At 50.5% G+C, this 216,026-nt stretch overlaps 4 protein-coding genes, 2 long non-coding RNA genes and 3 pseudogenes across 10 annotated transcripts; 4 read left to right on the top strand and 5 right to left on the bottom strand.

Annotated features, from left to right (window-relative positions):
* Nucleotides 1–69,193: 69,193 nt before the first annotated feature.
* TMEM64 (transmembrane protein 64) lies at nt 69,194–84,592 on the bottom strand. Its single transcript, XM_036233277.1, has 5 exons — nt 84,520–84,592; nt 81,866–81,961; nt 80,054–80,697; nt 73,581–73,736; nt 69,194–71,408 (listed from the first exon to the last, which is right to left on the bottom strand). Exons 1-5 carry the CDS (start codon nt 84,590–84,592, stop codon nt 71,220–71,222), a joined length of 1,158 nt encoding a protein of 385 aa, XP_036089170.1. The 3' UTR covers nt 69,194–71,219.
* Nucleotides 81,033–158,709, top strand: NECAB1 (N-terminal EF-hand calcium binding protein 1). Of its 3 annotated transcripts, XM_036232742.1 has the most exons (16): nt 81,041–83,932; nt 84,351–84,856; nt 84,952–85,036; nt 86,734–87,040; nt 87,209–87,418; nt 131,996–132,104; nt 139,689–139,714; nt 141,510–141,607; nt 142,251–142,387; nt 145,930–146,051; nt 147,648–147,724; nt 149,046–149,099; nt 151,817–151,929; nt 154,702–154,779; nt 156,069–156,160; nt 157,549–158,709. In XM_036232742.1, exons 4-16 carry the CDS (start codon nt 86,989–86,991, stop codon nt 157,575–157,577), a joined length of 1,197 nt encoding a protein of 398 aa, XP_036088635.1. In that variant the 5' UTR covers nt 81,041–83,932; nt 84,351–84,856; nt 84,952–85,036; nt 86,734–86,988; the 3' UTR covers nt 157,578–158,709. The 3 variants fall into 3 exon arrangements, 2 of the variants coding, with proteins under 2 accessions (XP_036088635.1, XP_015994041.1); XR_004954550.1 differs by lacking the exon at nt 157,549–158,709 and adding an exon at nt 152,067–153,310 and having other exon boundaries at nt 81,033–84,856; nt 156,069–156,107; XM_016138555.2 differs by lacking the exons at nt 81,041–83,932; nt 84,351–84,856; nt 84,952–85,036; nt 86,734–87,040; nt 87,209–87,418 and adding exons at nt 116,492–116,627; nt 123,135–123,159 and having other exon boundaries at nt 157,549–158,707.
* LOC118611963 lies at nt 152,827–154,222 on the bottom strand. Its single transcript, XR_004954551.1, has 2 exons — nt 153,788–154,222; nt 152,827–153,516 (listed from the first exon to the last, which is right to left on the bottom strand). It is a non-coding gene; the product is annotated as an uncharacterized LOC118611963 (long non-coding RNA).
* Nucleotides 158,710–159,895: 1,186 nt separating the features above from the next.
* Nucleotides 159,896–179,989, bottom strand: CUNH8orf88 (chromosome unknown C8orf88 homolog). The gene is made up of 6 exons (XM_016138571.2): nt 179,863–179,989; nt 173,955–174,053; nt 172,347–172,420; nt 167,327–167,402; nt 162,223–162,329; nt 159,896–160,560 (listed from the first exon to the last, which is right to left on the bottom strand). Exons 2-6 carry the CDS (start codon nt 174,025–174,027, stop codon nt 160,537–160,539), a joined length of 354 nt encoding a protein of 117 aa, XP_015994057.1. The 5' UTR covers nt 174,028–174,053; nt 179,863–179,989; the 3' UTR covers nt 159,896–160,536.
* A 691-nt stretch (nt 179,990–180,680) lies between these two features.
* On the top strand, nt 180,681–196,178 carry LOC118611962. Its single transcript, XR_004954549.1, has 5 exons — nt 180,681–180,734; nt 186,971–187,010; nt 190,401–190,481; nt 191,727–192,045; nt 195,322–196,178. It is a non-coding gene; the product is annotated as an uncharacterized LOC118611962 (long non-coding RNA).
* On the bottom strand, nt 181,705–205,639 carry PIP4P2 (phosphatidylinositol-4,5-bisphosphate 4-phosphatase 2). 3 transcript variants are annotated; one of them, XM_036232741.1, is made up of 7 exons: nt 205,486–205,639; nt 197,790–197,938; nt 192,969–193,075; nt 191,828–191,951; nt 188,195–188,247; nt 184,087–184,177; nt 181,705–183,265 (listed from the first exon to the last, which is right to left on the bottom strand). In XM_036232741.1, the coding sequence occupies exons 1-7, from the start codon at nt 205,589–205,591 to the stop codon at nt 183,122–183,124; spliced, it is 774 nt and encodes a 257-aa protein (XP_036088634.1). In that variant the 5' UTR covers nt 205,592–205,639; the 3' UTR covers nt 181,705–183,121. The 3 variants fall into 3 exon arrangements, with proteins under 3 accessions (XP_036088634.1, XP_015994029.1, XP_015994021.1); XM_016138543.2 differs by lacking the exon at nt 205,486–205,639 and adding an exon at nt 198,059–205,155; XM_016138535.2 differs by lacking the exon at nt 205,486–205,639 and having other exon boundaries at nt 197,790–205,159.
* LOC118612338 lies at nt 193,573–193,691 on the bottom strand (annotated as a pseudogene).
* A 1,978-nt stretch (nt 205,640–207,617) lies between the features above and the next one.
* Nucleotides 207,618–207,741, top strand: LOC118612343 (annotated as a pseudogene).
* Nucleotides 207,742–210,114: 2,373 nt separating this feature from the next.
* On the top strand, nt 210,115–210,229 carry LOC118612331 (annotated as a pseudogene).
* The last annotated feature ends 5,797 nt before the right edge of the window (nt 210,230–216,026 follow it).

Raw genomic sequence — 216,026 nt, 5'->3', positions numbered from 1 at the left:
TCAGGAAGAGTAAACTAAAGCAGAGCGAAACCGCGCATATGGCCCCTTCACACGCAGGCGAGAGGGCGCCCGGCCACGGCCTCCCCTTCACACCGACAGGACTCCGTAGGGGGTTATTCAGAAACAAGGCTTCCCTCAGAGCTGGGGAAAAACCACCTAAGGAAACACACGTTATGTATCTGAATGTAATAAATAGTATATTTAGATTATTTATATTTACACAGATACTCCTACAGTAGTATTTTGTTTTTGACTCTTCTGAGCCTTTGAGGTCTACTGCAGTGCACAAATTGTCTTATTTTCACGTTTAGTCTCTGAGGTGATTATGCAGAGCAGAGCTTTTCTCATTTTACACAAGAGGTAAGTACGCTATACCTTTGGACTAAATAGGCATGTGTTAAATGCTTGGTTACTTATATTTTCATTCATCCGTTCAATGTTTATTAGTACTTATTATGTCAAGCACTCTGCTAGACACTGGAAAAAAATGAACTACGAGGCCTGGTGTCTGCCTTCTTGGAGCTTAGACTTCCGTGGCTGTGGCCAGACGCACTCACATGACAGTACGTATTGATATAACGGAAGTTTGCACACGCCGCCGTGCACATGGAGTTGGAGCCTAAGTTCTCTCACTTCGCTGAGATAACAAGCACAGCGTCCCATGGCGCGTCCTTTAGGTCACAAGGGGAAGAGACGGTCATGGGAATGAAACGTGGAGAGCTGAGCAAGCTCGTCTTGGCTCCCCGAAACTAATTCTGAGAAAAGTCCTGTTTGCCGCCACATTGGCAGCAGGATCTTTGTAGGAAAACATGGTTTGTGACCTTGGTGGCAAGTGCTAGAGGGTAAACCTTGAAAGGAGGGTGAGGAAGTGTTGATCTGAAGAAACACCCTGACGCTGTCTAGTCCCAGCAGCTACCAATGTCTGGACCTGGGTGCAGTGGGGACAAAGAGAAAGGCCGGAGGGGAAGGTTAAGGATACGAATGAAACGAGAACTAATGTTTCTCTTCTTTTTGATAATTGCAACTAATTTCATTCCTGTCCTGACCCTTCCCCAGCACACACATAGTGGTATAAATTCCTAAGTAGTTCTACCACGACATTTTTAAAAAGAATTTCATATTAAGTTCCCAAAATATTACATGATAATTTTTAAAAATTAGAGAAGATATATATGAAAAACCAATTTCTTTTCCATTTCACGTCTCTGATGCTGTGATGACTTCACAACTTTCGTGTGGCTGTGTTTCGGCGTAGCCATGGGGATGGGTGATTTTCTTGGAACTGGGTGCAAGTAGCAACCCTTTCATTTCTCTTTGCGTTTATGTAGAATGGCTTTTGAGAGAACTGGACTCTGAAGCCCCCTTGTAAATCAGTCCTTAGGGCCCTCACTGCCCCTAGGCAGTCAGTGTCGAAAGCCTCACCCTCGTGTGGACGTCACGCACAGGCGCGTGGTTTTTGTGGTTGTTATGTGGCTTGTGTTTGCGGAATAAAAACCATATTCTGTAAGTTGCTCTGTAACTTCTTATATTAATTCAAGGGCATCCCTCCAGTATTAGCATCGACATCTAATTCATGCTTTTTAAAAAGGCAAATAATACTTTTTGTTGATTAACCACAATTAGACACATTCAGGTGTTTTTCTACTTTTTTTCTGTGACAAATGATGCTGCAGTGAATGCCTTCGCACATTTATCTTAGATGTGTGTGTTTTTGATTGCAACAGGAAAGAGTCCCAAAAGTAGAATGCTAGTTCAGAAGTTTGCATTTTTAAATTTAAATACACATTTCCAGATGGTTTTCTCCAATTTGTAGCAACTAGTACTCCAATGAACAAAGTCTGAGGAAGATACCCTCATTAACTATGAATGTTTTTTATTATTATTATTTTTTAGGCAAGGCAACCCTTGGGTGATCTCATAGATCGCAAGGACCTTGTCAGCTTACAATCCTTATTTTTTATTTTTTTATTTTTTACATCTTCCTAGGTGGTCTCTATAAATGTTCTTTTCTTTTAAACTTTGTGTTAGCCTTATGGGTAAAAAATAGATTCTTATTCATTCCTTAATTTGCACTCACTATTCTTTAAATATACTTTTTGGGTTCCTAAGGTGGAATTTTTATCATACATGTTTTGTAATAGAAGAAATATAATTTCATAGAAATTTTTTTTCTTGAAATCATTATTGGTCTATTATTGGACTGTCGCCTCAAAACAATATCTTTTTTCAGACTATTTTCAGCCATTTGTAGATGAAATTCTACTTTATGGTGCCAGATTTTAAGTGACTTGACAAATATTCCTCGCTGCTGCTGTCAGGGCCTTTAGTCCTGTGATTACGGGAGGGTTGGCTCACGAATCTTTTCATTTCTAGGATTCTTAAAGAACTACAAATGCTTTCGATAATGAGAAACATTGTTCCATAAGATTGGAGTTTCTAAAAAGAGCATTGCAAGCAAAGCATGTTTATGGTGTACTTTACAGGGCTCATTGCCCAACACCAAGGTGAATGGGTTCATGATCCAAGATTGTCGCAAAAACAGAAGCAATTTATCTGAAGAAAGGACCTCTGGGGTAATTAAACTGCACTCTCCGGGTCATGTGCTGAATTACCGTGTCTCCGTTCGCATTCAGGCTGACATGTCTAATTCACTACACCAAGCAGAAGACTCTGAACCTCCCTGCGTAAGGAACTTCCCTGAGCCTCGTTCAGAAGGGCCGGCCCCAGGAGTCCTGCACGTGGGCCCAGCTGCACGCGGAGATAACGCAGCACTCCCTCTGCGTCCCAGGGCCTCTGACGCTCCTTAATCAGACGAATGAAGGCCCTGGGGGGGTGGGTGTCGAGGTGGTACCCTGTGTTCCCCGAAAGTGCCTCATCGGCATCATCTTGACGTTTGATGTAGTTTTCACAGAGTGCGAGGACTTGTATAGATTTAGTGCTTCGGGCTGGCTAGGCATCAGTGGGAAAGAGTTATATTTCATTCTGGGTTCCACGATTGTAGAAGAAGAACTGATTCAATGTGGCCCACACAGGGCACCATGGAAAGTCTTGGAAACAATGATGTGCGGCAAACTGTGGAATGAAACAGCAGCGTTTGGCCTGGAGAAGCGGCAGCCTGCAGGTGTTTGCGAGGCCTGCATGGGGCAGGTGGGCAGCGGCGGCTCGCAGTGCGCTTCCAACAGCTTGCCGATCCTGCTCTTCTGCAGAGCCGAGCGCTGTGGCTGCGGACGTGCGCGTGTTTATGGACCGCAGGGAGGCCCTGTGGTGAGGATGCCAAGCTCTGACTCCTGGGGCCCGGCTGCACGGGACAGAACGGAGGTGAGCTGCAGGGCGGGCTGTGAGGAGCACCGTGGAGATGCCCTGGCCGGGGGCAGCCTCACCTCACGACTTCCCGACTTCCTGGGCCCTCCTTGGCTCCTCACTGCTGTGGTTTTGTGACTGCTCTGTCTGGTGTTTTTGTGAGACGCATAGTCGCGTTTGCGAGATTGGTGACTAGTGAGGCGTATAGACTGTGAGCAAAGGCGGTTTTCCTGGTGACTAACTGGCCTACTTAGGGTAACTCTGAAGCCCTTGGCCTCATTAACCCACTCTCTCACCTCCCGGTTACAAACACTAGTGAACACGGTCACAAATATTTTCACTAACATTAATTGTACTTTCACGTTTTCAGAGACATGGGATCCTCTGATTCACGAAGAGAAAGGGACATGAAAATGAAAGGCAGTTTTCGTGAAGTTTTTTCTTTAGCTCTCTGAAGTCATCAGGCTTCTGCAATTCTGCAACTTCTAAACTCCATATTTTTTCACATTTTCCTGTCTCCGGTATTGTGACGCATCTTATAACTGGCGTCTTACATTCACACATCTTAAATCAGTGGCATTTTAAACTGGATGGAGATTGTTAACTTCCTTCTAAACATTTCAGGGAACAGCCATTTGCATGAAGAGTGCAAGTCGGACATCTGGGCCAGGACCAGAGCCCCATGTGAGGCTTTTCCGTCCCGTGCCCAGCAGCGATCCCACGAGGTCCAGTGGCCAGCACAGAACCACCCACGCCGGGGAGGACTCCTGCGCTCACGCTGCTCTGTTCTCGGGGGCTGGGCCTGCTCCCAGCCTCTGTGTGCGCAGCTCGGGGTGCGGTCGGTCGGCCGCTGCAGGTGCTGCTCGGCCAGGCTGCCGCCTCCCAGCAGGAGGCCCACTCTGCCCACTCCGCCCACTCTGCCCTCAGAGCAGCTTCCGGGAGCTGGCCCTTCGCCTTCTCTGTCTGACCTCTCGGCCGGTGTGTGGCGTTCTCATAAAGTGGTCTTAAAGGCCCAGACAGCATATCTGGCTAATAACAGGCGGGAAACGTGCCATGTCTTGGTTTTGATCTGAGGGAGTGCCTGGCCAGGGGAAAGCCATTGCATGTGAATATCTTCGCCTTTATAACTGCTTCTCTCCCCAACAGACTTTCGTAACATTTAAAAGTGTGCAAGGTAGAAAATTCTCATCAATACCTGCAATGAGTTAAAAAATTAGCCTTTGGAAATGTAATAGGAACTTGAAAATGGGTAGTTAGCTAATCGATGAGATGAGGAAGTAGTGCTCAGGGTCTGAGCGTCACAGAGCTGGGCCCCGTCCGCTCGGCCAGGGCGTCTGCACAGGTGCGTGGCTGGGCCAGCCCCCCACCGTCTTGTGGGACGACGGCGGGACATCACGTTTCAGGAAGTCTTTGCCCAAACTGCCCCTGCCGCGTCCTGGCGAACACCCTGTGCCGTTCCCTGTCACGATCCCTTTCACTTTAATTTTTAACATCTCTTTGCTCGCCAGATTCTGAGTTCTAGGAGGACAGGGACCAAGCCTATCTTTCCTTCGTTGCTCTCGAAGTGCCTGGCCCATGGTACGTGATCAATAAATATTTTTAAAAATGAGTAATTTTTTAATAGATGTATGGATTTTTAAGGATCTGAACCTTCAATGCATTACATATTTCTCATGCTTTGCCCTTCCGAGATCTAAATTCAAACGGGTGGGGAGGCTAGGCGGGGGTGGGGTGGGGGAGGTTCACGGGAAAAGAGCCACCAGCCGCTCGTGGAGACTGTAAAAGCTAATTAAGGTGCATGGCTGTGGGAGTGTGGCTGCAAATACGCAGCGACATTTAATCCACCGAATTCACGCCCTGGCCTGGACTCACAGTAGCCAACCCCCACCTCACCCAGCGGCCCCGTCACAGGCCCCAGGCCCCAGGCCCCCACACTCAACAGGCTTAGCGCAGAGCAGTGACAAAGCCCTCGCCTGCCCAGGCCCTGCCCAGGCCAGCCCTCCAGCCGCGTTGGTCCCCTCCTCCACATGGGATGTTTTCTTTAATTCCTCCTTTCCGAAAAAACAGCTTTACAGAGGTGTAATCGCCACGCGGCAAACGCGTGTGTTTACAGTGTGCGCTTTGGCGAGTTTTGACAAATGAGTTACTCCGGCAAAACCATCACCGCAATCAAAACGGTGAGCACGCCCATCACCCCAAGCACTTCCTCTCGCTTGCTGCCCCCCTTTCCTGCGTCCACCCCACACCTCTTTCCCACCTCCAGGCCACTGCTGACCTGCCAGTCGCCATCGACCCATTTACATTTTCCAGGGTTGATGCAGATGAGGTCTGGCTTCTTCCTCTCAGCACGATTATTCTGAGGTCCGTCCACGTGCCCACGGGGATCAGCAGTTCATCCGCCTGGTCCCGCCGCGTGGACACGCCGCGGCCTGGGGACGCGCTCGCGGGCGGCGCACGCTCGCTTCGTCCTCGCCGTTCGGCCGTCCCAGATGGAGCCCCGTGGGCACCATGCGCAAGTCTGCGTGGAGCCACGACTTCGCGTCTCCTGGGAGAGCACCGGGCGCAGAAGGGCCGACGCACGCAGGAGGTGTGTGTTCATTTACACTCCCACCAGCGCTGAGCGAGATTTCCAGCTGCTCCACATAAGTCGGTCTTTAATTTCGGGGACGGTGCCACGTGTGACCCGTGTCTTGTCGTGGGGCTGATGTGCATTTCCCTGGCGACTGGGCGCCGATCTTTTCCTGGGCTTCTTTGCCGTCTGCGTATCTTCTTCGGTGACAAGTCTGTGAAAGGATTTTATAAACAGGATTGCTTGTCTTTGTTTTAATTGAATTTGGGGGTTTTATTCTTTTTACATACATTCTAGATGTAAGTCTTTTATTGATATTTGACTTGGAGCCAATTTCCCTCAGTCTGTGGCTTGTTTTTTTATTGTCTTAACACTGTCTTTTGAAGGTCAGACTTTTGATGAAGTTCGTTTTATCAATACTTTCTTTGCAGGTTGTTTTTGGTGTTGTATTTAAGAAGTCTTTGCCTAATATAAGCTCATAAAGATTTTCTCTTACGCTTTCTTTTAGAAGTTTTATAATTTGGGGATTTATGTTTAGGCCTGTGATCCATTTTGAGTTAATTTTTATGTGTGATACCACATATGAATCTCATTTTTGTTGCACATAAAAGTCCAAATGTTGAAAATACGATTTTTTACCCAGTTTCTTGGACAGCATGCATTTTCCGGTGCTCAAGCATGTCACTCCACCGTCTTCCCGCTTGCCTTGCTTTCGGTGAGGACTCGGCTTCGTCCTGTTTCTCCGCGTGTGACTTGTCTTTCTCCAGCCCCCACTTCTGGCCGCTTCCAAGATCTCTCATGGCCGCTGGTATTGCGAGGTTTGATCGTGAGGTACCTTGGTATAATTTGCTGTATGTTGTGCTTAGTTTTCATTTTCCTTCTTGGATTCGTAAGTGTTTTCTTTTCTTTTTTTTAATTTGGAAAAAGGTCGATCATTATTTCCTCACCCTGCCCCCATCCTTTTGGAAACACAATTACGTGTATATTGATCACTTGAAATTGTCCCATGGTTTACCGATCATCTGTTCAGTTTTTTAAATTACTTTTTCTTTCTGTATTTTATTTTATAGAGTTTCTCTTGCATTGTGTCAAGTTCACTAACCTCTTCTGCAATCTCTAATCCCGTATGTTTTTCATCTCATGCATTGTAGTTGTTTTCATCCCTAGTTCAATTCGAGTCTTTTTATATCTTCAATGTCTGCGGCGTGTTGTCCCCACCGCTAAGAGCCCCCCAGGACCCTGCCTGAGGCATCGTGAATCATGAGGTCATCCAGCCCACCCAGCGGGTGCAGACGCTGCTCCCGGCCTCACGCGGTCTCCTCAAGGGCAGGATGGTCAGCCGAGCTGAAGATTCTAGAAGGACTCTCTGGTTCCCGGAGGCTTCTCCTCTGTGCAGCCTTCTCCTCTCTAGGACTGAGGTTTGTTAGCATGATAGAGTGCTCAGTTAGAGTCAAGATCCTATCTTGAGATACATGTAATCCATTCCAACCGGGAAAACGCTGCCATGCCCTTTATGGCCGAAAATTCCATGGAATAATAGAGTTTGATACACTCAGGGCTAAATTAGGCAGAAATATTTTACATCGTCCTCTTAATTTCCTCTAGGAAAATGTGTTTTTTTTTTTCTCCCTTAAAATATCATGTGCGTGCCCAAGGAGAACGGTGATGAATGGGAAACGAATTTCTTGCTTTATAGCTGGAAAGCAGATGGCATGTGCTTAGAGGTTTGCTGCCATGGAAACGCGAGTCAACGCGCCAATAATGGTGCCGTTAGCGACGATCATTGTTTAAACATCGAGTAGAGATTTATCTACAAACGCGTGCTAAGTGTGCATGTGCGCGTGCACACGTGAGCATGTGTGTTGGAGCCGTCCCTCGCTATACGAGGCGTCTTTGTACTGATGGAGTTGGCCGGCGGCTTCTCCACAGAGCAAACTCTGTTCTCCCAGCCAACCCACTCGCATTGGTCGAGATGGTTTTCCACGAAGAGAACGAAACTGAGAGGCAAATACAGGTCCGGCATATGTTAATGGAGTATTCACAGTGATTTTTCAACGGTGACTGGGGATTTGACGGTAAATCATAAACTCTCTATTGGTAGGGGTTTTTCTTTTAGTTAGAGACACAGAGAAGAAAACAAAGCATTTTAACGCAACGTGCTACATAGAATGAAACCCTGATGCTGACTGGTGTGGCAGAGTGCAGAGGGCACCCCGCCCAGCCCAAGGGGCAGGGGCAGCAGGGGACGTATTGCCGAAGCTCCTTGCACTGTCCCCACGGCCACCACCCCGCTGCGGCTTCTCCGACACCCCCAGCGGGCACCTCCCTGTGGCCCAAGAGGGTGGCAGTCGGTGTCCCTCACTGGGCCTTCGTGGGGCCGGTGAGCTGTGGCCACAGTTTCTCTGTGACATCCGGCTGGAGTGCACGGCTGTCGTCTAAGTTCGTTTTGCTAGGCAGCCCCCATTTCTGCTCTGCTGGCTACACAGTGAAGAAACTTATCTCCCTTCGCAGTTATCAAAAAGTACAAAGTGCGAGACATTTCCTTCCCTTTGGGCTCTTTTCCGTTCCCATCCGTGTTTCTGGTTGTTGGTTTCTTCAGCACCATTTTACCTGTCTTCTTGCCTTTTATTGAAAAGTTACCTTAGAAGGCCAATGGATGATAGAAAATTTAGGGGTTTTAATTTCAAAATTTGAGAAAAGGACAGAAAGTCAAAACCAGCCAGAAATGCAGTGTTGTCAGGTGGGATGCTCTGTAACAGGCTTTTGGAAACGAAATCCCAGAACCAGAGAGGGGGCTGCACCGACTGGCTGTGCAGTCGCTGACGCCCTAAGGCCAGCAGCTTCGGATGCCCTGTTCCCACCCCGCGGGAGGAGGACCGTGGCAGTCAGACACCAGAGAGTGGACGCCCAGCCTGCGAGCCTTCCATCGGAGCCTTCTCATCCACACAGACCCCGTGAGAACAGCGGAGTCCAGGGGGAGGGGCGGAGCTCACTCTCCACAGACATACAGCACATTATCTACGTTGCTTTTAGGAGCCCAGGAGACTGGGCTATATGCTCAGCATGTTTGTATTGTGTTCAGCATACTGAGAGCTCCACGACCAGTTGTAAATGATAATATTTCTGATATTTTTCCCGAATATAATTTTAGTGCATACTGGATACTGAATAACCCTCAGGAAAAGCGGCAGCCTTGGCCTGCATGTGGGTGAATGTGCTTGTTCAAAGCATAGGGTTTGGAATTTTGTTAAGAGCTTTCGGGTCTCAGTTAAGGAAATACAAACTTTTGCTAACACATATTTACTGTGATTTCATTCTACTTGTCAGTATCCAAGGGGTCATAATTACCCCTTAAGAAAATATTCATTTTAGCAACATGTTGGAGCCAGGGAATAAATCCTGGTAGCTCTGAAATGAATACTGGATTCTGAACTGTGTGGTTCCAAATGCTTTGTTATGGTGATCCTTTAATTGCATGTGATTCAAAAGCAGATACATTAAATGACTGGCATCTAAATAAAGTGTTATAATGGAAAAAACAGTTATTAAAGTACAGAGCCTGAAAGGTTACCTGGTTCATCACTTGACCCCTCTGAACTTGAAGTAGGTCTATATTGCCCTGGGGATGATAAGGAAACTAGTTAGCATAATTAGAATTTGCTAGTGCAAACTTGTTACTCGGCTGTGGAATTACCCCAAAGAGATTTGTATCATCAGCTATGCATATTTTCAGCTAGCCACTTGGGGGGATCCTGCGATACTTAAAGATAAATTTGGCATTTGTTTCCCAAGTGTCATTAACATTAGTGGGTGTGAAGTGTAAACAGTGAAGAAAAATTATTTCCCTTTGCAGTTATCAAAAATTACAAAATGTGAGACATTGCAAAACAACTGAAAAATGTTTCTTTGACTTTTTATGTGCCGGGCACTATCCCCGGAGGGTTTTTTTGTTTGTTTGTTGTTTGCTAATGATTAAGGGACTAGATTTTTCAATATTCATTTATATTCAAATTGTGAGCCTTATATAATGCTTAGCAATGTTTCATGCAGGCAAAGGTGGTGACCAGAAGTCATAGGCTAGTTAGGAACTTGGCTATGCAAATCTGTATGTATCCATATATATAGATCCATATATGTGCACGTGTGTGTGTGTGTGTGTGTGTGTGAACTGTTAAAAGTTACACTGAAGCATATGAAACTTTTGAAGAGTTGACCAGACCCTTTACAGCCTTTTGGAGGCCTTTCAGGTTTTCGAGCTCCTGCTCTGCTCATGTCTTTCCAGAGTTTGCACTTGGTCCTGGGATTCGTCAGTTTCCCCAAATTAAAAATGGGTTACCCAACATCCTGGGTAACAGCTCAGCATGGACTTTGCCTTCCATCCCAGCTGCTGGGAGTGGACTAGGTTTTCACTCCAGAAGTGACTGTGACTGGATCAAGGCCTGCATAGGCAGGGGCAGTGATGGCCTGCCTCATCCCTGACTCCCAGACAACTTGCTACACCTCCTCTAGATTCCCAGCATCTCAGTGCCCAGGGAGATGCTCCTCCCGGCAGGCTGGCATCATCTCATCTGTGAGGGAGCAGGTCCTGGTACCCAGAGGGCCATGTAAGTGCTGCCAGGCAGAGTTGTGCCCAACAGCTTAGTTTCTCTGCCTCCTTCTTGTCAGAGAAACGTCCTCGTCCCTGGAGCCCACGCGCTATGCCCAGATGCTCTCCCGGCCTTCGGCGGGAACCCGGCATCTCCGCCGGGACAAGCTCTCGCTGGGGACGGTCCTAACCTGGAGGCTGCATCTCTGTAATTAAGAGTATCTTCGGTGAGGTGAACCACATGTTCAGCCTTAAAACAGAATTTCATTTGTCGAGGCCTCACAGTGCACCCAGTCCAGCCGAAGCTGGACCCGTTGCCACCCTGGACCCGCTCCAAACATTCACGTGGGCCGTTTCTCTAAGCTGGACCGGGTCCCTCACCGGACCCGGCCCAACATCGTGGTCGGATAGTTTCCACGTCGGAACCGCTCCAACTGCGGAGCAGGCCCGCTTGCTGAATTGAATTCTGTTTGTAAGTCGGACACGGTCCCACCCGGGACTCGGTCCGGTATCTTGGTGGGGCCCAGTTTCCAAGTCGGACCCATTTGGCCACGGACCTGGTCTAGTTTCTTAGACGGATCTGGTATCCAAAGCAGACCCAGATCTATAGTGGACCCGGTCCGGATACTTAGTTGGAACCGCTTTCCCAGTCGGACTCGGTCCGGTTTCTGAGTCGGACGCAGTTTGACCCGGTTCCGGTCTGGTTAATACTTTGGGCCCAGGCCGACCCGGGCCGGGGCCGGGCTGTGTGACGCGCTCTGGCGGGTTCCCGGCCCCGTCTGTGAGAAGAACCGCCGCCGGGGAGGCCGGAGCTCCCGGCGGAGGAGCGGCCGGGTCTGCGGGAAGCGGGAGACGTGGCGCCGGCCCCACAGGTAGGCGTCTGGCCCCCTGGGGCCTGACGGGGCTCCTCGATGAGGTGCGGTTTGAAACGTGCACTTTCCACATCTTTAAACTTGGACTTCAACGTCCTTTTTATGAGCTACAAACTGCCACGCCAAGCGAGCTCTGCCTCAGGGCGCGGAGGCGGCGCGACGCCATCGGAACCGTGGGAACGTGGTTTCCGGCGTCGCGGGTTCCGCCGGGAAGTTCCGCCAGCTCCCCACACCGCGCCAGTGCGTTTCCGTTTGTTTTTTGTCAAGTGCAACCGTGGAAATGTTTACATCTGACCCATGAATTCTAGCCTCGGTGATTTCCAAATTGATGGCATGGTCTGGAGCAGGCAGTTCACACCTGTGCCAGTTTCCCTGCCTGTACATTGAAGAGGTGAGAATGATCCCTCTTCGAATGGGTTGAGGTGGACGAACACTTTTAAAATTTATAGAACTTGATGGCCCTTGAACCATGGTAGCTGAATCCTCCCAGGAGACAGTAAGTCTATTCTTTAATTCAAACACATCTCTGCTCTATTTTGACCTTTCTCCAGCATTATTCCAGCATGTAGTGACCTTCATTTAAAATAAGTAGAATTTAAATCTTTTTCCTCCTGTTCTTGCTCTGCTGGAGAAAAGAAATATGCAGATTTTAATACGGGAATGGCTCACCCCATTGCTCAGAAAAGATTAAATGTTGGGTGTTACTGATACTGGCGATATTTCACGGTCCCGGCTCACTTACAGCAAAGGCTGTTCTCGTAAATGACTCAAAGTAAGCAACCCCCAAGAAGTGTGTTTTCGTGGGACGGTGTCTTTATTCGTTTGTTTATATATCTTCTGGTCTACGAGCGCGGTCGTTTGTAATGGTCCCCGTCATCATTAGTACCGGCTACCACGCGATTTCTCCAACCTGCGGCTTCTCGTAGCAGGAAGGGCCGGGGCTGCGCTGCTCGCTGCTCGGTGGGGAGTGGGCGGAGCACTGCGGCCAGCGGGAACCGGGGGTCACACGGCCGCACCCCTTCCATTCCAGACGTTCACAACAAAGCCTGTGCTGGCCGTGCACGGGGTGAGGGGAGGGTGTCCCCAAGACGACGCTTCCTCCTCGGGCCACGGACCACAGCCCGATGGGCGCGCTGACCGGTCCCAGAGCCCGGTCGGTCAGGCTGGGCCTGCACGGTCTCCCCTTCACTTCCATCAGGTATGGCGCCTTTGGGGGCAAAACAACAGCCGTTTTTAATTTAAAAATAATAATAAAACTCCCAAGAGGGAGAGATTTTACTCAGGGTGCCCTGAGTACCCCCAGCATGTGGCCCTGGTTCCCTCTAGGTGCCCCGTCAGTTCGTCCGGCCCCCACCTCCTGAGAGGAAACTGAGTCCAGGACAGATGGTGGTCCCAAGCCCGCCACCGGGCACTGGGAATGGGAAGTCTCATTCTCTTGATACTTGGTGACTCTGTCACTGTGGAAACTTTGGAGGATTATCGGGGGCGAGCATGGGGTGGGGCGGGGAGCATGTCTGTTTCCAGGTCTTGGACTCTGGCCCGAGTGCTGTGTCTCGTTAACCACGGCGCCGGGGGCTCCGCGTCCTTGCATGGTGGCTCAAACAGGGTGATTCACACGAACACCGAGCAGATCTGGGGTAGACCCCGGTCGCCACAGACGTCTGCGCTGGCTGCTGGCGTGAGGGCCGCGCGATGAGCGGGGCGGCCGGGCTTGGGGTCAGAGACTCGCGTTTGACCCTTAAGTCCAACATTTGTTACCGCCGTGACTTTGGAAGAGTCGCCCTCCTTCCCTTTGCCTGTTTCCCTTGTGACGCAGGGTGTGACGGCTTAACCACCGCGGAGGACGGATGGAAGGCGCCCCGCTGGTCTTGGGGTGCCATCTCCTCCACCCTCCCCGCCGCCACCGGTGAGCCCCACGCTCACTTCGTGCTTCTCCCTCCGCTGTCCCCTCAGACACCCAGCCTGACTCACAGCTCTGTCCTGAGATGATCAGGGTCAGCCAATGCCAGAGAGATTCGACAGTAAACATTTATCGGCAACCCTATTGCTCTGGCTTTTAAAATCAAACGACGGTTTAGCTGATTCTTTTATCAAGTTGGCTGCTTTTCCCACTATTTATTCAAAATGGTAGATGGATGCTTTGGTTATTGGGTACACTTAGCGATGTTAGGAATATCACTTATGAAAATTAAACTGCACCTTTGGGCCTGTCTACAAATTAGTTTACTAAGTGAACAGAAACCATTGACCAAGAGTTTGTTTACGGGCCTGAATTATTTATCCCACAAAATGAATTCAAACACAGAGTCCCATGTCTTCCAGATAAAAGTATTCTACTCAATAGTTTTGCTCTTGGAGAACCTATTCTAAATATGCTGTTTTAAACAGACAACTCCGTTTATTTTATTTTTTTCACACAAATCCCTTTTATTAGCCTACAAAGATGAATCCTGAGATTTATTTAAAGGATAATTACATAACTATGAAATTCCAAAGAATGTATACGTTAGCTGCAGAGGACACTGTTTTATGAACTGTTGTGTTTGAGGGGGCAAACACAACTGGGCTGGGCATAGAACATTTCTTTAAGAGCCGCTTGATTGGTGGTTGACTCGGTTTTGTAGAATCACACCGTAGACAGATTCACACACTGTCTCAGATGCACCCGTTGTGTACGGGAAAATGTGCGCATCTTTCCCGGTGTCAGTGGAACTTTGGTGTAAGTGGAAACGTGGCAGCATCTTCGTGTGGGTTCGTCTGAGCGGACAGCAGAAAGAGGTTCCTGGGCTGCGGATGTGCTCTTCCCACTGAAGCTGATGGGTCTCTGAGGAAAGGAACGCATCCCTCGCGGGTCTAATGGAAATGCCCATGCCTTTGACCTTGCGAATGACCGGCCGGGAATGACCTCCCAGGCATGAGCGGGGAGCCGCGGCCCCGCTGGCCCCGCTGGCTGCAAAGCTGATGTTAAAATCGGTCTTTTGTTCTCTGTAATGCATTAAGTCACCAACCACATTTTACTTTCCACTGGTTTTTGTTTAACACTAACCTTCAAAAACGAAAGGAAAAATAACCTTATTATTTTTTCCTGTTTTTTTGCAGAGTCTCTCTGGTAAGAATTTCAAATGTCTTGGTGCTATAGATACGTCGCTTTGTTAGTAGATGTTTTTTTCTTGAAACCAGCAAAAGTCAGCTTTATTATGGATCTAGTATCAAAAGTGTGCTCTGCATTTAAATCATAACTTTATTCTTAAGCTCTGAAAACTAAGTCCCCTATCTGACTGCTTCCCGTGGATGATGTAGACATTTCCCTAGACCAGTGATTTCATGGGAAGGACAGTAAGGAGTAAAACTGTGGGTCAAAATGACGAGTCTCCCCGAAATATTAAAATCTGATGTTTCTTATTTTAGTTTCAAAATGGAAGATATTCTCCTGGTAATACAAACCATGGTAAAAATTGTGATACAGAAAAATTTTAATTTCACCTTATTTACTGCTGTTAATGTTTCGATGTTCTTCCTTCTATCCTTTAAAAGCTGCAGTGTCCGGTGCGTCGATTCGGTACATTTTTATGTCCCAGCGCGATTCGCCGCTGGCGTGTTCGCCGGCATCTCTGCCGCATCTCGCGGGTCCCGTCTCTTCCTGTGGGAGGAGGTGTTCGAGGTCGTCTCTCGGGGCCGGCAGCCTGTGACAGGGCTGTGCGCGAAGCGTGCTGTGCGCGCGGATGTCTCCGGACCTCACTCACCTTAGTCGTCAGCCGGTGCCCTGTGGCGACGTCTGCCCAGCCCCCGCCCCGGCCGCCACCACTCCGCTTTCTCCTTCTGTGAGTTCGGCTTTTCGAGGTCACGTGGCGTCTGTCTCTGCCTGTCTGGCTTGCCTCACGCAGCCACACGCCTCAGGCGCCATCGCGTTGCGAGTGGAACTGTGTCTGTAATCAGACACACATTATGAATGTTATGAACAAAGTTAGAAGATAAGTAAACAGAAAAACATCACGATGTATACAACAGGCGGGCCATTCTGCTGTCAGAAGCACCCTCCCCACCTGTCCCAGGCTGAAGCTGACACCAGTCAGGTAAACGGCTGGTTTTATGGCACCGCCTACAATGGCAATTTCTTTTTTAAGAAATGTCGTTGTTCACTCTTCGGCAGACAGTGACAGTCCCATGGTAGTGACCCTGTGTCTGAGGTCTTTGTTACCACACTGATGACAGTGGTCACTGACTTCACCGGGAATGGAGTTGGCAGCTGCTGCACAGTGATGGAAGTGACCCCAGAGGCTGTATCCCCGTGGGACGGGACCGTAAAACAGTCTCCTCACGGGTCCTTCTCCAGCCATGCAGAGTCCAGCCCGGCCGCCCAGCGGCAGAGAGCGCCCCCGCAGCCACCCTTCCCGGGAGGGGAGCCTCGGTCGACCCTCCCCGGGAGCTTCGCTGCTGCTTGCCCCACCCTCCCGGGATGCCGCGTTGCCGTGACAACACCCTCCCCTCATGCCTGCTGCTTTGGGCTACTTGGCCTTCCCGTTTTGATTTTTCGCAGAGATAAATTTAGGTAATAATGAATTCATGAGAAATACACTTACTGGAGAAGGGAGTTGGGAAATGAAATCATATATTTTTAAAATTATTCCTTGACATAAAGAGAATAAATCAAACCAAGTCAGGGTTCATGGGATATCAAAAAATAACATGAAGCCGACACTTCAAAGCCTCGAGCCTTGTGAAGCTCACGATGCATCTGCAAAGTGAATATTAAACAGGGCGAAAGGCGGGAGACCAAACTCATGTTCCGGACGTCGCCCAGACCCCGGGTCGCGTCGCCGTGAGCCAAGGGGGCCGGAGGGCGGCTCTGGCGATGAGGTGCATCCCGAAACGGCGCCACGCGGGCTGCTGCGGTCCGTGGGTGCTCCCCGCCCCCTCCCCTCCCTCTCCCCGCTCACGGCTCTGCTCACTTTGCTCAGCTCGCGAGCACTCCGGTGGCCGTGCGTCTCCCTGTAGATTTAGTCCCCTCTTCCCGTCCCTACTCCAGAGAGAGGGCTCATGACTCTCCCCTGACCCCTACACTGGGTTAATGCCACACTGAGCTCCTGAGGCCCGCCGGTCAGCTCCCGGAGGACACGGTCATCACCCGCCTGCAGCACTCGCCGGCACTGAGCGTCGCCCGATGTGGCCGGACGCCTGGGCGGCACCCAGCCCAGGCCTCTGCCTCTCGCTGCCGTGGACACTGAGCCTGGACACCGCGCCAGGCCCCCCGGCGAGCCGGGCTGGGCCTGTCCCTGGAGCCTCGGCCGTGGCCGGCGGGGGCCCAGGACACGTGCCATCCAGGAGGCTGTGGAAGTTAGGTGACAGGGGAGGTCCCCGGGCAGGGCATGTGCTGTCGGTCGCTGTGGATCTGAGTTCACGGGCATGGTGGGCAGCCGGTGCCGTCGCCAGGGTGTTAAGTTGAGGCAGGAATCCAGGTCAAAACGTTTAACGGTATCAAGAGAGTTTAGTTGCATTCGAGTTCTGTCTACTTAATGAAAATAGTTATTTTGGGGAGGTTATTAGTGTTGCTTTAGACATAAAAAGGAATGAAACTTTAATATTTATCAAATGCTTACAGGAAGACAGCCACTTTCCAATTTCTGTCTTCTTTTTTTATTTCAAATTGCTTTTTCCTGTGACGAGAGTCTTCCCTCGCTCCATTCTTGATCAGATTCTAGTGGATCAGGTTAATCTGTTTCATAATTAATAATTTCTGTTGTTCTAAAACGTGGTACTACCAACTAAGCACTAGTTGGAGCCGGAAAAAATTCAGATATAAAATAAATGAATTCTTGTTATGTTGGCAAATTCATTGTTCAGGATATTAATTTTGTATTTGGGAATGAATCTGGATCTCTGATATAAAATTCAGAACTATGAATTTTAAATATAGGTGTGAAATGAAAAATTGGACAGTTTAATCTATTTAGTTCATATAGCAATAATTTGGAAAGGGCCCAGATTTTTTTCTTTTTTAAGAAAAGGAAAACAAGTGGAAAGAACAAGATGACGTAAAAGTCCGCGGCAGATCAGCGGGCGCTTGAGCCCCAAGGACGGCGGTGACGGCCGCCAGGAAGCCGTCCGGTCACAGACCCGGGAGCACGGGGCCTGTGGGGGCCGCCTTTCATGGCAGGCCTTCTCGTGGGCACGGCCGTCATGTTCGTGGCTGCCACAGGCCCATGTGCCACGCCGAGCAAGGAGCCCTGGGCCCAGGGGTGCTGGGAGGCGCCCCCGACCCTGTCTCTCTGCCAAGGCCGCCCCGCAGCCTCCCATGGTGCGTGATGGTCTCCGTTGCTGGGCATGGGGCTCCTGGGCATAAGCTGCCCCGTTCTCTGTCCCTCCACAGGTTGGGGCCTGTGGTTTCTGCTGATGCTGACATGGGCCCACGTCTCCAGCCTGTCGCTCAGATGGTTTGGTGGGACCGTCCCTGTTTTCGTTAGAGAACACAAAGGTGGCCATCACCCTGAGAGCCGGTCGTATCTTTCACTTACGACGTGGGAGTTTCCACCTGCTCGGTGTGTCCCGTTTAAATGCTGATGGTGACAATGGCATGTTCACGCGGCCACAGGGGTGGGGGGGTGAGACAGAGTGACAGACCTGTGATCAGGAACTTCGTGACAGTCATCGGAGAGCAAAGTGTGGTGTCAGAAGCTGAGCTTGAAAACAGTCGTTCCTACCTCTCTACGAGAAAGCCGGGAGCAGCGAGGGGGTGACGAGGCCTCGACCCCCAGCGACGTGCCCCAGCGGCCTGCGCGGACGCGTCCCGGCTCATCGCCGGACGGTCTGCTGCCTCGGCCAGCGCTGGCCCCGCTGTCCTGTGCGAGGTCTGCGCCCAGCCCAAGCCACCGCATGCGCGTCCGTGTCCCCAGCGGACAGACTGCGGAGCCCCTGTCCCTCCGCCTCCTGGCCGTGGGCCCAGATCGCTGCGCGCGGCGCCCGGGTGCGTCTGCAGCTCTCCTTCAGGCCCTGCCGTTTATTTTCCGAGTTCCTCGGGGAGCTCCTTCGCCCCGCTCACGCAGGCTCGCTCTCTCTCGGAAGGACTCCAGGGAGACCAGCGCTGGACTGTCCTGTTGTCTGGTGCCGTCCGACCCCGCCCTGCCCTGGGGCATCCGTCCATGCGTGGGGGGGTGCCGTGTGGGGCAGCCCTCCAGCTCCTCACGCCCTGACACAGCACGCAGACCGCCCCGGGGGGGAAGTGGAGGGTGCTGGGTTCCTGTCCAGCCTTCTCCCTCCCCAGGAAGACCTGCGATGCCCTCCGCATCCCCACTGACCTCTCCCTGCTGCCCACAGGCGAAGATCACAGTCCCACTTGTCCATGGCATGACCACGAGGGTCCTTTTCATCGGAAGTCGTCCTCTGGTCCCTCTTTCTCCCAAAGGGAGAGCCACAGCCTGCTCACCACCCCTGCCATGGGAGCCTCTTCTCTTTTCAGTCGAGGTTGCCCCTGGCAACCAGCTCCCACATCTGGGTCAGACTTCTGCTTCCTGAAGGAATGACTTTCTGCAAAACTGGATATTAAATCAGAATCTCAGACGCTTCTGGGAACCATGAGTGGTTTCCTCACAGGACCCTAGTGACCTGATTAGTTGTACATGTTATTGGCTCCTCACTCAGAAGTGCTGCTAAGCAGGAGCTTGTCCCAAGCTTCCCTGTGATGAGGGGGTCCTCGGGGAGGGGCGTGCAGCGGCGTGACAGCACGCACAGGGTGTGCACGCAGCGCGGCCTTGCTCACTGGCCCTCAAACGACGGTTTGGTCCTCACTGAGAAAGAAAGACGGGTGGGCACCAAAGTCAGCGTCGTCATTTCAAAATACAAATGGACATAAATATGATCAAATAAGACTTCATCGTTATTACTTATAGTCATGGAATGCCCACAGTAAAGAGACAGAAAGTAGGAGGCGGCCGTGATCGTGCTGGTTGTTAGCTCTGCAGGAGAGAACAATCTCGGGTCACGGCGCGTGCACAGTCCTCCGCAGTGGTGCCGAAGTGGGAAAGGAAGACGCGGCCGCAGGAGGGTCCCGGGGCCTCGCACAGGAAGGCAGAGGAGCACAGGCCAAAGGACTCCGCGGAGCGTCTGCCTTTGAAGTCTGGGAACAGCACATCAAATATTGAACAACATCTAGACCCATCCATCAGATCTAAATTTGGCCACGTATGGCTGGCCAGGTCAGTGCAGTCCTTGCTGGCCATAAGCTGGTAAAACATTTTTAAAATTCTCTAGCAGAGTCAGAATGTTATTTGAGATTCGTGGAGCCATCCTAAATATAGAGATTCTGCGAACGTTGCAGGGTGGACATCAGCCATGTGAGATGTCAACTTTATGCCCCCTAAGTCCTTTTCCGCAAGGTTGGTGGCAATTATTTTTGCTCTGTTTTTGTGTGGTCAGTTGTCTGGAAAAGGCAGTGCACGGTGGGCAGCTGGGAAACACCGCCTCTGCCCCTGGCGGTGGACGCTGCGTGGCAGCCCCACCGAATTCAAACAAACAGAAAACGCCGGCCAGCCCAGGAAAGAGCAGATGGGCATCTGTGCCCAGGGGCAGGTCTGCTCAGCCTCTCCGCCCCAAGGTCATTGCCCAGGACCCGCTTCCGCCAGACTCGCCCACGGCCACCGGGCCCCAGAAGTGCCACTGCCGCGGCCTGCAGTTGGAGAGATTGCAGGCGGGACGAGGACCGACGGATCTGCAGCCTCAGGCTCCCCGCGACGCCCATGGCTCCCTGTGACCCGGCAGTCAGCCCTGAGCCCGGCAGGGTCCGGTTCTGGTTCCGTGAGTGGCCTCTGAAGTTCTGCAGAGAGAACGATGGCTTTCTAGTCCCTCGCGGTCCGAGACCCCTCCTGCACGCAGAAACGAGACCCTCTGGAGGGACCCATGGCGGAGCAGGAACACCGGCTCGAGTGTTCCCAGGGGCGCTTGGATGACAGGAAGCGCTGAGGCCCTCACGAACTCCGCCCCCACGCCCCGTCGATGCGCGCGCTTTGAGCGTTGAGTGCCATGGCGGTCCCCAGTCTAGGCTGCTACGGCAGAGGGTGGCCCTTGCCCGTGACGGTTTCAGATAGAGTCGTAGCCTCGGTTCTGCCGTTGTCGTCTCAGAGGAGGTGATGCCAATCATGTGGTTACTCGTCTACGTGTGGCTTCTTGGTACATGGTATGCCTCACTACATTGCTCTACTCTTTTGTATGCTAATTAACTGTCAGAGCCACCGGATAGTGGCTGTTATCATTTAAGGGCTTAGAGAGAGTTTGCGGGTCAGCGTAAGGTTTGCAAGTAGACCGAGCTGCCTAGGACGACACTTCTTCCCGCCTCTGAGGGGCGTTTCTATGCATGCTGCTTCCCTGGAGTCCTCCCCAGACAGCGTAGGCTCCCGGCTTGGGAAATTCTGTTTGGAGCTCAGCAGTGCCCCCCTGAAGGAACGTGTCAGTGCGATTTCTTACGTAGCCGGCGAGGGACAGCGGGGCCGTGGCCCGCGCTCCCTGCCACACCCCTGCCCATGCCTTCGCACCTCGCCCCGTGCGTACCCCCGTAAGCAACGCCGAGTCAGTCAAATGAGAGAAATGGCACGGCGCCCAGCGCATCCCCCAGAAGGGTGCTCAGGCCATCAGCGGCTCCCTGGCACCTGCAGGCCGTGAGAGCACCCGAGCGTCTGGGGGACCAGGGCAGGAGGCCCAGGCGGGTGCCCCGAACTCGCTCTCTGCGTGCCGGGGTTGCCCATCAGTGCAGAAAACCGTCAGCTCCTGCAAGTAACGCGCGAAGACGGCTGGCTGGTGACACAGTCGCCCGTGTGTCCTCCCAGTGGCGGAGTTGCTGGCGCCCGTGGGCCTTTCAAGCAGAGCCAGGAAATGGGTGTTATGGCCAGCGGGTGATTCAGCAGCGGGTGGAGGCACGTTGTTGAATAACTTAGCAGATTTGAGAGGCTGTTTGTTGTGCTTCCGAGTCTGTAGCTGGAACACACTGCCACGTTATGTAAACCTGAGCCGGTCTTGCAAGCTACCGTTTTATACTTCGGCATGTACGTGCCGACTTAGGGGAAATCTTCATGCTCAGCACACCGAGAGGCCATTTTGAGGACTGGCCTATACACGAGTGAACGTTTACCTGCACACCGAAAAGCACAGCCACTGTCCCCTTTCCGCTTCTCCCCTGGAAGTCTGGATCGGCCCCTCTCCGGGGCAGAATCACTTCTGGAGCCAGCCCGTCTGGCTCGGTGGGCAGCTGCAGCCCGGGCGTCTGCGTGGCTGAGGTGGCGGCCGACTGCTAGGTGCCAGTGCAGTGTAGGCGGCCAATAACGCCAAGGCGATTGCGGTTCTCATCACCAAAGCAAGGCGTGCGGAACCTTTTCGAACCCTGCAATCGGAAGGGACCGAAAGCATCCACGAGTCAGAACGTTGTGACCCTAAAACCCCTGAGGACCCAGCCAGTGTCGTCTCCGTCCCCAGGCATGCTGGACTACGCAGTTATCCTGAAAACACAGGTGCGCACACGTCGCGAGCCTCGCAGGCAGAAATTCATGCAAGAAATTCTCAAAGTGCAGTTTTATAGAACAGTCCCTCGTCCCACAGGGCCATGGGCCCCTGGACGTAATCGTCGGAATGAAACCAGCCGTCCGAAGCACCCCCGTGCCGTGCCAGGCGCCCCACAAAGCACATTAAACTGACGTACTTCTCATTCTGGAAGCATTTAAAGCCAAAGACAGGATTTAAAATTGCAATTGTGGCCTCGTAAAGAGAAAGAGCCCTCTGGGAGTCAGGAGACCCGCGCTCCCGTGTTCCCTGCACAAACCCGTGCAGACCGGACCCCCGACACTCGATCCTAAGGGTCTTCCGGCAAAGAAGGTTAGAGACGCTCTAGAGCCACACACTGCAGAACAGAGTGTTCTTGCAGTGAGACATAAAAGTAGTTCGAGATTTTAAAGCAAGACACAAAAATAATAATGACTGTAAAATGGAAAGATAGATACGGAAGTGGGAAAAAAAATTGGCAACAATAAATTTTATTTATTTATTTAACTTAATTTTTTTTTTTAAGTGAGGCAACCCTTGGTTGACCTCACAGATTGCAAGGACCTTGTCAGCTTACATTCCTTTATTTATTTATTTATTTATTTATTTATTTATTTATTTATTTATATTATTTATGCCTATAGCGCCTGGTCTTCCTAGGCAGTCTCCCATCCAAGTACTAACCAGGACTGACTCTTTTTAGCTTCCGAGATCAGGCTTGTTCAGGGTGCTATGGCCGTAGACTAACAATGGATTTTAAAGATAAAGTTGGTTAAAATTGGTTTGTGGAACAATCTGAAAAAGAAAAAATTTTATTTACCATAACATCAAAAAGAATAAAATACTTAGGAAGATACTTAACAACAACAAAATACCCTTGAGACTTTAATACTGAGCCCCACAAAATGGCCCCACAAAATGGCATTGAAAGGACTTTAAAATACCAAAAGAAATGAAAGGCGTCCTGTGCTGATGGAGTGGACGACTTACAATAGCCGACATGTCAACACTTCCCACCGTCTACGGCTGCAACTTGTATCCGATCTCTGTCGAAACACCACCTGTCCTTTTTGCAGAAATGGACACGCTAACCCTAAAACCCATATGGAAGTGAAGGGATGTATTTGTGGGGCATTACTCAGCCCACCCCTCCCAGGTGTATTTCCAAAAGAAACGAGGACATACAAATTGGTCCCCACGTAAAAATTCGCACACAAATGTTCTTAGCCGAATTATTTATGACCGCACCAAAATGGAAACAACCATGATGTCACTGGTGAGGACCGTGGTGCGGCTGTAACGAAGCATTGTTCGTTCACGGAGGGAAATCACACATGGGCGCACATGCACCTGGAGGAACCTTGGCTATGTTAAGCTAAGTGAAGGAAGCGGGCCGCAAAGAGCCACGTGCCGCAGGAGTTCCCAGAAGAGGTAAACCTGCAGAGTTGAAAGTGGCTAGCGTCTGCCCGGAGCCGTGGGCGGGAGGGAGCAGGGCTCAGGGCTCCTCACGGCGGCGGGGAGGGTGTGGAAGCTCGCAGGTCGGAGGGTGATGGCCGCCAGGCAAGCTGTCGGCATGTCAGCCTCGGTCACACGCTTGCCAGCCCGTGTTGCTCTGACGAGTCTTATAGGTACGGGACTCAGTAAGCGTAGTCGCTTTTACTGTCACTGTAGAAGCCGAACACCTGAGCTCCTCCAGGAAGGCCTCCCAGACCAGCCTCGCGGCCGGAAGCGCGTCGGCCTGGCTCTGGAGTTCTCGGCACGCACCTGCCGTGGCACCTTCCTCTGCTTTCTCTGGGATCTGCTAGGGCTGCGGCTCAGGCCTTGCACCCCACATTCATGCTGAAGCCTGAACCCCACGATGGCCTTTGGAGGCGGAGTCTTTGGGAGGCAGTTAGGCCCTGGGGCCTCGTAGTAGACAAAGGTGGCCAGGGATTAATGACCCCCATCTACCCCATGAGGACGCAGCGAGCGGAGGTCTCTGCAGACCGGGGAGGGGCTCCCCCAGGACCTGCTGGCCCCAGGCTGCCCAGCCTCTAGAGCGGGGGCGGTGGCAGGCGTGGAGCTCGTTCCGACGTTACCCCGGACACGAAGGTTTCCTCACTTTTAGCTTTGAGTGGCTCGCTGCCCGCGTGGAGAGAGGGAGCTGCTCTTGTAGGTTGACTTCGTCTCCTGCCGTCGCTGAGCTCGTTTCTCAGTACTAATAGGTTTTTAGCGGATTTCCTAGTATTTTTTTATAGGTAAGTTCTCCTAATCTGTACATAGAGATGGTTTCACTTCCTTTTCAGTCCGGGTCCCTTTTCTCTCTTCTTCTGGCCCAACCGCCCTGGCTAGAGTTGGTGCAGAGCCGGCCGGCAAGGCCGGGCATCCCGGTGCTGTCCCTGGCCTCGGGCGGCGTCCGCCTTCGCTGTCACGCACCTTAGCTGCTGGGTTCCCGGACAAGGAAATTCCCTTCTCCCTCTCGTGTGTGGAGTGATTTTTATCACGAAAGTGTTGGATTTCGTCAAATGTGTTTTTTTGCATCCTTTGAGATGATAGTGCTTTTTTCCTTTACTAATATGGCATATTACAGTGAAGGATTTGTTTGCCAAATAACATTGTGTTCCTTCTTATATGTTACTGTGATTGGTTTACTAGTGTTTATGGAAGATTTTTGCATCCTTATTCATAATGGATTGGTTTGTGGCTTCGTTTTCTTGTGATGTCTTTGTCTTGTTTTGGTATCAGGCCAGTGCCGGCCTCCTAGAATGGCTGGGACATGATCTCTACACGTCTTCATACAGTAAGTAAAACACAAATATTTGTATATTCTGCAATTCGGAATTTGCTCTCTTTCGTATAGATCTCAAAGAAATGATGGCTATATATGCTAAAGACATGCACAAGAACATTAGTGACAGTATTATTTGTTACAGTCCCAGACATTCTCCAAGTAGAGAAAATACCTGTGTTCATAAAAAGGAATACTACACAGCAGTGAAAAAGGATGGACCACAGTTATACGCAACGTTGTGGATTATTTGCACAAACTGCATTGAAAGGAATTTGTCACAAAGAGTATATGATTTCACTAACGTGGAGTTTAAAATCAACCAGATCAACCCTGGTGCTGGAAACAAAGAGGGCGACCGCCGCGCACTCACATGGCGGTGTCTGGGCGGCTCAGGCAACAGCGGCGAAAGTTTATTTTCTGATCCGGGCATGTTTGTGTAGTAATATCTGAGTGTCTGCTTGCTCTCCACCTTTCTGTATGTGTTTCTGTCCCCTATTGCTCTGTAACAAACCTTCCCAGATTTAGTGGCTCAAAGCAAGAACAGTCATTCGTTTTTCCAAGTCTGTAGTTTGGGCCAGGCCTGCCGCCGGTCTGGCTGTCAGCTGGGCTTCGGGCTGGACCTGCACATGGCCTTTCCCTGTGGCTTTTCCACGCCGTGGCGGCTGGCTTTCAAGAGCAAGGTCGCTGAGGACAGGCGGACACGATGGCACCCAGTGACCTGCCGACGTAACGTCACCTCCACCGAGCTGCTGCAGTCAAGTGCTGAGCCCACCCGGATCCAAGAAGCAGGGCCTGGGCCGCCTGCCCAGGGGACGACGCGGTGACCCTGCCGGGGACGATGTGGTGACCTTGCCAGGGAGTCCCGTGGCTTTCTCTGGACACTGGGGCCTGCAGCAGGTGCCACGGTCAAGAAATGGCGTGTTAAAGAAATATAAAGCAGTGGCCTCCAGTGGCTGCCTCCAGTGGCTGCCTCGAGCCCAGGTTTCCCACGTGACAGGCGGTCGGCAGAGGCTTGTGCAGGGACCTTTGTGTAGAATGGAGCCATCGGCACACACGTCAGCTCACACCTGTCTGTTAGTAACTCGTCAGGCGTCCAGTGCTTGGCAGGTCCTGGGCACAGAGTGAATGGAAGGTCGTGGCGCTTGAGGACCTCGCCCAGTAAGACACTGTGAAGGTGCTGTTTGGCTTTGGGGGCGACGCGGGGGCCTCCGCGGGGAGGCGCCCACAGCCAGCAGGGCAGGCCGGGTCCTCGCTGTGGGCGTTGTCGCCCACCGAGCTGCCTGGCGCCGTGGCTGCCCCGGGCAGCGTTCGGGCGTGAACTGGGGCAGCGGCCATGGGCACCGACCGAGCTGTGCCCTACTAACGCGGCCTCTGCCAGGGGAAGGCTATGTTTAACTCGCTCCGTTTTAATTGCTCTAATGTAGTTCTGTGAGCATTGAAATTTAATCTCACAGGAGCCTTCTCTTTTTATAGATCCCAGGCCTTTCTCGGGTGAAAAGAAAACGCGTTTACCTCATTTCAGCAAAGAACAAACACTCCATTATGCAAAGGAATATTAACAGGAAATGGATTTTGAAACGATGCTTGTCCCCCCAGGCACGCGCGGGAGGGGGGCTGCGTGCCGGCGGGGTCGGGTTCCGCGTTTGCTCCCTCTTTCCTGAGCGAGGCGCCCGCGGCCGCCCGCGGTCCCCGCCCTGCTCCCCGGCGCTCACCCCAGCTCCTCGCAGCCTCTCGTCCGTCACTCCTCCCAGACCTGAAGGTGGAAACCCATCTTGGACGGGCCAGGAGCTGCCGCCTGTGCAGAGGCTGAGCTCAGCTCTCCTGTCCGCCTCCCCAGGGGGCGACGTCCCCGTGTCCCTGCGCCGCGCCGTGCGCGTTTCGGGCACTGCTGCCACGTGTCATGGGCCGGGCGCTTCCGGACCCGCCGTGCTGGCGCGTGGCTCCCACAGCGGCCGCTCAGCTGGTGTCGTGGGCAGGAGCCTGGGGGGCGGGGCGGTGACAGATGCGCCCCAAGTCGCTGGTGTGCTGGGCCCGTGCAGCATCTCAGGTGCCCCACGGCTCCGCGGCCCCCTTGGGGATTTGGGGGTGCTGCACGCACCGGCTGCCTGCGGAGGGCGCTCGTGGCCTCCACCGCAGCGCCCCCTGGCGGGCGCTGGCAGCTCGGGCCAGTGCGCCCCGCCCGGGCTTCAGGTCCCGTGCACCGAGCAGGAGGCCCAGCAACCGTCGTGTAGGCGAGTCCCGTGCTGCTGGCGGCGGGGAGAAGCCGTGCCGCCGGAATGTGACAGAGTCCCCGGCGCTGGCCGCGGGACCCTGTAGTCAGCACAGCCCCACGGGGACAAGTGGGAACGGCAGGAAGCACCGCCTCCTCCAGGAAGTCCCTGGGGGGTAGCAAGGACCCCTGTGCCTCCATGCGCCCCTCTGGAGGGCGGAGGCGACTTTATTTCCCTCTTGACCCGACGGCTGGAGAAGGTCTGACGTCCGGCACAAACTCAGTCATTTCAGAATGAATGATGGAGAAAGTGTGGTGTGGTAATTACACTCATAGGTAATAAAAAGCTGTGAAAATGGCAAATGGCTGATATGTCTTTGGTGACATAAATAGTCAAAAAAGATTTGAAAGGTGTGGGCGGAAATGAAAGAGATAAGGCATTGTAAAGAAAATGCCAAATTTTAAATTTAGATCCCGAAGGCATTTTGCACGGTCTCTGTCGAGGTTGCGGTGAACGTCTGAGGGTGTCAGCGAAGCCTCGGCTCAGCGTGAGTCCATGAACAAGGTCCCTGCCAGCCCGGCCAGTGCATGCTGAGGCCCACGTGGTGCAGTTTGCGGCAGCCGCAGTGCTGGTGTGACAGCAGCCTGTCCCCACCCCCCCGTGACGCCTCGGCTGTGCTGTGTGCCGCCTTCACCGGGCCGCCTCGAATTTCTCTGCAGGAAGATCTCATTGAGTTTTTTTTTTTTTTTTTTTTTTTAATTTTAAGAGCTGCAAACTTTCAATGCAGCTTCCTTTTCTTTTTGCAGCTGGGAGGAAGTGGTAGCCACTTTCTCATTACAGGGCTCGCTATTGAAAACAGGCCCCGTTGTTCGGGCCTCTTCCCACCCACGCCTGACGCTTTGAAGCGGATCTCTCTTGAACATCAAGTTCATAAATTTGGTCTGAGTTCAGGCAAAGGGGCTGCTGCAGGAAAGAATGCTTTAAAGGAGAACTGGTTTTTGGTTTTTGGTTTTTGTTTTTCCCCCGCTATCAATGTAGAGCCAACTAATTACCTATTAGAAAAACAAAACATGATAAATATTTAAGGGAATATTGGAATTTAAATAACTGACATTTCAAATTGGGAGAAAAAGGTTTTAGTTTCATAGAAAAGATTAAGAATGGAGTAAGACGTGGGCGGATTCGGCCGGTCACCACCCCCTCAACGTGGGCGGGAGGAGGACGCAGACGCGCGGAGGAGGCGACGGTCTCGCCCCCGCTCCGACGCCGTTGCTGCTGCCCCCGCACTTCTCGGGCCGCTCGCCCAGGCTCTTGCTGATGCACCACGCACGTCCCTGTGCGGAGCTGTCCCCAAGGCCCCGCCCCGGGCTGAGTCCCATCCGTGGCCCCTTCGCGATGACCCGGTGTCCATCGCGTGGCCGGGGCGTACCGTCCAGCTCGGTTTGCCACCCCAGATTTGATCCCCACATTTCTAGCTGTTTGCTCGGTTCTGCATCAGTTCCCTTTATCCCTTCAAACTTCGTTTTCCCGACCGGGACGCTTTGCCTTCCGCTCTGGCCACGTCTAAGCCCCGCCGTCCTCTCCACCCCTTAAACGTAACTTGGCCTCGGCTTTGAGTGCTCTCTTTTTTCATCCACATCCTGGCAGAGTCCCTTTCAAATGCCACCCTTCCCTTTAAGTCCCAGGCCCTCCTGCTAGATGCCAGCGTCCTCTGTGTCCCGAGGGTCTGCTCGCTCCCACAAACCCTGAGGGACAGCACGCAGCACCTGGCGTGGGTGGGAGGGGACGGACTGAAGGCCGTGGGGGACGGGGCAGCTGAGCTCTGTCCTGTGGGTGCAGGTGGCCGCAGAGGGGGCCCCGGCCGAGGCGCAGGGAGCCTCCAGCCTCCAGGTGGCTTGCCTCCGCCCCTCCCTGTCCTGCGGGGTCAGCTTGTGCCCACACTCTCGCGTGCCTCCCGGTACTGCAGCTAGAGGAGGCTTCGAGTCCAGGGAAGAGCAAGTCTCTCCCAGCCGCCTCCACTCACACCTGGGCGTCGGCCATGGCGCCTCATTCAGCTCGTGCGCTCCGGGACCTGGGGTTGAAAGGTCCCCTCACGTACCAGTTCGACCCATGACCCCCAGGGGGCACAGAGGGTCCTTAGCCACCCCAGTCCTCACGCGGTCCCCAAACTCGAAACCCAGAGCCCCCCTTTCTGGCAGCTGCTGTGCAGAAAATGCAGGTTCTAACTGCCACGTCCAGTCGGATTCGTCCCTCTGACCCCGCGGTCAGGCTGGTTGTCCCGCGTTCTCGGTCCATGGCCCACCTGCTAGTGCTGGCTTCAGCCGCTGTGCCGGCCCCTTGTCCTTCCACATGCCAACCGAGCTGTCCGCCCCAGGCCGCGGGTCCGCTCGGCCCGGCACCCCGACAGCCACGTGCCCGGTCTGCCCGGTCTGCCCACAGCTGCTTCGGCCGGCTCCGGACGGGGCAGCCCCTGCCGGCCTTCACCGGCGCCGCCCATCCACAGCCCGCCCCCACGTCCGTCCTGGCCCTGACGCGCCGGTGGCGAACGGCATGAGTGTGGACGCTGTCGGGTTTCCTCTAAGCTCCACGAAATGTTTCCAGACATTTCGGAATCATTCAGATAGCTGTCTCGTTGATTTTCAATTCCATTCTATGCCTCTGTAGTGAATGAGCCGTTTTCTTCAGTTAAGGGCCTCAGCTCTCTGACAGGGTTATGAAAATGGAATATGTAGTTTATTTGGATTTTTCTTACTGCTACTGAGGAAACAACACTTTCCAACCACATTTTTTATAAAATAAAATCTCGTTTTTCTTTATTCTACAGTCAGTTATAGGTAAACATATGTTTTAAAAGTCCGATGACTAAAAATATCAGTTTTTAAACGTTTAGTTAACGTGCACGGAGATTAGAAGCAAGACTTTAGAGATCGCCGCACTTGTTCGTGCTCGCGGAGGGGTAAAGCTGCGGCGGGGTGTCCTACTCGCCTTGGGTGCGACCCGCCCGAGGCCCAGCCCATGCTTTCTCCCTGACCAACCGTGGCAATAAAGAGGGTTCTTGTCCCCTGAACGGGTCAGGCACGGCTGACTTAGGAGCTCCCCAGCACGTGGGAGATGCAGGTCGGCTTACTGAAGTTCGGGGTGCGAAAGGCGTCGGGAGCGGCGCGGCCGGGCGACCCCGGCCTTCCGGCGCCGCATCCGCAGCGAGGGCAGCGGGCGAGCAAGGACCCGCCCGTTGTCCGTGGGGTGCGCGGGGCGCGATGGGGGCGCGCCACAGCGGGGCGGGGTTGTCACAGAGGAGCCTGGCCGGCTTTTATCACAGAAAATGAGAACAATTGACCCGAAGTGCGCCCGCCTTTGCCTCCCAAGCTGATGCCGCCGTGTGGGAATTCTCACAGCACGTCCCTCGCAGAGGCCGGTTCGGCAGCACCCCGTTGCCACGGCGACGGGGTGCTGCCGCTGAGTTCATGGCGATGCTTGCCATCCTCTTATTTAGAAACACCAGGCCTTGACGCTTGTAAATACGGGGCGGGGGAGGAGGAGTGCCGACAGACCCCAACATGCTCTCAAGTCTCACTGCAACGCTAACAGGATCGCCTTTGAATTGGGATGAGTTACTTTTTCCCTAAGGGATAGTTTTTATTAACTGAAATTTTTCATAAAACGTTAGTTCCAATTATATTAGGTAATTATGCAGGGATGTTTTGTTGAGCTTTAAAATATTTCTGATTTAAAATTGTCAAGTCAATCTTTTGTTTTTCCTAAAAAAAAAAAAAGATTAATATGTTTAATCTTAATTCCTGTGAGAGCAGGGGCCGCTGCAGGCTGGGGCCCCTGCTCTCACAGGACTTTAAATGTGTGTTCAGGTGGACCTTCTGCTGAGCAAAAAGCGATATTATTTAAGCGAAAGTGGGCTTGTTCCGGAGCTGCAGAGGAATTGCCCTTTGGGACAGGCTAACTACAGTGGGGTGTAGACGAGTCCGGAGGAAACCTGGCATTGTGAATCAAAGTTCAAAGGAGGCGGGTGAGAGACCAGGGTCTGGGTGGCCTCTCCCTGGCTGCAGGCGGCAGACCGCGCTGTTCTGGGGCGCCCCGGCCCCTGCTGCCGCCGGGGCCCCCTCTGGCCCAGCTCGCCCTGTCGCCGCTCCACCGGGCTCCACTTGCTCTCCAGTGAGGGTTCCCGTTCAGTTTGGGGTTCAGGGAAGCGAAGAGAGTAAGTTCGTCTTTCCTCCACGTCGTTCCTGCCTCTTGGTTTCTGGCCCGTGCACGGGGCCCGGACTCGATCACACTGGAACGAGCTGCGTTTCCCGCCTCCCCGCTGGGCACCAGGGCTCCGGGCGGCACCTGCGTCTCCTGCAGCTGCTGCCGAGACAGCGACGCGGCCATGCGCCTCATGGGTTTACTGTTAATTAGATACATAATTATCTTAAAAATGACTTGTGGAAGTGTTTGCTTTTCTGGATTTTTTAAGTCTTTTCCAACTAGCAGAACCTTTTTTTTTTGGTCCAAGATTCCAAAAACTCCTTTATCTGGAGAAGCCAAGAGAGGAAGCAGGTGTGTGAGCCAGGCCACGAGGACTGAGGTGTGCCGGCAACCGCAGGGGACGCGGGCCACGCCGGTTGTGCCCTGGGTGGGCCAGCCCTGCCCCCCGCTCGGTCTTATGAGAGAATGTCCCACGGAATGTCCCAGTCGAAAACCTGCCACAGGCTCCGAAGCCGGCCGCAACAGGCCCGGACTGCACCATGCACGTTCCGTGTAAACATTTACGTGGTGATAAACGTGCCGCAGGTTTGGCCTCCGCAGAGTGGAAGCTAATTATGCCCTAGATCTTCAGTGACAGCAACTGCTGTATTTGAAAGTAAAAGTGTCAGTTATGAATGACTCATGTAATTTTATATATCTTGTATCAGTACTTAAACGCTTTACATACAGATCTCCAATTATCCATCCACCTCCCGCCCACCCACCATCCATCTACCCCCACCCTCCCTCCATACACACACACCTCTTAGGTGCAGTCGTAAGTCTGAGCTGCAGACTGCTGAGGCCCGAATCTGCTCTCTGCTGGCTGATTACTGAAGTGTCCTCGGGAGGTTCTCTAACCTCTCGGAGCTGGTAAGGTGTGGCCGGGACCGTTTCTACAGCAGTGGCTGTTCTGGGGACAGGCCCGGCCTGCTCTGTGTCTGCGGTCCCGTCCCTTCCTCGGCTCCTCCATGCCGAAGAACAGCAACGTAATGTCCTCACCCCACACTGTGAGAACAGGGCCCCGTGGGCACATGGCGCAGCGGGAAGCCGTAGGGTGTGAGAAGGACAGCTTTGTCACAGAGCTCTCGGCCATCAGTTTCTGTGACACCGCTGCTCGGCTGTTTTAAAAATAAGGCATCTCTCTCTGTGTGTTTTTTCAGATTGTGGTTACAGACGGGTTATGTAGACATATCTTTCTTTAAACAAGTCAATCTCTCTCTCTGAATTGTCTATTTTACAAAATGAAAATAAAATCTTTTAAACTATCTTACAAAAGAATTTAAAGTAGTGTTGCTTTAAATAGTAGGCTTTCAATGCCTTTAAAGTACGAATCAATTTTTGAAAAATTGATTTACACACGACTGCAGGAACAAATCTGTCGCATAGAGGCTGCCACAGGGCTCCATCTGAGCCTTAATGCATGTGGACCCGGCTGCCTGTCTGGAGGCCAAGCAGCTGTGACCCCCCCACCCCAGTTCCCCCAGTGCTTTGTTTCGCCATCTGAACTGGTGTCCGGACGGCACAAGCGTCGCACGGAAATTCCATAGTGGTGACGCTACAGCCCAGGTATGGAATCGAAGGTTCGGAAGAGAGGCTGTTAGTCTACTTATTGATTGCCTGTCAGTGAAAATTAATTGACGATTTTCCAAAGCAAGAGCGAACGTGAAGGTCCACGTTGGTAAGGGGATCGCTCTGCTCACGAGGACGGCACAGCTCGCGCTTGTCGGGGGACTCTGACAGCCATCCCCGACGGCCATCAGAGCCCCGCTTACGCCGGCATCTGTGTGCCCATCACGTGCTGTGACTGGGCGAACACCGAGGACACACAGACCCGGAGCACGTGCTCCCTGAGCCGGACCTGGCTCCGCCGGCCCTGGCCGCAAGCCTGGCTGTGCTTGGCTCGCTCGCCCTGGCCCGCGGGTCACGCTTGGACCCGGATGCTGATGGCCTCTTCCTCTCTCCAGCTTTAGCCAAGGACCCCCGCGGGGTGACAGGCATAAAACGCGGACGTGTGTTGAGGAGATGCTGGCTTCATCAGCATGGACACTTGCTGAGGAGTGAGCCGGTTTGTGACGCCCTCACATCCTGTGTGAGGAAGGAGGTCAGGAGTAATGGACGGGCAGACAACGGAGGGTCGGCAGGCCTGGGGGTGCCCGGGAGAATCGCCACGTGTCAGCTGGCGGCGTGCTGGGGTGTCCCGTGCTTGGCTCCGGGGTGTGTGGTGCAGGCGAGAGGGACAGGGCCCTGGGCTCCAGCCACGCAGGGCGGCTGCGTGACAGGCCAGCTGCAGAGGTGACCACGGAGTGGAGCAGTGGCCGCCACGGGGCCGGAGGGAGAGGCACGGCCTGGCAAGCATCTTGGCACGGGGTCTCTGTGCGGGCGCGGGGGGCCCCACAGGCCGCCCAGACGAGGGTGCCAGCCGCTCTGCGGGGCGCCCTCCAGGCTGGGCCCATTGAGGTCGGTTCAGACCCAACTGTGTTTCAACACTTGGAAATGGGTTGTCCTGTTGCCTAAAAGGGGGCCTCCGGGGTGCAGCTCAGGGTGGGGAGGAGGGGACGGGGGGATTGGAGTGGGCCTGCAGGACGCCAGGGCCACGGGGAGGAACCGGAGATCTCTCTGGTGGGCGTGGCCAGCGTGGCCGGAGCGAGGACCTGTGATGCTCATGGACTGGCCTGAGACCAGCCGTCCGCCAGTGAGGACTTGGCGAGGCCACAGGACTGTGAAGCGAGCCGCTCCGAGCATGGTGAACGGCATCGTTCACACTGTACTGGGAAGGGGCTCAGCTCAGGGGCTGTCACCCACAGCCACCTCCGTGTGCTCCCTGCTGCCAGTCATTCTGTCCAGCCTCAGCCTTCCTCCCTCCCGCCCCTGCTGCTCATCCAGGTCTCCCTGGACAGCTGCGTGGCTTCTCTGCGGCCTCCCTGCCCCCAGCCCGTCTGCTGCCAACTACAGCCAGGCTCTGTGGAACGCAGACAGAGAATATCGCGCCCTCTCTTAGACCCCGTCCGCAGCTCCTGGGGACGAGTTGGTGCCGCTCTGGGTCCTGCGCACCTGTCCGCCTCACCGCGGCAGGGTCCATCCCTTCTCCCCCTTGGCATGGTTCTGCCCTGTGTCGAGGCCTCAGCCCACGGCTGCCGCTGCTGCAGGCAGGCTCACTGGGCGGGCACTGGCTATGGGGCCACGGGCATCTCTCCATGGACACCGCTCAGCACCTAGCTCGGAGGAGGGTGATCTCGGAGGACGTTAAGCGGCTCATGCAGGTTTACACGGGCGTGCGGAGCAGAGCCAGGCAGAACGGCATCCGGCACGTGCCCATGTGATGCTTTTAGGCAGTACACAAACCAGGGATAAAGCATCGACTCGGTATGTACTGTAAACGTCTGTGGAAAGAGAAAAGAAGCCAGAAATACTGACACGTGGCCGTGGCCCTTGGTGGGGTCCCAGCCCGCTGGAGGCGCTGGGACAGCCCCGAGGGAGTGTTCGCCATCTCCCGATCCTCTCCCAGTGAGAGCTGGCCCCGGCGGGGGAGCACGGCGTCCTGCACGACCCTGAGGTCCAGCTGGGCTTTCGGGGGTCGGATCCGGCGTGGCGTGGGGGGTGGGGGGACAGGGCCCTGGAGGAGTGACAGTGGTGCCAGGCGCCCTTCCCCATCCCTGGGTTCTCCCCCAGGAGGGCCCATGCGTTGGGCTCTTCCTGATCGCTCAGGAGCCCACTCCCCCCCACCCCCCACTCCCCCCCCCCCGCCTCCCGGTCCCTCGGGACACTGACCCCGGTCGCCACCACCTTCCCAGCCCGCGGCCACACTGTGCGTCCCATAGGCCAGAGCCCAGGAGGGGCTGAGCCCCAGGTGTGGGCTGTGAGCAAGGGGAAGGCTTCGGAATGACACCTGTAAGAGGGGAGGTGTGCCCCAAGCCCCTCGAGGCCCCCACAACCTCACCCCGCCCCTGAGGCCGCGGCAGGCCCGCCCATGCCGAATCCCCATGCGCTTATCCCGATGTGCTTTGCGGCTGAAGCTGCTTCATGACCCTAAGTCCTGCTGCTCCAGAGTCTCCCGGGCCCAGCAGCCCGAAATCAAGGCGATGGTGACAGTGTGTGGATTTTTTATCGTGTATTCTGGTGGCATGATCCTCTCTTGATGACAGTATCTGAAGCCAAATTTTTAAAATAAGAGTTACATGGAAATGCCACCGGCGTGGCTGTTTTATAGGTGGCAGAGAACTGTTCTGTAATCAGAGATGTTCGGACTTGCACGTGTGACTTGTGTGAACTGCGGCCTTACGAGGAAGTTCGGTCAAAACTGTGTCAAAGTCCTGCTTGCAAGTCGCCTCTGGCCTCTTGTCGCAGTGTGGACATGCCTGGCTCTGCGTGGGTAGCACTGGGGGTTTTGGGCAGGTGGCCTCCCATTCTGAGCTCACCTACCCTAGAATTTATTTGATAGTCGAATAAATCAGGAAATCAGTCATTATGTGCTCACGGGAACTGCGTTTGTGTAAAATGTATGATAACAACATGCATGTGCATTTACGATATCAAAAACTGGGTCATTTACACTGGGTTGCCAGTGGGTCTGAACAGGGATGGGCGGGGAGGAGGCGGGGTCCCCGAGGGCGGGCCCTGGTCCGCCAGGACCAGCATGGCCGGGGAGCAGGCGACCTGCATGGACCTGGCTCTGCGCGGCGGGCTGCCCGGAGGGGTGGCCGGAGGGGCGTCCACACGTCCAAGGGCGCTGCAGGGGACGCTGGCCTGTGGCGTTCCCGTGACTTGGCGGGGTCTGTCTGGGGACTCAGGCACGTGCCACGTGCAGGCAAGGTCCGTCCTGCTGAGACCCGCTGCCCGCTGCGTGTGGCCTGCAGTCGTGGCCCCGGCCTGGCGGTGCGGTCCACAGCCCCGCGCGGGTCCCGCTGCGATCTCAGGTGCCCGCGCTCATCCTGTTGCGCTAAAAGAGCAGCCGAAGGCCCCGGGCAGCGGTTCGCGTTCTCCTGCTTCGTGAGAGGAAGGGGGGACGTTTCTTAAGTGAGAAGGCATTGTTGGGACGTTATTCACTACATATCAAAACAAAACGCAGGGGTCGATGGGCTTTGGAAGAAAGCGAACAGAAGCGGGGGGCACCACGGACCGGGGCCCGGCACTGGCCTCACGCGGGCGGAGAAGGTCCAGAGGCACCGCCGCGCGGCTGGGCGTTGCCCTCCCCCAGGGGTCCCGGCACAGAGCAGCGCCCACCTGCGGCCCCCCTAGGGGACCGGGGGCAGAGCACCCTCCCCCCGCCAGGGGACCGGACACAGAGCACCCCCCCTCCGCCCCCCCAGGGGACCGGGCGCAGAGCACCGTCCCCCCCAGCCCCCCTAGGGGACCGGGTGCAGAGCACCCCCCCGCCCCCCCAGGGGACCGGGCGCAGAGCACCCCCGCCCGCGGCCCTGAAGCCCGCGGTGAGTCAGGCGGTGAGTCATCCGCTCTTCGCTGCTCCGGAGCCAGGAAGCTGTGCGGCTTCCGTCATCCCCGGTTCGTTCCTGCTTTTGTTCTGTCGCTTAAAAAGCTCGGCAGGCTGGGGTGGTGACAGCTGCAGTCGCCCTCAAGAGCGGCCAGCGCGCTTTTCCTGAGCACCTGCCTGCCGACCGCGTCCTGCACGAAGATCACGGGGCTCAGCCCCCTCGCCGGGAGGGAGGACCGGAGGCCGCCCGCCCCAGAGCGACGGCCGCACGTGTGCCCCGTGGAGGAGCGTGGACGCTGGCGCGGCCTCTCGCTGGCACTCTGCTCCTCCGGCCGGTCTCCCCCACTGTCACTGGGTCCCAACCCGAGCCCCAAACGATCATTGGTCAGTCCGCTGCGGACGGAGAGACCCGACAAGGCCCCCTTTTCTATCTGTTGAAAAGCGATATAGACATTTTCCGGAAAAATGTAAATGGTAAAAAGGGGCTTTCAGCAAAGAGAACATTCCTGTCCTGCCCTGGCCTGCTGTTGTCCCCTCGAGGGGCTGTCACCTTTCCCGCACCCCTACGCTCAGGACAGGCCCGCCCATTGCCTCCGAAGAGCAGCGAGCGGGCTGTGCCCCGGTCACCGCTGCGGGCGTGGAGTGATCGGTCAGAGCGCGCAGGCTCACTGCCCGCTCCCCGCCGGCCAGCCTGGCCACGCGCCCAGCTGGAGGACTCACGTCGACACGTCGTAGTTGTTGACCAGAGTCCAGCCTTTCATTAAGGGTCACTCGTTTTCCAGCTCTCGGATTTCTGACAAACGCGTTCCCGCCACCTCAGATTTCACGCAGAGGAGTTTGATGCCCCAAGAATCCCCTGGGCTTCGCTCGCTCGTCTCTCCTCTCCCTGCCCAGACCCACGGAGGCCTCTGCACTTCCACCGTCTCTCACGTGGCCTCTTCTGAAAGGTCACATGCGGGAGCTGCGCAGCACGTAGCCCTTTCTGACGGGCTTCTGTGCTCAGCAACATGCGTTTAGGGTTCCTGCACACCACCCATGGCTGGACGGCCTGTGTGGACGTGCCACAGCTTACAGAATCATCTTTGAAACGCACCTTGGTTGCTCCTAACTTCTGGCAATTGTGAATGAAGCTGCCGTATACCTATGTGGGCGGGTTTTTGTGTGGATGTGTTTTCAGCTCATTTGGATGAACACCTAGGAGCTCGATCTCTGGATCGTGCGGTGTGTTCAGCTTCATAATTAATTGGCAGCCGACCAAGGGGCCGAGTCTGCTTCCCCGCCAGCGGTGGACGGGACCCGTCCCGCGCCCCGTCCTTGTTAGCACTTGGCTTTGCTGGTGTTTTGGAATTTGGCTGCTCTGGTATTATGTCCCGTGTGTATCTGCTAAAATGTTCAACTGGAGAAAATCATCCCCCCGCCCCCGCAAATTGCAAGGAGTTTCTATGACTCCTTGAAATACGACGTTTCTATTTGTTGAAAATCAGTAGAACAATCTCTTCCTAAGTTGTCCGAGGTCCAGCCGGCTCATCTCTGAATCGAGGTCATTTAGCTTCTGTCGGGTACATGCTCTGAACCCGGGTTTGATGGAATCAGAAGACTGGACTTTGGCAAGCAGCCTGCTTCCGAGGCTGAGGACCGCTGGGTCCCACTCGGCCAGCAGCGGTGGCTATAATGCTGTCCTCATGGCCATTTTGTGGATCAGTTACCCAATGAGTCTTTTTTACAGCAATTGTAGCTTTAACCCAGGACAGTCTGCTACATGGTGGCGTGGCAGCCACCAAGGTATCTCGGGGGAGTTCTGCCTGGGCTTCGAGGGTCCCCCTGGTCAAGGATCCGGCACGTCAGCCGTGGTGTAGATGCCTCAGCCACGCTGGTCCTGCGGGGCTGGAGTCGGAGCCCGGGCTGAGGTTTGTGGATATCAGCACAGGAGCTGGTCAGTCGGCGCCCAGTTCAGAATGAGGGCTCTGTAGTGGTGTCGCATGCACGTCCCAGGTCCCGGACTCACGGCCTTGCACGGGTCACCTGATCCCTTTCAACCTCATTCACGACCCCAAGCGGAGAGAAGGCCGCGGTCTCATTGGGTGGTCCCCCGATGGCCTGTGTGCTTGGCAGTGTTTGATCTGCTGCAGAAAGGCCAGCTCTGGCCGGGGCTTTAAACAGCGAGTGTGGCCAGGGGCCCTCGGTGCCAACAGCTGCGTGACTGTGTGGTGTGCGGCCAGCACCCACCGAGGCCGGTCCGCCTCCTGCTGACCCGTGACCTTAGCTCTCCCAGCAAGGGCGTGAGAGCACAGAACAAATCCATACCCGCTGCTGGAGCAAAAATCAAAACGCGGCCCGGCCCGAAGCCGGTCAGTCAGCGGGGTCACCTTCGTACACAGGGTGAAATCGAAGCTGAGGCCACGTGCTGAGGAGCGCAGCGCCACCTGCCGCCAGCTGTGGTGACTGCGGGGGCCAGGGCGCTTGCAGGTGCCTGGGAGGAGCGGGCCGGAGGCGGCTCGCAGGGAGCCGGGCGGGACAGGAGCTCGGCGGGCACCCCGTGCCATGGCCGGAGGGGCTGGGGGCTGCAAGACTGGGGATGCCGGAGCACCCCATCAGTCCGAGCCCACTCCTCTGGGAGGTGGCCGGCGGCAGCGTGACCCGCATGCACCGGACGCAGGCTCGCTGGGCCAGAGGGGGTGGCATGTGTCAGCAGAGCTGCGGGAGGGTGTGGGCACCCTGGCCGACAGCGCGAGCGGGTCGTTGGGGTTCACAAAGTCAGCCGAGCTCTCAGCCGCGCCACCTGCTGACGCGAGCCACACTGACGGCCCCTCACGCGGTCACACCCACACCCCCTCTCGCGGTCACACCCACACCCCCTCTCGCGGTCACGCCCACACCCCCTCTCGCGGCCTCACCAGGCGACACCCCCTTGCACATGTCTCTCGGAGAGTGCAGCTCGTGTCCACCCGAGGCCCTGGGGGTGTCCCCCACGCGGAGGCCCGGAGAGCCCAGCACAGCGGGCTGGCACGTGCCCGACCCTCACAGGCTGATCCTCCCGATCCCGGCCACATGGTTCGCAATGGCTCCTTCTGTCCAGACCGTTATGGTTCCAAAGCGTCTTGAGTCTATGATGTCATTCACTTCACTGAACAGACATTATTTCTGCCTCCACCAGACAAAAATCTGTGGTTACGCAACTTGGTTAACTCTGGGACCTCGAATCAATAATAAGCAATGAGTTATAAGTACGTCTAGACAATATTTGAATGGCCTGGGCCCCCATAGATATTGAAAAGACATACCCAACTCTGTGCCTTTTCCCCAAGCTTTGAGTAATTCTTTTGACGAAGGTAGTGAATTGTGCAGGAGGTACCTCCGGTAAGTTTTAAATCACTAGCCAGCTGATTCGTCTTTGGCTGGGATGGCATGAGGCCTGAATTCTGTTTTGCTTTGCTGTTCCTAAGGCCCTGTAGAGTCCACCCCACGATCCGGACCCAGTGAGCAGCGGGCAGGACAGCCAGGTCTCCGCAGCGGCTGGGCAAGTCCAGCATGGTTGCCGTGGGCGGGGCGTGCGCACGACCCCCGCGGGCGCCCCAGGAACCGCGCCTGCTGCTGGCCAGTTTGTGCTGCGGCAGCACCCAGGTCTTCCGTGCGCCCCTGGAGTCGCTTCCCCGGTCCCCAGCACACGCGCCGCGGTGGACACAGGTCAGGTGGCTCGGAGGCACTGGACATGGACTCTGCAGCTGGGCCGTCGCCTGGGGCCCTGATTAGTGAGCGCTCTGGGCAACTTCCTCATCGTCGCCAAGCCTCTCTCCTCATTTCTAAAATGGGTCGACAAAATTACCTTCCGTAAGGGGCTCCCGTGAGACTGGAACACATTTCCTCACCTGCCCAGGTCGCGGTCTGAGTCACAGTGAAGGCGCAGTAATTGGCGACCCTTCGGCAGGGCAGCCTGTTCACACACTGCTGTCTCCTTTGGTCACCTTGTCCCCCCACCCACCAAGCCCCAGGGCCTGGGCTCCGCCCTGGTCTGCAGTCCTCTGGCCCCCAGTGCCCTCTCCCTCCCAGGGATCACCGTGTTGGAGGACGGGCCCTCCCACACGCTTGCTGGTTCCCTGTACCTGCAATTTCTGCTTCTAGACACACACATCTCAAGACAATGTGCCTTCAGGAGCTGTGTGCTACTCAAAAACAGGCTCAGGCCCAAAGGGTCCAGGCTCAAGAGAAGTCAGGCTGAGGGGGACACACATCTGGGCAGGGCCATCGGGTCCCACCCCTCCAGTGACTCCCCCACATCCCACACCCAGGACCTCGCTTCCCTAGCCGGGCCCAAGACTTAGCAGAGTGCGTTCAGAACAGGGCAGAACAGACAGAGGAGGCGAAGGGCAGTGGGGTCGGAAAGAGCCGGCCAGCTTGGCCTCTGCCTTCAGAAAGAGCGTGGGGAGCAGGAGAATATTTGGTAGTGCCCACTGTTGTTTTTAATTGGATTTTGGGAAAACAAGTTTTAATTTCATAGACGTTTCTGCCCGTTCTTGCAGGATTTTGAATCTTTTCTCTTGGTCAGTTCCTCCAGGTAATTTGCTTTGTTTTGCAGTGGTGTACTTTTATGAAACCGGCTTCTTTGTTCCTTTACGAAATTGCCTTTCACCTTGATTGCATGAGAGTTAGGAGAGGGGCTGAAGGCGTTGCAAAGCTCACACAGATTGGAAACGAAAAAAGCCAGAAGCTGCGATCATTTCTTCACGGTCGGAGAGACCCAGGGAGCAGCCGGCTCGATGCAACTGGCGGCCACTGTGATGAGCACTCCAGAAGGAAAATGAGTTTTTACCCAGTTCTCACACTGTTTCTCAGCCTTCTACAAAATGAAGTGGGTGCTCTCAGCACGGCTCTCAGTTGCAGGAGAGCAGGTATGAGACAAGCACTTGTCAAATGGACAGGCCGGTTTAATCATAAGAGGTGGAACAGAAGACAATGAAAAGGAGATCATTGAAAAGCCATTATGTCTCACATTTCATTCTTCTTTAATTTTTGTAGCAGACTCGTATGAAGCACCTACTGTGTGCGACCCCGGCAGTGCTGAGGCCGGAGCGACAGCCGATGCTGACACAGGCGCCGGATGTGTTCCTGGTTCTTAACGCACATTACTTTCACTGCACCCTCACCAGGCCGTGAGGCGGGTGCTCTTAATCCCACTTCCCAGATGAGGCCGCTGAGTCCAGGAGGGGTTGGGCGACCCGCAGAGGTCACATGGCTGAACAGCGGCGGGGCCGGGATGGACCCAGGACCCCTGGCCTCGGTGTCCAGCGGCGCCGGAGGAGTGGGGCGTGAGACAGGGGGAGAGACCGCTCTGCCCCGACGCGGGGACGGGACTGAGCACGTGACTCCGGCGTGGCGGGGGCGTGCTGGGCCTGCGGAGGGGTCCTCAGACTCGTCAGGAGGGGCCGGATGGGGACGGCACGGTCCAGACTGGGAGAGGGCGTGGGAGGGGCACCTGCCAGGACCTGGCTTAGCCCCCACGAGTCGAAAGTCGGGGTGAGGAGAGCGATTCGGTGAAGCTGCGGTGAAGAGCGAGGCTGGGAGCTCGGAGCCAGCTCCAGGGCGGGGGCCTCGGGCTGCCTGCGGGCGGCTGCCGGGCGGTGTCAGCCGAGGCCCCCTGGGGCAGCGCCCGCGGCCCGTGGAGGACGGGAGCGGGGGCAGGAGCCGCGGGAGCAGCTTCAACACGCGCAGCGGAGAACCGCCTTTCGCGACAGATGCCTTATTTCCCGTGTTTTGTTTTTATCAATCGCTTTCAATAAGTTTTTTTTTTCATTTTCTAAGTAATGAAATATATTTTACATAAAAATTTTCTCATGACTCTGTCAGAGGTCGTATGTAGATGGCGTTACGCGTATTCAAGAGTCTAGACTTTACGTACCAAACACCAAACTTTAGCTGAGTCCAGACATTTCTGAGCCTTTCATCTACTCAGTCTGAAGGAAATTGTACTGGGGATCCAAAAGGGAATCTAAAAAGATAAGGAATTATACTATTCAGTAACAGTGGCCAAATTCTCAAATATGAAAAAAAAAAAATGCCATAGAAATTAGTCTTCGGTTTTCCACAGCCCTTCTTGATGAGCGATGTCTAACGTGTTCCGTAAAGGGCTTTAACCCACGGAAGCCTGCACTGGAGATCTAGGCCCGACCGTCTGCAGGTGGGCAGGGGCTGGAGACGTGTAAACAGATGCTCTGAGTAGGTTGGTTGACGGAGGTACATCATCTAGGCAGTCAGGCTGTTCTGCGCTTTTTCTCCGTTGAGCCTTTTGTTGTCTGCTCTGAAACAATAGTATTTCTGGTGTGAGAACAGGCCTATTTTCGTTGACAACCAGCTTCGATTTATTTAAGTACACTGCCTCTGCGCGTGGCGCTCAGCCTCGCCGGCCATCTGGTGTCAGTTCTCACGGTCCCGCATGGGGGCGGGCACGTCAGCTCCAGAGTCCCGCCAGAGGCCCTGACCGGCTGTGCAGCGCGGTCGGCACCTGGCACCCACGACGTCCCCTCCCCAGATGGGGCGGCCCGAGTGCGGCCGCGCTGGCCGCCAGTGGCTCGTGCCTCCATACTGGACTGGCCCACGCTGAGGTTCCACTGACTACAGACTTCTGAGCAGATTTCAGCAGCGAGCAAATCGATGCCACTCAAATAATGACACGTCGTCACTCTGTAGGATGTCAGAGATGCCCTGTGTGGCCACTATGTGTCTGTGGGGGACGCGGCCCCTGAGGCAGCCGCACCACACAGCACTGTCCTAACGGAGATGTCTCAGGGAGCACTGCCTCCCGCCGGGGCCCGGCAAGGGCCCCCCCTCCTTTGCTCCTGGCCCAGAGCTGCTCGTGGTAGCAGAAGGTGGGGGTGACAGAGACTGGCCCTCAGTCCACATGACTGAAAATTTCCTATGGATTTTATTCTTCTTATGTTTAAAATGCCTAGTTGAATGTTCATATTTTAGAGAGAAACTCAAACTTGATGCCATTTTTAAATTTTAGTGTAGCCTAGTTCTCAAACCCTAACTGGGTTATGGTACCCTATTCTATGCAACATAAAACCTGCTTCATTTTGTAACAAACCCCAAACATAGTAACAATACCTTGGTTTGTGAAGTGTCTGACTCTTTCCAAAGTGTCTGTAGATACATTGTTTGAAATGGTCAGGCATGGATCTTTCCGTTTGAGAGGTCACTGGACATGTCACAGGGCTGTAAGAGGCAGAGGGCATCAGCTCCCAATTCCATACTCCCAAGCTCAAATATTGTTCCTTTTAATATTTTTATCTTTAATATATTTTTAGATATGAATTAAGTGTAGATGTAGACATGTTTGTAGAAGAAGTATCTTTTTTTTTCTGTTGAAGGACAGTGAAGTTCCAGAATTAAATAGTTTAATTTTGGGAGTGTATTAACTCTGTAAACTTCCTGAGACATTTATCTGGAAATCCAAATGCATGCTTAAATTTTCCTATTCTATTGAAAATTTATAACTCATTTTGCTGTGATGCCTATAAAATGCCCTGTTGATTCATGGGCATTGCTAAGAAAGCAGATCTTAAAAGATTTCATTGTAAGAAAAACATTTTTGTCACTATGTGTGGTGATGGATATTAGATTCACTGTGGTGATCATTTTGCAATATATACAAAAAGCAAATCATGATGTTGTACATATGAAGCTAATGTGTTATAGGCCAGTTTTATCTCAATTAAAAAACAATGAAAGCAGAGCCACTTGAAAGAAGAAAATCCTGTCTTTTCATCCCGGAGGGCTGTGCGGCTCGAACCCGCAGCTGCTGCGCCTGCCGATTGGTCTGGCTCTCCGGTACCCAGTGGCTGTCACCCGGCCCTTGTCACCGCATTTCCAGGCGGGGCTGCTCTGTGCAGTTGCGCCGGTCAGCGCGGCGAAGGCGCGGTTTCGTCCTCTTCAGTGTCCTCGGGCATGTTTTCTTTAAGTGCAGAAGCTACTCCCGTATTTGACCAGACAGCTGGCTTCCCATGAGCATTCTCCTTTTTCATATGTGATGATATACATTTCTAATAGAGTTAACTCTGAAATGTTATTATCTATTCTACTTTATTCGTTACTTATTTATAAAGGCAGGATTTTTAATAGCTTGGAATAAAGTAGAAGAGCATGACTTTTAAGCCAACGTAATGGTTTCTTACTCAGTAACGGTATGAACTAAGAGGCTTACAAATAAAAGTTGGTTTTGTTTTTAGGCCAGGATTTTTAACCAGTTTAAGTAGTAACGCAGTGTGTCCTCCATGGAAAGAGAGAGAGATCAGGGATGCAAAGAAAACACAAACAGAAACAGACCACTTGGGTCTTTATGATGTGACCAGCATCGTTATGTGACTAGCTATCTGAAAGCGTGGCCTCTCTTTGAATATCTGGACTTGAAATATGGGGATAAAACTTTATAAAAGTAAAATGTTAATTATAGTGATTTAGATTGGCAGTGAGTTTTCATAGCTTTCACCTCCGACCTCTCCATTAAATGAATAACTTCTACAAGGCATAATTTTATAGGCTCTACTGTCTGTTTACCATAAAAATAATTGCTTTTTATTTTTTTAAAGTTTTAACTTTTTGAGTTTCACTTATCATAGCTTGCATTCTAGGCGTTCTTTTCAATGTTAGTTATTTTATACGTGGTAAAACTATCGGGAAATCATTTCGAAGCCCTGGTGTTTTATGTGCTCCTTGGGGATGGGGTGTTATGTGGTCTATAACTCATGCTCGCCCTTCGTCTGCTTTTGAACTGTGGGTTTTAGCCTGTCTGCCCCATGCCAAAGGCTTGCCTGGGTGGGAGTGGCTGTTCCCACTCAGCACCAACTCTTCATTTTTCAGCAAAGAAAAGTAGGAAATAAACGCGGTGGCAAAGCAGCCCCACGCCCAGAGCCACGGCGGGCCGCCAGGCCTCGGCCCCACCGGCAGCTTGGAAGGTGGAAGGGACGGGCCACGGTTCCCCAGCTCACCCAGCAGTCCTCCGGAGGCTGGTGAGGTCTCTGTGACTCGGTTTCTGTCCTCGTCCCCTGAGAGAGGCGCCTGTGTCCTTCTGGCCACAGGAGCTGACAGTGCTTGTTAGTCTTTAGCTTGTAAGCGCTCGGGGGGAGGGGGGGGAGATTGTTATGTAATTGCTTCTGCCACCTGTGTGTCACCGTACACACACCTGCCACTCAGACAACTCGGACAAAGGTCATCAGGAGGTGACAGTTTGTGGTGCTTTCGTGCTTCTCCATGGAAACACAAAAGCCGGGCTGTGGCAGGGCTTTAATCGTCACTGGGCTTGTCAGTCGCCCTCCCCTGAGAACAGCCAGCATCACGACCCCGGTTCCGCGCCCTGGACGAGGGTCGGCTGCACCACCAAGTGAGCCAGGCTTCCCGCGACGACGCACCCCACCTGTGGACACACACGAGTGGGCTGCTTCAGGGGGGACGCTCCTCCCTTCTCAGCACTGGAGAGGAGCCAGCGGAGCGGCCGGTTTTTCCGCAGACCCTCTTCTCTCACTGCCTCGTGACTGGGCAGAGGCTGTGGACGGTTTTCCTCCCAGGGACAGGAGGGTGCGCAGGGACCCGTGAGAGCACCAGGCACCGAGGGGACACAGCCCGCTGCCTGGGCATAAGCTCTGCAGCAGAGGCCGGTCGCCGTGGTCCCCGGCGTGGGCGGCGCGTGCTTCTGACTCGCCCATTCCAAAAGGACCGGCTTCACGGGCAGGTGCTGAGCCCACAGCAGCCGCGAGCCTGTGGCGAGCTTGGTGCGTGTGGCCTGTGCTTCTCCCCGCTGGGCCTCCTCTTCCCCCCACAAACAGCACATGCAGGGAATCAAGGTTTGGGGACAAGGGGAGAGTGGAAGAGGCTTCTGGACACCGGCTGACTCTCGTCTATGCCAGACGAGCCTCCGAGAGGCCCAGTGTGGCCATGGAGCTTCCTTCTCTGTGCCGTTCCCCGGACCTCTCCTGGGGACCTCACGTCACGTTCCCTGTGGCTTACGAAGGACCCTCGCGGGATCTTCCTCCCGCACTTCTGCAATGCACTTTACTGTAAAACGAATGCCGCATAGTCAGCTTCACAGCGATGACTGACCTGGTGGGACAGAGCGCGGGGTCAGCAGCCGTCGTCTGTGCCCTAGGGTGTCGGGATGAGCGAGGGGATGTACTCGTCTGTCCCCGAGGGGGCACAGCCTGTGGCACGGTGACTGGCAGGTCGTGGAGGCTCAGCGTCGTGTTGACTGGGCTCTGAGCGATGCAGGGTCCGCCCCAGTTTCTCGTCCTCCCTGGGCCGACCCCCTGGCTCCAGCATACGAGCCCCTCAGGTCCTTGTAAGTGGGGCTCTGTCTGGCCTCTCGTGGACAGTGCCGCCCCCCCCCACCCCATTATTCTAGCCTTGGTTTCCTCTGTCAGGACTTTGCACAGCTTGTTGGCTTTCCTCTCTTTCTTCTTCTTTCCCATCGTTAGGGGCTATCTCATCCATGACCCACGGGGATCCCGCGAGCTGAGGGCGGGGTGTGCTCCCCTGTCCTGTGTAACGCGCCCCTCATTGGTCGGGACTCGGGAGCTCAGTCAGGGAAGTGCTTGTGGAGCCACTTAGGTTAGAGCTCCACGACGTGGGCCTAGCGTTTCCCGAGGAGGGACATCTGGCTTGGGGAACATGTGGCTCTCGGCCCGCGGGGAAAAGCGCACGGGTCTGCCGGGTGCGGAGAGCAGCTGCGCCACCCCGGAAGCACGCCCCACGCAGGTGCAGGTGGCCGCCCACCTGGGTTCGGGAAGAACGCGGCTGTGCATGACCCTGTGCCGTCAAAGCTTCATTCCCCCTCTCCCGTGTGACTCGTAAGCTTTGCTGTCTTTGTAAAAACCACAGGACCCTCCCTGTCGCCGTGAGAGAGGGAGTGTCAGGAGCCAGGTGGGAGCATGCCCAGGTGGGTCCTTTCCCGTTCAGTCATCCCTTTCTCGCCAGCTCAGGGCACGTGCCTGGGCTCAGACACCTCTGCGCGAGCTGCTGGCGGAGGCGGGACCGTCCCGACTCCCTCGCCCTCCACACGTCCCACGGCTGTCCCAGGCCCTCCCCCGCGTCCAGGCTGTCCCAGGCCCTCCCCCGCGTCCAGTGCCGCATGCTCTCTCGCGGGCCAGATCCCAGCTCCTGGGGAATTTCCCGCTCGTGCTGATGCGCATTTCAGGGCACACCGTAGCCTCACGCTGGAGAAACTCTGACACGGTGTTTCTGTCAAGTCCACCTTGAGGCCGCCTCCGCTAATTATTAGAAATTTACTGCTGGTCTCAGGTTCAGTCACAGCGGGAGCGAGAAAGTCACACGGCAGCTTCCGTGGTGCCCGGTAGCCATGGCTACATGGAGGGTAAATCTCCAAGGGCGCGGCTTTGATTCTTACTGCCAGATGTTTGCACTTTCCACAAATGTGCTATTTGGATTTTGAAAAGCTTTAAAAATCTATTTTAAAAGTACAGCGATTTTAAAAATTTTTCGAAGTGAGAAACCGTAAAACCGTATTATGTTTTCTGAATATCACCATATGCTGCATTTCCTTTACAGCTTTTTTGGATGCTTCTTTGAGTTTTCCTGCTTGGGAGTTACATTGAATGTTTTTTTTTCTGATTCATTCCCGTAGTCACTAAATATTTATTGAGCACTTGGTATGCACCAGACACCTTGCGACCGGGACCTCCGAGGTGTTTGCTGGCTGCGCGTGGATGAGAGATGGTTCTGTGTGTGCAGATTCAGGAAGCACTAGCATTTGCTCTGCGACACGAATCCATGAAAATCAGGGATAGTGAACGGAAATGCCCACTTTCCCACCGAGCACCTCCTTCTGGGACGTTGCTGGCCCCCCACATGCAGCGAGCCTGCAACTCTGTCGGCGTGACCATAAAGTAGCCCTGTCCCCCGCCCCTGTTTGCTCGGCCGGTCTTGTAGGTTTTCCAGCTGCGTGTGCGCCCCTTGCTCACGCGTGTGCGCCCCTTCCTCACGTGTGTGCCCCTTCCTCACGCGTGTGCGCCCCTTGCTCACGCGTGGCCGCCCCTTTCTCATGAGGTGACTGGTCGGCCCCTGGGCAGGGAGCCCTGTGTGGATATCACACACACACACACGGAGTCACACACATGTGCGCACACACACTCACGTACACACGCGCACACTTCCACACAGGGAGCAAACTGCTCTGGCGAAGGCCGGCCCACCAACGCCTGCCCCGTCTCCCCCACTGTCCCCTACTCTGATCCGCAGACGGGGACAGGGCCCAGGGTCTACAGAACGCGATCTAAGACTGTCATCGTAGAGTCGCACTGAAAACCAGGCAAACGAGAGGGCACGTCCAGCGGAGCCGTGGCCGCCGTTTTGGGATCTGCCAAGACAAGCCCGCGTGTCCTGTCAGGTGGCCCAGGGAGCCTCCGGGCAGGCGGGGGCTGTCCCAAGTGCCCTCTGACTGGGGACACCCGGACGCTCGTGCGCTCCGGCCCTGCAGCTGGTGGCCCCGGCCACCCGCGAGAGCTGCCGCCAACCTCGCGAAGCTCCCAGGCGAGGGCCGCGGGCAGCCCGGGGTCGCAGGGCGCCGCGACTCAGGGTCCCGTCCCAGGCGGCATCCCCGAGACCGCGTGCCGACCTCCGCCGCGCACGCCGGGCGCCCGGACGTGGACCCTTCGACTCCCAGCGGTGCTGTTGTCCTCGGACGCGTCGCCGCGTCGCACCAGGGTGAACCGACCTCTCGAGGGAGACGGGAGTCCGAGCCGGCAGTCGCCTGTGGGAGCTTGGGGGCTGAAGCCTGGCAGCCACCACACGTGCGGCGCGCTCACCCCAAGACTGCAGGCGACGGGGACACCGAGGGACACAGGCCCGGTGCCCCGGTCAGACCGGCTCTGAGAGGCAGCGTCTTGCCCGCGGTGTGTGGCACAGCTGTGACAAGGGGGCCGGAGGCTGTGGGTGGGAACTGAGATGTCCGCGGTGGTCACAGTGGGAGCGGAGCGGATTCACAGGAGAAGGAAGGAGCAGGCCCGGACGGCGGGCGGGGCCGTGGGCGAGGGCCGTGGGTGGGGCCGCCGGCTGGTCCTGGGGTCCGGCTGCCTTCGCCGCCTCTGTCACTGCCTACGATTACGGTAATGTGAGGGTAAGAAAATACCGGGGTGGTTTTTTGATGCCTTCTCTGATCCCTGTTTTCTTCCCGTCTAACAGAGTGACGTTTTCTGTTGTTCTTTTGTTCTAGGCAGTCTCAGCAAATTGAGTTGAATTCTCCACTAGCCTTGTCGGTGTGAAGAGTTATCAAATATTAACACGTCAGGCAATTTCCTTGTCGTCCTGGGAACAATGCAGGCCGGGTCTGTCAAGGCTAATTGCGGTTAAATAATTTATAATTTTGTAATTTTCCTGGGAGAGGTGCTTGTAAACGCGGTGACTGATCTGCAGTCGCATTGTAATTCCTGATTGTATTAGCGATAATGTATTAGTCACGCAGCGCCTCTTACCTGAGGTAGTAAAGCACGTTACCTCTGCCAACTCATTTTTAATATGAATGTGCAAAACAAGCAGGCAGGAATACGATGAGAATAACCCCAGGTGAGATGCGGGCCTCAGCAGGCCTGGCCGCGGCCCCTCCGGGTTACACCAAGGAGAGCCCCTTGGAAACACGTTTCCGAGCCGTGCCCCGACGAGCGTCCGCTGTCACGCTGTCCTCAAACCCTCAGTCCTGCTTCATGTGCGGCACTGGTCAGTCTACCACATCGGGCATTCTCGGCCTCTCCAAGAGGGCACCACCCGAGGGCAGTGACCCCTCCACCCCTGAGTGCCCTGCCTCTCGACTCCGGGGTGCTCACACTCAGCCGCGAACCCACGTCCCCATCCCCAGGAAGTGATGAAGTGTGCTCTTCTGAGCCCGGGTGTTCTGGTCACCCGGCCGTGACCGCTGCAGACGAAGCACCTAGAAGTGGGGGTGGGTATTTCACTGTCAACACGTCGAGCTCACTGGGCACTTGCTTCCCTGGGAGCCCCCTTCCCCCTCAGAGTGGCCAGCAGCCTTGTCGATGCTGGGACTGTCCCCTTAGAAGTGGCAGTTTGATCAGAGTCACCATCGTAGGAGCTGGCCTGCACGTGTGACAGGACCTGTGGCCTGTATCATGGGGACGTGGGATGTGAGGTGAGAAGGCACCTCGGAGCCCGTCAGCGGTGACACCGAGCAGGCTGCCCGTCAGCGGCCCGGCTCCCAGCCGCGTCCCCGCCGTGGGCCCCGCGGAAGCAGCACAAGCCGAGTCCACTTGGTGACCCACGAGAGTCAGCGGGAAAGAGCCGGTCCTCCGATCTGGCCATCAGTAAGCGGCCGACGCTCTTACACACAGAGGCCAGTGTCTGGAACGAGATTTCTGAGTTGTGCAAATGATGTGTGTCTGAGCTTCGAAAACAGAAGCTTAACTTCACACACACAGCAAAGACTTCACTGAACGAATCCAGGCCTGCAAAATTCGGTCTATTCCCCGCCGTTCCGCACTGTCCAGCCGTCCACGCAGCTTTGATCCGCACCTCGTGTGGGTGACTAGGAGGGAGAGGAGGAGAGGGCGGTGGCGGCCGGAAGCACTGTCTCCACAGCACGCAGACGGAGAGGAAAATCCAGTCTGAGCTTGTCAGCCGGGAGGCTTTTCTTAGATTAATAGTTGACGAATGGCCCGCCCAGTGCTCCTGAGACTGTAGTGATAAGATTCATCTTAAATAAGTTTACAAGCGCCTGGCTTTGTGGTGGCTTTGATTCAGGACCCTGTCACATGAGGTCTCAGGGCGGTGTGAGCTTCTTTTGGGGACAGTTCTACTTAACTGATTAGTGGTAAGTTTAGTTACACTGTGAGTCCCTCAAAAATGATCATTTACTTCTTTTTACTTAAAAAAAATTTGTATAGCAGTTGCTAGACATCAAAGTGAAGCCAAGTGGAGAATTGAGCCAAGTCTCTTGGGAAAGCTGGAGGAAAAGGTGGGGGATGAGGTGGCGTGTCAGAGTCTCCTGCAACTCGCGATTCCCTGTCGCGCGTGTGCGTGGGTAAAGCGCGAGGCTGATTCGGTGCCCGTTGAAGGACGCCGGCAGCACGGCCGGGCGGCACTGCTCGTCGGTATCTAACAATCCCGCAACACGGGGATCCCTTCTTCCTGTTTCTTGCCTCCTTTCTTCACCTCTTCAGTTTCCCCAGTTTTGCCTCACTTCCGAGCTCAGAGGGTAGCTCGTGCGCGCAGACATATTCACAGAGAAGTGCGGCCAAGTCACTCTCAGATCGCCATATTCTCGGGAAAATAATTGGGTCCCCCGAGAGACTAGACCAGCAGCAGGGACGAGAGGTGCCCACAGGACACAGCCGCGGGCCCCCGGTCGGCGACCTCTGGTGACTTCGAGGCACCAACACGAACTGCTCGTCTCTGGGATTTATTGAAGATTTAGGTATTTTGTACCTTGGCACGGTTTTTCAGAAGAATAATTAGTAGATAGTAAGCTTAAGGATCTTAACATCAACAAGAACGCACCTTCAAATGCTAGAAATGAGGGAAAAGAAAAACCCATTTGAAAAATGCGCAGCAAACCCCATGGTGGTCGCCGCCGCCGGCTCCAACGCGCGTGTATTTACATGGGGTCATTTCCGACCCTTACCTCAGAGCTCGTGAGGATCTGCTAATAAACAGCACATCCGTGCGCTGTGGCGTCATTTCCTTTTCCCCCTTTCTCAGTTTTTATTGGAGTTACTGATAAGGAGCACACCCTTGGAGACAAACTTGAAATCCATGTGGCCTGTGGTTCTGACCTTGTGACCGGGGACGAGGTATGGGAGAGAGAGAAACTGGAGAGTCACATGCTCGTGTGAGACTCGCACTTCCCCAGAGGCCCGAGCCCGCTGTGCCCGCGGACTTGCTCGGTGGGCAGGAGCACGAATGGGAGAGGACGCTGGAGTCGGCGCAGCCCCTACACTGTGTCCCGACCTCTGCGGGACGCTCAGACACGTGGCGCACTGCCGCATGCCACAGCGCTGGTCCGGGAAGTGCCGTATTCACAGCTCCACCCTCTACCCGAAAGGCGTCCAGGTGCGGGGATCCCGGTGCGGGGATCCCTGCTGTCCCCCAAGGCCCCGCAGTGCTTTTCCTGGCCTTTCAGGCGGAGGGGAGCATGGGGGGCGGGGAAGTGACAGCAGAGAGGGAACCGGGTTCTCGCAGAGCTGGGTGCCTGGCAGTGTGCACAGCGCTCACGTGCACTTTCTCATTTAACCCTCAGGACGTCCACACGAGAGATGAGCTGCGACCCCCACTCCACAGAGCAGGAAGAGGAGCTGGGAAGCCCTCACGCAGCCACGAGCCTCCGTCATCGGTAAGTGACTGGAAGTCCAGAATTAAAGTCTACATCTTTCTTTCGTTCTCATCCCATCAGATTGTTATATCTGGAGGACCTAAAAACGTTTAGAAATAAAAGGCGTATCTAAGACCAATCACCAATAAATAAATGCCTCAGACGGAGACTGAGATCAATACGCACACAAACGGTCGACATTTGTCATGAGCCACGGTCTGATTCAAGCCCCGGACGGCTCCATTCGGAGCAGGATGACTCTGCACGTGCCGAGTCATCAGACAGCAGTGCAGATGTTTTCTTAGAAATGATTGTTTGCTTACTTATAAATAACACTAATTTGCATAAAAACAGACAGAATAGGCAACTAAAAATCATAGCCATATAAGAAGTTTAGCACAGACGCTAAGGAACTTCAGCTGTGCCGGCTCGAAGCCAGCAGACGTGGTTCACTCTGTGTATTTGCCAAGTAATCATGGCAGCATCTCATGAATTCAAGGACGTAAGTGAACAGCAAGTCAAAATCACTCTTCTTTTTTCATTTTATTTTTTTGGTCCGAGCAACACATTATCTGGACAATTGCTAATTACATTTACAGTTACCACCAGTCCATGCTTTGAGGTGGAGATAGACAGTATCAGTAGATAGTGTAGAAACTCATGAATCTAGACTGTGGGAAAAGACTGTTTGGGAAGAGTAAAAAATGAATTGTAGAATTTTTCAAAGAAATTCCGTTTTCTCACTTCCTGCTTCCTCACTTATCCACGTTTACAGTGCATTTAAAAAGGACACCCATAAAATGTTGGAAGGTACTGCAAGAGACTCACCATCATTTAAATTTTTTCAATCCTCCCACCCCCCCAATACACTAACATTTTTCTTTAACACATAAACATACTGCACGCCAAAATTCCCGCATAGTAAATAAAATGACCAGACATGTTCAGGCTGAAAGAATGAATAAACAAATACAAAAGTCTTTAAATCTGATGCATTATTTTATCTCTAACTACTCAGTAATTTAGATCTAGTTCAGGCAAATTGAGATAATGCTTAGCTCAGATTTCAGGTAATAATGCAAAAAGAAATAGTCGTCCCCACTGACCATGGCATGGCTAATAGAGGAGTCTGCAAAGGGCCACGCGGAAGCAGGTCCAGGGATTGCAGGCTGTGTCGTTTCCATGGCTGGTAAAACAAACCCGGGAGCTTGGCTGCGTTCCAACACAACTTCATTTACAAAACAGAGGGCAGATGCAAACCAGACTTATTGTGGCGATCATTTTGCATATGTACAAATATTGAATCCCATATAGTGTTATGTGTTAATTATACCTCAATTTACAAAAAGACTCAGTGGATTAGGCCAACAGACCAGTTGGCTGATCTCCACACGAGGTAGCTCTCACCTGGACTTTGCTCTCGGATGCTGTGGGGTCTCAGGAGTGTTAGAACTCAACTTCCAAGCCCTTTGCAGAAAAATGTAAAGTTCGATGCTGATTCACTAGCTACAAAGACGGTCGTCTCCCTGCCCAGGCCAGCTGTGGGTGGGTAAAGCCTGGGGTGATGGGACGGCGTCCTTCGCGACCCCACTCCCGCCTCTGTGTGGCGGCACGCATTCCCACCCCATCAGGCCTGGGGTCCGCGTTCTCCACGGCGCCATTTACTGCAGCCCAGCGCCGTGGCCTGGCGCCCTACGGCGCCCCAGCGCCGTGCTGACAGGCAGGGGCCCCGCTCGCGGGTTGGACAGCTCCTTCGCGGCTCCAGCGTTCACCGAGCTCAGCACCAACTCCGACCGCCTGGAGGGGTCCCGCGGTCCACAGCGCGCCACCAAGGACCACGCGGCTTCCGCACGCGCTCGGCCCAGTAGTTCTGTTTTCTTTCGGTTCCTTACTCTGAAAGAGTGCTTGCGTTGCAGCTTAGCCAGGTGCAGCACGTAGTCCGCATTTCATCCGCAAACCGGGCGGGGCGGGGCGCCAGGCCCCGTCTCCCTGGTGGGCGAGGGAGGCCTCCCCCGGCGAGTCTGCTGCGTGCCCACGCGCCCACACGTGTCCTCCCTGGTGGGCGGGGGAGGCCTCACCCGGCGAGTCTGCTGTGTGCCCACGCGCCCACACGTGTCCTCACGCGCCCACACGTGTCCTCACGCACCCACACGTGTCCTCACGCGCCCACACGTGTCCTCACGCACCCACACGTGTCCTCATGCGCCCACACGTGTCCGACTCATCCGACGTCCATTCACCGCTCGGTTTTGTTTCCCAATCACCCACTTCCTTGAGTTCATGCATTTCCCCTTCTCGGCACCCGACACCCTCCCCATCTCTGGCTCTATCTCGGGGTGGGGACCTGCACCCCCAGGGCTTGGTCTTGGTGTGCAGGGCTTGCTCGGGAGTTTGTCGGCCTCTGCGCCTTCGCTGGCCAGGCTGTGGCGGCCACGACTTGCAGCCAGGGCTGTGTGGGTGTCAGGCTCCCTGGGCAGGCCTCTGCCAGTCCCTCACAGGTGCTCATTCGGGAGTCATTCATCAGGCGCCTAGCACGTGCCCTCCGCGAGGGACGGCACACTGCACGCTGCGCGGGGGCGAGGCGCATGCCCCTGGTGGCGCAGGACACAGGTCGTGGCCCACCCGCGCGGTGACGACGCAGCAGGAGCTCCGGGGCCACCTGCCTGAGTGTGACTGTGGCCCTCAGGTCATGTGTCAGGAGCCTGTGGCGGGCCGCCCTGGGCACGTGTATTCTCGTTGCCCCGAGTATCGCCCGCTTTCCGCTCAGGATGTATCCCGGCAATGAGGGGCGCCTGGTAGCGTCTGAGCTGATGCTCGTCCCCATTAGATGAAGGCTGTGACGGTACAGAGTCCTTCACTCACTGACTCAGCAAACATTAATCACAGTCCTTCCTGTGCCGTGGCTTTGGCCTTCAGTCAGATGGACGAGATCAGGAAAACTGGGCGAAGGCTGCACCACGCCAGGCTCCGGCGTCCGAGTCTAAACGCGGACCGAACCGCGGGACCGCGGCTCCCAGGCCGCCCGCCCGCGCGCCGTGGGGACTCTGCCCCGCTGCTCCTGCTGCTCGGGTCTGGGTGTCCCCGCGAGTCCCGCGCGGCCGCTTTCTCTTCACCACGAGTTTCTGATCAGGGGCTGGCTCGGAGGCTCAGCAGGGCTGTGAAACGACGCAGTAAAGTAAGTCCCGCCAGACCCCGAGCGTCATGTCCTGTATTTAAAAACAGAAAATTTAGACAAAATGAAACTTCGGAGTATTTACAGCTTAATATTATTTCGATGCCTTTTTTTCCCGAAGACTTTTCTGACACCCTTCTCTCTTTCTTGCTTTCACTTCTTTTCACAGCGTCCAGTTTGCACTTTATCCCAGTTCAAAAGCACCTCTCAGCGTTCGCGCCTTTGTCCTTGCCGTCTGCTCGTTCATATCTATTTTCTGCTCTGCTTTCCCGGTTAATCTTCACATTTCTTCTGCTGTTAGCCTCTTCTCATCCTTCCAACAGGGTTTCTTTATAGTTGTTTCATTTTTTAAATTCTTTCTTCATAGATAAGTCGCCTTTTTTTCTAAAATGTTTTGAAGATTTTTTTTTTTGTGGTAAGTGAACCAAGACACGGGGGAAGCTTTAAAACTCGTTTACAAACGCTCCCCCCTGCAATGAAAGGGAAAAAAACAAAACGTTAAAGGGATGTTGTTTCCGCCACCAGCTTATGCTGACACACAGTTCTTAGAAGAAAACAAGTGTTTGCGGAGGGCGCTTGCCGTGAGGGCCTGTGACCCCGCGGCCTCAGCCCGGGCACCCCGCCTCCACTGACCTGGCGTTGGGGTCAAGCTCAGCAGCGGCGGGGGAGACTGGACGCGGCGCGCTGGGCATGAAAGCGGCGCTGGCCACAGACGCGGGGAGGAGGGAGCGAGGGGGGGTGCCTGCGCCGTCCCCACCCGCGGCGCTTCCGCAGGCCTGAGGGGGCCCAGCGGGCCGACCGGTGCCCGCGGCCGTGGGAGCGTCGCAGCTCGGGGCACCCGCCCCGCGTGGAGGGGCCATGTGCGTTATGCCGCTCTGTGCATGGAGCCCCGCTGGGCGCCCGGACACGAGCGGGGTCCCCCTCGGGGAGCCTGTCCTCGAGAACGGAAACCACTGTGTCCACTGGCCGCGACCTTAGGGTTTAATGTGCAGCGAGTAGCCCCGTCTTATGCTGACCACCGGCGACGTGTTAGAAACAAACTGCGAAGCGGGCTCCAGACGCTCTCGGCAGAAAAGCTCCGAGGCGCAGGCGCACGTGGTCTGCGCCCCGGAAAGCCGCCGCGGGCAGCGGGCCCGGCCCGGGCGCCGGGGCGCGAGCGTCGGTCCCTCCTCATCCACGGCGGCGCTTCGCCTCCCCGCGCAGTTCACACGCGCTCAGGCGCCCTGTGCTCGCGGGCACCTGAGCGGAGTCGCGCGCTGCTCTGGGTACTGACTGCTCAAAGGTGGCCACAGGGGGCTTCCGGAAGGGCCCCCCCCCCTCCGCCCAGAGGCCCCTTCAGGCCCCCGAGGGTGGCCAGGCGCAGTCCCTGCGTCTTACTTAGCCCGACGCCGGACGCATGTCCCCTTCGGTTCGTGCCTCGCCTGCAGCGCCAGGCCTAAGGCCCATCCACCGCCGCCCAGTGACCCCTAGGGAGGGGTGCGGTGCCAGCCCGGGGCGCGGGGCCTCCCTGATGGCCCTCCCAGCTCTCTCGCCAGCGGGCTGTATCTGAAGTGTTTGGTTGGCAGGTGCGTTCCACGTGGAGGGGTAGAGAGGAACGTGGGCCTGGGCACTGGGGAGGGCGGGAGGCTCTCCAGGCTCCGACCGGCGGCCTGTCTCTCCTTGGGGACTAGAGAGCACGTTTGTCCTGGTCTGTTCCGGGGGCGCCTGGCCTGACGCCTGAGCGAGGACCTGAGGGTCCACACTGTGGGGCGCTGGGGGAGACCTGGCAACACCGGGGTGCCGCGCCCCCTGCGCCCCGCCTCAGCCCTGAGGGCACCGCTCACGCAGGCGCACACGCAGCCAGCGCGTGCGCCCCTCGGCCCTGCGCTGCTGCTTCTCGTGGCTCCCGCCTGGACCCCCGGGGGGGGGTTCCCAGCTCCTGCCGCCCCGACTCCTCCCCTCCGCGGTCCCCCCCCCCCATCCCGCCCCCGGAACACGTCAGGACCAGCTGCCCTCCTGCCGCCCCAGGGAGGCTGGGGGGGTCGTGAGTCTCCCTTCACGCCTCTGAGGATGCCAAGGTCTTCGGCGGGAGGCTGCTGCAGACTCAGCGGCACGCGACGCTCTCCAGGAGTATAGTGCCTTTGCGCCTAAATATGCGGGAACATTAACAGGGTAGCGAACACAGTAGTGACAAAGCAGACGGGACTCTCCCCGAGCACCCGGGTGAGTGCCGGTACCGCTGGGTGAAGAGCGATTGCTGTCGGGGCTTCCGGGAAGGTGGCAAGCGGCAAACACGCCGTCAGGTGGCAGTGCAGGCTGCGGGACGACCAGCTCGGGGAAGGGGACTGTGCTCGGGGGCTGGTGGCTTCAGATACGGAGTCCCGAGGTCCCTCTGGAGTGACACGCGTGGCGGTGCTCAGAGGAGGAGGGCGTGAGGGCTCCGGGAACCCTGAGCCTGCGCGTCCTGCGCGTCCTGCGTGGCCGGGCGCCTTGTCCCTGGGAGGCAGGGGGCGGGGCCAGAGCCGCGAGGGCCGGGTCCTGGGCGGGGTGGGGCGCGGCCCGGCCTCTGAGAGCCCAGCAGGCAGCAGTCGGTGGCCTTTGAGCAGAGCAGCGGGTGGCCAGCGGTGGGCTGCGCAGCGCGCTCTCCGAGCTGCAGGGCACAATGCAGGGCCCGGAGGCGGCTCGCTCACCCTACGCAGAGGAGTCGCTCTGCACGTCTGTGTACCCACATGTGGACATGTCTCGTAAACGCCCCCACCCCCGCACCCCCCACAGACGCCAAGGACCACCTGCAGCGAGGCGGTGGGCTGGGGACGCTGCGCTAGCGCGGTGGCCTGCTGCCATCCTGTGGCCAGGTGCAGTACTGCGCCTCGTCGCCTCCGCGTTTCCTCCAGCAGCCCCAGGTGCCATGAACAAAGTGGCTTCAGATCAGAAAGAGCCGGGAATCTAGGGAGGCGCCCTAAAGCCTCCACACCCACTTCGCCCTAAAACAAAGCTACCTGTGTCTGGGGCCCCTGGAAAACGCAGTATTGTCCCGCTAGCACGGGGTTCAGTTTTCAGGGGTGACCGATGCTCCTGCAGTCAGTGTTTGCCGAGCCCGGAGGCAGCTAATCCGCCAACTGTTTTGTTTTAAAAAACAAACATCTTGTCAGGTCAGGTAGAAGGAACTGCTTAAAGTTCTGAGCATGGCACTGACCTTCAACGGGTGGCTTTGCTGCTCCAGCTGCGAAGGCGAGTGAGGCTGGGGTGCACCCCCAGCCTCTCCCCAAATTGCATGCCTTGGTGCCAGGCTGGCATGGGGGTCCCCACTTTTCATTAGGCCTACAAAATAAACTGCCTGTGAAAGACCAAAGGACCAGATGGCTGTCCTGCATTTTACCTAATCCTATTCCGCCCCACAGTGTCCCCAAATGGAGTGACAGTTGCCCTCAGTGCCGCACAGTCACAATGGCCACCACGGTGAACACCAGTGAGCAGGACAGAACCAGGATGGCCACCTGTGACACCCCTGTCCTCCCCCTCTGCACTGCTGTGGAGGCAACCATTCAGCGACAAATCCAGGGTTCGGGCCGGTACCCCCCAAGTGCGGGATGTTTGGGAAACCTCACCCGGCTTTGAGGAGCCGTAGCATGCCAGCACATTCCTAGGTGGTCAGGGGTCACGTTCGTTCCTTCAGATCTGGGTAAAGTCGCCTTGGTGCGCGCATCACCTGCGGGGGACTCAGCTTCCTACAGGCCCTCCCGCATCTGGCCATGGTGACCGGGAGGCCCCTTGATCAGAAAACCCACAGGGTCAGGGCAGACCCACCGTAAATTCGCATTCGCAGGCGGGACCCCGATGGTGCCTCGCCTTCGGGCCTCTCGCGGCCTTCGCCACTAAGCAGCAGGTGCCCACTGCCGACCCCCACTCCCAGCAGCTCCCCACGTCTTCCCGCCCGTCCTCTGCCTTCCGGGCCCACCCGCGCCCCGCTCTGCAAGCCGGTGCTTCCACCCACCTCCTCCTGCTTCCTTCTCCCCCTCCCTCTCCCCCTCTCTCCCTCTCCCCCCACCCCACCCCCGCAGGCCCAGCGGGGTGCTCGGTCGGACTTATTTTCTGAAAGGCTCGTGATGAAAAAGGTGGCACCATTTTGGGTATTCGGGGCCTGTCCTATTTAAAACTCAGAATATTAGTGCACAGGTCCCCTGGGCCGCTGTGACACACAAATGGACTGGGTGCTCAAAGCCACACACGCTCGTCTTCACCGCCCGGGGGTCTGCTTCCCAGAGCCCCTGGGCTTGCCGTGTTCACGCGAGAAAGGGAGCCAGTCAGAGGGGCGACCGTGGCCAGCCAGCCGCACGGGGTCCGGGGCTCCGATGCTTGCCCCGGTGGCTGTACGTTGCCCCCGTCCCCAAGGCAGGGCTCGCCCCGCGCTCTCTGGATCGATGGCCCTTCCGCGCCCTGCTGCGCACGCTGCAGCCCGCTTCTCCCGCCGGCCCAAGTCCTGACGAGCGTGCCGCGCTGTCGCCCGTCTGTCGAAAGGCTGAACTGACTCACACCCCAGGGCCGTGACGCCGAGGCGAGGGCGCGGCAGGCGGCGGCCGCCAAGCGGGGACCGAGGGCGCGGCAGGCAGCGGGGGCCGAGGGCGTGGCGCCCGGGCTTCCTGGGCGCGGCGGCGAGGAAGGGCCCGGCACACGCGCGGCGCCCAGCCGCGGGGCTCCGCGTGCGGCCGCCCCCCGCGGGAGCGCGCGGCGATGGCGCCCGTCGGCACGGGCTGGCGCGTCCGGCAGAAGCTCGACCCGGCGTAAAGGGCCGTTCAGACGGACCGGCTCCTCTCGGGCGGTCCTTCCGCGAAGGCGTCCGGGGCTGCCACCGCGCGCCCCGCAGACCCGGCCACCCGCACAGCGCACGCGTGCGACAAGCCGGGGGCTGGGGGGGGGGGCCTGACCGCCCCCCCACCCCGATCCCCGTCGTCTCGGCGACGCCCGGCACTCGCCCCGCGTGCAGGTCCGTGTCCCGACGCCCCGTTTCTCTGAGGCCTCGGCCGAGCTGGGTGAGGGCCCGCCCTGCTCCAGCGTGGCCGCATCTTAGTGACACCTCGGTGACTGTCTGCAGGCCCGGTCGCCTGCCGAGGTCGCTGGAGGCTACGAGACGCCGACGTCACGGTCGCCGTGCTGGTCACGCGTTCACAGGGGCGTCGTGGGGACGGGCGTCGTGTCGGCATAGCGCTCGGATCCTCCTGGTGGAAAGATTCGCCCTTCGGAGGGTGTGCGGGGAACCCCGGGCGTCTGCCGCGTCCTCTGCAGCTGCGCGGCTGGCGGGACCTGCGGGCTCCCGGTCCAGCCGGACCCGGACTGAGTCCTGTCCCCACCGCTGCGAACTTCGGGGTTCTCAGGGGAAAGCGGCACAAGCAGGGCCGGCGCCCCATCAGGTTCCCGGCATCGTCCCTGCTGCACGGCGAATGCCTCTTTTTTTTAAAGCAAACAAAACCTGGTAACCCCATGGTAACCATACGGAGATGGTTTTTATGCAGAGGCGCATTTCATTGGCGGAGAAGGGTGGGGAGTTCGCATCCACACCGCAATCGGCGGCTAATTAAACCTTCCGGGTGCGTTGCTTGCGTCACGCACACTCAGGCAGCCCGAAGCGTTCGCAGCATTAATTACCAGGCAAAAGTCATGCCAAGGAACCAGACCCTTGGAGAATTCTGCACTGGCGACAAGGGACTGTGCTCCTCTGACTCGTGGTGGCATCTCACTCCTGAACCGGATAAACAGTGAACAACTCATAGAAATAACTGAGAAAGTGACACGGATGCCAGAATGTGACCCGGACAGACTCGCGACGCCTCAGGCGTTTCTGCACGGGCAGCTTCTCGCGTTAGATTTTCTCTTGGGTGCTAGACATGCAATCCTGACAGAGTTCCTCCATTTCTACAAGAAACTCGGAGTGCAGGCAATGGCGTTGGAGAGGAGACGGTGTGGGGTGGGGGTGTGTGAGGCAGACATGTCCGCGGGCCCCACGCGCTCCCTGGTTTCATCCGGTCATCGCTGGGGTCGACAGTTTGCTGCGTTAGGTCCCGGCGTGTAATCTTAAAAAAGTGATGCATACGGACGTGAGACACTGACTTTTCCTATTTAAGTGGGACTCTGAGGGCTTCACAGAAAGAGGATTTTATCATTTCCCTCTGGTACCTCCTTTTTAGGTCGTATGTTCTCTTTACTCAGGGCTCCAATTACTGAGGCTTGGCGAGAGCCAGCACAAAGCAGAGCCCTGACGTTCGTCCTCCACGAGGTGTATTCTTTTGTCGTCTGGTTGTTCCTCACCTCGAAATGTCGACAACACTCGTTTTTTCATACCTGCTGTCTGCAGCTTTGCTGCATAGCTGTGGCCGGGGATAAATGGGTCGGCCCCGTGGGGCTGATGAAGACTCCCGGGGGCGGGGGGGGCAGTAAATGACAAGAGTGGGCAGGATGAGAGGAAAAGAAGAGAGGAAATGAGAGTTTTGGAAGTAAGGATCAGAACGAGATTTTGAAACCTGTTTGAAAGGTTCAGTATAGAGCTAACCATCCAACTAAACGCACGAAGGAAAAGACCACAATGTTCTACTCGGAAGGTTTTAATTTTAAGAATTTAGAGAAAGAGATTGATTCCTTTGACCCAGTTTATATAAAGTATGTTCCCCAGCCATAAACAGGACGTCCACTGGAGTTCCTTGGGAAAAAATGCAGACTATTTTAGACCCATGTGGTCCATTAAGATCCCGCCCTCCTTTATGCCACCGGGGAAAGGGGGATTTGGGAAAGATAATATTTAAGGAGTTCTACAGCCTTCTGGTTAAAAAATAATGTTATGGAAAGTTAGAAATGCTTTTAAAATATCCTAGAATCTAAGCCTCACTAGACATGTCACATCGTGTGAGTATCAAACAAACAGGCACAGTGTAACGGGGCAGAGCGCTCGCTGAGTCGGGCGCTGTGCAGACTGAGAATTCTCTTCAGAAGGGTGTCGCTGTTGGCTATGATCCGAGACACGGCCACTTGGCACGAAGTCAGCGCACACGGAGGGTCTAACCAGCTCTTCTGCTGGCCGCGGTGAGAAGTTACCGCCGGGCAATGGCGACACGGGCCGGGCGCACAGCCACGTGGTCGGGCAGCAGAGACCAGACGGTCAGGTGCCTCTTGGCCCGTGTTACAGGCCGCTGGGCCTGCGGGGGCAGCAGCCTCGGACCAAGCCCTGATGTTGCCACTTAGGAGGTGGGGAGGGTAACGCTGCAGCCTCATTCTCCACCCCCCAGGGCTGGTGAGGGTCAACGACCTCAGATGCAGGAGAAGCCGGTGTGAACTTTAACTTGGCCCCAGCCATAGGAAGTCTGCCAGGGGCTTCACGTTTCACCTTCAGGGCGACCCCGTCTGTACAGAGCATGTTTGCTGATCAAGCTGGTGGCCCGTGAATTTTGTAGAACCCCACCTCGAAGTGCTGAAGCCCCGTGCAGACATGCCGACCAATGCCTCTGAGGACAGCCACTCGTGAGAGCTTTCTCCAGACCTCCAAACTGAGCACTGCTGTCCCTTTGGGAGTGCAATGCCAGTATCCCAATTTATTTTCAGTTAGTAGCTCATTTGCTTTGCAATGTCTGTTCTCCAGCTGCCTTGTCCTGAGCCTTCCCAGATGACGGGGAGCACACCTCACCCCTCTCGCGTGGCCTGCTAAAGCCTCAGCACCTGCTGGGATGGGCCACTCATGGGTGGCTTCCTTCTCAGCACTCATGGGACAGGGAACTGCAAGCTCTGCTCAGAAATAACGGCGTTAGACAAGACAGCCCCAAATAGTGTGAATGGCCGTCCTGTGTGACAGCGCATCCAAGTAGTAGGATGAGTCACAAAGAACAGTTCACTCACCAGCGACCTGATTATAAACATCTAGGAATGAACTCCAAAGCTTTCTAAATCACACTGTAGAGGTCTTGGATCAATAACAGTACATAATACTGAATCAGAGAACTTCCTATGTCAAATGATATCAAATTGATTTAAAAGTTTAGCCAGAGAGGAAATACATAGTAAGACACTTTTTTTAAAAGAATAATAATAAAAAAAGGAGCTTCCCACTGGATATAAGAATATCGTTTATGCAATAGACATTTAAAATCTGGTACTGGTACTAGAGTAGATAAATATATCAATGGCACAGAATAGAGAGGCCAAAAATAGTCTCAGATGCTCTGAGTATGGGGAGTCACGTGTAACAAAGGTGACATTCAAACGGCAGTCAGCTCATTTACATGGGCAGCCGCACCGCTGGGGGGGAACCAGGCGGATCCCTACCCCAGTCATTTAGAATAATTTCATGCAGATTAAATATCTAAATTTAATATAGTAATACATTATATATAAACACACATAAAACATAAATAGCTGCACCAGGAATAACGTAGGTGAACACTTTTGTAATCCTTGAAGAGAAAATTGGCCTTTCCGAGTACGACCGAGAACTCACGAGCCACAGGAACTGTGTGGTAATTTGCTGACTTCATTATACAAAAAACTATAACTTTTAAAAAGGAACTAGTTCCATTTTTTTAATGTCAGTATGTGACCTTACTCCTCAAACCAACCAGATAACTGAGTCACTGTGTTTGAGAAATGATGAGGCAGCTCATCACCCAGCAGACCCAGCTCAGCCTGTTGCCGGCCCATGGTTATTAACAGGATGAGACGCCTGTGTTTCTTCCTCATCCACAATAAATTCTACATGAAGAAACGAAATCCTGTGCAGGGAGCCTTTCTGATTCTTAACTTGCAGGTGCGTCACCCAGAATGTTCTACTGTTTTGATCATGGAAGAATTTCCACCAGCAGAGCCGCCGAGGTGCCATTTGCTCAGAGTGGCTGTGCGTGTGACAGGAGGCAAGTGGGGCCCACCCGGGGCCGCAGCTGGGATTAGACAGGAGAGCCAGGGCGCCAAGGCGCGGGGTGGCCGTTCGCGGCCAGCCGGGGGCTCGGTTTAAGGGCAGCCCCCCTTTCCTGGGCTGGGGACCCGTGTTTGAACACGGCGCCCGCCCCTCGGTCTGGTCGCTGGTTCGACCCCGCCCTGCCACCTCTGTCCTAGGCCTCGGCGCCCTTCTCCGTGACGTGGCATGGTGGCGCGGTGCCTGGGATCGCCGTGGAGGCCCTGAGTGTCGCGGGCGGGCTGCTGCGCCCAGGGCCGGGCGTCGTGGGCGCCGCCGGGTGCTGGGGTGACGCAGGGCGCAGACACGCCCGCCGTCCACCGAACTCGTTCGTCTCTCTGGGCTGCCGCCCGCACACGTGGCATTTCGACTTGCATGAAAGCGCATGGCAGAGCAGCGGCAGGTGGGGACAGCGCGCGGGGCCGGCGACCTGGTGGCTCCCACGGCACCGGCACCTTCCGCTGGGAGCCGAGGGTCCCACGGCGGAGATGCCCCTCGGCCCAGGCCGCTCTCCCCTCCACGCGCGCCGTCCGCGGGGTGCCGTCCGCGGGGCGATCTGGTGGGGCGCTCCCCCCGCCGGGAGGGGCGCGGGTCGGTTTCGCCTTCTGCGGAGGACGCGTGACCTCGCCCCTTCCTCTCTGGCATCCTTACCTCACCTTCTCCCCCAGTCCCGCCCCAAGGTCACCCCTCCCCTCCTGGCGGTTGCAGACCCAGTGTCCGCAATGGGGAGGCGCGCGAGTCCTCACGCGCGCAAACTCACCTGTTTCCTCGCAAGTGCACCGCTCGGACTCAGTTTTGTGCCCGAGCCCGAGGCACGTCCCGCTCGCAGCCGCCGGAGGGGCGCAGCTTCCTGCGCGGTGCGCGCCCTGCGGCCTGTGCTCTCTGCTCCCAGCTGTTCGGCCCTGGGGACCTCAGAGGTGCACCCGTGGTGACCTGTGAAGCCAGCGGGCTGTGAACTCCTCCCGACGCATTGGCAGGGAGCTCTCTGCGCATGGCCCTCCTGAGTCCCCTCTGCAGGCAGCAGGGGACACGGGCCGTTCTGCTCCGCCTTGGCCTCCTGGACGTCGGAGGCAACTGGCATATTTGCGCGGGCGACCTCAGACTTCCGTTCCGAAGCCCACAGCCTGCGAGGCTGCTGTCTCCCCAAGCCCAGCAGCTCTCCAGGCTGGTAGGCGAGACCCCTGCTCTGGCCTTCCCTGCTGGGGGACCCCAGAAAGCACGGCCTCGTCAGCGGTGCCCCAGATGTGGCTCCAATAATGTCATGCGCGGCGACGCCAGCCCAGGCGGCAGTTCGCAGCAGAGCTGTTCTGGCGAACGTTTCAAGAAGAAATGCGATGACACGAAACTGGTTAACTTAAAATCTGAGGAATGAACTAAAAACATTGTGAAAACTGCTCAATTCCCCGCCTCACCTGCTGAGGTCACCGGGACCGTCAAAGCCAGCAAGCGGGAGACAGGCCTCGCCCCACAGCGTTTCTGCTGAAAACGGGGACCCCAGCCCCCCCACCCCGCCCTCAGACGACCACACACGCACGTTCAGACTTCTCTAACTGCACACCTACTTTAAGAATTTTGTAATTTTCAAATTATTGTTTTTAGTCCAATACGTATTCTACTCTTTTCAACTTCTCTGCGTATTTTGTGATTTTTAAGCCTTTCGTCCAGCAGGTTACTCTACCGAGTAACTGTCACTTCCAGCACAGAAACGTCAGTGATTATGGAGTTTGGACGGTCGGCTTTGTCACAGCGGGGCGGGGCGATTCCTAGCTGTTCGCCGCACCCACACGCAGGTCGACAGCGGCAGGCGCGGGGCGCCGCTCCTGGGCGACGGCCTGTGGCGGGGGACGCGCACCCGGGTCCGGGCGCTGTCCCCGGGCGGGGCGCCCCGCCCCCGCCGTCGCGTGCTCGCCCCGCGGTTTCGCGTTCTGCGAGCAGCTCTGACGCGCCGCAGGAACAGACCTGCTGCCCACGGACCAGCAGCGTCGCCCTGGGCGCGAAAGCAACGCCTCGTGGCAGCTGGAACGAGCCGCCAAGACGCAGCGCGAAGCTGGCCCCCGGGGGCCGCGTCCTCGAAAGGCAGCGAGCACCGGCCGCCCGGCTGGCGGCAGCGTTCCCCCGTGTGGGGAACAGCGTTCCCTCGTGTCCATGGCTTCCATTACCCACGGTCCAAATGCTAAGTGGAAAGCTCCAGAAACGAACAACACATACGCGTTAACGCCTTTCTGAGCCGTGTGGTGAAATCCTGCTCCGTCTTACCCGGGACGTGACTCACCCCTCTGCCCAGCGACTCCACGCAGCGCCCTCGGCCTGCCCGGCTCGGAGCGGCCAGCTCGGTGACCGGGGAGACTGTCTCGCTGTCGCAGTGCTGTGCTCGTCACCCGTGCTGCGCTTCATGTGGCCCCAAGGCCAGGCTCGTGACTGTCATTACAGCGTGCTGTCGTAACTGTTCTGTTGCTATTGTTGCTGACCTCTAGCTCTGCCCATTTTATAGATCGAGCTGTATCACAGGCGTGTACTTATAGGAGAAACATGCTGGTTCTGGGGTCTGGTGTGCCCTGTGGTTTCAGGCACCCACTGGGGGTCTCGGACATGTCCCCGCGGAGATGAGGGACAGCTGTGTCGGAGAACCAAACCAAGTGGGAATGAGGGGCATCGGCGTGTAGGACATCAGGCACTCCTGCACAGGGCCTCTGCTGCGGCCACACCGCCGGGGCGGGCTGGCCACCCGCACGCACACTCCTGGGAGCACAAGGTCCCCTCCTCCGTGGCACACGCCTCTGCGGCCATTAGTTCCAGAGGGAAGGCGGAGAGAGAGAGAGGGAAGTAGCCCTTTGCCTTTCACTCCCTCAGGCATAGTGATCGGAATAGCAGTTAGCCGGAGACTTTACTGCTTCTTTAGAACCATCTACTTTAAATCTTCAGCCACCTTGGAAAATAGTACTAGGTTATAATTTAGTTGGGCAACAAGTTAACAATGTTCTCTGTGATGTCACCGGAACTCCCAGTTAAGTATCCACAGGATCAGGCGACCCCTCCCTGGAGGGGGCTTTCTGGCTCAATATGACCTTTAAAAACTCATGTCTTAAATAGTTCACCGTACAGAAATATCAGCAACGTGCAACCTAAAATCCAGACAGTGTTACAGGGACTGCCATTCTGATACAGGGTGTGGCCTGTCGGAAGCAGGTGCATCATGGAGGTCACGCCCAGGTCAGCCTTGTCCCTGAGGCCATCAACCTTTCCTCTGCAAACACTGCCTGGCTGTGAACAGCATGGGTCACCGTGCCCCTCACGGTTCACCTGCATCAACCTGGCACACACCTCGTGACCCTCTCAAGCTTTCTAGACAGTCCCATAGCTAAAAAACACTGACATGTGCTAGCGCAGCACCTCTCCCAAGAACAGCCCAAGTCAGCACTGCCTGGTGACTGGCGGAAACGCGGGGCTGTGCTTGCAGCCACAGCCCTCAGCTCGGTGACAGCAGGGCGAACCCGAGTCACTGCGGAACTCGGGAGCTTCTCAGGGAGGGGAATGGTCAACAGTCACATACTTGACCCAACCGGGAAAGTCACCTTGGAAAGGTTCGGAGTTGGCTACAAAGTGCATAAAACCAGAGTGTGGCTGGCTCTGAAGAAACCCACTGTCACTTCTGAAGATAAACTCAAAATGCACGTTCTAAGGACGGAGATTTGGTTCTAATATTTTTCACAACCAAAAAGTACAGATCTCAAGTTCTTTTACAAATCAGATGATCAAATTAAAATGGATATGAAAGCGCTTAGTGAAGCATTATATACATGGTTTTAAAACGAGGTGCTGTTTAAAAATAATTTACATGACACCGTTTGGCAAAGAGTAAACAAAATCAGTAACAATAAACCAGAAAATGTGCAAAACTTACAAAAAGGCCCAGAGAACTAAAAATAGAACATACCTTTCATCAGATTTAGAAATTAGGTATATCGCATGCTTTTTAAAATGTACATGAAACAACTTTTTTATATTGCACCTGAACAGTTTGAGAAATCCAAAACACTTTATTTTATAAATACACACTCTATGATCGGAGGCAATAGTTGGGCAGCATAAAAAAGTCCTGCAGAAACGTGCTGCTGCCGTAACCGGGACGCAGCCCTGAAGACCTGGACGAGGCGTGGCGATGCTTTGCACACTGGGCACATTGAAACCCAGCCAAGGACAGCCGCCAGGCGGCACGACCGTGGTGACCGCTGGTCCTTGGCGTCTGGGAATGAAGCGAGGGTTGCGGCTCTGAGCTCGGACTTTAGAAACAGTAAGTCTACACTCTGTTAAGTAAAAATGGATGATTTATTTTATAAAATGATGGTTGGCAGATACAGAAAAATTACTTCTCTCTTACTTTTACATACTTAAGTACCAAGCAAACTGCAACAATTGGAAGACTTCATTACATACTATCAAAAGGTATTCATTTGGTGACTTATTCAAGTTATACAATGTTAAGTAAATAAATGCACTTCAAAATACATGAAGCATAATGCAAGTATGAATGTAGTGATCTTAAATTAATGATTCCTGTAACAGAAACTAACTGGAAAACTAGGAGCACAAAAAATATTTGTCATTAGATAGAAAAGAATAAATCGAATGTTCATTGGATTACATTAAAATCATTTTAAAAAAAGAATTAAACAAGTAATTAGGATTCAAAAAGACTAAGAATATCCCAATACTACATTTTTATTTTTTGCCAGTAGAAGGAAGGACTTGGAGGCCAGTTAGGTGCGGTAGACCAGGTGCCTCCGAGACTGACTGTACCAGGTCTTCTTGGTAGGGGCTTAGAAATGAACTTCACTGTTGGGCACAGGTGAGAAAGCACGCGTATGTATCACGACGGAAATGGAGACACTACACCTGCAATGGGGCAAAAAACTTATGCGTTGCATCACGCGACGCGGCGCCTGCAGAAGGCCACAGTGGCCGCTCCTGGGCAGCTGTGCTGCACGCAGCGAGAGAGGGCGGAGGCTTTACCCTAAAACGGCACATGGGAGGCCTCTGATGACTGGACTCTCCAGAGTCAGAAATGAGACGCCTGCCAGGGAACTGGCATCATGTCTGTATCTCAACAGTAAAACGAAACAAAACAAAAACTAATATTTAAGTGCACTATTAAATTGTGTTAAAAATAGGTGATAGATGAATACATGTCATAGGAATCATATGCCAAATTATTATATCCTATACTCACAAGTACTATCAATAAATACACTCAATTCATGGCATAAGAGGAAGAACTGAGAGACTTAATTTCACATTTCAGAATTCCTGAGTCGTATCAGAGAAAAACAAGTCCTAAAAAACAAACGATACAAACCTACTCTCTAGTAGGGCAAATGACACAAACCGGGCATTAAGTTAACATCGTATTCATAGTTTTAAAGCTGAAGGCTATGGGGACAAGTGTATGTGTACTTCGGCGGAATTATAAACATGATTTTAAAGCTTGGTTTTTTAAAAAGGCGTTTTGATCAAATAAGGCCACCTGAGTGACGTCTTCACGGATGGGAAGCCCACCGTTTTAAAGGAATAACATTTTTATTTCAAAGCCTAATGACAAATATTTAAAAAAAAGGTCATTTTAATAAGATGCTTTGGTGAGACTGTAGCGGGACAGCCCCTGGACGAAGGACGACGGGGAGTGAAGCCGACGGACACGACGGGCGCGGGCTGTCCCCGGAGCCACGGCCTCCGCCACTTCCCTTTGCTCTGCACACGACACAGTGAAAGCAAAAAGGCATCTTAAGAGCACTTGAGTCCCCCGTGGGACTTGAGTGTGTGAACGGGCAGACGGCCCTGCAGCGAGGCGATGGCCGCGGGAACGCATTCAGCCTGAAGTTCACGTCCGGTTCTCCCTAGTGAGGACGAGCGAAGCGAAGTGGCCCCCCTCAAAACCGCAGACGCGAGCCGGCCGCCGTGCACCCTTCCGGGAGACCAGCGCAGCACAGGACAGCGATGCCGGCGCGACTTCCACGCACCTTTGTGAGTAGGAGGCGCATACAACTGTCCGTGGACGTTATAAATAAAGACATAGCAGAAAAATATTTAGGTTCTTTCTCTGTTCGCAAGTACCCAGAAAGCAGTTAGAAAACGCTGAAGTGCAGACCCAGAGGCCACCGCGGGCGTGACACGTGACCGCCAGGTGCCGCCAGACTGCACCACAGTCACACTCACGTGTCCAGGAGACGATTCCTGCTTTAAAAAAAACTGTGCAATTTGAAAACTGGTCCATTTCGTTTGCGCCACAGGAGGAGCAGAGCCGCCGGCGCCACGAGGGGTCGGCCGGGGGACGGGGCGTCACACGACGTTGACTCCGCCTGCGGGCGGCGCGGCCCTCTTGGCGCAGAGCGAGGCGCCGCCGGCGGGGGGCTGGGTGCCCTTCCCCAGGGAGGTTTTCAGCTCCGTCTCGCAGGCGGCGATAGCGGCGTCCAACTCCACCTGGGCTCGATGGACCACGTAAAACATGAGGCCTATGCTGACGACGATCTGTGAACAAGGGGACACAGCAGTTAGCGCTCGCGCAGGGCGGCGGGGACGCGGGCCCACATCTCAAGTCACGGTCCGTGACGTTTGCTGGGGAGGAGTGAAACTTGCCTCTGTACTCTAGAGCTTCCTTCAAGGAATAAAACACGCCTACGCTAGTGGTAACGCCACTTGAAGACGGTTCTAGACAAAGATCGCGGGAAAGCCAGCCTGGCGCGGCGACCTCAGTGAAGCCCTCAGGCCGCCCTGGCCGTCTGCACGCCACGCTCGGTGCCAGCAGCCACGTCTCCTGACGCTATTCATAACAAAGTCACGTGTGGGGCAGCTCTCAGTCGGGGACACGAGGCAGGGCAGGAGCCTGTCACGCGCCAGGGAGCTTCCACAGGCTGCTGGAACCGTGAGTGACCCTCAACTATAACCCTGTGGCACGGAGCCCACCCACGCTGGAGCGGCACCCGCGATCCAGCGTTGAGGGGTGGGGGTAGAGGCGGAGATGGGGGTGAGGTGGGCGGGGTTGGAGCTCGGCTGGGGCCACCCCCCCCCCACACGGCTCTAAACTAAGGAGGTGTTCTAAAGGTGGGCCTCTGAACCCTGCGTGTTCTGACGTGTTTGCTCTCTTTAAAAAATGATAAACCCCTTGGAGGCGGAAAGTTTGACACCTGTGGTGCACAGCTGGACGGAGTGTCAGACTGGAGAGGGTGCCCCAGACGCCCCTGCACCCCACGGTAAGGTTGGCGGGGACCGTGGCTGCAGAGCCCAGACAGCTCAGCCTGGAAGCCGGGACTGACCCAGGGCAGACCAGGAAAGGCTCGGGGACGCCGCCGGACCACAGACGCAGAGGGCCCTCTGCTTGGGTGGGGTCAGCAGTGGGACAGGGACAGGTTAGTGGCAGTTTGGCGGGGGAAGGCCGCAGACAGCAGGCTAGCCACGGGAGCCCTGGCCGGGAGGTGGGGGGCAGGGAGCTGGCCACCTCCGTGTGGTGTCCCACTTGTCCCAGGCCTGGGTCCTGGTGCCCTGGCCGCCCCCACACCCCGCATGCACAGCCCAGCGAGGGAGCGCGTCACGGGAGGGCCCGCGGCTTCTCTGCTGGAAATCACGGGGTTACCACGATCTGTGAACAAAGTGACCTATCACAAGGGGTTCCCCATGGAGGGCTTCTGCCTGCTCTGTGAGGGCAGATGGTGAGGTGAGTCTGAGGTATCCCTGGAGGGAAATGGGGCCACGGGAGGACAGAGGAAGCGGCGGGGACAGTGCTGGGCAGCGTCAGGATACCAGCTGGGGCTGAGCCACGTGCGACCAGAAGTTCCGAGTGGGTCCAGCTGTGTGACCCCCCAGAGGGGCAGCTGCGCAGCAGACGGGACCCGGGCCCACCGGGCTGGCTTTTCGGCTGGTGGGGACGGGGACAGCGGGCCCCGCCAAGGGGGGCCGCCGTGCTAGACCCAGGACGGAAGCTGGACTTCTGACGGGAACAGCTGCGGCCTTGTGCACTGCTGTGGACACCGGCCTCGCCTCAGGTGGCCCTCAGCTGAGGCTAATCTGTGCCCACTTCAGACCGCGGAAGGCCGGAAGCCCCTCCCTCTGCCAGCTGACCCTGACCTTCGCCTCCTGCCTAACTTCTCATTCTTCCATTGTCTTCTGTAAGCCGAGTCCTTCCTGAGACAAATTACACCCTAAGTAACAAAGTAGATCAAATCAGGGCAAAATGTATCTCCACTTTGTGGTGTTGTGGTTATTTTTCATAAAAATTTGCATTGCTAATATAATCTAAAAAATACCAATAGAATAGTCCAGTAATTTGAGGATAAACTAAGATAAACCCAACCCCACCAAATCTCACTAAAATTATCTTTAGAAATATAGTATTAACAACACCTCACACTAACTCAAAATGGAGTATTTGATTTAGTGACGAGTTTGAAAATAATCACTGCAGAAAGAACCTGATTGTTGTCATTCCTTTTTGCTTAAGAGAGTTTTCAACAAGTGTCGATTCAGTTCTATACTTCCATATATTTAACCCTTAAAAATGTCAATGTAGAAATATGAAGTAAAATTGAAAGAACAAAGACATAAAAAGGAAAATTTTCTTAAAATATTTTCAGTACAATCTGTTAGGTTTAAATCAGCAACGCAATACAAAAAGAAAAAAGAGGCAGCCCTTGGCCTCGAACTCACCTGTAAACAGAATACGAAATACCCGCTTACACTCTGCTCTGCGATGACGTCTTCCATGGTCCGCAGTGTGGTGCCCAGGTACGAGTTCAGCAGCTGGGTGGGCAGCAGCCCCGCCGAGGATGCCATCAGATAGCTGGGTAGGGGGAGACCCGTCATCTAGGAGAGCAGATTAGGGGGCGAGTCACCAACAAGTGCGGGTCCAAGTTCACATCAAACTGTGTGTGTGGCGGCCGGGTGCCAATGGTTGGCCTGAGCAACTGCGGACTCAGTGACCGCCCTGTGCAGCACAAGATCTCGGGGTGACTACACAACTCCTTCCTCGAAGAACTTACACCCCGAGCGCACACGCCCCAGAAACACGGCAGGAAAGGCCCCCTGACGAGGGCCTCAAAGGCAAAGGAAGTAAAAGCAAAAATAAATGAATGGGACTACATCAAACTAGAATGCTTCTGCTCAGCAAGATAAAGAGACAGCCATCTGAATGGGAAAATATATTTGCAAGCAACGCCTCCAATAAGGGCCTAATATACAAAATATACAAAGAACTCATACAACTCAATAACAAAAAAAAACAAACAATCCAATCAAAAAATGGGCAGAGAACCTGAACAGACACTTCTCCCTAGAGGACATAAAAATGGTCAACAAACATTAAAAGATGTTCAACATCATTAGCTATTAGGGAAAGGCAAATCAAAACCACAATGAGATACCATCTCACACCCGTTAGAATAGTGGTTATCAACAGGATGTGTAATAACAAGTGTTGGAGAGGATGTGGAGAAAAAGGAACCCTCACACACTGCTGGTGGGACTGCAACTAGGTACAGCTACTATGAAAAATAGTATGGAGGTTCCTTCGAAAACTAAGAATTGATCTACCATATGAACCAGCAATCCCTCTACTGAGTATTTACCCCAAATACTTGAAAACTCATATGCGAAAAGATATTTGCACACCGCTGTTCGTAGCATTATTCACAGTGGCCAGTAACCGAAATGTCCTATGATAGATGACTGGCTAAAGAAGCTGTGATACATATACACAATGGAAAATTACTCAGCCATAAGAAGGGATGAAATACTGCCATTTGTGACAACATGGATGGACCTCGAGATAATCATGCTAAGCAAAATAAGCCAGACTGAAAAAGTTGAAAACTACATGGTACCACTTACCTGTGGTATAGAAACCTAAAGGCGACAAATAAACAGGACAAACAGAGACTCATGGACATAGACAATAGACTAGTTGTCACCAGTGGGTAGGGAGGAGGGGAAGAGAGGAAGTAGATGGGGGAAAGGGGGTCAAATATGTGGTGACATTAAAGAATTAAAATAAATAAATTTTAAAAAATAAACACATTTTACAACAGAAAGTATTGCTCAAAAGAGTAACTACCAACAGCTCGAGACATCACAGTACATGTCAGAACCGTGTCTGATTTCAAGTGTGTGGTGTGCATCCTCCGGAACTCTGGCTCAGTCACTGACCCCCTCCCTGAATGACTGTTGACCCAGGGACGTCAGGTATGACCTTCTGCTCTGCAGACTGTGACATGGTCTACAGCATGGACACGAGGATCTTCCAGGCTGTGGTTTATGTTCTTATTTTAAATTTATTTTAGGCTTCAAAGATTCAACAGTAATTGGAATATATTTTGCTATGTGGATTTGTTTAAGAGATCATATAGTCTTGACTTTTTATGTTTTTCTATGACCAAAGTGAAAAGAGACAATGATTTTTACAGTCTCCTGTGGAATCTCTTTGGAAGTTGCAAGCACCAATATGAATAGTGTTGTCCATAACAACCAATGACCATGTACTAATTTTGAATTAAAGGTAACATTTCACCGGCGGTAACTTTAAACTGTGTTATTCCAGCTATCTCCAAGGGGACATCTTAGAGGAGACTTACGAGATAACTTAACGCTCACTAACTACAGAATGGGATGTTACTTGTGCGCACATTCGGAGTTTTTAACTTTATCAACAGCTTCCTTCTCCATGGCTACAGGTGTCTATCTCCTCCTACGCTTGCATCGATGGTCCTTTCTTACTGAACCAGTTTCTTTTTCCAGCAATTGATAAAAAGGAGAACTTGAAGTTTCCAGGCTACAGATAAGATTTGCTATGTTTGAATCAGAAACAGCATGTCTACCTCTAGGAGTGCTGAGGATTAAATCAGTTAATGCATCAGAGGGCACATGGGAATCACGGCATTTAGTGGCAGGAGAGAAGCCACAGAGGTTGGCTTAAGGGTTTGGAATTTATCCAGAGAGGAAAAGAAAACCCACTTGGCCGTTTCCTGCAGGAGAGTACAAAAATCAGATTTGCGTTTCTTTGTTTTTCTGTTCTCCTCTTTTTTTTTTATTTTTATCACATTTATTGAGGTGACACTGGTTAATAAAATCATATAGGTTTCAAGTGTAAAATTCAATAATATATTATATGTGTATTGTATTGTGTGTTCACCAACCAAAGTTAAATTTCATTCCATCAGATCTTTCTGAAAGATCTGTCTAGACGGAGAAGATTGGGAAGCCTTGGCCCAGAGCAGGGAGGCCAGGTTCAAGGCCAGTGCCTGACCCAGACGGTGAGAATGTGAGGGCGGAAGCAGTCAGGATCTGGCCAACGACTGACTAGATGTGGGGGTGACAGAGAGGCAGTCAAGTGCCAGAGCCATGAAGACTGCTCCTGGACACTCGAGCTCTCTCCCTGCCAAGCACCTGCATCGCCCCTTCGAACTAACTGTGGCTATGCGACTTCTCCGGGCCAGTATAAAGTGACTGGAACTCCAGTGTGCAGCTCACCAAGTCACCGTGGCCACGTGAAAGATGCTGGCTGTCAGCCTGATCCTAGAGCCTCAGAGACTCCCCACCCCTTTCCCGAACCAAGCTGGACATGCACCTGTGTCAAGCAGGTGAACAAACCTCTGCTTTTCAACCCTCTGAGATGTGGGAGTGGTCACTGCAGCATAATTTAGCCCATCTTGGCTGAAACACTAAGAAATGGTGATCTCGGATATGTGTCCAGACGAGAACAGTATTTAGAAACACACACTAACTGCAAATCTACAAATCTGTCTTCATGGGCAGGAATACACCAAAAACAGAGGAAAAAATCTTTTGAGTATTTCCCAGTAGAAACAGTGGGTGCATTTTTAAAAGACGAAAAAATTAAATTCATATTTGGGAAATTATATTTCTTGCGACCTAAGAATTGATACCACAAAGGTTATGCACTTATTTTCTATTCAGAGTTTCGGAAGTGGACTGCCAGGCTGCTTGCCCCTTTCTACAATACCTGGGAGAGGAGAGAACGATGGTTAGGAACAGGTGAGAAGCCAGGGAGACCCCCCTCTCCTCCTCATGCACATTCACTTTCTACAGTCAGCTCCTGCCTGTAAAAGGAGGACTGAGCGAGGCCGTCTCCCTCCCAGGCCTGAGCCTCCTGACCCTCCGCTTCCTCTCTGGGGAGAGCGCAGACACATTGTTCTAATCACGGGCACTGAGAAAAGGAGTTTTCACTGGAATAGGGAGAAAAGAGTAACGTAAAGTATAGGAAGGGGAGAAGACAGCGAGGAGGGTGCTGGAACGGGCCGCTGGGGGCAGAGCGGGTGGCCGTGGGGACTCGCGCCACAGCAGACGCTGCCCGCGCGCCCTGGGCGGACTCAGGTACCTGCGTGGGCTGAAGAGCTGCTAAGCAGAGAGATGGGAACCGCAGACGCGAGCCAGATGTAACAGAGCCAATCCACGGGCGGCACGGCCCGCCCTGCCTGGCGCTGAGTGCGTCCCACAGCCCGGGGCGCCATCCTGGGCTCAGACCCCAGCTCCCCCACGCCGTGGGCGGGTGACCCGCAACCTCGTGGACAACTGAACCCCCGTTCCTTCCTCAGTAAAACGGTGCCAAGAATACCTATTTTAAGAGGCCATTTTTCTCTCTCTCCTTTTCTCTTGAACCCACAATGCCAAAGGAGAGTTGTCCCTGGTCAGTCTCAGTTCCAACTACATAATTACTTTAACCCATTTCCCGTTTAGAAAAACAAAGTGCAGCTGCCGGCGTTAATTTAACTTTACATAAACACGCTCTTCGAGGCTGAAGTAAATCTGACTGGTTTTCAACATGAAAATATAAAACTTGTTCTTGGAGTTATTTCTAAACAGAACTTATCTCTAATCCTGATGCAACAGAAATGTATATATAAATCGACTCATCAAATGAACCCTCGGCCAACAGCCGTTGGAGAAGGATGTTAAACATCACACGTAGGAACGCTACGTTTCCTAGGATTTGACATTTTCAGCGATGGAGAATCACTGTATTTTGTAAACAGAAATACCACTACCCAAAACAGAATGCCATATGTGTAATGATGACGCTTGTTCACAAAGACTATTGAGAATGCTAGAGCCATGCAAAAGTGATAATAAAAGTGAGATATTTCACAGCAACCTTTGGGGATGAAGTTAGAACTGTGATTGGCAAGTAATCTCGGGGTGACCGCTGCAGCCACACGCGCCCCGGCCAGTGTTCTCAGGCAAACGGAAATGGGTTAATTGCCAAGTACAAAGTATAGCTTGTTACTTACCTAATAATGTTAAAGAGACACTATCAAAAAGACGCGATAATTAATAAATAGATAACGAGTCCTTTTCCTCCTCATACCCCCAGGACTGCACTAGGCACTAAGTATACGGTGAAGAAACAGAGCTGGGGGTTGAGGTGCTGTCAGCAGACTGCAGGGCCACGTGGGACTCCACCATTTATTTACTACCTAGGTGACCCTGGGTGGCGACAACGGTAATGGCAACTAAAGCCAACATGGGAATGTCTGTTAAACCAGGTCTGTCGCATGTTATTTATCTGACGTCATCTTCTCAGTAATCCTATGAAATAGGAACCACTACTTTCCCCATTTTCCAAGTAAGCAACTGGACCGCGGCCAGCAGAGTCAAAGCGGACAGCAGGGCTCCCCTGCGCCAGCCTTGTGCGCGTCACCGTTAGACGATATTCTACAACAGACACAAAATCACCTGCAGGGCTGGCGTAAAGGTTAGCAACAACACATGCAAAGAACCTAGGAGAGTGGGCACACAGGTGGATAAGGAAAGGAACAAGGATACAAGCTATACCGGAGAACAAAGCAAACTAATGGAATGAAACTATCCACGCTCCTTCATCCCAACCCTCTTTCAAAGTCTTAGGACAATCGTCTGTTATTACCCAATCTTGGGTCAAAGTTCATGTGTACATGTTGTACTACAGGAGATTGTGATACAGAAATTCAAGGCTGAGACCATACCAAACTACAGTGAGCACCAAACTGTCTCTACAGATAACCCCTATCTGATTCCAGGCCTCTATCAAATCTCATTCTAGTCACTGATGTTGGTTAGAATCAACACAACATCTGAAAAGGTATATCAAAAGAAGAAAAAAATCAATTTCATCACAAAGAGGTAGGATGTTTGGAATCATTCTTAGGACAAAATAAGCAAGTTTCTGGAGACAAAGTGATTTATTTTTGAAACAAAACAATGTCAGAACCACTAACAATATAAAATGCAAACAGTCCTGTGGGTTTGAAGGCTATCGCTTTACTTTCATAGTTTTCCTTACGTCTAGCTGAAGGGCTGAGTTCCTGCAAAGCTCCCTAGGAACTTTTTGTAGAATAATTTCATTTGGTGAACTCAGCAATCTAGTTCAACGCCTTCACCTGAGAAAAGAGGAAGGCAAAGGCAGACAGCATTAGTCATTTGTTTCAAAGTCACCAAGTTTGTGAAGACGGACCCTTCCTTCCAGTTGGATGGTCTCACCTGCAGCACTTCTCTCCCTCCGTGGGCTGCAGAAGACGCAGGCTCGAGAGAGGGATTAGGCCCAACAGGCAGAGCATAAGGATATGGGGGCAGAAGAGTCCGTAGGTGTGTGAAGAAAACAAATACATGCTCACTGGGCAACAGTTACCGTCCTGTTTTGTTTTAGTCACTACCTAGCAATTTCAACATGAAGTTCTTTCACAGATTTAACAGGAGGATTTCCCCCCTTTACACTGGATTAGAGCAAACCACTTGATGAAGAATGGGCCTATTACAACTAGGAGACTCAAAAATAGAGTCTACAGCTCCCAGCTCCACTGTTTACCCAGACACTCCTTCAGCTCCGTCAGTAAAAAGAGCCAAAACCCTGGCTGGATCTAAGCAGAAGACAGAGAAAGCTGGAACCGCGAAGCCCTTACTCCCTGGACGAGTGGACATTTCCATCACCTGCGCTCACAGTGACAGGGGCTGTTCATTTTTAAGCAAACTCATGCCAAGAGGGGCCGTCCTCCTTCCGCCGGATCACCCACCAAGGGCCCAACTGGGACCAGCTTGACTGGAAGTGACTAACTTCTGTCACTTCGCCGCAGGCAACATGTGAGGGAGCGCTCCAGCACGGACGTGGAGAGGGACGCGCCGGGCGACAGACTCACCGAGAACACTGCGTTCTGGAGCCCAAACGGGATGGGGGTCAGCCTGGCCAGCGCCACCACTTTGAGGCCGCCTGCTCCCTCTACGACGCGGATGACGGCGCTCAGCCTCTCGCTGCTCTGGATCCTGGCGGCCACCCGGGCGGCCAGCAACCGCCTGCAGACCACGTGGGCGACGCAGGTGCCGAGCAGGACGCCCACCACCATCAGCCCCATGCCCAGCACGAAGCCGTACAGGTAGCCGGCGGCCACGTTGAGCACGATGTAGCCCCAGCCGCAAGGGAACGAGACCACGACGAAGCCCAGGACGAAGAGCAGGACGCCCAGCAGCGGGTCCAGGCCCTCGGCCCAGAGCAGCAGGTGCTGCAGCGAGCGGCGGGCCAGCGCCAGCGAGGCCAGGCACAGCGCGCCCAGCACGCAGGCCAGCGCCAGGCTCCGGCACAGGCAGGCGCCGCCCGGGCAGCCGCAGCGCGCGCGCCGCACCTCGCCCACCGCGCCGCCGGCCCCGCGGCCGCCCGCCGAGGCCGCGCCCCCAGCCGGCAGCTCCGAGGCCGCGGGCGGGCCGGGGCGCCCCGGACGCGCAGGGCCCGGCAGCTCGGAGTCGGCGCGGCCGGGGACGGCGCCGCCGGGGCTCGGCAGGCCGCGGCCTCAGCCGGCCTGCCCCTGCGCCGCGGCGCCCGCCAGGCGGCGGCCCTTCATGGCGCCCGGCGCGCCCGGGGGCGGAGGAGGCCCCGACAAGGCTCGAGGACTGGGCGGCGACGAGCGGCCGGCGGAGGAACGGGCCCGCGGAAAGTGAGAAAGTCCGCTCCCAGCGGCCGAGCCCCTTTCCGGCCGGGGGCGGGGCCTCGGGCGCTCGGGGCGGGGCCTCGGGCGTGCGGGGCGGGGCCAGAGCGGCGCTGGCGCCCGGCCCCGCCCCTCGCGACGCACGGCCCCGCCCCGGCGTGTCGCGCGGCGGTCTGCTGAGGTAGGCGCGCGCGCCTCCCTCGGTGCCCGGTGCCCCGGCCGCCCGGCCTCCCCTCGGACCCCTCAGACCCAGCCGATCGCGGGCCGTCTCCGTGTGCCCTCTGACCCGGCCGGCCGCACGCGTCCGCGACTCCCTTGGCGACACTTGGCGCTGAGGAGGGTCCGCGAGGTTCCGCGCGGGTCCGGGTTACGAAGGCCCCGGTACAGTGCCCTTCACAGCCCTGGGGCCCTTGCGAGTGGACACTGGGCCGCAGGCCGGTGCTTCGGGCCGGCTCTCCCACCTGGGGTCCCGGGACCCCCACGCCCGCGGTCACCCGGGAACCGTGGCCGTCCGCGCAGACCCCGTGCCGCGGCGGTCGGGGGCCCCGCGAAACGGACCCTGGACCCTGGGCCGCGCGGTTAACAGGGCGTCGCCGAGTCCCCGTCTCCTTAAAGCTCAGAACGAGGGTGATAGCGCAGCTCGGGCCCAGTCCGCGTCCCCACACTCCCGCCCGTCCCTGTGAGCGTGTCGCCCCGTGGGTGACCTCCGCCAACTGCCTGTCAACCTGTCCGGGACGCTGGGCTCGTCTGCGGGTCAGGAGACCCCTCGCGCCCCGCCGCCCCTCTCCGCTGAGGCTCGGCCCCCGGGAGCCCCCCACAGCGCCCTCGTCGCCTCCGCGCAGGTCAGGGTTCCCTGCCGTTCCCACGCCGCCCCTTGCGCAGCTGCCAGCACAGCTGTCCGTTGTGTTGAACCCTCCAGACAATTTCCTCACGGCCGGCCCTCCTCTCACCTACGAAGCAAAAACACTCGGCAGATGTTTGTCGGCTGAGTACATGATCGCACGCTCAGGGAACGTCACAAGGCAGGAAAACCGGACAGGACGCTGAGGGCCTTGTCTGGGCAGGAGCCCGCGAGGGCTGAGGGGGCGATCTCGCGGAACCAGTGAGCAGCATCTGCGGGCTTGGCAGCTGAGCGGGTTGGAAGAAAGGGAGGGCTCGCAGGACCCCCGGGGTTCTTACTCTGGGTAGTAAGTAGGTAAGGGGGCCACTGACCAAAAGAAAAGACAGACCGATTGGAAAAGATGAAGTAGTTAGAAATGATGAAGTCTTGGTAGTGACACTTGAAATGTCTGGCACAATTCAACTGTGGCGTTCCAGTGAGTAGATGAAAGTATGGATAAGGAGGGAAAGTTTCGTCATCGGTGTGTAGCAGTTAGAGCCATGGTTCAGGACGAGTGAATGGTGGGTGTGCCAAATACTTCCTGTCCCCTTTCGGGTATGTGGCAGGGTTGCCTTTCCTGACCTTGTGGTTGGGATGAGCGACATGGCATTCTATCTGTGAATTGTGAGCATGTCATTTGATTGCTGATGCAAGACCTTTCAGAACTCTTTCCTCTTTGCCATGGCAATCAACGAGGTTCCAGAGAGTGTGTGCTCTGTCAGCCTTGGTCTAGGAGGGACAGTGATGCGGAGCAGAATCCCATCCACCTGTGACGGATATTTAGAGAGTCAGACGCAACCTTCGTTGTTTTAAGCAACTAAGGTTTGAGCGTTTTATTTGTTGCCAGAGTAGGTCTCTGTCACTCCTGACTCATGTGAATGAGGAAAAGAATGAAACCATAGGGATTCAGGTGTGCTCAGTAGACTATTTTGTATGCGAGAAAGAGAGACCCAGAGACTACCTTCATGAAAAAGGTAGAAGCAGGAGTAGTTCTATAGATATGAGAAGCTGTTAGGAACCAAGGCACCTCCACAGAGAAGCTGTTCTCTCGTTTCTTTCCCGTTGTATCTGTTCTTCTCTGTGTCTTTGATCAATCTCACATTTCCGGCTGCTAACTACTTCTCATTTTCTAATCCACATTTTGGAAGAGGACAGTCCAGTTGCAAGAGTCTTGCTCTAAGCCATGTCTAGAACCCCCCCACCAGCCTGTGGTCGGGCCACTCTCATGTCAGATGCTCACCCCGATCCAAGCAGTGCCACTCCTGTGCAGAATGCCACCCAACTCTGCTGAACGCGGGAGTCACCCCGCAAAGGTGTGGCGTGCAGCCCGCTGAGGGAGCGCCGTCTCAGTGTGCCATTCCCCCATGGCACCCGCTCTGGCCTCAGAGCTTAGCTGCAAGTAGCAGTTGTGGTCCTTCCAGCCTCAGCATACTCTCAATAATGTGGGACCCCCACCCCACCCCCTCAGTACACAGGACTGTACAGATACATCATGAAGAAGAAACTGGGACTGGCTGAAACCACAGAGTAGAAAGCAAAGTATATATGAGTCACTTGCCTCTAACTATGTTAAATGCATAATAACGTGTAGTGAGGTTTTGATTTTAGTTTCCCATTTCTCCCAGCAGCCATTGTGCCTCAGGAGCTGTCTCTGTTCCGTTCTCTCTCTCTTTGATTATTGTCCTCCTTAAAGTGTCCAGGTTCTGTTGACCCTTTTCTCGCATTTTATGATGTTCTCTCCTCTTGCAGAGTTGTTGAGATGGTCAGCTTCCTGTACTAACCCTTCCTTAACATTTTGCAATTTTTGAGTATTTGTAGCTCTGCCAATAGCATTTCTAAGAAAGTTGCTTTCTTTGATTTTCACTGCTAATATATACAGTGCATTAAGTTCTGTCATTTCGGGAGCCCATTAACCCTGCGTGTCTTGCACTGGAGGACAAGGTGGGATGAGGGAAGGTAAAATGGTGTCACTAGAAGAGGAGCTTTCAGACCCGGGTCTGAACTGGAAACAGATTCCTCGGATGGACAGAAACGTTATGCTTTCTTTAACAGCAGTCATCGCGGCCTGCCTTCTGCTGCGGCCTTCAGGAACTGTTCTCGCTCACCGTTTCATGCTCACAGGTCATGTGGGAAACCAAAGCTCCATGATACGTTTGGTCACTGCTGCAGTTGGAGGAGGTTAATAAGTAGCTCCTTCTCCTCACCACCTAAGTCCTGAGGTAACTGAGAGACACGCCAGTCAGGGAGATGGAGATCACAACTTTAGCACTGGTCGGCGTGGCAGGGCCCGCGTCTTAGCATGGGAGCCCAGCACCGGGCTGCTGCCAGGCCGGCCCTTCGCGCCGCCCACTAGGGGGAGGTTTGCGCTTTGAGCCACCAGCTGTCACAGACTACCAGGTCATTTACTCCACGCCTTGTGGAGGAGTAAAGGGGTGGAGGGCAAGAAGTCAAGGAACTCAGATAACTCTGTTTGATAACAGAGTTTTAAATATAGTTATAAGAAAATAATAGTAACTATAACAGTGTTTAACAATGACTCCCAAACTGTAGGAAGATATTATTTTATTCCTTTAAGGTAAGTAATAGCAAGCACAATTAGGAATTTAAAAATCAGTAAAGTTAATGTTTATTTTCCAGCCTATGAAGACGGCGAATGCTTTAATTAGATGCATGACTTACGTCGATTTCACCAGTGAGCTATTCAGTTTACAAGACATGCAGTTAGGAGAGTTAAAGTTTTTGAAAGTTGTCATACACCGTTAGTTCGCCCCCATTCCATTCCTCCATCTCGCAGAAGTACACTTACAGCTGGACACACAGCCACCCAGCTGAGATACCAGCACCCGGTGTCGCAGCAGAGGCCCGCCCCGTGAGGGCATCCTCACCCGTGGGATGGCAGAGTAGACGTGGTGTGTGCAACTCCAGCCTCACTGCTGGAGCAAGGAAATGCCTTGCTCTTTTTCCTGCTTCTTGGGCTGAGATGCGGCGTGGCAGAGACCGGTGGCCCGGGACCTTCAGTGTTCTCGTGGGGGCAGAGCCATTCATCACCGAGCTGGACTGCAAGGCGGCAGAGAAATAAGCCTCGACCTCATGCAGTCACTCTGCTTTCTGGTTCTCTTCTTTATATCAGCTTCATAGTTATGGTAAATGTACAAATATTTATGCCTGAATTAAAGATACTTGTTAAACTACTCATTAGAAAGAAATCTGTGTAATTACCTCTTGTGGCTAATTACAGGCTCTCAAAAGTTGTCCACCCGGAACCTATGTGTGTGAGCTCGTGTGGGAAAGGGGTCTTTGAAGATGTGCTCAAGGACCTAGAGGTGAGATCATCCAGAGTTCACTGGGTGAGCCCTGAATTAAAGGAGAAAGAGGAGAATGCAGAGTAGGAGGAGGCCGTGTGAGGGGCAGAGGTGGAGTGTCTGAGCTGAGGAAGTCCTGGGGCCACCAGGGGCTGGGGGGTGGGCAGCGGGGACTCCCCCCTTGAGCCCTTGCTGCAAGTGAGATTGGGCAGTGGTCTCTGGGAGCGTGGCTCCGCCCACGCCCCGGTTCAGACTCCTGGCCTCCAGTGCTGTCCGGGATTAAATCCTGTTGTTTTAAGCCGCCTGGTTTCTGATAATTTGCTGCGGCAGCCCTAGGAGACTAACGGAGCTACCTCCTGAGATAAAGACGTTGGACATAGAGAAATAAGATCATTTCTTGTATTGTGAAATACCGACAGGAGCATAGCGTGCTAATGTAAAAACGGCTCGTGCAGTCATTTAAGACATTTCAGAAGTGTGTCAGCCACAAAGGTGCAGGCAGGTGAAAATGAGAGAGTCTCCTCGGGAAGGAGTTATGAACACAGACAACACTGCTTGACTCACTTTTAAAAGAAACTAAAAAGGAACTTCATTTCAGATTATAGGACACTTGGCAATGGGAAATTCACCCACTGAGTTGGACAAATAAGTTTGACCATCTAAGAAAATCTGGCACACAGTTTGTCCCATAGTGATCTATCTCTCTGAGCAGTATCATAAAAACTGTTACCAAAAAAAAAAGTTTCCTTGTATTTCTAAGGCAGTTTACTTTATAAAATAATTTCTTTAAATAAAACATCAACTGTTCAGTTAAATGTTAATAATTGATGACTTGAGAAATATACTAGAAAGAAAAGAATTCGAAAGCTTTATTCTTAGGAAACATTACCACTCAATGATCATTTAAAATGGAACAACATTTTAATGTCTGGAAAAAAAGGACTTAAAGGGGCAAACATTTTATGTATCTTTTAATAATATTAAGAATTAATAAAAAAGAGTTAAGTACCAAGAAATCATATGAATACTTTTAATGTGATTTTTGTTAATTCCTTTGTGTTTTTTTTGAGAAACAGTCCTATAATGAATTGCTAAAATAAAGGGGAATATGCCTTGAATTATTTAATAAATATCAACAGTTACAGAAACTAATACTGCTGTGCATAACAAAACTACTTTAGTATTTAAAAAGAAACATTAGGGGTAAGTAGTTTTCCTTGATTTGCACATATGCACAAAATTCAACCTAACTCCTTTTCAAATGTAATACATGTGACTAGAAGTTAGAATTATTATGGATCTGGATTCCTCTTTTTGTATCTTTGTTATCTTACAAGTAGATGAAATAATATTCCCTTCTAACTAGTGAAAATCACTATCAGGAAACCTTTTAAAAATCTACTTAAAGAGAATTTTTCTAGAGTAAGAAGATTTGTTTACAATTCCTCTCCATATCCCAAGTTTAAAATATACTTTTTATATTTGGCAACCCATAAATAGGATCTCTACTTCAAAATTACATTTTCACTGGCACCATTTCTGATGTTAAAACAACATAGCTTGGTCCCGTGCTCACACAGAAAGAATGCCCTCAACTTTGTTCCTTTTGTTGAGTTTGGACTTTGGTGTGAGCGATCCAAGACTCTCCCAATGTCATCTTCATGCTAGTGTGACAGACTACAGTGCCCTAAAGAATGACTTCTTTTTGGGTTTTATAGGTAAACTATGAAACAATGTGGTATCTATTGACTGTTACCGGCAAATGTCTTCTGGAACCCAAGATCCTCACTAGATTCTTTTATTGGGAGGGGCATCTTCCTTAACTACTCCCACCGTCTTCAACTGGTAGTGGTAATGAGAAAATCTGATTCTGCACCCCTCCCCCCCCAATATCTCAGTCTGTTTCATGATATTTCTTACTTTAACTCACTTAATTTTTCACTCAATGCTGAATTCATACGATATTCTCTTTTATGTTAGGCTGCCTTATTTTGACACACAAAATGAGGACTTACTTCCTAAGAGGTATATACTAAAAATATGCATAAAAATACTGGGTGGAAACACACCAAAATGCTTTCCTTTAGATGTCGGATTTGTGAGTGATTTTTAAAAATCTCAGTGCTTCTATCCTTTCAACTTTCTACAATAAAAATTTAATTGATTTTGATGTTTGTTTATTTTCACTTTAAGGTTTTGGCTATCCTAAAGACGTAAATAGGCGGAAGGTGGGGCGTCGGTCACTCATCCTGAGCGCACCTGGGCGGCAGCGGTTCGCAGGCCCAGCTGGCGGCCGGATCCCAGCATGCCCTCGCGAGGACCTGCAACTCGGCGCGCGTCCCGGCCCGCGGTGCAGCGAGAGCCGCCGTCTCCTCGCCGGTCCACGGTCCACGAGGCACGCAGGTAGGAAGACGCCACCATCCAGACGTTCTACTCAGTCCACATTCATTTTAAGAAATATTTGCAATAATGTTGAGAAACCATAGTCCCAATGGGGAAAAGAATCAAATGGTATCGCCGACAGAAAGCGATAATTTATAACCTCATTGGGAAGGGTAGCATGAAATTCATGTTCAAAGAAATTAAAACAGCCAGGAGCACTTGTTTATTTTAAACACGATTTAGGTCATGGAAAATGACAGAATCAGTTTTCTGTTGATGTTGCTGTTTTTCACTCTGACTAAGGTTTTTGTTGGGCTAAAAGCCATTTTGTTTCTTGGAGTGAATATTCTTTCATATTGTTTTAGCCAAGTTTTCATGTTGATGTTTTCAAATAAAATAGCTAAGTAGAGAAACATGAAACCAGTAATATTTCTTTCCAGGTGTTCAGTTTCAACCTCAAAACGCAAAAAGGAAGAAAATCAAATGGGATAGAATAAATTTACACTGTGCTTTTAAAGACTTGACACATTCACTTGTAAAAACACTCCTTTAACAAATAGAAAAATGGTTCCCCGGTGAAATAACGGTTGTTATGGTATAATACATAGTTTAATCAAATGAAAAATAAGGGCAAGTGTAGACAAATACTGAAGACAAACTTCTTTGTGCAAATATTCTTGGAAATCACCCTGGAGAGTACCTCCCCGAACATAAATATTTCAGCTGTGTTTACACAAAGGTGTTATCCATTGAAGTTAACGGGAGTCAGGTTCTCGTACGTTTCTGGCTAGTAAAAGGTCTTTTAATGATTGCCAAAGCCTCATAGAAAGGTCTATATGATTTCTTGTCTCAATTATTTTAAACAGGAATTCCTATTTCCATGTTCTGCTTTTCTGCTGATTAATTTTGAAACACAGATTCCTAAGAATGAGGAGATGATCACTGTTTCCGTTGTAAACTATCAGTTACCCTATTTTCTTTTGCAAACATGCTTTGCGACTATTGTTTGAGCATCTGCCTGTTAACAGGAGATGAGCTCTTGTCTGTCATGCTTCGGCGGTGTCTGTGTAGGCGTTTCATCGTGGGAGGGCTCCTGTCTGTCGTGGGCAGCCCATGAGTAAATTGTGCTTATTCCAAGTCTCCTGTTTAAGCCTGATGGTTTGTTTATCAAACTGACTTTTGGGGGCTGTCAAAAAGCAAAAATAATTTGTAGTTAAAAACAATTCAAATTTCTTGTTGCAATAGAGAACACGTGTTATGAAGCAGCAGCTGAAGCGGTTTTGGCACCCCGGGAGGCCCTGTGCTCACGCTGCATGCTTCGCCCATTAGCTCACTGGCCTGCAGGTGCGGCTGATGAACCTCAGCCTGCGAGGCCAGCGCCACTCGTGCCTTAAAGTGATATGAATCACACCGGCATTTCTTTCCACCAGAGTTGTAGAGTAAGCTGCTTTGGTTAGAAGGTGAAATCCGGCCTGGAGATGCAAGACTTAAAGGGCGCCATTACTTTAATGATTAACAGAGCTGCGGCAGTGGATGGAGTCATCTAGGAGAAAGGGGGAACAGTTCTTATCGGCTGTCTAAAGTGCAGGCCCTTTTAAACACTTTTATATTTTTATTATTTTCTACATTAGTCCTCATGTGCCACATAGTGATTTAACATTTATATAATTTAACAGTGGTCACCCCCGTAACTCCAATGGTCACCTGACACCATACATAGTTTTTACAATACTACTTAATGTATTTCCCGCACTATGCTCTACGTCCCCATGACTGTTTTGTAACTGACAGTTCATACCTCCTAATCCTCTCCTCCTTCACCCAGCCCCCCAACCCCCCCCCCCATCTGGCAACCATCAAAATGTTCTCTGTATCTGAGTGTATTTCTGTTTTGCTTTATTTTTTAGATTCCACACACAAGTGAAATCATAACATTTGTCTTTGTCTGACTTCACTTGGCATAAGACCCTCTGGGTCTATCCATGTTATTGTAGATGGCAAGATTTCATTCTTTTATTTCAAATTCTTTTGTCTCTTGTTATAGCCTTTATTTTAATGTTACTTTAGTATAAGTATTGCTACCCTAGTTTTTTTTTTTTCTTTTCCATTTTCATGAAATATCTTTTTCCATCTCTTTACTTTCAGTCTGTGTGTGTCTTTTGATCTGAAGTGAGTCTCTTGTAGGCAGCAAATTTAAGGGTTTTGTTTTCTTATCCATTCACCCACCATATGTCTTTTGATTGGAGCATTTAATTCATTTACATTTAAAGTAATTATTTATAGGTATGTAGTTATTCTTGTTTTGTTATTCACATTTTTCATTTTTTTTCCCCCTTCTTAAATCCCTTTAACAGTTCTTATAATACTGGTTTGGTGGAGATGAACTCCTTTAGCTTTTTCTTGCCTGGGGAGTTCTTTATCTGTCCTTCAATTCTAAATGACGGCTTTGCTGGGTAGAGACTTCTTGGTTGTAAGTCCTTGCTTTTCATCACTTTGACTATTTCATGCCAATCCTTTCTGGCCTGCAAAGTCTTTGTTGAGAAATCAGCTGATAGTCTTATGGGAGCTCCCTTGTAGGTAACTAACTGCCTTTCTCTTACTGCTTTTAAGATTCTCTCTTTGTCTTTAACCTTTGGCATTTTAATTTTGTCTTGGTGTGGACCTCCTTGGGTTTATCATGTTTGCAACTCTGCACTTCCTGGGCTTGTATGTCTATTTCCTTTATCAGGTTAGGGAAGTTTTCTGACGTAATTTCTTCAAATAGGTTTTCAACTCCTTGCTCTCTCTGTCCTTCTGGTACCCTATGATGAGAATGTTGATATGCTTGATGTTGTCCCAGAGCTCCCTTAAACTGTTCTCATTTTATTGGATTCTTTTTTCTTTTCACTATTCCGATTGTGTGTTTTCTACCACCTTATCTTCCAAGCTCCAGCACTGCTGGTGGCCGCTCCCGACCCGCCTTTGTTGTCAGGCAGTGAGTGTCTTGGCTCAGCTCAGCCACCCAAACGGGGCCTCGGCCGCAGCTGCTTGCTCTGGGGATCATGACAGCGAAGTGCACATCTAGACGTCAGTCAATCACGTGCGACACCGGCCGGCATGTTGGTGCAGCGCTGCCCGAGCGAGCGTGTGCCGAGTCCGGCTCACACTGTGGGCTGCGAAAGGGGCTTCTGGTGACCGTGTGGACCTCTCGAGTGTCACAGTGCTCCCTTACCCAACCCGACCCCAGCCCCTGGGCATGGGGCCCTCCCTGTCACAACGGGGCCTGCTTCTAGGACCTGCTTCTGTTATGGCGGAAGTGTGGGCACCTTTCCCAGTGGCTCAGTTACTTCTGGGACTCAGAGAAGCAGGGCCCAGAGATCAGAACACAGAGATGAGAACAACATGTCCAGTTCATGCTGACAATGCGATGTTATCTCCAGGTCATTAGAAGTAGCTGACACGGGCCAGAGCACTTTCCATCGATCATCACGTTTAACCCTGACAGCGCTGGGCACTCTTATGCCCATAGGTGAGGTTGCTGAGGCAAAGAAGGGTGACTTGCCAGAGTCAGTCACATAATTAGTGCATGGCAAAGTTAGGATTCAAACCCAAGCCTGTGATTTTCATCATGTGGCTGTAAATTTTTGTCCCTAGTTTTTCAAATGTAATACAGTCAATAAATATTTCATCAATAAGTGAATGAGTAAGGAGTGAATGAGACATTTCCCAGGTGTCGAATCCTTGACTGAGGCATGTCTTGCACGAGTCGAGCTTGGGAAGTATACAGTTTATCTTCATCTTTCCCTTAGTTAAGTATTGACAGAAGACTTTCTGAAGAATTACAGGTATATTTTGTGCAATTTTGAGTTTAGAATAGAAATAGAAAGACTGACTTAAAAGATTAAGAGGGGAAATGATTCTGTATATAAAGGATAATGTGAAAAAAAACATAATGAAGGAAATAGAGAAAAATAGAGTTAAACATCCCTTTGATTGAATTGAAAGTGACTCATGAGGACGGAAAGAGACCGAGTACCTATCGTCTGGGTAGGTTATTTAGATGAGTGCCGAAAGCGATAGGGTCATCTAAACCCAGGGGATGATGGTGTCATCGTTGGATGTTTTTTATTATTTGGCCACAGCCCTTCACTCTCATCAGGATGTAGAGAGAGACCAGAGTCGGGAGGTGGGGACAGGAGGCTTCGCTCACGGCCATCTGGATAAGTGACAGTGGACGTGTGGGGGCGGAGGCATTTGAGGACCTCTCCTCAGTGGACAGGAGTCTTCGGTGTGAGAGACTCCCACACAATTCGTTTCTTTCCTGACTGCTAAGCTTCTCTTTTTTATCTTACTGTTCTTCCTTTCATTATGTCAGAAGTCAGTATTTTTTTCCCAATAAGTATGAGGCCTAAGAAATTTTAAGTATTAATATTGTTAAGTCTTGATTATGTCACCTAGGGAATAGTAATACAGAATGTCTAAAATCCTTTATTTTTAACTTCAAAATTGCATTCAACGTTTGAAGTACTCAGGGTAGATAATTTTTCTCATTTTGCTAACCTTTATAGTAAAGTAGATTTATATCCTCATAAAACATGTAATGGGCAATGAAGACGTAGTCTGAGGAGGAGTTTCAGAAATATCAGGTTTTCAGGGGAATACCAGATAGAGATTTAAAACTTCCCCTGAGAAATACCTAAGAATTACATGCCTCACAGTAATATAAATGTAAAATAATATTTAGAAATATTTAGGAACCCTATCCTATTAATAGCTACTTTCCAAATCTAAATTCTACTGGATAACTTTGATTCCAGAAAATAAATTAGGCACAAAAAATGTAAAATGACAAAAGTTGAAACTGCGCAGTGTTGGGGACAGTAGCCGTGGCGGCGAGCGTGGAGGCAGCAGGGGCTGACGAGGTTAACGGCAGACGCGTGGAAAGCAGCTCGGTGATCCGACACTAAAGTCCTCACATAGGTCACTAGCCACCCTTAGGAGACTTTTTAGCTGTGTACAGTTCTCTAACTTCTGAAATTTTGATAATGGATATGTGTTGTTTAGAAAAATAAATTAAAACTAATAAAATCTTGAATACTAAGCCATTGCTTGATAATACGTCCTTAAATTAAGGTGGCTTATCTGAGCTATGTAAATATTGAATGACTATTTAAGGAAGTGGTTCGAAAACCATAAGGTACTCTATTTTTTATTAAGGACTCAGATGTTCTCGACACTAAATAAAAATTATACTGAAAAGTTAAGGGAAAGAACGGCATGACCCCCTTTCAGCAGTGTAACCCTCACGCCGCCTCCGCGGCCTCCCTCCAGCCTGCTGCCCTCACCCCACGGACGCCCTGCGAAGCCGGCAGGGGCGCCACGGGGAGAGCTCAGTCACCCAGCACAGGGCAAGGTTTCCGAACACCCCCTTTTCATGCCTCTTTCTCTCTCCAGGATTCCACTCTTCGTGGAGGCTCGTACCCACCTAGTGTCGCTCTCTCCCAGAAAAGCCCCTTCAGCTTTGCCAGCAAAATTCCTGCCACTTCTTTCTCCCCTTTAAGTAAAAGTTCCAAATGTGCGTGCACACCACTGTTAGCCAGACAAACACAGCACGAAACAGCACCAAGCCAAGCCCACAGTTACCCCTCTGTGCGGTCTGAGGAAGCTCAGTTCACTGCACATTTAATTTATAAATAACAAAGTCGCCCAAACTAAGGAGGAAATCGAAGCACCCCAGCACTTCCCGCCCTGAGACCGCAGAACTTAAAGCGAACTCGCTGTGCTGTTCTAAGCGCAAACGAGATGCTGCAAGGTAACGCCGCCATGAAAGTGCTGCGCCGATGCCATCGAGCGCTGTTTCGGGTCTCGCTATCCCCGTCCGCCCGTGTAGCTCAGGTGTCCTGAGGTATCCGAAGGGCCTTGTAAATACGGATCTTCGCCAACCACTGTACGTCATATTCAAAGATTAGAAAAAACCAAAATAGCTGTAAAGGGAGAGCTGATTAAATGGTGCGGTACTTCTATGACAGGAATATGTAATAATAAGTATGACAATAAGTGAGCTTTTGAGCACCTGCTGGGTACCAAGGGCGACTCTGGGTGCTTTGTTCACGCGTTAAGTGGCCCCGTCGTCCTAGCGCCGCTGCGAGGGAGCTGGAGACCAGGGAGGCCATCGGAGCCCAGTGTCAGAACCAAGGGGCGATGGGATCGGGTTTGGACGGGGCGGCTGGGTCCTTGGTGTCCACACTTATCGCACGTCTGCTTGGCTGTCAGGATGGACAAGCAGGCTCCACATGTGGTGGAAAGGAGTGCTCCCCACGATGCTATGGGGTGCGGCATGGGCGCCCTGTCTGAAGAGAAGGGAGGAAGGAGGCGGGGTCCCGGGAGAAAGCGCAATGCGCGTGCATGAACCGCTCCGGACAGGCGCGCGGGAGGCGATAGCCACGGGTCTGACCGGGAGGGGCTCTGGGACCTGAACAGTCTACACCATAGACATCTCTGTGGCTTTAGATTTCTGTGCCGCATACATCGCCAGTTTAAAAAGCACATAGATTTAAATGCATCGTAAAGCCCTCCTCATGAACTGTCCAAGGCGCATCACAGCGACCTTGCTGTGCGCCTGGCATCCACCTGCGCTGCTGCGGTCCGCGGTCACAGGCTCGCGCTGCGTGTCAGGCGCCCCCGCCACAGGCCGCCACCCGCCGTGGCCCGCAGCCAGGCACTGGGCGGCAGCTGCTCCCCAGCGCCCAGGCCCCGGCCTGAGCCGGCAGGCGAAGCTGGCCACAGAGCGCAGAGTGGAAGGGGCCACCCAGTGACAGGCACGTGGAAGTCGTCGAATATTTTTTTGAATGAATAAGAGCAAAAAGGGAAAAAAGAAAAAAAGCTGAATAGATTGACGTGCCCCATGTCTGTAGCAGTGAGACCAAATTTTCACCTGCATTTAGTAAATTGGCTCTGTATCCAAAACAAAGCTCCCTGAACGAACTGAGCAAGAGCCAGTAGCGTAAAAGTCATCGATCGTACGAGAAGTTCCATTTAACTTGTCTTCGCCCCCAGAAGTGGGCGGGTGGATGTGAGTATGACTTGTACATCATGACTCGTACCATTTATCCGGTACGTAAAATCTTTGAAAATGATGAAAGTAAAACACACTGTTCTACTTAGGATTGCAGTTTTAAATATGGATGTGTGGGACCTGACATCAAGACAGAGGTTTTTGAGGTTGGGGTTTTCAGACCAGTTTGACTGCCAGACAAGGCAGAGCTCTGTGGCTCTTCAACACTCCAGGGGACCAAAAATACAGCCTGTGTCCTGACAGCATTTATGTGTTTGAAGGTGTTAGCGCCCAAATTAAGTTCCTGGTCTTGATGAGAAGACAGTTTAAGAAATCAAGAAGACATTCTGTTTTGAAACACAGAAGAACACACCGCGAGGGGCGTCGTTCCCGACTCCCCATCCTCCCTGGGAGCGTCGTGCCCAGCGTGGCCACGGCGCTTGCCGCGCGCCCTCTGGACCGCGCTGGGCTGGCGGCTGGCAGCGCTCAGTGGACGTGAGTGGAAGCCGCACGTGGGGCGTCTGAGCAGGTTTTCAGAGCCGCCACGGAGCGCCGCCATCTCTCCCTCCCTTCTGCGCTCAGCAGGGCTTGGAGCAGACTCTGAGCTCGTCCGAGCTGCTTGGTGTCCCGGTGAGAAGGGCGTCTTCGTGGACCTGTGTGTTACTGCCACGTAGCCTGAGGGAAGCTGACCGACACAGCCCTGCCGGCTGCAAGAGAATTTTCATGACAAGAAGGAAGGTAGTGAAGCATGAAGTCCCATTCACACATCCTCGCCCTCCGGGCTGGGCGAGTGGGTGTCCTGTGGGGGAGTCGCTTCCTGGTGCGGCATGCCCAGGTCAGGGTGAGCGCCCTTGGTCTCTGGACTTGCACAGAGGGACGTTTGGAGCTCAGGTCTTGTTTGGCCGGCCACAGGACACGGTCAGCGGAGCCGCTGTGACAGCGTTGGAACCCATGGGCCCGTGTGGGGAAGTAGATGCTTTCAGCAGAAGGCTGGTGGCCGTGGGAGGTTCACAGACACTCGGGAGCATCCTGGGTATCACGGGGGGCGCCCGCTCTTGGGAAGCGGGTGGGACCCGGCTGAGGAACCAGCAAGAACGTGTGTGAAGCACCGGATAATAACCAGCTTCAGCCATGTGCGTCGTGCCAGCCTGGGCTGCTGCGGTCATGCAGGGGACGTGGCGAATGAGCACGGCTGTGTCCAGTGAAGCTTCAGCCGCAGAAACGGGGCTGGCCGTATCTGGCCTGTAGGCCATACTTAGCTGAGCCTTGATTTAACAGAAGAGAAACCGGAACTCTGTCTCACCAACACGACACTCAGAAATCCAGTGTTAGCTAGAGAGAGGTGCTTACACCACCTCATCCAGAGAACCTTGAAATGACCTTGCTCACTCAAGAAGCCATCAAAACCATGTTACCCTGGGAAACTGGAACGTTTCATGATAAACCCTAGGTCCTCAAACACAATGAAAGGCCCAGATGCCTTGATGTGGGTCAAGTGCGGACTTGCTTCAGCGTTTGAGGACCGGGAAGACAGGACACACAGTGGCAAGCGCAAGTACAGGTTCTGAGAGTGTGGGAAGCACAGACGTCACGAAGCAAGTGCCAACAGGAAGTCACTAGGTGTTCTAGATGTGGGTCGTCAGAGGAACATCAGCTCTCGGCACACGCAGCGGGGGAGGTCTGAGCCGCTTGAGGAAAGGAGCCCTGGAACAGGGCATGCCTTGCCGTATCTGCTTCTTTTCTTGGGAGGAAAAAATAATGTGTGTTCCATTTCTTTGCCAAACAAGAAATGAATTTAAGTATGATACTCTTTACCTGAAGTCCAAAACATTGAAATACAAGTTTCTTGGGAGTTCTGATCATTAATGTTTTTGGAATCAGGGCGACAGCATTCTCCATGGCTTCTTCAGGAAGAACGCGGTTCCCGTGAGGATCAGCAGGGTGTCTCTGAGACCGAGGATGAGCGGGGGAGTTTTTAGCTCCTGAGACCGCAGAAATGCGGGCTCCGTGCCTTCACACGTACCTCACAGCACAGCGGGGCGGTCACCGTCATGCAGCAAGAAATGCGGGCCGTTCGGGTCCTGCCCGCGGTGCCACCCGCCCGGCTGGCCCAGGCTCTGCAGACCCAGAGCCACACTCACGGTCCCTCGTGTTCTCACTGGGCCTGGGCATCTCCCACTGACCAGAGGCCCTCGTTCAATTTAGGGGACGTGTTTGAGTTGTATGTAGATGACAAGTAACAAGACCTACCTAGGTCATTTTAGTTTTTGAATATCAATCAGGATATGCTTTTCCTGATTTATGTTATAACCAAACCAAACACTTTAGTTGTTTCAGAGGAAATGCAGGTATCTCAGGAGGAAAAAAGTTATTTGCTGATGGCATGTTTTTTTGCCTGAGGTTTTATGTTAAAAATAATTTCGCCAGAAGCATAGGAATAAAACCTTCATTCTGCTGCCATTTTTGTGTTCTTAATTTGTAATGTTACATCTTTGTTAGGAGAGCCTTCGAGTAGAACAAAAATAAACTTTGTATCGTGGGAGATAATACAATAAATTTGAATATATTAAGAAAAGCTGTGACCCAAGGTTACATAATTCAAGTGAAATTATATTCAAATTAATGGTGGGTCTATAAAAATGAGAGCACTTCATAGCATACAATATGCTGGTATCTAATGTATAGTTAACTAGTGAGGCAATGGGCTTCTTTATATTTAAGATTAGATCTGTCATTCAGGAATGTGAAGTCCAGTTGTCACAGTGCTCCAGGGAGAAAATCGGGGCCATGTGGAGTCAATTGGGAACCAAGGAGATGGAGGTCTACTTGCTGCTCGTGGGTTTACCACCCACTGTGTGACCTTCCGCAGGTCGAGCACCCTCTCTGAGCTTCATTCTCGTCTGTAAAATGGGAAGAAAAACATCTACCTCATAAAGTAGACATAAGAGTTAAACAAGGGCAGCAAGCTCCCAGTGCACGCAGAAAATGTCAGTTCCAATCACTTTATGAAATCAGGTGGCGTTCCTGAACCTTGGACAGAAATGTGGTTTCTATTTTCCTATAAAGATTTTAAGTGTTAGGTAGCCCATTTTTATATCAAAAAATATGTAGAGAAGAAAAGTTATATTCAATAAATAAAATTTCATTCGTAATTCAAGTCCTGCCATTGTGATGCTAACATGCATTGCATTTGAGTCACCAGATATTTAACTCAGATTAGTTTGTGTTTTTACCTTGTCTTTAAAGGTTAATTTTTCATAATGTTTTGTGTATGCATTCTGGAAGCAAAAAGTTCCTCATCTTGAATCCTGCAGCATAACCCAATCCAAGCACACTGTTGTTTTTTTAAACTTTGATTATTTTTTAATTATGTAAGTACTGTGTTTGCTGTGGGATTAGAGAGTACAGATTTAAAAAAAAAAAAAACTATTCATAAGTCCATGAATCAGAGATAACCATTGATTATATTTGGTATAGAGTCATTGAAACATTTTAAAATCCATGTTTATACCTATATAATATTGAATATTGTAACTACATGTCACAAAAGTAAATAACCATCTCTCTTAGTCAAATAGACTTCTATAAGATATTTGCTGCATCATATTTAGTTGTTTGCGTGGGTTATAATTTAGGTAAATCCCTTTATATATGCCAAGTAATTTCAAATTATACTTGAAAAACATGAACACCATTCATATTGAGAGTTCACATGTTTTAAAAGACTGAAAACTAAAGCTATAGCTATGAAATGTGCTATATCTCTATTCTGTTAGTCTCTAATAAATATTAACATAATGGCAATTTGTTAATTCTTGAAACTTTGCCCTTCACAGTATCTGTTCACTTCATGTGAAACCAGAATTCTGTCATTCATAAAGTATTTCCTGGGTGCCTTTTTTTCCCCACCCTAATTTATCTCTATTTTTAATTTGGAAGATCTAGTTCATTTACCTTTAGTATGATTATCAATACATTGAGTTTTAAGAAAATTATCTTATTGTTCTCTATTTGTCCCGTTTTGAGATACTATTATTCCTTTCTCATCTTCTTTTTAACAAATATTTTTTTCTGTATTCTATTTTTCTCCTTTGAATTTTTATCTATAGCTCTTTTTTTAGTATTTATGACAATTATATAGTATTTTTCTATAATCCGAGAACCTTCTAAATAATATTTGGATTTATACCCTTCCTATACTTTGTACTATTATAGTAATGCCATATATTTTACCTTAGATATGCTATAAACCCTGAAATGTGTCATTATTACTTGTACTTTAAGCAGTCCATGTTTGTGTCTGGATGACCTGTGCCTCTGTTCCATTATCCGTTGTTTTCCTTGGTTTCAATCACTTAGTTTTGTCTCTATGTGCCCGATCTTTTAAATTCAGTGCCAGTTGTTGTGTTTGAAAAATTGTAGAGGTTATTTGATGCCTAAGAGAGTTATCTTCCTCCCTAGTAAGATTTTAGTTTCTGGCAGGTAGCTTTAGACAAAAGTGACTCGGGGGTCAAGGCGATTCAAGCTGTGCTGTGTGCGGTCCTGTGGGGGCTCTTTCCGGTTACCCTTCTCCTCAGGTGCTGTCCTTGGGGACCCCACCTGAGCCTGGGGCTTTGCCAAGGCCCTCCCCTCCTTGGCAGGCCCTGCACTTCCAATTTTTATCCTCTTAAACTCACAAGTCATTTGAAAGCCCAGCTCTGAACTACCTCTGGTAGAATTAACTAATGTCCCTGGAGCTGAAAATGGCCTATATTTCAGGCTTGTCTTTCTGGATTTTCTTCTCCTGGTTTTTGGTCCACAAATTCATCTCTGTCTCTGTAGCTCTCCAATGCACTCACATTTTTAAAAACAATATTTCGTCCAGCCTTTGTTCATATGCCTCCCTAGGGTTATACCTATAATTATTTTGATGCCTTCCTAGGCTTTCAGTAATACTAGTTCTGAAAATTTTTTACAGTGTGCAATATAATACATTTATAAAAGCCCATGTGAAATATAGGTACGACTTACTGTGATGCGAGTATACAGTGTGACTGCCACGGAGATTGTGGCTTTTCCTTCTAAGTGACGTCATCCCACACGCGAGTCCCCCGGTCTCCCACGGCGCGTGGCCCAGCGGGGTGTGACAGCGTGTCACAGTGACAGAGAAACGAGAGTTTGTAAGCAATGCTTACATAGAAATAGTAACTTTATCTCAGGAAATGTATCACAGTGTCGAGTGTACATTCGTCATAGCTGAGGCAAAATAAGAATCTCCTGAAGCGAGTTCACAGACCAAGGTTTAAAGTAAATGCACATCATGGGTAATTCAGAGAAGTGGGAGATTCATTATGTTGTTCACATACAACACTTTTTCGACTGAAATTGGGATAAAAAAGTTTGAATGTCAAAAAAGTAGGGCATTTCAATTCAGGAGAAATAATTCAATATCATTCATGAATTTCATGTGTTTTAAAAGTCACTTTCTCTTGCAAAGTGGTGTAAGCATAGAAAAGATAAAATGGTGAGAACGTCTCACAAAAGAATAAACGGCACAAGGTTCTTCAGTACCAAAGGACCGGCTCGTGGTAGAACAAGAAGGCGGGGAGGAAGGCCGAGGACAGGCGGCCGCAGTCCGGGGCGACCTTCCAGAGCGCTCTGTCCCGTTGTTAACGGTGCATTGTTTCTGCTGAGAAATGTTCCACAGATTAAAGAACGTTCTTGATGTTCCCGATTACTTCTCTAATGCTTTCAGCAGCATGCAGATGGCCAAGATAGTGAGAGGGTCACCTCGTTTCTTTCACTGAAAATTATGCAGTGCCCATGAAATTTCCCCAAAGGTAAATGAAAAGCTATTCCCGCCCTCGGCATGAGTTGTAGCCCAGCGCGGCACATTCGGGAAATGTGTAACTAGCAAGAGGCTGTCACATAAAGCAGTGAGTGGCTCTCGGTGTCCACCATGACGTGCTGTGTAAATGCAGAGGAGAGACGCCCCCTCCCCCAGCCCAGCTCTCAGGCGTTGTCTTTATGAGTTAATTATGAATGTGAACAGGAAAGGTGGGAAGGAAGTAACTAGAGACATAAACCAGAGGAGAATGCATACCTCAGAAGAGGACCGAGATGAGGCCAGCTCCACACACAGCCTCTCTCCTCGGAGGCACGTTGATCCCACTGGGACGTGCTAACGTCGACGTGAGGCCAGCCCATGCGAGCGGAGTATGTTTAGGTTTTGAGGGGTGATGCTTCTCCAAATGACATATTGGAAGCTTCCCTTTCCTACCCCAAATCATAGAGCAAATACATTGTCCCTTCCTTACGTACCGAGGGGAGTCATTTCTCATTTAGGCAAAAAGCGATATTATCTGCTAACATCGTCTGAAAACACCTGCTCATAACATGCTGTTATTCAGAATCGGCCTGAGCGGTCAGGGTGAGGGAGAAACTCAAAGCAGCAGTAGTTATGAGTGATTCACAGAGGAGTGTGGAAAGGCGTCCTACATAACCAGTCACCCCCTTTTCTGTCGTGAAACGGAATACAGATCCCCAGCTAAACTTTGCTTGATAACTGGGTGTCGCCGTTGTGACCGCGTGTGTCGGAACACGCCGTGGCCCTGGTGTCACACGCAGATGCTCACGCCGTGGGACATCGCGGCTCGCAGGCAGCTGCCTCCTCACATCTAGCTAAGAAGCAGACGTCACTTTAATGATTGTGGATTTCTAAGATATTTGAGAAGGAACAGTGTGCTCATAGGGTACTTATTTTTTAAAGCGTATACACAGAACATACTGGGAGCCAACACGCCAAGATATTATGGGGACTAAATCTAGAAGGTGGCAATTATTATATTTTTGTAATTTTTATACTTTTAGTTTTTCCTCCTAGAAAAATTACTTGTTCTTTTAAAAGAAAAATTCCCCTATGTCAGCGATGAAAGCAGAGTGAACAAGACATTTACAGTGTTGTGGCCACGGGATGACATACTGTGCGCCAAATGCAGAAACTCTTACTTTTCCCCATCTTCTTTTTTACCTCCTTTCCCTTTTCCTTCGCACCTATTCAGTCATTGATTCAAAAGATTTTGCTGAGCATCTACCGTGTTCACTCTCTGGGCTGTAAGATTTTAATGGTGACCCGGAGCACGGGCGCCTGTCCTGCTGCTGAGCAGGGACAACGGTGTTTGCACCAGTGGACAGATAGTCATGAGTCATTACACACTCCGAAAAAAACGTGGGGCGACAGCCGTGACCCCACCCTGGGAGCAAGGGCGCCAAACAGCGCAGGCCGCAGGACGAAGCAGGCTCCGGAAAGAGCCGGAAACACAAACTGCTGAGCAAGATCTGAGCTTCTCTCCCTGGGCTGGACACAGAGCTGCCGCTTCTGCACGTGAAGGGGCTGGTTTTGAAGGCCGTCGTTCGGAAGTGAGAGTGACCTTTTATTCTGATTAGTGAGTCTAGACTTCAATGTCTTGTCGTCTTAGGCCACCACGTCACCTCTTTCAATAACCTTTTCCACTCAGTTTTATTTTCTCTCTGTGTGTGAAAATCACTCTGTGTGTGAAAATCACAGTTTTATTTTCTCTCTGTGTGTGAAAATCCTTATATCTCGACAACTAGATCTCTAGTATTTTTTAAAATTCTAGGATACGAACTCTAGAATATTAAACAACTATGAACAGCTAGCTACTTTTTTTTTTTTTTCTATCCTGGAAAGATACTGGTTTATCTTTGTCTGAATTAAAATCTCTTCCTGTCTTGAGTGTGCAGACAGCAAGCAATATTTACTACTTTATAGGAATTTAGAAGTTCAAAAATGAGGGGGTGGGTTAGGGTAAGTTAAGAAGGGCAGATATTGTTTTCATTTGACGGGTGAAGTAAGGTGAGTGAGAAGCTGAGTTTGTAAAGATTATGTAATACGTGGTGGTAGAGGCGATATTCAAACCCAGGTTTTTTTTCAAATTCCAAATCCTTGGTTGTTCTGTAGTGTACCTGAATATTTAGGATAGCATTAATATTGTATTTTAGGTTTATATAGATTTATGTAAGAATATGTTATTTTCAGTCTGTCTCCAAAGTTAATTTTTGACCAGCTTTTCCAATGTTCTCTTTCTGCCGCATTAAGCTTGCTTTATCGGATCATAAACTTTTAGTTCGCTGACTTAAGTTTTTAGACTTGAGATGCAAATAGATATTCGAATCATAAATGGGATGAATGGAGTTTCTGAATACCATTAAGATCCTCCCCACCGATGCGAGACATTTCTCAGCAGCTGCACTGCGTTTAGGCCAGAAGGGGGCAGAAGAGCTGCAGACAATGGACTCTTCCTTACAGGGCCGCACGGGAAGCCAGTAAGTGCGATTCATAGTTCTGTCTTTCTCCTGATGAAAGCAAACATTCCTTTCCCTGTGAAACTTTCTCCTTCCTTTGAAATTACAGAATGACTGCAGAAAAACAACACAAACATAAGAAAGTAAAAGGAACAGCACTCGAATGTTAACCACCCCGAGAGGACGACTACTAATGTGAGCGGCACCGGGAGGGCCCGTGCGTGCTCGGAGGGCTGGGTGTCACGGCCCTGGGGCTGGGTCTGCGTGGAGGGACAGGGGCCATGCCTGGAAGGGCGGGATTCGCCTCTGGAAGACCGAGATCAGTCCCGAAAGTGCTGAGTGTTGGACCCGTGTGTGTAACCGCACTCCAGGCTTGGAGGTGGACAGTGCACATGCGTGTAGAGCCCCACGTCCAGGTCGAGGACACCAGGTGCCATTCTTGCTGGATGACATTTCACTTGTGGAGTGACAGGCCCCATAGATGGAGGACCAGGTCCCCGCTGCAGACTGAGATTCCGTGTGGAGAGCCAGGGCCTGGGCTGGGAGACCAGCTCCATGTGTCAGCGACGACGCGGAGGGCGTTAGGTGCAGGGTTCGGGCATGAGAGGCGGCGGCACACAGGGCTCCCTGTGCAGGCCTGGGCCGGGGCCGCGTGAGCCGGGAAGCCCTCGCAGCGAGACGGGCTACTCGCCGTCGGGGGACGGCGGGGCCGGGGAACCCCAGGGGAGCGGAGGCTGGCGCGGGGCGCGTGTCTCAGTGGTGTCTCAGGGCCGGAAGCGCCAAGGGCAGCAGCTTGGCGCCTTGCGCCGCCAGGCTCCGCCCTGTCAAGGACTGGCAGACGCCGTGTGGGGTTCGCAGGTTGCGCGAAGCAGGCGGGTGGTCAGCGGCTGGCGTTCTGCTCTGGGGCTCTTTTTAAATAATTGGATTTGTAAAAATTTAATCGTGACGCTAGTGCTAGTGGGCTTCTGAGATGAGAGTTCTCAGCCGCATGAAGAAAGAAACACCTCGGGCATCAATACCTCGAGGCCATATTTACGCAACGCAGCATCTATAACTGAAACGCGGCCCGGTGTGCAGATGACCAGCTGCTGCGCTCGTCGGACCGTGTGCCGTGACTGAAGAATGGGGTTCTGGGCGTGGAGCGCCAGGCTCCGGGCCTGCGATGCCAGGATCCAAGCTCCGTGACTCCAGTGCCCGGTGCCACGGCTCAGGGCCTGACGGGAGGCTGCGCTGTGTCTCGTGCCGGAGTCCGTGCTCGTGGGTCCGTGTTCCATCCTTGCGTTTGAGATTGCGCGTTGGAATGCCAGGTCCTTGTTTGTAGTGCCAGTTCTCATGCCTAGAGATGCAAACTACACAAGCAAGTGTCGGGTTCCGCGTTTACAGTGTGGAGATAAAAGGTCTTACGGTGCCGTGGTCTGCTTAGGCCGCCATGAAAAAATACCATAGATTGGGTGGCTTAAACTGAACTTGCCGGCACCTTGACCTTGGACTTCTAGCCTCCAGAACTATGAGAAAGTAACTTTTCGTTGTTTAAGCCCTTGAGTGCGAGGTCCGCGCCTGAGGGCCAGTGTCCACTGCCCGCTGACCGTGCTTCTTGCCGGGCAGTCCAGGGCCCACGCCTGCTGTCCGGGGTCTGGCACGTGCAGGTGCCACGTGCAGAGGCAGCTGGCAGAGCTGCGGGGCCTCCGTCCACGCCAGGGAGGCAGGGTTCACGCTGGAGGGACAGAGTTCACACCCGGAGGGGCTGAGCCCGTGTGGATGGGGCACGTTCCATACTCACACCACTGTCCACACTTGGGGTCCCTGTCCACACTGGTGGCCACACCCAGTGTGCGGGGCAGAGTTCAAACCTGGGCAACGAGGAGGGAAGGCCTCACTCCAGGCCCGCGGTGCCAGCTCCCTGTGTGTGGGAGACCCGTTCCCTCCAAGGACCCAGGCCAGAGCCTGGGGAGCCCGGACTCCTGGCCGGAGGGCAGGGCCCATGAGCCCGAGCAGGAAGTTCGGCCACAACGCTCCTGCTGGGAAGGAGGGTTTGCCTCTGATTCATTACTCCAGAAGTGGCCGTGCTGATCACCACATTGAGACCGTGTTGTGACATAAGTGACCTAAGAATAGCAGCAGAATCACGAGGCTTGCCAGGAGCTTTTCTGTACTCGCAGAGGAAAACAATGGTTCTGCCGAGTAAATCTGAAGAGGGCAGCGGGAGACACGAACCACGCGTTTGGGTTTCACGTGGTGTAACTGCCGAGCCCCGTAGTTAGCCGCGGCGCCGGAGCACTAGGCCTACACCTGCACTGCTGGGTCGTGTCGTTCAGTGCCAGGCGACGCGTCCTGTCACTTGACAGATCAGAAAACTGTGGCACAGAGAGGTGCACTGATCTTCCCAACGGTCTCCTAGCCGGTACACCGTGGAGTAAGAACATGGGCTCTGCTACGCTTTGTGTATTTTAGATCAGGGGTCCCCAGGCCCCGGGACGGGGTCCATGGCCTGTCAGGAACCGGGCCGCCCAGCGGGAGGTGAGCAGCGGGCAAGTGAGCAAAGTGTCATCTGTGTCTGCAGCCGCTCCCCAGCGCCGGCATCACCGCCTCAGCTCCGCCTCAGATCCTCAGGCGTTAGGTTCTCATAGGAGCACAGGTGCCCGGTGCCAGAAAGGTTGGCGGCCACTATTTCAGATGCTAATGGGCTTTGTCTGCAGTCTTGAATGAACCCCAAAACAAGTAGTAGTTGGTGCTGTTTCCCTGGCTGCAGTTAAACTCAACCGTCTGTGTGATGCATAAAACCTACATTTTAAGCTGCAGAATAATCTTACATAATCTTACCTAAGAAATGCAGTATTAACTCCAAGAACTGTTCCTTACAGCACTAAAAACAAATTCCGTTCAACTTCTGAGGTGTGAATTAATGGGATGCACAAAGTATGATATTCTTAACTAGTTCTTGTAAAGCAACTTTTATCCCCGAAGCATTTTAGGAAATTAATTAATCATCATATCCTTTAGAAAGAAAACTCTCTTCTGTCGTCAGGAGCCTGTCACAGGATTCGGAATGTGCTGTGATTCAGACACATGCTGACATTGGGGACATTCAGGTCCACTTATTTACTAAGCAAATGTTTTTTTAGTGTCATTTCTAGAAATCTGTGTGCTGCGTTCTCTGTACTTTGCAGCTAATAACATTAGAGAGTCAGAGCCAGCCTAAGACTGAAAGAATCTTTATAGTCACTGTGTCATTTCATTTATTCAACTTCCTGCTTTAGGATACATTTTTATTACATCACTGACTCATTTTGCAACTGAGTATCATTTCAAGCAGGGTCTGTTCCTGTCACATGAAATGATAAATTTGTATGTTTGGAACTGAAAATCTAGTTATTCATGCTTTATGTAAGCAAATTAACTTTTTTCTTTGGGATTATTGCCAGGATTTAATATTATGAATTCTACCGAGATGTCAAAGAATTTTAAAATTTACAGTAAATTAGAAAATGGGTTGATCTGAGCAGGTAACCAGAAGAGGTGGCACATGACTGGGCCTTGAAGGGTGAGCTCGGGGTTCCCAGGCGGAGGTGTTGCAGACGCTAGGTGTGCTGGGGAAAGGATGGCACGAGTGGAAATGTGGAAGAGGGGACAGGCTTAGCGCGAGGGTGAGCTGTCCAGTTGGAAGGAAACACCGTCACAACAATGGCCATAAAGACAGTACGGAGACTCATCTGTAGAAGTCCGTGGATAGTGGGCTCAGAGTTCCGTCTTCATGAAATGAATTCCATATGTCAGTATCACCCTCGGTACACACATACACACACACACACAGTCACATTCCCTTTACATAGCTGCATACATTATATCATAAACTAAACATTGCTCTTAACCTGAGTTCATGTAATTTTGAAAATATCAAGATTTATTGGACCAATCCTCTCTTCATGAACTTCTGGGTTCTATAAACATTGGAGGTCTATAAACCATGCTACATTGAGTGCACAGTGCACATCTGTATTGATCCAATTTATATTCTTCCCTAAATTTTCCTGGCCGACCTGCCTGCAAGGCCCTCGCTGCCTTCTCACTGAAGTGCTATGGAACTCAGTGGAGTGGCTGCCTCATCATTCACTCCTTGGGGGCTCTCGGGCTCCCCCAAGGAAGAGTCATGTGGGGGGAGCCTTCTGGGCTGCTGCAGCCCAGGCCACATTCCCAGGGACCCCAGGTCCCAATTGGAGGCCCAGGCCGGGCTGTTGGGGAGGGCCTGCCTCTGGCCTCCTAGGCTGTCTGAGGCTCTGGAGCAGCTTGAAGTGCAGGTGGACCCAGTACCCAGCGGGGGGGACCGGAGGTGGAGAGGAGATGATGATGAAGTCGCCCCCTCCCCCGGGGCAGTCCCACAGGCCTGCACGGCCAGGCCAGAGAGAGCTAGCTGAGCCAGTGGCTGGCCGCACTTTCTTGTGAAACTGCCTAGGTCCCTGAGTACCACTTTTAATTTTTTCTCCTTCCTTTTCTACCTGGCTCCCCTCGTCCATCGTTTTTGCTGCCATAGGTTGTACCTCCAGGAAGCCTGGCCTCACACACTTTGCTTGAGATCCCAGTTCCCAGGCAGCCTGCTCAAGGTGTCTTCTCTCTGATGATGTGGTGTTGTCTGCTCCTCCCTTGGAGAGATGCCTCTGTCCTGTAAAACCACGGGCCCGGGCGCGAGCACATGGTCCTCAGCACAAGGTGCCCCGACTTCCTCCCGCAGAGGTCGGGCTGGCTCTCCGTCTTCCCAGCAACTGAATGCTAATTTCTTTTTGATAGATTGTGAAGTGAGTTGTTTTTGCTCACCTGTAATCTTTTGTATTTTGCTAAAATGAACTAAATTCATACCGTTTCTGGATGGGCGGTTCAGTAAGTTCATGCAGTGCAGCCTGGGCAGCAAGGTAAGATTGTTGACCAGTCGTCTGCACGCGCTTTCCATGGCAGAAGCCAATCTGTTATTCCTCTAATAGGTAATTACCCCCTTTTTATAGGAGGCATTGGTTTGCTGGAATTTGAATTTTGAGAGAGCAAAATGAGCATGGCCATTGATTGTGCGACCGATTTTGGTTCAACAGCGCTCGCTGAGCCAGGGCCGCGCCCGAGGTGCTTCGCACACACTGGCCTCTGCCTTCAGGGTTCGCGGTTGCACACCCACTGCGGACAGCTGGCGCAGCTCGCGTGTGTGGAGGAGAAAGTACGAGCCAGAGAGGCGAGGTCTACACTGGCACCCGGGAATGATTCGGAGCTGGGAGGCAGGGAGGGGGTGCATGCCCGTGCACGGACATGTGCGTGTGCGTGTGCGTGTGTCTGGGAGGGCTTCGGGAGAGGTGAGAACTAGGTGTTGCAGGGTCTTGGGAGCAGCACAGAGGATGGGTGTGCATTTGGTCTGAACCCCAAGGTTGGTGGTGCCACTGACCGCCTGTGTGCAGGGAAGGAAGGGACCTGGGCGTCCAGGGCTGGAGCAGGGACAGGGGAGGAGGTGTGAGCTGGCGTCCAGGAAGGGGCTCTGGCTGCGGGGTAGGGGGAAGCTGTGCCTGTCAGAATCCCTGCCGGTTGGCTCGGGGTGGGCGGAGTCAGGGATGATGCCTGCTCCTCCTAAAGAAGACAGGCCTGTTTACTGCAGCCTGTCCTGGTCTGCCGCCCGTGTCCTGAGGAGCTGTGCTGGCTTAGCAAAGGGATTTATGTAACTGCTGGTTACGTAAAATACTGATGATTGGCTTTTTTTGAGCAACTATTTTGGGCCAGGCATGGAATATTTCATTTAATCCTCACAGCCCTCCATGAGGTAAGTGCTGCTGTCATTCCTACTTATATGGAGAAACTGAGGCACAAACAGATTGTGATTTGCCTCAGGTCACACAGGTCACAAGTGCAAGAGCCTGTGCATGCCCCCCTCCCCATTTAATAGCTCACGTTGCTGTGGTGACTTCCACGAGCGAAAATGAAAGAATCTAGTGAAGTTAGGAACATTTGTAAACCTAAAGCAATGTTGCCCATTGGAAGGTGGGCACGTCATTTAATAGAATTTTGAAGCCCAATTTCTTAGAAATTGTCATTTAAGGCTATGGGGCAGAACTTCACAACTAGTTATCAGTTTGTGGTTCTTTTCTTTTTGAAATATGATTGATATTACCAGTTTTTAAAGTGTTAACCCCTTTAAGTCAGAACCTCCCCTTTCTGTTTCTCTCTCTCTCTCTCTCTCCTCCCCCCCTCCCCTCCCCCCCTCTCTCCCTCTCTCCCCCTCTCCCCTTCTCCCCTTCTCCCTCCCTCCCTCCCTCCCTAACAGATTTGAAGCTGGGATGGAAATTGGAAGGAGGAAGTTGCTGTTAAGCTCTGAGAATTTTTCCAAGTGTAATTCAGTCTGTAAATTGCTTTAGCAAATGAGAGTCTTTTCAAAACCGTCCCTAAGATGTAAAACAAATGGCGTATTTTATGTAGTAGTTAACAGTGTTGAATCTGCTCACCTCAAGGACGTACTACAGTCCAAAAGAACTAGTTTTCTTTATAAAAATGTGTAAAAGGTTTATGTTGGGGATTCTGAAACGTGAACTAGAACAGCTGTATGATTAGAATATGGTTTCCAACTCTTCCTCAGGGGAAAGTAGCTTAGTTTAATACAAATCACTTTTGAAAAAGTGTTTCCAAAAACCCTGGTCCACCCACAAATTAAACACTCAGCTTTTGGGGTTTCGTTTTGGAGAAATCATTCTTACATGTTCAGTCTGTTCTTACTTATTCCCTAATTAGAGGCTAATTGGCTCCAGTAAAGGGACCTGTCGGATGCCTTGTGGAAGCCTCTTTTCCCATGAGGGAGCAGCCACGGGGCTGCACTGGGGTGCAGCTGGTCCCTGACACCCTCTGCGTGTGGGGCAGCCGGTTCTGGACAGCACCCGCCTGGGCGAAGGGGCACCTTCGTAGTGTGTACGTTCTCTCTCTGCTGCGCGGTGGCTGCCGGCCGGCTCACCCACCCGGTGCCACAGAGAGCCTCCTCCCCTCTGTGCCCCGAGTGGGCTGAGGGGACGCTGCAGTGGGGAGCAGAGCAGCCGGAGTCTGCCCATAGGTCGGTGCCCGTCGTCATCAACCCAAGTCTTGCAAGGGGCTGTTCGGGTTCGGACAGGGTAGGCGACTTGCTCCCTAGTCCCACTGCCCTGCACTCCCTCGCGTCAGCCAGGGCTTAGTGACCATCCCCAGGAAGTCGCCCACGTTTGTGTGAAGAGGCCAGTGAGAAAAGCGCGGCTTGTTTCTGGGCCCCGCGGGAGACCGCTGGGCGTCGTGCCGTCCCCAGGCCCCCGTCCAACCCCCTACAGGCCCGGTGCCTTCAGACACGCAGGTGCGCTGGGGCCTCTCTCGGATGATGCGAAGGGGCGTCTGAGTTCATCGACGCTAGCCTCTCTTTCTGTGGGGTGTGGAGCCCCGCCTTGTCCCACTCTGGCACACTCTCAGCCGTCCCCGAGGCCCAGCACATGACGGAGCACCGCCCTGAGCAGCCTGTCTCCGGGCTCCACCTCTCCCCAGAGAGGCGGCCCGTGCCCCGGCCCTCCGTTCATCTGACCATCATTGGTTCATGTGACTACGTGTTAAGACATCATGTGACTGCATGTTAAGACATCATGTGACTGCATGTTAAGACATCATGTGACTGAACATTCTTCACGCTCTCTGATTCCTGTACTCAGTATAAGATTATTTAATCTTTCCTCCTTCTGTTCACTCATTGCACATTTATTGAGTATCTACCATGTGTCTAGCAATTTTCCAGACAAGACACAGATGAAAAATACAATTCTTACTCTCTAGCATCTCAGTTTAGACAGGCCACCTAGAGGATACTAAAAAATTATTTTAAACAAACAAACAAACAAAAACACCGTGATAAGGGACATGGAAGAATGAGGAGCGTGCTATGGAAACAGGAGGGGAAACCAGGCAGCCTTGGGGATGGTGGGGGGAGGGAGAGAGGGAAAGATGTTTGGGCTGATCCCTAAAGCCCAACCAAGGGAAAGGCCGGTGGCTGAGGAAATCTCTGTATCCAGGCAGAGTGCCAAGGGCGGCAGCGCGGGCAGGGGGCAGCGCAGGTGCAGCGCGGGAAGCGAGGGGTGAGGGAGGGCAGAGGGCAGGCAGGGAGGCCAGGCAGCTCCGTCTCGTGCGCTGGCACCGAGGGCGGCCGGGAGGGCGGCATCCGAGAAGCCCAGTCACAGATTAGAAAGGGGTGAGGGTGAGGGACAGTGCGGAGAGGAGTCTCAGTTCCCAGGCTTCTCTTCTGCATGGAGTGATGAACCGTGACCTTCTTCAACAAGTGTGGAAGACACAGTACTGAGGGGAAAATGATATATTTTTAGACCCGTTCAATTCAAAACGCCTAAGCAATATCCGTAAGGAAGTGTGCTCAGACAGGCTGCAGCATGAATCTAAGGCGAGGGGCATGTCTGCTGGGTGCACGGTCATCAGCCTGTGGACAGTGGACCCCATGGGGTTGGATAGCACCAGCCTGTGGAGGATACAGCGAGAGAGGGAGTGGGAGAGGAAAGAGGGGCTGGGGAACAGTTAGGGGGACATCCGCTGGAAGGGCGGGGCGAGTGAGCGGAGGGGGCGGGGCGAGTGCGCGGAGGGGGCGGGGCGCGAGCGGAGGGGGCGGGGCGCGAGCGGAGGGGGCGGGGCGGCGCTGTGGGTGCAGACGCCACCAGTGCTTGCTGGGCCTCTGTGCCAGACATGCCAGGCGCTGCATGTGACGTTTCTCTGGTTCTTGGGACACGGCTGCAAAGCAGTGGCGCTGGTGGGCGAACACTCTCTCTGTGCCTGGGGTTCGAGCACTTTGCACGCCATGCCGCCTCCCCATGTCCACAGCTGAGCGGCGCTCGCTTCTGTCTGCCTCTTCACAATGAAAGCGCTCTGAGTGAACACGCCAGGAGATGGGAGTTTTCTCTGCTCACGCAGTGGCACGACAGGGACACTTTATCCTCAGGGTGAAGTAGCTCCTAGGAAAACAGCCTTTATTGGTTAGCCGTTCGGCCATGGCACTTACTACTCGTGGGTCCTAATTTTGGGTCCGCCGATACAGGCACTGACAGGGAGCCACGCCCTCCTCTGTCCTCCCCACGCTCGCTGCAAACCTGTGGTGTCCCCTCTCTCGCTGCACTCCAGTCACCTGCTAAAGCAGTGTCTCCTTCAGCCGCCAGCACCTGTCTGGTCACCATTCCCCAGCCATGCCTGTCAGCTGTCTGGCATGAAGCAGACACGCAACGAATTTTTGGTACAATTATTTTTTTCTATCCAGTTTTCCCCCAATGACTTAACAAATGGCTCTCTTTAACAGGAGGCATTTAGATTGAATTTATCCGCGAGTGTCCAAGCAACAAAAACTAACCCCTACTAACTTTTCGGGTTTTTCTAATTCTTCCATAGTACAGCTACTGTGAAAAACAGGATGGAGGTTCCTCAAAAAATTAAAAACAGAACTACTGTGCAATCCAGCCATCCCACTTCTGGGTACTGATCCAAAGGAAATGAAAACAGGATAGCAAAGAGCTGTCTGCACTGCAGGGCTCACTGCGGCCCGGTCCACAGTGGCCAACACGTGCAAACAGCCTGTGTGTGCATCAGGGGGCGAGTGGGTAAATCAGATGTGACGTTTTCATACAATGGAATAGTATTCGCCATAGGAAAGAAGGAAATAGGAAATGTCGCCCTTTGCGATCATGTTGCCGAACCTCGAAGGCCTAATGCTAACTGAAATAAACCAGACAGAAAGACAAATACTACATGGTATAACTTGTATGGAGAATCTTAAAAACAAATGTCAAGTTCACAGAAACAGCAGAACAGTGGTTGCCAGGGGCTGGGGCGTAGTAGGGCAGATAGGGGGAGGTCGATAAAGGGTATAAGCTTTCAGCTATAGGTGGATAAGGTCTGAGAAGCTGATGTAAAACAAGGCGACTGTAGTTGATAATACTGTGTTATATAATTGAAATTCACTAAAAGAACTTGAAAGTTCTCTCTCTCAGGTAAAACAGAAAAGGACATTTTGGAAGGATACCAGGTCGCTCAGGAAGTGGGTTGGAAGGCTGGAGACCAAGTTTGGAGGACAAGGCTACCAAAATCACAGCCAAAGTTCCCTTACATCCCTTATCATATCGGTTCTTCAGGGCTCCACTTCAAGTACTTCGATCCAGATTTAAAATAGCCGGCGAAGCATCCTGTCAGCTGAGCTCAGATCCGTGTCTGCTCCAGCCTCCAGGGGACACAGAGAGAAGGACCATCTTCCCTCCTTAGAAGAGGTGCATTCTACCCTGATCATGATCCCCACCACAGGGACAGGCCCCTAGCTGGGAAAAAGGTTTGGGGCTTCAGCTGCGAAAGCAACAAAAAAGTCCATTCGGCTAACTGACAGGTGGTGAGTCATGGCTCCAAAAGACAGACTTCTGCAGAATTTTAAAATATAAATAAGATTCCTGGCTGTCTGAATGGCATAGGTAACAGTTCCTCCCTGAAGCAGAGGTGGGTTGAAATGAAGCGCACTCCCACACAGTTCTCTCCTCACTGCTAGAAATACCTTCGCGTCGGAGCCTTGTAAGAACCCTAAGAGCTGGAATTGAGAATTGCATGTCTTTATTTTTTTCTGGGATCTTGGGAAGAAGATATACTTCCTCCCTATTCAGCTGTCTCCTGTTTGTGACTGATAATACATAAAGCAGTGAGACTTATGTGTTTCAGGAAAATGATGTGTGAAAACAGTTTTTCAAAATGCACACTGTCTACGTAAAAAGAAAACCCAAAATGTTTGGTTACCACTTTGTGGAGCCTGTTGAATCTGGCGGTGAATGGGAATCTAACTGCCATCTCTTTCTGCTGGAGCCTGCTACAAACACCACGTTTCCTTTAGATAGAGAAGTCAGCTTCCATGTCACAGTGTTCATGCTAAAATCATAAAAAAAAAACAAAAAAACAAAAAACTAATGACTAGGTGGTCGTTGAATAATTGATGTTCTTGGGAGACCATTAGAGGAAATAAGGAAAGCCACAGATACAGAAAGTATCCCTGGAGTCAGCAGAGGCAGAAGGAACATCGCGTCTTACCATTAGGAGTGGCTCCCTGTCTTTGCACGGTGACTGCTGATTACTCTCCTGTTCTCATTTATAACCAGAGAGCTGCCTTCGTCTCTGGCTCCTGTCCCTGTAGGTTGGCATAAAAAGATTGCCACTTGCAGGGTAGAATTTAACAGCCAAGGGACCCACAGCTGGGGTGGCAAGGGCCAGACTTGCACTGTACTTGTTGCAGAAAAATCAGTCCCATCCACCAGCCAGGGGCAAGAACAAAGGATGAGGATTCAGACTTGGTCACTTGGTGTTTGTGGGCAGCACCCTTCCTTCTCTCTCTGGTTTTTCTTCTTCAGTCATTGAGTGACTAGCAGGCATTTGATGAACTGGCCAATCTGTTTTTCAGTGATTTTGTATTTTGACGAGCAGCTGTCAAAAGGTAGAGCCTATTCCAGCCGTTCAGATAGTGAGACTGTGCTTAGTAAGGTAACGCACACAGAGATGGCAGGCTAATATTTCTGAAACACAGCCGTAATGAGTATCTGCCCCGATTAAATCCAATGCCTCCACCTTTCCACCAGACAAGTCCAGACCTCTACCCAGCTCAGGAGTCTTCACGCGGGGCCGCCGCCTGTCTCCTGATAGTGTATGCTGCTGTTGCCTGTGCGCGCAGTATAGACCATTGCAGTGGTTCTGAATCCTGGCCGCATGGCAAGCTTGCTGGGGGAGCTTTTTTTAAACACACATACCAGGGCCCACCGTGTGCGAACCAAATATAAGCTCCTTATTTTGGTCATCTATTGCGATAAAACAAACCAGCCTAAGACTTAATTATATAAAACAGTAACTGTTGTTTCATGCTGCCAAATTTGGTGGGTCCAGAATTCGGAAGGGGCACAGTACCAAGGGTGTGTCACCGACGTCCAAGATTTTGGCTGCAACCACACGATTGGCTAAGCATGTCTCAGAGAGCCAGGTGCTAGTGCCATCTGCAGGCTTCTTTCTTAACATTTCCGCAGCTGGGGCCGGGATGACGCAAAGGCCGGCCTCGGCTCTGCTGTCAGCCAGGGCACCTCCATTTGCTTCTCTGTGTAGTTTGGGCTTCCTCGAAGCAGCTGGCCCAAGGTGGTCAGGATTCCCTCAAGGAGCCCAGGACTCCAGGAGCAAATACTCCTGAAAAGATGGGATTGTGAGCCTTTTGCACAGCCGGCCTCAGAAGGCACATGGCATTGCCACACACCTCTGGCAATTCCGAAGTACACACCGCTGAGAACTGCTGGGTCCGTTGCTTGCAAACATTCATCTCCGGGGCAGGGCTGCACGTTGGGTGAGGCAGAGAGACACCTAGGGTGCAAACTTTAAGACTGCTTCATGCTAGGGACTGTGCAGATCCGCGAGCACCTCCCCCCACCTCTGGCCTCACCCTCCTCCTTGTCTCAGTCACAGTGGGAGGGGCCTCAGGCTCCTGGGCCACGCTATTGACTCCGTAAACCTGGGGCGGGGAGAGGCACTCTGGACTACTGCGAAGATGCCCAGGGCGCTAACTACAGACTTCATGTGCTTCCTCGGTGCCTTTGCTCATGCCATTCCCTTTGCCTGCAGTGTCTTTGCCTTCTGTTTCTATCAACTGTGGAATATCTGCCAGTTTTTAGGATACATTTCGGATGTTGCTTCTTGTATCAAGACTTTCTGGTCTCGCACCGGCTCTCACTCCCTGCACCTCTTGGGCCAGTCGGGCAGTGAACGGGGGTCCCTCCTCAGAAACCCCCAGAGCTTGTCGTATGCCTTGAGGCGCCCTCATCGTGCCTTGCACTGTGGTTATTCGTGGACTTGTCCTATAAAAAGGACGTGTTCTCTTTTCTTGGGAGGCCACAGAATGCAGGTCTGGACCGAGGCCATCAGTTCTCACAGGCACTGTTCTCGGGGACGCATGTGTCCCCACGCGGCTGCCTCATGCCTCCTGCACAGTGTAGATGCTCAACAAGCAGTGGCTATTCTTCCCCGTGAGAGGGGGGAGTCTCGTTGTTACAGCCCCACGGAAGCCTTCACATTTGAGTAATTACTCTGAATGCTCAAGCACAGCGAGGGACTGCATCTTGCCTTGTGCAGACCTCCTCGAGGGGACATCGCCTGTCGGTCTCTCCCCCTGGCGACCCTGACGCTCCCTCTGCAGAAGCCGCCCCGCAGCATCCGTCCACGGAGCCCTTTGAGGTAAGCACCGGCGTTGCGGCCATTTTACTGATGAGGAAAACTGAGGCTGAACGATTTAGTAACTTGCTAGGTTACAAGATAACAAACTGACCGTGGCAGGTTTCGAGCCCGGGTCCCCGAGACTCCAAAACCAAACGGCCCAATCCCCTAGGCTGACCCAGCCCCTCGACAGGGTGTCCGCCTTCGGGGAGGGCGGGCCAGTCAGGTTGGCAGCACCCCTGGGACTCTGGCTCCCCCGCGGAGTGAGCTGGGGACGACCCTACTGGGCGTGGGGGCCGCTCAGGAGAAACCCTGCCATCCGTTTCCCTCTGTCTGGGCTGTCGTGGGTGGGCGGGGACCCCAGGGTGGCGAAGCCGGGGTCCGGTGCGCTCCCCACAGAGACGCTCCGCCGTGTGACTGTCTGGCGCGTGGGCGAGCCGTGAGGGGGGGCGCAGTGGGGGCGGGGAGCTGGGCGCGGGGAGGACGCGCGCGGGGCTGGGCAGAGCGGGAGGCGGGAGCCGGGCGCGGGCGCAGCGGGCAGCGGGCAGCAGCCGCCGGCGGCAGGGCAGGATGGAGGGTGCTCGGGACACGCCGCCGTCTTCCAGCTCGTCCGAGGAGCTCAGCTCCGCCCCGCCGCTGTCCAAGGGCATGTCGATCTTCCTGGATGTAAGTGCGGGGGTCGGGGTCGGGGCCCCCAGGGGCTGCCCCGCCTCGCTCCCCTCGCCGCGCCCCGAGGCCGGCGCCGAGCAGTGCCCGCCCGCAGCGCGGGCGGGGCCGTCCCGGCCCGGAGCGGGGCTGCAGCCCACCCAGTGACGAAGTGCGATGTCCCAGCAGCCTGGCCGGCGGTGGGACTGGCGTCGTCCGCTCGTCTCCTTTCGGGTGAATGGGGTGTTTGGGGGGCGTCGACCCTCTCGCCTCGCAGGCGCGGGATGCGCAGCCTCCGGGCGGGCGCTGCCCGAGGCTGCCCAGGCCGAGGCCCCGATGGCCCCCCGCCCCCCCCCGCCCCTCCTCCGTCCCCGCGGGGCGCGGTCCGCGGTCCTTCCGCGGCGGCCGGTCTCCTTTTCACGGGGACCTCCTCCGCTGCCACCTGCTGCCTTTCCATGCCCCCACCGCGCGCTCCCAGGAGCACTGCCCCGACCCCCTCGTGCGCCCCGCGTCCGTCTCCGGGGCCCTGTCGCCGGCTTTCTCCATTTCTGACGCGATGAGCTTGCTTTCCCTTTCTCTGCTATTTTTCTGTCTTCTTTCGTAGTTCCTATAGTTTTTTCTTCTCCCTCATTTCTCAGCGCTGCTTTCCTCTCCCCGCTGTCTCTGTTCTTCCTCCCTCCGTGCACCCCATTCCCGCACCGCCACCCCAGCCTGGAGGGTTCAGCCCCACAGCCCCCCAGGCCCCTGTAGGCTCTGGCCTTCTGCTGTCACAGTCACGCTGCTCCCCGGGGAGCGTTTGGCTCAGTGAGCGCAGTCCTGGCTGCTTGGTTTTGAGGCAGATGGCTCCGTCCTCTGCCCTCCTCTGAGGGACCGTTTCTCACGCAGTCGCGGTCTGGGGGCGCAGGCCACGTGCATGTTATTTGTGGAGAGCTGAAGACTGGAGGGAGGCAGAAGTGTGCAGACGGAGAGAGGTGCCCTCCGAGTTTCTTTTGAGAGGACCAGCTGGGCTTTTCAGTGGTGCCCTGTGTGTAATTACTCCCGCTCTGAGGCACATGACATCGATCGCGCTGCGCCTGCTGGCAGCCCCTTCCCTCGTCACCGCTGGGCACGCAGCGCCCTGGGCCCGCCAGCTGCTTCCCACCCTCTCCCGGTGGGAGTCTGGACCCCACTCGCCGTGTGCGCGCACCTGAGTGCGGCTCGGGCGGTCGGTTCACCTGGCCGCTGTTACTCCTTTTAAGTCCCGCTGTTCAAGACCAGAAAGGCCTTCAGGAACCGAGGCTGCAGCAGGGAGAAGGCACCCAGCACCTCTGAGGGGGCCCTTGAGGGTATGGAAAGCAGGTCAGACGTGAGGGCGATGGCCGCGATGCCAGAGGGGGCTTCAGCAGGGAGGGCCCCGCGTTCCTTCAGACTTGGCTCCACCGCGCGCCCCTGGGCAGCAGGCGCTTCCCTGAGGCTGCGGAGAGCAGCTAATGCCACCGTGCAGACAGTGGAAAGTCACCCCCCCCCCACCGACACACACCCCAACTCTGCCAGAGTGTTCAACCTGCGATTTAAAAAAAAAAAAAAAAAAGAGGAGGAGGAAATTAAAATCTCATTCATTGTATGTGCACAATTGTTCCCAGGTTCTGTAAAGGAGCAGCACCAGATCCTTGTCTGGAAGGGACTGGTGGTCTGTGAACAAGACAGCCTGCTCTTCTTCACGGGTTCTGGGCTTTAACAATGAAATATAAACCTGATTTTACATGAAAGCTGTTGACATGCTGTTTGCCAGTAAAATGTAAGAGTCTGGGGGGGAAAAAAAGCCAGTGGATTTTAACTCAAGCAGAAAAGATTTTGTTAACACTTTTCTTTGAGTTATTTTGTGAAAAATTCATTGCTCTGGTGAAAAAGATAATATAAAAAAAGAATTTGTTACTTAGGGATTTTTGAATTATTCATTTAGGATCATCTTGCTTTTAGCAAAAAATAACATGAAATATAAATAATTTAATTAGTTTTAATATATTCTAATAGCATTGCTAAAAAAGATTGCTTTTTGAACTCTAGTCAGATTATAATAAGTAGATGATAGAAATTCCCTATTCCAAGGTGAACAGAAAGGGAACCAGTTAGAGCCTTCTGCGTCACAGAGACTAATTTCCAAATTTGAAGACAACTGTAATTCTCAGCATTTATCTTCCAATGCTACTAGAATAATCAGTCCTCTAAGAAATGATTTAAACTGCTTTTGAGGCTACTATTAATGAGGTGACCAGATGTGTCCACTGGGTTAGAGACTAGCCGTGGATCAGAAAATCAGAGATTTACCACAAATTATGGCTTTTGCATCATTTTCCCTACCTCCAAATCAGCAGTAAAAATGAGTATGATACTTAATTCTGAAAGTCACTGTACGAAATTGGAGTTCATAGGATAGAAAACCAAGAAACAAAGGAAATGTATTACATAAATGTGAGCTATTGTTACATCAGTGTTCCACGTCGAACGCATAAATAACAGTAGCCAAGTCCACAAACTAATACTGGGACTTTTTCTTTATAAATCTGATTTATGTGACCATCTTTCTAAAAGCTGACAGAATTAATCATCGGTTCATCTTAAGTACCCTCCTCGATGACCTGCTCGGGGTTAGGGAGCCCGGTGTGGGCTCAGGGCCGTGCTGAGGCTGGCGCTGTGTGTGCCACCTGGGCTCAGGCCAGCCGCAGGAGGGGCGGGCCGGCCCCTCGCACAGCACCGCGGGCGGGCCGTGAGGTGAGGGTGGCTTTCCTGTTGCACCCATGCACGGTCTTCTCCCAGCTGCTGCATTTCAGGTGACAGAATAAATTCTAGAATGCTGGTGCATATGGCAGGTCCTCCTGTGTTCCACTCCTCAACTCTGCTGCTGTGCGAAGGAGGAGAACCTTCGACTCGTCCCCGAAAGCAAGCTAAGCCCCAAACGAAGTTAGTTGCAAGTTTGCCCGTTTGCGCCGCTGTCCGCTCCGTTTTCCTCTGGTTTTACTTGGAAGGGAAATGGGCGGCAGAAGTCGTGAAGGGGAGAGACGACTTTACAGTGTGCCTTCCCTCCCTTCCCACGAGGAAGCATGCACACCATGCACACGCCGAACGAAAGGCGCCCTGCCCGGCGGCCAGGGACTCGGTGAAAATGAGCAGTAGCTTCTCCTCGAGGGCCCTTAACTCTGCAGTTCTGTAATACTCATGGTGTGGGAGACGAGGCTGGCCGCACCCTGTCGGAGCAGAGACAGTTTTCCAGATGCAGCAGCTCCTTGACCGATTCCGTTGCGGCCACACACAACCTCCGTCCCACCTGGTGCACAGCCGACTGCTCAAGCGAGCATAATCGCTGTGCGTGGTTGAGAATGTGAGTGACGTTGTCCAGCTGGGAGAGAACGGCCGTTAACCCCACCATCGTCCACCCTAACTGGCGTGGCAGAGGTCACTCTACTCGTTTCAGGGACCAGCAGAAATACGAAAGACTTCCTCTTACTCTTATGCATTGAAAATTGTTTTCCCACACAAGGCCTACCCGGGGCAACCTGGGCATATGAAGATGCGTGTGCCGATGGCCAGTTGGCCATCTACCCTCCAGGGCCTGTTTCCCTGTCTCACAGACAACTCCCTGCTGGGCGGCTATCTCAGGGTGGTAGGCTCACGCGCTGTGACTCACCTCCCAGGCCTGCCCTCTGGGATGGTGCCCCATGTTCCGGGTGAGCTCCACCCACCCCGCCCTCCATCCCAGCATCTCAGAGGTCCACCAAGAGACTGGTTCGTCTCATGCCTCATGCCAACTGGGGACCTGGTAGGAGGCTCTGAGCAGATACAAGTTCAATATATGGTGATCGTATGAGTTTTTTTAGGCTGCCAGGATAACGTTTGCATCTTAACACCTGCCTTTGGGAATTTTAAGTGAGAAATGAGGAATTCCAATCATTTTGGATAAAGGATGCCATTTGATCATCTTTAAATTATTGCAAAGACACGGCATCACCTGCCTTTAAGTTTTTATTCTGATCACAGTAATTTTATCTATTTACTACTTATTTTGTGATAGTAACCAGTAATCCGAGCTGATCCAGATCACTATGGCAGCATGACATAATGAATGCAGTTCTCATTTGCAGTACATGTGCAGTTTTGTGTGTGTGTGGGCTCAGAGGCAAAATTTGCAGCAGAGATAGCTCTGTTCCTATTTAATTACAAAGAATTATCTTAATAACAACAGCTGCTGTCTTAATTTCATCTCTAAGAGACAGAATGCTATTTAAGATAGCTCTTTATGAGATGAAATGACAGAGGTCATGGATCCAAGTCTCTGGTGTGTGGTTGTTTCTATTCTGGTCACTTCGAACTCATAGGGGCACAATAGAGCTTGAAATAGAATTGCGAAGTCTCTCAGAGGCGAGGAAGGCGCTGCGTGTTGTGTCTCTGACGTGCAGCTGGGGCTTCCTGGTTATAAATGGAGAGACGGATCGCCAAGTCTGTAGAAATTACCTCCATGGAATAGAAAGAATTTGTGTCTCATTCTGCTCTAAGGCAGAAGCTCCTAGTATTGAAAGCAGTCCTTTTGCAGTAATTAAATAAATCTAGTATAAAAAGGGGGACCAACTTAGGCGCACAAGCGATATACATTGTTGGAAATTTTTCATAGGCAAGATTTTTAGTAATAATATCAATATTTTATCATAAATACATTGTAATAGTGGTTAGATTTATTTATACTTTGAGTCAACAGGAGGAAAGGGGCAGAATGTTTCTATACTAGAAAGCAGTAAAGCAGAAAACTGTGGTGATGACTGTTACCCACGTTCCAAGCTGGCCACTCGGAGTGATGACCCAAATATGAGAGCAGCTCTGGTTATTTAACCCAAAATGCGTACCGCTCAGGAAAAGCGGTCCCCAGAGCCCTCTCGGGTGGCATGGCTTGTCTTTGCAGTAGGGTGGAGGGACATTGCCTTTGGGACTATGTGTCACATAGCTGTGACATCCAGACATTTTATTGGTAGGCAGTATCAGTTGGGCTAATTTGTTTCTAATAGAAAAATAATCCAAACTATCTTAACATTAAAAAAATAATAATTTATGGGCTCCCGTACAGAAAGGCGGGGTCACATAAGAATGGCTTGATCGGAGCCTGGAGAGGGGCCGCCAGGGTCCAGGTCTCTCGGCTCCAGATGCCGCACGCTCGAATGTTGCTTCTTTCCAGGTTAGGTGCTGGGTTGGTCTCCGAGGTCTGCCGTGGTCATGAGCGGCACACAGGGTGGCTTAAGCAGAATGCGTCATCTCAGTTCTGCAGGCGGGGCGGTGAGAGGAGGGTGTGGGGAGGACCGCGCGACCTCTGGACGCTCCCGGGCGGAGTCCATGACTCTCCTGCTGCTGGGGCCTCAGCCACATCACTCCACGTCATCACGTGGCCTCCGAGTCCCTCCCTCCTTGTAATGCCACCGGTCACGGGATTTAGAGCCCAGCCCCACTCAGTACCACCTTACTTTAGGTTGATTACATCAGGAAAGAGGGTTTCCACACGAGGGCACCTTCCCGGTCGCCGGGGGCTAGGATTTCAGCTTCTGTTTCTGGGTGACGCAGTGCAGCCCACAGCACAGCATGTGCAGTGACGAAAGGCTGGCAGCAGCTCCTCACCTACGTCCTCCCACGTTCGGAGCCGGCAGAAGAGGATGAGCGTCTCCCTCGACGACCCCGGCAGAACGAGGCCTGTCGCTTTCCGCCCCTACTGTGCTGGTGCCTGGGCGGTCACTGTGGCCAGGAGACGTGACCCCTCTTTGCCAGGCTGGACCACTCTGGCCCAGACTGGAGGGGAGACTGGTTTCTCAGGAGAAAGTTAGAAATGATTACTGAAGATGCTGGGTGACCAAGCAGTTTCTATCCATCAACGATGATTCACAATACATTCGAGGGAATCGATGCGCAGGAGTGAGTAGCTGCGGTGTGGACCCCTGACTCCCATCGACCTACCATTTATTTCCCTCTCTCGTTTCTGTTTATTGCCAGCTCTACTGAGACATGACTTACATTACATTGTGCGTATTTAAAGTGAATGTTAATGAGATTTTACATACATATACACACAAGAAACCATGACCACAATTCGATAGTGAGGATACCTGCCCAGCCCAGAAAGCTGCCCGGTGCCCTACATAACCCTGATCTGCCTCTGTCACTGTAGATTGGTTTCCCTCGTCTAGGGTTTTTGTGGAAATGGTATTCTTCCGCGTCTGATCTCTTCCTCGGGATGGTTCCTTTGCCCCGCCCCGTCGCAGTGTGCCAGGGGCACGTTCCTCCCCATCCGCCACTCAGCCCTGTCAGCCGCATGGGTCACCCGCAGTGCGTCCCTTCCCGGGTTTGTGGGCGTTTGAGGTGTTTTCAGGTTGTGACTATCATAAGACAGATCTCACTGGGGACGCCTTTATGTAAAATCCGAATTTCTTTTATTTAATAATGAGTGAATTATGTGTGAGTATAATGTTTACCACAATACGTAATGAAAAATGGTGACAAAATGTTTTTCTTTTCCAGATACTGAGGAGAGCAGACAAAAATGGTAAGATCAAAAATCTACAGTTTCTGTCTTTGAATCGCTTGCCATTTAGATCCCTGTCTAAAGAGTAATGTGGAATTGGCACAAAATGTTGGCCTCTTGTTCAGTAAGAGTCCCAGGCAGGTGCATGGGTCCTGCCCAACCCCCACCCCCGAGAAGCCGACGGGGCCTCCGCGCCTGCCAGACAGGGGCGATGCCTTGAAGTGGGGAGGGTCGAGCTCTGGCTTTCCTCGTTCATGGTTTAGATTCATCATAAAAGAGGAACGGCTTCTCTTTGCTGCGCGTCCCAGTTCTCCCAGCCCCGCCTCCTTCCCTGGGACCCCACGGCTCCCACCGAGGGGTCCGCGTTGCCTTCGTACCCGTCGCTCTTCCCATCGGGCTCAGCTCTTGGGCAGCCCGTGTCGCGTCCACAGTCCCGCAAAGCCTGGGTCCCGTGCCTCAGCCGTGTCACAAGCCCCACGGGGCGCGCCCTGGCGAGCGGGCGATTTCACGGGACCCCAGTGCGGCCCACTCGGTCTCGTGTTTCCCCACGAGCGCTGACCCCTCGCCCCTGGCCTCATGCCTGACACCCGGATGCTGTCAGAACCGCCTGCCCTGCCCCTCACACGGGTCACACCAGGCAGCCCGGGGCACTCCGCGGGGCTGTCCCGGCTCTGGCAGCCTGTGCCCGAACCTCCCCGTCCAGCCTGCTCGGGACCCTCCTGAGCTGCCCTCATTCCCTCATTCCCGCCAAGACCCCCTCTGGGCAGCTCCGCACCCCCCCCACCCCCCCACCCCCCCGCCACACACACACGCGCACAGCCTCTCTCACCGCCCCCCCACACACCCCCTGGGGCCCCGTCGAGCATGGCTCCTGCGAGGCCCGGAGAACCTGCCTCCAGGCCAGGCACCTCCCCGGGACTTGGCGTGTATCCCGGGCGGACGCCGCCCAGCCAGGATTGGCGCTCAGCGGACATCTGTTTGGTGAATTCGCAGTGTGTGAGGGCGTGTGCGCGGCTGTCCAGTCTCTCTGTCACTCTTCCCCCGCTGGTCACCTGCTTCTCTCCTCCCTCATTCTCAGTGGGAAGGGAAGGGAGGGCAGAGCCAGGCCGCCTGGCTTTGGGTCCCAGCTGTGCGTGCCGCCTCGTAGCTCTGTGGCATTGGGCAAGTAGCACACTCGGAACCCGCAGCCCCCTCATCCATGAAGGGACACGAGGATGTCCACCGGTGTCCCAGGTCAGTGTGTCAAGCCCCCAGCACAGTGCCCCGCACACAGTGAGAACTGGCGCCTGCTCACCTGGCCGCTGCTATGACGACTACCGCTGTAACTCTCGCTGCTGAAAGCCTGGGCTCCTTTCCTGTTGCGGTACCTTGGCCGTCAGAGATGGTCGATGACATTCCGGTCATTTCCCTGTCGGTGGGTTTGGAGGGAGAGTCTCTTTACCGCATGCGCACAGTCGAAGGCGGCGGGCGGTCCGGCGTAAATGAGAGGGCACCAGCACCCACCCCCGCCGTGCCCCGTGTCCGTCACATTCCGGACCCTCAGGTGACAGAACCCCCTGCGGACTGCGAGTCGGCGACAGAAGGACAAAGGGAGCGAGGGGCGATGGCAGCGTGACGGCCTGCCGGAGGAGGTCAAGCTTCAGGGATCTGCTTGACATGAAAGAGGAGCTGCCGGAGCTGAGGGGAAGTTGTGGCGCTCTGGTTCGTCCCCACACGGCGGCTTTAGCGTTTCCGTGCCCCGCGTGCTTCCCTGCTCACCTGAAAGAACTGACCAATGCACTTCGAGAAAACAGCGCTGGCTCAGAAACCCTGGCCTGGAGCTGCCCACGTCGCGCGGCCTTCCCTGGACCCTCATAGAACCAGCGTCACCAGAGTGAGCACTGGGGTAAACCTTCCGATTTCGTTGCCCGAAGGTTGGTTTATGCAGTAGCGTGTGGAGTGTGACCTGGGGCCGCAGAGTGAAACCAAGGGCCAGTGACGGGGACACTGCCCCTGAGGATGGCACTGTCGGGCCCCCCAGAGGCCTGCGGGCCTGTGTCCTGCTCTGGGCACTCGCTGTCCTTCGCTGTGAGCTGCCGGTCAAGCATCTTAGCTCCCGTTGGCTCCAAGGCCCCTCCAGTCTCCTCACCAAGGGTCCCACCCCCAAATGAGGAGGAAAGATTTAGGGCCGGGCCCTAGAAATCAGGATCATTGGCCTAAGGCTGATTTTGTTTCACAATACCTCACTATTTTCTCAAATTTGGAGAAAAGTAGTGAAACCGAGAATCAGATCAATTACTACAGAGCAGGAGCCTGAGACTCAGGTTTACCTACAGGCAGATGCAGGCTCTGCTTCCACACACCTACCAGCATGGAACCAAGGCACAGTGCAGTGAGGGTGATCCATGACGCGGCACGCGGACCCGTGGACACACGGACACGGACATACACCCTCGTGCCCCAACAACGTCCGTGTTGGGAGAAGTGGCTCGTCATGCGTGCCTATGTGGGACTACGTGACTGCAAGTTCTGACCGACGATTGTTTTAAAAAAATAAGGGAAAACAGAATTTCTATTTTTGTAGTACAGATTTTTTCCTAAAATGAAAAGCAGTTTCACCCTCATAAATGTGTTACCTTCTGCCCAAAGCAGAAAACTGAAAATTCTTCTCTTTGCATAGCTGAGCATATCAGCTGTCACAGAGACAAACAGAAAACTCAGATCGCAGTTACTGAGGTCGTGACCTCGCTGCTGTGGGCTCTGCACCGGTGGCTGTGGGCAAAGTGCCCTGAACCAGGGCTTCTACCTAAGGCGCCTGCTGTGGTCCACACCCCCGCGCTTCCCCTTCCTGCGTTGCAGTGTGAGCCCCTCTGCTCCATCTAGACCCTGGGGCGTGCGGCATGACGGCCGAGCTCCTCAGTCTGCAGCCCAGCCGAGGTCCAAGCTCCAGAGGAGGGGAACATGAACTGAATAACTGCGCCCTCTCACACGTGCTGAGAAGTCAGCCTCCTCGGTCCTGTGTAGGAGGGACCTTTCCAGAGTGTTCCTGATCCTGTCGCTTCTCTGTTCAAGCCCTTCATTTGTCACCTGCTGCCTAGAGGATAAAATCCAGACTCCTGAGCGGGCGCCCCGCCCAGCCTCCTGTCCGCCGCTGTCTCTGGGGGACGCGGACTCGCGCCCCCCACCCTCTGCGTCGAGGTGCACGTCCTCAGGGGAGCAGCCTCCACTCTGCTTTCGGCTGGGTTTGTCCCTCCGGCGAAGCTTCCGCTGCGTCTGGCGTGGCAGATAAAGGGCCTCAGAGTCAGGAGTTGATCTGGAGATTGGTTCCGTCCCAGGCAGGCTGTGTAACTTGGGGGGTGGGGGGTGCCCTTAAACCCTGCGCTTGGCGTCTAGGCTGCTGCGGTGGTTAAGTGAAGAAACACAGAGGGCCTCGCATGGGACAGGGCCGCGCTGCACGTGTCGCAGCTCCCGCCCGCCCGCCCGCCCTTCCTCCTCCACAGCCTCGTAGCACATGGTACACAATGTCCGTCCTCACGTGTACTGAATGCTTGGTGCACGTGTCCCGCGCCCATGAGCCCGTGAACTCTGTGGGCAGGGACCACACCGCCCTGTACGCCTAACGACCAGCGTAACGCGCGATTCGTGGCTGCTCTTCACAACCACGATGAGACTGCTGTGGGGCCGTAGGGAAGGTTTGTGATTCTGCCATGGAGGAAGCCTCCTCCTGCATCGTAATGCATCCGAGTAAGTGTGGGTTAAGCGGGGGCAGGTAACTGCCCGTAAAGGGCGAAGCAAGTCCAAAGGCACGGAACCTGAAAATACGCATCGTTCCTGAGCAGTTTCTCAGTTTGTAGAATGTGTATGTTGTGCTCTCAAGTGAAGCCACTGACAAGATCCCCTGAGCCATGTCTGTCCACCCAGCCCAGCAGCGTCCCCAGCCCGGGAACCAGCACCCCAGGCCTCAGTGGCCCGGCCAGACACCTCAGAGGCCCCCGTGCCCTTCCTCTAAGCCTGCACGTCGGTGCACCCTGCCCTGCCGGCTCCCCCTGCCCTGCCGGCTCCCCCCTCAAAGCGTCTTAGAAACAATCTCCCCGCTCCGCCCGAGGCCTGCCACCCGAGCTAGGCCTCCTAGTCCTGCACCAGAACCTTCTGCAGAAACCTCCAGTTTAGAGCTGGGGGCATCAATAAACCACTGGAAAAGGTGATGGAGATAAGAAAGCAAATTTGGTGTTTTTGGATGCATAACCAGCAAGGACTTGGTAATTAACTGGAAATGTTTACTTAGAGGGATGGAGTTATTTGATGGCACGTTCTTGAGCGTGGGGGTTCGGATCCTAGTTTCGGGCTTGGGTCACTAGATGGGGAATGAGACAAACTATTTATGTTGAGAGTGTCTTACATAAGAAAAGCTTGATTTGTTTGTAGTATTGGGCTCACTTTTAGTTATGAAAACTTATGAATATCTGTTGCTCCGTTAATAAGGACATTTCTGTCTTTTTCTTTAAAATTCAAAATCACACCTAAATAGCCTGTACACTACCAAGACTTATATGGCCATGAAAAAATTGGTTCAGACTTCAAAAGAAAATGGCATTACAGTAATAACAGTAAATAACCCTGACAAAGGATTACTATGTGTCAGGCGCTATGCGAGATGTAATTTCATTCAGTTTCCATAATGATCTTAGAAGGAGGATAATCTCATTATCCCGATCTTATCAGTGAGACATAGGCGACTTGTTCAAAGACACAGGGCGAGTGAACAGGGTTTCTAACCAGATTCCCCTCGAGCCCGGTTCCTAGCTCAGAATGCCTCGTGGGCTGCGGCTCATCTCTGTAGTGGGCTCTGCTACACCGATGTGGCAATGCCAGTCTTTCCGCGTGAATAACGCTAAGTGATTCAACATGGCGTGAAAACAAAAGGCAGAAATGCGCGGGATCGTCTTGGCTGGGGTCTTGTTCGAAGGTGGCATGCCAGTGTGACAGACGTTAGAACCGAACGGATGACCTTTACCCTTGGCTCCGCCATTCATTCGCGTGTTCATTCATTCATTCCCTAATATTGTATGAGTGCCCTTTCTATGCTGGATTCTGTGCTAGGTGGAGAGGATACGAAGATTAAAAAATCCCGAGGATCTCTTAGTATATTGTGAATATTCAAATGAGTCCATTCCCTTCTGCCTTCCCCAACCTCATACAGGCCCTAAGGATGTGATTTCTTCCCTTGTTAATTGATTATGGGAGGCCGACGGGAAGCTGAGCCTTTGTGAGGCTGTGTTCCTGGGACGAGTTGCGTGTCTGTGTGATGAAGTAGCTCCCCTTGAAGTTTTGCACACAGATCTGGAGAAAACTCACCCAATCAACTCTAAACTCTTTGGAACCTGAGCGGGAAAGGTGACATTGGGCTACATTGCCCTCTGAGCCTCGCATCTTATTGGTGAGTGAGTCATACGTATAGAGAAAGTCGGATGATGGCAGTGCAGGAGGCATCACTAAGCCGGGTGAGTGGCGAGTGCACTGCCGTGTCAAGGTCAAGGAGGGCGCTGGGCGTGGGCGGCCCAGGAAAGCCGTGGAGTTACTGTCCTCAGCTGAATCTCTGAAGATGAGTAAAAACAGATAGCTAGGGGGGAAAAAGATTAATCAGGACCAATTCAGTTTAACTGTAGTTAAATTTTCAATTTAACTAAAACCAATTCATGTTAGTTTAAGTAATTTAGCATTTATTGGCTCTTACAATTGAAATACCCAGGAAACGGCCGCGTCAAAGGTCTGTAGATCTGCTTCTGCTCCTCCCCAGTGAGATCCATCACAGACACGCACACACGCAGACCAGCCGGTAGGTGCATTCGGAGGCCCCGCAGGTCTGCGTGTGCCTGAGTGAACGGTCAACGTGTCGTTACTGGTACGAGCACGATGCCTGAGGCACACTCATTCTCCCACATGGTCTACAGAAAACATGAGCGCCGGGCAGACGGGGGTTAAGAGGATGAATTTATCAAGGGGACTGTTGAGTTAAATGTTAGATTTCAAGCTCTAATATGAATAAACTTGATTTTACCATGTTGATAACATCGTCAGTTTTTAATGTTTTAAAGTATTTTATGCAATTCTATATGATTTTCACATTCTATTGTATACATCTCTAAATAAACTTTTATTTTCGGGAAGTTTTATATTTGCAGAAAAACCGTGAAGCCAGCACAGAGAATCCCCACAAGCTGCCGCCCAGCGTGCTGTTAACGGGTTACGGTGGTGCGGTGCGTGTTAGTTAGTCAGCCGACGCTGATGCGTGATTAACGGAAGTTCGTGCTTTACTAGATTTCCTTAACTCTTGTCTCCTGTCCTTTTCCTGTTCCAGGATCCCATCCGGGAGAACACATGCCCAGTCGGTCATCACACCTCAGGCTCCTCTAGGGTGTGGCGGTTTCTCAGACGTTGCTTGTTTTTGATGACTTCGGCAGTTTTAAGGAGCTGCTGGTCTGGGGTTTGATGTGGTGTCCCTCAATGGGGATTTTTCTGGTGCTTTTCTCATGATCAGACCGGAGCTGTGTGTTTGGGGAGGGCGACCACGGAGGTGAAGTGACCACATCAAAGGTGTCTGCTGTCCACGTGATTTATGACTATCGGTGCTGGCCTTTGTCAGCTGGCTGAAGTAGGGCTTGTCAGGCTCCTCCACCATGAAGCTTACTCTTTCCCCCTCTTTCCATAGCTATTGTCTCTGGGAGGGGTCCCCTTGGACAGCCCACACCCAAGGGGAAGGAATTATGCTTCACCTCCCAGGAGGCTGAGTATCTGTGGGAAGTATTTAGAATTCTGCACGGGAGATTTCGTCTGTTCTCTTGTTCGTATATTCATTCGTTCAGAATGATCACACTGTGGACACATGGGTATTTATTATATTCTTCGGATTCTAACTGTTCCCACTTTGGCCATCGGGAGCTCTTTCATCGACTCCTGTATGCCTTTGACATACCTTCATAACTGAGAGAATTTTAGCACTTCCTTACTTTCTGGCACCGTAAGATTTTTCAGGCTGCTGTCCTAGAATCAGCCTCTTTTCCAGGGAGTCCTGGTCACATTACTAGAGAGGGTCTCAGAAACCAGTCTCTGGGTGGTCGATGTGCCCAGGGGTCCTGGGGTCTCGTCCTTGCTCTCAGCTCCCTCAGCTGATTGAGCATGGAAAGATGCCTGTGCGTGCTGACCTATGTGTGCACGCTTCTGTACTGCACCGCATGTGTGCAGCTTCTGGAGTGCACCCGCGTGTGTGCAGCTTCTGGAGTGCACCCGCGTGTGTGCAGCTTCTGGAGTGCTCACCAGGAGTTGGGTGGTTCGGCGCTTTGCTGGGCTTTTCAGGGGAGGGCAGATTGTAGCCTTTCTAATGGGTATGTAGTAGTATCTCATTGCTATTTAAAGTCTTAATTCCTTATGACAAATAATATTGAAAATATTTCAAATGCTTAATCACCATCTGCGTGTCTTTGGTGTAGTGCCTATTTGGACTTTTGCCCACATTTTAATGGGGTTTTGCTTTTTATTGTTTTAAAAGTTCTTTGTATGTTATGGGTACATGTCTTTATTCAGACATATGTTTTGCAAATATTTTCTCCCAGTCTGTGGTTTGTCTTTCATTCTCTTAAGAGTATTTTTTTTTCCCCAGAGCAAAATACTTAAATCTTAAAAAAGTTAACTTACCATTTCTTTTTTCATGGATTGTACTTTTGGTTTTGTATCTGAAAACTCATCACCCAACCCATGGTAACTTATTTGTTCTCTTGCTTTACATTTTACATTTTGGTCTGTGGTCCATTTTGAGCCCATTTTTATTATCTCCAAGGTGCAAGGCCCACATCTGGGCTCATCTTTCTCGCGTGTGGACATTCAGCTGTCCTGCTCTGTAATGGCTTTTGCTTCTGTGTCTGGAATCAGCTGACTCTGGGTGCGAGTTCGTTCCTGGGGCCTCGACTGCTCCGTGTGTGCGTGCAGCTGTTTTGGGCGGCAGGGTGCTGGCTGCAGTGTGGGGGCTTCGTCGTGGGCCTCGAGATCGGGGTGTGTCTCCCTGCACAGAGAGGGGGGCCTCGTCTCCCTTCAGGTCCACCCTGCCCCTAGATTCGCTGCTACGTCTTGTCCGGAGCTTTCACGTTCACCTGGCATTGATGTGGCTCAAGGTCAGATGCAGAAGTTAGTAAGTGCCGTGTGCCCCGAGCTGAAAGGAGCTTTTGTCTCCTGAAGTCCCGTGCGCTGTGACGCATGTCCGCTGTCACACTCGCGGTCCCGCTGCACGTGGTGCTGACCCTGAGGTCTGTGCACCTCACCGCTCGATTAGACTCCTGCTGTGCCACACTTCTGTGTCCCCCAGCAGGTGACACGCGCTCGGCTCAGGAAGGGCCTATTTGTTTAAAGAGTAAAGAAATGAACATGGTTTGGTGGACTATAATTGCTGTTCTGATAGCCGCACGTTAGCGTCTGGTCATCGATGTGCAGTTATTAAACATGTTTATTCTGCAGCCCGCTAGGTCCTGTCTGTGAGCAAAACGCTCACATAACGAACTCTGCCTTGGGCTTTTTTTTTTTTTTTTTTTTACTTGGTGGGGTGGATATTCTCTTTGGCCTTGCTTGTTAAATGTTAAATGCTTGCCATATGAATAAATGAACCCCAAAATACCCAAAACTATGTAGACATTTCATGAGGGTGAATAGCGAACACATCACAATCTCTGTACTATAAAGACATTAAATTATTTCCCCTTTTAACACCTCGAATTGTTCTTACTTTTTGAATACGCATGTCTGCATACACAGATAAAGCTGCACAAACAATTAAAGATAAAACCATATACAAGTTTAAATGACCTGCTTCTGTTGGCTTTTACCATTTCAGACGATGGAAAGTTGTCCTTTGAAGAATTCAAGGCGTACTTTGCAGACGGCGTTCTGAGCGGAGAGGAACTGCACGAGCTGTTCCACACCATCGACACCCACAACACCAAGTAAGGGCGCGTCACCCCTGGGTGCAGGGCTGGGATGGGGGCAGAGGATGAGCAGCGCCGAGAGCGGGGGCGCGGCGGCCTCACTGTGCGCACGCGGGTCTCGCTCGCAGCGGCGCAGACGTCAGGGACGGTCCGTCTGCGCGCGTCCTGTGCGTGATCGCGTGATGTGCTGAGGACTCGGGGCGCTGCGCGGCGGTCATGTGCTTCATGGATGCGTGATGTGGGTGCGTGAGCCGAGGGCGTTGTTCGCGACAGGCGTGGCACGGAGCAGCGCGCGCGGGGCCCCAGGCCGGGGCGCACGCCGCTCTGGGCTGCGGCTGGGCGCACGTCCCTCAAACGAGCAGGAAAAGGCAAAGATCAAACCCTCCTCACTCGAGCAGATGAATAGTTGAAAACCGGCCCGTTCGTAAGTTTCTTGGCTTCTTGGGACGTCAGAGCCCCCGTGACATGGTTACGGTTTTGTCGTCAGAAGTGGTGTTGGCAGATGGCCGTGTCAGATGCTCCGTTCCGTTCAAGGAGCCGAGCGCGTCGAGCCCCCAGCGGGCACAGCCAGGGGAACAGGTGCCGGGCACGCCGAGCCCGAGCCCTGGGCGCGTCGGGCAACCGCCTCGCAGCCTCAAGGGCTCGCCTCACGGCTCGGAGCTCAGGGGACGATGACCCGCCTCCTCAGGGGGGCCGGACGTCCAGCGCCCCCCCGAGTGTGCGGTCAGTCAGGACCCCGCAGCTGCGCCATGGGCGGGGCTGACGCCAGAAAGCCCGGTCTCCACGGGCGGCCTGGTTCCCTGGAGCTGTCCAGCGTCCTGGCGCCCTCCGCCCACCCGTCCTGACCGTCTGTCTGCTCATCCGTCCCCTGCGTTCCGTTTTTCTATATCTGAACTATTAGGATCGTGCCCGTCGCACCACGTCTCTGCTCCTTGGTCCTCCCAGGCCTGTGTGTCCTCAGGGGCTGCCGACTTAGGCTGACTGAGAGAGCAGCACCTGCTCCAATGGTCACCCGTCTGGCTTGGATACTCTGGGTGGTTCTCACGTGCCGCATTATTTGCATTTATCAAGAATTTGAAAGTCAGACTGTGCGCATGGCTAAGAGAAACACTGTTGGGTTACACCCTACACAGATGCTCTTTTGACACATTTTTAATGGCAGAGAACAGAAGTCTTAGTCTCATCAGACTCATTCTAATCTATAGCCAGGTGTGCAGTTATTGATTCGATTTGGCCATTAGAACTACCCTGTGGCTGCCAAACGTCCTTATCATTCACCCAATTTTTAGATGTAGCTTTCACTTCATAATTTCTGAAACCCATTTACTTTCTTCAAGCATCTCTAGCTCGTGGAGATACAGAGAGATACAGGCCCATTTCCTGAGAGCTTTACTTCCCTGCTGGGGGAGGTGGTTCCTTGGCACCCCCCCTTGCCCCCTTGGGGGGCTGAGCACTGCAGGGGCAAGAGGAAGCAGCAAAGGAAACTTGCTTTATAATTAAGATTACTATTCTTTTAGGGACTTGGAAATAATTTTAAGGGGATTTTTTTCCAGTGGCATGGAAATGAATTCCCTTTAGTTATAATTTCTGGAAAAAAAAATATTTGGTTCCAATTTTCTCTGACAAAGATGTAGGCAGGCCAAATATTTTATAAAGGGAGTTCCTATATAATTCTTAAAAAAATATTTAATTTATAAAGGAAATGTTTAATTTTTAATCAAATATGGAAATGTACTTACTTACATTAACTAATTTAATCTTCACAAAAAAACAAATTAAGAGTGTTTTACTAGCCTGCAGTGAAGGAGTCTGATACGAAGAGTTCGGTAGCTTGCCCACGGCTGCACAAACGGCGCGGTCAGCGCCTCGGACCCCAGTTCACCTGAGACGAAGCTCACTCTCTCCTCGCCAGGCTACCTCAGCCGGTTTGGGATTTTAGCTGTTTATCATGTAATGTCAGAAATCACAGTATTCCAAGGCTGCTTAGACGATCACTTCCGGCTGACGGTCCTTGCGGGAAGGCGGCGCGCTCTCGCCCGCGGACCGTGCCGGGCGCGCTGCACAGGTAGCTGCTTTCGCTGCTGCCCCTCTCTCGCCTCTCTTTCGAATCCATTATGTCGGATTTTACAGGTGGGAGTCGCTACAGCGTAGAAATGTTATTCTTTTTCTCCGTGGACGTGATTTCCGTTCTTTGCACATTTTCCTCCCGCCGGTCTGCCTTTCTGCCCGGAGTCCGACTTCCGCTTGTGGACTCCGGGGGGGCACCCCCCCTCCCCCGCCTGCCCCATCTCTTCGCGCTTGCCACGCGTCCTCTGCTCCTCGGGGCGTCGTGGAGTTCTCCTTCCTCCCACCACTCGGTTTCAAGGGGCCTTTGCTCTCACACTTTTCCAAATCTTTTTATGTTTTTAATCTTATCTAGAGAATCATTTTCTGTCATCTCTTCCCTTCAGTAAAGAACTCGAATTCTCTTTTAATCTTAACCGAACACTCTCTTTCCATCAGCTGGGATGCAAATGGCAACTCACGATCGATTAGTACTCAAAATTAAAATCGTCTGCTGAGAAGCTGGGTGAATTATTTATCCACATAAACGCAGTGCTCTTTTCTTCTCTCCAGTGTCTGCCAAGGGAGTGAAATCCGCTGCATGAAATTTTATCCCGTCTTCATAAAATATGCGTTCCCACCCTTGGGACTGGTCCCTCTTTCCCATCTCGCATGTCCAGTGCCCCCACCCTCACCGCCGTCCGCTTGGAGGTAACAGGCGTGCATATGAGGCTGGCTCCAAGTTTCTATTTTCTCTTTTTCTTTCTTGTTTTGAATTGTGAGTAGTTGTCAAGTAAAAATTCAGAATGTCAAACCTGCCGATTATTATTCCAGCTGAGACTGTAGCCTCCAGGAAGTTAGTCACTTGTTATCTACTTATTCATTTATTTCTTCAATGAGTATGCATTAATAATTTACAGCGGAGACCCTGTGCCATGTATTATGTATAAAGGTGAATATTACTTCATAGTTACAGGAAGTCAGCATATTGATGGATAAAAAGTTGTTTCCAATTACCTTGTGGAAGTAGGTCAGGGGCGCCTGCTGACCGTGCCCAGGGGCTGTGGGAAGGCAGTCTTGTCCATTGGCATTCTGCCCCTCAGCCTGTCCAAACTGGGGCCTTTACAGTAGCTCATTCTTGGTGACAAAATGTGATTCAACACGCTACTGTCTGAACAACCTTACCTCCTAACAAAAATAAGATCGTCTGAAAGCTGTTAGTAGGAGACTGACTTTTTAAAAATAGTTTCAAAACACGAGAAACTTTGGGGTTATGTGTTGATGGAGGTTGCCTGTCTCGAAATGCCATGATTGGCCAAAGGTTAATCATTTCATGAAATGGTACAGGCCGGGGAAATCGAATTCCATTACTAGAAAAGGTAATTGATCCAGGCCCCTGCTGTGGACTCATCAAGAATCAAATAGGGAGAATCACTATTTGCCCATTATTTTGAAAATGTAAGTAGAAACAACAGAATTGCATGTGCTGTCCCTGAGTCTCCTTCTCAGCCTGGTCCGTCTCTCCCTCGCCCTGATCCACCTCCACGCTGATGGACAGAGACCGTGTCTGTTCCGGTCTCTCTCAAATTAGAACAGGTGGTAGGAGCTCTCCAGCCTTTGAGTTGTGTTTTGCTCTTTATTCTAATTGTCTTTTGGCATTTCTACGTGCATTTCGTTTTCCTGGGTGGTTCATGACATTTCGCCTACACAGGTATTTATCAAGCACTGGCGGTGGGCTAGAAAATACGTGAACACAAAATTTGGCATAATTTTTGGACAGAAGTGCTTTTTTCTGAGCTGGGTGTTTCCTTCTACATTTTAGATCACTGGCAATCTATGTGCAGGAAAGGAAGAATCTTGCTTCTGCAGAGAATGTCTGACCTAACTCCCTCATTGTACATTTGAGAAATCTGAGTCCAGCGGAGATCAGTGAGTTCCCAGGACCGCGGTGTCCTGAGCCGGCTCTGCTCCGTGCTGTCTGTCCGCTGCCGCGCAGCCAGCGGGGGCCGACCACGGAACTCAGGCGGCGCCAGTGGGAGCGGGCGCTGTTTTCGGTGTAACCTAACTGAATTTCCGTGTTGAGCGTCCATTCTGAGGGGGATGGGAACTGAACCTCTGTCAGCTCGGGGTCACTTTGCTCCACTCCTGGGTCGTGGGTCAGTCTCAGGCCGGACCGGGTGTAGATCACTCTAGAAAGGAGGGCGCCCCTTCCTCGGGATTCACGCTGCTGTCGTCCGTCTCGCCCGGTTTTGGTCATTAGTCCGGGCAGGTCCCTGCGTCTCCCTTTTCCCGGCCGCCAGCTCCCGGGGCCACATTGAGAGCCCTGAGTGTTCCCAGAGCAGCCTCTGTGGGGCGCCAGTGACGCCGCCTCAGCCCCCCTGCCCCGCCCAGCGAGGACGTGTCTGTGCGTCCATCACGGCGCTCAGGGGCAGTCTTTCTGCCTGGACATCGTCACCGAGCCTCCGTGTCGTCAGTTCTGCCGCCCGAACAACACCCCACTGCCACGCCCCCGGCAGGGCAGAGGACCTCGCCGGGAAAGCCGACACCGGACCCTCAGCTCTGCTCGCTGCCACGTCCTTTGTCGTCCTCATTTTCTCTAGGGAGTCTACGCAGCTGGTAGCCGGGGAGGCTTAGCTGTTACTGAGTTGTAGTTCTCTAAGGCTTTTCTCTTCCCTGGGTTTCAAAAATCAAGAATCTGGCCTCATGTTAGAGTTCCCTGGAGAAGCAGAACCAACATCATGTGTATTTGTATAGAAAGGGGTTCCGTGTAAGGAGCTGGCTCCTGCAGTTATGGGGCGCAGTGCGCCCAGCAGCTGTAGCGTGGGCTGACAGGCTGGGGACCCAGGGGAGCCCATGGTGCAGTTCAAGTGCAAAGGCCATCTGCCAGAGAAGTCCCGGTCGCTTTTGGAAGTTGTTTTTTTATTTCCATTTGGGCTTCAAATTATTGGGTGAGGCCCACCCACATTATGAAGGGCAATTTGTTTTATTCACACATCACCAATTAAATATTAATTCCATCCAAAGACACTGTCACCAAAACATCCAGAATAATGTTTGACAACATATCTGGGCGCCGTGAACCAGCCAAGTTGGCACATAAAGCTGGCAGTCACAGCCCTCTCCCGTCTGTGGTCTGTCTTGTCATTGCTTCTCCAAGGCGCAGCAGCCCAGAAGTAGAGCTGTCACGGCAAGCGCCGCGGGGCGGGAGCAGCCGGGGACCTGAATCCTGTTCCCCAAGCACGCGGCGCGCGGTGCTGGCGCCGACCACCCATTTCGACTGTCACTAACAGAACTTATCCACGTGCCGCTGCATAAGCACATGTTCGTTTTTGCAGGTGTTTATCTTTGTTTTTCCAAAAAGAAGAAAGCTTGTTGAAAGCAGGCACTGATTTCTCTCCCATTGATTATAGCGTTTTGTGCAAATAGACAATAAATAACATTAATTAAAAAAATTGTTTTGAAACTAGAAGGTACAGCAGTATCTATTTAAGTGAAAACTATGCAATTTTCAAGTCATATTTGGCACTAAGAAAATATTTGAAGTATAACTACTTTCACTTGATTTTTTTTTTTTAATTTTCTTGGGAGATACACACACACACACACACACATCTTTATGAAAAATTGAAGACAACTTTTCTGGTAAAAGTTTTAGACAGACTTTTTCAAAATGAGCGATGGTTTTTGCTCCAAACAGCAGGGTATTTTTTTCTTGAGTGTTGTCTCTCTTCTCGATCTTTAAAGTAGATTTTCCCTGGGTGATTGTTGCAAGCAGTAAAGTAACGCTTACCTCCCCCTTTGAGTTGCTGGGAGACCACAGAGGGTCACAGACCGAAGCGCCACCTGGTGCGTCCTGCATTCGGCGAAGCAGTGATCACGCTGGGCTAAGTGAAGGAGAAGGGGCATATCCTCAGCCGCCACGAGATGATGCTAATTATCTGCATGCCAGCATGATGCAGCACCGTACGTGTCCAGGATGGCGCTCAAGTTCGACGTGTCTTATGTGAGACCGCCGTCCGGAGCGGGAATGATTCCAGGGACTTCACCGCCAGCGGTGCCGTGGCTGCTCTGTTGGCAGCGTATTGTCAACATGGATGACCACGTATGGCCTCTGGTGTCCAAAGCTTTTCTAAGCTTAGTAGGACAAAATAGCTTTTGGGTTAACACTGAAATTCCAGGAGCAATCAGTTTATTGTGTGCTTAAACTTGCTCTTGATGTCTCTAAAAGCCAAAAAAGAACACATTTCATTGTCATCTGAGTGGAAACTGCAGTAATTATGTCATAATAGATGTCATCCGTGAACTTTGCTTGATCTCTAGATGAAACTGTGTTAGTTCCGGAAGCCTCCACAAACTGCCTCAATCAGTGTTTGGGAGCATTCTTATTATGAGACTAGCTATGACTGGTCTTCAGTCTTTACAGCAAAAGATTTAAGATAAAATTTAGCTCTAACTACCTTCAATAGTGAGAACGCATCAGTCACATAATCGAGTGTTATTTTCAGTTTATGCTATTTTCTACTTATTTGTTTATTCTACAGTTATTTATTGAGTGCTTTCTGTATGCCAAACTGTCCAGAGTAGAATAAACCTATAGTTTAAAATAATAGAATAATTTCATTATTCCTCAGATCTGTTATTTTTATGGCAATACATTTTTTAAAGCAAGACTTTATTTAAAATTTTCCAGTGTTATTAATTTTTAATAAAACCATTAAAACAGCCACAGTTGCTCATTGGGTATAGTTATAATTTCCATTTCTGTAATAAAATTATTTGATTTTGTAGTCAGGCTCACTAGAGGGACTAGATTGGATGACGTCTAGAATTAATATGCCAAAGGTATCAGAGGAAAGCATAACTGGGTGACACCTGTCAGGCACGGTGACGCGTCACAGGGCCCGGCTTGCATCCCGGCACCACCCCTGCTCCGTCGGGCGTTTTTCCTCCGATGAGGGCGTGCCGTGTCTGCCGACATCTCACCTGGATGCTTTGCATTTATCTTCATAGGGTAGTGGGTGTCTGCTGCATACACGCAAATGTTGAGCCTTGCAACTCTTTATTATGTATTAGAAATCATTTGAAACATCATCAGACTTACCTCAAAGGCTGAATTTAGAGAGTTCTGGCAGTTCTACCAAGGCGGGAGTCACGATAACTAACGTTTACCAAATGCTTCCTTTGTGTCCCTTACTCTTCGATCTTCTTTGTATTTATTGACTCATTTAAATCCCATGGCATTTCTGTGAAAGAGAAACTATCCTCATCTCCATGTTGGAGCTGAGGCCCCGAAACACAGACATGACCTGGGCTCGCAGACATGACGGGTGGAGCCAGGACTGGAACTCAGCACTCGTCCCCAGAGCCTGCACTGTGGCGGTTTCACTGTGCCCCCTGCCTGGTGCTGGGGACACAGACCCAGGACGGGCTGTGCGGAGACGGCTCTGACCTAATCCTGTCCGTGCTTGCGGCAGGGATTGGGAGGGATAACTGGGTTTAGCCAACTAAAAACTTTTAAAATGTTACCAAAGTAATACTTTGTTTTTTCCACTTTTTCAGCAATCTCGACACAGAAGAACTATGTGGTAAGTTTCTTTAGAACCAATCAAATCTTTTACTTGCTTTAGAATGAAAAAGAACAGTGTTGTCTCTTTCCGCAAACTGGGAAACGGTGTCACAGATAGGAGTTCTGGAATAAGAGAACAGATCAGCGCGAACTCAAGGGGTTTCCTTATCAGTGAGTTTTGCTCCAGCGAGTGTTTCACTGTGGAAAGAGTTAAGTTGTTAACAGGAAGAGAACACTCACAAACTGGTATAGTTTCACAAGAGCAAATTCTCTTGAATGTTTTTCTAAATTGGTGTTTAAGCACAACGTTGTTCTGCTCTTCAGGATATGTCCTGAAGAGACTTTTGTCACTGTTTTGCAAAGCGGACCCCTTGACATGTGAAAACAACTTTGTCTCACACCTGCCTGGACCATTCTGGAGTTTTAAATGCCACTTACAAAACAAGAGATTAATGGGGAGAGAAATCTTTACAAATTCCTGATGTAGTAGCCTCTTTATTTTCTTTATCTTTGTGGAAGCAAAAGTAAAAGTCTAGGAATGTGGAAAGGCAAATATTTTTGAGGTTTATTCTTTATTAGGAATAAATTATGGAGAATTGTTTTGAATTAATTAGAAACAGCCAAGTTTCTATGGAAACAAAGATTTTAAGTGTTCTGCTTTAAGATAAATGGATAGGGTGACACCTTTGTCCAAGTTTGGTCTCATGTAAGAGAAACAAACTTTCCTCTACCCTCCTAGGATTTTTTTTAGGTGATCTAACAGGCAAATCTACATGAGAAAGATTAACAGGAGGAAATAACCAAATTTAAGTACATATATACATACCCAACACACCTGTGAGCTTCAGAAATAAGAAGGGAAAATGAGGTGCATGAGGCAGTCAGAGCTAAGCGCCGAGAAGGGACCGTGCAGCCCACGGAGAAGTCCATTGACAGCGTACGGAGCTGCACTCGGGGGCCGTGGACGGACATGGCGCCCCACAGACAAGTGGTCGTCTGCAGCTTATTCTGCTCCTAGGAGTCAGAGGCAGACATGTGGGAAGGTGTGTAAGCTGGCTTTGGGTGAAGGAGGCGGTGCGTGGGAATGTCGGGGACTGGGCGCAGGCCAAATGGGGACACTTGCTTCCCGCGGTGGGCCCAGGAGAGTGAGCCGTGGGTGCTTCGCAGCTCCCAGGGGTGGCGACAGGGCTCCTGTGGCCTCCTGCTCTGCGGTCTCCCACTGGATTTATCGCGCACCTGTGTTTTCTTCTCAGAAGTCTGCGTATTTACTAAGAAATGTCAGTGGTATTTTCCATTTGTTATTAAGATCAGTGTCAACAAGTAATTCTACTCGGAGTGTTAAATAATCAATCAAAAAAGTTTCCATTGAACATGCTGACATGTGGTTATACTTATCATTCAGTTTAATTCCATAACTACGATGACACTAAGAGGGACAATGCTAATAAGCTGTAGCTCATCCACAGACCACGTCACGGGAACTGCGCTGATTCTCTAGTGACAAAGTTCTCAGTCCTTTCAGTATATGAATCCATAGAGATTCCTCTTAGGTTGGGCCTGTTCATAGATCCAGATTCACATTTTCATGTTTCTGGAGGAAAGAATATTTCTTCAAGAATAGTGGTAACCATTCAGATTTTTTTAAATGAAACGAATATATTGACCCTTTAGTCTCACTTGAAAACCTTCCAGTGTTCATTTATTGCTGACATTTTATTTGTTTTACTCATTTGTGGAATACATAGTTAGTTGATTCTTTTATTTTGTGATTACCTAATGTAAACATGATTTTTAAAAATATTTTTACTTTTCAGAATATTTTTCTCAGCACTTGGGCGAGTATGAAAATGTACTAGCAGCACTTGAAGACCTGAATCTTTCCATCCTGAAGGCAATGAGCAAAACGAAAAAAGTAAAGAAATGTTGGTGTTTGTTTGCTATAGAATCTCTCCTCTGACAATATTTTTCATGAAAAGCATCCCACATTTATTACTGATTCTTTTCGTTCCTGTTGAACGAGCTGTGTTACTGGTTCACAATACAGTTGCGAGGTGCCAGCATTGTGCTTCGAGCTGAGGGTGCCGAGCTCAGGGCAGTTCCGGCAGCTCTCCCCGGGCGGGGAAGCAGACACGTGAGCAGCCACGCGCGAGCGGCCCCCGTGGGGGAGCTGGTGGCGCGCCTGCTGCCTGCTGCAGGACGTGAGCCCCCAGCGATTAGAGACAGAGCCAGAGCCAGACCCTGGAGAGGCCAGTGCGCGGGCCTGGGTGCCTGTGTTGGGAGGGGCAGAGGGCGGGCAAGGACATCAGGACAGCCAGCAAGATGGAAGCGCAGACCCCCTGAGACAGGCGTGAGGTGAGGGGCCCCTGCGTGGCGCGGGGGGGACACGCCTTCCGTCATGCTGCTGACAAACCCGAGGCTTTGGGCCTGTGTCCTCAACGCAGTCCCTCCTTCTCCGGGATGCGGGATGCGGCTGAGGTGAGCGGGATGTGGGGGAAGGGCCGTCCTCAGTTACTCCTCCCCACCGCGCCTCTAATGGCACGTGTTTGTCGCCTTAGGACTACCAAGAGGCCTCCAACTTGGAGCAGTTTGTCACTCGGTTTTTGCTGAAGGAGACCTTGAGTCAGCTGCAGTCTCTGCAGAATTCTCTGGAATGTGCCATGGAAACCACCGAGGAGCAAACCCGGCGCGAGAGGCAAGTTCGGCGCGCCCACGCTGGGTCTCTGTGTGGGTCATCACGTTCCAACTCGTGAAAACTAAATGAGAATGAGGAGGTTTTTTTTTTTTTTTTTTGAATTGAATATTTAATACAAAAATTAGTACTCTGCTAAGGCAGTCACGTGAAAAGAGACTTTTCAAGAGAGAAAGCATAGATTTAAACAGAAGGCCGTGGCCACCACTGAGTGCTTGTCTTATAGCTGCCTCTGAAAAACACTTCCCCTGTTTTACTGTCCATTTAGTCAACAAATTTTAATTGAGAATATGGCAGATAGGGAGACTTGCAGACACTGGTAACATGAAGACACGTTTTACTCAGTCCCGAGCTTTGGCTAGCTAAAGTCTATCTCATAACTAAGTTGTGAACACTAAAACAGTAATGCAGGGTATGGAGCGCGAAACCCCATGGAGAAGAGGTGAGCAAATCGCCAGGCGATGCAGAAGGTAAGCGGTTAACCGTGGAGAGCGGGGTGAAAGGCGGCTTCATGGCGTGTCCCGCTGGCATGTGAGCTCATCTTGCTAATTGGTGTGATTGTAAAATGTGGAAATGACAAGAAAGAACCTGGATCTCGTGGGGGACCCCAGAATTCAGCGAGCCTACTTATGGAAATGGGGCAAGTGAAGGATGGGAAAAGATCTCAAAATCCCATGACACCAATAGATATCGTGGAGAAGACAAGCACGATATTATGGTAGTTGGGTGACTAAAGGCGCTAACGTTAAAGATGAACCTGAATTAGATGCACGCAGATGGCAAGATAATTCCGTTGACAGTTGGTACTTTCTTGATCTGTCATTGTTTAGAGAAGAGCCTGACGAAACTCTCGCTCATGCAGCATGTTTTTGCATGTGTTACTTTAAACCTGTAGATACGGCTTATCTCACTTCGATGTTTTACATTAGGAAGAAGCACACAGTAAGCTTTTGAACCGGTTAATAACAGACTGCTCTGTAGGGCCAATTTTTCTAAACAAATGAATGCATCCGTAATTATCAGGACATCTCAGAAAAACAGCAGACTCTTCACCCACGTGGTGAGAATGCCGTAGGTGGGCGAGCCACGCCGCATTCTAACAGAGGAGCCTGTACTCGGACAGCCAGCGAGCGCACGTGGCCCGGGCACCGCTCTGCACTGCCCGGCGGGTCTGCGCGCCATTTGCACATGATAAATGTCCCATTTTCGCTGCTTTGGGCAGCTCCATGTCAGATGGCAGTGTAACAAGTAGCTCAAGAGGAGCAACGGCCCAGCCCCCCAGCCTTGAGCGGGGCTGACTAAGCATCTTGGAGCTCAGTGGAACCGATTCCTCCATGTTCCTGATGAGAAAAGGAGGCTGGTGCGCTGTTTCTTTTGCTTAGATTTTTTAACATAAAAAGGGGTCTCCTTTTTTAGAGTCAGTCATTTGCCACCTGGTGGGAGGATCCCGCCTGCCCAGTGGGCAGTTTCCATCGCCACCGCTGCGAACTGCGCTCGGCACCCACCACCATGCAGGAAACACACTGAGCTGCTGCCCGTCGTGGCCGCCACAGGCCAGCCTCAGACTCCTTGACCGTGGCCGACAGCTGCAGAGCAGCTGTGTGTGACGAGCATGATAACCGTTTATGAAAAGTAGAAGGCGCTAAAGAACTGATGAATCTGTCATTTCTAGGTTTCCAACTCAAAACCAGCTTGGGAGAAAAGGGAAGTCCTGTGTCAGTTTGGGGAGTGCCGTTGTGCAGTATTTGACTGAGGCACCCAGGGGTGCCCAATCCCACCCCAAACCTATGACGCCCCTCCCCAGGGGTGAATATGCAAACAAGAGGGGGTGCGGCCGATTCTTTCCCACGATGCCAAGCAGGAGACGAGTGAGGAAGCTTCCCGGGGAGACACCCCAGCCGGTGTTTGAGGGGCAGTCTCCCCGCCTGCCCAGACAGCCTGAGCCTCGTCTGGCTGCTCCCCTGGTCTGGTCACTGCTTGGGCAGCACCTCCTCTGGGGAGCCCACGGCCATGTGCCATCTCTGTCCCTTGGCTGTGTATTTCCCATCGGACTTAGTCTCTGGACGGTGCGGGCTTTGCCTTGTCGCCCTCCACTTCCACCAGAGGGGCAGTGGACAAGGTCCTGGGTCAGCGAGGAGACCAACCTCCCTGGCATCTGGGCTTGAGAAAGGTCTCACGTGCTACACAGTTGCATTTGTACTCAAAACGATCTGTCATCGGCAGGTGTCAGTGGAGGGAGATGTTGTGAACCCCGGGTTCAGCGCCGTGAGTCTCACGTGGCAGGCGGTCATGTTTGGGGTGGGGAGCAAGCTCGGCAGGCAGAGGTCAGACCGGGCCATGGGCATCCATCGGTCCTCATTGCAGGGGAGGACGCCCCGAGCCCTGCCCGGGAAGGGCCGCAGCTGTGACTCCACCGCAAGCCCCAGGCTGTCGTAATTTGCTTCACCTTCCACATCAGTATGACTTGGGGGTTAATATTTGTGCATCTGGGGGTGTGCGGACTTGTCGGGATGGGGCAGTGCTGAGAAGCCCCTCGGCCCGCTGCCAGCCCCGGGGAGGCCCCACACAGCGTCCCTCGGTCCACAGGGATGCGTCAGCACATCGTGCGGGGCAGAACGTCTGTGTCTGCTCCTGTGGGAACAGCAGTCTGCAGAGAAACATGTGTGTAGCCGGGTGCCACAGAGGGAGGTTTCCAGGTGGCATTCTCAGCACTGTGTCTGGCCTTAGTTCCATGTCCATTGAAAGTTCCTAATAGCCAGTGACAAGTCATTACATGATATGGAAGTTTCCCTCTGCAGCTGTCGTCCCCAACCTTGGTGGCACCAGGGACCGGAGCTCCCGTGAGACTCTGGTGCCTGAGGATCGAGGTGGGGGCTGAGGTGGTGACGCTGGCGCTGGGGAGCGGCTGCCAGAACACGTGACACTTCGCTCGCTCGCTCACACGCCGCACACTCGGTGAGGTGCGAGCCCCTCGCACGCTCTGCTCCAGGCTCTGGCCACGGGCGCACAGCCCTCGTCGGGTGGGGTGTCACCTGATGGCCAGGCCGAGCCGGGCCTCTCCGCAGAGGCTGCGGGTCAGGGGCCGCCCCCACACACAGACTCCAGTCACCCTCTGAGGCCCTCCCTCTGAACGGCAGGGGAACAAGGCAAACAGACTAAAGGGAGCTCAGACAGAAATAACGCACAGAGCAGAGACTTCCCCGGGAGTCGTCAGTGCCCTTCAAGTGAGAACATACAGTCATGCAGTAAGGCCGGGATGCTATTTTTTCAAAGAATATTCGAAGCTCAGGGAAGACCTCTTGGAAATTATGATTACAGAGATTAAAACCTATGAAGGAGATTTGGAGACAAAGTGTGACATTTCCACAAAGAGATGAAAAATAGGAAAGAACAAGAAAACTGTCACTTAAGTCCAAGAGGCCCAATACTTAAAAAGTAGTAATTCCAGAAAAAAAGCAAAGGTGAGAGAAGGCAGAGCAGGGACCCCCAGAACGCGACGTGGGGTGCGGGCCCCTTCCCTGGGTGACGTGTCCTTTCTGTTCAAGGCGCGGGCCGAGCACACCGGAAGTCCTGTCCACGCAGCGGCCGGGGAGGCGGTCCGGGCGCCGGGTCCCGAGGTTGGGCGGCTTCTCCCCCGGCGGCCCGTGGTCGGCGGCCAGCAGCCCAGGTAACACAGGCACGCGCCACTCCGCGGGGCCAGCGCCGTCGGGAAGGCATCTGGAACGGCGCGCGTGGGGAACCCGAGTCCTGCACCGAGAGAGGGGCGGCGGGCCCTGCCGTGGGTTCTGCCCGGTGGGAGCGGGCAGGGTGGGCATCGGGACCTCTTCCACAGAGTCCTGGGCGCCCTGGCCCCCCGCTGGCCCGGCTGGTCTCGGCCCTCTCAGCCTCAGGCTAACAGCAGAGCTGGTGGCGGTGACGTCCATGGGGCTCTGCAGCGTTCCTGGACGTAAGCCACGACCGTAATCGTTAGGCGTTACATTTGCACTGTGTCGTTTATAATCACTCTAACATTACTCTGGAACATGCACACGTGTGCTGCTCAGCACCAGGGCACACAGATACGTGTGCACACGCCTGCGCATGTATGTGCTCTTAGCATTTGAGCATGTGGTTTTAGCACAAGTGAATCTTTAGCTAATATTTCTGAAAATCAGCGCACTATCTAAAGCCCATAGTCACACGTACTCGAGAGACTTGGGAGTGACCTTGAACGCTGTCCTGTTTCAGCCTAAGAGCATGTGAGGTGGGTGTCAGTGTCTCCATCCCCCCAGGAAGCGAGGTGACTCGTCGAGGTCAGGTGGGTCCTTCGTCCACTCTTACCGTGGAGCAAACAGCTCAGAGTCGCAGAGATCACAGACACAGGTCGCCGGTTTTCCCCCTGGGTCCCTGGCTGAGTGGGGTCTGGGTGCGCTCACCGGACGTGGCTCCAGGCCATGCTTTGGGTTCAGCTCTCCTGGGATCGGTGACCTCCTGAGGCGGCTCCCTGTCCTGTGGGCGTCAGGGTCACCCAGCTCTGCGTGCAGGGCAGAGGGCGGCTTGCGCCGGCTTTCAAGACAGGACGAGCGGCAGGGACGGCTGCAGTTCACCACACGACCAGCAAGGGGCAGCACTAAGCTCCGAGTCGCAGCGGGGGACCCACGGACCCGGCGCACTGCAGAGCCCCCCCTGAGCGGCAGCCTGTGGTGTCCAGCCGGTGATGGGTGCAGACGTGCGTGTGTGAGCACACGGGTGTTCTCGCTTCGTCCTGACGACGACTCTGCGGCCGGCGATATTACCATTCTCATCTCGAAATTAAGCAAACCGCGGCCGGAGGTGTCGAGTCGTTCCACGGAGCCCAGCAGGCCCTGGAGTCTGCGCACTCGGCCCGTGTCCAGACGCGGCACCGTGTCCCTGTGCCCTCGGGCTGGTCCCCCTGGAGGGGACGCCGGCCACCGTGCCCGAGTCTTCATTCAGCTTGTGACGGTTCGTACCTCGCTGGGGTCGGGGCTGTGACCCCCCTTGCCCCGGCAGTGAGTGTAGAATTGTCGACTGAAGCTCTCTCTGCCACGTTCAAAAGCGAAACCGACCACCTCATGTCTTAGCAGGATCTGTCGCTTTGAATATCAGAGGTCAGGGCCGCCGACGACATGGAAAACGTGTGGAGACGAGCCCGCGGGACGCGCGGCGTGTGGGGGTGACGCGGCAGGGAGCGGGGCGTCCCCGCTGCGGGTGGCCGCGGCCGCGCCCCCGCGTGGAGGGTGACTCTGCCCTCCTGACCCCACAGGCTTCCTAGAAGAGGACAGCCAGTGGGCGACCCAGATAGACAGACTGCAGAGGCTGATCGACAGGCTGGAAAAGAAGGTGAGTCCCCCGCCCGTCCCCCGCCCGTCCCCCCGCCCGTCCCCCCGCCCGTCCCCCCGCCCGTCCCCCACCTGTCCCCCCGCCCGTCCCCCCGCCCGTCCCCCCGCCCGTCCCCCCGCCCGTCCCCCGCCCGTCCCCCGCCCGTCCCCCCCGCCCGTCCCCCGCCCGTCCCCCGCCCGTCCCCCGCCTGTCCCCCCGCCTGTCCCCCCGCCCGTCCCCCCGCCCGTCCCCCACCTGTCCCCCCGCCCGTCCCCCGCCTGTCCCCCCGCCTGTCCCCCCGCCTGTCCCCCCGCCCGTCCCCCGCCTGTCCCCCCGCCCGTCCCCCCGCCCGTCCCCCCCGCCCGTCCCCACCTGTCCCCCCGCACCGTCCCCCCGCCCGTCCCCCGACCGTCCCCCCTGCCCGTCCCCCGCCTGTCCCCCCCCTTGCCCTGGTCCCCCTGCCCTGTCCCCCGCCTGTCCCCCCGCCTGTCCCCGCCCGTCCCCCCGACCTGTCTCCCCCCGCCCTGTCCCCCCGCCCTTGTCCCCCCGCCGTCCCCCCGCCGTCCCCCGCCGTTCCCCCGCCTGTCCCCCCGCCCGTCCCCCGCCCCGTCCCCCCGCTCCTGTCCCCCCGCCGTCCCCCCGCCTGTCCCCCCGCCCGTCCCCCCGCCCGTCCCCCACCTGTCCCCCCTGCCTGTCCCCCCGCCCGTCCCCCTGCCTGTCCTCCTGCCTGTCCCCCCTCCTGTACCCTGGCGCCGCGCGGTCCGGGCTCGCGGCTCCGTCTGCCTCGCGCCCACCTGCCCGCGTGCAGTCTCCACGCGGCAGCAGCGCTGGGGGGCGGGGAGCGTTCTCAGAACAGAGACCTCGGAGGCCACGCGCCTGCTTCCCTGGCGACTATTGTCACAAACCCTCGGGCTTTTCTAGTCGTTCTGCATTGTGAGGAAACACTAATAATATTTTCATTCGCTCTTAATGCGCCTTTTAACAAATCCAAGTTGGCACCGGGCCTCGCCGTGTTGGGGCAGCGGCCCCAATGCCCGCGGTCCCTGCCTCGCCGCCGGCTTTCCCGCGTTGCTCTCCCGCCCCCTCCCTGCTGCAGGCCTCGGTCAGCTCTTCTCACGGGCCTCAGTAGACTCTCTGTCTCTGAAAAGGCTCCTCACAGTTGATAGGATGGGTGAGAGTCTTCACTGGAACAGCTCAGTTTAAAAAATCAGAATTATTTCATCTCCTTTCAGAGAATGTGGTCTTTTGGTTCAGTACTAGCCATTAAGCTGCCACTCAAATACGCGGTGTTTCTTTTCATTAATTTTGGTCTCCCCGCCCCCATTTCTTCCTCTAACTGAAGGACCTCAAACTGGAACCACTGGAAGAAGAAGTTATTGAAGGGAACACTAAATCTGTAAGTACTTTTTCTAAGTCAAAATTTTAGTAATATGCACTGTGGAAACATTTAGTTTCTTCAAAATCAGTTGCCATCTCAGAAAAAAATTTAAAGTGTAAGTAATCCATGGGCATATTTCATTTTGTGTGGCTAAGAGGTGTTTTCAGCTTGTGATTTGTGGAACCCTGATGCCTCCTGCACAGGGCTTCCGTGACAGCACCTGCCGTGTGCCGCGGGCCAAACGCAGTTATGCCTGTGTCGGTCGGTGGGTTGTTGAGTGACTGAATGAACGTGACCGGTGCAAAGGGCGGCATTCCGCTTGCATCGTGTGCACGTTTTGGGAGCCCTGAAGGGTGAGCGTGCACCTGGGCTGAGACTTGGTCCTGAGCATTGTATTGCCAGCACTAGGCTGAGCCAGGTGCTTCGGAGATGCCCAGAAATCATTTTTCAAAGGAAAAGTGGACACTTAGAAAAAAGGGAACAGAAAAGGGAACACAGGGAAAAGGTGTCCATCTGTAGTGGGAATAACCTGTGGAGAGTGATTCTAATGGGTACACTGAATGCAGCAAAAAGAGTTAGTGACTGAATTAATCAAATAGCGGCACACACGGCGCTTCGTTATTTTACTTTATTTTGAGGCAAATAGTTACAGCACGTTGTGTTTTGGGAAATTGGATGTTTGCATTTACACTTAGCAGGTGCTCACAGACCACTTTTCTAAGTCCCTTGGATGCCTAGGTCTCCTGATTCCATGGCGCATGCACAGAGCAAAGGCAGGAAGCACCTTCCACTGCGCATGCGCGAGTGCCACAGACACTGCCGGTGCCGTGGGGCGTGAGGCCCGCTTGGGTGTCGCTCGGGTCTGTCTGTGCAGACTCCCATCTGTGTCATCTCTGAGGTTTGCAAGTAGGAAAAACTGCACTCTCGTCTAGAAAATGAACATAGCTTGCTCACTGCTGGGAGAGACGATGGTCTGTTCTTATATAATTCCCTGCTGTGAGACTACTCTCTCACTGGCTGTGGGCGCCAGGCACTGTCTCAGGAAACAGACTGTTCCATTCTCTGGTCAGAGGGAGAAGAGAGAGGCCAACGTCAGTTTTAAAAGATCTGTCGACCCACGCGGCACTGCTAATTCAACAGTACATACCCGTACTTAAAAACAGGACTGGGCGAGGTAGTCAGGAGTCAACATTATTTAAAAGTAGGAAAGGCTATCCCTTAACTTTTTACAGTCATGTGTAAAGGCAAAAGTAATTATGCTCTTTGGGAGTACACACAGAGGGAATAACCCCCCCTATACAGAGAGAGAGAGAGACAGAGACAGAGACAGACAGAGACTGACAGAGACATATGCCATTCAGAAAAGGCGTAAACAGGAAACATCACTTGCTGGGTCACTGCGATGGGTCGGTGCTGGGTGGCGTCTGTCAGTGCAGGGAGTTCCGCGGTGGTGTACTGGTCTCCATTCTGGGGGACTGTGGTATCCTTTGTGCCTCTTTGCGGGTCTCCTTGGCCCATGGTCTTCCACCACCACATCTGAAATGCCCTTTGGAGATTATTCTCTTTTGCAGGGGGATGCAGTACTCAGCCTGCTTCCTACTCATAGGAGTTCAGGGGCTCAAGTGTTATTTTAAGGCTTTAAACAATCGAAGGATTTTAAGACTGGGATCAAGATGTACTTGGTGACAGTGTTGTCAAAAAAAGTTAGTGGACATACAATTTACATGTAGTAACTATGCCTAAAATTATTCCTTAGATATCCTTTCGAAGCCTTCTTTCTTTCTTTACTAAACCCTAATGTCACAAGAATAGCATTTTGACCCATCACAGTGCACCCAGAGCCAGCACCTGGTGTTTACCTGTAGGAACCTTTGCTGGATAGGTGCAGTGCCTAATGTAGTGCCCACGGTGTAGGGGGCGCTCAGCACCTGGTGGCTGCAGACCAGAAGTGAGGGCGACCAGCGACTTCCTTCTGGCTCTGCGGCGGCGGCATGGCTGGGGGTCTCTTGCAGCTATTTTCTCATAATCCAAATCATCCTTTTGTTGTTGCTGCTGTTTGCACTTACTTGATTCACCCTCAGATCTTTTTGTACTTTCATGATTCACTCCCAGCCTTGGTGAGGAAAGGACTGAGCTTGAGATCGTGGTACAACAGGAAGCCTGTAGGCAGATAGAAAGTCTTCAAGCGGAATGTGTGCGGGCGTTTGTTACCAGCAGCGGCTAGGCCCTCAGCCCTGAGACCCCCCCAAGGCTCCGCCCACCGCCCTGAGACCCCCCCCCATACACGAGGCTCCACCCACCAACCTTAGATTCCTCCAAGGCTCCGCCCACCGCCCTGAGGTCCCACACAAGCCCCGCCCACCACGCTGAGACCCCACACAAGGCTCTGCCTGCTGCTTTTGAGCAGGGCCTGCTGTAGGGTGGGAGCTCCTATGGACCTCTGGAAATACATCGACGACCAAATTACTTTTTGAAATTTGGTTGTAATGATAGTCACGACATGGTCAGCGTCACAGAGTAACCCAGGGACGAGCTGGAGGTGTGCACAGTGTACACTCTCCGGGCTGCACATCAGAGTCACTTGGGGAGGATTTTACGGCAAGAGCGTCCCGCCAGCATTTCAGCTTCCAGCTGCGCAGGGACGCGGACGGGCCAGGCCTTCCCGGGCCTTCTGTGGGGCGGGCGCGCGGGCAGGGCTCCCTGTCGCGCTGACGCCGCCTCGCCCACCCTCCCAGCACATCCTGCTCGTCCAGCGGCAGATGGCGGTGGTGGAGGAGGATGCACGGGACTTCCAGCTCGCGCTGAAGCACTATGCAGACGGCGCAGCCGCCCAGAGCGGGTGTTTGCGGTGAGTGCCCAGCGCACGCGCCGTCGGTGCGGGAGGGGCGCGTCTGCGGGAGGCGCTTGCGGTGATCAGCGGCCCGGCCCGTGCACACCAGCTGGGTGTTTCTTCATTGATGCTTGGACTCTGGATTTGGTCAGCAGGGCACCACCGGGAATAAAACGGGGAGCGCGGCTGGAGAGGAGCCCTAGGCAGGCCGACCCTCCCACCGCCTGCGGCCCGGTCACCGGGGAGGCGAGGCCCAGCCTGCTCCGTGCACGCAGCTGTGGTGGCACCCGGGCGGCCAGGCCTGTGGCCAGAGCACCACTCCAGCCGCCATGACTTCGCAGCCTCGGTCCCGACTGCAGACCTTGGTCACCTAAAGAAAAAAGGCTCCCCCATGGCCGCCACGCCCAGGCTTCTGCCACAGGCGGCTAACGGGGGGTGGTGCCCAGTGCCCGCGCCCAGCTGCAGAGTTGCAGGAACAGCGATGTCTCGGGCCCTGACCGGGAGCGCCAGCGCAGCCACGTGCAGCGGCCCGGAGCCCACAGGGCGAACTGCCCGCCACGGCCACCCGCCTCGAGTCACCTGCGCGTTTCAGTGCTCCACGTGGCTGGGGGCAGCTCCTAGCACGGGGCGCTCTGAGCTGCGGCAGGACCCTCACCACCCAAAGCCCACCCTGCCCTAAACCCCGGCGGACTCAGGAGTGGCCTGGGGGAGCGTCCTCGGGCTCTGCGCCCGCTTCCCCATCAAGAACGTCCCCGAGATGGCCATGGCCGTGCCGACCCGGGCGCTCAGCACAGGGCCGGCCCCCACATGCAGCTGTTTCCTCCTCGCTGTCCACACTGGCCCAGAGCACGCAAATCAAAACTGTGTTCTTTCAGTGCAGTGACTTATTTGCTGAAAGTCATGGGGGCATATGTGTAGTTTTTTAAAAGGCCATTTATTACAAAGTGAGTATTCAGAAAGGCAGAGTGGACAGTCACTAGCCTCAGTGCCGACTGCAGAAGGCGGAGTCTGTCTGGCGCATCCCAGTCTCCAGGGACCGAGTTGACGCTTCACTTACGGAAAGGGCACAAAGTCTGACTCTTGAAGGCTCGGAGATCCTGCATCCGTGAGTGGGAAGGTGACGGATGCTGCTGGGCCAGCCCCAAGGGGCCCCGAGCGGGCGGTTTGCGCGGCCTGCCGCAGAGCCTTCTCTGCACTGGGCAGGTCGCGGCCTGGCCTCCAGCTTCGAGGAGAGGGAAGAGGACCAGCCTGCCCTTCCCCCGCGCCAAGGCCAGCTTGTGCCTGAACGACGGTCGCTCGCTTCGCACTGCGGGTTTTTCAGCCGGTGTCTCGCTTTCACCAGCATTATCAGCAGCCCGTCGGACGGGATGAGCATCAGCGGCACAGTGCCCCGCCCGAGGTGTGTCTGGGCTCAGCCGAGCCCGCCACTCAGATGCGTCACCAGCCACAGCACGCGCCGCTCAGGCGTCCGTCTGGCCCCCGCGCACTCCCCTGCCTGGTGCTCGGCTGCTCAAATCCAGGTCGTCCAGTGTCACTGTCCAGTGTCAGTGTTCCTGTCTCTCCTCCCCTAGGAACGGCACGGCCTCACCATGGTTACGGGAAACGCTGCCATAAAGTAGCAATTCAGTATGTAATAGATTAGTCATTTTGTATCCATTTCTTTAAAGAAATCGTCACCGTAGTCATATCTAATGCAGGTCAGACGGAAATAGACTCGGATATGAGGAATCGCTTGCCCAGGTCGGCCTGACCCCAAAACCCACGTTTAACCCATCGCCAGCATCTGAGCACCCCTGAGCTTGAGCCTCCTGGACGCTCCTAAGCAAAGCAGGGGTGGGATGCACGAGACCCTCCTGTCCCCATTGCCACTTCCTACTGCTGAAATCCAGGTCACCGAAGTAGAGGCTTCTGCTCTCTAGGTAGTTGGCTGGGAGACTCAGAGGTTTGGGGACCGACACAGCCATCCTCACAGAAGTCAATCGAGTTTTGTTTTTTTGGTAGAAAAATAATTGTGGAATTAGACATTTTTTCTAAGCATTGACATTCAATATTATGTTTATTTCAGGTGTATAGTTGATAGTTAGACATCTATTCTACATAACTTAGGAGTTGATTCCCCCCCACCACCCATAAGTCTGCTCCCCGTCTGGCACCACACACGGCTGTTACATTATTCCCTATGCTCTACTCTGCATCCCAGTGACTGCTTCGTAACTGCCAGTTTGCACTGCTGAATCCCTTCCCCCTTCTCACTCAGTCCCCACCCCCTCCCATCTGGCACCCCTGTTTGTTCTCTGTATCTGAGTTTGTTTCTGTTTTGTTTATTCATTTGTTTAGATACCACATATAAATGAAATCATGTTGTCTTAGCATAATACCTTCTAGGTTCATCTATATTGTCACAAAGAGAAAGTTTTTTTTTTTTTTTAATGGCTGAGTAGTATTCCATGTATGTGCCACCTCTTTATCCAGCCATCTACTCATGGGCTGCTTCCACATTTTTTGAATAATAAATGAGTGAAATGTAGCCAAAGTTTTATTGTTATGTCTATAATAATATACTGAGACTTCATGATGTCAAACCAGAAAACTAAAAGTTATGTCAAACAGGCATATCGAAGTCACCAACTCTTGACAAAACCATTCGATTTGTCCGGCAGGCACCATAGCTATTTCCTACATGAATGGATGAGGTCGTTTCATACCACACACAGAGATGATTAGAAAAGTTAGTTTTCATCTTGTCTTTAATTTCCTAAGGCTAATTTTGCCTCTTCTTTGACATTCCAGTATTTCTATACAGAAGCTTTCAAATGAATCTCGCTACATGATTTATGAGTTCTGGGAGAATAGTAATCTCTGGAATAGGTAAGTTATGAGTAAACTTTCTTTAATTTATTCATTGATTTATTTTGCCAGGGAGGTGGCAAAAATATATGATGAATTTTAGGACTTACAGGAAAAGTTCCATTCCTGCTACCTCGCTTTAAAACCTGGTCCATTAGCTCATTTTCAAAATCCTATTCTTTTAGGATTTTATGTCATGGATTAGAAATCACTCTCCTCTTGGAGCACAGATATTTTTGGTAATGATCCCACTTAAAGTATTCCCATTTTACTGATACCTTCGGATAAGAAAATTTAGACATGGGTCATGGATTTCTAAGGCATGGAGGGAGAGTGTGGGGGAGAAAGGACACAGAATAGGATGAGAAAAAAAAATTATTCCTAATTTTTCATAGGTTCTAGTTATTTTACAATAAGCCTATATATAATGGTTAAGATCATTGCAGTCTGTTAGTGTCTTTAAATACTGCAAATATGGGGAAATTTAAGATGTTGCTTGAAAAAGATTAAAAATAAACCAAGTCGGTAATCATTCTACAGTGTGTATGCATATCAAATCATCACATTGCACACTTTGAATATATGTATTTCTCAGTTATTCCTCAATAAAGTTAAACAAATCAACCTTTTAAAAATTAATTGGTAATAAGTAACAAATATATTAGAAAAATGGGATGAAGGAAATGTTTGTTAGTAGATTATATGAATAGTTTCAGTTGGTTTTAAATGGCACAGAGAATCCAGCTTTCTGATTAAGTCTGTACACTGGGTGTTTAGTTTGGTAAGCGAAGTTACAGAATACCTGGAAATTTAGTTGATATGTATTTTACCTAAAAGTTCTTTTGTGTGGCTATTTTAAGGCACTTAGTGCTGTAATGCAGGAGGACACCAAACTTCATGCACGGAAGGGAACCTTAAAACAACTTAGCTCTGTACTTCCAGGCCTGGGTGATTTTGCTTTTGTCTCCAAGGATGGAAAGTCTGTAGTCCCTCTTCATGATGTCTTAGCCACCGTATTTTTTAAACATCCTGACAGCCAAGATACTTCACCTCTTGTTTAAACTTCTTGCTGCAATTAAAGTCTATCTCCTTTTTTGTATTCCTTCTGTAGAGAGTTAATGTTCTGTTTTTAAAAGTCTTTAAAAAGTTTTTGTCATGACGATGGTTAAATTACTCATCTTTTTATTTTTTAAGCTAAAAAGAAATTTGTATTCAGGCACTTAATCCAAATCATACAAAATCTTGTCATCTGACTGTACTTAGGAAGACTAATAAAAATGCACAGCCTTAACCTGTAATTACTTACACAGCCACCTTCAGACGAATTACAGCAAGACGTTCCAAAGAAGTAATGTGGATTTCTTGGAAACTCCGGAACTCACATCTACTATGCTGGTTCCTGGTAATTATCCTGAGTTAACAATGCTTCTGTATCCTTTTCATTGTCTTTCCTTTTCCAAAAGACAGAGTGGGGGTGGGGAAAGAATGGTGCTCTCTTCATTGTTTCTTTATGTATCTTAAACTTTGAGAGTGGGGGAGGAAGTGAATTCTACAATTTCTCTTTTTCCTTCAGCCCTTAGTCACCCTATATTTCTGGCTAGAGTAAACCTATTAGTCATTTGTTGGTCACCTTCAGAATTTTAACAAACCTGAAGTACAAGGCAAATTGTGATAATTATTCAAACGCTTTATCACATTATAATTTAGTGAACTGAATAAAATTAGAAATAAGTGACCCATAGGCTAAAGAATTATGTTAGAAATATTTTTATTATAATAGCTGTTAAAATATTACTTGTAATTGGGGAAAGGGAACTTCGAAATGGAATGTTCTAAGACGTCTGGCCTGGCTGAAGCTTAAGATAATCGAGTGCCAGACTACTGGTTCATCACCCATCCATTCCATGACTGATTAAACGTGTATTGCTGAGTGTTAATACGTGCAAGGCGCTGGGGCGCTTAGCCTTTTTATGAGCACCGACTGAGCTCCAATTATGAACAAAGATTTGTCAGGAGCTGGAGGGGGCTCAAAGGAAAAACGCAGTCCCGACAGCAGGAAATAAATACAAGCGTCTGCAGAAAAGAACCAAGGGCAGGGCATGACCTGGCAGCTAGCACTCGAGTCATAATGTGCTATGTGGATTTAGAGTGGTGATCGCTTCTTTACGGGGTTAAGGAGAAGATGATCCTTGAGCTGGACCTTAAAAGATGACATTTGGACAGAAAATGGAGAAGGTATTTAAACAGCTTTGAAAACAAATTTTAATGTTTTTCATTTTTCTGTTTCTCACAGCATTTTATTGCAATGGGTTTGTCTTTGGGATATTTATAGTCACTGGGGAAAACATTTTCAATTTTACAATATAGATATATATATATATGCTAAAAATGTTATTTAAAACACACTCACTTGCTCGTAAACACTGGTCTTCCTGAAATCGGGATATAAAAGTATTTGCAGACTGCTAGCCAGCACTGAGTAGATTAAAACAGTAATGTGATTTTATCTTCAGGGCACTTATCTCATTGCTAAGACCTACCCTATTCATATATAATGAAACCTTCCCAGTTGGACTATGACCAAGTGTTAAAAGATATAGTACCAACAACAGTTGCATAGGAAGAGTTCAACCCTGGCTCAAATAGTTAGGAAATAGTGACCAACAAAGGTAAGCAAGCATGCAGATTAGGGGTGGGGAAAATGGCCTTTTTAAGAGTGGCTTGCGCCTTGACATTTCTCAGCCCTGGTAAGTATTTTCATCATTTAAGAAATTGTTTTTCTCTTTTCAGCTTCATGGTGGATCCTGAACAACAACTAGATGTTCCCAGAGCAAGCCCAGTGCTCCCAGAATGTGAATGAGAAAATGCTCTCTGTGCGTTTACTCTAGGGTGTGCAGTCTTCTTAAATGTCTTCCATGACTTTTCCTTGTGAATTTTAGCTAACTTTTCAAAGTTCCCTATTCTCAGTATTTGCTGATTTGTAACAGTGTAACCCAAAACCCTTTAGTCATAAAATTCTAATATGTGAAAAAATATTTAAAGTGGGAACCTTTAGAATACTACGTCATAGAACAGATTTGTCAAAAACTATAAAGGATAAATCAGTGTTTTGTGATTTTCAAGTGACTGGTTTTCTTAGTGAAGTTTATTCTCCAGTGATGCATACTCATGACCCTGTGGCTAGTCACTTAAGAAGTTAAAACAGTCCCCAGTATGACTGGTGTCCTTATATGCAGATTCAGGTGCACAAAGAAAAGGTCACTGAGGACCACAAGCCAAGGAGTGAGGCCTCAGGGGAGACCAAGCCTGCCAGCACCTTGATCTTGGACTTCTGGTCTCTAGAACTGTAAGCTCAAAAAAAAAAAGTTAACTTTACATAAAACAACCTTGACTGTAACCTATAGAATTTCTGTCCATCAGATTATAAACCAGTTTTTCACAAGTGAACAGTTCTGTCATAGGGTACCCATTTGTTAACATGACACCATTATATAATTTATTAGCATCATAATTTCCTGTAACGTAAATTGAGAAAAGTGTTTTACTTTGGTTCAAATTTTATGGCATTTGATCCAGAGAGCTAACTTTTCTTATGAAATATAGACGTTTGTATTTAACAATTTCAGAATATTTGAAAAACAAAATTTTAACCTAAGTGAACAAGGAATAGAGAACAAGCACAAATTTCAGGGAAGTAATAGAAGACATCTATTTTCCAGTTTTACTAGAACAACTATTATACACTTTGCTGTACAAGCTCAAATTATTTTTAATTGTGAAATTTCTGATGATAACTATAGTACATATACTCTCTAGTCCAAGTTCTCTGAAACCATAGGTCTTCCAGGAAAAAAATGTTTTTCCTAGTTTTTGTTTTGTTTTGTTTTTACTGTTAGAAACTTCAAGAAAAAAGGTAAAACTAATTTTTAAAATATAAAAATTTACCCATTTTCTCAAATTTATTTTTCTCAAATTTATTTATGGAATATTAACTTTTATTAATACTTTTGTATACCCTCAGTCCTCATTCAACCTAAATTTTTCCATAGGCTCTACTGGGCATAGGTAAACAAATTTTGACATACACACGTGTGTGTTTTTGGGTCACTTCTAAAGATGAGAAACTCTATAAACAACACCTGGCTCAACTTATATATAAAGCAAAGAACAGTGATGGACATGTACACAGTAGGAAAGGATCAGAGACTGAGACCGAGGGGACTTCAAACTCGTCACTAAAACACAGGTTATAAATGGTTTCAAAAGTACAAATTACAATGTGGTTCTGGCCAGATCCTCAGTATCAGATTCAGAATGTGCAGCCAATCTTTGGGAACCAGGCAGCCTCCCAAGTAGCATGGTCCTGTGACTAAGAGGGCTCAGCCCTTAGTAACAGTGCCATGTGGGAAGGTCTTCAGATCCCAGATTTGAACAGGATCAAAAGACCTTGAGAATAGGCAAATAATAAAGCAAACCAATTTAATTATATGGCAATTCTGACCCCAGCCCTTTAGAATATACATGTGAGAGCAAGTATGTGTGTATGTAGCCACATACAGGGTGAAAAAAAAACTGGCCCTAGGTATAAATATCATTTTAAAGTAACTGATAAACTTATGGTTAATGGTTTTTTTTCCTATCTAAAAAACAATCATCTGTGGGGGAAACAGGATACTAAAACACCAAGATGGTAAACAAAGCTTGGTTCTTATTAAGAAGCCCAAAGACCAGTAAAGAAAATGGTACTGGTTTTAAAAGTTCAGAATTCAATTTGCCAAAAGACAGCCTAGACAGCCTTAAATGCCTTCCCCTAGAGCAGGGATGAGAGCATCTGAGCAAACAGAAGTAAGGTGAGTTTGCACTTACCTTCACATCAGCAGCATTTGTTGACACTGTGCTGGAAGAAATTTTTTTTAACACTAACATTCTGAGTAACAACTTTCAGATTTGTATGAAAGTTCTAGGGGCCAAAGTTTAAGCCAAAAAAATTCCTCATCCATGCATGTTCATGTTATAAGAAATTACAGAATTAAATCTTTATGTAATAATTATTTGCAAATGCCTAAATTTTTCCTCTTTGGAAATATTTTTCAGTTACTCAACTTCTACTGTTCATATGGTGATAGAAATTAGCAGCTCTTTTCCAACTTCGGTTTTATTCACTACCATTGTTTCCAAATCATCAATCTTTGCTAGTAATTATGAATCTTAGTGTTATTAAAAACCTAGACAGCAATCACACTTGAAATGCCTATTAAAATATTCTCACTCTTGTCATTGAAAACACTGCATCGGACACCCTGAACTGCTCTAAGCCTCTGCAGATATTGTAAAGGTCCTTTCACGTGCTGGTCTGAAATCGGTGTGAAACAAAGCTCTAAAAGCAACAAGAAATTATGTACCATATATACATCACAGCAAATACTTTATATTTGAGAATCTTTACAGCTTATATTTCCATTATTAAAAACAAAAAATTGCAAGTAGCGTGCAAATTATAAATACAGTCTTCCTACTTCACTAACCACATTTTTACTTGCAAATGTTTCTGCCCAATTTATGCAGGAAACTGCCTGCAGAGCTGAAACTGATTAGAAAGTTCTTTAAAATATCTCTTTCTCATTTTAGGAGAAACCAAATACCCAACCATCAAAATTTAAAATAAATTGAATTGTCACCGTCCATTGCAGTTATTGTTTTGAGATCCACTTCATTTGCAGGTGCCCAAAATATAAAACAAAGAATTCTTTATCTTCAAACTCATTTGTTCTTAAAATGCTACTTAAAACTTTGGTGGTTTTCCTGTAATACAGAAGAAAGAAAAAGTTATAAGACTGAATGAATACAGATTTTACTAATTTGTTTATCAAACTCAATACTGTGGCCATACTGTTTACAGACCTAAATGCATGTTACTATAGAAATTATTAAAGTAACTGGAATTTGTCAAATACAACAATTCTTCTGTATTTAATAAAACATGTAATGCATTTTTAAATATTAGATTGTACTCCAAACCTGTTGTTCTGTTTTTGTGGTACATAGTTTCTAAAAAATGTTTATGCATAAATTAAAATGTGACTCAATTCTAATGTATAAGGTTTGTTCAAAATAACGAGTATGTCAAACTTTTACTTACAAAATAAAATATTGGAGATGGAAAGTCTGCATTTGAAAAAGTAACTATTTTATATAGCACTGAAGTTTAAGATTCATTCTTATAGACCAAAAATCAAATGTTCCTAAGAACTCTGAACAGGTGGGAAAATTCAAACATCGTTAAGGACAGTTTTCAATTTTAAGTAGTCTTGTGTGTGAGGGCCTATGAAAAGTTTAAATTCCTGCTCTAAGCTTTAAAAGAATTGGCCAAAGGCCTGCAAGTTAAAATTCAAAATACTGTAAGAAAAAAAGGTTATGAAGCCCAGAGGTAGAAATCCCCAAAAATGGAAACACAGGAGGTAGTCAGCATCTCAATTTGAGCCTTTCTCAGCACACCTATATTCCGGGCTCGTCTCAACAGAAGCCTAGTTGCATTTTTAACCAATATAGTGTTTATGAACACTTGAAAAAGAACATTTACCGAATGTATAATGAAGATTTGCACCATACTAGGCACTTTGATTCACTGTTAGGATTTAACAGTGGGATTTTATCCTTACCTGCAACTACAAAAGTGAGGCTCGGGAAGGTTAATTGTTCTAAGCATGAACAGGACACAGTACACAGACCAACCCAAGCCTGATGCCAAAACTCACGTTCTTCCAATCAGTATCCCAAAAGATACATGCACTTGCTTTGATGGAATATGATGAGGTGACAAATATAAAAGGCTAAGAACAGCAATGACATGCTGAAGAATGTGTGAGATGACTTTTACTGTATAAAAAGACTAAATGAACAGAATAGAGGGCCCAGAAACAGCCCACATACGTTGCCACAAAGGTGGCAGAGGACTCGCCCTTTCAGTAAATATTGGTAGGGTGACGGGAAATCCATGTAGAGAGAAAAACACTTCTATCCCACATCATATAACAAGATCCACTGCAGGTAGATTATAGAACTTGATGGGAAGTTTGAGAAAATATGGCACGTCCTTTTCATGACTCTCCAATTTTTTTTTAAGGTGAGGCAACCCTTGGTTGACCTCACAGACTGCAAGGACCTTGTCAGCATACAATCCCTTATTTTTTATTTTTTACACCTACAGCACCTGGTCTTCCTAGATGGTCTCCCATCCAAGTACTAATCAGGCCCGACCCTGCTTAAAGATTTCTTAAAATACAACTATTATGTTCTAATTCTTGACCAGAGGTAATTACTTATAGTACTTCATTATAGCATTTACTTAGATTTATATGCTTTTCTCAATTACGTTTCACAAGGAGAATAATTAACAATCGAGAATCAAATGATAACATTAAAGAAATATTTTGGAATTAAAACAAAATTAGGAAAACTACCTACTGGTTTTTGAAGTACGATGGGATGATCAGGCAGAAAGTCTGGTTTTTTTCTGCAGATGGAAACACTTGAGAGCTTCAGTAGGAAATCTCTGCTGTACTTAATTCTCTCTGCAGGTATTAAACATCAAATATAATGTTATAAAACAAAGAACTCTCTCAGATCACATTTTGGCTCAGTGCTCTCTGGATGTCCCTTATCTATCCATTTTAAACAATGAGTAGTTTCTATGCAAAAGAAAAGACAAGGGCAGGGGGACCGGGGAGCGTGCCTCCCATTTTCCTTTTATAAGGAAAGAAATAAAGCCCAGTACTCAAGGGAAACTGGAAAAGAGAGCCGTTTCAGAAAGTTAGTATCACCTGGCTTCTTTCATGTGGTCATTCAAGTCCAGTGAAGCCATCCCATGTTACAGAATGTAATAGCAGTAACACCTGCTGGGTGCATCAGATCCTGCCAAAATGAAACCCTAATAGGCCTAGCTAATCTTTGTATTAATATATTAAAATTTTAATGCAATCAAAAACTTCAAGATTTATTATAGACCTACTGTGTGTCAGGGACCATGGTCAGATCAGGGACTGTACATCGGGGACCGTGTGTCAGGCCGGGGTTCATGCTTCAGGGATTGTGCTGGGTAATGGTGATCAGGATCCAAGACAGGGTCCCTGTCTTCAAGGGAGTCAAGTATCTGTGAATTTCTCATCAGACAGTATCACTGGGGCCAGAAACAGTGAAGCAATATCCTTAAAGTATTAACAGAGAAGAACTGGCAACGTAGAATTCCATACTGTGAAATAAAAAGGTAGACATACTGGTCTTGGTTCCTGACACAGAGCTCCTAAACCCCATGGAATTTCCTGAGGGACAGAAATGTCTTTTGCTCTCATGAGGTGGCTCTGGGCAGCTCCTAGATGGGGGCCAGTCAGAATGCCCAGCCCAGCCCCACATTCTTGGGAGAAGGGAGAGGATCCAGAAATGGAGTTAATGATCGAGCGTGCCTAAGTGATGAAGCCTCCATAAAATCCCAAAAGTACGGGGTGTAGAGAGCAACTCGGTTTGAGGCTACACCCCTGTGCCAGAAGGGCGGGGTGTCCCCACTTGGCAGGGCCAGGGCTCTCATACTTGGAACCCCTCCAGACCTTGCCCTGTGCATCTCCTAATTTGGATTCTCAACTCATTTATTATATAATAAACTGGTAAACATAAATGTTAAGTTCGGTGGGCTGTTCTAGCAAATGAGTGAATCCAAGGAGGAGTCTTGGGAACCTCCAATTTATAGCCAAGGTAGACAAAAAAAGCTTTGGGTAATCTGGGGACCTACCACTTGCAATTGTTGTCTGAAATTAAGGGTACTCCTGTGGGACTGAGCCCTTAACCTGTGGCGTCTGCATTAACTCGTTAGTATCTTATAAGATACTCAGCTGGTATTGCAAAAAATTGCTTAATATGTGGGAAAAAACACACATCTGGTGTCAGAAGTGAAGTGTCGTGAGTGTAGAAAATGTTGAGAGTAGAGGAGAAACAGGAGGGTAGTTTTTTCCCTCCCATCCATCCATGAAAAAACCCTTCGGGAATGCATGGAAGTGAAAGACATTTCGAGATGAAAGAAAACAATTTGTCACCAGCAAATTAGACCTACAAGGAGTGCTAACATAAAGGTTGTTCCTCAGGTAGAAGATACATGATACTACATGGAAGCTTTACCTTCAGAAACAAAGAAAAAATAAATGATAAAGGACAGGGTGGAGTCAGGGTGGTGGAGAAGGTAGATGCAGTGCTCGCCTCTTCCCAGAACCACGTCAAAATCAACTCAACTGCAGAACGGCCACCCTTGGGAACTGCCTGAGGTAGCTGAATGAAAGTCCTACAACACACAGAAGAGGCCACCTCCAGACTGGTAGGAGGCAGAGACACGGAAGTGGCTGGTCTAACGCTGGAGGTGGCAGCTGAGAATCGGGAGGGATGTCTTAGCTGTGGAGGTCCACCCCCCGCCAGGGAGGACTGAGAGGTCCCAGCCCCTCACCGGGCTCCCCAGCTTCCATGACTGGCTGAAAACCGGCAGGGACTCAGCTGGAGACCTACAAGGGGCTGCAGGAGCCGAGTTGCTGCTCTTAAAGGGCCCGGACTCCCCTCCTCAGAGTCGCTTGCTCTGAGCTTCGGCGCTGGGGCGGCAGCTTGAAAGGCCCAGGGACACTCGGGGAGGAGCTGAGTTGTAGGACTCCGGGGTGAGGCTGGCACAACATGTGGGGGGAAGGAAGCTCTCCAGAGATGAGAGCATCCATGGGCCCTCCCACCCAGCGGCCCCAGCACAGGTACCCAGTCGCATCTCCATCCACCTGACTGACAGACACCCTGAGGCCCCGCCCAACTGGCTCACCTGGCCAGAGCCTCCCCAGTGGCTCGTCCACATGTGCGGCCCACCTGGCCTTGCCCTGAAGACTCCCTCGAATGTCCACAAACATCACCCAAGCAATGGCTGTCCTCTGCCCACACGGTAGTGCCCACCGAAGGGTCTGGAGCCCCGCACAAGTGGTAGGTGACCTTGGTTCACAGCATGACCTTTCCCAAGTGCCTCTGAGCCCTGTACAAGCAGCAGCTACAATTGGCCTGTGACAGACGCCATCCCCCTCACCCCAAAGAGGCTATAGACACAACATCAGACCACACCAGCCCCACTCAACCAGTGCCACAAATGACACACTAGAAGGGCACCCTGGGCTGGCACCAGAGCCACATCAAAGTCACCCCTACTCGATAAGTTTGTCCCTATACAACAGCTCGGCCACCAGTTCTGGCCTCACAGCCAGTCAGCCTGAGGGTCAGTCACATCAGTGACGTGCCAACAACAATCGCAACTGCAACAGGAGAGCACACACAGCCCACCTGAGGGACACCCCTTGAGCACCCGGCTCAGGTGACTAGGGAGAGTGCACCACTGCGCTCCACAGGACGCCTGCTATACAAGGCCATTCTACTAAGACCAGGAGATATAGCAGTTTTACCTGATATATAGAAACACACACAGGGAAGCAGCCAAAATGGAGAGACAAAGAAACATACCCCTAATGAAAGAGAACAAAGCTCCAGAAAAAGAACTAAACACAATGGAGACAAGCAAGCAACCAGATGCAGAGTTGAAAACACTATTAAAAGGATGCTCAATGATCTCAGTGAGAACTTCAACAGAGAAAGGAAACACAATAAAGAACCAGTCAGAAATGAAGAATATAATAACTGAAATGAAAAATATATTAGAGGGAATCGACAGTAGATTAGATGAAGCAGAGTAGTGAATCAGTGATTTGGAAGATAAGATGGTAGAAAATACCTAATCAGAACATCAAAAAGAAGAAAGAATTCAATAAAATGAGGACAGTTTAAGGGAGCTCTGGGACAACATCGAGCAGACCAACATTCTCATCATAGGGGTACCAAAAGGAAGAGAGAGCAAGGAATTGAAAACATTTCTGAAGAAATAATGACAGAAAACTTCCTTAACCTGGCGAAGGAAATAGACATACAAGCCCAGGAAATGTAGAAAGCCCCCACCAAGATGAACCGAAGGAGGCCCACACAAAGACACATCATAATTACAATGCCAAAGGTTAAAGACAAAGAGAGAATCTTAAAAACAACAAGAGAAAAGCAGTTAGTTACCTACAGGGAGCTCCCATAAGACTGCTGATTTATCAACAGACACTTTGCAGGCCAGAAGGGATTGGCACAAAATAGAGAAAGTGATGAAAAGCGAGGACCTACAACCAAGATGACTCTACCTGGCAAAGCTAGCATTTAGAATCAAAGGACAGATAAAGAGCTTCCCAGGCAAGAAAAAGCTAAAGGAGTTCATCTCTACCTTCTTTAAGAAGAAGGGGGGAAAAGATTAAAAAGATGAATAACAAAAATGATAATGACTACATATCTATAAATAATTACTTTAAATGAATTAAATGCTCCAATCAAAAGACATAGGGTGGGTGAATAGATTAGAAAACAAAACACTGATATATGCTGCCTACGAGAGACTGACTGCGAATCGAAAGACAGACTGGAAGTAAAGGAATGGAAAAAGATATTTCATGAAAATGGAAAAGAAAAAACAACTGGGGTAGCAATACTTATACCAAACAAAGTAGACATGAAAACAAAGGCTATAGCAAGAGGCAAAGACGGACCCAGCTATCCCAATGCTGGGTATTCAAAGAAGCCCAAAGCCCGGGGGGCGCGTTCCACCTGCAGACATCGGGTTCTTAAGTGGAGACGGCAACATCCACATCCGTAGGTCAGGGGCGGAAGTCGTGGGGGGTGGAATTAAACAGGGGGGAAAATAGCAGCAAACTGATTTCTGCAATACATTAAAAAGGTCACGTACCATGACCAAGTAGGATTTATTTCTGGATGCAAGGTTGGTTCCACATGTACAAATGAATCAATGTGATATACTACACAAACAGAATGAGGGGTAAAAATCATACAATAATATCAATAGATGCAGGAAAAGCATTTGAAAAAATCCAACATCCATTTATGATAAAAACTCTCAGCAAAGTGGGGATAGAGGGAACATACCTTAACATACTAAAGGACATGTATGACAAATGCGCAGCTAATACCATACTCAATGGAGAAAAGCTAAAGGCTTTTTGTTTAAGTTCAAGAACAACACAAGGAAGTCCAATTTCACCTTTTTTAAATTCAAAATGATACTGGAAGTCGTCTTACAATGAAGAAAGCTACAGAAAAGGAAACGTTATTAAGAAAAGTATTTACTGAAAGAAAATCACATATAAGGACACCTGCACAGTCCAGCCCACGTTGTCCAAGGGCCCACTGTTTAATAGTGGGCCAGCAGCAACTTCATAGAACAGAACAACATGTACACCGGCTCAAAATTTTACATGATACAGAAGATACAGAAATGGAAATAAACCTCTGCCTTGTTTAAGCCAGCGCTGTAACGGTCTTGGTCTTTAGAGCAGTCAAACCTACAGCCCAATCCATATGGATAGAAAAGACTATAATAAAAGGTTTACAGCTAAACATATATTAACTTCCTATGAAAGTTAACACTCTCTTATGAAATTTAGGAATTATGATAAAAATTCACCTTTTTTAACTGGAGACTGATGCTGCTGTTGGTCATTAAGACCTTGAGAAAAGGCTTGCATTCCATTCGTCTTACACTGTTGAAAGAAGAAAATACACTTTTTAACTAAGCCTTAAAATTTTTAGATAACTTTTACCATCCTAAAATATTTTCCTAAACAATCAAAATGGTAGCCAATGCACATTTTTGGGCTAAAGGATAAACAATGTCATAAGTGTAATTATTAAAAATAAGCAACACAAATATCAAAATACATTCACATGTACCTATTTTTGTCATAACTATTTTCAAAAGGGAATATAAAACCAAAGATGAATGATATGATCAAAAGGTAATTCGAAAGTAATTAAAAACATTTTAATTCATGAAAACAACAGATATTTATTCACAAAAATCTGCAATAACACTATAATATTTACTTTTTTTATTTCATGTAGATCCTTGCCAGTTTACACACATATAACTGTTCACACACTGCCTTGGAAATAAGGACAATAAAATCTCGCTTCATCCAATGAAGCAGAGAAATAAGAAACACTGGCAGAGCTCATGTCCTGAGAAGAGGTCTTAGCCCAGTTTTCCAGTCCTACTCGCAGAATCACCTTTATTATGAGATTGGTTAAATGATTTGATGACATGTTAAAAAAAAAACCAAAACAGTATTTTAATTCCTCTTCTTCTGATTATGTGCTCACCAAGAAGTATTCTGATTATAATTTAGCTTCCCATGAATCTCCCTAGAACAGATGATACACTAGAACCAATAAGAAAATCCCGGAGTACAAGGCAGTCAGATTTCTCATAAAATAATGCATCTTCTGATTTTATAAATCAGTTTCCCATGCTTGGTCAATACCACCTACCCCTAAGAGATGATCTCCTATTTTTTTTCTGACAAAAATCAAATTTACAGTCAGCTCAATCCTGGACCGTGGTAATTGCCTAAGGTAGTTTTCCTTGGAGATATCTATCCTTAAAAATGAATATCTTTACTCCGACAATCACTGTATTAGCAAGTTGTAGGCCAGTCCTCAAATATCTGCAAATTCTACCAAGTGACTCTGCCAAAGTCAGAGAGGGTTAATTATCTAACATAACGAAGAATAAGATAATTCTACATTACTGAGACATGAGAATAAGTCGCCAAAGAAAGCAAATTTGACAATGCTAAACATTTGGTTCTCCAAAGTTCTTCCTGTTAGATTTAATAAATTATAAGAATTATATGTTCTTTTTAAAAATCAATTTCTTAAATTTTAAAATTTCATCAGAGGCACACTTCACCATCTTTGTAACATTACTTAAATGCAAGACCTAAAATCAAACTCGAAAGTAAACTGAGAAGCTGAATGGATAAGAAAACTAGACCCATGCCTGTAAGAGACTCACTTTAGATTAAAAGACATACACAGACTAAAAGGGAGGGGATGGAAAAAGATATTGCCTTGTTGGACCTAGAGGGTATTGTGTTGAATAAAGTAAGTCTGACAGAGAAAGAAAAATACCACGTGATTTCACGTACGTGTAGAATCTAAAGAACAAAATAAACAACAAAAAAACAGAAACTGATAGATACAAAGAATATTTTGAGGGGAGGGTAGGAGAGACAGTGAAAAAAGGCAAAGGGATTAAGATGTATAAATAGATAGATACAAAATATTCATGCAGATATAAAGTGTAGCATGAGGAAAACAGTTAACAATGTTGTAAAAAAGACGTATGGGGGAAGAGAAGGGTACTAGATTTAGTGGGGTGACCACTTCATGAGTTACATAGATTTCTTATCACTATGCTGTACAACTGAAACTAATATTATTGTGTGCCAACTATAATGGAAAAAAACTCACTGAATTGTACAATATAAATATGAGCAACTAATTGTCTATTATACTTCAATAAAGCTGGGAGAAAAAAAAAATTTAAGCAATCAAGAAAACAACCTCTTTTAAAAATATTTAGGCATAAATTTAACCAAAGAGGTGAAATATCTATACACAGAAGACCAAAGGACACCAACGAAAGAAACTGAAGATGACGTAATTAATGGAAAGATATCTTGTGTTTGTGGATTGGAAGAATATTAAAACGTCCACCCACTCAAAGCAATCTACCGAGTCAATGTACTCCCTACCAAAATGCCAATAGCATTTTCCATAGGCACAAAATCCTAATATTCACACGGAACTACAAAAGACCCTGAGTAGCCAAAGTAGTCCTGAGTAAGAACAAAGCTAGAGGCATCACACTTCCTGATTTCGAACTATATTACAAAGCTGTAATAATCAAAATAGTATAGTACTGGCATGAAAACACACGTAGACCAGTGCACTAGAATAGACAGCACAGAAATATGCCGACACGTATACATTCAACTAATCTTTGACAAGAAAGCCTACAATACACAATGGAGAAGAAACAGTCTCTTCAAAATATAGTGTTGAGAGAATTGACTATCCACATGCAAAGGAATGACATTGAACCTTTGTCTTACGCTATAAACACAAACAAACTCAAAATGGTTAAAGATACATACACCTGAAATCATAAAACTTCTAGAATAAACAGGGAAAAAATCTCCTTGACATTTGTTTTGGTGACCTTTTGGATATAATATGCTCAAGCAACAAAAGCAAATATAAATAACTGGAATGACATCAAACTAAAAAGCTTCGACATAGCAAAAAAAAAAAAATATTCGACAATGAAAAGACAAACCTACAACTGGTAAAAAATCTTTGCAAACCATATATGTGATATGGGATTAATACTCAAAATATATAAGGAAGTCATACAACTCAATAGCAAACTATCAACAGGAAGAGGACCTGAATAAACATTTCTCCAAAGAAGACATACAGATGGTCAGTAGACATATGAAAAGATGCTCAACGTCACTAATTATCAGGGAAAAACAAATCAAAACCACAATGAGATCTCGCCTCACACCTGTCAGAGTGGTCATCATCAATAAATCAACAAACAAGCACTTGCGAGGATTTGGAGAAAAGGGAACCCTCATGCACTGTTGGCGGGATTGCAAATCGGTATGGCCACTATGGAAAATAGTGTGGAGGTTCCTTGAAAAATTAAAACTAGAACTACCACATGACCCAGCAATCTCTCTTCAGGACATTTATCTGAAGAAATCCAAAATACAACTTCAAAAAGTTTTCTGCACCCCTATGTTCACTGCAGCATTATTTACAATAGCCAAGATATGGAAGCAACCTAAGTGTCCATTAATAGGTGAATGGATAAAGAGGAGATGGTACATATATACATTGGAATATTACTCAGCCAGTAAAAAGAATGAAATTTCTCCATTTGCAGCTACATGGATGGGCCTAGAGGGTACTGTGCTAAATGGAGTAAGTCAGACAGAGAAAGACAAATACCATATGCTCTCACATACATCTGGACCTAAAGCACAAACTAAGTGAGAAAACAAAACAGATAGTTATGCAAACTTCTCTTAAAAACTCTGAAAGGCCCACAAATCCCAAACAAGCAGTGCCTGACCTCAGCATGCCCCATACCTCTTCTTAAGCAGCCCCAAGTCCAGCACTAGCAGAAACTGACCTCGGTTCCCAGCAGAGCCTCTTCCAGGCACGTCCGAACCCAGCACGGACAGCTCCCAATCGCAAATCACTGTGTAGCTCCTACCAAGTAGCCCTGAGCTGTCACAGACAGCAGCTGCCCTTAGCTTGCACCCGCGTCCCTCCCAAGAGACCCCAGAAACAACACACCTGGTAGCCTGCTTCGGGCCACACCAAATCACCACTCAATTACCGCCACAAAAGACATCCCCAAAGGGTGGACTCAGAAGGCACCAGAGCCTTGCTAAAGCAAATCTTTTCCAAGGGGTCAGCCTCTACCCAACAGCTCAGCCACTGCATTCATGGCCGACACAGCCAGTCAGCGACAGGGTCAGATTCGCCCACTGACATGCCAACGGCAATCCGTGCTCAACAACAACAGGAAAGCACTCACGCAACGGGCACCACTGGAGCACTCGACTCCAGTGCTGAGGGAGACTGCAGCGCTGGGCCCACAGGACACCTACTACTTGAGCTCCCCGCCAAGATCAGTAGATGGAGCAGATCTACCTACCAGTAGAAACAAACATAGGTGGACAAAACGAGAGTAATTTGGCAGTGTCCGATGACACAGCAATTCAACTGCAGTTTGATACTGCTGAAAACCCTCACACATAAATGAAATGTAGCATATACTCAATGTTCCCTGTAGCATTTATTATAAAATAGAAATGAGTACCATGCCCATCAATAGAAAATGGGAAAATGTGGCATGTTTATACATGTGATTCTTCTGTATCATCACATATAGAACAGCTGTGTTCATTTTAATAGTTGTCTAGTATTCCACCTGTGACTATACTTACGATTGTGCATGCATAAACTACTTCTGGAAGTATCTAGATCAGAAACTGGCATAATAGCTACCTCTGTCTGAGAAAACAGGTGACAGGGGAGATAGAGATTGGAGGGAAACTTTTCAGTAAATTCCATTTTGTATGTTTTGAATTTCAAACTTTGTACTTTAGTCAAAAAATTAAATTAGAACCTTTAAAATATAAACCTAAATGTGAAAAAAACGGCAAAAACATGTGGTTACAATATTATGTATATAAAACAGTTAAAACAATTCTATTCATTGTACCAAAAGTATTAATATGTTCATGAAAACAATAACAGTGAAGATAGTTATCTTGGAGAAAGGTGGGAAGGAAATGGTTTGATGGAGCGATATATAGGGGTTTCACCTATATAAGGTTTTTTAAAATTTTCTAAAACAAATATAGCAAAATGTTTAGATTTGAAAATGCTGGGCAACAGGTATAATGAATGTTTTACCCTCTTTAATATACACTTTAAATATATCATAAAGTTTTAGAAGGCATATAAAGCACTTAGCATAGTACCTAGCATACAACAGCCATCTAACAAACGTCACTGTCCAGTTTGTAATGCTTCATTATATTATAATTTCTAAGACTTACTCTGTTAACTCCACTTTGTAAGTACTGAGTGTTGCATGGATACTCATTTTGAAAGTTGAAAGGGAATACTGCTCCTGTTAGGAGAGAGAAAAAGAAAACTATTTTAAATATCCATGTCTTCAATAAATGACATAACAGCATCTAAAAAGCTGAATTATCCGGGATACTCTAGGTACTGTCTGAAAATGTTTTCTGAAGGCTCTATCATTTGGCACTAAGTGGCAGTCACTGTCTTAGGGGATGGGTGTGTCAGTGTGAAGAGTTCAGAGATAAAAGAGTTCACAGTCTATTTTAAAAGTCAAGCTCATAAATAATGACTATAATCAAAATAAAAAAAGTTCCATAAGAGCTACAGAGAAATGCTAGGAGAGAGCTGAGTGGGCTTTGGGGTACCAAGGAAGGCTTCACAAAAGGAAATAATTTAATCTGGGTCTTGAAGAAAGAGATTTCTTTGGAGACGTGAGGTAGACAAGGAATATAGAAGTATGTAGGGAAAAGCCAAAAATAATTTACTAAACTTTGCCTAATAAAACCCTACTCTTGTCTGGATCTTAAAAGGATATGATTCAATGAGAGAGCAGGGCTACCATCCCACCCCCACTAACACCTGTAACAGTCTTGTAGGGAAAGGATCAATGAGAAACAATCTGTACAGATGAGGGACCGGAGGGTGGTGTAGAAAGGCAGGTCACAGAAAGGAGCTGCTGACAATGGCTCTATACCCTTCCCTTCAGGATAAAATCCGAGTCTCGACCCCACACCACTGCTTCTTCAGCACACAAGACGGATATGGCATCAGCATTGCTAAGCTAGGATCTAAAAGATCCATTGATTTAATGTCTGTCTTAAGTCACAGCTGCTGTCTTCAAAGGAAACATGCCCAAAGTGGAGACATCTTCCTTGCAGGAAGCATGGATGGGAAAACAAAGGACTGAGGAATTGGTGCCATTTGTATATTTTCTGCCTCACCTGTAAACTCAATAAAAGGGCTATTTTTTCTTTTACTAAGTAGCCCATTATTTAGGTAAACTCATAGACTAAAATGAATTCATTCATTTATACACACACACACCCTAAATTAGAATATAGAAGCCATTCTGGCAATAAATAATAAAAAGAATGAAATGATTATTCCAATTAAGGAATTAAATACGAAATATTTCAAGAATTTGTTCGAAAGGTTAGTTTTATGGGAAAAAGAAAAATTTTCAACTTTGGATATATTTTGTTTGTTTAGATTTTTTGAAAAATTAACATATGTTTCAACTCCAGCACAGCTCCTAATCTATAAATTTTGTTTTGTACTAATCTTTTTTTCCTACCGTTATACATATTTTTTAAAAAGGCTAATTCTCTCTACGTCATGACTGCTCTGCAGTGATCAATCACAGGGCACTGAAAGTTATCATTCTGAAAGAAGCCAGTTAACCATAAAAACAAGACATATAAAAAATACACACAAAAAAATTCACAAAGTTGCTCTCAGTGGTTTTCATTATTTCTTTAAATATCCATGGTAAATAATTACTTCACCTATTATTTAGCCTTTAAAATACTAATTAGCCATTAACCAATTAATATTTAAAGATGTGTACCCTATTTACTCACCGGGAGGAGAAGTCAGATGGCGAACAGGTCTCGCTGGTTGAAGCGGTTTACCAATCAATTTTTTGGTTTCCATTATCACAAAGACCTTGAGGTTCCATACTTTAGGAGGAAAAAATACATTTTTATCTTTTAAGCAAGATAACCAAAATGCTTTTATATACAAATAACGACATTCATTTGAAGATACCTATTTTATAAGGAAGAAAACACAAAAGCATTTAAAATAATATACAACAACCGTAGACCGCGTTATAGCATCTGTCACAACTGAACATTCCCTTTTAAGACATTTTCCTACCTTAACTTCCCTGACTCCTCTTTTGGTTTGTTTCCTATTTCTTTGCCTCTCCTAATTTCTTCTCCTGATCTCTCTTCTTTACTCCAATTAAATTTAGGAATTCTTCCAAATTTAACTTTGGTTCTCTTAGCTAACCTCATCCATTCTCATTATTACAACTATCACATGATAGATATCCAGCATCTACCTCTCTTTTAAATTTGTTTATTTTTCTAATTGCCCAAAGAGATTTCTGCTTACATCTTATAACAGGCATCTCAAATTCAACATATCCAAAATCAAAAGCATTACTTTGATTCCAAAGATGTCCTTCCGCCTATATTCCTGAAGATCATCACCACCTCCCTCAGACCACTGTTAGTTAAAGACACCTTCCATTTGATATTCTAAATTAGAGTCCCCACACCAAAACCAATCTCTAATGCTTGTCCATTCTACTCCCCAAATCTCTCTCGAATCTATCTTCTTCGCTCCCACCACCACTCTTAGTTCCATAGTAGTTCTTACTTCATCTTCCTGATCACCCCGTCTGATCTAAATATTCCCTCTCCCTGTGTTCCTGAGACAGAGAATATGTCCACATCATGGTATTTAGAGAAGACTGTTCTACTGTAATGGCTAATTTATTTGTCTTTTATACTAGGCAAAATGGAGGAAAAGGTTCTTCTTAAACTGAACAAATTGGTGAATTCGGCCTCTTTTCTCTCCAAACTATAATCCCCTTACACACACCCCCGCTTAAACTTCCGCCCCCATCCCTTCCTGGATTATTAATAGTAGAAACAGGAGCCAGCATCCATGTGCCATGCACAGCAAACCATTTACCTAAGTTAAATGATTTAACATTCAGGAAAACTCTATAAAGTAGCCAATATTATCAGTTAGAGCTCAGGTCTCTCAGGTCAGCCTCCTGGGGTCATGGCATGATTCCAGCACCTAGTTATGTAACTATGGAAAACGACAGCCTCTACCTCCTCGGTTCGATGTGAAGTGCCAGCACGATGCTGGGTCCACAGTAAGAGTTCAACAAACGTCAGCTTTAGTTTTTTGTCCTAGTTTTAGATAAGCCTTAGAGAAATTAGGTAACTTGCCCACAAGTTACCTAATTAGGTCACAAGAGTCTAGGAAGTGGTGGCTATGCCCATGCCCCGGCTTCAGCTAGCACCTGACAGGCAAGCTAGCCCTTACCTTTCCTTTCAGCCCACAGCCAGGCAGAGCTGTCTGACTTCTGGTTCAGTGCCCTTCTCGCATGTACACAAAGCCTCCTAGACCCTCTTCCATGGGTACTTACTGCACCAGCCGCATTACTTGTTAGCTGACTATTACATTATAGCCCTGTCACTGAGGTACATCTCCGGTATCCACCAATGTCTAGCACACAGTGGATGTTCACTAAATTGTTGAATTCCTAAATGTTATTTTGTTGCACCATATAGCTAAACACTCAGGTGCTCTGTCTGGAAGTCCTCTATTCTCCCTGCTGCTCATCTTCCAAACTGCTATTCATCCTTGAAGACCAAAGTCAAGTTCTTGCTGCTTTCTTAGAAAATATTCTCACATCTCAACAGTAACATTAAATAATAGTTCATATAGTTCTCTAGTTCCTAACAAACAGGTAACAGTAATAAAATAATAACAATAACAACTTCTCTTTCCTCCTACACTGGCCCCTACTGTATTTTATCTCTCAATTTTCTAAAATTTATATTGATAACAGTCATACCTCAGAGATATTGTGGTTCCAGTTCCAGACCACTGTAATAAAGCCAGTATTACAGTAAAGCAGTAAAGTGAGTCACAGTCTTTTTGATGCTGGAGGGTCTTGCCTTCCATTTATAAAATAAAAACCACCTACCTGTGAAGCGCCATAAAACGAGGTATGCCTGAACATGCCTGTTTGATTAGACTGAAGTAGCTGAGGCCGAAAAAACTAGACCTTATTTATCTTTGTATCCTAATATCTGCGAATTTATTTAGTTTTACTAAATAAATTTATAAATTTAAATACTTCCTAAATATAACTAAAATTGTCTAATGCCTAACTGGGACACGGGTTTTCAGATTTTGATGCCTATCAAGACAGTCAAAAGCAAAACTCCACCTGACTTGGCACCAGCTCACCCAGGAAGAACTGAAACCACATGCTCTTCAGTCTCAGCGACTGTTTCCCTACGTGTAAAATAGGGTTAATAACTGCTTTTTAGCTCCAAAGACATGCTTTCATATATTGAAAAATACCTTTGGATGTAATTCAAATGTTAAAATCATAAATTCACAACCTCTCAAAGTCAACAATGTTTAATAAGCACAAAATATTTTTTCCTGAATTTTAGAGATAAGCAAGCCAGTACACAAGTTAACACCTACCTAGCTTTGTAATGTGTCTGTTAAGTGATATTTTAGCGTGGATGGTAACAACCTTCTAAACTAAACTAATCCTATATTTTCTGGCAGTACAACTTTAATCATAATAGGAAAGAGAAAAGTTATAAGCATATATAGCAAAAAAAAAAATACTTCAAATAAATATTAAATATTTTCTATGGGGAAGGAAATATTTAAAATGAAGACCAAAAAGCAATCTAATATCACCTAATTTAATGTTTATCCCAGCCATTTTAATGAGGACCCTAAAACTAGCAAGTAGTAACTTTCCATCTTGTTTCCCACATGAAACTAATGAATCGGAATACAATAGAGTGCTCTGGCACACACTTTCCTGTTTTTCATTGCTCAGCTGAAACTGAGTTGATAGGTTGTAAAGTCTCTTCCAGTTGCTGAGCAATGCAAATCCACAGTATTCAAACTAGGGATTTTCAAAGGTTGGGGAGTTACAGAACTATCATATGATTTTGCAACACAAGTAAATAAATGAAAAATAAAAACTTTTAGAACAACCTACCCTTTTCAATTTGTAGTAGGAAAACTACAACAGAGGCTCCTAAGTGCATAGACGCCGACATTACAGGGAATAAGTGTGGAGGGGCATACTACATAACAGCATCATGTCTTTAACAGTGCTATTAAAGGAAAAGGCAAGTATTTATAAGTAACGATTACTCTAAAACTGATCCACAGGATCATAATCTATAAAGGACAGAACTCCACAAACCAAAGCCTAATTCTCAGTTTATATTAAAAATAATATAAGATGTAAGTTAACTATAAAGTCGGCATATAAAACAACATCTTAAACTCTAATGCCTGCTTCATGCACTAAACACAGAGCTCCCATAGCTTCCTTTGGAGGGCCGGCATTTCTATCAACTGTGAAAAGAAAAAGAAAAAAAATGGCAACGAAAGAAACAGAATCCCACCTATGACATTGGGTAGCAAGTAGTGAACCTACCATAAAGTTGTCTTTTAAAATATAAATATATAGTCGTGTGGTATAAATACTTTTTAAAGGAAATTCTGATCCAATGTCTCAGAAAATTCATTCTGTTAATACATACTGAGCAATGGTTAGTGAATAAAAGCTCTTTTTTCAAGTTTACACTTATTTAACAAATCATCTTACAAGGCTGAGTGGTATGAATAGAATATCGGTTTGCAAGTCAGGAACCCAAAGTGTTGGCTGTTCTACATCTCACAATACTAATTATATCTTAGGTTCCTTTTTTTTTTTTTAAATCAAGCTAAATATGAATCCTAAGGACCCATCAATTCAGAAGTTATAAATTAATTTAGAATTTTCTACAATATAGTACATTGATAATAAGCACACACTGACCAACTTGGGCACAATCTTATTACCCAACATATACTACTTTTTAAATTAAAATTCCAGTTTTTGATGTCCAATTACATGCCAAATGCTCTACATATATTACCCTCATTTAATTTTGAACCATGCATTAAATGCTATAGAAAATCATTAATAGTCACTTTACAGATGAGAAACCAGTGGCTGAAAAAAATAAGAAACATACTCAAGTTCACATAGTTAATAACTGGTACAAATGAGGAACTGACTATAAAGTTCATGCCCTCATCTGTAAACTTGGGTGTTTGGTGAGTAAAAGACAGACCTCTGACAGTCCACTATTCACTGTGGACATTTCCTGTATGGATACAAAAATTTAATTATGAGTAGGGACATCTATGTATAAAGCCTTGCTGAATAAACTGGCATGTGCTAATAATTTCCAGTTCCTCAATTTACAAGTTTTCTTAGACTACTAAGTAAACTATGAGATGATTACGCTTTCCTCATTCCGTAGACATGGTACACTGCCATACTAATCATAAATAACAACATAAGAACTATACTATGGATTGTATTTAAAAGTTGGGTCCATAGTGAACTTTTCCAGCTTGAAATTGTAGCTTTCTTTAAAAACTACTGATGTTCCACTGCAGGTGGGTAATTAACTCAGATAAAATTAAGGAAATAAGCTGAGAGAAGTGAAAAGACTAGGCTTTGATTTACCTCACGTATATTGCCCACATGAAAATCAGGTAAGATTTTCCACTTCAAATTAGTACTTTTACAAAGTGAGGCTTCCTGGAAGCCGAATGCCACTTGTAAGTTAACAGCACATCCAGGCATCCCTCAGAGACACTGCAGGTTGGCTTCCTTAATAAAGCAAATGTTCCCAGAAAGCAGCTGTCATCTTTTCGCTCACAGAGGGTCTTGCCTTTGATTTGTAAATAAAGGCAACACTTGTGAAAGGCAATAAAACGAGGTACACCTGCGCTGGGAAACCGACAGATGAAAAGTAACAAGGAAAGTATGCGGGAGTTACTCAGGTGATGAAAGGCCTTTGATATCAGGTTGCTGGACTCAAGAAAAATCAAAACCAAACTATAAAAAAATCATAAGTTCCCTGATATTATCCTTTCCATGCCTTCTCTTTATGACTGACCAAAAATTTTTTCTCTGAGAAGCATCTTTCAATATAAACACAATTTAACATTTAGGTGGCATGAAATTTTCCAGGTGCTTGTGGTTATCATAACCGATGTAACTGTCCCTTTAGTTTTTTTTTTTTACAGTAGCTTTGCCTAAAATACCAGTAATTAAAATCTTTTGATACAAATATTGAATCGTTGTGTCGTACACCTGAAACTGCTCCACGTCAATTTTTTAAAAATGGCATCTCTTTACACCTCCAGTAACCATTTCATTTTCTTCTGTGAGTGACCCCACATGGCTTAGGGCTATTTTTTCTTACTGGGGTTTTCTTGTTGAACATAATTTCATGGTATTAGTTGTTACTTTATTAGCAATAAAAACAACTACACCAATGAAAGACCTATTAAGGATGATGCCAGGGAGTATAGGGGACAAAAAGCCTCCCACTGCCCCGCCGCCCAGGGCCAGGTCCTTACTCCGGGGCCTGGCTGTGACCTGCCGTGGGAGCACCCCTCAGCAAAGCGGGGGCCCCGGCCGGGCTTTCCCGCTCGGCCACGACCGCTCCTTCCGACGGGCTCGCTCCCTGCTTCCGCCACCCGCCCGGCCCGGGGACCCAGGCTGGGCGCGCCGGCCTCGGCGACACTCGCCTCGCCTCAGTTCCCCGCGTGCACCCGAGGAGACGGCGCTCAACCGCCTCCTCAGGCCCGGGGCCCGCCCTCTGCCACAGCGGGGCGCGTCCCTCCAGCACCTACCGCCTCAAGCGCCGAGAGGACTTGGGCAGCCGCGTCGCCGCGCTCAGCCCAGACGCGGCGGCCGAGCGGCCCGCTGCCCGTCGGAGAACGGCCTCCGCCGCGCGACCACGCGAGGCCGGGGCGGCTGGGGCGGCTGGTGGGCTGGGGGCGGGGCCGAGAGCGTGACAGCGGGGCGGGGCGGGGGGGGCGTGACGGCGGGGGCGGGCCGGGGGCGGGACCGGGGCGGGGCGGGCCGGGGGCGGGGCGGGGCCAGGGGCGGCTGGTGGGCTGGGGCGGGGCCGAGAGCGTGACAGCGGGGCGGGGCGGGGGGGCGTGACGGCGGGGGCGGGCCGGGGGCGGGACCGGGGCGGGGCGGGCCGGGGGGCGGGGCGGGGCCAAGGGCGGCTGGTGGGCTGGGGCGGGGCCGAGAGCGTGACAGCGGGGCGGGGCGGGGGCGTGGCGGAGGCGTGGCGGCGGGACGAGCCGGGGCCGCTGGAGGGGCAGGGACGGGGCCAAAGGCAGCTCACGAGGCGTGGCGCGAAGGCGTGGTCGAGGGTGGCTCGCGTGACCTGCGCCGTGGCGGGACCGAGGGCGGTTTGTAGGTGGCAAGGCGGGGGACCAGGGTGTGGCGGCGGGGTGGGGCTGAGGGAGCAGGGCGTAGCCGAGGGCGGCTCGCGGGGCGGGGCCGAAGGCGTGGCGGGAGCGAGGTTGAGGGCGGCTCGCGTGCACGGGGGCGTGTCGTGAGGGTGGAGCCAACGGCTGCTCCCGGGGTGGAGGCGCGTCTGAGGGAGGGCGTGTGGTGCGGGGGGGCGGGGCCGATGTCTGGGTGGAAGGGCGGGGCCGAGGGCAGCAGCTGGACCGAATGCAAGGCGCAGGCGGCTTTGGGTGGAAAGGTGAGGCCGAGGGCGTCTTGTGGGCTAGGGGCAGGGTCGTGGCAGAACGAGGCTTGATGGTGGTAAACAGGAGCCGAGGGTGGCTTGTGTGTGGAAAGGAGGGGCGGAGGGCGAGACATGCGGCGCGGGCGGATTTTGGATGGAAGGCGAGGCTGATGCCGGAGCGCGCGACGCGACGGCGGAGCCAAGCGGCTTATGGTTTGGAAGGAGGAGCCGAGAGCAGCTCGAGGGGGTCGAGGGCAGCTCTTGGGATGCTGAGGCGTGGCGGATGTGCAAAGGCGGTGCCGAGGGCGGGGCGGAGGGGCGGGCCCAGGGCAGCTCGGAGCAGGCGGTGCGAGGCGGTTAAATAAGCGTCGCGCGCTTCCCGGGCGTTCGTGGAAGTGGCGGCGTCGAAGCTTCTTTCCTGTGTGATTTCTGCTTTAGGGTTTTACTTGGAGTTTTTCCATGACTCAAAATTAATAGATATTTACTTATACTTTAACAAAAGATAAAGTCCAGAGTCAAGGGCATTTAAGAATGTAACATACCAGTTCATTCATTTATTCATTCATGCAACAAATATCTATTGAGCACGTATACATCAGGCACTGTTGTAAATGCTGGAGATAAAGCAATGAGAGGGACCACCAAGGTTCCTGCTATCATGGAGCTATATTCCAAAAGGAATATACTCATGCAGCATATAATTTAATACGGGATTTCAAAGTAATAGGGAAAGAATGGATTATTCAATACACAATGCTGTTACGACTACGTAAACATTAAGAAATAAATTAGGTTATCATTTCATACCTTACATAAAGTATATTACAAATGGATATAAAAATATTTTTTTAATGAAACCATGAAAATACTAGAAAAATAAGTGATTATGTAAAGAAATATATGTTCTCAAACATAAAAACTCCACAACCAGATCATGGCAATTGTGGAAATCACATCTTATTTTTTAATAATGGAATAGAACAAATTAATTTTTGAACAATAATCTTTATTAGTGTATTTTCAAAGGTACATAATCCTGAGCTACTGCATTTATGTATTTATATTATTCTTTTAAGTTCGCGTGTATTTTGTTTCAAACTCTGATGAGTAAATTTTTATACTAATTAGGAACATAGTTAATTTAAAATATTCATATCCCAGGAATAGCCAGTTAACTCACTCAGATCATCTCATTTCCTAATTCCACGTTAAAAGCTTTAGGACATTATTTCTCAACTAAGCAATTTCTTTTTCAAAACTGCAAAGATGGGCAGTGTGAGAGCTGAGTCCTTAAATCCTAGTGAATTCTTTGAAAACTATGTTGCTTTTTGTCTTTGATCCATTTTCTTGAACAAATTGATTATCTGACCAGCTGTAGTTGAGAAGAATGGTTTAGAGTAACTACCTCTAATCTCAACATTTTAGCTAGTGTAAAATGCTGTAGGCTCCCTTCACATAGAAGTAATTCAAAATTATCCCATGAGAAAACTTTACCATGATTCAATGACAAGGGTGGCACAGTGTAAATACATCTTTGTTTAAATGTTAAGTATTATAAAACATGTTCCGTAAAATACTTCCTCCAGGCTGTATAAAGAAATACATATGGCTGATTAACATTAAATTTCATAAATCTAGACCAGGACTTTTATAATTGGTAAATAAAAAAAAAAAACAGACAAAAATGAAAGACAAACGTCTTGTGATCTTTAAGGGAAAAAAACATTTATCCAACATTATCTTTAACTGTGGACAAGTAAATGTTTTCATTCTTGTATTTTAAAGTACTACCAAAATATTGTATCTTTCTACAAACAACAAAAAAGAAGCATACAGCATCTAGAAATGGTTTTATCTGACAAGAATGTCAAGCGTTGGAAGATACACTCAAATTTTTTTCCTGAATAAAGTTACTATGATCTTAGGTTAGTTTCAATAAGCAGTTCAAGCAAAATGCATATTGCTTAAATTTTAAAGCAAGCAATTTTGATTCCATTTAATTAAAATTAAGTATAAATGTAAAGATATTGTAGAAACATTTATAAACACTTTTTGGGAATACTCACGGACCAGCAAGTAACGGAATAACTGATTTAAAAATAATGAAAGGTGATGTTAGATCTAATGCTTGGTGACAGATCCAAAAATGTCTTTAAGAGATGTAAAAGAACATGAAGACACTGCTTTATTATTCAGAGCTTGAAGACCTAGCAGCAAAACAAAATATTATTTGCATATAATGTAGTGCAATGAGCATTTGTTCATAAAAGACTCCCAAAGTCCTGAAACTTTATACATAAACCAAAATGGAATCCATTAGGATACGTGATTTAAAGATGTCCAGAGTAGTTTATCAAGAACAGCTCGTTACTCTCACCTGCATCACTTAATCATGAGCAAGCTTATGCAAAACTGTGTTCTGGATAACTCACTCTTATGGCTCCCCAATAACAAGCTCGTATAAGGCAGATCGAACCCAGGAGATAAGCAATTGCCCAAGAAACATAGGTTGCATGAAATCGCCTTGCAAAATCTTGGGTGCCAACCTAAAATAAAAAGCAATTAAAAATCAAAAGATTAGAAACTTTAAAAAATTATCTACTTAGAGAACTTGTGTTGGCTTACATGTGATTTTTATGAACTATATCCCTGAGTCCACAACATCCCTATAAAATATGAGCTGGTGTGTTTCTTGACTATCACTGACGGTAAAATTTAATAAGATGATGCTGCTAGTTATAGTAACTATAAATTTTGTGAAGCAAAAAAGCTCACTAAAATATGTTATCTCCAAAAGGAACTTAATCTATGTAATTCCTTAGTATTGTGTGACACAATGGAAACATTGCTAATAATTTGGGACCAGATGGAACAAAAGAGCATGGAAAAATTAATGGAATGGCAGCAAAACAGATCAGTCCGTTCCACTTCTTGGACAATCCTCGTGCCAACTGCTAAGTTTCTGTCTCCTCTAAAAATAAGCCACCCTCGTGTGAATAATCACCTCTGCTTGACTTCAATAAAGAGAAGGTGGTTTTTCAGACTTCCACAGCTGACTGAGTATGGCTTTGTCTTTGGCCGTGGCATTAAGTTAAAAGAAAGTGGGCTTTTGTTAAATAGATGGTAAAGGCCCCAATGTCAAGGACCTTCAGAGGGGTCTCAAGACAGCATGTCACCTGGACGGGCAAGCCCCACTAAACACAAGTTTGAGGAATGAATTTCAAATGGCCCACAGTCCTTCAGAAGCTTTTGGGCCTGGTATGCCAGGGGGCAAGCTCTTCAGGGGTCAGTCACTGAAGGTGGTCCCAGGCCTCACCATTTACTCATGATCAAGTTGACAGTAAAGGATTCTAACAGTAATACTCACAGTCAATCCAACTCCAATGAACATACATATCATTCCAATGGTAATGTATGCACAGCAGCGTCTTCGCGGAAGTGCACTACCCACTGAGGAACTGCAAGTTCAAGAAAGCAAAAGAGACTACTAAGTGTTTACATGATGATTCTCTACTTCATCTTCGTGAGTACTCATATATTGCTTAGTAACATATGTACTTTCATTTCTTCAACTTGAAAGACGAGACCATGCATAGAAATGTCATTTTAATGGCTACCATTAGCCATAATTATAAATGGTGAATTTATAATATATTATTGTGTCTTTAAACAAAATTTAAGCCTTTGTCATTGACAATATCCACAAAAAAAAAACCACTCTGGTCAATAATGATCTTTCAAGATAAAAATACATTTCCAAACACTCTATTCCAGAATGGAAAGTGAGTGCTAGCCTTATGAATAGCATTTTCATGTCTACCTTGAAAGTAGAATACTAAATCATATATAGCGGAGGTTTCCCCTCTAGTCTATGCTTTTTAATGATCAATTCTCCAGTCCTGGAACCAAATTTTATGCTTATGAAAACCCCCATCAGTCTAATCTGTTTCAGGTCTCCTATGTTCCTCCTTATCTGTATCGGAACTTATGCTGAACAATGAGTTCTAAGATTTATTTTCTGCTCCAGTCCATTAAGTATTTGTCCATAAATCAAAAAACAACAAAAAAACACCCATAAGTGCTCCTGTTTTTTTTTTAAGTTATAACAGTATATGCTTAGTGTAGAAAATTTGGAAAATAAAGAATAAAAGAAAAAGGGGGAATTACCTATAATCCATTACCATAAAGAGATACTCAATATTTTGACATATTTTCCTATAGCTATACTTTACAAATATAGCATAAGCATTTTCCTATATTATTAAGAATTCTCAAACTAGAATTCTGATGGATGAATATATTTAAACCAATTCTCTTCTATTGGACAATTAGTGTTTTCATTATTATAAGTAATGCCAGCTAAACAGCATTTAAAAGCACTGTGCTTAAATTTTTATTGGTTTCTTCAAATACATTTTTAGAATTAGGATTACAGAATTCAAGGATTAAACTTTTTGAAATCTTTTAATATAGACTGCAAGGAGCCTATGGAAAATTCATAAAAGCATATACAGTTATCACACTTCTCAATTTAAATTCCAAATCCAATAGTTTTCATTCTCTTTACTTCTAATTTTCAAAATGATACATAGCAGTTATTATCAAACAACCAAATTAGTGCTTTCTTCTCTTCTGAAACATACATATCAGGTACTGTGTTATTGAATGATCCAGTGAAAAAGCTGATTTGCCTTTGTGTGACCAACGCAGTGCCAACATCATGCCTAGCACACAGTTATTGCTCAAGGAACGTCTGCCGACTACATGAATACAGAAATGCATCACTTACTAAGCATAATTTAGAAATGTGCTATTCCAAAGAGGTTAATTTTGCAAAACAGAAAAATGATTTTAAGTCCCAAATCTTTTTAAAATTTGATAAACAATGCTGTAAACGTATATCAATTTGTGATGACTTCACCGGAACATAAACATGGATGACCTGGGGGGTCATCCTTATTTACTGTGATGCACAGCTTGCTATTGGGAGTAGTCTGAGGTCCACCATAACATCTGCATGGAAATGTGATCCAAGTTGTATTTCAGATTGCTAGGACTACATCCTCTGTGCAGCAGTGGCCACGTGCCGCCCAACTGAAAGAGGAACCTTGCCACCAGCGGCAACTGCCCAGCAGCTGAACGAGCACCAGGAATACAGAAAAAGGCTCCTTGGCCTCTGGAGCCCTGGGGAGCCTTCCCCTGCATGTTCTGTGATGCTTTCCGGGGAATGATTCGGCAATCCCTAAAACTTAAAAGTAACTTCAAATAGTTGATATTTGTATTTAAAGAAATAAAATTCTATCTCAGAATCTTACGTCAACAGATGATTCATCATCTTGTTATGAAGAAAAACATTCAATGAGAAATCCAGACACAAGCCACGAGTACCCATGTGATCACAGCATGTTTGCTCAAGTCAGGAATGAGTGCCCTGAGCCCTCCCAAGTCTAGCATGTGATTCCAATTCTGTCAACATCCCTCGAGAATGATATTTAAGCAGATTTATCCTGTGTGAATTTCTGTTCTCTAAGTAACTGATACAAATTCTTCTTCCCATTAATAGACGGTCTTGTGATGTTTTAACCGGAGTACTCAGACATTCAAAACTTCTTTATTAGTAGTAAAATACTGCCACTGTTCTGAAACAATTAACCAAGCACATCGCTTCAGCCAAATCTTTAACCTCCCTAACAGTTCCTCACTGCAGAAGGAGGATGACAACTCCTGCACTCCTGCACGCCTGGGCTGCTGGGCAGATACAGCTCGTACTCTGCGTGCACAGAGCAACTGCCACTGTGTTTAGTAGAGACTGCCAATCACAAGAAGTCTGTTTATTATTTCCTAGATAATTTTTTAATTGAATTTAGTGTCCACAGTGAAGATACCTGCAATTTATTTTTCTTCATTTTTGTAAAAATACATATAACACAGAAATACGGATCACTCACACATATGCTCACATACTTGTGTAGGGGGTGTCCCTTGAGTATATATTTTTCTGTGTACATATTTTGGGTTGTCCCCTTTGCTTTTCCATGTACAGACTTCTACTGAATTCAAAGTTAAGAATTCAGATGATTAATTTCACAAAAAAATTTTTAAAAATCTGTTCCTTTGATACTAGAAATATTATGTGAAGAGTTATTCTCATAGCACTATATTTAGTTGGAATTAGTTCTAACAGAGATAAATGGAAACACTTTGTTCCATATACTCTACTTCTCAGGCGGTTTTTACTTCTTTCTTCCTAGAAATCATTCCTAGGATTTCTCTGCTATCAAAATAGATAAGGTATGTATATCATACTAAGGATCACACAGATTAAACTATGAACTCATATTTTCAATTTTCAAAACTGAATTGTCAAGACATTTCAGTTCAATTTCCTTAGCTTAAGTTGTAATCTACACATAAGTAGAGAATACTAATTTTTAAATTAAAATATTATGAAAATAGATTCCGTGCAGGAAGCTGTGACTACAGCAGGCTGAGACTGCTCTCCTTAGGAAGGCCTGCTTGCGACGCTGGCCCTCAGCGGGCATCTGGGAACTTGGATGGCTAGAAAGTCTCCGCCGCTCCCTAAGTACTCAGAGTGGCTTACAACGCCTCAGGTGTGCAAACACCATGGTGTATGCTGACACCTGCTTTCCTCCTGGGAGTCTGGAAATCTGGCGTGTGCGAGGCAGTAGGTGCCTACACGGCCAGTGGCATGAGAACCTCGGGCACCGCGTGTGTCGTGAGATTCCTGAGGTTAGGAGGGGCTGTGGGGGCGAGTGCGGCCACCAGGACAGGACTCTGGGTTTGCTCCAGACTTGCCCCATGTGCCTAACAAATCACAGCTGTGAGTACAAATATGTAGTAATTCCTATTAGTCCTCCTAGAAAATCATGGAATCTTGGGGGGACTTAGAGACCCCCAATACACTGCCATAAACTGTCTTTAATCAAAATATCCCCTATTTTTTCCCATCGTTATATTGCCTTTGGTATTTTCCTTAGGTGCACTCTTTAGGAATAAAGAGAAAGACTGAAGAATTAAAATAAATAAATAATTATATAAGATTTGCCATCAGATAATAATCTTCTTTGGCAGGAGATGATAATAGCTAACAACTACCTAATTATGAACCCCCAAACAATTTGATTTATCTCCATTTTTAAAATTTAATTTGATTATTTGTGATAGATTGTAACCTCCTAGGACATTTTAAAATGATAATTTTAGTCATTTCTTTCTTGAATTTGATTGATTTTCCTTCAGAGAGCAATAATCAAGCTAAACCATTTTAATTTCAAATTGGAATATGTTAATCAGTTTAGAGATTTTTTTTTTTTAAGTCTTGAAAAATATAAATATATTGAGCATTCAATCATCCCACAGCATCTTAAAATCAAAATCTACCTACATGAGAATTCTGAAATCTCTAAAATGTTCTTGAGTACTTCCCAGGAGCATTTCCAGCACAGGGAACTTACATTTTTTTGCAGTGTGGGCATTTTGCCAGAGTGTTGAACCTCAGTTCCATCCACTGTAAAATAAATAAAGAGAGGGGCTGAGAAGGAAAACAACTGAAAACTACCAATCTGATAAGACGTTTCCTTCAGTTCAAATGTTATCAGAGATCACAGCAGAAGCAACCGCCTTCTCAAGGCTGACATGAGCTTTTCCCACCAACACGTCTCCCCCACCCTTAAAATACAGTTTGGGATTCCCCTCTGAGACAGTTCTCATGGTTTTTCCAAGGTTCTGACGCAATCTAGGTTTGCTTTACAGAGAAAACTAAATGTGCTGAAGTAACTGGGGTCGTTTCTTCAGATTTATGTCTCGGTTCACTTCCAGGGAATAAAAACATATTTCATGTACCTTCAACAGTTTGTTTTTCCTTTAAATGTTGAGGACTAGTCTTTTAAATACATGAATATTTAGAGTCACTATTGCAATCCAACTATTTATTCTATTAATGTGGGAAACTCATAAAGTAAATAAACGAAATAAACTTAGAACAGGGAAAACCAAGTCAGGAAGCTGCTTTCTGCTCCTCTGCTTATGCTGTGTGACGATGACATACTCCCGTGGTGCAAGTTTCTCTCCCACCTCCCTCCCTGTGAGTGAGCAGCCTGCCTTTCTCACAGGACTGTTATTCCAGTACTTGAAATGAATAGCAGGTAGCAAGCTCGCTGATTGAAAGAATGTGCAATACAAATTTAAAGTAAATCCTATTTATTTATTTATTTATTTTAGGGGAGGCAACACTTGGTTGACCTCACAGATTGTAAGGACCTTGTCAGCTTACAATCTTTTATTTTTTAAAATTTTTTACGCCTATAGCACCTGGTCTTCCTCGGTGGTCTCCCATCCAATTACTAACCCTGCCTAGCTTCTGAGATCAGATGGGATTGGGCTTGTTCAGGGTGGCCTGGCCATCGACTTAAAGTAAATCTTTATCACAAAAAAAATATATTCAAAAATGCCTCTCACCTTCCATTTTGTTTGCTTTTTGAAATACTTTCTTGTAAAGTATACATTTCCCTTCCAGTTTTAGGAGAACTCCTTTAAGTACTTTAGCAGTTTTATCATCAAAAATATTGTTATTAAAATTAGTTTTGCTTATGATTTTGGGTCACTCATTTCTTTTCATAATTTTTAAAAATTATAGGTAAAGTAGAGCTTCACTAACTTAAACATAATCAGATGTTTTCCACAATAGAAGATAACTTTCAGGATGTATCTGATGTAAGATTTTTAAAAAACTTTTTCACAATTATCTTTTTTACAAAAATTAAATAAATATAGGTTTGCTAGTCCTGTGTGAATATATTCACAAGGTGGGGGGAGTTTTAAAAAGTTTAACTCCTGCTTCATGCACAGAGATTCCAATCAGTGATTTACCCTCAAATATATATAAACTCAGGAAAACTTCTATCACAAAAGAAAAACAAAGAAAAAAGTACAGAGAAAACAGAGATAAGCTATAAAAAAGAATATCTCAGAAAAAAAATGTAAGTAATATCTTCAAAAAGATGCTGTAAAGATGAGAACACTCTTTAGAAAAAGGAAAGATTAATCAGAGAACACGGGAAAACTCTTGGAAATTAAAAATTGAGTTAGACTCTCTAAAATTAAAAATTTGAATTAAATTTAGAAGATATGGTTGGAAAAGTTTCCCAGTAAATAAAATAAACAGCGAGAGTGACAGCGAGAGAGAGAGAAAGAGAGAGAGAGATTGAGAGTGAGAGAGAGAGAAGAGGGAGGGAGGGAGGGAGGAAGAGGGAGGAAGGAAGGAAGGAAGGAAGGGCGAGTGAGTCAGTTCAGGTATTGGTCATAAAGAAAGTCCCAGAAAGGGAATGAAGCGAATTGTGTGGATGGAAAGAGGGCCCACTGAGGACCTGGAAGGTTCGCGCGCGCCCCCACCCCAGGCATATTCCAGTGTGTTCACAGCGCCCGGGAAATGAAAGAGGAGAGGGAATACAAACAGGGAGAAAGGTCTCACAGGAAGGGTCATGAGTCAGAACCCCAGCTGGATTTCCATAGAGCTGGGAGAGGCCTTCACATTTTTGAGAGGAAACAACTGTCAACCCATAATTCTGAATCTGAGCAAATTATAAAGTAAATGTGACATTAGATTAATACCTGTTTAATAAGTGAAAGGGTTCAAATTTATTTCCCTACATCTTTTCTCAGAAAGCTAAGAGAGACTGAATTCCACCTGAGGGAACAAAGCCTCAACCGTGAGGATGGCATGGGACCCAACACCGGAAGCAGGTACGAGGAGCTCTAGGGTGATGATGAGGAATTCTTGAGGGGCGGCCATGAGGCAGGCCACATAAACAGATTCCAAGACATTGCAGACTGTACTGATAGAATTTTATAGTTCTATAAAAGGACGTGGGAGGAACCAATGATCTTTACATAGAAAAGTAAATTCAAGAGAAGAGGGAAAATTATCAACAAACCAAAGATAAATGTAAAAGCCACACAGAAGTAACGTAGTACATTATTTGGCTCAGCTGTAAACATAAATTATAAAAAATGCAAACATTAAGAAGTAATTGAATAAAATATTACAACTCTACTGAGTATGCATTTGACTAGGTAATAGGTAATAGCTAAAACTGTTCAATCAAAAATAAAAAGGATAAGCAAACAATTTGAACACATAGAAATAAGTGTCCGCAGAGCAGCTGGAAGAGCTGAACGTTTCTGGGGAGGTCCTGGGGGTGAGTCAGGTAAAGAGATGACCACCAATTGCCCATAAAGCTTTACAGGCCTATTCGACATTTGAAATCGTGCACAAAATTACTTTACTAAAAATAAAAACTGGGAGGGAAAAAGCAAACCCCCCACTTTCTTAAGCTGGCTCATCCCTAGTGGCAGCAGGTCCCGCTCACAGATGACAGTGATCTCCCCAGCCCAGGCCGAGGCTCAAGCTGGGGAAGATTTCTTTAATGCTCAGCTCCAAGGAAAACTTTTTGTCCCCTTTGAAGGCTGAATGACAAAAGAAAGCCTGTTCTTCCCCTTCCGACAGGGTGAGTCATGATGCAATTAACTTTTAAAAATCAAACTTAGGGTTAGTTAAAAGTAGTAAAACGAACTCATAACTTTTGCTCATATCAAGTTACTTACAGCTTCTCATTTTCCATTCAGTGGTTTATCTAATTGCAGATACCAGAGTTAATTCTCCTTACTCCAAGTTCAATTAGTTTAAACCAGAGAATTCTCGATGAATTACAATAAGGTTTTCTCTGAATCTGGAAACCACCACGCAGGGCCGCAGGGCCGCTGCAGAGACCCTGCATTCTGTCCCCTGAGGTGGGGGTGGGGGCTGAGAGGTCTCTCCAGGCCCAGGGGGAGGCCCTGCCTCCTGCCAGCCCAACTAGGCCCCTTTTAACAAATGGACCAATCAGTGGAGGCACCTTTTATCTAATTCACAAAAGAGGCAGTGTATCCTAGCTGCACCTCTGATGAACTGTTTTTCTTAAAAAGGCTCCATTTTAATCTTTTCATCAGTTTACTCTAGACAAAACTGTAAGACCGTGAGCAGTGGTCAAATGACATGATCGCGCTCTACACCGAGACTGGCACCGTCATCACGAGCGTCTGTTTCTTACCAGGAATGTGTTTCCACAGTGCCCACACACAACCCTGGTGCCTTCTGGCTGGACTGGCAGTGCAGGCTGGGCTGGCTGTTCTTCAGAAATAAGCATTACTGGGCCGAGGTTAATTATGCGTCTACTGTGGAAAGAGAAAGGAAACGCCATTATCCCACCTGCGGACTGAGGATGAAACTCGCAGAACATGGCCAAAAACATGGAATACAGCCCTGAAAGTAGGTTATACTTATTTTATAAATTAAGTGAATTGAATGTCCAGCTTTGGAGCCAACATCACAGAAAGTAGCAATAGTCAATATTTAAAATGTAAAAAATATGAGAGTTTTTCTACTTGGAACAGAAACCACGTATTACAGTGTCGGCCCTAATCTGATGGCCTTGGGAACCATTTACTGCCATTTGCAAGTTCTGGCAAGTTCAAATCAGAAAACGGTTCTTACCATTGTCTATCTAAAAAGACAACTCGAGTTTGGTGGAAGACTACATAAGCTGAAATATTCAACATCAACGAACGTGTGTATGCCATGAGGTTATCCAAGTGTAGGGTCACGACCAGATTTCTCCAAGCAGGCTGGTCTTTTAATCAGAGTTGGACAGAAAGGAAAAGGGAGCTCATTTCCTTGTAAATGATTCAAGTATGGGTCACAAAGCCAGACATCACAGAAAAAACACAGCCAGGGTCTTGACAGCCTCCCGTCTGAGCACAGCCCGGCGGCATCCGGCATGGGCAGAGAGCTCCGGAATTCACTGCACCGATGACCCTCGGCAGCAAGCAGTGCGGCCCACGGCGAGGCACACGGGATGATTAAAGCACTTCCGGGTCAGCACGAGGGATGGGTGTCAAAGGCAAACTGATTGCTTATTTTTAAATAATTTCAATGATTCACTGATTTATTACATTGCAGTAAGTACTTATATAGCACCAAGAATACTTCCATTGCTCATTCAAGGGTATTATATCTTACATATACCTGCAACAATTAATTTCAAACTAAGCACATTGTTCCTTTAACAAAGAGAAACAATCTAGGTCCTATGATGACAGAGACAGTTTAGAACAAAGCCTGGCACATAATGAGCCTTTAATAAATATTCACTGAACGAACAAGTAATAAATCAATGAGTCTTTCTCTCTTACCAGTTGGGTCTCGGACATCCTATTCGTCGAGAGGTGTCCTTACAAATGAGGAGACAGTTACAAGGGCATCTGACATACTTCTTCCCTGCTGGGGGATTTTTGATTGGCTAGATAAGGGAGGAAAATGGAAACAGCGAATTAAACAGAGCACAAACTTCCAGCGCTTGTTTTTGTATAAGAAAGAAATGATTCTTTAAAAACTGAGGCCAGTGCTACCCAAGTCACTTTAAGGAGAAGCACATCTATTTGCTTCTAAACAGCTCAAACGTTGGCAAACACCCGGTGAAGCTTCGGAGGCTGCAGAGATTTAATTATGAAGGGCATGTTTCAGAATAGGTCTGTGCAGGCCGTTCGACATGGGAGGAATATTGCGTCAGACCGAGGGTCGTTTTCCCTTTAAAGTTGACGAGGTCCTCTCTCTGTGTGGCCGGGGACAAACATTCACCGAAGGTGCCCGCCCCTCCGGGAAGGACAGGCTCAGTGAGGACAGTGGGCAAAGGAGAGTATGTGGCAAATGTGAACTTTTCCTAAACTTTACTCACTGGACTGTAAGAAGTGATTAATTGTATGACATCATTTATGTACGTACATATGTATGTATTTTACGCTACAGCACCTAGTCTTCCTACCCAGTCTCCCATCCAAGTACTAACCAGGCCTAACCCTGCTTAGCTTCTGAGATCAACCGGGCTCGGGCACCTTCAGGGTGGCCTGGCCGTAGATTGTATGACATCTTTTAACAACAACAACAACAACAAAACTAGCTCTTAATGCTAGCGTTTCTCTTTTTTTCTTTAATTTTATAATCAATTTAAAAGCAAAAATAAATAACACCACAGAAAACAGTCTTTGGATAGTGGGACTTGAGCTGCGAAAGCCAACGAGCTGCGATGCGCTCGCTCGGAGCCGGCGGCTGCGACCCGAGCCTGATCTCGGGGAACCGCAGACAAACCCGCACTGGGGGGGCCGTCCGCAGAACATCCTGTCCGCACGCTTCAGAAGATGTCCAAGAGAGACCGAATTTCAGGGAAAGGGAGGCCAGAGAGACGTGACGGCCCAGCGAACATGTCACTCGGGATCGGCTCCCAGACCGGCCCGGTCCAGCCCAGCGATTCGACCAGCATGAATTAGGTCCCAAGAGCAGATAAGGGCAGTATGACAGCGTTAACGGCTTGCATCTGATAGCCGTACTGTAATTATAGAAGTGAATGTGTGTGTGTTTTTTTTTTTTTAAAGAAATCCACACTAAAATGTTCATGGGGAGAAGAGCCATGTCTGCAATTACCTTGAAAGGCTCTGAAAAAACATAGTTTATTTTCTTATCTAGAGAAAGTGGATGCAGCACAGTGTCAGCATCAGGGGGTGCGCAGGGAGAGCCTCAGGAGTTCTCCACTATGTACTCGTATTTTTGTAAGTTTTCTGTATGTTTGCAATTCTTTTTTAAAAAGATTTTTTAAAATTTAAGTAAATAATCTTGTTAGAAATATACACTAGTCAGCAATAAACCACCTATAACTTATTAAACTGTATTATAGAGAAAATCCAAGTATCTAAAATTCACAATGTGTCACTATACTATATCTAAAGTATCAAGAAAACCAGAATTTGGCTCATGTTCTGTCTCCAAATTCTACCATTAAGTGAAACGTGTGCTTGGCAAATGACAAGATTTGTCTTTACAGCTCATCCCCACTTTGCTTCTAGACCTCAGTTCATCTGTGTGACGAGGAGACTGGACGAGAAGGCTCAAGCCCCGGTCCTCAGGGCTCGCCTGCGCCATGTCTGGTCTAGTCTGCAGTGGAGTCGGGAGAAATGGCCCTGCCCTGGTGCATGAGGGTTAATACTCTTATTTGGCAAAGTAAACTTTTCTGCGGCAGGCACTGTGCCGGGCGCTTCGCCTTCTTTCAATTGCGAGAGCTACCCGATGGGGTAGGAGTACCTGCGCCACTTTCCACAAGGGAACCAAGCAGAGAACTGTCCCGGATACACACCTACTATTGGCCAAGGCAGGATTCGGATTCCAGCCTGTCGGCCTCCAGATCTCAGACTCGCAATTGGTCCTGCAGCCAACTAGCTCCTCTCTCTGCAGGACTTCTCAAATTTCCCACTAACCTGTCCTAGAAATCACTTCTCCTTTAACGTTAAATTTTGTAATCTCTGACTTGCTAAGATTTATCCATATTCCCTCTCTGTCACGCGCACGCACGCGCACGCGCGCACACACAAACACACACACACACACACACCTTACTTCTATCTCCGACTCTATCTACTGAAATAAAAAGGAGTGTTATTAGCCTTGCTTTGTTTGTGTTTTTGGTTGGTTATCTGGCTGTATCTTTAATCCCCACAGGAATGTCAGGCTCCCTCAGAGGTGGCTGCCCAGAAGATACACTTGACACCCTGTTTTCAGCTGACGTGAGGAGACTGAATCACAGCAAAACTGAGCAGGCGACACTTGGGAGCTGCTCTTCCAACCTGGGTTCTCTCCAGAGAACCTCCTGGCTGCCTAACACCTCCTGGACTCATAAATCTAAGATTGAATTACATGGCAAACATTAGCAAGTCATATTTTAAAGTGCTCCTCAAATACTTTTTTTCCACTTTTCCTCCTCCTTGTGATGTTACTAATTCCACACAAAGCAATCTGATTAGCTACTATTCATTTGCTCTGGAATAGTCACAACTTACGTCTCTTTATGTAACAGGGGTAGTGATGGTAGAAAATTTCAGCACAATTTTTTCTATGTCCAGAACTAGTTTATTCATAGTCTAACCCTATTTATCCTATATGAACGCATCACTTCTAAGTGGCCAGACTGAGGCTGACGGCTAAATCCACAGTGACTCAGATTCCTGCATAAATGACTAGTCTGTCCTGCTGACTTCCAAGTGCAAGTATAAAGCTTTGAACATTTTTTCCTACTTATTAAAGAACGAAAGTTTGTATGGGTGGAGCGCTGCATATGGCTTTGATATGATTTCAAATATACCTGTTTATGACTAAGACAAAAAGAGGTTGTTTTAGAAGAAAAGTTGCTTCGACATGAGTGAATTAGCCGTGTCAGGATGTCCTCCTGTTGCTGGCGCTGTGAGTAAGGACCCCAGCTCAGCGGCTGAGGGGCGCAGCGGGGCTCAGCGCTGAGCCCCCGCGGAGAAGCGGCCAGGCCGGGGGGCGTCCGGGCTCTAGATGCCGGAGGCCGTGGGCGCCACGGAGAGTTTCGTCTGGTGGCGGTGGCGCTGACCCGGGCAGCGGTCTCGGGAAACGACGGGACGCCCGCTCCCGCCGTGGCCCAGGGGACTCTGGTCGGCAGTGGCTCTTCACCACGCGGCGGTCCCTGGGGTGACGACCCTGGGCGCAGCCTCGCCTGCGCCCACACGGTGCCTTCGCCCCGAGCACAGGGGACGCGGGTCACCCCCGGCAGCTGGGAGGCAGCTCCCGGCGCTGGAGGCTGGCTCTTCCGAGCGCCCCCTGCAGAAAGGTCGGCTTTCTTCCTTTCCTCTCCCCTCGCCTGGAACACTGTGCCTGGAACGACCGTCCCCTGTTTGGACTACACTGTTTCTGTGCTGGCGGATTAGGAGATATTGTCTGGAATACCCTGCCTTGAGGAACTATTTTCATTCCCACAGCAAACCTGTGACGAATAAACTGCTCTTCCCGGATCAGCCCCCGAGTCTAACTTTGCTGCATCTCCCAAAACAAAAGCAAAACGATGTAGGAAAAGGGCTAAAAAATAAAAATAAATATTAAAATTAAAAAGACGCTAATATCAATTCCAAGGAACCCTGAGGCACCGGTATGTTTTTTGATTACTATTTGTGTCTAACACTCTTAAGAGCTTGCCAACTCAAAAAACAATACTAAGAAAGTTAATGCTAATTAAATACACTAGTGTTCAAATTTTAAAAAATAGCTAGTTTTACAGATATCACCCAATAAAATGATTCTGTAAATGATGTCTTTTATAGAAAAGTATTTACAATGAAATATATTGCTTCCCAAGTTGAGGCTTTATTTTATGACTTTTCTTGAAACATACGAAGTCCAGCCCCCAGGCTTTACAGCTCCTAGAGACACAATAATCGCCAGCTGGCTTTTCTTGGTCTTTTCTAAATAGGAAAACAATACAAATAACAAAAATCAAAGTAATATTTAATTGCATATTTGGGGAGAACTGATATTTTAAAAATAAAGCCTGACTATGAAAGTAGAAATATATTTAATCTAACCAGTATACGCTTTACCAGTTTATCACTTGAAACTAAAAATTTTACTTATTTAGTTGCTCTTTCCAAAGTTCAATAAAATTTTTTTTAGTATTTCAGTAAATTAATATTAAATGGAATAAAATACCAAGCTCCTCAACGTCAATAATAAATGCATAATCACAAAAGCCCAGGAAAATCATACCGACGTCCTACAGACATAAAACAAGTTTAAATAATTTTCTACATAAGTACAAAGTCCACAATCATAGCAAACTTCAGGATATTTTCATTTTAGTGAAAATCAGAATGGATTTCATTGTGATGTGGATAGACGCTGAAGATTCTTAAAAACGATTGGCTATGCACAGTTTTGTTTTAGACAGAAAAGAGCCGAAATGCATTATATTTAAATTCTCCACGAAATTTTTCATGACAAAGTAAGCATTCTGTATGCTAAGAGAGAAACAGACAGCCAGAGAAAAGAAAGAAAAGATGAAAAACATACACCTCGGTCTCCAACCCACATCCACGCAGAGGCCATTGCTAGAGCTCCGCCTCTGGAAAGCTGTCAGATAACAGCTGAGGTCGTTATTAAAGGAAGTCTCCACTCACCGTCGCTTCATTGCAGACCGTGCACTTGACCACGTGCTGGTGCAGCTTGCCATCCAGACCGATGAGCGACTGGCACACTCGGCAGTTCACTGCCGGGACGCCACTGGCATCCGGGCTGGCGATGGCTGTGTACGGGGGCGGCAGTTCCGCTGGAAAGACAGTCGTGGCTGAATCAGTGTCACAGGCACTACGTGTGATACGCGTAAAGTGAGAAACTATCGGAAATTTTCCTGTTCTTCTAGTTATGTTCTTAAAGCTAACCAACTTACGCAGTTTCTGAGCAGAAGCGCACATGGGGCCATCTTGAGAAATACAATAATTCCTAACTCTGATGAAATCCAAATTGTGTTTGTCACGGACCCCAATTCTGTTCCCATACTCAGAACAGCCACTCCATTCTCAGGTGTAGAGTCACAGAGCTTGTAACAGGAAGGTGGTGATTTATGCCCAAAGTAAAAATCCAACACCAATCGTCTGACTACCAAGAAACAGAATAGTCAATGAAAGGAAGACTTTACACAGCATACACACACACACACACAAACGGTGTAGCTGTCACACTCTGTTTACGCTAGAAGCAGTATAATAACTGCTGGCTCTGACGAGAACAAGACAGGGTTTCGTCAGTCAAGGGGAGATAAAAACGACCCTCGGAAAACTAAACTTGTCAGTATGGAACAAAGCTAATCAGAATGGCATCACGCTAATTTCAGACACAAAACAAAAATAAATTTAACAGTTTTCAGACTCAAAATTTTACTTAACATTAAAAAATCTAAGAATTTCACCTAAGTATGGGTTAAAAACTATGATGTGTGGGATCTAGTTTAAATACTCCAAGAAAAAGAATAAGGGAACAGATGAAATAAGCGTCTCTTAACACATGATTGACGCCTACGGGAGAGAACCGATGTTCCAAGGGGCTTCGGTGACGCTGTAAAGCACAATCATAACACAACAGCTGATCATGAACAGAGCTGGTTTTGAAATAGAGATGTTCCACCCTCTGGATTAGCTCCTGAACTCTGTGACATTTTTAAAGGAGTTAAAGCATAACACATTGCGGCATGTTTAAAATCCACATAGCACCACCTGGCGTAGTCGTGGTTTATCATGTAGATTTTTTTAGTCTTGCAAAGTATTTGAAACAAGTGTTATTCATTCAAATGATCCATAATCAGCTTAATTTCTGCAGCAGCCAAGGCTCTGAGAGAGGTCACCCTGAAAATGACCACACACATTTCTGGGAGGCTCACACCAGAGCACTGCCCAACAGGGAGCCTGAAAAGAAGCTACAGATGTCTTAAATTGTAAGAACAGCCTTAAATTCTGGAAAGAATTTAAAGTTAATCCAGAGTGACCTGTAACGTATTGATCAAGACAAAAGCAGGTTAAAGGAACAATGAGTCAACAACAGATCTGAGCCTTTGCAAGTTGCAGATAAATTTATCAGGTCTCAATAAAGAAGGTAGCGTCACACTTGAAAATGAAGACGCGCCTGGTATGTGATCCTGTCATTTCTTATCACGATGAGCAATAGCATTGTTAGTGGAAGCGAGTCTCCACTCTTGTTCTTGAGCTATGAAGCGACGCAAAGTTCTTTTCCTATGATCCTAGATCTCTATCTTACATAGCAAGGTAGAAAAGAAACTCGGAGAGAATTTCACGGAGAAAGCGCGTGCACTGGCGACGAGGGAGGCCGCACGGCACAGCGGCGTGGAAGGGCGACGAGACCCGGACGAGCTTCGCTCAGAGGAGAGCTGGGGCGGGAGATCTCGAGGCACGCGGAGTGTGTCGGAGCCAGCAGAACCCTGCGCCTCTTCCCCTCAGACTTGCACAACGCAATTTTCAATCTTTCTGAAAAGGAAAGCCTTCAGTAACAGAAACACGCCCACATCTACTCCTGGGAGGTGGAGGGGAGAAGACCCCCAGTGAGGGTCATAAATCACGAATTCCATGCGGCCAGGTCACACCTGGCTTGTTCAGGCTGATTCAGCAACTGTTACCATAGTGTCTGGTCTGTGACAGATGCTCACTATTTATGAACTGGAAGGATGAATGAATGAATGAACGAGCGAATGAGTGAGCCACTGACCTTGATCACACACGTATTTCTCCTGGAGAAGTAACAGTACATACTGCTGCCGCTCTCATTTTTGAGAAGCCAGTGTCTCGGCCACAGAGTGCAGTGAGACGAGGGCCACGTCTCCTCAGCGCACCAGTGAGGTGGTCGGAAGCCCACCGCGGTCAGCACAGAGAGCCCCGGGGTCAGCACAGAGAGCCCCGCAGGGCCAGACGCTGCCCTGTGCGGCTGCACAGCGCTTCTGGGACTCGCTTTCCAGCCCTCTGTCCCTGACTTCAGCACTAAACTGATGCAGGGGTTTATTGTGCTGTTGCCCAAGGAAACCTTCACTTGTAACTCTGTCTCCTCAGTAGTCTAGAAATTTATTCCACAGAGAGTAAACTGCAATAATTAGAAACTGGGATTGTTTGCATTACTTCTTTTCACGTTAAAACAGCAGCTCGCCACTATTCCACCTATTTTAAATCTCTGCCCTGCATAAAAAGTCCACTGTAATCTCAAAACTAGGGGTCTTTAGATATTAAGAATCACAAAAATTATTCATTTGAACGTCTTGCTATCCAGGGGGTCCCAACCCCTGGGCCCTGGGCTGGCAGCAGTCAGTGGCCCGCCGGAACCAGGCCCCACGGCAGGAGGGCAGCGGGAGGTGGCCGGTGAGGCCTCATCCCTGTCTGCATCCGCTCCCCAGCGCCAGCATCACCGTCTCAGCCCCGCCTCAGATCCTCAGGCACCGGATGCTCACAGGAGCACCAGTCCCTGGTGCCGCAGAGGTTGGGGACCACAGGTTTAAAAAGTAGTAATTTTCTTTATGGAGTCTGCCTAAATGGAAAATAGTTTTTCTTCAAGTGAGCAGTGCTGGTTAGACCAGTAGTCCTCAATACTGGAAAACTCCCTCAATTTTTTGGAATTGCACAATGGTAGAAATTCAAGCAATCTTAGGAATATGGTAGTCTAATTTCTTTATCTTACAGAAGAGAAAAAGTGAAGGACAGCGCTCAAAGCCAAGGACGAGGCGGGGGCGTTTCCTGTGATGAGGAAGGGTCACCGTGAGCAACTGACCCACCAGGACCTCGGGCAGAGCTGACCGAAATGTGCGTGAAGAAAGAAGGCTCTGGTAAATGGGTAGAATTGGAATATTTCAGTTACAAAATCCCATTTCTACTTAATTACTCATAGGAAGTAAAAAGTCAATCTCATCTCAAAAAGACTAGAAGTGTCTAATAAATAATACTGATATGAGGCAATGACTCTTGCTTTAGGGGGGAAATATAGATATACATATATATATATACTTTCTCCTAAAAAGTGCATACAGTGATACATTTCCCACAGCAAACCAGGGCTCTTCCTATTAAGGTCCTGACAGGCTAGAGGAATGGACCAAATCGAACACAATGAAATGCAAGGGGCAAAGCCCTCCACGGAGATGTGGGCACGTGGTCTAAAACACGGCATCTGTTAAAGGGGACGAGTCAAGGACGAACCCTGCGAAGATCAATAACATGATGTGGCTCAAGCACTAATGTATCTTTCCAATACATTAAATTTTTATTAGTAACATACTTGCATGGGTGAAAAAATCAAGATACTATTAACGAGTGTCGTTCAGAATTGCTACTCCAACCTCTGTGTCCATCCACCATGCCCAACCCGAGACTGGTTTACATGGTTCTATGAACTTTCCAGTGTTTCCCTAGCATAGTACGGGCAGTGCACACAGCGCATGTTCCCTTTCCTCCATCTTTTTTACAAAAGAGGGACTATGCCTGACACAGGGCTCTTCATTCTGCAGTCTTTCCATAATGATATGTAGTTTCCTCAAGACAGCACCACAGAAGAGACTAGATTTATTTGAGACTGGGCCATAAAAAAGACCCCTCCAGCTTCCACTTAGGTCACCTTATACTCAGGCACATCTGATAGTTTTTTAATAATCACATTCTCATTAGGGGGCTGGCATTAAAAACAAAAACTACTGTCATTGTATATTGTAAAATATTCCACCCAGAGAACCAGGACAGGGTCCCTGAATTCTACAAAGTTGGAAAATGGCTTTCCTGTCAATTTTTAAGTAATTTTGTATTAATTGATAGAATCCATATGGCTCCATAAAAATCAATGTTTATTTGGGAAACAAATAAACATCCTATATTCTAAGTTAATAACAAGTCAGATATCTGCGGAAGTCATCTCACTTTAAATCACTATCATCTCTCTATATTGCTTTTCCTCTGGATGGTATATCTAGTCACTTAAATCCCTGAAATTATATGATTTTATCCTGTAACATACCTTCCCCAAAATTATGCTGCTGTAGAAATCACATGTTCAAATCTTGAACACTTTTTAAAAAGCCATTTATGAATATACCAAGCGTACGTATCTCAACTTGACAAAGAATGAGAGGAAGAAGATTTTGCCATCGTCTTTAAAATTACATGCTTTGAAGAGAATGCCCTGACCAGCCATGTGGCACATACAAATCCATTCTATGGAAGAATAAAGTATTGCAAGGTAGTTGGGCTTCTGATGCCTAGAAGAGCCACATAATATTCCTTAGTGTGCAACATACTATCTTTCCAATTTTCAAAAGATTACTGGAAGAAATGGGAATTTAAATGAATGAGGGACACTGGAAGTACAAGAGAGAGGCAAGAGAAGATAACGAGCACCTATGTGTTAAAGGCATAGATACATGATCCTCGGTGTGCCCAGATTCCTCACCAGTAAAACTGTGTCATGGGGCACAAAAGCAAAATGATATACCGCTCCTCCCCCCGGAGAAGACTGAGTCCCAGAGATGTGAAGTAACCGCTCTAAGGCCAACAGCCAGATGGTGTAAATGCTGTGGTATTTCTTCCAATCTCCGTTCAAGTGAGCCTAAAACTGTCCGGTTTTGCTTCCTATGCCTTAGCGAAGCTGACAAGTGTCCCGGCCGGAGCTGCCATCGCAGATGAGGTGGTCCCTCTTCCACGCAGGAACCCAGTCCCAACAGTGACGACCACGGGACGCTGGAGCGCCACACAGGCCACACGATTCTCACTGTGCAAAGACCAGGTGCAGGCTGCTGCGTTACCTATCGATAAGTGCTCCAGCAACCTCCAGCCCGAGTACCTCTTTTCAGGGTGGGAGCTGACATCCCTGTTCTTAGAAGGGGACACAACTAGCAAAGGTTTAGCCCGCAGAAAATATTTGCTAGTTATGGCTTTTAACTGCTTAAAAAAAAAAAAAAGTCTGGGTAGCTATAAATGATATCATAAACCAAAGTTCATCATCAAAAAGGATCTTCCAGTTCTGGTCTTCTGAATTCCAACTTCAATGCAAACTATGGACAACTACTGGAAACATCTTGTCTAGTGACAGTGTTTCCCACCATCTGAAAGAATTCGGCCACGGTTTATTTATTCTTCCCCCCAATGCAACGTGGACTCCGCAGGGCACAGATGTGCTCAGTCTTGTCCACCTGGAGCGGCTCTGGCACCCCGTGCTGCCCAGTGGATCCCTCTAGGAGTGAGCAGCACTGCTCTTCCAGAATTGGGTCTGTGTATTTCCCATAATATTTATGAAGATGCTTGCCTGTTTTTAAATAAGAAATGCAACTAAAATGCCTTCAACTTCTCGTTTAAGTTTCTAGTGTCCTTGGTGTACTGCTATATGAAATTAGTGTTTCTAATGATCTAACGTGTCTCCTGTACCTGTTAAGAAGAAAATGTATTCTCCATAAGGCGGAGAGAGCTTTCCGCTAAATCAGTTGCTAAAAACAAGACAACGGGCCCCAAATCGAGTCCCATGCCACCAAAAGGAGAATTACACTTACGACCTCTCCCAGAAATGGAATCTTAAACCAGTCGGTCAGGAGCCACCTGATCAGCACCAGCGAGGCCCTAACAGAAAGTGACCTCGCCACAGGTGACACACCTTCTGCATCTCCCCGTCCTGGCCACTTTGGCCTAGGACAGGGTTTCACTTCGCACTGCGCCTCGGGGCTCCTTGCTCCCTGCTGTATGGGGTGCTGCCCGGCTCAGGAATCGTTGAATAAAGCCAGTAAGATCTTTCGAATTTGCTCAGTTGAATTTTGTTTTCTAACACATTGAACTGCTCTGGACATTAAGTTTTCTGGAATGAAACTTCTCAGCGGCTGACCTGAAACTCGCACCTGATTGTGTAGTTTGAGGAGTCTTATCAGATTAAACAAGTATATGACAAATGATGAAGTCTACAGGCAGAGCCATGAGTATGGTCATTCTGTGGAATATTTTAGCCACTATTTGATTCATAATAAAAAAAATGTGCAATAGAGAGGGCATGAAAATCTATTTTAGGAAAGTTGCTTAAGTCCAAACTTTTCCTCCTTAAAAATTGTCCCATATTTTGTCGTAAAAGGGTGAGTTGTTCAAACACATTGAAAAGTATTTAAACCTATTCTAGACCATACGATTTAGATAATAGTAAAATATTAATATCGAATTTGCCCAGTAAAGGAAATTCTCCACCTGGTACCCCTGTGGAAGTTTAGTGCTGACCAGAACCTTGACTTGGTGTTTTCTGTGAGTCTCTGCTCCATTTTGTACCTTATTTCCCAACTCATAGAATCATCCACAGATAAACATCGTTTTCCTTTGTCCTGCCTCTTGTTAAGTGTGAATTAAGATCTTAATTGTTGCCTTTCAAGTTATAATGTGTTAAACGGAAATTTTTAAATGCTAGACAAGTTCAACCTGCTCTACAGCGGCTCCAATTCCAGACTTGAACTTAGAAAGTTACCGACAAGAAGCACGATCTGCCCGCACTGCCCTCTGCCCTAGGGCCTGCCTCCCACGGTTCGCAAACATCTCTCGCTGTTCCGCTAAAGAGGAGCGAGGCGGTTAAGCCACACCCGCAAGTGCCACAGACGAGCCCCCGTGCCACGAGCCCCCGTGCCATCGCTCTGGGGTGTCGGTCGAGGTCCGGCCTTCCATTTCCTGTAGCTCCTGACCCCACCTTATCTCCACCGCAGGATCCGCTAAAAGGCTTAGAACAAAGATCCCGAGCAAGTGTAATCGTTTGGTGAACAGATCCTCCCCGCCTGTCTCCAGACTGCATCACTATCAAATCTTCTTGGAGTCAATCTCGAGAAGAAAAATGCATAGAAATAGATGCAGTATTAAGCTGTGCTACTTTTTAGAAGTTAATTTCAATCTCACCTCCATCCGAAACACCCCACCCCCCTTCCACGCCTCCCGGTTCCCGTGGAAGCCCGAACGCGCGGCCGCCGGCGGGGCCGTAGCGGGGCCGGCATGTCGGACCTGCAGGGAACACGGACGAGCTCGGTTCTTCCCGAGCATCCACGGCCGAGCTGCGCCCTGGCCCGCAGCGCGCGGGGGGGAAGGGGGGCGGGGGGGGCGGGGGGGGCGCGTCTTCCAGCTCGGCCTTCAAGGGCAGACGCCAAGGTGAGCAGTCGCGGGGTCCCCGCATCGCGAAGGCGCGTGAACCCCCCGCGGCGCCTCCAGCCGCCCCCGGGACGAAGGGGCGAGGCGGGCGCGCGCACCCCCGGCCCCCCGAAGCCCCGCGCGCCGCGCTCGGGGCTCAGAGCGCGGGGCGCCCCTGCCCGGCGCGGGGTCTGCGCGGCCTCACCTCGGGGGCCGCTCTCCGGCCAGCGCGGCGGCGCGGTGGGGGTGACGCCGCCCGAGCCGGGCGCGGGCAGCAGAGGCGACCGCTCGTCCGCGCCGGCCGCGGCCATGGCTGCCGCTCCGGCCCCGCTGCGGCTCCGGCCGGTGTCGCCAAGGCCGGCTGCCAGTCAAGGCGGGGCGGGGACAGGGGAGGGGACAGGGGCGGGCACAGGGGAGGGGACAGGGGCGGGACAGGGCCGGGGCGGGGACAGGGGAGGGGACACGGCTGGGGCGGGGACAGGGGAGGGAAAGGAGAGGGGACAGGACGAGGGGACAGGGGCGGGACAGGGGAGGGACAGGGGCGGGACAGGGGAGGGGTCGGTGGAAGCGGGAAGCCAGGGCGCAGTGACCGCGGGGGGTTCGGCAGGACGCAGGGCGTCACCCTTCTCTCCGCGTTTCCCGGAAGCGTCGCAGGAGAAGGTCCCCAGCCGCCCTGCGTCCTGGGAGGGACATGCGCGGCCCCGGACTCGGCGGCCCCGCAACGAGGCCCCTCGCTGACCACTTCGCAGAGATTATCAGACGGCGCGCACCCGGGGCCAGTATCCTTTCTTGAAGACTGCTTCTTAAGTAGGAAATTTTCCAACATCTGTTGTCAGAGGAAGTAAATATTTGTTAATTTTCCGTTAATTTTTTAAATGCCTGTCAGCGTCCTACTGAAAAGATGCGTTCTGGTTTACGTTTCATTTCACAAAACAGGTCACCATTTTAGTTTTGTTTTTGGTTTATACTGTCCCTGACACATAAACAGTAATGAAGTTTATGAATAATATGACAATTAGAAACTGTTTTCTTGAGCTCTTTCACACATAAAGGAACTTAAAAAAAAAGACTCAGTTCTAGTTCCACTTTCTGTGTTAATTTAATATTTTTTCCTTTTCTTTTTTCTTTATCAGGAGTTTGTTAAAGGGGTTTAAAAATAAAAGTTTTAAACACGCCCAGATAAAAACACAATAGGAAAATAGTATATTTTATTATAAACACCTGAGCGATCATGAATATTCATTGTCTACTGCCATACGGTGTCCAGAAAAGATCTATGTCATCATAAAACTTTACACTCTGCTGCCATCTGGTGGGATTTTGGGGAATAACACAGCAGCGCATCTCGTGAACAGTTCTCTCTGCTGCTATCACATGCATTTCAAATTAGCGCCCATGTGTATGTCATAAAATTTATTTTCTGTCATGGTGCAAGCGCGGGCATCTCCGGGGGCCGGGAGGCCAGGCTCGAAGTTTTGGGAATGCAGGCGACAGTGTTCCTGGTTACCGCTGTACCCCGCGGAACGTGCCCCTGATCCCGTCTGATCTTGGAAGCTAAGCAGGGTTGAGACCGCGAATACCGGGTGCCGTAGGCCTTTGCCGCCCCCTCCTTTTGTCGCCCTCCAGCCGGGGTGCCCCTGGATGCCCCGGGCCCTCGCTCACTTGCTCACTTGGTCGCTTGCTGTTCCGGGGGTCCCGGGGAGGCGACCGAGCTTAAGGGCTGCACCTAAGTCCATGCGCCCCGCGACATCGCCCGCCCCCACCTGCTCTCCTGCAGCCAGACCTGGGCCGCTTTCTCTCCACTCTGGACCCTTCGCTTCCTGGACTCCACGGGGGGAGGGGCGAGCCTCAAGGGCGGAGGGCACTGGGCGGAAGGTGAGGTTTCGGGGCGAAGCGTTGCCTGGTGGTGTGGCCGGTGTCTCCGCGTGGTTCCGGCCAGGTCACGCTCAGCCCCGCCGGGGAGCGCAGAGGAGGGGTGGATCTGGTTCAGGGCCAGGTCGAAACTTATCAGGGCTGCCCCTTCCCTGTTGCCCAGGTGGCCGAGAGATGGGCGAGGCACGCCTGGGCCGTGGTCCTGCCAAACGGCCAAGACGGGGAAGGCAAGTGGTCTGCGGCCCGGGCAGGTCCGGGATGCGAGAGCGCCCACCCAGTCCCTCCGCTCAGTCCCTCAAGGGCTGTGGTGGTGCCTTAGCGCGGCTGGCTCTCGCTCCAGCCACCTCTCTAGCGGAACCCCCAGCGCCCCCCCCCCCAAGGAGGAGGTACGGTGTAGTCGTGGGCGTCTCCAGCGGCCAGGAGGCCAGGCTCGGTCTCTTGGGGCGGCAGACGACAGGCTCTCCCGTCTAAGTCCCTACCACCCTGAATGCGCCCGAACTTGTCTGATCTTGGAAGCTAAGCAGGGTCGGGCCTGGTTATTCTATTACTTGGGTGGGAGACCGTCTGGGAAGGCCGGGTGCCGTAGGCTTTTGCCGCCCCCTCCTTTCGCCGCACTCTAGCCAGGTGGCCCCGGGATGCCCCTGGGCTCTGCTCACTCACTTGCCCGCTGTCTCTGTGGTCCGCCGCGGGCGGCCGAGCCCAAGGGCGTCTCCAATGGCCGCGGGCCCGCGCCCTCACCCGCCCTCACCTGCTCTCCTGCAGCCAGTCCCGGGCTGTTTCCTCTCCCCGCTCCAGGCCCTTTCCTTCCTGGGCTCCGTAGGACCGAGCCCCGGGGACCGCCGTCTCTAACACACGTTGGGAGTGTGCTCGCCTTCCCGGGACGCGGGACCAGCCACCCCCACCCGCCACGCCGCGTCCCGCCCAGCCCCGCCCCGCCAGAGGCCTCCAACCTCCTCCGACACGCTTCTCCCCGCCCTTCTCACCCGACAGCCAGGTGCCCTCGGCCCAAGCGCGAGGCCGGCCCGCACACCCGGGACGAGAAGCAGGACTGACCAACTGCGTCAGAAAGGCCGAGACACACGAGAGCGCGCACGCGTGTGCGGCAGAGAGCCTTCTTGCTCGCGACAGGCCGCAGCAAACAGCCACACGCACATACTCCAGGGAGCCTGTGCGTCTCGCCTGTCTGCGGTGGTACCTCGGGAGGACTCAAAGGACAACGAGACTCCCTGAGCCCCGACCTGTATCGGGGCATGGGATACAGGGGTGCCAAGGTTCCGGGAGTGCCGGGATCGCCGGGGTCCCGGGGATAAAAGAATTCTGGGGATCCGGGGTTACGGGGGTTCGAGGGGTTCCGCGGTTCCCCAGGGTTCCGCGGAGCAAGGGGTTCCCAGGGGTTCCGCCGACGAAGGGGTTCCGTCGACGAAGGGGTTCTCAGGGGTTCCGCGGACCAAGGGGTTCCCAGGGGTTCCGCGGACCAAGGGGTTCTCAGGGGTTCCGTCGACGAAGGGGTTCTCAGGGGTTCCGCGGAGCAGGGGTTCCCAGGGGTTCCGCGGCCCAAGGGGTTCCCAGGGGTTCCGCGGCCCAAGGGGTTCCCAGGGGTTCCGCGGACGAAGGGGTTCTCAGGGGTTCCGTCGACGAAGGGGTTCTCAGGGGTTCCGCGGACCAAGGGGTTCCCAGGGGTTCCGCGGACCCGGGTTTCCGCTTCTTGGGAATCGCACCAGAGTTTAGGGATTGAAATATTATTCCTAAGCCTCTGCTGCCGTCTCGTGGCCTTTTTGGGGAATAGCACCGAAGTTTAGGTATTGAAATATTATTCCGAAGCCTCTGCTGCCATCTCGTGGGCTCTCTGGGGAATAGCACCAGTGTTTAGGGATTGAAATATTATTTCAAAGCCTCTGCTGCCATCTCGTGGTCTTTTTGGGGAATAGCACCAGAGTTTAGGGATTGAAATATTATTCGTAAGTCTCTGCTGCCATCTCGTGGAATTGTTGAGAATAGCACCAGAGTTTAGGCATTGAGATATTCTTCCTAATCCTCTGCTGCCATCTCGTGGACTCTTCGGGAATAGCACCAGAGTTTGGGTATTGAAATATTATTCCTAAGCCTCTGCTGCCATCCCGTGGGCTTTTGGGGGAATAGCACCGAGTTTAAGTATTGAAATATCATTATTCCGAAGCCTCTGCTGTCATCCCGTGGGATTTTTGGGAATGGCAGCAGTGTGTCGACCATGAAATGTTTTTCCCCATCTTCTGCTGCCATCTCGTGGGCTTTTTGGGAATAGCACCAGAGTTTAGGTATTGAAATATTATTCCTAAGCGTCTGCTGCCATCTCTTGGGCTTTTTGGGAATAGCACCGTGTGTCGACCATGAAATGTTTTTCCCTATCTTCTGCTGCCATCTCGTGGGCTTTTGGGGAATAGCACCAGAGTTTAGGGATTGCAATATTATTCCTTATCGTCTGGTGCCATCTCGTGGAATTTCTGGGAATAGCACCCGAGCGATGGCCGTGAAATGTTATTCCCTATCCTCTGCTGCCATCTCGTGGACATTGTGAAAGTACTAGCGTATTCGTAAATTTTGTTTTCCGCAGCAATCCTGTGTGCATTTTGAGAATGACAGAGTGTAGACCACAATAAAAATAAATTTTCTGATGCCATCGGGTGTGTGTTTTATTATAAACACCTGAGCGATCATGAATATTCATTCTCTACTGCCATACGGTGTCCAGAAACGGTCGATGTCATCATAAAACTTTACACTCTGCTGCCATCTGGTGGGATTTGGGGGAATAACACAGCGGCGCATCTCGTGAACAGTTCTCTCTGCTGCTATCACATGCATTTCAAATTAGCGCCCACGTGTATGTCATAAAATTTATTTTCTGCCGTGGTGCAGGCGCGGGCGTCTCCGGGGGCCGGGAGGCCAGGCTCGAAGTTTTGGGAATGCAGGCGACAGTGTTCCTGGTTACGGCTGTGCCCCGCGGAACGTGCCTGATCCCGTCTGATCTCGGAAGCTAAGCAGGGTTGAGCCTGGTTAGTACTTAGATGGGAGACCGCGAATACCGGGTGCCGTAGGCCTTTGCCGCCCCCTCCTTTTGTCGCCCTCCAGCCGGGGTGCCCCTGGATGCCCCGGGCCCTCGCTCACTTGCTCACTTGGTCGCTTGCTGTTCCGGGGGTCCCGGGGAGGCGACCGAGCTTAAGGGCTGCACCAAAGTCCATGCGCCCCGCGACATCGCCCGCCCCCACCTGCTCTCCTGCAGCCAGACCTGGGCTGCTTTCTCTCCACTCTGGACCCTTCGCTTCCTGGACTCCACGGGGGGAGGGGCGAGCCTCAAGGGCGGAGGGCACTGGGCGGAAGGTGAGGTTTCGGGGCGAAGCGTTGCCTGGTGGTGTGGCCGGTGTCTCCGCGTGGTTCCGGCCAGGTCACGCTCAGCCCCGCCGGGGAGCGCAGAGGAGGGGTGGATCTGGTTCAGGGCCAGGTCGAAACTTATCAGGGCTGCACCTTCCCTGTTGCCCAGGTGGCCGAGAGATGGGCGAGGCACGCCTGGGCCGTGGTCCTGCCAAACGGCCAAGACGGGGAAGGCAAGTGGTCTGCGGCCTGGGCAGGTCCGGGATGCGAGAGCGCCCACCCAGTCCCTCCGCTCAGTCCCTCAAGGGCTGTGGTGGTGCCTTAGCGCGGCTGGCTCTCGCTCCAGCCACCTCTCTAGCGGAACCCCCAGCGCTCCCCCCAAGGAGGAGGTACGGTGTAGTCGTGGGCGTCTCCAGCGGCCAGGAGGCCAGGCTCTCGGTCTCTTGGGGCGGCAGACGACAGGCTCTCCCGTCTAAGTCCCTACCACCCTGAATGCGCCCGAACTTGTCTGATCTTGGAAGCTAAGCGGGGTCGGGCCTGGTTATTCTATTACTTGGGTGGGAGACCGTCTGGGAAGGCCGGGTGCCGTAGGCTTTTGCCGCCCCCTCCTTTTGCCGCACTCTAGCCAGGTGGCCCCGGGATGCCCCTGGGCTCTGCTCACTGACTTGGCCGCTGTCTCTGTGGTCCGCCGCGGGCGGCCGAGCCCAAGGGCGTCTCCAATGGCCGCGGGCCCGCGCCCTCACCCGCCCTCACCTGCTCTCCTGCAGCCAGTCCCGGGCTGTTTCCTCTCACCGCTCCAGGCCCTTTCCTTCCTGGGCTCCGTAGGACCGAGCCCCGGGGACCGCCGTCTCTAACACACGTTGGGAGTGTGCTCGCCTTCCCGGGACGCGGGACCAGCCACCCCCACCCGCCACGCCGCGTCCCGCCCAGCCCCGCCCCGCCAGAGGCCTCCAACCTCCTCCGACACGCTTCTCCCCGCCCTTCGCCCCCGACAGCCAGGTGCCCTCGGCCCAAGCGCGAGGCCGGCCCGCACACCCGGGACGAGAAGCAGGACTGACCAACTGCGTCAGAAAGGCCGAGACACACGAGAGCGCGCACGCGTGTGCGGCGAGAGCCTTCTTGCTCGCGACAGGCCGCAGCAAACAGCCACACACACATACTCCAGGGAGCCTGTGCGTCTCGCCTGTCTGCGGTGGTACCTCGGGAGGACTCAAAGGACAACGAGACTCCCTGAGCCCCGACCTGTATCGGGGCATGGGATACAGGGGTGCCAAGGTTCCGGGAGTGCCGGGATCGCCGGGGTTCCGGGGATAAAAGAGTTCTGGGGATCCGGGGTTACGGGGGTTCGAGGGGTTCCGCGGTTCCCCAGGGTTCCGCGGAGCAAGGGGTTCCCAGGGGTTCCGCGGCCCAAGGGGTTCCCAGGGGTTCCGCGGACCAAGGGGTTCCCAGGGGTTCCGCGGTCCAAGGGGTTCCCAGGGGTTCCGCAGACCGGGGGTTCCCAGGGGTTCCGCGGTCCAAGGGGTTCCCAGGGGTTCCGCGGACGAAGGGGTTCTCAGGGGTTCCGCGGACGAAGGGGTTCTCAGGGGTTCCGTCGACGAAGGGGTTCTCAGGGGTTCCGCGGATGAAGGGGTTCTCAGGGGTTCCGTCGACGAAGGGGTTCTCAGGGGTTCCGCGGACGAAGGGGTTCTCAGGGGTTCCGCGGACCAAGGGGTTCCCAGGGGTTCCGCGGACCAAGGGGTTCTCAGGGGTTCCGCGGACCAAGGGGTTCCCAGGGGTTCCGCGGACGAAGGGGTTCTCAGGGGTTCCGCGGACCAAGGGGTTCCCAGGGGTTCCGCGGACCCGGGTTTCCGCTTCTTGGGAATAGCACCAGAGTTTAGGGATTGAAATATTATTCCTAAGCCTCTGCTGCCGTCTCGTGGCCTTTTTGGGGAATAGCACCGAAGTTTAGGTATTGAAATATTATTCCGAAGCCTCTGCTGCCATCTCGTGGGCTCTCTGGGGAATAGCACCAGTGTTTAGGGATTGAAATATTATTTCAAAGCCTCTGCTGCCATCTCGTGGTCTTTTTGGGGAATAGCACCAGAGTTTAGGGATTGAAATATTATTCGTAAGTCTCTGCTGCCATCTCGTGGAATTTTTGATAATAGCACCAGAGTTTAGGCATTGAGATATTCTTCCTAATCCTCTGCTGCCATCTCGTGGACTCTTCGGGAATAGCACCAGAGTTTGGGTATTGAAATATTATTCCTAAGCCTCTGCTGCCATCCCGTGGGCTTTTGGGGGAATAGCACCGAGTTTAAGTATTGAAATATCATTATTCCGAAGCCTCTGCTGTCATCCCGTGGGATTTTTGGGAATGGCAGCAGTGTGTCGACCATGAAATGTTTTTCCCCATCTTCTGCTGCCATCTCGTGGGCTTTTTGGGAATAGCACCAGAGTTTAGGTATTGAAATATTATTCCTAAGCGTCTGCTGCCATCTCTCGGGCTTTTTGGGAATAGCACCGTGTGTCGACCATGAAATGTTTTTCCCTATCTTCTGCTGCCATCTCGTGGGCTTTTCGGGAATAGCACCAGAGTTTAGGTATTGCAATATTATTCCTTATCGTCTGGTGCCATCTCGTGGAATTTCTGGGAATAGCACCCGAGCGATGGCCGTGAAATGTTATTCCCTATCCTCTGCTGCCATCTCGTGGACATTGTGAAAGTACTAGCGTATTCGTAAATTTTGTTTTCCGCAGCAATCCTGTGTGCATTTTGAGAATGACAGAGTGTAGACCACAATAAAAATAAATTTTCTGATGCCATCGGGTGTGTGTTTTATTATAAACACCTGAGCGATCATGAATATTCATTCTCTACTGCCATACGGTGTCCAGAAACGGTCGATGTCATCATAAAACTTTACACTCTGCTGCCATCTGGTGGGATTTGGGGGAATAACACAGCGGCGCATCTCGTGAACAGTTCTCTCTGCTGCTATCACATGCATTTCAAATTAGCGCCCACGTGTATGTCATAAAATTTATTGTCTGCCGTGGTGCAGGCGCGGGCGTCTCCGGGGGCCGGGAGGCCAGGCTCGAAGTTTTGGGAATGCAGGCGACAGTGTTCCTGGTTACGGCTGTGCCCCGCGGAACGTGCCTGATCCCGTCCGATCTCGGGAGCTAAGCAGGGTTGAGCCTGGTTAGTACTTAGATGGGAGACCGCGAATACCGGGTGCCGTAGGCCTTTGCCGCCCCCTCCTTTTGTCGCCCTCCAGCCGGGGTGCCCCTGGATGCCCCGGGCCCTCGCTCACTTGCTCACTTGGTCGCTTGCTGTTCCGGGGGTCCCGGGGAGGCGACCGAGCTTAAGGGCTGCACCTAAGTCCATGCGCCCCGCGACATCGCCCGCCCCCACCTGCTCTCCTGCAGCCAGACCTGGGCCGCTTTCTCTCCACTCTGGACCCTTCGCTTCCTGGACTCCACGGGGGGAGGGGCGAGCCTCAAGGGCGGAGGGCACTGGGCGGAAGGTGAGGTTTCGGGGCGGAGCGTTGCCTGGTGGTGTGGCCGGTGTCTCCGCGTGGTTCTGGCCAGGTCGGGCTCAGCCCCGCCGGGGAGCGCAGAGGTGGGGTGGATCTGGTTCAGGGCCAGGTCGAAACTTATCAGGGCTGCACCTTCCCCGTTGCCCAGGTGGCCGAGAGATTGGCGAGGCACGCCTGGCCCGTGGTCCTGCCAAACGGCCAAGACGGGGAAGGCAAGTGGTCTGCGGCCTGGGCAGGTCCGGGATGCGAGAGCGCCCACCCAGTCCCTCCGCTCAGTCCCTCAAGGGCTGTGGTGGTGCCTTAGCGCGGCTGGCTCTCGCTCCAGCCACCTCTCTAGCGGAACCCCCAGCGCTCCCCCCAAGGAGGAGGTACGGTGTAGTCGTGGGCGTCTCCAGGCGGCCAGGAGGCCAGGCTCTCGGTCTCTTGGGGCGGCGGACGACAGGCTCTCCCGTCTAAGTCCCTACCACCCTGAATGCGCCCGAACTTGTCTGATCTTGGAAGCTAAGCGGGGTCGGGCCTGGTTATTCTATTACTCGGGTGGGAGACCGTCTGGGAAGGCCGGGTGCCGTAGGCTTTTGCCGCCCCCTCCTTTTGCCGCACTCTAGCCAGGTGGCCCCGGGATGCCCCTGGGCTCTGCTCACTGACTTGGCCGCTGTCTCTGTGGTCCGCCGCGGGCGGCCGAGCCCAAGGGCGTCTCCAATGGCCGCGGGCCCGCGCCCTCACCCGCCCTCACCTGCTCTCCTGCAGCCAGTCCCGGGCTGTTTCCTCTCACCGCTCCAGGCCCTTTCCTTCCCGGGCTCCGTAGGACCGAGCCCCGGGGACCGCCGTCTCTAACACACGTTGGGAGTGTGCTCGCCTTCCCGGGACGCGGGACCAGCCACCCCCACCCGCCACGCCGCGTCGCGCCCAGCCCCGCCCCGCCAGAGGCCTCAAACCTCCTCCGACACGCTTCTCCCCGCCCTTCTCACCCGACAGCCAGGTGCCCGCGGCCCAAGTGCGAGGCCGGCCCGCACACCCGGGACGAGAAGCAGGACTGACCAACTGCGTCAGAAAGGCCGAGACACACGAGAGCGCGCACGCGTGTGCGGCGAGAGCCTTCTTGCTCGCGACAGGCCGCAGCAAACAGCCACACACACATACTCCAGGGAGCCTGTGCGTCTCGCCTGTCTGCGGTGGTACCTCGGGAGGACTCAAAGGACAACGAGACTCCCTGAGCCCCGACCTGTATCGGGGCATGGGATACAGGGGTGCCAAGGTTCCGGGAGTGCCGGGATCGCCGGGGTTCCGGGGATAAAAGAGTTCTGGGGATCCGGGGTTACGGGGGTTCGAGGGGTTCCGCGGTTCCCCAGGGTTCCGCGGAGCAAGGGGTTCCCAGGGGTTCCGCCGACGAAGGGGTTCTCAGGGGTTCCGTCGACGAAGGGGTTCTCAGGGGGTTCCGCAGAGCCGGGGTTCCCAGGGGTTCCGCGGTCCAAGGGGTTCCCAGGGGTTCCGCGGTCAAGGGGTTCCCAGGGGTTCCGCGGACGAAGGGGTTCCCAGGGGTTCCGTCGACGAAGGGGTTCTCAGGGGTTCCGCGGACCAAGGGGTTCCCAGGGGTTCCGCGGACCAAGGGGTTCCCAGGGGTTCCGCGGACGAAGGGGTTCTCAGGGGTTCCGCGGACCAAGGGGTTCCCAGGGGTTCCGCGGTCCAAGGGGTTCCCAGGGGTTCCGCAGACCGGGGGTTCCCAGGGGTTCCGCGGTCCAAGGGGTTCCCAGGGGTTCCGCGGTCAAGGGGTTCCCAGGGGTTCCGCGGACGAAGGGGTTCTCAGGGGTTCCGTCGACGAAGGGGTTCTCAGGGGTTCCGCAGACCGGGGGTTCCCAGGGGTTCCGCGGTCCAAGGGGTTCCCAGGGGTTCCGCGGTCCAAGGGGTTCCCAGGGGTTCCGCAGACCGGGGGTTCCCAGGGGTTCCGCGGTCCAAGGGGTTCCCAGGGGTTCCGCGGTCAAGGGGTTCCCAGGGGTTCCGCGGACGAAGG

The sequence above is a fragment of the Rousettus aegyptiacus genome, unplaced genomic scaffold (assembly GCF_014176215.1).
Source record: "Rousettus aegyptiacus isolate mRouAeg1 unplaced genomic scaffold, mRouAeg1.p scaffold_m13_p_15, whole genome shotgun sequence".
In the NCBI taxonomy this organism is placed as follows: Eukaryota; Metazoa; Chordata; class Mammalia; order Chiroptera; family Pteropodidae; genus Rousettus; species Rousettus aegyptiacus.
Note: the sequence above shows the minus strand (reverse complement) of the source record. Positions and strands in the feature narration are given on the sequence as shown.

Coding starts and splice junctions, on each gene's coding strand:
- CUNH8orf88 (XM_016138571.2), bottom strand. CDS start 174,027: ATGGAAACCAAAAAATTGATTGGTAAACCGCTTCAACCAGCGAGACCT. Junction 167,403..172,346: donor TACAAAGTGGAGTTAACAGA/GTAAGTCTTAGA, acceptor TTCTTTCAACAG/TGTAAGACGAATGGAATGCA. Junction 162,330..167,326: donor TCAGTCTCCAGTTAAAAAAG/GTGAATTTTTAT, acceptor TAATACCTGCAG/AGAGAATTAAGTACAGCAGA.
- NECAB1 (XM_036232742.1), top strand. CDS start 86,989: ATGTTAGGCTGCCTTATTTTGACACACAAAATGAGGACTTACTTCCTA. Junction 146,052..147,647: donor GTCGGCGGCCAGCAGCCCAG/GTAACACAGGCA, acceptor CTGACCCCACAG/GCTTCCTAGAAGAGGACAGC. Junction 147,725..149,045: donor TCGACAGGCTGGAAAAGAAG/GTGAGTCCCCCG, acceptor CTCTAACTGAAG/GACCTCAAACTGGAACCACT.
- TMEM64 (XM_036233277.1), bottom strand. CDS start 84,592: ATGCCCTCACGGGGCGGGCCTCTGCTGCGACACCGGGTGCTGGTATCT. Junction 73,737..80,053: donor TCCAGAACGCAGTGTTCTCG/GTGAGTCTGTCG, acceptor CTGCTCTCCTAG/ATGACGGGTCTCCCCCTACC. Junction 71,409..73,580: donor ATTTCGTATTCTGTTTACAG/GTGAGTTCGAGG, acceptor CCTTGTTCACAG/ATCGTCGTCAGCATAGGCCT.
- PIP4P2 (XM_016138535.2), bottom strand. CDS start 198,083: ATGTGCGCTTCTGCTCAGAAACTGCGTAAGTTGGTTAGCTTTAAGAAC. Junction 191,952..192,968: donor GGATGTCCGAGACCCAACTG/GTAAGAGAGAAA, acceptor CTCTTTCCACAG/TAGACGCATAATTAACCTCG. Junction 188,248..191,827: donor ACTGTGGAAACACATTCCTG/GTAAGAAACAGA, acceptor TTTATTTTACAG/TGGATGGAACTGAGGTTCAA.